The sequence below is a fragment of the Pistacia vera genome, unplaced genomic scaffold (genome assembly GCF_008641045.1).
Source record: "Pistacia vera cultivar Batoury unplaced genomic scaffold, PisVer_v2 Contig338, whole genome shotgun sequence".
Lineage (NCBI taxonomy): Eukaryota > Viridiplantae > Streptophyta > Magnoliopsida > Sapindales > Anacardiaceae > Pistacia > Pistacia vera.
In genome coordinates this window covers 1,003,986-1,246,830 of record NW_022196155.1, presented here as the reverse complement: position 1 = coordinate 1,246,830, position 242,845 = coordinate 1,003,986, and the positions used below count along the sequence as shown (strand labels likewise).

At 35.3% G+C, this 242,845-nt stretch overlaps 36 protein-coding genes and 1 pseudogene across 65 annotated transcripts; 18 read left to right on the top strand and 19 right to left on the bottom strand.

The window, feature by feature from the left end:
* Positions 1-1,005: 1,005 nt before the first annotated feature.
* On the bottom strand, positions 1,006-6,882 carry LOC116138026 (probable sucrose-phosphate synthase 1). Of its 5 annotated transcripts, none has more exons than XM_031423730.1 (14): positions 6,410-6,427; positions 6,227-6,316; positions 5,890-5,993; positions 5,504-5,745; positions 5,257-5,320; positions 4,389-5,087; positions 4,133-4,249; positions 3,826-3,957; positions 3,501-3,677; positions 3,231-3,284; positions 3,083-3,145; positions 2,045-2,977; positions 1,793-1,920; positions 1,006-1,658 (listed from the first exon to the last, which is right to left on the bottom strand). In XM_031423730.1, the coding sequence occupies exons 4-14, from the start codon at positions 5,665-5,667 to the stop codon at positions 1,385-1,387; spliced, it is 2,805 nt and encodes a 934-aa protein (XP_031279590.1). In that variant the 5' UTR covers positions 5,668-5,745; positions 5,890-5,993; positions 6,227-6,316; positions 6,410-6,427; the 3' UTR covers positions 1,006-1,384. The 5 variants fall into 5 exon arrangements, with proteins under 5 accessions (XP_031279590.1, XP_031279588.1, XP_031279591.1 ...); XM_031423729.1 differs by lacking the exon at positions 5,890-5,993 and adding an exon at positions 6,766-6,882 and having other exon boundaries at positions 1,385-1,658; positions 6,410-6,599; XM_031423728.1 differs by lacking the exon at positions 5,890-5,993 and having other exon boundaries at positions 6,410-6,828.
* A 4,015-nt stretch (positions 6,883-10,897) lies between these two features.
* On the top strand, positions 10,898-14,513 carry LOC116138111 (synaptotagmin-4-like). The gene is made up of 13 exons (XM_031423850.1): positions 10,898-11,002; positions 11,095-11,197; positions 11,305-11,357; positions 11,489-11,609; positions 11,737-11,864; positions 12,001-12,102; positions 12,199-12,273; positions 12,421-12,500; positions 12,608-12,758; positions 12,849-13,082; positions 13,348-13,641; positions 13,755-13,868; positions 14,161-14,513. The coding sequence occupies exons 1-13, from the start codon at positions 10,898-10,900 to the stop codon at positions 14,305-14,307; spliced, it is 1,707 nt and encodes a 568-aa protein (XP_031279710.1). The 3' UTR covers positions 14,308-14,513.
* Positions 14,514-14,831: 318 nt separating this feature from the next.
* LOC116138086 (bifunctional purple acid phosphatase 26-like) lies at positions 14,832-18,287 on the bottom strand. The gene is made up of 9 exons (XM_031423816.1): positions 18,108-18,287; positions 17,824-18,024; positions 16,967-17,078; positions 16,652-16,878; positions 16,185-16,323; positions 15,854-16,074; positions 15,546-15,667; positions 15,299-15,460; positions 14,832-15,080 (listed from the first exon to the last, which is right to left on the bottom strand). The coding sequence occupies exons 1-9, from the start codon at positions 18,285-18,287 to the stop codon at positions 15,014-15,016; spliced, it is 1,431 nt and encodes a 476-aa protein (XP_031279676.1). The 3' UTR covers positions 14,832-15,013.
* A 3,362-nt stretch (positions 18,288-21,649) lies between these two features.
* LOC116138037 (uncharacterized vacuolar membrane protein YML018C-like) lies at positions 21,650-25,931 on the top strand. Of its 2 annotated transcripts, XM_031423747.1 has the most exons (9): positions 21,650-21,896; positions 22,658-22,717; positions 22,845-23,032; positions 23,677-23,894; positions 24,602-24,672; positions 24,770-24,871; positions 24,971-25,088; positions 25,179-25,314; positions 25,622-25,931. In XM_031423747.1, exons 1-9 carry the CDS (start codon positions 21,869-21,871, stop codon positions 25,682-25,684), a joined length of 984 nt encoding a protein of 327 aa, XP_031279607.1. In that variant the 5' UTR covers positions 21,650-21,868; the 3' UTR covers positions 25,685-25,931. The 2 variants fall into 2 exon arrangements, with proteins under 2 accessions (XP_031279607.1, XP_031279606.1); XM_031423746.1 differs by having other exon boundaries at positions 22,658-23,032.
* Positions 25,932-26,590: 659 nt separating this feature from the next.
* LOC116138038 (ER membrane protein complex subunit 7 homolog) lies at positions 26,591-33,705 on the top strand. 2 transcript variants are annotated; one of them, XM_031423749.1, is made up of 7 exons: positions 26,591-26,771; positions 30,022-30,065; positions 31,758-31,869; positions 32,130-32,193; positions 32,282-32,398; positions 32,495-32,603; positions 33,300-33,705. In XM_031423749.1, the coding sequence occupies exons 1-7, from the start codon at positions 26,677-26,679 to the stop codon at positions 33,383-33,385; spliced, it is 627 nt and encodes a 208-aa protein (XP_031279609.1). In that variant the 5' UTR covers positions 26,591-26,676; the 3' UTR covers positions 33,386-33,705. The 2 variants fall into 2 exon arrangements, with proteins under 2 accessions (XP_031279609.1, XP_031279608.1); XM_031423748.1 differs by lacking the exon at positions 26,591-26,771 and adding an exon at positions 29,623-29,807.
* LOC116138029 (uncharacterized vacuolar membrane protein YML018C-like) lies at positions 27,625-28,963 on the top strand (the record flags this gene model as incomplete). Its single annotated transcript, XM_031423737.1, has 5 exons — positions 27,625-27,706; positions 27,802-27,903; positions 28,003-28,120; positions 28,211-28,346; positions 28,654-28,963. Coding segments are annotated over 5 exons (501 nt in total), but the record flags the coding sequence as incomplete, so codon positions are not given.
* A 1,075-nt stretch (positions 33,706-34,780) lies between the features above and the next one.
* Positions 34,781-38,903, top strand: LOC116138067 (hydroxyproline O-galactosyltransferase HPGT2-like). The gene is made up of 12 exons (XM_031423785.1): positions 34,781-34,935; positions 35,379-35,442; positions 35,655-35,704; positions 35,797-35,987; positions 36,358-36,418; positions 36,514-36,586; positions 36,993-37,116; positions 37,215-37,302; positions 37,493-37,543; positions 37,841-37,912; positions 38,105-38,217; positions 38,492-38,903. Exons 1-12 carry the CDS (start codon positions 34,811-34,813, stop codon positions 38,512-38,514), a joined length of 1,035 nt encoding a protein of 344 aa, XP_031279645.1. The 5' UTR covers positions 34,781-34,810; the 3' UTR covers positions 38,515-38,903.
* Positions 38,904-40,027: 1,124 nt separating this feature from the next.
* LOC116138118 (cysteine--tRNA ligase, chloroplastic/mitochondrial) lies at positions 40,028-44,217 on the top strand. 8 transcript variants are annotated; one of them, XR_004129264.1, is made up of 9 exons: positions 40,028-40,503; positions 40,614-40,677; positions 40,974-41,135; positions 41,382-41,552; positions 41,920-42,201; positions 42,358-42,483; positions 42,882-43,080; positions 43,443-43,544; positions 43,703-43,844. XR_004129264.1 is itself a non-coding variant. In XM_031423860.1 (9 exons), exons 1-9 carry the CDS (start codon positions 40,133-40,135, stop codon positions 43,937-43,939), a joined length of 1,719 nt encoding a protein of 572 aa, XP_031279720.1. In that variant the 5' UTR covers positions 40,028-40,132; the 3' UTR covers positions 43,940-44,217. The 8 variants fall into 8 exon arrangements, 7 of the variants coding, with proteins under 7 accessions (XP_031279720.1, XP_031279722.1, XP_031279721.1 ...); XM_031423860.1 differs by having other exon boundaries at positions 42,882-43,085; positions 43,703-44,217; XM_031423861.1 differs by having other exon boundaries at positions 40,286-40,503; positions 40,610-40,677; positions 42,882-43,085; positions 43,703-44,217.
* Positions 44,218-44,544: 327 nt separating this feature from the next.
* On the bottom strand, positions 44,545-47,352 carry LOC116138112 (heparanase-like protein 3). 2 transcript variants are annotated; one of them, XM_031423851.1, is made up of 10 exons: positions 47,267-47,352; positions 46,744-47,150; positions 46,570-46,606; positions 46,305-46,488; positions 46,080-46,228; positions 45,762-45,992; positions 45,496-45,685; positions 45,266-45,391; positions 45,077-45,176; positions 44,545-44,998 (listed from the first exon to the last, which is right to left on the bottom strand). In XM_031423851.1, exons 2-10 carry the CDS (start codon positions 46,981-46,983, stop codon positions 44,624-44,626), a joined length of 1,632 nt encoding a protein of 543 aa, XP_031279711.1. In that variant the 5' UTR covers positions 46,984-47,150; positions 47,267-47,352; the 3' UTR covers positions 44,545-44,623. The 2 variants fall into 2 exon arrangements, with proteins under 2 accessions (XP_031279711.1, XP_031279712.1); XM_031423852.1 differs by lacking the exon at positions 47,267-47,352 and having other exon boundaries at positions 46,697-46,869.
* A 5,807-nt stretch (positions 47,353-53,159) lies between these two features.
* On the bottom strand, positions 53,160-55,602 carry LOC116138074 (phosphopantothenoylcysteine decarboxylase subunit VHS3-like). Its single transcript, XM_031423794.1, has 3 exons — positions 55,277-55,602; positions 53,774-53,832; positions 53,160-53,689 (listed from the first exon to the last, which is right to left on the bottom strand). The coding sequence occupies exons 1-3, from the start codon at positions 55,409-55,411 to the stop codon at positions 53,338-53,340; spliced, it is 546 nt and encodes a 181-aa protein (XP_031279654.1). The 5' UTR covers positions 55,412-55,602; the 3' UTR covers positions 53,160-53,337.
* Positions 55,603-55,993: 391 nt separating this feature from the next.
* LOC116138019 (topless-related protein 1-like) lies at positions 55,994-64,107 on the bottom strand. The gene is made up of 25 exons (XM_031423716.1): positions 64,039-64,107; positions 63,314-63,438; positions 63,044-63,223; positions 62,823-62,936; positions 62,574-62,732; positions 62,163-62,340; positions 61,964-62,075; positions 61,788-61,858; positions 61,575-61,716; positions 61,354-61,463; positions 61,189-61,258; positions 61,008-61,081; positions 60,825-60,920; positions 60,647-60,742; positions 60,407-60,534; positions 60,076-60,310; positions 59,688-59,852; positions 59,253-59,396; positions 58,392-58,502; positions 58,072-58,251; positions 57,580-57,708; positions 57,400-57,495; positions 56,973-57,161; positions 56,499-56,665; positions 55,994-56,273 (listed from the first exon to the last, which is right to left on the bottom strand). Exons 2-25 carry the CDS (start codon positions 63,394-63,396, stop codon positions 56,063-56,065), a joined length of 3,240 nt encoding a protein of 1,079 aa, XP_031279576.1. The 5' UTR covers positions 63,397-63,438; positions 64,039-64,107; the 3' UTR covers positions 55,994-56,062.
* A 2,733-nt stretch (positions 64,108-66,840) lies between these two features.
* On the bottom strand, positions 66,841-70,194 carry LOC116138178 (annotated as a pseudogene).
* A 12-nt stretch (positions 70,195-70,206) lies between these two features.
* Positions 70,207-78,169, bottom strand: LOC116138177 (topless-related protein 1-like). The gene is made up of 25 exons (XM_031423911.1): positions 78,135-78,169; positions 77,410-77,534; positions 77,140-77,319; positions 76,919-77,032; positions 76,670-76,828; positions 76,259-76,436; positions 76,060-76,171; positions 75,884-75,954; positions 75,671-75,812; positions 75,450-75,559; positions 75,285-75,354; positions 75,104-75,177; positions 74,921-75,016; positions 74,743-74,838; positions 74,503-74,630; positions 74,172-74,406; positions 73,784-73,948; positions 73,349-73,492; positions 72,488-72,598; positions 72,168-72,347; positions 71,676-71,804; positions 71,496-71,591; positions 71,069-71,257; positions 70,595-70,761; positions 70,207-70,369 (listed from the first exon to the last, which is right to left on the bottom strand). Exons 2-25 carry the CDS (start codon positions 77,490-77,492, stop codon positions 70,207-70,209), a joined length of 3,192 nt encoding a protein of 1,063 aa, XP_031279771.1. The 5' UTR covers positions 77,493-77,534; positions 78,135-78,169.
* A 4,279-nt stretch (positions 78,170-82,448) lies between these two features.
* On the top strand, positions 82,449-90,900 carry LOC116137998 (protein TOPLESS-like). Of its 2 annotated transcripts, XM_031423694.1 has the most exons (26): positions 82,471-82,552; positions 82,668-82,709; positions 83,553-83,662; positions 83,770-83,949; positions 84,069-84,182; positions 84,272-84,430; positions 84,662-84,791; positions 84,936-85,059; positions 85,161-85,231; positions 85,332-85,482; positions 85,587-85,696; positions 85,787-85,856; positions 85,938-86,011; positions 86,103-86,198; positions 86,307-86,402; positions 87,034-87,161; positions 87,255-87,489; positions 87,664-87,960; positions 88,073-88,216; positions 88,518-88,628; positions 88,744-88,926; positions 89,307-89,435; positions 89,526-89,621; positions 89,744-89,932; positions 90,030-90,193; positions 90,559-90,900. In XM_031423694.1, the coding sequence occupies exons 3-26, from the start codon at positions 83,583-83,585 to the stop codon at positions 90,698-90,700; spliced, it is 3,273 nt and encodes a 1,090-aa protein (XP_031279554.1). In that variant the 5' UTR covers positions 82,471-82,552; positions 82,668-82,709; positions 83,553-83,582; the 3' UTR covers positions 90,701-90,900. The 2 variants fall into 2 exon arrangements, with proteins under 2 accessions (XP_031279553.1, XP_031279554.1); XM_031423693.1 differs by lacking the exon at positions 82,668-82,709 and having other exon boundaries at positions 82,449-82,552.
* A 258-nt stretch (positions 90,901-91,158) lies between these two features.
* LOC116138032 (protein PHOX1) lies at positions 91,159-94,869 on the top strand. The gene is made up of 3 exons (XM_031423741.1): positions 91,159-93,603; positions 93,711-93,960; positions 94,471-94,869. The coding sequence occupies exons 1-2, from the start codon at positions 91,458-91,460 to the stop codon at positions 93,857-93,859; spliced, it is 2,295 nt and encodes a 764-aa protein (XP_031279601.1). The 5' UTR covers positions 91,159-91,457; the 3' UTR covers positions 93,860-93,960; positions 94,471-94,869.
* A 979-nt stretch (positions 94,870-95,848) lies between these two features.
* LOC116138176 (protein MEMO1) lies at positions 95,849-98,773 on the top strand. Its single transcript, XM_031423910.1, has 8 exons — positions 95,849-95,891; positions 96,209-96,323; positions 96,436-96,504; positions 96,714-96,826; positions 97,155-97,266; positions 97,352-97,495; positions 98,065-98,239; positions 98,491-98,773. The coding sequence occupies exons 1-8, from the start codon at positions 95,849-95,851 to the stop codon at positions 98,614-98,616; spliced, it is 897 nt and encodes a 298-aa protein (XP_031279770.1). The 3' UTR covers positions 98,617-98,773.
* A 204-nt stretch (positions 98,774-98,977) lies between these two features.
* On the bottom strand, positions 98,978-102,847 carry LOC116138030 (calcium uptake protein, mitochondrial). The gene is made up of 7 exons (XM_031423738.1): positions 102,398-102,847; positions 102,242-102,309; positions 101,423-101,646; positions 101,234-101,317; positions 100,349-100,562; positions 99,872-100,168; positions 98,978-99,689 (listed from the first exon to the last, which is right to left on the bottom strand). Exons 1-7 carry the CDS (start codon positions 102,777-102,779, stop codon positions 99,474-99,476), a joined length of 1,485 nt encoding a protein of 494 aa, XP_031279598.1. The 5' UTR covers positions 102,780-102,847; the 3' UTR covers positions 98,978-99,473.
* A 3,881-nt stretch (positions 102,848-106,728) lies between these two features.
* On the bottom strand, positions 106,729-107,733 carry LOC116138036 (putative protein TPRXL). Its single transcript, XM_031423744.1, has one exon. It carries the CDS (start codon positions 107,670-107,672, stop codon positions 107,019-107,021), a length of 654 nt encoding a protein of 217 aa, XP_031279604.1. The 5' UTR covers positions 107,673-107,733; the 3' UTR covers positions 106,729-107,018.
* Positions 107,734-112,449: 4,716 nt separating this feature from the next.
* On the bottom strand, positions 112,450-116,438 carry LOC116138082. Its single transcript, XM_031423810.1, has 9 exons — positions 116,158-116,438; positions 115,761-115,963; positions 114,748-114,929; positions 114,386-114,670; positions 114,243-114,301; positions 114,100-114,136; positions 113,907-113,978; positions 113,189-113,513; positions 112,450-113,096 (listed from the first exon to the last, which is right to left on the bottom strand). Exons 1-9 carry the CDS (start codon positions 116,294-116,296, stop codon positions 112,677-112,679), a joined length of 1,722 nt encoding a protein of 573 aa, XP_031279670.1. The 5' UTR covers positions 116,297-116,438; the 3' UTR covers positions 112,450-112,676.
* Positions 116,439-121,434: 4,996 nt separating this feature from the next.
* LOC116138039 (40S ribosomal protein S11) lies at positions 121,435-123,520 on the top strand. Its single transcript, XM_031423750.1, has 6 exons — positions 121,435-121,564; positions 121,647-121,687; positions 121,810-121,910; positions 122,771-122,915; positions 123,014-123,103; positions 123,211-123,520. The coding sequence occupies exons 1-6, from the start codon at positions 121,553-121,555 to the stop codon at positions 123,299-123,301; spliced, it is 480 nt and encodes a 159-aa protein (XP_031279610.1). The 5' UTR covers positions 121,435-121,552; the 3' UTR covers positions 123,302-123,520.
* A 1,300-nt stretch (positions 123,521-124,820) lies between these two features.
* Positions 124,821-127,724, top strand: LOC116138141 (flotillin-like protein 3). Its single transcript, XM_031423885.1, has 3 exons — positions 124,821-125,824; positions 125,907-126,443; positions 126,993-127,724. Exons 1-2 carry the CDS (start codon positions 124,898-124,900, stop codon positions 126,426-126,428), a joined length of 1,449 nt encoding a protein of 482 aa, XP_031279745.1. The 5' UTR covers positions 124,821-124,897; the 3' UTR covers positions 126,429-126,443; positions 126,993-127,724.
* A 14-nt stretch (positions 127,725-127,738) lies between these two features.
* Positions 127,739-131,567, top strand: LOC116138142 (flotillin-like protein 3). Its single transcript, XM_031423886.1, has 3 exons — positions 127,739-127,783; positions 129,925-130,922; positions 131,005-131,567. Exons 2-3 carry the CDS (start codon positions 129,996-129,998, stop codon positions 131,524-131,526), a joined length of 1,449 nt encoding a protein of 482 aa, XP_031279746.1. The 5' UTR covers positions 127,739-127,783; positions 129,925-129,995; the 3' UTR covers positions 131,527-131,567.
* Positions 131,568-132,424: 857 nt separating this feature from the next.
* LOC116138078 lies at positions 132,425-146,217 on the top strand. Of its 6 annotated transcripts, none has more exons than XM_031423800.1 (20): positions 132,425-132,811; positions 132,981-133,020; positions 133,287-133,971; positions 134,062-134,150; positions 134,280-134,378; positions 135,286-135,976; positions 136,117-137,217; positions 137,329-137,449; positions 138,295-140,102; positions 140,470-140,608; positions 140,722-140,842; positions 140,926-141,009; positions 141,836-142,288; positions 142,776-142,871; positions 143,858-144,022; positions 144,159-144,326; positions 144,878-144,991; positions 145,075-145,257; positions 145,565-145,609; positions 145,816-146,213. In XM_031423800.1, exons 1-20 carry the CDS (start codon positions 132,795-132,797, stop codon positions 145,948-145,950), a joined length of 6,354 nt encoding a protein of 2,117 aa, XP_031279660.1. In that variant the 5' UTR covers positions 132,425-132,794; the 3' UTR covers positions 145,951-146,213. The 6 variants fall into 6 exon arrangements, with proteins under 6 accessions (XP_031279660.1, XP_031279662.1, XP_031279661.1 ...); XM_031423799.1 differs by lacking the exon at positions 132,981-133,020 and having other exon boundaries at positions 132,469-132,485; positions 132,643-132,811; XM_031423802.1 differs by lacking the exon at positions 132,981-133,020 and having other exon boundaries at positions 144,159-144,290; positions 145,816-146,217.
* A 326-nt stretch (positions 146,218-146,543) lies between these two features.
* On the bottom strand, positions 146,544-149,807 carry LOC116138080 (hydroxyproline O-arabinosyltransferase 1-like). Its single transcript, XM_031423804.1, has 8 exons — positions 149,192-149,807; positions 148,590-148,657; positions 148,294-148,495; positions 148,100-148,197; positions 147,936-148,005; positions 147,470-147,541; positions 147,190-147,303; positions 146,544-146,636 (listed from the first exon to the last, which is right to left on the bottom strand). Exons 1-8 carry the CDS (start codon positions 149,588-149,590, stop codon positions 146,577-146,579), a joined length of 1,083 nt encoding a protein of 360 aa, XP_031279664.1. The 5' UTR covers positions 149,591-149,807; the 3' UTR covers positions 146,544-146,576.
* A 42-nt stretch (positions 149,808-149,849) lies between these two features.
* LOC116138081 lies at positions 149,850-152,843 on the top strand. Of its 4 annotated transcripts, none has more exons than XM_031423808.1 (5): positions 149,850-149,928; positions 150,508-150,658; positions 151,604-151,736; positions 152,297-152,354; positions 152,447-152,843. In XM_031423808.1, exons 1-4 carry the CDS (start codon positions 149,902-149,904, stop codon positions 152,322-152,324), a joined length of 339 nt encoding a protein of 112 aa, XP_031279668.1. In that variant the 5' UTR covers positions 149,850-149,901; the 3' UTR covers positions 152,325-152,354; positions 152,447-152,843. The 4 variants fall into 4 exon arrangements, with proteins under 4 accessions (XP_031279668.1, XP_031279666.1, XP_031279669.1 ...); XM_031423809.1 differs by having other exon boundaries at positions 149,853-149,928; positions 152,310-152,354; positions 152,447-152,842; XM_031423806.1 differs by lacking the exon at positions 152,297-152,354 and having other exon boundaries at positions 149,851-149,928; positions 152,473-152,843.
* Positions 152,844-153,670: 827 nt separating this feature from the next.
* LOC116138175 (neurochondrin) lies at positions 153,671-160,805 on the bottom strand. The gene is made up of 19 exons (XM_031423909.1): positions 160,800-160,805; positions 159,889-160,075; positions 159,519-159,622; positions 159,247-159,362; positions 158,987-159,123; positions 158,710-158,813; positions 158,490-158,585; positions 157,830-157,923; positions 157,151-157,271; positions 156,863-157,062; positions 156,402-156,493; positions 156,280-156,335; positions 155,918-156,007; positions 155,710-155,809; positions 155,294-155,398; positions 155,148-155,217; positions 154,654-154,817; positions 154,281-154,335; positions 153,671-154,117 (listed from the first exon to the last, which is right to left on the bottom strand). The coding sequence occupies exons 1-19, from the start codon at positions 160,803-160,805 to the stop codon at positions 154,062-154,064; spliced, it is 1,953 nt and encodes a 650-aa protein (XP_031279769.1). The 3' UTR covers positions 153,671-154,061.
* A 14,752-nt stretch (positions 160,806-175,557) lies between these two features.
* LOC116138174 lies at positions 175,558-175,953 on the top strand. Its single transcript, XM_031423908.1, has one exon. The coding sequence runs from the start codon at positions 175,558-175,560 to the stop codon at positions 175,951-175,953; it is 396 nt and encodes a 131-aa protein (XP_031279768.1).
* A 2,253-nt stretch (positions 175,954-178,206) lies between these two features.
* LOC116138173 lies at positions 178,207-178,710 on the top strand. The gene has a single exon (XM_031423907.1). The coding sequence runs from the start codon at positions 178,207-178,209 to the stop codon at positions 178,708-178,710; it is 504 nt and encodes a 167-aa protein (XP_031279767.1).
* A 947-nt stretch (positions 178,711-179,657) lies between these two features.
* LOC116138005 (homeobox protein knotted-1-like 3) lies at positions 179,658-184,553 on the bottom strand. 3 transcript variants are annotated; one of them, XM_031423700.1, is made up of 6 exons: positions 183,550-184,553; positions 181,536-181,656; positions 180,810-181,003; positions 180,604-180,735; positions 180,236-180,372; positions 179,658-180,163 (listed from the first exon to the last, which is right to left on the bottom strand). In XM_031423700.1, exons 1-6 carry the CDS (start codon positions 184,231-184,233, stop codon positions 180,127-180,129), a joined length of 1,305 nt encoding a protein of 434 aa, XP_031279560.1. In that variant the 5' UTR covers positions 184,234-184,553; the 3' UTR covers positions 179,658-180,126. The 3 variants fall into 3 exon arrangements, with proteins under 3 accessions (XP_031279560.1, XP_031279562.1, XP_031279561.1); XM_031423702.1 differs by having other exon boundaries at positions 179,658-180,155; positions 183,550-184,233; XM_031423701.1 differs by having other exon boundaries at positions 179,658-180,372; positions 183,550-184,233.
* Positions 184,554-190,924: 6,371 nt separating this feature from the next.
* LOC116138040 (trafficking protein particle complex II-specific subunit 120 homolog) lies at positions 190,925-198,212 on the bottom strand. Of its 2 annotated transcripts, XM_031423751.1 has the most exons (11): positions 197,668-198,212; positions 197,284-197,490; positions 196,981-197,163; positions 196,324-196,433; positions 195,636-195,695; positions 195,268-195,556; positions 194,674-194,966; positions 193,638-194,337; positions 193,247-193,424; positions 191,465-192,376; positions 190,925-191,305 (listed from the first exon to the last, which is right to left on the bottom strand). In XM_031423751.1, exons 1-11 carry the CDS (start codon positions 198,076-198,078, stop codon positions 191,085-191,087), a joined length of 3,564 nt encoding a protein of 1,187 aa, XP_031279611.1. In that variant the 5' UTR covers positions 198,079-198,212; the 3' UTR covers positions 190,925-191,084. The 2 variants fall into 2 exon arrangements, with proteins under 2 accessions (XP_031279611.1, XP_031279612.1); XM_031423752.1 differs by lacking the exon at positions 193,247-193,424 and having other exon boundaries at positions 193,460-194,337.
* An 868-nt stretch (positions 198,213-199,080) lies between these two features.
* Positions 199,081-203,616, top strand: LOC116138041 (aberrant root formation protein 4). 2 transcript variants are annotated; one of them, XM_031423753.1, is made up of 14 exons: positions 199,083-199,273; positions 199,367-199,531; positions 199,615-199,764; positions 199,960-200,032; positions 200,353-200,522; positions 200,632-200,691; positions 200,879-201,029; positions 201,146-201,205; positions 201,329-201,600; positions 201,677-201,748; positions 201,942-202,019; positions 202,117-202,320; positions 202,714-202,765; positions 203,212-203,616. In XM_031423753.1, the coding sequence occupies exons 1-14, from the start codon at positions 199,184-199,186 to the stop codon at positions 203,427-203,429; spliced, it is 1,815 nt and encodes a 604-aa protein (XP_031279613.1). In that variant the 5' UTR covers positions 199,083-199,183; the 3' UTR covers positions 203,430-203,616. The 2 variants fall into 2 exon arrangements, with proteins under 2 accessions (XP_031279614.1, XP_031279613.1); XM_031423754.1 differs by lacking the exon at positions 202,714-202,765 and having other exon boundaries at positions 199,081-199,273; positions 203,212-203,431.
* Positions 203,617-204,436: 820 nt separating this feature from the next.
* LOC116138043 lies at positions 204,437-208,001 on the bottom strand. The gene is made up of 5 exons (XM_031423755.1): positions 207,515-208,001; positions 205,649-205,705; positions 205,400-205,462; positions 205,240-205,308; positions 204,437-205,134 (listed from the first exon to the last, which is right to left on the bottom strand). The coding sequence occupies exons 1-5, from the start codon at positions 207,854-207,856 to the stop codon at positions 204,877-204,879; spliced, it is 789 nt and encodes a 262-aa protein (XP_031279615.1). The 5' UTR covers positions 207,857-208,001; the 3' UTR covers positions 204,437-204,876.
* A 4,077-nt stretch (positions 208,002-212,078) lies between these two features.
* On the bottom strand, positions 212,079-213,293 carry LOC116138057. Its single transcript, XM_031423774.1, has one exon. It carries the CDS (start codon positions 213,048-213,050, stop codon positions 212,478-212,480), a length of 573 nt encoding a protein of 190 aa, XP_031279634.1. The 5' UTR covers positions 213,051-213,293; the 3' UTR covers positions 212,079-212,477.
* A 6,567-nt stretch (positions 213,294-219,860) lies between these two features.
* LOC116138034 (probable receptor-like protein kinase At1g80640) lies at positions 219,861-223,211 on the top strand. Its single transcript, XM_031423742.1, has 10 exons — positions 219,861-220,126; positions 220,337-220,510; positions 220,626-220,879; positions 220,967-221,099; positions 221,190-221,253; positions 221,335-221,431; positions 221,581-221,683; positions 222,048-222,166; positions 222,280-222,369; positions 222,843-223,211. Exons 1-10 carry the CDS (start codon positions 219,958-219,960, stop codon positions 222,999-223,001), a joined length of 1,362 nt encoding a protein of 453 aa, XP_031279602.1. The 5' UTR covers positions 219,861-219,957; the 3' UTR covers positions 223,002-223,211.
* Positions 223,212-223,684: 473 nt separating this feature from the next.
* On the bottom strand, positions 223,685-228,140 carry LOC116138028 (aspartate aminotransferase, chloroplastic). Of its 3 annotated transcripts, XR_004129253.1 has the most exons (13): positions 227,990-228,140; positions 227,765-227,846; positions 227,612-227,665; positions 227,028-227,225; positions 226,807-226,845; positions 226,631-226,720; positions 226,429-226,537; positions 226,234-226,343; positions 225,966-226,109; positions 225,689-225,855; positions 224,533-224,797; positions 223,966-224,147; positions 223,685-223,797 (listed from the first exon to the last, which is right to left on the bottom strand). XR_004129253.1 is itself a non-coding variant. In XM_031423735.1 (12 exons), exons 2-12 carry the CDS (start codon positions 227,834-227,836, stop codon positions 224,016-224,018), a joined length of 1,380 nt encoding a protein of 459 aa, XP_031279595.1. In that variant the 5' UTR covers positions 227,837-227,846; positions 227,990-228,140; the 3' UTR covers positions 223,932-224,015. The 3 variants fall into 3 exon arrangements, 2 of the variants coding, with proteins under 2 accessions (XP_031279595.1, XP_031279596.1); XM_031423735.1 differs by lacking the exon at positions 223,685-223,797 and having other exon boundaries at positions 223,932-224,147; XM_031423736.1 differs by lacking the exon at positions 223,685-223,797 and having other exon boundaries at positions 223,932-224,147; positions 227,028-227,222; positions 227,990-228,139.
* A 2,091-nt stretch (positions 228,141-230,231) lies between these two features.
* On the bottom strand, positions 230,232-230,903 carry LOC116138119 (60S ribosomal protein L39). The gene is made up of 3 exons (XM_031423867.1): positions 230,816-230,903; positions 230,612-230,715; positions 230,232-230,513 (listed from the first exon to the last, which is right to left on the bottom strand). The coding sequence occupies exons 1-3, from the start codon at positions 230,816-230,818 to the stop codon at positions 230,465-230,467; spliced, it is 156 nt and encodes a 51-aa protein (XP_031279727.1). The 5' UTR covers positions 230,819-230,903; the 3' UTR covers positions 230,232-230,464.
* A 2,787-nt stretch (positions 230,904-233,690) lies between these two features.
* LOC116138172 (probable homogentisate phytyltransferase 1, chloroplastic) lies at positions 233,691-236,368 on the bottom strand. Its single transcript, XM_031423906.1, has 13 exons — positions 236,331-236,368; positions 236,134-236,223; positions 235,697-236,051; positions 235,534-235,617; positions 235,341-235,415; positions 235,163-235,246; positions 234,827-234,916; positions 234,632-234,733; positions 234,458-234,553; positions 234,294-234,365; positions 234,089-234,187; positions 233,898-234,002; positions 233,691-233,784 (listed from the first exon to the last, which is right to left on the bottom strand). Exons 1-13 carry the CDS (start codon positions 236,366-236,368, stop codon positions 233,743-233,745), a joined length of 1,332 nt encoding a protein of 443 aa, XP_031279766.1. The 3' UTR covers positions 233,691-233,742.
* Between the last annotated feature and the right edge of the window lie 6,477 nt (positions 236,369-242,845).

The window sequence follows — 242,845 nt, the reverse complement described above, 5'->3', positions numbered from 1 at the left end:
CTTAAAACCTTTCAATTCCTCAACTTAAACAATGATTGTATCTTAATTTATCAAACTCGGCTTAAAACAACAACTAATTATCTGATTCCTCAACATAAACAAGATTAAATCAAAACTCACATCAAAATCTAAGAATTTAATCTTCCAATTTCAAACTTATTTATTAAACTCAACCAAAACTCATAACTCATAATTTTCCATCAATTAAAAAAACTAAAAGAAAATATTTAAAAAAAAAAAAAATAGCATCATCTTACCTTGTAACCTCTAAAAGAATAACTTTTCTTGAATAATCCAACCAAAGAAAAAGAAAATATTACTGAGATGGAGAGGAAATAAAAAAGAGAGAAAGGTAAAAAAATATTAATTAATACAAATTTTTAAGGTGTCAAAATTATAAATTTCAGAATATGTAAGACCTTTTTGATTTTTTTTTTTTTAAAGTTAAGTGGGGTTCAATTGAACCCACGATTATGTAAGTGGCTACGTGCCTGTACATAACCATTTTATATTTATTTCATAAATAAGATTTGAATTGTGAGAGTTTTTCTAAATCCAAGGGAAAGTTGTTCTATTATAATTAATATTAATTTATCAATTTTTTCAATAATTACAATAATTAATTAAAAATTATTGTATAAACATGACTTGAACAAAACCTTTGCATATAATTAATCCCAATAAGTAAAAGGTTTGTAAGGTTGATGTACAAGTTAAAAGTTGGGCTGATATCGTGCTTCTTGAGCGGAAACAATTAGTTTACAGCTTTGATATATTAAAGAAGATAAATTAATGAATCATAATGAAGAAGATGAGTAAACAATTTCCCTCCTAAACGAAACAAAAACAATTCTAATCTTCACCTGCCATGTTTTTATCAAATTGCACGATTTCTTGGTCTTATATATTCTACATTTTTCTCCCTTGAGATCTAACATGAAAATCATATACATAAAATATTCCTATAATTCACTTAATTGGAAATCAATGTCAAGAGAGGAGATATATAGTATAAGAGTATTATTTATTCATTGCATATTACATCCAACATTTCATAACCAAAAAGCGAAAAGCTTCTGGAAAGCTGTAAGACCACCTCTCTAGAACTCAAAAGTGGCTGCAAGGGATGATGGATCACGTTTGCGACTACCTTGCTCCACGTTAACTTACTACTTAAACAATAAAAACCAAACAGAATAATGAGAAAGTGTACATATATAAAGTCCCAATTTGAGGCCGGACCGGATTTACTGGAAGCCAAACATTGCAGTAATAAAAGTTTTTGGAGGAAAAAAATATACCGTTTGGATGTAGGATTGGAAGCCAAACCTAATTATTACAAGACTGTAAAACATGAGAAATTTTTTAGTCACGCAGCAAACTTCTATACCTTTAGAACCCCTAGTTTTTCCAGTGATGTTCTTATGCTGGAGTTGTCGCGTGCTTCCGTTTGAACAACATTGGGACTGTCCAGTGGCAATACATCCTCTAAAGGATAGTTTCTATTAGCGTGGAGCTTACGGGCATTGATGCCCACTCCTTTCAATATCACAGTTTTATGGATCCCTCCAAGCAAGCCCTCATAGTCTGAGTCTCCGCATTCTCCAACAAACACAACAACATTCTTCAAATCTATGCCCCAACGAACATGGAGATACCTGAAAATATGTCCCAAGTATTTACTACAATATCCAAACAAATCGTGAAATGCTCCACTCTGTTTTCTACACAGGGCAGAGCCAACATTCAATAAACACAGGGCAGAGCCAACATTCAATAAAAATACATATACCTGAGCGCTTGGGATCGAGAAGCCAACACGGGGATTACATGGAGATTGGTACCATTTTGACAATAAGTAACATGGCACCGAAGAGCCTGAATTCTCATCAGTTTCCTTAGTTCCTTAACTGGAGGAATCTGCAAAGACAGGGTATGCATTATTAACATATGATGAGAGGAGAAGTTCAGGCAGCAGAAACTCTGAGTTTCAATTCTGCATCAAATTTGCATAATGAGGGGGCGAGGTGAAGATGAAAATTACCAATGATGGATTTGCCACTTTGAAAGCATAGCAATGTGCAGTTGATCTTGATTCATCATGTTCCACAATCTTTCCTTCTTCTGGCTTTTTATCATTTATAGAAGCAGCCCAACGAACCAAAGTCTTCCTCAGACCTTCACCACCCCAGCGATATTCAGTATGTGAATGGTAATCTAAATCTACTACAAAGGGAAGCCCGGGAACATCCTCAGTGCTTGAAGATGGATAGTAGAGCTCGCTACCACTATTGCAGATAAAAGCATCAAAATCTAATGGGCTCAAACCTCCTGACACCAGAACAGAATGTACCTCTGAGATAGTCAATGCTGTTGACAAAATTATCCCGATAAAACCAGCAGAATTTCCCTTCCGTACTGTCTCAACAACTTTTTTAATGATTTCAAGGAAATCTGAATTTGTATCACTGTCCACGGCAATGACAAATATATGTGTCCTCCTCATTGCCGGGAATTTACTGGTGCCAACATTTTGGTCAGACTTTTGTGCTCCACCAATCGTGCCCTTTGACCATGCCAAAATGGCATTCTCTAACTTGTTTTTCCCACTAGCAGAATTTTCTTCAGTATCCAGAGCATTATCAAAAGTATTACCCTCTTCAATTTTGTCACCATCCAATGAAAACTTCAAGTTCAAAGATAAATCCTGTATGTCTCTCAAGGAATCACCAGGTGAATCAGATTCCACTTTTTCAAGTCCATCATCAATTCTCTGCCACTGAGGTTGCCTTGGTTTGCAACTGATTATGCGGGATAAGTATGTTTTACAGTGCTCTGGCCATGAAAACTGGTGAATGTTTTTCAGTCCATTCTGTCTGCATCTTGCCCAGAGTTGCTTATCAGAAACAAGCTTAAGTAGAGCATCAGCAATAGACTGCTGATCATGAGGGTCTACCAGTAGACCATTGTCGAGAACCTGTAACAAGCTCCTCATGAGTAACTACAAGATTGCATCAAACTTCAAGAACACTTCAATTTACATAAGAGCTAAGCAATATGAAGGTCGAAAAGATGCACAAACCCGATGGATGTCAACAGGACCCCCATTTTTTGTGGCAACCGTAGGCAAACCATAAGCTGCCGCCTGTTAAAAAAAGAACTTCGGTTGAATTGTCTATGAGTAAACATCTGAAGCATTAAAACTATAGATACTAGATGGGGAAGAAAACCTCAATCAAAGTAAGCCCAAATGGCTCGATGAAAGCTGGATTGATGAAAACACCCTAAACCAACTCAAACAGAGAAAAATAAGGGTGAGTATAAGCAAATTGAAATGAAAATTGAACATATATGCTATAGAAGAAAGAATATGCTTGCAAGCAAATTTCACATTCCAATTAGTTAATTAGTATAGGGTGCTAATATGTTTTTCTCTATGGAACAGCAAACCTTAAAATCAGTCTGCACCTCAATTTGGAGAAATATATTACAAGCTCTACCTTTGTTTTTGCTGCTAGTCGATAAATGTCAGCAACTTCATACTGCTTGTGGTGTTTAGGATATGCTACTTGGCCATACAGATCATATCTGTCTATCAATTTAAGAATTGAAAGAAGCACTGATGCATTTGTTCCAGACATTTCATCAATATCATCACGGTTTCCCATTACTAGACACTGCAACAACCAATATGGTAATTTTTCTACAGAAAACTAAAATAATCAACAAAGCTTTGATTAACAAAAAAAAAAAGAATTTAAAAATGGGAAAAATTATAAAAATATATATAATCACTGAAGCTGCATATAGAAGAATTCTGCATACCAGGTTAGCCAGCTCCCTCAAAGGGCGGCATTCGCCAAATGCTTTGACCAAAGTTGTAATATTCTTTTTAGGGTCTGGCCGGGCAAGGGCAAGTATCATAGGTTTGCGTGGATTGGAAAAGAAACGCATTATCTGCCAATTCAAGACTTTAAGGTCAGTATTGTATCAGAATTTCTGCTGCACGCAAGTTAAAATGGTTCCCAGGATAGTATGGTTTCCTTTTGGCAGTAAAACAATTTAAAATGATTAGAACATTGATACACAGGCTATAAGACCCCAATAATGGAAAAGAAAGAACTACTACAACCTCAGACCATATAGGTGGGTCTGGAGAAGCAGGATTATCTTCATTCTTTTCCATTTCCCCATCCACATCTCCATCATGTGGAACAATATGATGAAATTCCATTCCAGGAGGAATTACCTGGACATCAATGTTAGAAAAGATAGTTAAATTACCATTACATAGAGAAAAGCATAACAACCAACCAAACTTGCTTTAGATGCAGAAGCAAATATCATAAATTCAATAAAGATATCAGAAATGATATGTAAGCACTTACAACCATACGAGGCATAAACCTGCCATGACAGCTGACACCCCTTTTGATTCTTGCTCTCAATTTGCGCTCTAGTACTGGATCAAATCCATCATAAAGGCGCCATTGCTCTTCTATCTCTTGTCTGGTGCTAGTTATAACAATTTCAGACGCGTCAAGAGATAACTCCTCAGCTTCTATCCGCCGCATTATTTTGTATGTTGAATTTATTTCTTCTCTTGATAGTCGTCCTTGTTTCAAAAGTTGTTCAAGCTTATCTCGTCCAAGTGAGTGGCCAGTGAAAACCATTGGCACATTTAGAGCTCCAGATAGGAGAGCAGCAGAGTCACCGGCATCTGCATAATGTCCATGAATTGCAACTGGCCACACAGGTTGTCCACCACCAATTTGCTCACCCAGAACTGTGGACATCTGTATAATGTGGCTAAGGGCAGCATCAACAAATTCAGGAATATGGGGCCAAAGGAGCTCTTTTTGTATATATTTATCTTTTGGACCAAATGGTATACGGACAATATACGCACCACTGCTCTCCCCAACCTCATGCGTCAAGTTCTCAGTGGTTCTTAAATGCAGCATCTCTGTTGGTTCAGCATAGCTCCAATCAACATCTGGAGCCGATACTTGTCTCGTCAGCAAATCAACCCGATAAACTCCTGGCATTGAGCCCAAAGCCCTTGCAAGTTCTACTACATACTTAACCTGTTTGAAACACCACAATACCAAACTTCATAAGTAATAGTGTGGTACATGTTTCTTTGGAATGGATCTAAACAATCATGAACGATATGAAAAACAACATCAACAAAGATTTCAAATTTTTTGAACAGAGAATGAAAGCAATTTTGTTCTGCATTAATTAATTAATTACCTGGCCACCTGTATCAGAATCACGACCGAGCTCCATGTTTTCACCCCGTATCAAGCCATGAAGACTGCAAAAATAATTCTTGTCAATATTAATTAAAAACCATCATGAAAACTAGAGATTTCATAAAGCTCTGTACTAAAACATTCTGACACATTTCAGTTTATAGTCATAAGCAAAAACTGCATTCAAGATAAACCTCCAAATAACCTCATTAGATCATGAGGTCACAATGAAGTGCGATTCGTGCCTTATCAACACAATGTAGAGTTTCTTTTCCTTGTATTGACTAGCCCAATTCTCCATCACATCGGCAGAACTGATTCTAGGCATTCTTCCTCTACTGCTATCACCATGAGCAGAATGGTCACCAGACAAGTCTCCTTTCTCTCCTTCTGATAAGTCTTCTGACATATCTGCTGTTGCCTCCCTGCGGCCTCTTTCCCGTTCAAGACGACGTTTAGCGTTACGCTGAGCTTCCTCTCCCTCAAGCTATGTGAGTTCAAGAGAGGGTGTAAATCAAAGTCATTCATAATTTTAAATCTAGATACAATTAATAATGAAATTCTAAAACGCATTTGTACAACATAAAACTTCGTTTCCAGACTAAAAGGAAATAAATAACAGAAGATGTACTTAACAAAAGCAAACGGAGCAGGAAATCCTCTGCTACAAGTAATATTTTTGTCCTTTATTTCCAACGTTTTATTTCTTTAAATCTTCAACGAAACGCGTTTCCTCTGCAGTATAGCAACTAATTTAGAGTATGGTTTTGCTTTCATAAATATCTCTTATTCACACAAACAAATCCATGTGATCTGATAACAGTTTGTGAATTATGAACTAAACATCCCAAACAGATCAGGCCAGAAAATCTGGTTTCGACATTACTGAAAATATGTTCTATATGTTCTGAATATAATTTAAAACTAAAATGGGAATCTTAACGACTAAAAAAGAAAAAACGGAAAACCTGCTTCTTCTTGCGCGCCAAATTCCAAATCCTCCAACACATGTTCTCCAATCTAGTGTTCCTCTCTTGCGGACTTCTAGTAGCCGAAGCCTATAATCAAAGAATCGAAAACTTAATACTAATAATAATTAACAAAAAAACTATAATGAAGTGAATTTAAATTTCAGTAGTAAAATATCGTACTCGAACCCAAGAGCGGTAGAGATCGGTTTCATCAAAGCCGGTGATGACCTCTTCGACGAAGTATCGAGTAGGACTGAAATGTCCTCTCTCTCTCAGCAACAGTGATGACTTTGCATCGTCGATTCCTGGACCAGCGTCCAGGATCGCTTCTAAGTAACTGTTAATCCAGTCGTTTCCCGCCATTTCGTCTCTGAATATAGATTTATCAAAACTCAGAAAACAAACTCAAGCTATGGTTCATGAAACGTAAACGTGAAGCTATGTTGAGTAGTTAAATAAGGAAAGAGAGATGAAATGGTGATAATTATTTAATTTTTGAGTTGCTGTTATAAAGATATACAAGGAAGGAGAGAGACCGAGACAGTTATGGAGCAGTTTAATATTTGTTGCTGTGGCGCACAGAAAATTTTATGAGGAGAGAGCGAGAGCTTTTGAAAAGAAAGGCGCTTCGTAGCGGCTTTTATATTCCTGATTTGCGATTTCTCTGGAAAGTGCTTTGGAACCTCTTGTATGTATTTCGATTTTGCTTTAATTTGACGAACGTTGACAAGCGTGGGTGGTTGTTATAAGAACTCATTAGACGTGGCCTGTCACTTTAACTGCAATTAATTTCAATCGTTGATGTGTGTCAAAAGTATACAACGGTGGATATTTTTAGCGTGATTAATACATAAATATAACAATATCAAAATATTATTAAATAAATCAAAATAATTTATTTTGTTAGATGAAAAATAGTTGAAAATTGCATAGAAATTTGTGGAAAAGATATCTCATGAAAATAAGTGAAGTAAATATATAGAAAGGCTTTTTAAAACACATGGGATGCACATGCAATTGGGGATGAATTCATAATCTATCACTTCAATCAGAATATAATGCGGATAAACATACAATTTCAGATTCGAGAATTAATCAGATACATATAAATTGGTCTAAACTAGGGATTGATATAAAACCTGACCCTGCAAAGACCTGTCCTGTCCCAACCTAAACAGGGTAGAGTTTACCTGAATTATTTAGGATTTGGGCCGAGATCGAGCACAAAATTAGTTTGAAGATCTTGGCTATAAAAAATGGTATACATAAAGATATAATAGAAATAAATCATCTTTATTAAAACATAATTAATAAATTAGTCTGAGCATCTTGATTATAGAAAATGGTATACATAAAGATATAATGACCATCTTTATTCAAATAATATTAATCGAGATGCATATAAATTAGTCTGAACATCTTATTTATAAAAAATGGTATATATAAAAATATAAAGGGAATAAATCATCATGGAATTAATAAAAAGCATAATGAACAGGAAATCTTGAGAGGCATCTAATCAAATCGGAAATCTAGAAGATGGTAGATGGAAACGAATATAATTAAAAAGAACCTCAAGAGTGGTCGTGTCTTTAATTTACACCTGTGAATGCCCAAAAAAGAGAACCGGACCGGACAGGCGTTAACATGGGGTGTTTATTCTGTGTTCAAGTTTTGTTAGAATTACTTTCTTTTTTTCTATAATTTAAATTAATCAATCGCTCCCCACCAATTATAAGTGAAGACGCAAACAAGGAAGCCATGCTAAGTGTCCTCCTTGATTTATAATATTCTTCAAGAGTATATTAAATTTTTAACACTCAAACTAAAAGATTATACAAGATTATATTCTAGATTCTGTCACACCCGCACCGTAATGTGATTAACTTTACATTAATTGGTTTATAAATTTGTAAAATAAACATTATGTAGTAGGTTATATTTTTAGTATTGGCATATTATTAGAATAAACCAAGTACAAATCCATATCACTTAAACAATAAAAACCAAATCATATGTACTTAAACAATATATAAAATAAAAGGGATAAGAATTCGAATTTTGTACTTTTTTTTTTTTTTTGTGGTGATCAAAGGTGTCTAGACTAGCTTGTGCGCATCTCAACTAATTTCATGGGACCTTGAAGTTAACGACCAGATAAATCTCTCAGTGGCAATCCCTATTAATGTCTGTGGAAACTCAAACACATGAGTTCATGAAATCTCATTTTGCTCTTTTACCATTAAATCATCTATCGATGGTTCGAATTTTATATGTTACCTACTTATTTTGTATTTTTTTTAACCAAAAATTATCATACAAGAGGTACAAGACTTGATTAATATTGGATAAATTGTAACTGGACTTGTGAAAATAATATTTACGTTGAAGTTTGTACTCTAGATAAGAATTTGACTAGGAGTTTGAATATCACCGTTTAGAATAATCATGAATTTATGAAGTGTCCAAGGAGGATGATAACTAGGCTGAGAGTGAATCTATGCATATCTGTCTGACTTGAAGTAATTGCTGAGTGTATTCTAGAGGAAAACATTCCCATGGGGTTTGATCAAGGAACGAAGCTCATTACCCGAGCTCACTGACCAAGTGATTGCTCAAACATTCGACCCTACAAATTAAAGTAGTCATTTATTGATTTTATGTTAAAATTTTATTCTGATGCATTTAAAAGATGAGCCTGGCCCGGATGGACGAGCTTTTATATTTTGTAGGTTCATGGGTTCATTATATAGTGTAATGGGCTCGTGAAATAGCCCATTATTCCAATAGAAATTACAATATTAAAAAGAACTGATATTAATTAATTTATGAGTTGATAACATATTTGTTGAATGCAATGTTGTCACATTGATGACCATATAATAACATATTTGTTGAATGCAATGTTGTCACATTTACTTATACGTTACACTACCTAGTACCTAATTAGTATTTATGTGATTAATTTTACGATCCATTAATTCCATTTGAGAACCAAAATCATATAATACGTCCAAGTGGCGTCACGTGCAAATCAGGTTGACGCTAGCACATCGTCCCAGTGTAACACGTGACAGGCTACGAGCTATTAATGTTTAGCCACTCATAGAGAGTGATTACTACAAGATTGGGAAAACGCTTTACTTTTATACCCCTGATTTTCATAGTCCTTTTTCTCAAATACCAGATCTTTATTCTTTTTAAATTTTAGCCCCTTCTTATATTATTTTCCAACGAGCAATACTGTACCTATATTTATTGAGTTGATTTTTTTTTTTTTTTTTCATCTATTATTCTGAGTTACTAATATTTATATACAAAATAAATCCATATCACAAAGTTTGCATATATACTTTAATAAATAAAATAATCTCCAAATGTATAGTACCTTAATTTTATTTTAAAGTATTTTATCAAGTTAATGAATTATTGTGTATTGTTGTGCGGTAAATCACTGAAACATGGATTCGTGCCATTGTTATTCTTTTTAGGTTAAATCCATTTACAAGTTTGCCACTGTAATAGTATATAAATATATATATTTTTTTTAAAAATATGAAAACAGTTGATGTAGGATTTACGAACCTCTTAAAAAATATTTTCTTTGTGTTATTGTTTAATTTATTGTTCATCCATCCAATCATGGTTATCAAATCGTGTATCGTATCGTATATCGAAAACCTAATTTTTTGAATCGTGTATCGCGTATCGTATCGTATCGTAAGATACGTCTTTTTCAAAAAAATTAATAAAATAATCAAAATTTTCTAAAAATTAATATAATCCCCAAGATTAATTGAAGAATTTTGTGGTATTATTGACTTTAAATTACGGTATTACATAATCAAAATTAATCACAAAATTTCAAGATCAATGTCAATATCTATATCTCCACTTATATTATTATTATCATGTAAAATGGGCAATACATATTCCTTTTCACTTTCTCCATGCAAAATAGGTAAATTTGGACAGGTTTTGGTGAATCGGGTTGGGTGACCCGGTTTCGACCCGATTTTTTTTTTGGACATTTGGCCCAAATTAATAAAGTCGTATCGATTTATATCAATATTTTTAAGGATACGAACGGATACGTATCGTATCGTAGGATACATATCAACGTATCGAATGGTTTAGGATACACTCTCTGATACGTATCGTTGGCGACCTGTATCGAATCGTATCGTATGATACGTATCAGGTATCGTAGGATACTAACAACCATGCATCCAATATCTAAATCACAAGTTTTCTACTATAATAGATATGTGAAAGTATAGGGGCTATAGGGAAAATAAAAAAGAAAAACAGAGAAGAAATACTTAATGGAAACCAAAAGAAAGGAACATATTACTTTCTTTATTTCTTTAACTTGATTAATTAATTCAAACAATATTTTATTTATATTAATAGAGTTATTACGAAAACCATGCAATCTTCTTATTCTAATATTCTCTAAGTACATACAGGTTCTCACTTTCCCACCATTATCAACAACTTTTCTTCTTCTTTGATCCAAATTTTGTCATCTTCTTTCTCTGTCAACCGGATCACATATCTTCCAAGAAGTTTATTTTCTTAGCTCAATAGATGCATCTCTGAACAAAGGATGATATATTAATTAATAAGAATATACTAATAATAATCTTCACAAATATTCCGGGGAAAATGTCTTTCTTTTACGGTATGTTCTTTGGACTCTCCTTCGGCGTGGGGTTGGTTGTGATGTTCGCTCGTTATGAGAATCTGAGATCCAGGCGTCGTTCTGAATTGGTATCAAGTTATCACAACTGTGCAATATTTATGTATGATACGCATTCTGTCTCGGTTTTATCGTTGTTTTTGATTACTAAAGATGTTTTCAGGCAAAGATAGTGGCAGCATTTGCGAGAATGACTGTGCAGGATTCGAGAAAAGTCATTCCATCTGAATTTTATCCTCCTTGGGTCGTCTTTTCACAGCGACAAAAGTTAAGTCAAAAATTACACAAACAACGTACAATCATATATATTTATCTTTATCTTTACAATGCTAGTCTTGATCCAGATACTGATATTTGATTTTTTATTAACTGCAGTTAACTTGGCTTAATCATCAGCTCGAAAAACTCTGGCCGTATATCAACGAGGTATGATTTTTTCACCATCCCCGTGTTTATGATTTTTAAATAAATTTTGTTAATTATGTGGTGATGAATTAAAAAATAATCTAAAATAATTCTCTCTTTTTTTTTTTTTTTTAATGGTCAAAATGGTCTAGGCAGCATCGGAGCTGATAAGGAGCAATGTTGAGCCGGTTCTTGAAGAATATAGACCAAGTATTTTACAATCTCTCAAATTTTCTAAGTTGACCCTTGGTACTGTCGCTCCACAATTTACAGGTTGGCTTAATAGTATTAATGAAAGTTTTTCATAAACAATTAATTGCCCTTGATTCTATGAATAATTGCGTATATAAGTTTTTTTATTGAATAGAATTTGGTAATTAATGAATAATGTGTTCTTCAGGAGTTTCCATTGTTGAAAGTGAAAGTGGAGATAATGCAGTCACAATGGAGTTGGAAATTCAGTGGGATGGTAATCCAAGTATTGCACTTGATATTCGAACCAAATTTGGTGTTGGACTGCCTGTACAGGTAACTAATTTTCACTTAATTATTTCTCAGGCTCAAAAGAATTAAATCTTGCAGAAGTTGTACTTTCCAAAAACCAAAGCAATGATAGGATTTGGGAATAACTCATGACTAGTTTATTGTATTATGTAAAATTTAGGTGAAGAATATTGGATTCACTGGGGTTTTCAGGTTAATCTTCAAGCCTCTAGTTGATGTGTTTCCATGTTTTGGAGCTGTTTCTTATTCCTTGAGAGAAAAGGTATTTCAACCTTCTTGAAGGCTGAAGCTTTTATTACACATAGGGAATAAAGAGAATTTCTGCCGACTTAAATTCTTCTTTTGCTTTTACATACAGAAAGATCTGGATTTCACGCTTAAAGTTATTGGTAGTGACGTATCAACAATCCCGGGAATCTCTGATGCTATTGAGGTTTGAGCAATTTCTGTTTGGTTATTTATTATTTCTTTCCCGTGTATAAGTAACTCAATCGTACCTCTTGATAGATTGAATGGACTTGTTCTTCACTATAAAGAATGTTACATCTCACTGGTTAATTTTTCACACAACTGTGTACAGGAAACAATAAAAGATGCTATTGAAGATTCGATTACTTGGCCTGTTCGGAAAATTATACCCATATTACCTGGGGATTACAGGTATCATAACTTTACTGGATCTTAATTTGTTCTCTCAACTCGGCTCTGATATGGTGTTCTGTATTTATAATGCAAACTGATGAATTGTAGATCGCTTTATGTTTCAGTGACTTGGAGTTGAAGCCTGTTGGAACATTAGATGTGAAGCTTGTTCAAGCAAAGGAATTAACAAATAAAGACCTCATTGGGAAATCTGATCCTTTTGCTGTGATATTTGTACGCCCACTACGTGACCGAACGAAAACCAGCAAAGTAGTTGTATGGAAACTTATCCTCTTATGCTTACATTTACCCTTTTTAAAAAAATTTCAATCTGGGAATGTATGTAACTTTTTCATATATAATCAGGATAACCAGCTGCATCCAATCTGGAATGAGCACTTTGAGTTTGTTGTTGAAGATCCAACAACTCAACATTTGACAGTAAGAATCTTTGATGATGAAGGTGGGGTTCGGGCAGCTGAACTTATTGGTTCTGCTCAAGTTGCATTAAAAGACCTTGAGCCTGGTAAAGTGAAGGATGTATGGTTGAAACTGGTCAAGGATTTGGAGGTCCAAAGAGATAAAAAAAACAGGGGTCAGGTGAGAACGCCGAACATCTTTTTTTCTCATAGCCATATAAATGGCTGCAGCATTCAAACTAGGTACTCCTGAGATGAGGAAGTAGCAGCAAGAGAAAGACATCTGTAGCAATGCATATGAAGACCAGTGCATATATATAACATGCCATTCTGCTTTCCATTTCTAGATTTTGCATGAAGTTTGATTGTAATTTGTAAGTCATAGAAATTTGTTAAACTTGAACTTGTCATTCCCACTGATTGTAAAATTTTTGCATCGGGGTCAGGTGCAATTGGAGCTGTTATACTGTCCTTTTGGCACAGAGAGCAGCTATAAAAACCCTTTTAGTGCTGAGTTCTCGATGACCGCATTGGAGAAGTCCTTCAAGACGCCTGGAACTGCAACAGAGACGGTTGATCTTCAGACGGCAATTCAAAAGAAAAAGGAAGTCATTGTGCGAGGAGTACTATCTATTGTAGTGTTATCTGCTGAAAACTTGCCAAAATTAGATTTGATAGGAAAGGCTGACCCCTTTGTTGTCCTTATACTGAAGAAATCTGGAGCAAAAGCAAAGACTAGAGTGAGATTTAGAACTTAAATTATAGCAGCTCGTTTTGTTCTTTTTAGATTTATTTTATTTTGGTGTTTGCAGTCAAGTGAGAGACATTTATTTACTTTTTCCTGCTTGCTCAGGTTGCACATGACACCCTCAATCCAGTCTGGAATCAGACATTTGACTTTGTTGTGGAGGACGGGCAACATGAAATGTTAATTCTGGAAGTGTATGACCATGACACCTTTGGGAAGGTAAATTTCTCATACTACTTTCATCATATTCTTTCATAAGGTCGCAAACATGACTGAGAGCTGCATTTTTAAATCAACAATTGAAATTTTTTTAGTTTTTTTTTTTATGGAAAACAGCGGGAATCATCTTAAGGATATTATTTGTATCATATCAAATGAAAATCATGTAGCATAAATTGCTGGGAAATTCAACAAAATAGCACAATCTTGCATTTGTATACATATTTAATCTTCTGCATATTTTGTCTTGTGAAGTCTCTGATTATACTATTTCACTATATGAACCATTCAGGAAAAAATGGGGAGAGTCATCACGACACTCACCCGGGTCATATTAGAAGGTGAGGTTCAGGACTCTTTTCCCATAGATGGCACCAAAGCAGGGAAGCTTTCTTTGAATCTCAAGTGGACACCACAACTAGTATTCCGTGAAACTTGATCAAAGAGAGATGACGCCAAATACTGTTTCATGCCAATACCTTTTACACGTCTGGCACATCCTCAGTCCTGCTAGCAACAAGGGCTAATGAAATTTCCAGAATGCCAAGCTGTAAAGAAATTTAAAGAGGAAAGCAGCATGCTGAGTGTTGCTTTCCAAATTATCTCAGGCCAATCCCTGTATATTTGAGACACCATTCTGTTTTTTCCATGAGAGTCAGGAGCAAAATGCGAGGAAGTTAGGGTTAAAATTGTACAACGCGATGCTGTGAGTGGAGTTTCTGTTATTGTTTATATTGAGCATATTGGTTGATTTTTTTTTTTCTTTTTATATCTTATAGACCAATAAAAGATTGAATCAGGATGAGGAATACAAAATCTCATGTAAGCTTCAACAGGGACTTGTCTATCAAAATTGCATATAAGACTGTTTGGATCAAGCAAAACACATAGAAAGAAGTAGACATCCCATGATAAACGAAGTTATTCCTTGAATTTTCAAAATCAGTCACCATTATCATTGATAATGGAGTCATTACAAAACCATTCAGTGCAGACTCACTAGACATTAAATATGTCTTTGTTCATTGCCCTGCATCTGGGGTGGCAAATCCACTAACAAAATTAACTAGCACCCGAGAGATCTGCCTTGTTGACATAAGCAAAAGGATTCAAAGAACGAATTATTTGAACTTCAACAGGTTTCATCAATTATTTCCTGTTACAGACTTGAGATAATTCTTCTTGATTCTCCTCCTCTGCTGACCGCCAGCCCTGTAGACACCAAGTTTAATTATATGGTATCATGATAGTGCTGTGAACAACTGATAATTAGAGGATGCATGTTCCCATCTTAGCATTGTTAAAATGCACATAAAAAATACTGGTTAATTAATGGTGCTTCAGTTTTATAGATTTTCTAGTTTCTACCATTTCTGATTAGTCATGAGGTTTGAAAGACAATGCCAATTAAGTGAGAAAGAGAAACATACCAATACCGGTTGTGGAATACTGCAAAATCAATTGGTACTTTCTTTCCATCATCATTTCGGTTCCAATGGTAGAATGCATGAGTTCTGTTCTTAATCTCCAATGTAGAATGACCGTAACTGGCTTCACGGAATGCAGAATACTCAGGTTGAGGGTCTATAAACCTAATAATAAGTTGCAAAGATCAGTATACTAGCACTTCAACTCAAATCTAATTTGTGAAGCTTTGCACAGAAATATTTTTCTTACTCTGCAGCAAGACCTTCCTGATTTCCTCCATCTCCAACTGTTACATACACTGGAGCCGATTTGTCAGGTACTGGATACCGGTCACCTCTTGATATATTGTAGTGTATATTTGAGATGCGATACTGCAAATTTACAAAATTATAACTGATGAGAGTTATGGCTATATTCGCTGGAATTGCTGAGTGGCAATGTGGCATTAAGCATTTAGGTTATTCTGACTTTTCTTTAAATTGACTAGAACTCGTTCCATTAAAACTTTGATTTAACCCATAGAATTTACAGAAACAAAAAGGAAAAGATATCCTTACTGATCTTTCATAGGCATGAACGTGGCCGGCAAAGATGAAATCAATTTTTGCCTTGACAAACCAGTTCTCAAAAACAGTTCGCATGCTTTCACCTTCCGTGTAGTGCTTTACATTACTATTGTAGATGGGCACATGCATGATCACAATAAGCCAAGGTGTCTTCTCCCTCTCCACTCTTTTCAGCTCTTCTCTCAACCAATGCCATTGAAGTGTATATTTCACTGATCCAAAAAAGCATGAACTAGCATTTGCAAAATAGGAACTTAACAGTGGTGATCTGCATTTAATTGGAACTTGATATTTGTATAGATATAAATTAAAGAGAGATTACCATATGGAGAATAGCTGGATAGTACAATGATATGAGCAGATGCTCGTCTTACAGCATACCATAGTGGACTGCTGCTTTTTGAAGCGAGATAAGGTGTAGCGATTCTGTGTAGATAAGATCTAAATGGAGTGACTTCCCCCTGAAAAATACACTCATTCAAAAATCATAAACAAAAAAGCAATACTTAGCTTAAAAAACTTAAGTGTGAAATAAGCAGAATTAACCAGTGGATGAATTACTATGATTTCAATGTCCCTAACATGTTTGCTGTATCAACAAGAGGTGCGTAAAGTATCAAGAAGAGAATTTTGTAGAAGTATTCTGAAAGAGAACAATGCTAACTTTTCATCAACTACATTACAGAAATAAATGCTTATATATACATATATGCAATATCAAATCAAATACTACTCTGAAAAGCATAAAGTAGTCAATATAGCACAAGATTGAATTCATATTGGAAATACCATGTATGGCTTGTACTCAATCTCATGATTCCCAGCAGACCAAAGCCAGGGCTGATATGCTGCACTTCGCTCAACAAAGCGGCCCCATGAATCCCATCTAATGCCAACATCATTGTATTTATATCTATCTGCATAAGAGAGATCACCAACAAATAGAACAGCCTGTGCCCCACTCTGCATGTAATGCTCCAAAGTTGAAAGAGAATTATATGTTTGACCCAAATCACCTACAATATAAAAATCCAATTAATTAAGAATGAAAGAAAATGAAACTAGCATTGTATTTAAGACTGTGCAAGGATGGGAAGATCTAACCAATAATTCCAAAAGTGTAAGGAGCATCTGGATCAATCTTTGGGGGTGTTTGAAACCAAAATTCACGAGCAGACTCACCAGCTCCAAGCTTGTAATAGTACTCTGTGTCATACTAAAAAAGACCAGAAATCAATACAAACGTTAGCATAAAACTAGACAAGAATACTGAATGAAAATGCAAAAAAAGCATTGTAGAAACTGCGACAACCAGTTCCAAATATTTACCTCAAGGTTGTCAACAAGGCAGTGATGAATGTAACCAGACTTATATTTGTAAAAGGTGTAGTTTGTGACTGTCCCTTCAGCGGTAAACTCATATTTGTTCTTGGACTTGCCATACTCTACTTTATTGGATCCCGGTTCATCTGGTGTAACCCATGAGATTATTACACCTTTTCCTTCATAGTCTCCTTGCGTGATTCGCACCTTCACCAACAAAACAAAAATTAAAATGCATGGACGGCCATATTACCTATAACGAAACTGATCTCTCTCATAGGAATTCCTACTTGCTGTGGCGCATTGTAGCCTTCAGGAATGGCGAAGACTTCATGATCGAGAGGCATATCAACAGCTGGCCATTCATTACGAACAAAACTACTTGTGATCCTCGCACTTCCGTGTTCAACACTTGAGATAATTATAAACAATAATACAAAGAGCAGGAGTTGATGAAACGATGCTAACATTGCTGTTGTGTTTGAATGTTACTGTGTGATAGAGTGAGCTGTTTGTTTGGTGAGAAATTGAGCTGGATAGTTTAAATATGAGCCATAGAAAGCGTAAGATAGCAGGGAATGACGTCGGCTAGTATAAGNGCATTGTAGAAACTGCGACAACCAGTTCCAAATATTTACCTCAAGGTTGTCAACAAGGCAGTGATGAATGTAACCAGACTTATATTTGTAAAAGGTGTAGTTTGTGACTGTCCCTTCAGCGGTAAACTCATATTTGTTCTTGGACTTGCCATACTCTACTTTATTGGATCCCGTTTCATCTGGTGTAACCCATGAGATTATTACACCCTTTCCTTCATAGTCTCCTTGCGTGATTCGCACCTTCACCAACAAAACAAAAATTAAAATGCATGGACGGCCATATTACCTATAACGAAACTGATCTCTCTCATAGGAATTCCTACTTGCTGTGGCGCATTGTAGCCTTCAGGAATGGCGAAGACTTCATGATCGAGAGGCATATCAACAGCTGGCCATTCATTACGAACAAAACTACTTGTGATCCTCGCACTTCCGTGTTCAACACTTGAGATAATTATAAACAATAATACAAAGAGCAGGAGTTGATGAAACGATGCTAACATTGCTGTTGTGTTTGAATGTTACTGTGTGATAGAGTGAGCTGTTTGTTTGGTGAGAAATTGAGCTGGATAGTTTAAATATGAGCCATAGAAAGCGTAAGATAGCAGGGAATGACGTCGGCTAGTATAAGGTAGCAGGGACTTGGTCGCTGTGCTGTAGTATTATGGACAACAGACTCAGCAAATTTTAGATCCGATCAAGCTCCTGGATTGTAGCGCCTGAAATGACGCTTTTTTGTTTAAAAACTTTTAAAATACCAATTTATCACTCAAGTTTTATTCAAAACTATTAGAGATTTTATAAAAAAAAGAGGATAATATATCTTTTAATAATAAAATATTAGATTTTAATAAAATACCAAATATAAATTTAATTAATAAAATAATATTTTAAATATAAAAGTATAATTAAACCATTATTTTGATAAAAAAAAGTTGTTTACTCTTTTAGTTTTTAACCAAGAGTTGACAGTGATTTCTTTGACCGTCACTGATGGTCATTTCTTTGACCGTTATTGATGGCCAGATTTAGGTAAATTAACGATCAATTTCGATCGTTTTTAAGTCATTGTGATAGATTTTGACTACCACCGATAATGGTTATTAGAATCTGACAACTATGGATGTGTGAGGTTGTTTTTGTTAATTTTTAAACTTTTTTTTAAAAATATTTAATTAAATTAATAAATTTAAAAAATCTAAAAGTAATTAAATAAAATATAATAATATTTTTTAAATAATAAAATAAACAGTTATTTGGGGAATAAAGAACCAACCCGGACCATAATTGTTGCTTTCTGCACTAGAATTTTGTCAAGAGTGGATCCTTAATCCATGAAGGGAAGCTCATCTAGAGCCCATTCTATTTGTTAATTTTTCTTTATTTTGAAGCCCAAAAGCCCAATCTCTCTCTGACAATCCTGGCTTGTCCCGGGTTTTAGATTTAGATTAGACTTTAGAAAAATTGGGAAGTTTCTAGGAAAGAAGAACTAATCATGTTAATACAGTGAGACCTAATAAAAGTGAGTATGTTTGGTATGATGACGAGACTGGTGACAGTATTTGAATGGTTGGTATTGATATTTTGATAAGACTGGTTGCCGAGTTATCTCTATTCTGTCTGTTACTGTTTCTCCCTTCCAGCGGACTCAATTATTCACCAAGCTTAGGGTTTAAGCAGAGACATGGACCGATTTCTGAATCAAGAAGATCAGGATGTTTCAAAATTACTTGAAACTCTTAAAAACGCTTCAAAATATCTACAAAACAACCCCATTTTCACTATAAACAATCCCCATGATGTATCCGTCAAACTATTGTTAGACCTTCAAACAAAAGCTCACCCCATTCTCTCAACAAACCCATATCTCTCCAAGCTCTCTCAACTTCTTCGCAACATCAAAACCCTACTGGAAAAGCTTGAAAAATATCAAGGTTATGGCCTTAAATCCCTCCTTTGCCGCCAAATCACCAAATACAAGATTTCCCAAGTTGCATATGCGATTGAGGCTGAAATTCAAGCGTATTTTGATCGAAAAAGTGTTCAAAGTCTTGTGAAGATACTTGAAGAATTAGAGAATGAGGAGGAGAAAGTGAAAGTGTTGATTGAGTTTATAAAGCGTGTATCACAAGGTTTCGATAGAGATTTTCAAGAAATGATTTTGAAAGCAAAGGTATTCTCAGTTCTTGAAATGTTACTTTGTGACTCTACTTGTTCAAAGAGAGTTCGAGAGCTTGCAGCTCTTGCTATTGAAGCTTTAGCTAGCTTTAATAGGAATGTGTTTGTGGGGCTTGTGTTAATGGGATCAATAATTCAAAACTTGATATCAATGGAGTCTAGTTGTTCAATTCAAGTTCTAAGTTCACTCATCAGTTTAATCAGAAGTCCATTAATTGATGAAATTCACTGTAGGGGAGAAATCCCAAACATTATCAGTTTTTTGAACTCAGAAGACTTGTCCATTCAAGTTGCAGCAATGGATTGCATTTGTCAAATTGCATATTTTGGAAGAAGAGAAGTGATTGAAGCTATGCTAGAACAAGGGTTGATTAATAAGCTCATGGAGTTGCAAAGATCAAAACATGGAAAATTTTTTATCAAAACAGATGACTACATTGATAATGAGATGGTAGTGATTTGTGAAGAAGAAGATTCAAAATCTGACACAACAATAGAGGTGGGTGAAGAGGAAATAACCTTACACAATTGCCCATTTCTAAACTGTGTAGCTAGATTTGCAGTGCAAGTAGAAGTGGGAGAAGGGTTGAGTCTAAAGGAGAAAAAAGAAATCAAATTAGAAATACTTAAAAGAGTGAGAGAGACCTCAGTTTCTGAAGCAGAGTCAGCCTCAATTGTTGCAGAAGTTCTATGGGGTTCTTCACCTTGAAATTAGATTGAAGATTAAAGAAAACAAATTATAATTTTATTAGCTGAAGCCATTAACTTGGAAGCTCCTGGAGTTTCAGAAGTGGGGGCAGCCATTATGTTTGTGACTAGACAAAGCATTACATCTGTTTGGTGTTAGTTAGCTAGCTGTAGCAAGGATTGTTTATTATGGTTTCCAAATATGATGAGATTTGACATTTGAGCCACCATTAACAAGCCTGGTTCTTCCTTTTTATATGAATATACAACAGTATATAAAAGTCTGAAGGGTATATCATCTTGATGATGTGTTGATGTTTCTGCAGCAGTGGCTGGACAAGATAATTTTCAGCAGTAATTTCATTCTGTTTGTTTCAACTCCCTCACATGGCTAAAGAATTTTTAATTGATAAAAATTCCACGGGCCCTGTCAATCCAAGCAAGTTATTTCTATGAAAAATTAGATTGATTATGTGAGATTAATTCCTCATTAAGAATCTTTTTTTTACTTTAATTTTTAAAAAAGAAAATAAATTTATAAAATAATAAGGGTGGGAGGATAATATTTTTTTGATGTATTACTTAGAAGATCTTCAATTCAATTTTCTCAATTTTCTTTGCGATAATTAGTAAGGTGGTCATTTAAGAGTTTATTAGATAATTACCTTCAAAATCTCGGGAATTAATCAAATCCGATCATAAAAAAAAAATTATGAAGTAGTTAGACGGGCGTCAAAGACAACCATGAATTTGAGTTGAGTGGGACCGCAATCTCAAAATAATGCTGACGTGTGACCAATATGACAACCAATTGCGAGCCAAAGAAAGAGACGGATTAGTGCAAGAAACTTAAATTAAATTTAACAGTTTGTTATTTAATTATTCTTTTTGTTTTGCAAGAAATAGAATCCGCCTCTCTTTCTGGGCTCCTACTCCCTTTAATTTTTTTTTTTTTTCCCTTCTTTTTCGGGCCTCTGTTATTCTTCAAACCAAGATTGTTAAGAGCATTGAAGCACACGCTAGCTGGAGCTGAGATCCCACCAAAGTTAAGTTACATTACGTTACATGTCGGCGAGGGGGCGGAGTGAAAAGTAAATAAAGTTAACAAGTTTAAAGATCTGAAAGGAATAACAGATCTTTCTGCTTGTTTCTGATTTGATTTTACAATGAGTTGGAGATATAGAGCTGGTTTGTTCTTGATAGCTGCTGTTGTTATTATATGGGTCACCTCTGCAGAAGTCACCCAGGTCAGTTTTTTTCTTATATTTTCTTTCTTTGATTTGTTTTCTGTTTATATCAATATGATCCGGTTGGAATTGGGTTTATAGGACCCCAGTTGTTAGGAGTTTTGATTGCAGGGTTGGTTGACTCGTAGCTTGCTTATTGCTATTTAGTTTAGAACTTGATAATGAAGAAGGAATTGGGTTGTATTTGAATATACTTGTTATGTGTTATAGGAATTTGAAAAAGAACTTTTTGGAAAACCTAAATGAGGACTTGAAAAAGCAATATATTGAAACTTATCTATGGACAACTGCGTTGACTCTGAGCGTTGACTTCTTTTGTTATTGATATGCTTAATTGCTTATACTTGGTGCTTGAATGGGCAGGTAATTATTTGAAGTGATTGTTCTTATGTAATGAAAATTAGGGCTTAAGCTATCCAATCTTCTCGACCGTAATGTATTATACTAGAATGTGCAGTTAAATAGCTTCAAGTAAAGAATTACTATATGTATCTACCGAAAGTTTCTTGTAATTTCGAATTTATGATTGTGATTCAACAGGGGTCTCGTGTAAGATGATGTTCCTTTTGCCGTCCAGTTACCTATATGGAGATATCTGGATTTTTGTTCATGCGTTTGCTGAAAGAACTTTTTTTTTTTTTTTCTCTTTTTTCTGATTTCTGATTTTCTTTAGAACTGCTGAATTCTTTGTGTCTTTCCTAATAATGCGCTGTGTAAATATGCAAGTAAGCTAGTATAAGCTAACTGATATTGTTCAACAGGGTATCTTTACCGACTACAAGCAGCCATTTGCAGTGACATATCTAGGAGCTTCTCTCATGGTAGTTTACCTCCCAATAGCATTCATTAAAGATTGGTTATGTAATTTTCTAAAGCGTCGCTCATCTAAAAGTGGTAAAGATGCAGAAAGTCTGAATGGGTCTTCTGCTGCACTTGATTCTCCTTTAGGACACAAAATTTTTGAAATGGAGCTTCAAGGAACATACACTAGAAAAGACAGTGAAGTGGATTTATCATCTCATGAGGAGGGATTGCCATTGGTTTCGAAACTCAAAGATGACTCACATAAAGAGCTTACAACCAAGGAGGTTGCAAAGTTTGGATTTTATATTGCCCCTATCTGGTTTTTAACAGAGGTAATTTTCTAACCTTGCCAGTTTTTGTGGGATTATTCTTTGTTTTTGAATTTCAATTTGGACAATCTTCAATTTACATCAACTACTTTTATCATCATTGTCATTATACATGTAATACCATTGAACCTGTTCAACACATTTTGCTTTTTAAATGTCATTACACAAGTAACAGAAAGTTGTCTGGGCCTAATAACTAAAAAGAGCAGCATTGCTGATGTTTTGTAGAATTGGTTTAAAGTGATGTCAGTCAATCTTCAGGATTTTATTACCTGACTAACATAACTAGGATGCCTTTTTTTCTTCTTTTGAAGAAATTAAAGGATAAGTGCCTGAAGCGTGGTCTTCACACTTACTGGTTGGACTCATTTAACTTGTATAACTATTTGCTTGTGAGTTTTGTGTAGGTTTTCTGAAAAAGATGAACAGAGATCTTGCCCCCTTGTTTAACTGAGCTTTTTGTAAATACTTTGCTTCAGTAATTTGCATTCCTTTTTTTTATTCAGTGGTGCTTCTGAAGTTGCTTCCGTCATACAGGCATACTTTTGCCATAAAAAGAAGTATTTCTGTTAAATTATCTAAGCTATTTGCTGATATATATGGGCATATGAACAATTTTTCTTGCTAATGAAATTTTTTGTTTGCAGTATTTATCAAATGCTGCCCTTGCGCGTACAAGTGTTGCGAGTACAACAGTGTTATCATCAACTTCTGGACTTTTTACACTTTTCATTGGTGCTTTCCTGGGGGAAGATAAATTAAATGTGTCAAAAGTAGTTGCAGTCTTTGTCAGCATGGCTGGTGTTGCCATGACTACTCTTGGAAAAACTTGGGCTGCTGATGAGTCACAATTAAGTGCTGCTGCGTAAGTTTTCTTTCTATCTCTATTGGTTAGGCCTAGATAATGTTGAGTTCCATTTTATTAGGGTTATATTTGTTTCAGTGCTATTAAATGAAACAGAGGACCTTATTATTGATGTTTAACTTGTACATATACAAGACTTCCACTACTTGGTAGCATCTGGGAAAATTTCTTATTAACAATGAACTAGTGCTGGATAATTATATTTTTCTTATTAACAATGAACTAGTGCAGCCAGCTAATATAGTTAGGAAGAAAGAGAGGTAAGGGGTTAGCAATTATCCCAGCTCTAGTACTCTTAAGTTCAAAATGTGTTTTCTCTTCTTATCTATCAATTTATTGTATTATTTTGAACCGTGATATTTATTTTTGGATTCTGAGAAGATAAAGCTTGTGGTTAATAAACTTTCCCCATCGCCTCAACTTTTCCCTGCCTATTATGTTTCATGGCTTTTCTTTCACTTATATATGAGGGGTTATACTTATAGTGTGCCCCTCTGGAATTCTTTTTGTTTTAACGAAAAGTGTAGAGCCTTGTTGCTGTGATCGACCCATTACCTGATCTGCTTTAAGAAATCAAGAAGCAGACCTTTATGAGTATATATATAGTTACTGATATTTCTGGCAGCCTGTTATTCACTTACTTCTCTATTAGCTTGCTCTTTGTAATGTATGAGTTTTTGGCATTGACTGTAAATATTTGTATTTAGCAATGGGAAACGCTCTTTGGTTGGAGATCTTTTTGGCCTTCTCTCGGCCGTGTCATATGGACTATTCACAGGTTAGATATAGTCTCTCTTACGAATTTCATTGTCCTTCTTCTACTTTATTTCAACAAAGTATGATGATACCTTTTACTTGACAACCTAATGATGCAGTGCTGCTTAAAAAGTTTTGTGGTGAGGAAGGAGAAAGAGTTGATGTACAAAAGTTGTTTGGATATATAGGATTGTTCACACTTGTAGCTCTATGGTGGCTGGGTAAGAATCATTTTAATTATTGATGCATTTATATGTCACCTGTTAGATTGATTCATTAAGTTTTTCACACACAAATTGTCTGCTTGACTTTTGTTTCAGTTTGGCCATTGTCAGCCTTGGGCATCGAGCCCAAGTTTACGATTCCTCATTCAGCTAAAATGGATGAAGTTGTTATTGCCAATGGCATTGTTGGTAGTGTCCTTTCAGATTACTTTTGGTATGTCAAACAACCTGTTTTCATACTGGTGCTATAGGTATTTGCATTTTCTTAACCTTGTAGTTTTTCTTATCCTTTTTTTCTCTCCAGGGCATTATGTGTTGTATGGACCACTCCGCTAGTGGCCACATTGGGGATGTCACTCACCATTCCACTCGCTATGGTGGCAGACATGGTCATTCATGGCCGTCACTACTCAGCAATATACATTCTTGGCTCAGCTCAGGTATGATATTTATCATAAAGACGCATCTGTCTTGAGAATATTCTGAATTAATTGAAAAGATTATGTTTACGAAGATATTCTTTTCTCTTAATTACCCCCTAGAAACACGACACATACAGCCATGAGTCATCTTTTCTCGTTTAGATATGAAAGTGAACTGGGTATTTAAGCATTCAATAAGAAGATCAAGGAAATTGCAATTTTAAGGATTGAAATCACTTCATTCTGATGTCATCATATGGCTCAATCAACTTTTTTAGCAGCAGCTACATGTTGCATGTATAATGCTCTTTTGATGTTGTTGCAGGTTTTTGCAGGATTTGTAATAGCAAATCTTTCAGATTGGTTTTCAAAGAAGCTGGGACTATAGCATTGCGTAAAACTGGCAAATCCAAATTCTTTACTGGGGCATTCTCCCTTCCATTTTGTATCTGATTTAACATTATACTCTTCCTCCTCAGTATGAGTTCTTGGCTTTCAAAAGTAGAGGATGAAGTTACTTCTGTAATTTGTGAACTAAAATTGATTCTGTAAATGAAATTTTTGTTGTCTTGCCATAAATGTAGACAATCCCTTTTGGTAGAAAAAAAGAAAAAGAAAAATCATTTGTTTTTTAATTTTCTGTGCATATAATTTTTAATTTCTTTTACATGCATTTTTCCTAGGCAGCCAAGCGCTAGCGAGCTGCTCGAGCTTCACTTGAGTAGAGCTGATTTCAAGTCTAATAATATTCGATTCGAGTAGCTTGCGAGTTTGACTCGAACTTGGCATATTATGTAATATTTTAAATTTTATAGTAATATTATATATATAAATTAGCATGGTTACTAATAATTACATTTTTGATTCGATTACAATTGAGTCAAGCTCGGGCTTGATTTTGACTCGATTGTGATCAAATCAAGCCCGAGCTTCTAAATACTTGGCTTGGTCATGTTCGATTGCAATCCTAATTTTTTCACAAAAACAATTAAAAGAATAAAAGGACGTGGATAACATAAATTACTTAAATTTAACTAGTTAATTTGAGACTCAATAGAACAAATTGATTGATTTCAATTAATCAATTTATATTTTTAAAGAATTAAATTTGGATTGAAGTTTAAAGGTACAAAATTATAGTTTAACTCGGGTTTAGCAATGTGCTGTTTAAGTAGCGCTAGCGCAGCGTATTACCGTGGAGCAACAACATTCGATCCAATTACGGGTTGGCCCACAAAAGCTATCAACGTTCCAGATTTCATAATAAAACTAACCAAAATAGAGACTGTATTACCCAATACAGAGCAGAGCGGAACACAAGTGTTCTTTTAGTTTTCATCGTTAGCTGTTGGACTCGACTCTCTGCAAATCTCTTCTAATATGGTGTCCACCTTCAGATCTAAACCGTTTCTTGCGATACTTTTCCTGCAGTTATGCCTTTCTCTTATCTCTTCCGCCCTTGCGCTGTCGCCTGGGTACGAGCTGTACACTTTCGTGATTGCTCCTTTTGAATTTTTTTTTTTTTTAATAGTTTTTTGTTTTTATATAATTCGATACGGCCGGCCAATTGAGGTTTGGTTTTTGTGTATTTTTTACCTAAATTGCTACACATCAATTTTCTCGGAAACCAAACAGAGTTTTCTTTCTATCTCTATTGGTTAGGCCTAGATAATGTTGAGTTCCATTTTATTAGGGTTATATTTGTTTCAGTGCTATTAAATGAAACAGAGGACCTTATTATTGATGTTTAACTTGTACATATACAAGACTTCCACTACTTGGTAGCATCTGGGAAAATTTCTTATTAACAATGAACTAGTGCTGGATAATTATATTTTTCTTATTAAAAATGAACTAGTGCTGCCAGTCAATATAGTTAGGAAGAAAGAGAGGTAAGGGGTTAGCAATTATCCCAGCTCTAGTGCTCTTAAGTTCAAAATGTGTTTTCTCTTCTTATCTATCAATTTATTGTATTATTTTGAACCGTGATATTTATTTTTGGATTCTGAGAAGATAAAGCTTGTGGTTAATAAACTTTCCCTATCGCCTCAACTTTTCCCTGCCTATTATGTTTCATGGCTTTTCTTTCTCTTATATATGAGGGGTTATACTTAAAGTGTGCCCCTCTGGAATTGTTTTTGTTTTAACGAAAAGTATAGAGCCTTGTTGCTGTGATTGACCCATTACCTGATCTGCTTTAAGAAATCAAGAAGCAGACCCTTATGAGTATATATATAGTTACTGATATTTCTGGCAGCCTGTTATTCACATACTTCTCTATTAGCTTGCTCTTTGTAATGTATGAGTTTTTGGCATTGACTGTAAATATTTGTGTTTAGCAATGGGAAACGCTCTTTGGTTGGAGATCTTTTTGGCCTTCTCTCGGCCGTGTCATATGGACTATTCACAGGTTAGATAGTCTCTCTTACGAATTTCATTGTCCTTCTTCTACTGTATTTCGACAAAGTATGACGATACCTTTTACTTAACAACCTAATGATGCAGTGCTTCTTAAAAAGTTTTGTGGTGAGGAAGGAGAAAGAGTTGATGTACAAAAGTTGTTTGGATATATAGGATTGTTCACACTTGTAGCTCTATGGTGGCTGGGTAAGAATCGTTTTAATTATTGATGCATTTATATGTCACCTATTAGATTGATTCATTAAGTTTTTCACACACAAATTGTCTGCTTGACTTTTGTTTCAGTTTGGCCATTGTCAGCCTTGGGCATCGAGCCCAAGTTTACGATTCCTCATTCAGCTAAAATGGATGAAGTTGTTATTGCCAATGGCATTGTTGGTAGTGTCCTTTCAGATTACTTTTGGTATGTCAAACAACCTGTTTTCATACTGGTGCTATAGGTATTTGCATTTTCTTAACCTTGTAGTTTTTCTTATCCTTTTTTTCTCTCCAGGGCATTATGTGTTGTATGGACCACTCCGCTAGTGGCCACATTGGGGATGTCACTCACCATTCCACTCGCTATGGTGGCAGACATGGTCATTCATGGCCGTCACTACTCAGCAATATACATTCTTGGCTCAGCTCAGGTATGATATTTATCATAAAGACGCATCTGTCTTGAGAATATTCTGAATTAATTGAAAAGATTATGTTTACGAAGATATTCTTTTCTCTTAATTACCCCCCAGAAACACGACACATACAGCCATGAGTCATCTTTTCTCGTTTAGATATGAAAGTGAACTGGGTATTTAAGCATTCAATAAGAAGATCAAGGAAATTGCAATTTTAAGAATTGAAATCACTTCATTCTGATTACATCATATGGCTCAATCAACTTTTTTAGCAGCAGCTACATGTTTTATGTATAATGCTCTTTTGATGTTGTTGCAGGTTTTTGCAGGATTTGTAATAGCAAATCTTTCAGATTGGTTCTCAAAGAAGCTGGGACTATAGCATTGCGTAAAACTGGCAAATCCAAATTCTTTACTGGGGCATTCTCCCTTCCATTTTGTATCTGATTTAACATTGTACTCTTCCTCCTCAGTATGAGTTCTTGGCTTTCAAAAGAAGAGGATGAAGTTACTTCTGTAATTTGTGAACTAAAATTGATTCTGTAAATGAAATTTTTGTTGTCTTGCCATAAATGTAGACAATCCCTTTTGGTAGAAAAAAAGAAAAAGAAAAATCATTTGTTTTTTAATTTTCTGTGCATATAATTTTTAATTTCTTTTACATGCATTTTTCCTAGGCAGCCGAGCTGCTCGAGCTTCACTCGAGTAGAGCTGATTTCAAGTCTAATAATACTCGATTCGAGTAGCTTGTGAGTTTGACTCGAAATTGGCATATTATGTAATATTTTAAATTTTATAGTAATATTATATATATAAATTAGCATAGCTACTAATAATTACATTTTTGATTGGATTGCAACTGAGTCAACCTCGAGCTTGATTTGCTCGAGCTCGATTTTGACTCGATTGTAATCAAATCAAGCTCGAGCTTCTAAATACTTGGTTTGGTCATGTTCGATTGCAACACTAATTTTTCTAGAAAAAAAATTAAAAGAATAAAAGGACGTGGATAACATAAATTACTTAAATTTAACTAGTTAATTTGAGACTCAATAGAGCAAACTGATTGATTTAAATTAATCAATTTATATTTTTAAAGAATTAAATTTGGATTGAAGTTTGAAGGTACAAAAATTATAGTTTAACTCGGGTTTAGCAATGTGCTGTTTAAGTAGCGCTAGCGCAGCGTATTGCCGTGGAGCATCACCATTCGATCCAATTAGGTTGGCCCACAAAAGCTATCAACGTTCCAGATTTCATAATAAAACTAACCAAAATAGAGACTGTATTACCCAATACAGAGCAGAGCGGAACACAAGCGTTCTTTTAGTTTTCATCGTTAGCTGTTGGACTCGACTCTCCGCAAATCTCTTCTAATATGGTGTCCACCTTCAGATCTAAACCGTTTCTTGCGATACTTTTCCTGCAGTTATGCCTTTCTCTTATCTCTTCCGCCCTTGCGCTGTCGCCTGGGTACGAGCTGTACACTTTCGTGATTGCTCCTTTTGATTTTTTTTTTTTTTTTAATAGTTTTTTGTTTTTATATAATTCGATACGGCCGGCCAGTTGATGTTTGGTTTTTGTGTATTTGTTACCTAAATTGCTACACATCAATTTTCTCGGAAACCAAACAGAGGAAGAGTTGTCTTTCATTACATATAATTATTTATTTCTCTGTTTTTTGCAGGTCTGCTGATGGCTACACTATCAGTGGTAGAGTGAAGATTTCAGGTGTGCTTTTAAGAAGATTTAATTTTAATTCTCTTTAGATCAATAGATTTTGAAAGTTTGGGTTAATTTTCTCATATTTCAATTTATCCTATTTCACTTAAGTTACATTGTTTATTGTGAGATTTTCGTGTTAATTTATGCCTTGATTATTGAATAGCGGGTAATAATTAAGAGAAGTCCGCATAATGTTGAAGGAATAAAAGTTTAAATAGTGCTTTATCGTTGCTGGTTGACCATTTTATGCATATTTTGCTGTCTCTGGGTTTAGCTTTTTTATTTTTGATCTATTGTCAAATATATATGCTCTTTGTTGTTTTACTACAATGGAAGGACCCTAAGCCTTTTCCCATTTACGTTGAGTATAACACACTTCTTGAAGACACTCGTCAAATTTGGTATTAAATTTCCTCTTCAAAATGTTGAAATATTTCAGCATATCATCAGTGCAGCTAAGGGCATCTCCAACCCACGTCATTTTGGTGTAAAAACACCAAAATGGCGTGGGTTTTTGCTCCAACCCAACGTTGAGCGTCACGTTAATTTGGCGTAGCACTGTAGCGCCACGCCAATGTCAATATATTAATTTTTTTAATTTGTGTAAGTTAATTTGATATTTTGATTATTAAATTTTACACCAAAAATGATGAAAAATTAAAAATAACTTTATTCAATGCAAATATTACTACAATAACTAAAAATAAAAATTAACACTAATTTAAAAACACTAAATCTAAAAAGCTTGAATGGACCATATCTTTTGAGTTTGAATGAATAATATCTTTTGAAATAAGTTATAATCTAAAAAGTTGAATAGACATACATCTTTTTGAATTAGCTACAAATCTTAAAAGCTTGTCGTAGATGAAAAAGTTCGATTTCAAAATTTTCGCTCAACATAGATAAATCAAGGATAAAAAGGCTCAACATGCTTTCGAATACATTAATTGATCATTTGTGGGAAGAACATCTAATTCGAAAATTAAATTTATCAATTTGGAATTTTACATTTGTGTTGTTGTTGTTTTTTTTTTTTTTTTTTTTTTTTTGTATAATCCCTTTTATATTAGATGTAATGTTTTTCTATATTAAATGTAATATTTATTTGATTAAATAAATTCTTAATTTTATTAAATTAGTATAATTTTCAAAGTAATTATTATTTAATAAAAATATCATTCCCAATATTTAATTAATATATACAAAAATAATGAGTGAAATAGATTAATTGTTGATTATTACAATAAAAGAAAAAGAAAGAGAATATTCTATTTGGTGTAATATTTGGTGTAGTGGGTTGGAGATTCAATAGTGTTTTACACCAAAATTTGCACCAATTTGGTACAAAACTTGTACCAATTTGGTGCAATGAGTTGGAGATGGTCTAAGAAGCCAGTCATTTGCTGTTCTCAGCCAGGAAATTGAAAAAACTTCAGTTTAGTGAATACATGCTGGAGCTGCCTCTGGTGCTATGTTGTTCAAGAGATGGTTCCAAGATGGACAATAAAATATTTGTGGAGATAATATCTTAGAACAATTATTTTGTTATTGCTGACTGTGGCTTGGTTTTCAATGTATATAGTTATTTATGGTTGTCATGTGTATTTCCCTGCATGTTTATTCCCCTATTATGTCTTCTTTTGTGATGATTATTAATTTACTTTCAGAATCATTATTGCATTCTGCATTTGGCAGGTATGGGCACGAAAGTGTTTGGTTCTTCTGGTGGAAAAATATCAAATGCCAAGGTTATACTCAATGGTGGCCGAAGCATAACATTTCTGAGGCCTGATGGATACTTTTCATTGTATCCTACTATTGCTGTTTTTCTTATGCATATTTGAATTTAAACTTGACTGTGGCATCTTTTGAAGCACTATTATTCTTTTTGTTCTTTTTACTTTTTATATAACTGTATTATTATTCTATTATCTTCCCCATTTTTTGTTTTGTTTATTAATTTTTTTATTTTCTAGTACTACATATAAATTTTTGTATTAATATGGAAGGACTGCTAGTGGATTATTCTTTCAGCACATTATGTTTCCTTAATGTGTATGCTTTAAGCCATAACATGTCAGCAGGGACTCATTTAATTGAAGTGGCTGCAATTGGCTATTTCTTTTCTCCAGTAGGTTTTCTCTATCCATAAATTCAGTCAAGTTTTGATCATTTGTGAATCAGATTTCACATGATTGAACTCTTTTGAAACTGCTTAGGTCCGAGTCGATGTTAGTGCCAGAAACCCTGGCAAGGTTCAGGCTGCATTGACAGAGAACAGGCGGGGTCTGAATGAATTGGTTCTAGAGCCATTGAGAGAGGAGCAATATTATGAGGTTTATTCACCTGTTCCTATTCATCTCAATGGTTCATTAGTTCTTAATTATTATACATGCTGTGCCTCATGTTTTCTTGTATTTTCATTTTTGCAGATTAGGGAACCGTTCTCAATAATGTCTGTCGTGAAAAGCCCAATGGGTCTCATGTTGGGATTTATGGTGGTGGTTGTGTTTTTAATGCCCAAATTAATGGAGAATATGGGTTAGTACTCTATTTGGTTTATAACGGTTTTATGTTTCACATTTCAACCATGGCCCTCTTGAAGGACTGACTTGCTGTAGATTTATGTGGGTTGACTTGGCTCTTGGAGAGCAAGCTTGCCTTAAAAATGCATTTACTTTCCTGGATTTTGTTTTTCAACTTCCAAAATTTCAAAATTGGGCTAAATAATGGTAAAAATTGAAATTTTCTCATGTGGTATATTCTATTGATTTGAAACCCTAGAGACTTAGGAATAACAGTAGGAGTAAATTCATTAGAAAATCCAATAGGTTTTAGGATTTTAGTTTTATTTGTATTTTACTTCAATCTTATTTCCTTCTTAATTTTTTTCTATTCAATTATGATTATAATTTTAAGGCTATTAATAGGCACAAATCTTGATGATTAATCAAGAATATTGAATCTCCTCTCCCAATTTCTCTCTGTAAGTCCATGAAACATATGGGGGTTGACTGCATTACTGAATGAGACATATGTTTTTTGGATTTTTCAGGGATTTAGCCACTCCCATTGAATTTTGTGCAATTTGATTGTAGAATGTATACGGACAGCACATTATGTGAAACGACTGTATACTAATTAGTTGCTGTTTGGGTGACAACGCATAAAATATTATTGATTGATAATGGTTCCATTATTCCTACTTACTATAGCTATCGGTTGTGTTATTGATAGATCCGGAAGAGATGAGACGTGCACAAGAGGAAATGAGGAGTCAAGGGGTTCCCTCTCTGGCAAACTTGTTACCGAGAAGCAGTTAGATATTTGACTGGAAGTGCCAACCCCTTCAAAATGGGCTCTTCTGCTATTTTCTAAGGACCTAACTGGTCCCTCATGAGCATCGTTTGCTGGCTCTGCTGTCTGCTATGTCGAGCAAAGCGATTCTATAAACAGATTATCCATTCTTTGCACTCAGAATGATATGTACACTTATTTTATGCCCCGGATTGTGTAAAACACTTTTGAGATTATGTTAACAGTTAAACTATAAAGGGGGTTTTAACTTAACATGAAAGCTTGTTTAGCATTTGTGTTTGAATCTTGATAATGACAATCTATCAAATTTTGTATTTGCCATTAATGTTTTGTTTAAGCACCTGTTGTTATTGTTATTGGTCTTTTCTTTTATCAATTAAGTGAAATACAATGGATTTAAACATTGTATCTCAATCCTTCGAATGGCTCCTTAAATATCAGATATCCTTCTCGTTATAGAGTGGTCTATTTTAGTTAAGAGTAAATATCATTTGGACCCCTGATTTTTTGAATTAATTCCCCTATCCCTTTTTAAAATCACATGAACTGCAAATCAGTATAGATAGCACATAGCACTATAGCAGGGAGTATATGATGTTTCAGAAAAATTATAGGGTTTGAGGTTATTTTTAATAAAAATCAGAAAATACTGGATAGATCCTCTGAATTTATAATTTGAAATTACTGGAAAGTTTATTCTTTCTCTCTAAGGCCGAAAACTTTCCTTAATTGACTTATTTACATACCTGGCCCTTGATGTAACCGTCATTTCGTCTGTTATAGTGTTATTCATTCACGACGACTTGATACCAAACGGTCACTCACCTTCAAATTTCTCATTCACCAAATAGTATATACATAAATAAATACATTAGATTCATATAAAGAGTTCATTTCTCCTTCTCCAGCTTTGTTACTTAGATTGAGCAATTGCGATGGACAGCTTACCTAGTTCGACGAAATCCGAGAGGAGGTCGAGATCGAAGCCTCTGCAGACATCCAAACCTTCGCTTGTCATGGCTTTCTTCTNATACCCTATCCCTTTTTAAAATCACATGAACTGCAAATCAGTATAGATAGCACATAGCACTATAGCAGGGAGTATATGATGTTTCAGAAAAATTATAGGGTTTGAGGTTATTTTTAATAAAAATCAGAAAATACTGGATAGATCCTCTGAATTTATAATTTGAAATTACTGGAAAGTTTATTCTTTCTCTCTAAGGCCGAAAACTTTCCGTAATTGACTTATTTACATACCTGGCCCTTGATGTAACCGTCATTTCGTCTGTTATAGTGTTATTCATTCACGACGACTTGATACCAAACGATCATTCACCAAATAGTATATACATAAATAAATACATTAGATTCATATAAAGAGTTCATTTCTCCTTCTCCGGCTTTGTTACTTAGATTGAGCAATTGCGATGGACAGCTTACCTACTTCGACGAAATCCGAGAGGAGGTCGAGATCGAAGCCTCTGCAGACATCCAAACCTTCGCTTGTCATGGCTTTCTTCTCTTGCGTTGCTTGGCTCTACGTTGCCGGCCGGTCTGTTAATCATTCTCTATTTCTCTCCTGTTTGGTTCCCTAGAAAATGTAGGAAAATTCCTTAGGTTCTGGAAATAACACATCTGAGTTTAATTTTCAAATTGTTTTAACAACACTGTATGCCGCTGTTATATGTAGCTCCTGAATTGATTACATAATGGTACTTGTAAAGTGTTTGGATACGTGAAATTCTGATGCCTTTGTTGTATTTAATTACAATGTATGTGACCACTTTGATTGTTCCAGCGGTAGATTTGGCTTCGATCTCGATTTTTTCCTTTATTGATTTTGAGTCATTATATTATAGCTTCAGTTCAAGATTAGAGCCTTTTTTTTACCGAGTGCCTAACAATTTGTTAAAATTTTCCTTTATACAAAACTGATGATAGAGTATTATTTATGATTTTTTTTTCCCTGTTTCTTTTCGTTTTTCTAATAATCAGGCTGTGGCAAGATGCTGAGAACAGAACATTACTTACAAGTCTTCTTAAGAAGAATTCAGAGCAGGTTTTACTCAAGCTTGCTTTTATATTATTATTCTGGTTCTTTAGGCTCTGTTTGGTTGCTAGAAAGTGCAGTAGTAAATGACAATTTTTACTTTTTGTTCCTTGTGTTATCCTGGTAACCAAATTGAGTGATCGCAACATCTGGTGATATCTTATTAGTTTTTGGTTTTTTCTTTTATTTAATATGTATCTATGGTGTTTTCTGTGTGGCAGAGACCCAAGGTTCTTACAGTTGAAGATAAGTTAATGTTCCTTGGATGCAAGTACGTACTTGATTTTTCTTTTGTGGTTTCCTCTGATTGATTTGCATTGTTGAGATGGTTCTATGTGTTTGAATTTGTGTTATTACTTTTAGAGACCTGGAGAGAAGGATTGTGGAAGCTGAGATGGATTTGACATTGGCCAAGAGTCAAGGGTATCTAAGGAACCAGTTGCAGCAAAGCGATTCTTCTTCAGGAAAAAAGCTTCTTGCTGTTATAGGGGTTTATACTGGATTTGGTAGTCGTTTGAAGCGAAATATGTTTAGAGGAACTTGGATGCCCAGAGGTTAGTTCCAAGCAATTAATTATATGTTAGAAGACTGCAGCTAAATGAAACTTGAACCTTTCTGATAATGTCTTAATGAAAGTTATTATTGTGAAGCTAAAATTCTATATCTTGTTATGCAGTTAATTTCAAAAATCTTTACTATTGTATCACCCATTTTCAAGATGTGATCTGTGATATTTTGTCAGATTGTGACATTTGTGGATTCTGTTTTTCCTTATCCTTTCCCTTTCAGTTTATGATGTCGTAGATCGTGTCAATAAAATCCATGATTGTTGCAAAAAAAATTATGATGTCATATGATCAGTAGCTGTAAGTAGAAATATATGTGCTTTCCATCTGCATATTTTAAAAATTATTGTCTTTGCAGATGATGCTTTGAGAAAACTTGAGGAAAGAGGAGTGGTCATACGTTTTGTTATTGGTCGAAGGTTTTCCTACAAGCTCTAACCTTATGTTAATATCTATATGCCTTGAGAACAATGGATGATCTTTGATAATAATTTTATTCTTTTGAAATTGGCAGTGCCAATCGTGGTGATAGCTTGGATCGGAATATTGATGAGGAAAATCGCACAACAAAGGACTTCTTGATTCTTGTAAGCAGTAATAATTCAATTTACTACATTTTATTTGGTTCTAATTTTTACCATTGATTTTGAATAAATGACCAGAAATAGATCATGAACATATGGTACAAGAGTAGTCCAATTATCAACATGCTTCAAAATCTAATTTGTGAAATTTTCATTTTTCCTTTAAAAAAAGAAGGATACCCTGGATGAATATTAATTATGTCGTCTGCATTTTGATGATCAATCTCTTGTTGGGGTATACCAATAGTTTATAGACAGAATTGATCAAAAGCCAATCTCCTTCCTTTTTTCTCCCCTCCAAAATTTCAAGTTTTCAGTTGTGTATTGAGTAGATTTCCAATAGTTGATTATCTAGAAGTTCCTGAAGTGTAATATGTAGGAACTGAATATGTCATATTATCTCTATCAGGAAAATCATGAGGAAGCTCAAGAAGAGTTTCCTAAGAAAGCAAAGTACTTCTTCAGCACTGCAGTTCAAATGTGGGATGCAGAGTTTTATGTAAAGGTTGAGGACAATATTGATCTTGATCTAGGTAGATCTTCTCATACGTTCTGTTTCTACAAAATATCATTAATTAACATATTCTAGTTCATCAAAAATTTTTGATCTACTTGTTACCTGGCATGACAGAGGGACTGATTGGACTTCTTGATCGTAGTCGTGGTCAAGATGGTGCTTATATTGGATGCATGAAGTCAGGAGATGTCGTAACAGAAGAGTATATTACCATATCTTATTTGACTTAATTGTGATTGCTTTTCTTGTTTCTCTGTGGTGGATCTTAAACATACATTCACACTCATGTTTCAGAATTTGTCGTTCTTTAATATATTTCCTAATTCATTTCAAATACTAGGAAAAAGCATACCAATCCAGAATTCCTCATTGATAATCTTTTTGAATTTCAGGGGACAGCAATGGTATGAACCTGATTGGTGGAAATTCGGGGATGGGAAATCGTAAGTGATCTAGCTTATAACAAGAAAGTATGGGACTCACTGATCATATTTGTCTTTTTCATACACTTTTGTATGTATCATTGACCATCATAATTCATTGGTAATACCTTAATTTATATGGTTTGTGTATACTTCTGTAGTCTCGTGTCACCTTTTATTTTTTATGACTTGGTTCTCCTTGATTTTAGTTTTGTTCTATTGATCGTATAGTGAGTGACTGTAAGTGAATTTTTCTATTGTGGAAAATTTCCTTATTTTATTGATAGTCCTGAGTATGCTAACTTTGTCTCCATTCAGGTACTTCCGACATGCATCTACTGCAGTTATTGTGCTCTCCAAAAATTTAGCTCAGTATATCAACATAAACAGGTTAGCTATCAATTATATGGTTGAGAAAGGGGGATCTATTCGGTTATGAAGTTCTGGTTAATTTATTAATTTTCATTGTGTTTGCCTGTTGACTCTATGCACTTATGCTGATTTATAATACCCTTGAAACATGTCCAATGTAATGCAACAACATGAGCTCCAATCTTATGTTCCATTCTTTGTTGCATGTAGTGCATCTCTGAAGACTTATGCACATGATGATACATCAGTGGGTTCCTGGATGATGGGTGTCCGAGCAACGTATAAAGATGATAATCGTCTTTGCTGCAGTAGCATTAATCAAGGTGAACTTCCTCCCTTGGTGTCAACATTTGGTTTGTCTTTCACTTGTTAATTAGTGACCGAAATGTACAAATCTAATGACAAGATGGATAAATACTTTGATATTCTAAAATGATTAGAACAATCCCCTTTCTTCAGAGCCTTACTGTAGGGCAGTTGGTTTCTTTTCCTTGATTAGGGTTGATTTGAAGTATGAACCATTGATCAAATTTTTTGAAAAGAGTGACTACCCATGCAACTTCTGTTGACAACCTGCTTTCTATTCTATTTTTTCAGACAAGGTGTGTGCCTTGGCTTGATCAAAGGGGCAGCTCGTCTTTGTCTGGACAAACTAGTTCGACTTCTGGCATACAACTAGAATTTGTGAGGATTATCATTGCATTTTCAACTTGCTGTGCATGCGCGCGCGTTGGTTGCATATTGCGGTGCGGTATTTGTGGGGCATCAGATCATTCTTTTTAGATAGAGATTGGGAGAATTTGTTTTTTTGTTAGGGTTTACACAGGTCAATCTAACTACAATCGTTGTGGTTGCTAACTGCTGAAATACTGGTGACAGAATATTTGCCTGTTAATTTAGAAGCCACACTGAAATTTCCTATGGAGTACAACAGTTTTTGTTGGTTGATCAGTTAACTACTTGAGTTGTAAATTTGATTTATGCCAATGCCTTCTATTCATATTATTTTTATTATTTTATGAACTTCTCAAGAGCATTTGTGATCCTAGACAAGAGTTTATTTTGGGACCATTTTAATAATATAAGCATATATTAAAAAATTATTTTAAATTTATTTTTCTTGCCTTTTGAGATGCAAAATCACTAATTAAACTTTTATATTCAAGTTTAGAAACCAAATCTTTTTTAATTGATAATATAGTTAAATTACATAATTTTTCTTGTGGGAGTGAGAGGTGGATGGCGGGCCACCAAGGTCAGGTAAGTGAGGGGTTTTGGGGAGGGGGCTGAGGGGACGAAGATGATGGTGTCGGGGAAGGTCAACAACAACGGATACATATCGGAAATAGTTGTCGCACGTAGTGAAGAATGAAAATGGGTTCAAAAATCAGCAAAAATGGGCCAAATTGAGGGTTGTCAAGGCTGGGAAAACATTTTGGAAATGATTAAGTGATGAATCTGGTCGATTTTGGTGAGAAAATTGACCGGAATCATTACTTTAATGTCAACAGTGACACTATGGCAGTGTAGAGGGATAAAGATGCAATATTTTCATCATTTTAGGGATTGAATGAGTGTTTGAAATTTTAGACATTTAAATAATTAGTTTAGCTAATTTAGGGGTATGAATGGAAAATATGGTTTTTTTGTAAATTTATGTAAAAAAAATTATAATGAATTTGTGCCTTTTTGCTTTTTTAGGGCCTTTGGACCGGTTTGGATAAAAAAATTATAAACTTTTTAGGTTAAAATAGTATGTTTGTAAATCTATTTAAAAAAATCTTAAAATAATTTTGGACCCTCTTTTTATGCTTTATTTTTTTTGGGGGCCTACCCGTTGGGCCGGCATTTATAAAAAATACAGATGATGGTCGTAAGTCGTAACAGCATCCAAAATTAATTGAATTGAACCAACTAATTTTGGTCTACGATTATTTCATTACTTCATCCTACAATACAATCTACATGTCGATCATGAGATTGCATCATGAACTACATGTCATCCATTAACGTAAATGCCAACAAACTACAAAAGTCACACAGTGTTGATAGGAACGAGAAAAAAAGTCCATGAAAAAAAATAAAAATAAAAATAAAATGATAAGGATTTAAATTCGCCCGAGTTGACCCAGATTGAACTCAGAACTCGTCAGGATCCTCCGTTCTCTCGTTATAGATAACAAAACCTGTCTGTTAAGTTGAACGCTTGCACGCGAGCACAGAAGGCCGACACTTAAAATGGGGAGTCTCCTCCTCAACCTCAGGTTCTGTAAACCCCTAAGCTCGGTTCGATTCTCTCTACTCCCATTCTCAAACTCATTTCAAAAAGTTCAACTCAAACCTCTTAAACCCAACAAGCCTCGCTTGTTTCGTTGTTTCGGCTCATCCCAACCTGTAATTGATAATAAAACTTTCACCAAAACCGACGGTGATAAGTCGGCCACTCCATCATCTCAGCTCTGGCTCTACAACACCATGACTAGAAAAAAAGAGTTGTTTAAATCCAAAGTTGAGGGTAAAATAGGCATGTATGTCTGTGGTGTCACAGCATACGATCTCAGCCACATTGGCCATGCGCGTGTTTATGTCACTTTCGACGTTCTCTACAGGTCTCTCTTTCATTCTTTCTCTCTCCATCAATATATTCATATAATTCTTTCAAAAACAAAAAATAGTTGATTGGATTATGTTATATGTGTTGTGTTTCGGAATTAGGCAGATATCTTAAGCATCTGGGATATCAAGTTTGTTATGTTCGAAATTTCACCGATGTTGATGACAAGGTTGGCTGCTTTGTTCATTATCCAAGTTTTATTTTATTTTCTTTATTAATATATACTTTTTTAAGCTTTTTATTTGGTTTCTAAGAGTTTAGAAGCTCCCTGTGACATATTTTCCCTGTCTTGTTGGTAAGAGATAATGCATTAGAAGATGTTTAATAAACGCATTGTTGAAAGTGTGTGTTGTTGGTAGGTTGGCGACTAGGTTTTGGTGTTATTGTGGTTTAATTTCTGGATGCCAACTGTTTTTTCATATTGGTATGACAGGATACCTTAGTCTGCATTTTCAAATTCTGTAGATCATTGCTCGAGCAAATGAATTGGGGGAGGATCCAATCAGTTTGAGTAGACGTTACTGTCAAGAGTTCCATCAAGATATGGAGTATCTTCATTGCTTGCCCCCTTCTGTTGAACCACGTGTCTCTGATCATATGCCCCAAATCATTGACATGATCAAGCAGGTGATTCACTAACCCATGATTAGAGTGTTGGTTGATTTAGTTGAGTGAAATGCATTATTCCTGCATTGTGGAGAGTTGATAGTTAAACTGATTCAGTTGTTGAGCCATCCTCAAACCTTTCATGTCTTATATGTTATTTTTGTATTTTACGTTATGTATTAAAACTTCTTTCTGTTGTGTGCATTATGCCTGCTACTAGCAAATTTTTTATCTGACTATTAATTTGGTGGCTTACCATCTTGGCAGATTATTGATAATGGGTTTGCCTATAGCGTTGATGGGGATGTTTACTTCTCGGTAGACAAATTCCCTGAATATGGAAAATTATCTGGGAGAAAATTAGAAGATAATCGAGCTGGTGAGCGGGTTGCTGTAGACTCAAGAAAGAAAAATCCTGCAGATTTTGCTTTATGGAAGGTAGGGCTCTGTAATGAACATTGAAAAAGCATGTGGTTAGTGATAAATTATTGAAGATAGCAGTCTGGCCTAATGTGTGTCTACCATCTGCCTGACTGTTGGCAATTCAGGCAGGCCTTTGTTTATGTTATACAAATGGGTTTTCATAACAATCTTTTACAGTATGTATTCAAATTCATGTACTTTTCATCCATTCATTGTTACTTGATGACATCATTGGTTTGTGTAATTAAGTTGACATTTCACCGTAATCAGGGGCATCAAGTTTCAGATTGGTGAACCTTAGTTTTTATCATATATTCATAGAAGTTAATTTTATAAGTTTATTATAATTCTTTTTTTCCTTTTTCTTCTTGATATTTTGCAGTCTGCTAAGGAGGGGGAGCCCTTTTGGGAGAGTCCATGGGGACCTGGAAGACCTGGATGGCATATTGAGTGCAGTGCCATGAGTGCTGCTTATCTAGGTTATTCTTTTGACATACATGGTGGAGGGATGGACCTTGTGTTCCCCCACCATGAAAATGAAATTGCTCAGAGTTGTGCTGCATGTAATCATAGTAATATAAGTTATTGGATACACAATGGCTTTGTCACTATTGACTCAGAAAAAATGTCCAAGTCCCTTGGAAACTTCTTCACAATTAGACAGGTAAAATATTCCACCTGTTACATAATGGTGGTTCTTACCCTTTTTTATTTATTGTCAGTAGACGTTGCATTCTTACTTTTTATAATAAGTTTCAAATCATGGCCATCTTAATTTTAACGCGTGTCTTCTTTTTTATTACATTTGATATCTCCTCAGGTTATAGAATTGTACCATCCTCTTGCTTTGAGACTTTTCTTAATTGGAACCCACTATCAATCTCCAATCAACTACTCTGTTCTGCAACTTGAAAGTGCTTCTGAGCGTATTTTCTACATCTATCAGGTACTACAACATAGAATCTCTCCCTCTTATTTGAACCATCCCAACATTGTGAAGCATGAAGATATCTGTATCCTCTGACTTCCTGTAATCTGCTGCCTGGATTAGTCTGCCGAGGTTATTGGTCTGAGAAATCTATTTGCTTTGGTCCCTTAAGTGATGATACTACGTTTTGAATATAATGTTACTTTCAAATTTAATTGATTCATGGGAGCATTTCAAAAATGATTTTTTTATTTATTTTTTATTTTTAAATCCTCAAGAGTTTTACATTTTAGACGAATGAAATGGGAAATATTTCACCTCTAAATACTTTTTCAAAAGTAAATTTCAAAATACTATATGCTTTCCTATCGTGTTAAGTGGAAGAAATGTTTAATATCATGATTTAATTATTGCAGACACTATATGACTGTGAATGTGTTCTGAGCCAGCATGATGTAGCAATTGGAAAGGATTCAGTTCCGCCTGACACTGTCAATAGCATTGTTAAATTCCATAATGATTTTGTGGCCTCAATGTCAGATGATCTTCACACTTCTGTTGTTTTGGCTGCATTATCTGACCCATTAAAAACCATCAACGATCTGCTGCACACACGTAAGGTACTGAATTTTGGATACATTATTTATGAGTAAGAAATGTAACCTAAGTTGTGATATTTAGACAGATTTTGGCTTGTGGCCTGTAAGAAACTCTATGATGAGTATGTGTGATGTTTATATGTCTGATTTGACATTAAATGTTAGCTAAGCATCCTAAGAGTCAATCTTTTGATGTGATTGTAAAATCAAACTTAAGAGATGCATTTGACCTGAAAATGGCAGAACTGATTCACCCAGAATCAGCCAAGTTGCTTTCTTTTGGATTCAGTTTATTACAAATTGCAAATTCATACTCTTTGCCGACTTCCTGTTTAGGTTATCTTGTACTATTTACAATTGAATGAATAATTTATGCAGGGGAAGAAGCAAGCAAAGCGACTAGAATCACTTACTGCTCTTGAAAAGACAATCAGGAATGTTCTTACTGTCCTAGGATTGATGCCCACAAGTTACTCTGAGGTGATTTGATATCATGTTATTTGCGTCTGTTGATCAAATTATTTTTCTCTCCCTATTTACATATGTTGATGCTATTTTCCAAGTCAATTTAAGATCTATGATTTTCTTGGAGGTGAGGTAGTCTCCCTATCTGACAATGTTATTGATCTTTGCTTCAGGTGTTGCAACAACTCAGGGAAAAGGCACTGAAGCGAGCCAAGTTAACTGAAGATCATGTTTTGCTAAAAATTGAAGAAAGAAATGTGGCGAGAAAGAACAAAGATTATGAAAAATCTGATGCAATTAGGAAAGATTTAGCTGCTGTGGGAGTTGCTCTTATGGACAGTCCAGAGGGCACAGCTTGGAGACCAGCTCTTCCGCTTGCATTCCAAGAGCAGCAAGTAGCTACAAGTTGAATGGATTCTGGAATTAGTTACGATGTTGTCGTTTCCGCTGTGCTCCGTACTCAAAGATTTGGTGAATGCATTTTTCTCCTAAACAAATTTAGGAAGTGAGTTTTGCAATTGTTGAGAGTAGGTTTATGTCCAATCAAGACAGTTATACTTCAAGTTCATTTGAAAACAGAGACAAGGCTATGATGAGAACTTTTAGTGAGGCAGAATTTCGGTGACAATGTAATTATACACTCTTCAACTGGCTATGGAATTGACAAATAGATTTTCAGTGACTTCTATGGTTTGTCAGCCATGTTCTTACGTTTTAAACTTTGGAAGTCCATTTAATAAAAAATGGAATAGTTTTCCAAATTTTTCGAAAACCTAGTGCAGTAACTCCCTGCCATGGCCCTCTACTTAGAGGAGGATTTGAACTTGAAACCATATGCTTTAACTACACATCTCAATACTCGTCCTCCCATTTGAGCTATACAGGGGTGGGTTAATTTCAAAACCTAAAGATAGGTCAATGATGTTCTCCTAATTAACACTCTTCATCCAAATGGATCAATCATTATAAATCTAAATTAGCATATTGTATGATGAAGGCCGATCCTGTTTGCATGTGATTTTACATTCTTATTCTTTAATAGAAACGAAAAGCAATTGAAGTGCATAAATATTTCAGTTCTTCTTCGGCCAAATCTAAATACAGGCCGGAAAATTTGTACCAGGAATATCAACAAATACAATAGAGGAAGGAGCAACAGTAATAGGATCTGTTCCCTTGACGATCAGCGGCTCCAAAGGAGGAATCTCCCCAGATGAATTTACCGCCAGTATTTTCCGATTCAGAAGCATTGTCTGGCTTTGTAAATTCCCATCTTTAGCTTTTAAATGGTATTCTTCCCTCGTGTTATTCCCATAAATAGTTTTAGAATCTCTAGACATCCTAGCAAATTTTGTTCTTTGAGTTTGTTGTACAGTCACAACTTCATTGCCAGCAGCAGTTTCAGTTGAAACTCGAATTCGAACTGTAGTGTTCCCATCTAGGTTGATCAAGAGCAATGTGATTCCTTTCTGTAAGATGAAAATTAAACAACTTTACTGGTCAAATCTGATACCTGTTTCTGAATTTAAATTTAGGATTTAACATACAGATTTTCTTGAACAGTGGGCATAAGCTCGTATTTTAGTTGTCCCAGAGAAACTTGTAGACAGAACATTACTTCCCATTAACCGATGCCAAAGAAGAGCGCTACAGAAGTCAACAGCACTATTAGCAATGAATTCTGTTCATCGGATGTACAAATTGCTTGTCTTAATATTAATTAACCAAAAAATTACCTGTAGTAATCAGGATTTGGGGCAAAAGTTGTGGTGTCTAGTAAGCCATAATTTCCACCAATCAGTGTCTGTCTACAATATGTTTTGGTATTATAAGTTGATGCCATTCCCAGTTGGTCCAAGTACCTGTTTGGTTATATGGAAAAAGAAAGGAAGAAATCACTTCAAACTTTATAAGTGAGCGAAGAAAACTGATAATTTTACATGGAAAAAAGTCAGGACTGGCTCACCAGAAACTGAACGCAAATGCGTTTGTGACAAGATTGCGGCCACTGTTATATGCTCCTCCGGCTTCTCCAACCCATGCAACTGCTGAAGTTGCAGAGCTTTTAAGAATTCCTTGAAGACTAATAAAGGGCTGAGCGCCGGTGTCGAGGTAGGACGGATTTAGGATCTTGTCAATTAGGTGTTGATCCACACCTATCACAAGCAAAAGGCTGTGTTTGATAGAAGCAATTGCAGTATACAAACCAACAAGCGAAAAACGATATTTTACCTGGTCCAAGATTGTAAATGTGTTGTGTGACCACTTGAAGAGAGTTGGATGTTTTTGCTATGAATTTTTTGTACCAATTTGCATCAAAGAACCCTCCTGGTGCTATGACCAGTGGCTTCACGTCAAAACCTTTGTATATATCTTGCACAATGTTCTGAAGAGCGTTTGTGTCAGCTGCATATCGATCTGCTCCAACTCTTATCCCAACTCCATTTCCACTCAATTCATTTCCTATTTAACATTGAGATCTTCAAATTCTAGTTTACTTGCAACAGAAGTTATCACTGTCTTATTATTTATTTCCAAGTTAGTTCTTACCTAGCTCCCAACCATAAATTGTATAGCCCTTGTTGACAGTGTATCTTATAAGAGATTCAGCATTACTGGAGTTCCAGGCTCCCACTGCTGAACCATCCGAGCTTATTGTCCTACCATTTAGCGCATTTAATCCGAAAATAACAGCTGCTCTGTATTCAGAATGAATTTCACTTAACAATGAAAAAAGAAAGATCAAAATGGTGAAATTTTTGAGGAAATAGTTACCCAGCTTTTCTGAAGAAATTGTTGAGTTCGTCCCATCGAGACATGGGTAAGCAACCTTTTGAGAAACCGAGCATTTCTGAAGTATTCTTAACAAATGGTGTGCATGGTTGGTGACCATCTTTGCTCTCATATATGACTATATCCTCTAAGGTTCCACCCAGTCTGATTTTTAAGGGAGAAAAAGCTGCAATGAGAACAAAAGCCAAGTTCCAACATGATCATACAAGAAATTCTGAACAATTTTTTAACATTGAATTCTGCATACCTTTGATGGCATTCAACAATATTGGGTTGGAAAGATCCTACAGAAGACAATTAAAATTAAAGAATTGATGATTCTGGCTGAAACTGAGATGGAAAATTAATAAAAATTCTGAGTAAGAGCAGCTTACTAAGTTAAGTAGAGAAGCTCTGCCCCAGCTGCATAAGAGCAGCTTACTAAGTTAAGTAGAGAAGCTCTGCCCCAGCTGCATGTTCCATAGTCACATTTATCAGGGGGCCACCAATCTAAAGTAGCACAAATGAAATTGTCATCTGTTCTTGCAATTGAAGCCGTTCCATTAATAAAAACAGTGCCATCAACAACATTTTCAGCTCCTCCCACCACCACTGAGATTGAGCAATGACTCACCCAAAACAGCCATAAACGAACAAGCAAAAGTTTCAAGAAAGAAACCATTTCATAAAGATGTCATTTGCAATTAATATTGTCTTTTTCTCTTTGAACTTTGAAGTACCATACAAATGAAGAATAATATTAATATATATACTCCAATTGAATGTTCAGATGCATGATTGAGAGAGAGTCAAAACGTCCCCAGTTGAGGCTTTGAGCTCATTAATATCCTGAATGAAAAGAGATAGTCACGTAATGAAAAATTGTTTAAGGAAATCCATCTACCAAAACTAATAATAAACAAGTATAGAAAGATGAAGTCTTAACGAACCAATTGTAAATTCACCTTTAGTCCGCACAGGTCTCTTTCATGCTTCATGCATTATGATCGATGCAAGTTCATATTTTAATTCACTGATTCCAATCCTCTCTTCCTCTTTCGTTTGTGCGAAACACATGGCTAGGACAAGAGGAGGCCTCTTCAAATACTTATTATTAGTGGTCCATTTCATGATAAAAAAAGTCAAAAGTCTTCGTCAGCTTCAAGTCACTAGGTCTCTCCTGCACTAGATAAGCAAGATATCGATCTATCAATCTAGGTGACTAGGTCAGTACTGGGTCAGCCATGGCATATTATATAATTCATCAAAATTTGAAATTTTGGCTATTAATTATCTGGGTATATTCTACATATTATATTATATGATCATATGGCTTCTCCCTCTACTTGAAAGGCAACATGCAGAGGCAGACCAAAGTTTTATCTGGGTAGATTCTGTATTCAATGTAGGAAGAACGAAACGCATGTAAAAGAAACTAAAAGTTTGGGCTGCTTCGAGGGATTAACAGTGAAGTGCAAGGATATATGTATATCAAAACTCCATTGAAATGAATGAAGAAAACGATAATAATTATCTTTAATAAAAAGATCATCAGATGTCAGAGACTCCCTGCCTTAGCATAATATTATCCAATCAATTTTAATTAATTACTTGTACATTTATATATAACTTAAAACTTGTGGCTTGTGGAATATTGATCTCCAGATTACATTGATCTTATCATAGGTTGTGTCAAGAATAGTGGCGGTCAATCGTTACACCAGTTGAGATGCACCAGTTTCAATAATGCCTGGGATGTAATTATTTTGATCTCTTCCTCTGAGATTTACTTATTATCTTACATATGTATTATACTGTAGATTGTCATCATTTACATGGAAATTTTGCATTAAAATGCATAAGATTATTATTTTAAAAAACTTGAGTTGAATATATAGGATCTGATACAGACGAGGCTTTTTATAAGTTAAAATTTCAGTATGCTGATCTGTTACTTATAACTAGTTGGTGAATTCGCGTATCATTTGCGAATTTCCATATGTTATCAACACATCAGTATTATTCGCGAACTATATGTCTCAGACATTTTATTCGCTAATTATTCCCGTATCCGACTTGTTCTGTGCGATTTTTCAGCAAGCTCGGAGAATTACAAGGTTAAAGCTCGATCCAGAATTAGTTTGACTCAATCGATTGTCCGACCCAGCATAAGGTCGTCAAGTTGTAGCTTGACTAGTACAAGCTAGTCGCAACCAATTCTTATAGTTATTCAGCCAACTCACAGATAACTTCAGATCCCAGATATCTCGGAAGGGATCAGATCGACAACAATCTTGGCACAATCTCAGCGCTCAATTGCGAGAATATCAGTTGCATTTCAATCTTAATTGTAATCCCTTTATTTTTGCTCATTCCTTTGTACAAAACTTGTATATAAACCCTCTCCAACGATGAGAAATGAGTTAGCAAATTGTTCTAGGATTGTTATTGTAAACTCTCACAGTAAATATAAAAACAGTAGACGTAGGTTCAAGAGTATATCTCGCTGAACCACTTTAAAAACTCATTGTGTCATTTACTATATTGCATTTTCCGTTCATACATGGCTGGTTATCCGTAATCACGCACACATACGTTCCGATTCCACCAAAGTCAATTGGATCACTCTAATCGGTGTATTTTTTGCATCAACACAAATTATTCCTGAATTTTTACAAATATATTTTTCACCAATTACCGTATTATACCTGTAAAATTCCCGTACCCTTTTTTTACCATAACCGTATTTACTAACCAGGTTGTAACAATATGATCTTCTTAATTAGTATAGACATTAATTACACAACATAAATTGGGTGGTGCATGCATGTGTGTGTATGAATTTTCCATCATTCTCATCAAAAAGTCTTTGTTTTTAGTTATGGAAAGATTTACAAGAGCTGTATTTACACTCTCTTAAAAAAGAAACATTTCTCTAATATTAAAAACACTGCCATTCTACATCAACTCAGTCAAAGAATATCTCTGGTATATGTTTATTCCCGTGCAATGGCAACCATCCTCAACTAGACAACTACTTTATCGGTGTAATTCTCTTCGTTAGCTTCATTGGCAAAGGTAAATAGCATATATTATATTATATTATATTATATGTGATATTGTAATTCATTAACGTTTAATTTCTCTCATTCTTCTGCATTCAATCTTTGTATGAATTGCAGGGAATTGCCAATGCTGTCTAGAGAGTATTACAGTGAGCCAGTCTCAAACAGGATTGACAGTGCAAAATAAGCCAGAATGGAAGGTGGCAATCTCTAATCCCTGCCCATGTACAGTGTTGCACCTTAAATTATCATGCAATGGGTTTCGGACCATACGAGACATTATTGACCCTTCGGTTCTGGCAAAATCTGGAGACGAATGTCTTATTAACAACGGTGCTCCTGTTTATGGCTTCTCTGCATTCAACTTCAGTTATATATGGGATACTTCGTTCCCATTGAACCCTCTTTCGGCCCAAATCGCCTGTTCTTAAAAAGGGATTTTCATGAACGTTACATAATAAGAACTTGAACAACCTTAACTTACAAATCCTATGCTCAAAGTTATTACCATGGCGCCTAATAGACGGAATTTACTCATCTCCTGTACTCAAAATACTATTTGCAATACTTTTTGCGTGCAATAAATTGGTAGCATTAGTTACATTCTTAATATATGTGCGAAGAACGTTAATATGAAATAAATTTATTTGTTTTTTTTTTTTTTTTCATTCGTTTAATTAATACTATCGTATAAAGAGTAGTCTTTAGCTTTCTGAAGTTTAACTTGAGAGAAGAAAATGGGAGAGGATGATACAAATAGGAGAGAGAATGCAAACTTGTGTTAGAACTCAAGCCCGGGGAAAGCTCAACCCAAAAAACCAGTTTAATAGGTGAGAGAGCCTTTAAGCTTAAATAGCATACTTGGTGAGTGTAAGATCATGATGTGAGATCCTAAAATTGTAACGCCCCCTTCAAGAGCTGATGTCCACAACGGTTTTCGATACTAACCCTATGGTAGCCCTTTCACTTTGGACGGCTTCACTCACCTATCCGTTATTAGATGCAACACCCCTCTCGACTACACTTTAATGTAGCCTATAAGTAACCCTTTCTGCAACCCAACTTTCAACGAAATCATCAAATGTTAAAACTCAAATACAATAGAGAGTCCAACCCAAAAAACCAACCTAATAGATGGGAGAACTCTTAGGCTTAAGTACCACACCTAATGGGTGTGAGATTACGATGTGGGATCCTGATACTTTGTCTCTCCAATTTCTTATAACTGCAGCGTTTTTGTTTTTCAGTCAACATGCAAGCTATGACAAAACAAATACAAAAGGGTGAATATGTTATCCTTCTATGACTTGAAAATGAATAGATTTTGTTTCCATTTAAACATGCGATAATAAATTGCTTGACTTGATAAATAGATCTGCCGATTGACCTTCCAGGCTTCAATAAATCCATTGTTTATATATTAGTTTTAGGACCAACTAAACTATTAGTTAACGTTTGGATTGGATTTCAACCCAGACATTGTACATAAATAACGTAAAATGAAATCTCAAGGTGTATATATACTTCTGTCAACACATCAATGAAAGGGTGAAAAATTCTTCATTGAACCTGCAGTGTTATTTTCTCTATAATGGCAACCATCCTCAACTTTCTGTCCGCAATTATCTTTCTGAGTTTCATCAGCAGAGGTAATCTTAATACCATATATATGTACTGTATAGATATATTTATATATGATTTTTCTGACATGCAGGTATGTTTTCAATGAAATGCAGGGTATTGTCAGTGCTTTGCACAGAATGTTACAGTAAACCAGTCTCAAACTGGATCCCAATTGCAAAATAAGCCAGAATGGAAAGTAACAATCTCTAATCCCTGCAGATGTACTGTGTTGGATTTGACACTGTCCTGCACTGGCTTTCAAACTGTGGAAAAAATTGACCCTTCCGTCTTGTCAAAATCTGGCGATAATTGTCTTATTAACAATGGTAACCCTATTGTAGGATTATCTACTTTCAGCTTCAATTACGCATGGGATTCTTCTTTCTCATTGACGCCAGTTTCAGCCCAAATTGCCTGCTCTTAAGAGGGATATCATATCATGTCTTTCATATCTTCAGAGCTTGTAGTTTGAAATTAAGCATATAGTTTTATAATAATAAGAAGATCACCGATTTACGGTGTCTTTTATCCTTGGAAATGTTGAGTTCAACCATGAACGTTACATAATATAATAATAACTTTAAATACTTGAACTGACAAATGTTATGCTCAAAGTTATTAATCACCAATCTCCAATGTTACATATTTAATATTTTTGTCTATTTAATCGATAAAACTATAAGAGTAAAGGTCATTTAGTATATATGAAACTTTTTAGGCCGAACGACATCTTCCCATCCGAAGTTTGCTCTAACGAGAATTTATTATCCAAAAAGTTTGAAAAACGACAATTACCACCCAACCATTAAAATGATAAATGTTTATAAATAGGCAAAAAAATTTACAAATTCTTTAAATAACAGTACTAAGGAAATAATAAGAAAACGATTCCTTCAAAGATTTAATTTGGGTTAATTCCATTTAAAGTTAGTTAATAAATAACTTCAATTTATATATAGAATCTACCAACCAAAATTTGATACGCCAGACTCTAATAACTGGTAACAAATATTTTATCAGTTGCAAATGGCAAACGAAACCATTGGCTCTGTCATTTACTGTATATATTGATGGGACAAGCTGCATAAATCAACCACGAACAAATCAATTCAAAGGATATTTCAATCATTTTTCGTCTGTAATGGCAACAATCCTTAACTTTCTGGTGGCTATTCTCTTTCTTAGTTTCATCAGCAGAGGTAATCGTAATATATATGTATATATATGTTTATATTTATGTAATTGTTTGTGATTTTTCTGCAACTTTCTAGTGTTAATAATATAAAATCTCAATGAAGTGCAGGCTACTGTCAATGCGGTGCATCGGATATTAGCGTAACCGAATTTCGAACTGGATTTACAGTGCAAAATAAGCTACAATGGAGAGTGATTATTCAAAATCCCTGCAGATGTGATGTGTGGAACCTGACAATGAACTGTGCTGGGTTTCAATCTGCGCAAAAGATTGACCCATCAGTGTTGTCAAAATCTGGCGACTACTGTCTTATTAACGGTGGTAAACCTATTTTTGCGTCATCTTCATTCAGCTTCAACTATGCATGGGACACTACTATTACATGGGATGCGGTTTCCCTCAATGTTGCCTGCTCTTAGACCCATGTATCTTTATGAGATCTTCAGAGTTGGTATATAAATAATAATAATAATAATAAATCGCCATTTACGGTGTCTTTTAATTATTTCGGGAGATATGTAGTTTCTGTTCCTTGCTCAATGATCAGATCTTCAGAGTTCGTATATGAATATTATGAATATATTATCAATCAATAATCATATTAAATGCGTAGGTAAAGTTTAGATTGAGTTCAATATGAGCTTGGCCTGAAAATGGAGATCAAAATCAAACAGGAGCACAAATCCAAAGTTTATGCATTGCTTAAATTTCAATGGAGCGATGACAGTTCCGAAATGCAGCAACACAAAGCATTTGAAACATCTCAAATGCAGCAACGCAAAGCAATTGAAAAATCTCCCGTACGCCAATGTTATCAAAGCATCATTTAAGTTATTTGAACATTAGCTCAGCGGTCTGAAGGTGCATAACTCTTTCTTGAAAGGTAAGATAACACTTCTGAGTAGACATAAATAAAATGAGAAAAACAAACGGAACTAAAGGACCAGAAAAGAGGTGGCAAATACATAATGATAAGAGAGATGTAACATTAGAAATATAATAAAACAAAGTTTAATCCACAAAAGTACCAGAATCATCTCTAATCTAATGCAGAGAGGCACCTTGAATCCTACCCATCCTAGGAACCTACCTCAAACTCCCTAACCACAAGGCAAATTAGAAAAACACAACAAGAGAATGAAACATTCTGGCCTCATTTTCTCTTCTTAGCTGGTGGCTGAGGAATCTCTTCCTCATCTTCCTCATCATCCTCTTCTTCTTCTTCCTCTTCTTCCCCATCATCATCATCATCGTCATCGTCATCGTCATCGTCATCATCGTCATCTTCATCTCCACTTCCGTTAGCACCATTGGCCTCAGGCTCATCCTCAGGGTCCCCTTGAGCATCACCTTCTTCATCAGAACCATCCTCATCCTCACCAGCATCATCATCCTGATCATCTGCAGCATCCTCATCATCATCCTCTTCATCATCCTCAGTGTCACTGCCATCTTTGTTCTCAGGACCCGGCTTTGTCACTGCATAAAGCTCAGAAAAGGGAAACCTGCATGACAAAACTAATCTGTTTTTCCCCTTTTAAAGCAACAGGACAGAAGTGACACAATGTAAAAGAAACCCTGTCACGAACCTTCCAAGTGTTCCAAGCTCTTTATTGAGGATATTCTTTTCATTTGGCATAGATTCCATCTGAAAAACAAAACCAAAAACTGTGCTAAGGCAAGTCTGAGAAAGGTGTAAGGCAGGGATGAGTTTATAGAAAATAATCATAACTACGAAAACAAAAAAGAAGTATCTCAACACCACTTGTATATACTTAGACCATTCAAACTAATGGGTTCTTGATAGCCAATAAATTGTCTTATTTGCTTTTCAGAGGTCCATTTAGGTTGATCATGAATATTGAAGATGGGGAGTACCTTGGATACCTAAAGACTTCAACCTAGATCCCAACACTACAATAACAAAGCATGCTCAACCAAGCTTAAATAAGAAAAAATGAAAACCAGAATCTACAATAATATGCTGTCTGCAAGTAACATGTGTGAATCACTTCATCCATATATGAATAAGGCTTAAAAGAATACTCACTAATTCAATAATAAGTATGTCACATAAGTCATCATAACTTGTTCAATAGATTAATAATTTCCATTCACATTCAAAAAGAAAAACTTGGTGCATTTATAAAATGATAACTGAACAAATAACATTCCTCTTTCATTTCCCTCCTCTCCCCAAGGTGGTACCCAGCCTATTACTTGCATGCACATTCTAAAATGAAATTCATAGTTGGAAAGGCTTCTCTCTTTTCTTTTCTTTATTGTTTTTTTTTCCCCTCTCTCGGTAAAACAGAGACTAAGATATATGCCAACCCAACTCCAACCATAGCCCATGAGTACTGAGAAAATTTGACAAACCATTAGCATTGCCATCAGCCTCTAGTTTACGATATTGAAAAAATAGTAGCTTTTATAGAGGAAAGTTAGCCACTTCGACAAATAATGTAAGTATCTTTAATAATTAAAAGATATAAAAGCTCTACAGAAGTAACAGAACACCACTAGAAAACTACACGAAAAGAAACATTCAACACCAAACCAAATCACAACGACTAATAATTTGGGTCCAATTTAGCAACATCTAGGAGCAGCCACAACCCAGCCCATGAGGAAACCTAAGGAAAAGGATCCTCCATAAAAAATGAAGTCCCTAGGATTCAACATTTTTCCGACTCTTTAAACAAGTCAATGACAACATTTCCTATCAATGAACTTCCTCAAAGGCCCACCAACACCTCCATAATAATGTGAGATCTACAGAGAAACACAGAAGGCAACACCAAATAACATTTTCAAAATGACATTATTCTACACATAATCAAAGTTATTTTCTTAGTCTATCCCTCCAAAAAGTGTTCATAAGTAGCTGAAATAGAATCTCAGTCAAACAAAAACCTAGCTTACCCTTCCAACCAAATTGTAACTACAATTCCTGTCGCAAACAAGAAATTTTGACAATAAATTCAAATAATTTTTTTTCAAAATGATTAATTTATAAATATAGCAAGAGTCTACTACTTCAAACACATAAAACACAACACAACACAAAAACGCAAGGGAAAGAAAATTACCATCAAGAGATACCAAGGAATTGAATTGTTGAGGACAATGGCTGTCTCAACTACCAGAGTTTCAATTGCAGAGCGAAAAATACTGTCCAAAACGACCGCGTTTGAGCAGAAGCTTTGTACTTCCATACTTAACATACAGCAAGAAATAGACACAATAAATCTACAGACAAATTTTTAAAAGGAAAAAAGGCCTAATTGAGAAAAGAATTAAGGAGGAAAGGTGTCTAAAAAGATAAAAAGAAGTGATTAGGGTTTTGAAATTGGGGGTTTAGCTAGGGTTTTGAAGATATATTTTGCTTTTGCTATGAACGCTTGGGACCACTGGCTCTAGAAAGACTATGAATAATATAGTATGACAGCCTGGTGTTCCCGTTTAAAATGACAGGCAAAATCAGGACCGTAGATTGTGTCAAATCTAATACGACAATATACATTTAAAGAAGAATAAAAAGAAGCACACGAGTCGTGTCCAATCCAAACACGAGACGACATGCGGTCCGCGAAGAATGACGTGTCGTCCGGAGCTCCGAATTTAGAAATTTTTTTCCAGAAAAGCTGAGATGAATGATGAGTTTGTTACTTTGTTTAGTGAATTGGGATTGTTTGGCGCAACAAACCATTGGCTTAAATGTGTAACATTTCTGCTGTTCATCATCTTACATAACGTTTGTTTTATTAGAAAAAATAAAGCTCCATGTTTAACTGCATAATTACATATAGTCAACTACTAAAACTGACTTAAATAAAGCACGTTTATATGTACACATTGGATTATTCAGCACATGATCAGCCTCGGTGTTGATCTGAAACTGCTATGGGAGATACAGGGCGAGCGTTGCTTGCTGAGCCATTCTCAAGAGGTGAGTGAGGAGGACCCCATTTATTCTCAGATTCTAGCGGCTCGAAGACATGAACACCGCCATCAGTTAGTCCTATGGCAAATTGGTTGGGTTCTTGTGGATGTGCTGCAATCACAAGCGGGTATAGTGCTACGGAACTGCAATGAATGAATTTATAATAAACAAGAGTTAGAATCACACTCCATGATAATAAACATGATTTTAGACCCAAGTTTGATAAAGTCGAACTGCATACTCTTAACTGAAGTTCAACAAGCTCAGAAAACTAAACTCAGAGAAAAATGTAATAGATGACAAGGAATACTTAATGCTAGATCAGTGAAGTGAAATAACAGGCATGTATAAGAAAATGGAGGACATACCCGACATCTAATGGAAGATAAGCTGAAGATCCAATTCGACATCGTAATTGAAGATTTGATGCATTAAATATCCGCACGGCGCCATCCACAAAACTGCTGTACACCAACTGGCTATCACATGAGAATGTTGCATGGGAGATTGGCGCTGAGGATTCTCCTACGACCCACTAAATTTCAGACAAATGCACATGGTCAGCAATTTGAGAGATAAAGTCAGAGACTCATACTAGACTGTTTCCTCAATATTTGGCCATCATCAATACATCAGTTGTCACAGTGGATTAATAGCGAGGTTTTCTCAATTCAAAAAGCTGGGATTTTTTCAATTCACCAGTCCATTCAGTTAGTGGAAGACCAAAAAACCCCTCTATGTTCTGGTGCAATTGGTTGTTCTGAAGGCCAAGTCCAAATGGATACACCATCAAGGACCAAATTTATTTGTTGATTAAAAAGTTACATGCTAAATGAAAATACCTGCTTTTCCCGCTCCAGTTTCATTGAATCATATATGGCAAGCTGGGTCTCATTTACAGCGAGGAAGTGTATCTGATCATGATGAAATTGAACTTGGGTATCTGACATTGCTGCTGGAGTCCTTCCAGATGGAATATGCAATGAGGTGCTTTTCTGCCTCTCCCACCTATCACAACTCCATATGATGATCTAGGAAAAGAAGGAACAAATTAATGGATTATGCATAACAAATATCCATAAAGAACTATGGTTGCTTGAAAATATATTATGTAAGATTTGTTACTTGTGTTTATCTTGCACTTCAATCAAAAGAAAAATGATGATAACATGTAGAAGAGCTGAATTAAGAGGCAACATATATAAACCTTGTATAGAATTGCATGTTTCTAATATGCATGCTATAGAAGTTTGAAGTTAAGACACTAACTTGAGCATCGGCTCCTGAAGAAACAAGTATATTCAGCACATGGGAGAAGGCAAGGCCAGTGATTCTCTTAGAGTGACCTTTAAGCTTGTTCTTGGCCTACAACAAGAAAGAAAACAGCCAATTTGCTAGATTTATCTCTAATAAGTATCACCACAGTCATTGCTCTAGAATATAGCATACCTCATCTATGCGAACGTTATATATGTGTATAGTGGAATCATCCATGCCAACAGCAATTATATTGTTATCTTGAGGGTGGAAAGCAAGATATGTTGATGCAGGTGGTGGATCCATGAAAGTTGTCATAGTCTGTAAGTACCCAACAGATACCAATAAGTCAGTCAAAATGAAGCAGATGTGTGACATAAAGTTGAAATCTAAACTTTTTTATCTACGTGAAAAATAAAGAAGAGGAATATCCCTAAGCTGTAATGTCATAAAGGTCCTTTTTCAAAGCAAAAACTAAATGAAAAGTTGCTTTAAAAACAGCTTATTAGACCAGTTCTTGATCAATTTTGGAATTTCCTTACTTAATATAGCCCAAGAGCCGACTTGCTAAATAAGAGTGGTTTGTCTCTTTTCCCACCAAAATCCTTTTTGAGAGATAATCTATGAGAAAGGATTGCAAATAAACCTGTAGTTAAGAACTTTTAAATCTGTTCCGAAGCTTACCTTAAATGTCATCATGTTGAACAAGGAAATTTTTCCTCCAGATGCTGACATGACATAGGAATCATTCTTGGACAAAGCAAAGCAGGGCACAGCATCTTCAGGCTTAGCACCCGTTAAATCATTGGTCATTAATATGCCTGATGCTGGTTGTATTAGTTGAGGGGCAACCTTGCTAGTTGCCTACACCATGAAACTTTATATGAGTAATCATCAATTCAAAATTTAACAGGGGAACAAATTGAGGTGAAATGGGAAGATTTTGATAATCTCTATGGGCTTTAAGATAGAAATGGATTGAGGCCAAGGGAGGAAACTTATACCTTCCCACTTAAATTAACCTCACTTCGTGGCCACTTCCAGTATAGGTGAATGGCATTTAATGCCAATGCCAAAATGCCATTACCAGAATTAGTGTAGATCAACCTTGAGATCTGCAATAGTCACAGGAGAAACCATTGAGAAACCTATATCCTTTCAAGTAATAAACACTTGGTAGTTTTTTCTGGCAAAACTAAGGCATTAGAACGATAACAGTTGATACACAGAGAACTGTGAGCTGAACTACTTAAACAAATGAAATGTGTGGAAGACACCATAAGATATGTAGCAGATATATTGGCAAAACAGTCTGCTTAATCATTGATGCAAAATTCCAATTTCTTATACAATTTATAATTAAGACTTCAATCTTGGTTGTGTTCACTACTCTGGTTTATATAATGTTGTCCAATGAATATAGCTACTATCAACAAACTTGGTTGGTTTTCTGTTTCCATGGTTTCCGCTTACAGGTTTCTTTGAGTGCTGCATTTATATTCTCGAGTTTCCAACAAGTTACTGAATACTTTGAACAGGAAACAACAATATACAATTATGCTACTGGTTTATTCAAAAGATAACTCTTAAATTGAATTAGGACATCAGTTACAGCAGACTCCTACATTGATTTGACCAGCACCATCAAATTTAACTTTGTTCAGAGATGATGTAACATTCAGATTGTTTTGCTTATGTGTACCGAACTTTATAATGGATAGCATGATTAACATCAAAATCCTGAAATGCAGGTATATCACGGACTCACAGGTATAACCCCTGTTGGCAGAAATCTTGTAATGTCCACCAGAATCCAAATTGGAATAAAAGCCTCTGACTTAAACTATACCCGTCAGAAAACATACCTTATCTGTTTTAACACGAGCTGGGAGCCTCAATGTGCGCAACTGAGAAGGTTCACTAATCTCCGTGAGCTTCCAATTTTTCACTGGGTTGACTTCTTCAGTTAATCTAGGTTTAACATCCTCCAGGTTTCTAAAATCACCATTCTATAAAAGGCACCAAAAGTATTAGTAATTGTTAAGCAAAATAATAGGAAATTCTAACACCAAGATCCATAATGAACTGAAGAAATACATTTCAAGAGAAAGAAATTAAATTGAAAGTTCAGCGAGAATGCACAGAATGAAGCAAAGACAATGCACATATTACAAAATCAGATTGGATTTTTTAAAAACAAAATTGAATATCTATGTACTGTAACCGTTGGATTATTCAAAGCACATAAAGAAGATATAACAGAAATGGTCAAAAAGAAGCAAACATTATAAGTTAACTACCTTGGTAACAGTCTCAGGTGCTATTCTTGACGCAATCAGAGAATGGCTTTCATAAGTGCGCATCAACATGATACCATCCATTGTTGCTAAGATTTTAATTCTGTTCTCATTTGCAGAAACAGCCAATAACGTACCCTCCTTGTTGAAGCGGATACGTGGACTTGCCTTAAATTGGAAAAGTAAATGAGCAACTTAAACAATTTTCTTCTCTATAAAATGTAGGATTGGTTTTGATAGGAAACAAGAAGAATTGGATCAAAAGTAATAGAAGATACAAAAAAAAAATAGACAAGCTAACAACAACAAAAGAAAATGGCGGTCTTCCATGTAGACTCAGAGAGGTTATTCACCATAAAACAAATATTAATTCATTCTGCAATGAACTTACTGGTAAGCCTCCCTCAGCATCAATGGTTGTCAAAAGATTAGTGTTATCCATATCCCAAAATTTGATTGAATAGTCATCACCAGCAGCCAGAAACCTGTTCTTGGTAGTATCAAATTGTACAACACCCAAAGAACGCTTATGAAACCCTCTGTACATTCTTCTCACAGAACCTTCATTTTCATTCCATTCAACAATGTGTGACTCCCCTTCTTTATTGGTTCCACATGAGAAAAGCCTGCATGTATGAATGTATTTATGCACTTCTTAGTTCATCCATAAAATGAATATGATGTGGATATATTATAGTCCAGAGCAGTTCCAGTAGCCCAACCTTTTTCCATCAGCACTATATGCCATAGTTGCACAAGAGTGAGCAGGTGCATCATAATCAACCCTTGGTCCCATCATGTCATACAACCAAGCTTTTATCTTCCCATCCACGGATGTTGAAAAGACAAACTGAAGTGTAAAAGTATGAGCAAATACTTCAAATAAACTAAGTAGATCAGCCACATGAAGTGATAAACAGGGAATGAACCACCAAAATACAAGTATCAAGCAGAGAGATTACATGAACATTATCCTTGGAATGAGGGCAAACTGAATGTACGGCATCCATATGACCTTCAAATGTGTACAATTTTGTGCCAGTAGCCACATCCCATACCTGAAAACAAAAACAAAAAAATCGAGTAAGAAATCACAGTTTCTAACTATGACTAACATTTAACTAGTAACTCATAACCAACCTTGATGGTCCTGTCATCACCACAAGTAATAACAGAAATTTGCTTAGAGTGGTTGATGAATGCTAGATCATTTACACTCCCAACATGAGCATCAATCTAGAAATGAAAACGAATAAACGTCAGAAACAAAAGTAACCGACAGTGATATAAAGCAAAGAGTACGGGAGATAATGGAGAGCCTACCTCCAGATGTTGCCGAATTTCATGTGAACCATAATAAGTGTATAACTGCACTATATGTTTAGAATATGCAACTCCTGTTTAATGAAAATAACATTAATGAAAACATACAATATATAGTTAGACAACACCAGTAACACCAGACCATTTTAAACGGTTATGTGGTTTCAAATCTAAACCTTACCAAATAAAGCCCCGTCAGGGCTCCACAATAAACGTTTTACGGAGACACATGGATCTTTGATTAATGCTGCCTGAATCAGACCAAGATTAATCTAGGATTTGAAAAATAGTAAAACAAAAGCAATTATCCGACTCCAAAGTTTTTCTTGGTTAAAACAAAACATACCTTTAATGACATTGAACTTGCTCCAATATTCCATACCTGAAAGTTTCTTGAAACCACCTTCTCTGCAGAACTAACCTCCCACAAACTAATATCCCCCACATGGGTCCCAACTGAAGAAGTCCATTAGAAAACATAAGTTACTTTATGGCTTAACAAACAAAATGTTTTTGAAATAATCACCATAAAAACTAATTGTGTCAAGAGAAGTCGTATAAACTAACCAAGAAGGATAGTCTGTTGAATTGGATGGAAGTCCATGCTTGTTGGAACTGACCCCTGAGTTAAAGTTCGTGCAACAGTCTTCGGTAATTCATCAGTTGCTGAACTGTGAATTTGACCAGGATTTTTTCCTGGCAACATTATCTGCCAACAAAGCAGATCTTTAGCCAGGAAATGAGACTGTCTTTAGGCACTTAAGAGTTAAAATAACTAACCCTATCTGGAACCCCTGAGATCCTTGTCTTAGACATAATATCAAAATCCCCAAGACTCTTTGTCATTGCAGCTATACAGACAATAGAATTGAGGTTGCGAAGTTAGAAATTCCTTGCTTTCCGAAGCTTTAACATTTAGTTTTATGCAAAAATTACAGCATACATTACATCATTACCTGGATGCAGTGGAGTACCAAAACTGGCTCCACCTCCAGAAACCACAGGATGAGTTATGGTTGAGGAACTAGACATCCATGCAGTCAAGGGAATTTGGACTGCTGCTGATGGCTGATAGAACAAAATAAATAAATAAATTATATTTTAAAAAATCCCAGAGATTTGTGAGTCACAGGCCAGGTGAACTTGTTCACATACCCCATGTGTGCCCATTGGAAGAAAACTTTCTGACTTCGCTGCAGGACTTATTAGCTGATTGCTCGCAGTTAGCTGCACATACGGATCATTGAAGTTTCTACAATTGTGATCCACAAAAAGGGTTCTTATATCAGGATTTGGCCTAGGATTTGCGCAAAGTGAATGCTGCCAGTTCAAGCTGTCTCATACATAACCAAAACCAGTCACCTACATGACCAATCACTGAATGCCAGATCTTCGTAAAGAAGAATTGCCAAGTGGAACAAAACTCCAACATAAGATATGCTTGTACACAGAAACATATGCCAGTGCTACTTCATAACAGCCAGTTGAGTAAATAAAAAGTAGATCAAACATACCATTTATACAATAGACAATTTTTTTCCTAATGTCGTTTTAAGGCTATCATACCTTTGATTGATGAGCATCCGCAACCTTGAACCTTTTATGTTAGGAAACCCCAATTTGTCGCGGAAAAGGGGATTTGCCTCAATAAGCTTCTTGAGCTCAACCAACATAATTGTTCTTGCAGTCTTTGTATCTCTATAGCCAGAGAGTTGATCATTTTCCCTATAGAAATCACGATTTATTAAAATGTCAGAAAACATCATTCTCCAATTCAAACTTAAAATTTAAGAACCTTGCAGTGAGTATAGGTACCGAAAATTTTCTAATGTAAGGAGATGAGTGATCTCCTTGAATAAGTCTTCATTAAAAGAAGCAAAAACTTTCAGATCCTTAACAAGAATATCTACAGCCGTGCCTCGTTCTTTCCTGTTCAATTTAAGCAAGCAAGCAGATAAAATTTATGGAAAAAATATCTACTTAAATACAACACGAGAGTAGTTACATTTTTGGAAATTCACTAGCTTACTATTTACCTGTCCAATGCTTCTAGGTATTTTTGCTTCCGAATTTCAAAATAGATCTTCATCGAATACCTGTTATCATCAACTCTAGTGAACCCAGAGAGGTAATTCTCAACTTCATCCCATTTTCCATTGAGCACCAAGTCTTCAAAGTACTTGACACTAAAGAACAGACCCGATTCTTGCTCAAGCCTGTTCATTTCATCAAGTTAGTTACATATACAAATAAATATATAAAGAAAAGGGAAAACAAGGTAATTATGAGTTGGGTTAAAACTGTACTTGTGAACAGTGTCTTTGAACTTCTCCTCTTCGAGGAACTGCAAGATCAAGAAGACGAGGTCTCTACTAAGCGAAGAAGTCATTTTAGCTCTACCCTCTTATCTCCAGAGCTTCCAAATTAACCACTGAGAAAAACAAACATACATTTGAGTCTTTGTATAGACAAGGAATATTAAAAAAGTTTAAAAACAAAAAACTTACCGACAAAAAATTGCATTAATTTCTTTAAAAAAGTTTAAAAAAGGAAACTTCTCCATGAAGAAAACAAAATAATAGTCTAGCACTTATGGTTTATATATGAAGATGGGTGGAGTATACAATGAAGAATCATTTTCACGAAAATTTTTAACACCCAATCAACAGAAACAGAGCTCTAAAAAACAGAGCCAAAATGACTTTAAAAATCAAACGAAAATTTGGAAATTGAGCCTCTGTCAACAGACTTGATGTGAAATCCACTTGACTCTTACAGACTAACAAAGAAATTGAGCAGAGTTGAAGAGTCGTGAGCTAAAATTAGCTTAAAAAGGTAAAGAAAATTAGGGTTTGAAATATGATGAACAGTAAAGTAGCTTTAAACACATCAAAACAGAAAACGCTTGAAAGTTAAAGACTCTCTGCTTAGAGCAACAAGAGAAAAAGGGAAAAAATGATTAAACAAAAGCGAATCGTATGAAAAACTAAAGATGAGAAGTGAAAATTAAAACGAAAAATCGAAGTCTTACCAACAAAAACAGAGAAAGAAAAAACAGAGCAGTCACAGTGCTCTTTCGCAGACGATGCGGCTTTTGAGGTTAGAGTTCTTAGTGACTAAGGAAGAGAGAGCGACCTTTTTATTATGGAAACAGGCGGCATTTTCTAGATATAAGTACAGTAGCTTATCATGATAAGTACAATGTTTTATTATGTGGTCCATAGCTGAAAATTAAGCCGACAGCTGTCTCTTCTTTGCACAAAAGAGGACAATGACGGTTATGTTTTGGTGTAAGACCATTCTCATTTTTAAGCGCGTTTAAGACACCCTCCATGGGAAAGGCGTTCACAAAATGAAATTTTTATTCTAAATATAATAAAATTTATTTATTTATTTATTTATTTATAAATCATATTTGTTATACCTAAAAAAAATCAAGGTTAACATTAGTTTACATCAGCAAGCACCAATTAGAGTTTAGGAAGATTTTACACTGTCCAGAAGCTGTCACGTTACTCTATAACATAAATAATATGACTGTTACCAACTTAGTTAATTCAGGTTTTATTTATGAGTGATTGATGACTGCACACCTGTCAAAGCCTTTGATAATTTGAAAATATTTCCTAAGTTATTAATTAATGAAAGACAATGAAGGACTTGCATAACACCTACTCAATTGCAAATTTGTAATCATTATCTTAAATTTCTCTACTATAAATAAAGGAGTCCCCCACTCATTTTCGAATTCTGATTGTAATATTTATTTTCAAAGCAAAGATAATCTACGGAAAAGAGATTGACTTGATATTCTCTCTGAATACTCAGTTATTTTATCTCTGTTCATTATACGCAACCTTTTAAAATCTCTCTTATATAAAATAAACAGTTGACGTAAGATTTGCTTTAAGCATCTGAACCACTTTAAAAATTATATTTCTCATTTATTATTCAATCTTTATGCCTGATTATAATCGTTCATGTGTAATTTTTAAGACTAATTTAACACTTTATACGTGCGAGTAATTGATATAAAATCACGCAACAACAATATTAAAGTGTAGGACTTGGTGTGGCCATATGCCACAATTATGCAGTTCAAGGTGGTTTAAAGGAATTATTAATTGCCTCTTTTGATCATTAATGAGAGATTAAAGGTAGTTGATGGGAGTTACTTGGTCCCTCACCTAGCCATATATAAAGATATAATCTTCTCCATCAAAGAGATATCGCAAAAATACAAAAAGAAAAAAGGTTCTAGAAGCATAGGTAAGAAGACATTTCTTAAACACTCATTCTCAGATCATTCACGTTTTAACTTTCTACAATACTTGAGCAATATAGCTGGAGGTAAGTAATTAAATTTTGTATTATATTACATGCCTAATATTCTACCTAAAGGCCTTCAAGTCAATTAATATAAAGATTAGGTTAAACCGTAGTAAAATTGATTAGTTTTAAATATTTGAAAACAAGATTCGAAAAGCCAAACAAGCTGCTGTTTTGAAACGCACGTAGTGTGCACGCAGTCTAAAGAGCGTGAGGGATATTGGGTACACTTTAGTCAGTGTATGCATGACACTATCTGATGTAACGACAAATAAAAGTCTCAGGTGGTCCTGAGTGCTGACAACATGATACATAGTGGCTGTGGCCGAACATCTATAATGCTTCACTGACATCAGGTAACACGTAGCTTTCTTGCCCCCATACTTGGAGCCTATTTTAATTCGAACCAATATGTGGATGAATACTTAAACAAATGAAATGTGTGGAAGACACCATAAGATATGTAGCAGATATATTGGCAAAACAGTCTGCTTAATCATTGATGCAAAATTCCAATTTCTTATACAATTATAATTAAGACTTAATCTTGGTGTGTTCATACTCTGGTTTATATAATGTTGTCCAATGAATATAGCTACTATCAAAAACTTGGTTGGTTTTCTGTTTCCATGGTTTCCGCTTACAGGTTTTTGAGTGCTGATTTATATTCTCAGTTTCAACAAGTACTGAATACTTTGAACAGGAACAACAATATACAATTATGCTACTGTTTATTCAAAAGATAAACTTAAATTGAATTAGGACATCAGTTACAGCAGACTCTACATTGATTTGACCAGCACCATCAAATTACTTTGTTCAGAGATGATGTAACATTCAGATTGTTTGCTTATGTGTACCGAACTTTATAATGGATAGCATGATTAACATAAAATCCTGAATGCAGGTATATCACGGACTCACAAGTAAACCCCTGTTGGCAGAAATCTTGTAATGTCCACCAGATCCAAATGGAATAAAAGCCTCTGACTTAAACTATACCCTCAGAAAACATACCTTATCTGTTTTAACACGAGCTGGGAGCCTCAATGTGCGCAACTGAGAAGGTTCACTAATCCGTGAGCTTCCAATTTTTCAATGGGTTGACTTCTTCAGTTAATCTAGGTTTAACATCCTCCAGGTTTCTAAAATCACACCATTCTATAAAAGGCACCAAAAGATTAGTAATTGTTAAGCAAAATAATAGGAAATTCTAACACCAAGACCATAATGAACTGAGAAATACATTTCGAGAGAAGAGATAATTGAAAGTTCAGCGAGAATGCGCAGAATAAGCAAAGACAATGCACATATTACAAAAATGATTGGATTTTTTAAAAACAAAATTGAATATCTATGTACTGTAACCGTTGGATTATTCAAAGAAATGGTCAAAAGAAAGCAAACATTATAAGTTAACTACCGTAACAGTCTCAGGTGCTATTCTTGACGCAATCAGAGAATGGCTTTCATAGTGCGCATCAAATGATACCATCCATTGTTGCTAAGATTTAATTCTGTTCTCATTTGCAGAAACAGCCAATAACGTACCCTCCTGTTGAAGCGGATACGTGGACTTGCCTTAAATTGGAAAGTAAATGAGCAACTTAACAATTTTCTTCTCTATAAAATGTAGGATGGTTTTGATAGGAACAAGAAGAATTGGATCAAAATTAGAAGATACAAAAAAAATAGACAAGCTAACAACAACAAAAGAAATGGGGTGTCTTCCATAGACTCAGAGAGGTTATTCACCATAAAACAAATATTAATTCATTCTGCAATGAACTTACTGGTAAGCCTCCCTGCATCAATGGTTGTCAAAAGATTAGTGTTATCCATATCCCAAAATTTGATTGTAGTCATCACCAGCAGCCAGAAACCTGTTCTTGGTAGTATCAAATTGTACAAACCCCAAGAACGCTTATGAAACCCTCTGTACATTCTTCTCACAGAACCTTCATTTATTCCATTCAACAAAGTGTGACTCCCCCTCTTTATTGGTTCCACACGAGAAAAGCCTGCATGTTATAATGTATATGCACTTCTTAGTTCATCCATAAAATGAATATGATGTGGAGATATTATAGTCCAGAGCAGTTCCAGTAGCCAACTTTTTCCATCGACTATATGCCATAGTTGCACAAGAGTGAGCAGGGGCATCATAATCAACCCTTGGTTCTCACTGTCATACAACCAAGCTTTATCTTCCACACGGATGTTGAAAAGACAAACTGAAGTGTAAGTATGAGCAAATACTTCAAATAAACTAAGTAGATCAGCCATGAAGTGATAAACAGGGAATGAACCACCAAAATACAAGTATCAAGCAGGAGGATTACATGAACATTACTTGGAATGAGGGCAAACTGAATGTACGGCATCCATATGACCTTCAAATGTGTAAATTTTGTGCCAGTAGCCACATCCCATACCTAAACAAAAACAAAAAAAATCGAGTAAGAAATCACAGTTTCTAACTATGACTAACATTTAACTAGTAACTCATAACCAACCTTGATGGTCCTGTCATCACCACAAGTAATAACAGAAATTGCTTAGAGTGGTTGATGAATGCTAGTCATTTACACTCCCAACATGAGCATCAATCTAGAAATGAAAACGAATAAACGTCAGAAACAAAAGTAACCGACAGTGATATAAGCAAGAGTAGGGAGATAATGGAGAGCCTACCTCCAGATGTTGCGAATTTCATGTGAACCATAATAAGTGTATAAACTGCACTATATGTTTAGAATATGCAACTCTCGTTTAATGAAAAACATTAATGAAACATACAATATATAGTTAGAAACCAGTAACACCAGACCATTTTAAGGTTATGTGGTTTCAAATCTAAACCTACCAAATAAAGCCCGTCAGGGCTCCACAATAAACGTTTACGAGACACATGATCTTTGATTAATGCTGCCTGAATCAGACCAAGATTAATCTAGGATTTGAAAAATAGTAAAACAAAAGCAATTATTCGACTCCAAAGTTTTCTTGGTTAAAACAAAACATACCTTAATGACATTGAACTTGCTCCAATATTCCATACCTGAAAGTTTCTTGAAACCACCTTCTCTGCAGAACTAACCTCCCAAAACAATATCCCCCACATGGGTCCCAACGAAGAAGTCCATTAGAAAACATAAGTTACTTTGGCTTAACAAACAAAATGTTTTTGAAATAATCACCATAAAAACTAATTGTGTCAAGAGAAGTCGTATAAACAACCAAGAAGGATAGTCTGTTGAATTGGATGGAAGTCCATGCTTGTTGGAACTGACCCCTGAGTTAAAGTTCGTGCAACAGTCTTGGTAATTCATCAGTTGCTGAACTGTGAATTTGACCAGGATTTTTCCTGGCAACATATCTGCCAACAAAGCAGATCTTTAGCCAGGAAATGAGACTGTCTTTAGGCACTTAGAGTTAAAATAACTAACCCTATCTGGAACCCCTGAGATCCTTGTCTTAGACATAATATCAAAATCCCAAGACTCTTTGTCATGCAGCTATACAGACAATAGAATTGAGGTTGCGAAGTTAGAAATTCCTTGCTTTCCGAAGCTTTAACATTTAGTTATGCAAAAATTACAGCATACATTACATCATTACCTGGATGCAGTGGAGTACCAAAACTGGCTCCCTCCAGAAACCACAGGATGAGTTATGGTTGAGGAACTAGACATCCATGCAGTCAAGGGAATTTGGACTGCTGCGATGGCTGTAGAACAAAATAAATAAATAAATATATTTAAAAATCCCAGAGATTGTGAGTCACAGGCCAGGTGAAATTGGTCACATACCCCATGTGTGCCCATTGGAAGAAAAAATTCTGACTTCGCTGCAGGACTTATTAGCTGATTGCTGCAGTTAGCTGCACATACGGATCATTGAGTTTCTACAATTGTGATCCACAAAAAGGGTTCTTATATCAGGATTTGGCCTAGGATTTGCGCAAAGTGAATGCTGCCAGTTCAAGCTGTCTCATACATAACCAAAACCAGTCACCTACATGACCAATCACTGAATGCAGATCTTCGTAAAGAGAATTGCCAAGTGGAACAAAACTCCAACTAAGATATGCTTGTAACAGAAACATATGCCAGTGGCTACTTCATAACAGCCAGTTGAGTAAATAAAAAGTAGATCAAACATACCATTTATACATAGACAATTTTTTCTTAATGTCGTTTTAAGGCTATCATACCTTTGATTGATGAGCATCCGCAACCTTGAACCTTTTATGTTAGGAAACCCCATTTGTCGCGGAAAAGGGGATTTGCCTCAATAAGCTTCTTGAGCTCAACCAACATAATTGTTCTTGCAGTCTTGTATCTCTATAGCCAGAGAGTTGATCATTTTCCCTATAGAAATCACGATTTATAAAATGTCAAAACATCATTCTCCAATTCCAACTAAAATTTAAGAACTTGCAGGGAGTATAGGTACCGAAAATTTTCTAATGTAAGGAGAGAGTGATCTCCTTGAATAAGTTCATTAAAAGAAGCAAAAACTTTCAGATCCTTAACAAGAATATCTACAGCCTGCCTCGTTCTTTCCTGTTCAATTTAAGCAAGCAAGCAGATAAAATTTATGGAAAAATATCTACTTAAATACAACACGAGAGTAGTTACATTTTTGGAAATTCACTAGTTACTATTTACCTGTCCAATGCTCTAGGTATTTTTGCTTCCGAATTTCAAAATAGATCTTCATCGAATACCTGTTATCATCAACTCTGTGAACCCAGAGAGGTAATTCTCAACTTCATCCCATTTTCCATTGAGCACCAAGTCTCAAAGTACTTGACACTAAAGAACAGACCCGATTCTTGCTCAAGCCTGTTCATTTCATCAAGTAGTTACATATACAATAAATATATAAGAGGTGAGTGAGGAGGACCCCATTTATTCTCAGATTCTAGCGGCTCGAAGACATGAACACCGCCATCAGTTAGTCCTATGGCAAATTGGTTGGGTTCTTGTGGATGTGCTGCAATCACAAGCGGGTATAGTGCTACGGAACTGCAATGAATGAATTTATAATAAACAAGAGTTAGAATCACACTCCATGATAATAAACATGATTTTAGACCCAAGTTTGATAAAGTCGAACTGCATACTCTTAACTGAAGTTCAACAAGCTCAGAAAACTAAACTCAGAGAAAAATGTAATAGATGACAAGGAATACTTAATGCTAGATCAGTGAAGTGAAATAACAGGCATGTATAAGAAAATGGAGGACATACCCGACATCTAATGGAAGATAAGCTGAAGATCCAATTCGACATCGTAATTGAAGATTTGATGCATTAAATATCCGCACGGCGCCATCCACAAAACTGCTGTACACCAACTGGCTATCACATGAGAATGTTGCATGGGAGATTGGCGCTGAGGATTCTCCTACGACCCACTAAATTTCAGACAAATGCACATGGTCAGCAATTTGAGAGATAAAGTCAGAGACTCATACTAGACTGTTTCCTCAATATTTGGCCATCATCAATACATCAGTTGTCACAGTGGATTAATAGCGAGGTTTTCTCAATTCAAAAAGCTGGGATTTTTTCAATTCACCAGTCCATTCAGTTAGTGGAAGACCAAAAAACCCCTCTATGTTCTGGTGCAATTGGTTGTTCTGAAGGCCAAGTCCAAATGGATACACCATCAAGGACCAAATTTATTTGTTGATTAAAAAGTTACATGCTAAATGAAAATACCTGCTTTTCCCGCTCCAGTTTCATTGAATCATATATGGCAAGCTGGGTCTCATTTACAGCGAGGAAGTGTATCTGATCATGATGAAATTGAACTTGGGTATCTGACATTGCTGCTGGAGTCCTTCCAGATGGAATATGCAATGAGGTGCTTTTCTGCCTCTCCCACCTATCACAACTCCATATGATGATCTAGGAAAAGAAGGAACAAATTAATGGATTATGCATAACAAATATCCATAAAGAACTATGGTTGCTTGAAAATATATTATGTAAGATTTGTTACTTGTGTTTATCTTGCACTTCAATCAAAAGAAAAATGATGATAACATGTAGAAGAGCTGAATTAAGAGGCAACATATATAAACCTTGTATAGAATTGCATGTTTCTAATATGCATGCTATAGAAGTTTGAAGTTAAGACACTAACTTGAGCATCGGCTCCTGAAGAAACAAGTATATTCAGCACATGGGAGAAGGCAAGGCCAGTGATTCTCTTAGAGTGACCTTTAAGCTTGTTCTTGGCCTACAACAAGAAAGAAAACAGCCAATTTGCTAGATTTATCTCTAATAAGTATCACCACAGTCATTGCTCTAGAATATAGCATACCTCATCTATGCGAACGTTATATATGTGTATAGTGGAATCATCCATGCCAACAGCAATTATATTGTTATCTTGAGGGTGGAAAGCAAGATATGTTGATGCAGGTGGTGGATCCATGAAAGTTGTCATAGTCTGTAAGTACCCAACAGATACCAATAAGTCAGTCAAAATGAAGCAGATGTGTGACATAAAGTTGAAATCTAAACTTTTTTATCTACGTGAAAAATAAAGAAGAGGAATATCCCTAAGCTGTAATGTCATAAAGGTCCTTTTTCAAAGCAAAAACTAAATGAAAAGTTGCTTTAAAAACAGCTTATTAGACCAGTTCTTGATCAATTTTGGAATTTCCTTACTTAATATAGCCCAAGAGCCGACTTGCTAAATAAGAGTGGTTTGTCTCTTTTCCCACCAAAATCCTTTTTGAGAGATAATCTATGAGAAAGGATTGCAAATAAACCTGTAGTTAAGAACTTTTAAATCTGTTCCGAAGCTTACCTTAAATGTCATCATGTTGAACAAGGAAATTTTTCCTCCAGATGCTGACATGACATAGGAATCATTCTTGGACAAAGCAAAGCAGGGCACAGCATCTTCAGGCTTAGCACCCGTTAAATCATTGGTCATTAATATGCCTGATGCTGGTTGTATTAGTTGAGGGGCAACCTTGCTAGTTGCCTACACCATGAAACTTTATATGAGTAATCATCAATTCAAAATTTAACAGGGGAACAAATTGAGGTGAAATGGGAAGATTTTGATAATCTCTATGGGCTTTAAGATAGAAATGGATTGAGGCCAAGGGAGGAAACTTATACCTTCCCACTTAAATTAACCTCACTTCGTGGCCACTTCCAGTATAGGTGAATGGCATTTAATGCCAATGCCAAAATGCCATTACCAGAATTAGTGTAGATCAACCTTGAGATCTGCAATAGTCACAGGAGAAACCATTGAGAAACCTATATCCTTTCAAGTAATAAACACTTGGTAGTTTTTTCTGGCAAAACTAAGGCATTAGAACGATAACAGTTGATACACAGAGAACTGTGAGCTGAACTACTTAAACAAATGAAATGTGTGGAAGACACCATAAGATATGTAGCAGATATATTGGCAAAACAGTCTGCTTAATCATTGATGCAAAATTCCAATTTCTTATACAATTTATAATTAAGACTTCAATCTTGGTTGTGTTCACTACTCTGGTTTATATAATGTTGTCCAATGAATATAGCTACTATCAACAAACTTGGTTGGTTTTCTGTTTCCATGGTTTCCGCTTACAGGTTTCTTTGAGTGCTGCATTTATATTCTCGAGTTTCCAACAAGTTACTGAATACTTTGAACAGGAAACAACAATATACAATTATGCTACTGGTTTATTCAAAAGATAACTCTTAAATTGAATTAGGACATCAGTTACAGCAGACTCCTACATTGATTTGACCAGCACCATCAAATTTAACTTTGTTCAGAGATGATGTAACATTCAGATTGTTTTGCTTATGTGTACCGAACTTTATAATGGATAGCATGATTAACATCAAAATCCTGAAATGCAGGTATATCACGGACTCACAGGTATAACCCCTGTTGGCAGAAATCTTGTAATGTCCACCAGAATCCAAATTGGAATAAAAGCCTCTGACTTAAACTATACCCGTCAGAAAACATACCTTATCTGTTTTAACACGAGCTGGGAGCCTCAATGTGCGCAACTGAGAAGGTTCACTAATCTCCGTGAGCTTCCAATTTTTCACTGGGTTGACTTCTTCAGTTAATCTAGGTTTAACATCCTCCAGGTTTCTAAAATCACCATTCTATAAAAGGCACCAAAAGTATTAGTAATTGTTAAGCAAAATAATAGGAAATTCTAACACCAAGATCCATAATGAACTGAAGAAATACATTTCAAGAGAAAGAAATTAAATTGAAAGTTCAGCGAGAATGCACAGAATGAAGCAAAGACAATGCACATATTACAAAATCAGATTGGATTTTTTAAAAACAAAATTGAATATCTATGTACTGTAACCGTTGGATTATTCAAAGCACATAAAGAAGATATAACAGAAATGGTCAAAAAGAAGCAAACATTATAAGTTAACTACCTTGGTAACAGTCTCAGGTGCTATTCTTGACGCAATCAGAGAATGGCTTTCATAAGTGCGCATCAACATGATACCATCCATTGTTGCTAAGATTTTAATTCTGTTCTCATTTGCAGAAACAGCCAATAACGTACCCTCCTTGTTGAAGCGGATACGTGGACTTGCCTTAAATTGGAAAAGTAAATGAGCAACTTAAACAATTTTCTTCTCTATAAAATGTAGGATTGGTTTTGATAGGAAACAAGAAGAATTGGATCAAAAGTAATAGAAGATACAAAAAAAAAATAGACAAGCTAACAACAACAAAAGAAAATGGCGGTCTTCCATGTAGACTCAGAGAGGTTATTCACCATAAAACAAATATTAATTCATTCTGCAATGAACTTACTGGTAAGCCTCCCTCAGCATCAATGGTTGTCAAAAGATTAGTGTTATCCATATCCCAAAATTTGATTGAATAGTCATCACCAGCAGCCAGAAACCTGTTCTTGGTAGTATCAAATTGTACAACACCCAAAGAACGCTTATGAAACCCTCTGTACATTCTTCTCACAGAACCTTCATTTTCATTCCATTCAACAATGTGTGACTCCCCTTCTTTATTGGTTCCACATGAGAAAAGCCTGCATGTATGAATGTATTTATGCACTTCTTAGTTCATCCATAAAATGAATATGATGTGGATATATTATAGTCCAGAGCAGTTCCAGTAGCCCAACCTTTTTCCATCAGCACTATATGCCATAGTTGCACAAGAGTGAGCAGGTGCATCATAATCAACCCTTGGTCCCATCATGTCATACAACCAAGCTTTTATCTTCCCATCCACGGATGTTGAAAAGACAAACTGAAGTGTAAAAGTATGAGCAAATACTTCAAATAAACTAAGTAGATCAGCCACATGAAGTGATAAACAGGGAATGAACCACCAAAATACAAGTATCAAGCAGAGAGATTACATGAACATTATCCTTGGAATGAGGGCAAACTGAATGTACGGCATCCATATGACCTTCAAATGTGTACAATTTTGTGCCAGTAGCCACATCCCATACCTGAAAACAAAAACAAAAAAATCGAGTAAGAAATCACAGTTTCTAACTATGACTAACATTTAACTAGTAACTCATAACCAACCTTGATGGTCCTGTCATCACCACAAGTAATAACAGAAATTTGCTTAGAGTGGTTGATGAATGCTAGATCATTTACACTCCCAACATGAGCATCAATCTAGAAATGAAAACGAATAAACGTCAGAAACAAAAGTAACCGACAGTGATATAAAGCAAAGAGTACGGGAGATAATGGAGAGCCTACCTCCAGATGTTGCCGAATTTCATGTGAACCATAATAAGTGTATAACTGCACTATATGTTTAGAATATGCAACTCCTGTTTAATGAAAATAACATTAATGAAAACATACAATATATAGTTAGACAACACCAGTAACACCAGACCATTTTAAACGGTTATGTGGTTTCAAATCTAAACCTTACCAAATAAAGCCCCGTCAGGGCTCCACAATAAACGTTTTACGGAGACACATGGATCTTTGATTAATGCTGCCTGAATCAGACCAAGATTAATCTAGGATTTGAAAAATAGTAAAACAAAAGCAATTATCCGACTCCAAAGTTTTTCTTGGTTAAAACAAAACATACCTTTAATGACATTGAACTTGCTCCAATATTCCATACCTGAAAGTTTCTTGAAACCACCTTCTCTGCAGAACTAACCTCCCACAAACTAATATCCCCCACATGGGTCCCAACTGAAGAAGTCCATTAGAAAACATAAGTTACTTTATGGCTTAACAAACAAAATGTTTTTGAAATAATCACCATAAAAACTAATTGTGTCAAGAGAAGTCGTATAAACTAACCAAGAAGGATAGTCTGTTGAATTGGATGGAAGTCCATGCTTGTTGGAACTGACCCCTGAGTTAAAGTTCGTGCAACAGTCTTCGGTAATTCATCAGTTGCTGAACTGTGAATTTGACCAGGATTTTTTCCTGGCAACATTATCTGCCAACAAAGCAGATCTTTAGCCAGGAAATGAGACTGTCTTTAGGCACTTAAGAGTTAAAATAACTAACCCTATCTGGAACCCCTGAGATCCTTGTCTTAGACATAATATCAAAATCCCCAAGACTCTTTGTCATTGCAGCTATACAGACAATAGAATTGAGGTTGCGAAGTTAGAAATTCCTTGCTTTCCGAAGCTTTAACATTTAGTTTTATGCAAAAATTACAGCATACATTACATCATTACCTGGATGCAGTGGAGTACCAAAACTGGCTCCACCTCCAGAAACCACAGGATGAGTTATGGTTGAGGAACTAGACATCCATGCAGTCAAGGGAATTTGGACTGCTGCTGATGGCTGATAGAACAAAATAAATAAATAAATTATATTTTAAAAAATCCCAGAGATTTGTGAGTCACAGGCCAGGTGAACTTGTTCACATACCCCATGTGTGCCCATTGGAAGAAAACTTTCTGACTTCGCTGCAGGACTTATTAGCTGATTGCTCGCAGTTAGCTGCACATACGGATCATTGAAGTTTCTACAATTGTGATCCACAAAAAGGGTTCTTATATCAGGATTTGGCCTAGGATTTGCGCAAAGTGAATGCTGCCAGTTCAAGCTGTCTCATACATAACCAAAACCAGTCACCTACATGACCAATCACTGAATGCCAGATCTTCGTAAAGAAGAATTGCCAAGTGGAACAAAACTCCAACATAAGATATGCTTGTACACAGAAACATATGCCAGTGCTACTTCATAACAGCCAGTTGAGTAAATAAAAAGTAGATCAAACATACCATTTATACAATAGACAATTTTTTTCCTAATGTCGTTTTAAGGCTATCATACCTTTGATTGATGAGCATCCGCAACCTTGAACCTTTTATGTTAGGAAACCCCAATTTGTCGCGGAAAAGGGGATTTGCCTCAATAAGCTTCTTGAGCTCAACCAACATAATTGTTCTTGCAGTCTTTGTATCTCTATAGCCAGAGAGTTGATCATTTTCCCTATAGAAATCACGATTTATTAAAATGTCAGAAAACATCATTCTCCAATTCAAACTTAAAATTTAAGAACCTTGCAGTGAGTATAGGTACCGAAAATTTTCTAATGTAAGGAGATGAGTGATCTCCTTGAATAAGTCTTCATTAAAAGAAGCAAAAACTTTCAGATCCTTAACAAGAATATCTACAGCCGTGCCTCGTTCTTTCCTGTTCAATTTAAGCAAGCAAGCAGATAAAATTTATGGAAAAAATATCTACTTAAATACAACACGAGAGTAGTTACATTTTTGGAAATTCACTAGCTTACTATTTACCTGTCCAATGCTTCTAGGTATTTTTGCTTCCGAATTTCAAAATAGATCTTCATCGAATACCTGTTATCATCAACTCTAGTGAACCCAGAGAGGTAATTCTCAACTTCATCCCATTTTCCATTGAGCACCAAGTCTTCAAAGTACTTGACACTAAAGAACAGACCCGATTCTTGCTCAAGCCTGTTCATTTCATCAAGTTAGTTACATATACAAATAAATATATAAAGAAAAGGGAAAACAAGGTAATTATGAGTTGGGTTAAAACTGTACTTGTGAACAGTGTCTTTGAACTTCTCCTCTTCGAGGAACTGCAAGATCAAGAAGACGAGGTCTCTACTAAGCGAAGAAGTCATTTTAGCTCTACCCTCTTATCTCCAGAGCTTCCAAATTAACCACTGAGAAAAACAAACATACATTTGAGTCTTTGTATAGACAAGGAATATTAAAAAAGTTTAAAAACAAAAAACTTACCGACAAAAAATTGCATTAATTTCTTTAAAAAAGTTTAAAAAAGGAAACTTCTCCATGAAGAAAACAAAATAATAGTCTAGCACTTATGGTTTATATATGAAGATGGGTGGAGTATACAATGAAGAATCATTTTCACGAAAATTTTTAACACCCAATCAACAGAAACAGAGCTCTAAAAAACAGAGCCAAAATGACTTTAAAAATCAAACGAAAATTTGGAAATTGAGCCTCTGTCAACAGACTTGATGTGAAATCCACTTGACTCTTACAGACTAACAAAGAAATTGAGCAGAGTTGAAGAGTCGTGAGCTAAAATTAGCTTAAAAAGGTAAAGAAAATTAGGGTTTGAAATATGATGAACAGTAAAGTAGCTTTAAACACATCAAAACAGAAAACGCTTGAAAGTTAAAGACTCTCTGCTTAGAGCAACAAGAGAAAAAGGGAAAAAATGATTAAACAAAAGCGAATCGTATGAAAAACTAAAGATGAGAAGTGAAAATTAAAACGAAAAATCGAAGTCTTACCAACAAAAACAGAGAAAGAAAAAACAGAGCAGTCACAGCGCTCTTTCGCAGACGATGCGGCTTTTGAGGTTTGAGTTCTTAGTGACTAAGGAAGAGAGAGCGACCTTTTTATTATAGAAACAGGCGGCATTTTCTAGATATAAGTACAGTAGCTTATCATGATAAGTACAATGCTTTATTATGTGGTCCATAGCTGATAATTAAGCCGACAGCTGTCTCTTCTTTGCTCAAAAGAAGACAATGACGGTTATGTTTTGGTGTAAGACCATTCTCATTTTTAAGCGCGTTTAAGACACCCTCCGTAGGAAAGGCGTTCACAAAATGAAATTTTTATTCTAAATATAATAAAAATTTATTTATTTGCAAATCATATTTGTTATACCTAAAAAATCAGAGTTAATATTAGCTTACGTCAGTAAGCACCAATCAGAGTTTAGGAAGATTTTACACCATCCAGAAGTTGTCACATTACTCCATAACATAAATAATATGACTGTCACCAACTTAGTAGATTTAGGTTTTGTCTATGAGTGACTGAGGACCGCACACATGTCAAAACCCTAGATAATTTAAGGATATTTCTTAAGTTATCAACTAATGAGAGGTAATGAAGGACTTGCATGGCACCTACTCACTTGTAAATTTGTAATCATTATCTTGAATTCATCTCCTATAAATAGAGGAGTTCCCCTCTCATTTTCGGGATTCTGATACTGAACTCTCATTCTGATTGTAAACTTTATTTTTAGAGCAAAAATAACCTACGGAAAAGATATTGACTTGATATTCTCTCTGAATACTCAGTTATTGTACCTCTGTTCGCTATACAGGACCTCTTATAATCTCTCATATATAAAATAAATAGTAGACGTAAGATTCGCTTTAAACATCCGAACCACTTTAAAAATTATATCTCTCATTTATAATTTAGTCTTTGTGTCTGATTATAATCGTTCACGTGTAATTTTTAAAAACAGTTTAATACTTTGTACGTGCGAGTCATTGATATCAAAATCACGCATCAATAATATTAAAGTGTAAGACTTGATGTGGTCACATGTCATAATTATGAAGTTCAAGGTGGTTTAAAGGAGTTATTAACTGTCTTTTTTTACCCTTGATGAGAGATTAAAGGTAGTTGATGGAAGATATAATCTTCTCCATCAAAGAGATATCACAAAAATACAAAAGGAAGAAAGGTTCTGGAAACATAGACTAGAAGACATCTTTTAAACACTCACTTACAGATCATTCACATTTTAACTTTTTACTTTAGCAATATAGGTGGAGATAAGTAATTAAATTTTGTATTACATTACATACGAATATTCTACCTAAAGGCCTTCAAATCAATTAATATAAAGATTGGGTTAAACTGTAATAAAATTGATTAGTTTTAAATATTTGAAAACCAGATTCGAAAAGCCAAACAAGCTGCTGTTTTGAAACGCACGTAGTGTGCACGCAGTCTAAAGAGCGTGAGAGATATTGGGTATACTTTAGCCAGTGCATGCATGACACTATCAGATGTAACGACAAATAAAAGTCTCAGGTGGTCCTGAGTGCTGACAACATGATACATAGTGGCTGTGGCCGAACATCTATAATGCTTCACTGACAGCAGGTAACACGTAGCTTTCTTGCCCCCATACTTGGAGCCTATTTTAATTCGAACCAATAAATACCTGATTCCCCCATACGGTTAAAGGGTGTATTTTTCTCTCATTGTTAAGTTTCTTCCTTACCAGTTTTTGGATATAAATTTTATCCAAATTTATTTTAACATGATATTAGAATCATTATATATATATATATATATATATATGTGATTAGACTCTTTTTTTTTTTTTTACCTAACAAAATTGAAATATATTTTATCATATAGAAAGAAAAAAAAAAAAGCAAGATTTTTCTCTTCGATTTTATTTATTTTATATTTTTAATAGATACCTTAATATGCATATTAAGATGACTCAAAAATATTTTTAATATTATTAAAAAATATTAATATTTATTTTTATAGTTTCTATGCAATATTTATAGCAATTTTCTATTTAATTAATAAATATAACTAATTTTTAAGAAATGAGCATTGTATTAACTCATGATATATGTCATCCATCTCGAAATTGTTGTATTAAGATGATTCAAAAAAGATAAAAGGATTATTTATTTCTTAATAATCATATCTTTAATTAATGGAGAGAAACTTACTTTGGTCAAAATTATGACCCCAATTAGAGCTTCAAATAGTATTCTTTTTATGGTAAGATGAAGTGATCTTAGTAATTTTATTTCAAAGATACTACTTCCTATTACTTGCCTTTGGTAACCTTAATTATTTCAAGCTTCAAGGTCTCTATAACCTGTTCTTAACCTTAAATGGGGTTGGTAATTAAGTCTTGAATTAATGTGAAGATAATAATTACATTTGAAATAATTTTTTTTTTTTAATTATTTTGCTGATATAATTAAAAGCTTACATAAAGTGGTTTTCTTTTTTACGCTTGTTTCCGTACATTTGTAGATATTATGTTTGAAATTACCGTGCCACGTGTCACAAAAGCGCGTAAATAAAGGACTTTACGACAACGTAGGCTCCACACGTTTTTTATTTTTCCTAAGTGACTTCCAGGATGGAGTGATGTTGTCAACAAATCACCTGTGCTGAAAAGTTTTTCACGCGCTCTAGAATAGGGCGTGTCCAACTCTTGTCGAGCGGAAACGATACCACGTGGTGGGGCTCATTTGTTAACATATCCTTCTTTTGTTTTTAATTTGAGTAGAACAATTTTATAAAATATAACTATTTAAATTTAAACTTTAATCACACGAGCAAGTATGCACTTTCATGTAATTTATGTATAATAAGTTTAAAATTTAGGGATATTATTAATTAGAGGACATTGTTTTATGAAACTGTCAGAAAAAAAGATACAAATTTTAAAATAGCTAAAAAAGGGACAAAATACTATTAAAATTTAATTCTTGAAAGGGGTAAAAATGGTATTTCTTAAATTTATAATATGTACATTTTATATTATTTTAAAATATCTCTACTTAAAAAAAAAAAAAACCAAAACTAAAAAAGTGTAGAAACCAAAATTAAAAAAATCCAAAACAAAAAACATAAATAAAATAAAATATAAATAAATGCATGGATAATAATGTAATTTAATCCTTTTCCGTTAAATTTAATGGTAAGTAAAGGAGTTTTGTCCATTTTCAAGCTATTTTTAAACTTAAAGTCATTTTTCTCTTTGTTTTTTAAAACATTGTCCTCCTATTATAATATCCCTTAAATTTATGAGTTCTAATCTAACAATAAATAAATTTTACTGTTAAATAGTGAAAGGAATAAATTTACGGGCTAATAATTTTATATTTCTTCGTAAATGTTGTGAAAAAATTATCCTCAAAGCATAACTAAAAATAAAGTAATTTATTGAATGAGATTAAATTTTTATTTTTTTGATAAAATTATATAAATGAATTAACTAAGAATGTTGAAAATTGGGATAATTAGAGTAAATAATTCAAAGAAATGGTAAAGGATATGATATAATAGGAAATTAGGAAGGGATGCAGAGCAGCACAGAGTGAGAAAGTGTTCCTCAAACGCCCAAAACAAAATTCATTATTTGTCACACCCGAACCTGTCTCCATACCGACCCACAAATGAGGCCACCATGAGCACTATGAATAATATTTTAATTAGCTTTAATTAATTGATAAAAAATAATTGACTTATTTTATTATTCTTTATTAGTCATGGATGGCATATCTTAGTCATACTCAACAATATTAAGTTGAAAATGCTTATAGGACTTACCATTACAGAAAGAATTAGGCCCGTGCTTAGTCCTTAAACCCATATTAATGGGCCCATCTTAAAATTATAGTCCCGCTCACAGTCACAGACCCAATTTTGCAAACATTGTGTTAAGATTTCGAATTCATAATTCAGTAGCTGAATTTTATAATCTTTTTAATGTATTATTTTATTTTTAAAATTGAAAAAAAAAATACAAAAATAAAGATGAAAAAAATACAAATTTTGTACCTATCTTCTCCTTAATTGGATAACGTAACGTCAAAGTTATTGAGCAAGACTGCAAGACTCTTGATTTTGATTCCCCTTCTCTTTAACGACGTCACTCTCCACGTGTTGCCCGTTTATCGTCAACTGGTAGGCCCGACTCGTATATAAGCCCAGTGGCTTATCAAAACCACACCAGACTTATCAGTATAACCACTCGTGCTTATATTATCTCGTACACATCGCCACTCTTATATAATCAGTTTCCTCTTCACTCCATGTCTTAACTGCGATGAGACTACTCAGAGCTAGAGAGAGGAAGTAAAGATTGTCTGATCTGAATTTCTTTTTACTTAATTTGATCTTCTTTCTTTTTCAGGTCAGCCTTCCTCTGATTTTTTTTTTTTCTTTTGACACTTCAATTATATATATATATATATGTTCGAATTCGATCTTAAGTGAAGATAATAAGTGCTGGTTTCATATCCGATCAGAACTGATTTTCAATCTTTTTTTTCCGGTTTCTTCGTTGATGGGTGATTTTCTAACCTTAAATTTATTTAATTTTGATAATCGGAAGATCAAAAGCTGAATCGGTTGATTTGAGATCGAATTGCTTTGATTAATTGGTCGATTATCACTTCTTTGTCACAGTAACTTTCTCATATTGCTATCTCGATCTTTACGATTGTCTTGTCTGGATGGTGACTGCTTTGTTGTTTGGCTGAAGAACGGTTACCTGAGTTTCGCGTTACTTTACTTACTATTTTTTTTTTTTTTGGTTCTTTTCGTGTTATTAAAACTCTTGCCCTTTGTTTGGTTGCATAGAAAATGGTGAAAATTATCCAATGGGATTATTATTTAGTTTAAATTTAGAAGATATGAATCTTAAACCAGCTGACGATGTACATGGTTGTTTAATGCTAATTTTCTTTTTTACTTTTCTGAGGTTTTTTACTTATTTGCTTATTTTATTTTTTAAGATGACCAGTCTTTAACATCTTTTGTTACACATGCTTGATCAATCACTTGACAGTTAGCTTGTTGAGAAGATAAAGATAAATAGAAAAGGATAATTAAATTTTGATAAGTGTGTCCTTGATCAAACGCCCAAAGGATAATATTTAATTTTGTTGCCTTCTTTTTTGTGTATTAAATACTAGAGGATCAGGTTAACTTAGAAAAGTCTGATACTCTCTAAGTTGTTTATGTAGAAATTGTGAGTAAGAAAAGGCGATAAAAGAGACAAAAGTTTTTATTATTTGTACTCCATTATTTCTCTTAGCATTCAACTAGAGTCTAACTTGATTTCAAGGTTGATTATTTACGTGATTGGTTATTTATGTTTATCAAATTTTCTGATTTAAATTTGTTTGCAGGTTTTGGTGGTGAGAAAGACTGTCGTATAGATGCATTCTCTTACCCAAGAGCTTGTTTTTTTAATCTTACAGTTCCTTGATGAGGAAGGTTATAAAGAAAGTGCTCACATGTATGTTAATCTTTCATCTCTAACCCACCCACTCATGTATGCACGTTTTTATACCTTCAAATTCTCATGCTTATTTTGTAACTTAATCATGACCATCTGGTGCGCAGGCTCGCGCGTGAAAGTGGATATTTCTTTAACTTAAAGTTTTTTGAGGACCTGGTACTTGATGGGAAGTGGGAAGAGGTTGAGAGGTATCTTTCTAGTTTCACAAAGGTTGATGACAATAGGTACTCAACCAAAATCTATTTTGAGATCAGGAAGCAGAATTTCCTTGAGGCATTGGACAGGTAATTTCACACCCCCCCCATTTTTTTTCTTTTTTTCATAAAGATTCCAAATAATCATTCTCATGCAGATCTTTTGTTACTAGCTCTGTTTCTAATGAAAATGGTTGATTATTTTACAGTCACGATCATGCAAAGGCGTTAAATATTCTTATGAAGGATTTAAAAGTTTTTGCTCCTGAAAATGAAGAGCTGTTCAAAGAAATGACTCAGCTCTTGATATTAGACGATATAAGGTATATGATTTCTATAATATACTTTTTTTCATTTTAGATTGTGACTGTAGCATAATAAGATGAGTTTTGTGTGTGTGTGTGCTCCATAGAGAACATGAGTCTCTCTCAATGTATGGAGATACAAAGTCAGCGAGGAAAACTATGATGTTGGAATTAGAGAACGTAATTGAGGCAAATCCTCTTATCCGTGACAAATTGAAATTTCCAAGCATCAAAATTCATAGGCTAAGACGTCTCATCAACCAAAGGTAATGAATTTCTTCTCTTTTCTGGACTTACAAATTTTATGTTCCTTACATACATACATATATACATATATTTTCTAAAAGAGAGTAGTGAATTGGGCTAGCAGCACTGATATATCAAAATTATTGTGTAAATCTCTTTACCATAGCTCTTGCATCTTGGATATTTTCACTAATTCTAGGCATACTTTTTTGGGCATTAAGAGAGAACTAACACAGCTTGTAAATTGACAGCCTAAATTGGCAGCATATACATTGTACAAATCCTCAACCAAATCCTGATATAAACACCCTTTTTGTGGATCATGTTTGTCAACTTCAAGACTCTTATTTATTAGCCCTGCCAATTGAAAGCAATTCTCTGGTAAGATCCAAACACAGGTGGTTTTATTTTATATTTTTTTATGTACACATGGTTCTATTATACGTCATGATCAAGCCAGTTAGTTTTCTGTTTTCTATTATCTGTAAAATTTTGTTCAAGAATTGTTAAATTCTACATGTTTAGCCTTCTCAAGCACCGGCAGTGCCAGTTTCAGCTTCCCCAGAAAGTTGGAATCCTAGTCCATCATCAGTAACTTATTCTGCAGTTTCTAAAGAGGCATTCTCTCTGGTTAGTCCAATAAATCCAGGTAGAGGATTTGGTTTATGCATTATGTTTCTGTTAGGTCTATAGTTTGACCTCATTTATTGGTATTATTTTTCCTATTAATCTTCTATTGCCTCTTGGTAGACCCAACTATGGATGACCCGGAGGATTCTGAGATTATCTCTGAGAAAAAGCTAGCTGGGTTCATGGACGGGGTAAAGCTGGTTAACTTTTACTGCAACACCACACAATTAAACCCCCTTTTATTTATTTATTTGTTTGTTTGGTACTCACGGTTCTTACTTAAATGTGTAGGTAATATCACCAGTCAACTCTCCTGGTTCAACTCACAGCACCCTTTTCAACATTCCTGTTGATTTGCCCAAGACAGTTGCACAAACATTGAATGAGGGTTCATCTCCAGTGAGCATGGATTTTCATCCTGTTCAGCATACTTTACTTCTAGGTCTGCCCATGAAATTCTGTTTGTAATTTTCAATTTTATGGTGGTTGTTAACAAGTGCATTTCAACCTGATGATTATTCATTATGTTGCTGTGTGATTCTTCAGTTGGAACCAATATAGGGGACATAGGATTGTGGGATGTTGATTCTCGAGAAAAATTGCTGTCAAGGAATTTTAAGGTTTGGCATATTGGAGCATGCTCAAGGTTATTCAAGGTTTGTTCCCTCCCTAACCAAAACAATGTTACATCTTGTTAAGAATGCATTATCCTCATCTAAAATTTGAATCAATTCAAATACATGCAGACAGCTCTGGTTAAAGATCCATTTGTTTCTGTTAATCGTGTAACTTGGAGTCCTGATGGGTCTTTGTTTGGTAAGTACAAAAGCGACTGGAAAATGCAGTCGAAACAATAGTTAGTTTTTTGATCGGATTTTTATTGCTCTTTTGAAACAGGCGTTGCATATTCAAAACATATACTCCAGTTATATTCCTACCATGGTGGCATTAACGTTCAGCAGAAATTGGAGGTAGCTTTAATGCATATACTGTCAGTTCAATAAGATTTGAGTGCCATATTCTTTGACCAATATTGATTTTTCTTTTCTACTAAATATTTAGATTGATGCTCACATTGGAGGTGTAAATGACCTAGCATTCCCTAAACCTGATGGGCAACTTTTGGTCATAACCTGTGGGGATGACAAGACAATTAAGGTTTTTTTTTTTTTTTTTTTAATTAATGGCCGAATATATACACAGAGAATTTTTTTACCTTATTTATTTTAGAGAAAGTGACTTTGTGTTTATTCATGTTTTTTCAAGGTGTGGGATGTGGTTAGCGGTGTCAACATGTATACCTTTGAAGGTCATGATACTCCTGTTTATTCTATTTGTCCTCATACGAAAGAACGTATTTCTGTAAGGACCTCTCCTGATTATATTCCTAGCATATTGTGGGGATATTATTGTTTGAGTTGATGACAAATGTCCATGTATGCTTTTATGCCTCAGTTTATATTCTCAACATCGGTGGATGGCAAGATAAAAGCATGGTTATATGACAATTTAGGAGCTAGAATTAANTATACTGTCAGTTCAATAAGATTTGAGTGCCATATTCTTTGACCAATATTGATTTTTCTTTTCTACTTAATATTTAGATTGATGCTCACATTGGAGGTGTAAATGACCTAGCATTCCCTAAACCTGATGGGCAACTTTTGGTCATAACCTGTGGGGATGACAAGACAATTAAGGTTTTTTTTTTTTTTTAATTAATGGCCGAATATATACACAGAGAATTTTTTTACCTTATTTATTTTAGAGAAAGTGACTTTGTGTTTATTCATGTTTTTTCAAGGTGTGGGATGTGGTTAGCGGTGTCAACATGTATACCTTTGAAGGTCATGATACTCCTGTTTATTCTATTTGTCCTCATACGAAAGAACGTATTTCTGTAAGGACCTCTCCTGATTATATTCCTAGCATATTGTGGGGATATTATTGTTTGAGTTGATGACAAATGTCCATGTATGCTTTTATGCCTCAGTTTATATTCTCAACATCGGTGGATGGCAAGATAAAAGCATGGTTATATGACAATTTAGGAGCTAGAATTAATTATGATGCTCCTGGTCTCGGGTGCACAAGAATGGCTTATAGTGCTAATGATCAAAGGTTTGCCTTACTAGGCCTTAACTAATGTTGAGTGCTTATTCAATTTCAGTGAGTGAATTGAAAGGTCACTGTTATAATTGAACACTTTTTCAGGCTTTTTTCATGTGGGACTACTGAGGATGGACAGTCGTTCCTTGTTGAATGGGATGAAAGTGAAGGTTCTATAAAAAGAAACTACCAAGGGCTCCGAAATGACTCTTTGTCTGTAGTGCAGTTTGATACAACCAAGGACCTATATTTGGCTGCTGGAGATGATCATATGATTAAAATATGGGATATGGACAAGGTTGAGCTCTTGACAACCATTGATGCAGATGGAGGATTACCTGTAAGTTGTTTAGGGATTTCAATGTCAAAAAAGTGTCATGTAGATGGGGGGTTGATTCTTCAATAAATTTATATTTCAAGCGGCAGCTTTAATCAAATTTCAATAATGTGTTCCTTGAGAAAGAAAAGGGTGACCTAAGTTGCACATCTATTTTTTTTTTTTTCTGATGTGAAGGCAAACCCACACATTCGCTTCAACAAGCCAGGATCATTGTTGGCTTGTATTGCAAATGAAAACAGAATAAAGATCTTGGCAACTGATTGTGGTCGTCCGTTGATGCATACATCTGATGGTAGTTCTGCTGATTCTAGAGATTTGTCTGATACTTTTAGGAAGGTTAGCATATTAAACCTTCTCCTACATTTTAGACAAAGATTTATCCTGCCTAATGCTTTTAATTTCACGCAGCTAGCAATCAATCCTATTTCAACTGCGGCTGGTGCTGGAGTCACTGATGCTGGTGTTCCTGTTGTGAGTAGTTTAGAGGGCACTCATTACTTTGTAGCTATTGCACCCATCTTAAATTGAACTCATGTCTTAGAAATTACCTTTGAAGTATACCTGATACATTTCTGTGCTGCAGATTGAGGACCAAACGAACTTGAAGAATGTGAAACCTGAAATTTTGGGAGAATCCAACTATCAAACTAAGGTTGGGAAGCCCTTAATTACTCGACCTTCTCAGTGCCAGTCACTGCGGCTCCCTTCCCATGTGAAAGCGAACATGGTTAGACAGTCTCATATTCTAGCAGTTTAGTCTTTATATATCATCATTTATTCTTCACTATTTCTTCTGCTCTGGCATATCTACCAAGTTATAAGTTGTCATCTGTGCTTTGTCTACAAGGTAATTGAATGCCTTGCATATGTTAGTAAATTGGTTGTACATAGTATTAAATGAAAATGAATCACTAACTTGACTTGAAAATTGCATTCGCTCATCTTGTATGCATGCTTTATTAGCATTAAAATACAATTGGAAATAAAGAAATCCACATCTCTCACTAGCTTCTTTCTTGCAATTGCAGATATCAAAGCTGATCTACACCAATGCGGGTAATGCCATTTTGGCATTAGCATCAAATGCCACTCATCTATTTTGGAAATGGCCAAAGAATGACCTGAACTTGAGTGGCAAGGTGAAGGGTCTTGAATTTAATAGTTATTCCTTTTCTTTTTTTTCATTCATATTTGTTGAAAGTTGTGATTGCAGTGATCATTGATAATGTCATTAAGATAAGATGTTAAGTGCAGGCCACTAGCAAGGTTCCCCCTCAATTATGGCAACCAAGGAACTGCTCACGACTTATGGTTAATGACACTACAGGCAGCAATCCTCAAGAGGTTGTGCCCTGTTTTGCTTTGTCCAAGAATGATTCATATCTCATATCAGCATCAGGAGGGATAATTTCCGTGTTCAACATGCTGACATTTAAGGTAACTCAAGAAATATGTGAACTGTAACAAACATCTAAAATTTATTTAGTACTCTGTCACACATATACTTTTCATTAACCATGGGTGAGTTAATTTTTTTTTTTTTTTTCCATTTTAGTGTACATAGTTTATAAAGCCTTTGCAGATGCCGTTGTATATCTAAAGTTACATCATAATATCATTTTTTTTCTTAAGTGTATAGAGACTGAAAACATATGTTTATACTGTTTTTTGAGAAATTGCATTACTACCCTTATGCAACATGGATCTTTGAGTTCTCTTTTATTTAGATTACTATTATTGACGCTTGCAGAGTGCTTGAAATTGGTGGGTTGATCAATTCTAACTGACTGTTTTCTAATTTTGGTGGGTAAACATAGACAATGATGACTATTATGCCTCCATCACCTGCGGCAACATGTCTGGCTTTTTTCCCTGGAGATAACAATATAGTTGCTATTGGCATGGATGATTCCTCAATTCTGATATACAATGTCCGTTTCAGTGAGGTATTTTACCCTCCTTTCTCACACAATATACAATGCTATTTCAAAAAGAGACTCTTAGGTGTTTTTGCATTATCACTTTCCCTTATGCAGGTTAAAAGCAAGCTTGAGGGGCACCATAAAAGAGTCAGTGGCCTTGCCTTCTCTAATGCTCTGGATATAATGGTTTCTTCTGGAGCAGATGGTCAGGTTAGATGGCACGCATACCGTGGAACATTATCATAATCTCATAAATGGCACCGTTGAGTTTCTCACTGAAAATCAAGAGTTTTATTTCTTACACTTTTTATAATTCCCATTTTCTCCTGCAGATTTTTGTGTGGAATGTTTACGATTGGGAAAAGCAGAAATGCAGATTCTTGCAGATTCCTGGTGGTAAAATGCCGGTAGCACTGACTGACACTCATGTCCAATTTCATCAGGACCAGACACACTTCCTTGCTTTTAATGAGTCTCATCTAGCAATATATGAAATCAAGGAATTGGAATGTCTGAAGCAGGTTTCTACATTCTCTCATATATAAGCAGGTGGTGCTTTCTAATTCACGGCCTGTTTATTGAGGATATAATTGAAAGTCTTCTGTTTTGTACTTACAGTGGGTAGCAGTAGGTTCATCATATATTTCCGGAGCCACATTCTCGTGTGATAGCCAGATGGTGTATGCAACCTTTTTGGATGGAACTGTGTCCATATTTGATGCTTTGAATCTTGAATTACATTGTCGCATTTTACGCACTGCTTACCTTCCTCCCACTACCAGGTATGTGACATTCCACGAGCTTCATACTGTAAAAGTTATTCTACTTACATGTTCCTTGTTAATAAGAATATTGGAATTCAGAATTAATAAAGTTCCTATGAGAGTATCTCTAATGGCTTCCAAACATTTATTCCTTTTAAATTCGGAATCGTGTTAAGTCAGTTGAAGATCTGAGCTACTTTTTCTTTCCTAACTTAAAACAAATCATGAATAATTGGGATTTGAATCCTATGTAGTTGAGACGTGCCAAAATTAGTCTTTGGGCCTTGGTTGGATCTCAACCTGCAGATATTCATACTTTAATCCCTTTAAAAGTCGTAAACTAGGCATTGAATCTGATGGTGTAATTTGGTTTGTGGTTGCAGTATTGAGGTGTACCCACATGCTATAGCTGCAAATCCTCAGAAACCAACTCAGTTTGCAGTGGGACTAACAGATGGTGGAGTTCATGTGTTTGAGCCTCAAGAACCTGTTGATAATTGGGTTGTGGTGACTCACACCAGATGATATACATAATGATAATGCAGAGATGTAGAAAATGTATTTATGTATGTCCTAGTTTAAGTAAGTAAATTGAAAAGCTGAGCAAAGAGCACAGACCAAAAACATCATGTTGGGAATAATCCCCATGTTTATGTTTTATCCAAAGGACCAAATGTCTTTTCTTTATTAATTAGCTATATTATCAACCCAGATGCTGATGCTGATTCTGATGCTGGTTATGAGTATTGTGTGCGTTGGCAGTGGTTCCGCAAACTCCCACCAATTTACAGCTTATCATATATGTATCTGATTATTACTACATACGTGGCTTTAATCTATGAGATCACTCATAAATCAATACACACCTCCACCTTGAGATGAGAGACAAACCTAAATACACAATATCGTGATTTTGACTATCTTCTTATATAGAATTTATACTAACAAACCCCACATTAAAATGAAAGAAAAAAAACCTGGGATTGAGTAGGTTGTAAAGAAAAATTTGCCAGCTCTGTTTGCGATAGAGCGGCCCCCACCACCCACTATCAAAATAATGACTTCACACGCGCTTCCGTAAACGTGGTAGCCGTCAGCGTTTCCCTGGGGACGTTGACTTCAACCGTTCAACGAAACCCTAAGGAAATGTCTGTTTGTCCTTCACATATTCCTTTGCCACCCTAATCCGTTACTCCTTCTAATCTCATCGTTTCTTTATAATCAATTTTAAAGTTTCTGTAATTAAAGCGGGTGATTTTAAATCGAAATTTTTTAATTAATTATGGGGAAGCCAACTGGGAAGAAGAAGAATCAAGAGACGGCTTCTCCAGCAACAACACCGAGACATGGTGACATCAAGGCTAAGTCAACGAAACCGACGACGGATCGACCCAGCTCAAAAGCCTTCGATGAAGACACGGCGATGTTCATAAGCATGTCACAAGAGCTTAAAGAAGAAGGTAACAAACTCTTTCAAAAACGTGACCATGAAGGCGCCATGTTAAAGTACGAAAAAGCTCTTAAACTGTTGCCTAAAAATCATATTGATGTTGCTTATTTGAGAAGTAATATGGCTGCTTGTTATATTCAAATGGGACTCGGTGAGTATCCACGTGCAATTAATGAGTGTAATTTGGCTTTAGAGGTTTCACCCAAGTATAGTAAAGCTTTGTTGAAGAGAGCTAAGTGTTATCAGGAATTAAATCGGTTGGATTTTGCGTTTAGGGATGTTCATAGTGTGTTGAGCATGGAACCTAATAATTTGTTGGCGTTAGAGATTTTAGAGAGTGTTAAGAAGAGTATGGTTGAGAAGGGGATTGATATCGATGAGAAAGTTAAAGAAATTGGTTTGGATAATAGTTTGGAGATTCAAAGTGCTTCTCGTTTGCGTAGAGTGGTGAAAGAAAAGTTGAAAAAGAAGAAAAAGAGTGGTAAAAGTGAAGAAAAGAAGGATGATAATAAGGCCACCGTGAAGAAGAAGGTTAGTGATGTTAAGGATAAAGAGGTGGTTAGTAAGAAGGTGAGTGATGTTAAGGTCAAAGAAGTGGTTACTAAGAAGGTGAGTGATGTTAAGGTTAAAGATGCGGTTCCTAAGAAGGTGAGTGATGTTAAGGATAAAGAAGTAATCAGTAAGGTGGTAGAGGAAGAGCCTGAGGTGACAAAAGCTGTTAATAAGGAAGAAAAAGTGGTTATTAAGACGGTGAAATTGGTGTTTGGGGATGATATAAGGTGGGCACAGTTGCCGGTGAATTGCAGTATTAGATTGGTGAGGGACATAGTGCGGGATAGGTTTCCGAGCTTGAAGGGTGTTCTTGTGAAATATAAGGATCAGGAGGGTGATTTGGTCACAATTACCACTACTGATGAGCTGAGATATGCTGAATTGTTGGGTAATTCTCAGGGTTCTCTTAGATTGTATATCGCTGAAGTTAGTCCTGATCAAGAACCTGCTTATGAGGGCATGGGCGATCAGGAAGAGATTCATGACAGCAAACAGGAACCAAGTAATTTTGTTGAGAATGGGAAGGTGGAGACAGGTGTAAAGAATGAAAAAGGGCTGACTTGCATCGAGGACTGGATTATTCAGTTCGCCCGACTGTTTAAAAATCATGTGGGGTTTGATTCTGATGCCTATTTGGATCTTCATGAACTTGGAATGAAGCTATACTCTGAGGGGATGGAGGATACTGCAACAGATGAAGAATCTCAGGAACTTTTTGAAATTGCTGCTGATAAGTTCCAAGAGATGGCAGCTCTGGCATTGTTCAATTGGGGAAATATTCACATGTCGAAGGCAAGGAAGCGGATCTTTTTCCCAGAAGATGGTACGCGAGAATCCATACTTGTTCTGGTTAACACTGCCTACGAGTGGGCAAAAAATGAGTACATTAAGGCAGGAATCAGGTATGAAGAAGCTCTGAAGATCAAACCAGACTTCTATGAAGGTCTTCTTGCACTTGGGCAACAACAGTTTGAGCAAGCAAAGCTTTGCTGGTACCATGCAATTGGGAGCAAGATTGATTTAGAGAGTGGGCCATCCCAGGAGGTCCTGGAGCTTTATAACAAGGCTGAGGACAGCATGGAGAAGGGCATGCAGATGTGGGAGGAGATGGAGGAGCAGCGTCTGAATGGTCTATCCAAATTTGACAAATACAAAGATCAGTTGCAGAAATTGGGGTTGGATGGATTGCTTAAAGATGCATCTACAGAAGAAGCTGCAGAGCTGGCTACAAATATGAGTTCACAGATATATCTTTTGTGGGGTACCATATTGTATGAGCGATCAGTTGTTGAATATAAGCTAGAGCTTCCAACTTGGGAAGAATGTTTGGAGGTTGCTGTTGAAAAGTTTGAACTTGCTGGAGCTTCTCCAACAGATATAGCTGTCATGATAAAGAACCATTGTTCCAATCAAAATGCACTGGAAGGTAAACAAAATACTTTTACATTCATGTTGCTCATCGGAATTGCTTTCATCCTCAACTTTTGAAAGCTTTGGAATTAGAAACATCTAACCACTGTGCAAATTTTGCAGGTTTAGGCTTCAAAATTGATGAGATAGTACAGGCATGGAATGAGATGTATGATGCTAAGAGGTGGCAGATTGGTGTTCCATCTTTCCGACTAGAACCATTGTTCCGTCGGCGGGCTCCGAGACTTCATTATATGTTGGAAAATATGTGAAATTTTTGGCTTTTGGTTGGCTATTCTTTAAGGGCATTGAATATATGCTGCTATTCCTTTCGTTCATATTTCAAGAGCTATGTTGTTTGTGTCTTAAATAGGTAAGACAATGTCTATCATTACTCTTGTTAAATGATAGGAATTCCCAATTACCTTGTCTTTTAACTGTTTGACATGTTGGCTTACTGCTGGTGATGAGGCATTATGTTGATATAACATCAAACATTGACATACTACTATGTGTTCGGATTTTGAATTCTACTTAGGTTTATATGGAGAATATTTTAAGGTTTCTGAAAGCTCATTCTACTATGGAATTACTGGATTAGGGTTTTTTATTATAATTAGCTTGTAGTTCACATATTTCTCCGTAGTGATTTTACAGAGCTGTGTCGACAAATTTGACTATAGATCAGAGTTTCTGTGACATTTATAGAAGTAGTCTTGTGTTAAAGGAACTGCACTTGTTTGTTCTCGTTTTAGTATCACTTGTATTCACAATCATTTCCTGGTTTTGTTATATTTCAACATTTAGTTCTCTTTGGTTGGACCTATAAGTTACATGTTCATTGAATTGAGTGTAACCCTTTTGTCTTTGCTCTTGATTTCAGGTGTTTATTTTTCTTCATAGACAATCTATGTCGAGCTCGATGTTTTGGGAGCAGCGAGCAAAGTGTCAGTTTTATAGAAGTGAGTTTGTGACTGGGCTGTAAGGCCGTTTATATCAATTTTCTTATATCCCCAATATTTGTTGGGAGGAAATTCATTACAGTGTAATTGGTTGGTTATTCATAGTTTGAGTTTTGAGTTAGTGGGTATATGATTTGAATTGTTTGAGAATTTGAGATAGTGGGCATAAGATTTGATTTGTTCATTATTTATTATAGATTGTAACAATTTTTGGGTGTTGTATGGCAGTGTAATTCTTTTATGTAATTGGAAATTTTGAACAGTTTGATGTTGAATTCATTGGCATATTCAGAAATAAAGCTGGTGTTCATTTATGTTTACAGTGGCAATTCAGAATTTGACACTATTTGTACACTTGTCTGGAAGGAATATAAATATGGCTTTAGCACATTCAACTTAATCTTCAAGTATGGGCAAGCAGCTTGTTCATTGATGGGATACTGAATTTTGTGATTAAATATAAACCCATCTTGTAGAAGAAACTAACATTTAATCATTTTCGTGTCAAGAAAAAATTAATATTTGGTTGTTCAATTCTCAATTGGGGTTATATATTTCTCAAACACAAGATCTTTGGATAACCAGATGGTTAAAGTTTTACTGTCTGACCAAAAGGCTAATGTTTTATTTACATTCTTTCTTAAATTTGACATTAATTAAAAATAAATCTTAATTTATATCCTAATCTTTAAAGTTTATTTTTGGTTCAAAATTCATTGGCAAATCAAAATAATAAAGTAGGTGTTGAATCAGAAGAAAGGTTGCAACGTGGCAGCTGCTCTCTAGTACACATGTTTATGATTACATCCACTCCATGTCCTATAGGGATAGTGGAGAAACTGCACAATTCTCATTAACAATTGAACTCCAACCTTGGTCTTAGTTTCACAGAAACATAATAAATATCTCTTCTCCTCACCTATTTTCGTTTTCGTGTAAGAAGTCATTATAGTTAGTTGAGAAAGAGAGATAAGAGAAAGAAGTTTTAATCCCAAGCCAAACCAAACTAGCTTTACCTCTTTCAATCTTCCCGTAGCGTAAGTCCGAGTACCATGTGGCTATTAACATTCAGAAGTATGCGAGTGAAGTTAAAGCTTGATCTAAGAGATAAATTTCGGAAGACAGACTTAAGACTCATTTCTTAACATCAACTACTACCTGTGAAAGGACATTTCTGTAGAGCATTTAAAAAAATCACTGCTTAAGTTTATTTAATGAAGAAAATTAGAATAGTTGAAGTTCTCTGAGATGGATTTTTTTTTTAATAAGAAAAGGTAAACCAAACAATTGATGTTTTGGATGAAGTTACCGTTGTTGATAGTTTGGGATGGAGCCCGTGGAGGTAAAACAATTGAAGAAAATGAAATCTGTGTGTTTAAGATTACAGACAATATTTCAGTTGCAATTATTTTTATTAGCTGTCCAGTGCTACAAGAGCATCGGTTCGGTTATTTTTCGGGGCAAACAATGCTTAGTAATGTAATTCTCTACTGTAACTTAAATATATTGTCCTAAAGTTTAGGAATAGATTAAGACTGTGTTTGGAAGCATAGAATTGGAATTGTAAACCATGTTCTCGAAGAAAATTAGAGAATTGCATCTCCAATCTGCTCAAATTCATTTTCAAAACGCCAATTCACTGTCATCAAACAATGTAAGCTCTATTATTCTTTTCTATCTCTTTTTCAGCTAAAAGATTAGCAGAAGAGCTTGATGGTTGGCTCAGGGCAGCTGGGCTGCCCAAATCTCCAGAAGTAAGGGCTGTGATTGCTCCGTAAGTTAATATGGACTTTTATTTTGTTTCTCTTAAAGCATCAAAAGTAATTAAATGTAGTCCAGCGGCATTAACTTGTTTATAATTTTTTGGTGTTGAATTGGGAGTGTAGACATGCAGGTTATTCATATTCAGGTCGCGCTGCAGCCTATGCATTTGGAAACATAGACCCAACTAACATGTGCGTATTTTTCTTGTTAATCTTCTACTTGCACCTTGTTTACAAAACATGGGTTCTAACAAACCACCGTGTGGTACATCCAGACAGTCCTAATGTGAGATGAACATGCTGTAGTACTCGTCTGTCAGTTAACCGATTCTTTACAAAATTATATATTTAATTTAGCTGCTAATTTTAGTGCTAAAATGTGTAAATATTTACAATTTCAGTTCTCGGGTATTCCTTCTTGGTCCATCTCACCACTATTACACACCAAAGTGTGCTCTTTCTGCAGCCACAGTTTACAAGACTCCTTTAGGCGACCTACCTATTGATTTGGAAGGTATCATCATTTATATTTCAGTTATATTAGACTCATTGTATTCTTCCAAAGTTTTGGCATAGGAGTTAACTTAACAATCAATGATACAAGTTCTTTTTCTTTCTTTTCAATGTAAAGGAGGGCTTATGTAAGTTGCTCTGGTGAACTTGGTCTGCTTAAGTTTAACACCACATGTATGTTTTGGTGTGATTGTTAGCCTTGGTTCTTTTTATGCATGTGCTTTTTTGCTTGATTGGGTTTTGAGTTGTTTGAATTTTCCTATCTAACATATGTATGTCCTAATTACTTTTTTAATCAAAATTGATTAACATTTATTTTTGAATCTCAGTCAATGAGGAGCTAAAAGCTACAGGAAAGTTTGAATTGATGGATATTCATGTTGATGAAGCTGAACATAGCATGGAAATGCACTTGCCATATCTTTCAAAAGTATTTGAGGGGTAATTAATGTTTGTTAATTTCTATTGTTGTTCTTTTTTTATTTTTTTGCCCCTTCTGCGGATGACTTTGTTAATACTGATATAGGCACCCAGTAAAAGTTGTGCCCATTCTTGTTGGTGCTCTGAATGCTGAAAATGAAGCAATGTATGGAAGGTTGTTAGCCAAATACGTGGATGATCCGAGTAACTTTTTCTCCATATCCTCGGATTTTTGTCACTGGGGTTCTCGGTATGTTCCATTCACAAATCTGCTTAACATCTGGTTTTCTTTGTTAACTTTACATTTAAATTATTTTCTTTACCTTCCTAGATATCTGTATTATATCCATGTCTTAGTGGAAGGTTTTTTTACCCTTTTACATCTCACCTTGAGATTCACCTTGCTCCCACATGTAATATGGATGTAAATAATTAAATATGTAGATTGGGATCAAGTTTTTTTCTGTTATCATAACTGTTCTGTAATCCTATCACCAGTGCTTGCCACAGACCATTTCTTAGATTAAATGTTGCATTGCTATATCAAATGTCAATTTTTTAATTTACTTGGGAGCTACTTTTTCAAAGAAGAAAATTACTTGGTTAACATGATTCCTCTGCATACTCTATGAATCTTAGGATTTCATTTTGATTAGCATGTGAACCAACAAAAGAGTGACTGATCTTATTTAAAGAATCCATAATCTTTGGATGGTTATATAACATGAGGTTTATGCAAATTGCTTGTACATAATGTATACATGGAGTGTTTAGTTAACTTGGTTTTTTCACTGATCTGGTTTATGCCTTTGGTTTTAGGTTCAATTACATGCACTATGACAAGAAATATGGGGCCATACACAAATCTATAGAGGCATTGGACAAAATGGGCATGGATATAATAGAAACAGGAGATCCAGATGCATTCAAACAGTATTTATTGGAGTATGACAACACAATTTGTGGACGCCATCCAATCAGCGTCTTTCTCCATGTAAGTACCTTAATTTTTCTCGGAATTCACTAGAAGGGCTTGTCATAGGATCTTTTTGGCCTTCGGCCCATGTAAATTTCCATCTAATTCCTGCACAAAAGATTCTCTTTCATATCTATGCTTCGTACTTAGTTGTAAATTGATTCTGAGAAAATCAAACCTTGCTTAGTAGTGTAGGGATTACTTCTATTCAAGAATAACAAGGTCAATTGATTTTGCTAACTTTAATACTAATCATTCAATATTTTCAGATGTTGAGGCACTGCTCAACAAAGATAAAAATCAAATTCCTTCGATATGAGCAATCAAGCCAATGCAAAAGTATGAGAGACAGTAGTGTAAGTTACGCGTCTGCTGCAGCAAAGGTTGATGCTTAAAGCTACATGAAAATACGTGGATTTACTTGTATGGTAACATTAAGCAAATTAATGTCCTTTGAATTGATTGTCCTAATTTACTACTTGCATTTGCAATAACAACATTGCGGATTCCCTGTTTATATGTTGATACCAGTAATGGAACTTACAACCACAACCATCTTTTTTCAGCTTTGTGAGGACTATTTTCATTGTGGCTCTCACTGGCAGACTGCCTGCCAATAATGCCATAGTGACCATTGATTCTGCTGCACATTCACCGTGCAACATTATTGGGTGGTGCCATGGTGATATGATAATGTAATTGCCATGTAAGAAAAGTTATGATATAATACATAATATCAACATGACACATCTAGGATGCTTCTCTTAAGTATTTGACATAAAGGCACCATGCACACGCTCATACATAAATACATCTTTTAAATATACAAAATACACTGGGAACAATTCTGAAACATTCTCATTGGGTTACAAAAAAAAAGAGGTGGATCAACCTAACTTGTCCAAGACATTGTCTAGATGTTTCATTGAAATATATGTATGTACAGGTATAAGTATCGACCTCAACGTGTACATGTTACGTATACTAATGTTCGTCAACTGCAACATCTAAAAAGGAAGTTAGCAGTTTGATTGTACAACAGGTTCCGATTCTCCCAGCGATTGGCAGAGAGCAGAAGCAGTAGGTCAGTCGTTTATCTTGCTGTAGCAGCAAGAAGAAAATCTTCATGGGTCAAGCTTCAAAACTTCCTTGCTCGTTGACTGCTCCACCTCAACTCACAAGAAACCCTAATCACAGAATTAAAAGGCTGATTACTGCAAATTCTTGAGACTATACTCCGACACATAATGGATTAACATAGGAATCGTGCAAGGGAGCAGTTATTTGCACAGTTCCCACAGCAAGATAAAAATCCCATGATTCCTGACTCCATAGGTTGAGCAATGTCCCTTTCCCGTTTGTGCAAAACTCTAACAAACTCTTCTGCACTTAGGTTTCCATCACGATTTGTGTCAAACACCTGGAAAATGATCTCGATCACATTGTCCGTGAGTGATACACCACAAACCTAATATTTGCACAAGACCACTCAGTCAAAATGTTCAACGTAGAACTACTGGTATATGAAATCTCATTGTCTAATTGTAATACTGCTGTCACTACACATGAAATGTCAAAAATATTTAAAATTATTTTATTAGTTATCTCAGAAGGAGAATCAAAGCAATAAATAATGATCCAGAGTCTTACATAGGATGCAGCTCGTTGGAAGTCCTTCCGGGTCAACAAGCCATTTACTTCCCCATAACTAAAAAGGGCCAAAGCAAATGGCTGCAACTTTCTTCGTAGCTCTGCGAAACTTTTGAACTCATCAAATGTAATGCGTATTTCTCTAAGATGTGGCTCACTCTTTAATTGATCAACCCGATTAAGCAACTTGTTTATGTGGCCCATATCAGCAGAAGCAACCATGGACAACGCAAAGTCCTCAGCTGATATGGTTTGTCGTAACTTATAATCATAATGATCAAACTCCAATCTCAGCATCTACAAAATAGAATGAATTATTCTTTGAACTACGACACAAACATCAATCACAATTTGATAGATAAAAATAACATTAAATTGTGAGGTTCAGTTAGGCAGATGGTTAAAAAATTTAAAAGTAATAATAATAATAATAATAATAATTTGGACAAGAAAGAAAGAAGAGGGAACAAAGCTTACTTCATCATGCAAATTTCCCAAAAATTCAACAAATTTATCATGTTTTAGACGTGCATCTCCATTTTCACCAAAGAAATATTCCACCAAACCCCCATTTTCCACAGAACCATTAACCTTTAGCCCAATACGAAATCCTTCCCTGTGGAGAGCCCCTTGTCTGTTATGTTTTCGCATCAATGCCATCACTTTCTTAAATTCTTCCTTATTAATATCCCTGCATACATATTGAGAATAAACACAGAGGAAAGAGGCAGTAAGCATGACAGCACATTAATGATTATCAAACTACATTCACTATCCTAAAGTGGTTATGCGGTTTGCAGTAACAGCAACACTTCAAGAAGAGAATGTATTTCAACTCCTAAATGCATCATATGAGTGAAGTTAATCTAGTTATTTCATTTACAAAGGATGGTGATACAGATATTCATGCATCTACTTGTACAATAAGATGACTTCCTAAGTTTCAAAAAAAAGAAATGGTAGTTGTATTCATTGATCTACTATGGCTGTAACAAATAATAGGAAACAAAGACAAATATTCAAGAGAAGAGAATGGCAAAGGAGGAGAAAATCAATACAATATGAATACTGATAAGCCATAAAATGTGCTTTAGATTTGTTCAATTTGAGTTCTTCTAATGAGCTTCATCATGCAGGATAATGCTCATAAGAACATAAAAACAAAGATGGAGTAAACAATCGAAAAACAATTTTAGAATCAATGGGAAAAAAGTAATTGAGGCCTTGTCACCTTATTGATAACAACTTAGAGCCTGCCATTTTCTATGAGATGACATATGAATCTACAAAATTAACTTGGCAAAGATATATTTAGGGAATATGGATAATATATTGTGATGACAGATTTTTGAGGAAACAAACCCATTGTTGTCAATGTCAAACATCTTGAAGGCCACAGAAAAGCGTGATTCTGGTATGCTGAGTAGAGTTACAAAAAAGATGTACCTGTTCCAAGAATAAAAAACGAAAATTAAACCTCAAAAAGGAGACTTACACTAAGGGCATCTCCATATTTGCTGTACGACATGATCTATTAAAGTGGCAACTTACTCTTTGAAGGATATATGTCCATCATTGTTCACATCAAAGAGCATAAAAAATTTTGAAGGATCGCAGCGTAAATCCCCAGGACTCCTTTCCCCTCGTAAATACCCATCTCTGACATAGTTGGATTCAGATGGAGGGAAAACAGGAACAACTGCTCGCATTAAATCTGCTGGTGTCATAAGTAATTCTCCTTCTGGTGATCGTACTGATGCAAAGTACTCAAAGACCTTCAGGAAATGCCAGCCCACTCAATGATTAGACAGTGTCTCCAATGGTTAGCTAAACTTTTAACTGAAAAAGCAACAGGAACATCACCTAAAACCTCTAGTGTTTAATAACCAAGACTACCATCAAGAATTAAAAAAAATATATAAAATTATGAGCATAGATTTAACATGAAACTCATAATAAAAAGATGCAGGGCATTGAAGTCTGCCTGCATCACTCTCTAAAAGCAATCTCACAATCCACAATCATATAATTTAGCTGAACAACGATCATCATAGTAATGAAAACACACACCCACAAAAAAAAAAAAGGCACAGGGACTACACTTATGAACTAACAATATACAGATATAAATCAAACAGAGAATGAAAAAAAAAAAGACGTGGTAACATTGGGAGTATCAAGCCGATTTGTATATTTACTTCATTAGTGTAGCACTACTCCTTTATTTTGCTTCCACTGAAGCATTGTTGATCCAGAGTACTAACAAATACATTATTTGATTCTGATAGAAAATATTTCGAATGTTATCAACAAAAACTTCAAAACGTCATATGAACTAAAGAGTTTCATAAACAACTGAAATGAAATTACCTTCTCTGGAGAACTTCGCAGTCTTATTCGCTTTTCATAATTGAAGAAAATCTTTCTCCTAAATGCCTCTGCAATCAAATCATCCCAAATAATAACACTTAATATAAACATTGCCTTTATTTAAAAATCATAATACCATTCATTTATTATTATCACCTCCAAAGAGAAAGGTAGAGCTGTAATCAGGCAGTGACAGTTTTCGAAATAAGGAACTACCGAAAGAACTGAGATCATTATGCACCGTAGATTCATCGGTCACCGTTGACGTTGAACAGTCAGAGAAAGTCAATAACTGCTTCGTAAAATCTGAATTACAGGTATAAGACCAGTAAAGTAACCCCAGGCTGGAGCCGATTGTGATCCCCGATAACCATGTAATCAGAGAACCATAACCGGAATCTTTGTCACAATCTACGGCACTGATCAGGGACCGAGGAAAGGATGGAGATTGTGGCGGGACGGACAGCTGGCGGATTTGGAGACGTTGGATCAGAGACAATTGCTTGAGGGACGTTGAGGATCTTCCGAGAAAAATCATCGCGAGATTCAGGCTATCTAGGTACCGGTAAATTAGAAAGTGAAGAGAAGAAAACCAGAAATGAAAGGCAGGAGAAACAGTGTTCTGTTTTTGTTTAGTTTTGGACAGTAAACGACGGCGTATCTTCTCTTTAAATTAAAGCTTTATCACACCAACCATTCTTTCTTTGGGGTGTAAACGAGCCGAGTGGAGGAGTATCACCCTAAACGAGTCTAGCTCAGTTAAGCATTAGACGAGTTCGAGTCGAGTCATGAGTCGATCGAGTCAGAAAATTCGATTTGTGACTTGGCTCGTGACTCAACTCGAGCTCGTTTAACGCGAGCTCGAATTGACTCGATTATTGCTCGATTACGGTTCTTGATTTGGGGGAGAATGCATTTATGCGATTTTATTTTGGGTTAATTGGCGTTATTTGGTTAAGGGTTAATTTGTGATTTTTTAAACCTTTTAGTCTTTTAGATGTCAAATTACAAAACAAACCAAAAACTTGTATTATGAGCAGAAAAACCCTAAACGAGCCACTATTGGTTCGCGAGCCAAGTTGGGGTAGACTCGAACTCGGCTCGGTATCTTACTCGAGCCAAGTTCGAGTATTTAACGAGCCAACTCGGCTCGACTCGACTCGAATCGATTGACAGCCAGTTTGAATCATGCTACACTTATAGATTCCAACGGAATAATAATTTTTAGAATTTAATTTATTAAGCTTCCAGTTTAATTATTACAACTAAGGAATTTATAACCGTTAGATTATCATAAGAAATCAATGGTAACGATTTATCAAATCTTGAATCACTAAACGGATCCGGGGTCTGAAAGAAGGCCAATATGTGCGAAACGAAAGGCGTGGGCTGGACTCAAATGGGCCTAAAAAGGGCAAACGTTAATCTTATAGTGGATAAGATTAAATCTTGTGAAAATCTTATAGAAAGTAAGGTACACCATCTCTTGAAACATAAATAACTGTCTCATCCAACCGACAAAATAGGCTAACCTGGAGGCTGAAATTCATCCTTATCTCTTGAAACCACTGCCCACAGATTTCACCAAATCATACAAGTTTGGTCCACGACTCACATGCAAATGGCATATGCATTCTCAGATAATGACATTTTAGCGTCTCAAGTTTCCGCGAAAACCTGTCACTTTCTTTGTTTCCAAAACGCTAAGTTTGAAATACGAAACGGGAAAACTCTTATTATTAGGGCCCATGTAAACTTGTCTTTTAAGCTTTCGGCGAGACAGGCCCACATCTGAACGTCATCTCAACATCATGATATTTGTATAAGATTATAATCTTAGGAAAATGATAGAGTTACCGAAAATTACACACTGAATTTGTGCATCGAATGATGTGACAAAATCATACCGCTATAAATGAACTTGTAATGAATCAAAGGTTAGGATTGCAATACGTCATTCGGTGTACGAATTCGGTATACATCCTTCAGTAACTGTAACATTGCTCATAATCATACAATGGAATTGAGTAGATATTTGGATTGCATTTACACGTCTTTCATAGGGTGGTTTAGCAAAAATTCCTCAATCTGGTCGAAATCTTGTTTCATGGGCCACCGCCATTGTGGTGTGTGGTGGTCAAAAGATCCCTTTTGTCAAGCCTTGTTGAACCGAATAGAAAAGCCAGCTAGCGTTATGATTTGGGACTTTTTTTTTTTTGGTCTCTTTACAACTTATATAATAAGCTATTGTTTTGGTTTATGATCTCATTTAATTAACATCTAATTGAATTGTTAAATTAAAGAAAGAAAAGAGACTAATGAATATGAACATAGGACAACCCCAATGTAGAAACGAAACTTAGTGGAAGCTGCCGAGAACCTTTTGAATCAAGTGATTTAGTGGAGAATATGTAAATTATCTAGAAGGATACTTTTGCATACCATAAAAAGAATGCTAATTGGGGCTTTAAATTAGTATAAATGATCAGGCAATACTCCGTATAATTCTGATCCAAAGTATGCTCATATCCATCAATTAAAGGAATGACTATAGGAAACAAACGAGTATTTTACAGAAAGCTGACAAGAAATTCCATTAATAATAGGTCATCTTATAAATTGGAAGAATCCGTTTTATCATTAATAAACTAGGAAAGGGGAAATGAATAACTAAAAGAGAGAGAAATCAATTCATCAAGGCTTTATTTATTCAATGACCAGAATTAGACGAAGATATATAGCTTGGAGACGTAGAAAAAAATTTAGTTTATTTGTCTCAAGCTTTTGCAGGACTCTTCAAGACTCACTCGAATAGTTACTCAACAAAAAATGAGAGTTTTGGGTTCGACTCATGATAGCAAATACTTAAGGTAATATTACATTTACAATCCAAACAAATTCTCTCACAATCTCAACGTGGTAGTTCGTATTTGATTAGCTCGCAAATAAGTTTTGCTTGCTCAATTGAAGCTGTCATGTCTGAACTGTGAGATAAAATTTATAAGATTAGATAGTGAGTCAATCTTTATCCAAATACGTTTTGATTCGTATAAGTTCTATATCTCATTTTTATTAATATGAATGAAATTTGAAAAAGCAAAAAAATATAAAAATGTCCATTTTGACCTTGGAGACAAAGGAATAAATAAAATACAACTTAGCTTGGAAGTTAGACCTACCAAAGGGAGGAAAGAAAATAAATGGGAGCGATGAAAGAAGAATCTGCAGAAACGTGGCTTGCACTTTGTTGGGCGTAGCCGATATAATATGATATGATATGATATATTGGGTGTTATTAATAAGGAAGGCGGACCACCACCATAGATCGCGTGTTGAAACAATCAAATCTCGTGATAATAAAACCAAGAGTAGAATGCCATTCCTTTTGGGGGTGGGTTCATTTAGACATTCTCAATTGTGGGTTCATTTAGACATTCTCAATTGTCCATTCATCCACTCCATGTGAAGTGTGAGCCCCCATGCTTTCTATGCACGGTACATACGTAACTTTCTTTTTCACAAACGTAATTTTCTGATTTAAGCCTTTCAACCGTTACAATATTAAAATAATAATAATAATAACAAAATTAATTAATTCTTTTATCTAAATATTATTAATAATACTTTATTATGATATTTCCCAATTCATGCTATTTTATAAATTTTGAAAAAATTATGTTGTTTAAAACGAATTCGTCAAACCATTCCCATTAAGTTGGTTTTTTTAAAAAGGTGGCAAGTTATCAATTGTCATCGTGTATCCAGATGTCTCCATAGCATAACAATGTACTTTTTCTCTTGATCTCACTTGGACATACTTTAGTTTCTTCTCCTATGATTTTTGGATTTTTTATTTTTCTCTTTGATAATCCTCATCCACAGGATTGAGTTCCATTTTTGAAGTGACATTTCTTTCTCTTCGATAGAGCCAGCTGGCTCTGCCTCACCCCTTAAATAAAATTCCTTGGAATAGTCTCAAAGTGGATCCTGACTTATATCATCCATCGTTTTGTCCAGTTTGAAATATATAAGATCCACTTGTGGCAATATAATAATATATTTTATTTTTAATGTCCGTGTAAGAAATTTCCTAAAGTCCAATTTTTCCAAGGCCGAATTCAACGCCACGATACTTCGCCATCCCCACCTGCTAGAGCTAACCAATAAAAAAGAGAAAATAAATTAAATAAAAGAAAAGAAAAATAATGGAATAAAGAATATACCTCGCACCACGTACAAAGCAACACGGTGACGGATAACGGCAATACCAACTGGACGAGTAACGGTACAGGTAAATGGAAACGGCTGCCGACACCGTCGACTTTTAACGATACGGTTAACAGATACCTTGACGCTGCAAACATAACAGACGTATGGAACGTCACCAACTTCGTCTAAGGAATGAAAGCAAAGCAATCTTTTCTTTGCATGTTTTGAATGGAAGTAATTAGAATTAAAATTAATTTTAAGATTTAAGGTATTAAGTATTGAGTTTAATTTTCAGCTAGTGAAATTTAATGTCCGAATATCTCCTTCCATAGTAAAAGAGTATGTACAAAGGATTTTCTCTTCAATCTATGTGTCCCAACAAAAATCTAGGGTTTCAATCTCGCAGCATACACAAACTCTGCCCGGTAGACTCAGTCCCGGAAACCTCCCACACTCGAGTTGACTCAGCCACCGCTTCAAGTCTCCCGTCCGCGCCAGCCACGTTGACTTGAATCGACTGAATTGGAGATGAAAGAAATCAAAAACAAGAACCAACCTGTGACGAATATCAAAGGTCGTCAGCTTTGGACATAATCGAAAGTCGACTCGGCCTTGTCTGGAACCCCTCGCGTCTCTTCTGATGATGCGAAGAAGGACGAATCAAATCTCTCAACGATCTTTTCACCAACTCTCCTTCAACACCACCGATCCTCACCAGTGAGTGAGTCATCGCCGATCTTCTCATATTCAAACGATTAGGCGCATAAGAAATGGATCCGTTACCGTGACCGTGGTGGTTGCCGCCAGTGTGCTTATGTAGGCTACAGCGGAACGAGCCAGGGTGCGTCGTAGGCGAACACATACACGTTCTTTTCTGGAAGGAGATTGGATTGTTTTTCTTCGCAACAGAAATCGATCTGTTAGGAGAAATAGATCTGCCAATAGAGAAACGAACAGCAGACGAAGAAAGAGAAGCATTTGTGTAGAGATTGACACGGGTAGGAGAGGCGGATCTGTGATGACTGTGATGGTGGTGATGGTCGTCGTGATGGCGAAAGAAAGTTGACGAAGGAGAAGAAAAGCTTGAACTTGTTGAAGAAGCAAAAGACGAAGACGAAGATGAAAGGTAAGAGTTTGCAGTAGACGATGTGCAGAATCTACCGGAAGGTGACAGCGATCTCAGAACCGGGCCGCTTGATCTTCTTGATGACGAACTAGGCATTTTTGGTTTATTTAATTTTTTGAAAAAATAAATAAATTAGAAAAAGAGAGAAGAGGATAGGAGAGGAGAGGACTCTAGGTATTTTTTCTCCTAAAAAGCCCCTGAGGCTAGCTAGTTTGGCAAACCTAGCGAGTCTCGAACGCGGAATTTATAGATTGTAAAGAGAAGGTCAGATGGTAATTAACATGAAGAAATGAGGGCAATTTGACGTAAGGGTGCTAGTGTTTGTCAACTTAACTATGGTTAGCGCATAACTATGGTTCCGGGTTGACAGTTTGCCCATATTCGATTCTGATCCAACGGCTGGTTTGATGTCGACTGCATAAAGCGACAACAGATGGAGCCGTTTGTTTAACATCTTTCCTGGGCAAGTGCAGAAGTTGCCACGTATAAAGTTTCGGGAAACGGTCAGTGACCAAATACTAGAATGTGCCAATAAAAGGCAAGTATTTACTAGATGCCACTGTTTAGACTTTTCGTCTGACTTAACTGTCCCTGATCTTTCAAATTTATAACCACAATGTCCTCAACAATTTTCCATTGGGGAAAATTAATAGAAAAATTAAATAAAATACGAAAGAATAGCAGGTTTTAACTAGGCAATTAAAGCTTAACATTAACGTGATGCTGCCAACTTTGAGAATTTCTGGTAACAGCTTTAAATATTCCATTTGGTGTCATTATTCAAGCTGGACCGGATGAATTTGATGAATTCTAAATAATTATAAATGAAGGGGTAATTTAATTTAATTTCTGTTTGGGTTTGGGAGGATGGCGATCTTTTTTTTATATATTAAATTCAAATATTGAAAATAATATTGCGGCGTTAGAATGAAGCTAACTTATTCAAATTAATTTTTAGACCAATTCAAATGGTCCAATAATCTCGGCAGTGATGAAGTTGTTTATACTTTATAAAAATAAACTCGTGGCTTTCTTGAAAGTTTCAACGTTCTTGGTCAAACACTCACAGCCGTTACCCGTCCCTACAATCAAAAATAAACTCTGTGGGCGCACCACCAAGAGCCCAGTTCCAGTTCAAACTGAGTGAACTTCACGACTCGTTTACCGATGGACGGTCAAAATGGTGGATTCGGTTGGTCTATTCAACCAAAGCTCAATCTTGATATTTTAAATCGTCTTGTTGCATTTGGATTTTCCGGGACACAGTCGAAGGTTTGCTTAAAAATTTTGCCGGGGGCAAAAGGATGATTAATTATAGAATAATCCTGGATTGTCTCAGTTTGAGTTGTCACATCCGTTGTTAATATAAAATATGCACCCAGCTGGATCATAATTAAGCAATTACACGTTGCTAATTATTATATTAGACTATAATTTGGCAATAGTGGATTGGATGTTGAACAGAATAATAGATTTACAGAGGAGATTTTTAGTTTAAATTTCAGTTAAGCCAATAAACTTAGAACATATCTTCAACCTAGTATATATAAGAGATAAGGTTAGGATCAATTAGGCCACTAAGTATCAAAATTAAGGCCGAGGGCCAAGATAATTGTCATTTGAATAATACAACCCTTTTGGAGAACCCAAGGTAAATAGAAATTAATTAAACTAATGAAGAAAGTGATAAGAGTTTTATAATATAAGAAATAGTTGGATATTTTTCTATGCAGGAGATTATTATAATTGAAGATGATTGATCATTGACATTTATTTTAAATCGGCTGGTTGCTAAAGACTAATTATTATTTATTTTTAAATCTGAGGAAGTTGCCCTTAAAACCCTAAACTCTTGTAATTGACCCGCCCCTTCTCTTTTTATAAACCATACACATAATAAGTTAGGGTGCTTTTGTTTTATTATTCCCTATTTTATCCCCGATCATATTCTCAAAATACATGTTTGTTTAATTATTTAAAAAATACTATTCTATTTTTTAATTATTTTTAGTCCCCTTAAATTTATTGATTTAATTAAATGCCCCTGGAAAAAAAATTTTAAAAATTTACAAAAAAACCCCCACCCACCCAATAGTTGCCAGATTTCGACAACTACCATCGGCGATTGCCGGAATCTGTCACAACTGAGTAGAAAAGACCGGAATTGACTGGTAATTCACTGATCTGGCATTTTCCGATCAAATTCACAATGGATTTGGTCGTAGATCTAGCATTTTCCTACCAAATTCGTAGTGGATCTGACCTGAAAATGCCATATCGACGCACGATTGGTCATATCCGACCGGTTTGCGTTGTAACACCATTTTTCGGCCATATTCCAACGATGGTGGTCGGAATCTAACACTGTGGGTGGGTGGGGGTGTTTTGTCATTTTATAAATTTTGTATGTATTGGGGTGTTTAATTAAATTAGCAAACTTATGGGATTTTTTGTTAATTTTTAAATTTTACCTCACCCTATTCAACTACCCAAAATTATTCCCAAAATCATATCCAAAATAACAAAAACAGATCACACCCTTAAGTATTTATGAAATTAAAACATATACACGTACGGATCATTAATTCATCTAGCACAATTTTCAGTATTACAGTATATGATAATAATTATGGTTAAACAAGATCCTTATTTTGTGCCAAAATGTCTCTCAATTGATTATAATAGCCAATATAATTGACTTTAAGTAGTTTCTATCGTCGCTCGTATGAGGATTGTGCAGTGTTTAAATAGGGCTAATATGTCTATACTCAGTATACAAGTTTAGGGCTTCGTGTGTCAAAGCGAACAATATCTAATTAACTCTCCTTGATAATTATCCAGCGGCCGCAGAGTTTGACATCTTTAATTGGGTATAATTAATTGGGTCCCAAAACTAGGTTGAGTATTTAAAGGTTGGAAAATTTAGGTGTTGAAGTAGAAAAAAGGAGTGGGGGCGAAGAGGGAGCGGCCACCCACATGGGTGGCAGTTGAGAAAAATAATATGAAATAATTGAATTAGATAACATCAAACAAAGTGTTAGCAAAAATAAATAATCCAAGTATTTAGAGCATAGTGAATAGTGACAACCAAGCATGCTGGTGATGTATATTATACAAGGCTACACTCCATGTTACCTTTTCTTCTAAGTCCATCCATTTCGATTTTCACGCCCCCTATGGAATATCCCACTTCCTTTTATTCTTATTATAAATTTATATAAATCATTAGTCTTGTGGTTTAGCCGCTTGGGTCGAATACTTAGAAGTTCTAGTTCAGATCTTACAAAATTGTCACTTATTATATTTATGATTTACTTGATTTATTAGGTTTATAGATTAAACACCCACATGAATTATTATGAGTGTAGGGTGTTTAATAAACTTTAAAAAATAGTTAAGATACGTGCAAACTGATCCAAACACCTTGATTATATAAAAAAAAAAAAAAAAAAGTCATATACAAATTACATTTTCTTCAAAATAATCTCTCTAAAACTTATAGTTTTTAATAATAATAATAACAACAATCATCTTATTTAGGTTTAATATCTTATTAAATGACAACATTTTAGGGGGATAAAGAGGAATAAATAAATAGAAGTAATTACTTTGAGAGAAATTAGCGGAGATGGGTGTTTCAAATCTTGGAGACAAGTAGTTAAAGAAAACAACTGGCAAACAACATGTTAATAATATACATTATCAATGAATTAATATCTGGTGACAAGTTCCAATCATATATTAAAAATAAATATTTTAAAAGTATTTTTGGGTCAGCCACCTGGTAAGCAGAAAGCCTAGAGTTACACCAAGTCGCCAACCACCCTGACAAATGAAATATTAAATTTAATTATTTAAATGGGTTCTAAATATTCGGTTACTAAAATAAATATATATCCTTTTAGTATATGGTTTTGATGCCTAAGTTTCTAATTAGTCAATATTGTTATTGTTACCCAAAACCCACACGCAACATACAATTAATATGAAAAACAAAAAAATATCTTCAAACTTTAATAGGAGGAATTCTTCTTTTTATCAAACAAATCCGTCCCCTCGTTATGTTCAAAGGTCGCAATTGCACATACACAAAAAAATGCCCTACCATGTCAGATAGATCACTCTTGGGCTCTTAATTTAAATTAACAATTAGATAAATCCTTCAATGATCACTCCTATTAACAATAGAAGAAAATCAAAAAAGTATTTATCACTTCAACCCGTCACCATCCAAAGGTGGTTTTAGACTCTTATTTTTCATTCATTGAACCTTATCCTATTTTTAAGGTCACCCAATTTCAGCCCAATTTTAGCAAGCCCAGAATCCTTTCTTAAATCGTGCTCTGCATCAATATGCTCTTCAGTGTGAACGAAATAGAGTCAATAACAGGAACAAAATATGACAGTAAAACAAATCAAACAGTAAACAAAGAAAATAACATCAAACAGTAAACAAAGAAAATAACATGCACGATTTACCCTAGTTCACCAAATGTGGGTTACGTCTAACTGAGTCAATATTATTGCAATATGTCTCACCTCTCTTGTTTACAATGAATAAATTGCCCTATGATTTACTATCACACCCATAACAAGAGAAAAATATGTTTATATACTAGATTTAAGAGACTAAACCTAGTTTTATAAGGATTCATATTCCTAAGCCCAACCCAATAAGGAATTAGTAACTTAAAAGAAATTATACAACAGTTATACATGAAAAAATCCAAAACCGCCTATGGGACCCGAATGTGTCTGCATTAACCATTAATACTGAAGTAGTCGATAACTCCAACACAGTGGTCACAAAATGATAAAAAATATGAAAGATGGTAACAGAGAGGTGTAAAAGAAGCCTAATATGAAAAGATACTTTAAGCAGATGACAGAACTTGCCGAAAAAATTAATCGTGTCTTTTTATGAAACTGCAGAGCTTCATTATAAAATATGTAGAAAAGGTAATGCTGTTGTTATGCATAAATTATGCTCATGCATTTGAGACTGAGACACCATTTACAATACTAGCAAAACCAAACTGCGTGAAAAGAATACTAGTTCAAATTAGGCAACACTTAAGTAAAACTAGAGTTTGATTACTCTCAACTATCTTTCCTCTCCTCAAGGATTTTGTTCTCTTGAATTTCTTCAAGTTCAAGGCTTTTTTTCTCCTCAAGACCACTCTTGTTTAACCGTTTTGTATAGAGGCGATGATGCCGCTCTCTCCCATATATTACCCAGAACACCAAAGAGAGCATAACAGCAGTCGAGACCATCACCAGACCGACGTAAATCCATTTACTATAGAGCTGCAGATCCGGACAATGATCCCTGTATATGTTGCTGAAAGTTTCACGCACAAATGTGCAGTCTTCAAGCTCAACCAAGAAAGGACTATCATTCAACAAACCGTTGCTCACATTTACTGCCGCAGACATCTGGCTGTAGAATGTGGGGGTCAAGCGTCCTGGTGTGGTACATACACCAGTTGGTGAAACTTGACAAACATAGTTGTTCCAAACCTGCGTCCAATAATTGAATGCAAATGTTAAAGCCTTCACAAAAAACATAATAAATAAAAAGGATTTCTTATGTTATCGATTCAGTAAGTTACCAGTGTTGCATTGTTGAAGTCCAGTTCACTAGCAGAGCAGGGATGATTCGTCAAGTCAGAGTTAAATGGGTTGCATAATATTGGCACCAATGGACCAGTTTGGTTGAAATAGAAAGGTACAAAAGCAGGAGCAAAATTAATGTTTGAAACATTTGTGATGACTTCATTAATTACTTCAACAATCTGGGAAGATACTTCCTTGCTACGCGTTATGGTTTCTTGGGCAGTGGCTTTGTCCACACAAGGTATTATATCATCTAGAGATGTATGTGCAGTTGGGTTTTGAGCATATTCATTCATTGCAACACATGTATCCCCGGCCGCACTAGCACATCAAAAGAATAGCAGAAGAAAAGGAATTAATTAACTGGGGAAATAAAGATGGATTTTCTCCAAAAAAAGGTAAAATGAAGTGAGGTTAACAAATTTAGCACTTGAAAAATATGATGTTAAAGAATCACTATCAACAAACTGCTATATGGTTGTTTCCCAGTTTTCCTTACAATAATGTAGAGGCCAACTCCTTGGAGGAACATGCGTCTTGCAGAATCCCCCAAGTAGATTATTAACTTGGGAACTCAAAAGTGTCTTCAAAAAGATATAATTCAAATTTATTAAACGAAATGTCACTTTAATTAAACAATACCCTTGCTAAATACTTAGGGAAAACATGCTAAAAGAGATCAACTCTCAACTCAGTACACTTCTATTAACTTACTTGTGAAGAAGAAGGAAAACGCCACATAATATAAATGTTCCAGCAACAAGTATCCATCCGAAGACAACCAGGCTGCATAAATTCGACAGGTCATTCCTTTGTAAAGAATCACTTAAATGTATATGACAAGAACTATAAAGAAATGAGGACTTGTATAAAGAAATCAACTTTTACATTTTATTGTCTCACTTACATGTAGACGAGAACTTGCATTCCGAACATTGAGAATACTGGAACCAGAAAACACAAAATATAAATGAACAAGGAATTTCTTATAATAATTTGGAAATATATGGAAAAGCAATGTATGTTATTTAGGGAGTTAAAAGGACTTACAGAATCCAAGAAATGCCAAGACAAGCATAATAGCCCCGATCAGAATTAGTGCCAATCTCCTGCATGGAAATCAACATATTCCTTCTATGATGCAGATAAGCAGTGAAAGGTGTATAAAAAAAGGTCCAGGATCCTTCACTTACACAGAATCTAGAAGATCTCGAATGTCATGCGAACTCTTTGCAGTTTTGTCAGCAAGGTTGCTAGCAGAAGCATTAAGTTTTGCTTCAATGTTGTCAATATCAGTTTGGATATTAGAAGGTAGGAAAATTTTATCAACCTGTAATTGCTTGGCCGCGGCAAGATAATCTGACACACCATTCAGTCTATCAAGGGTGGCATCTGCCTGGCTTACAACATAATCCAATGTTGATGTTGTACTGCCATGAAACTTCCCTTGACCAGCATAAAGGATAACAAATCCAATGCTGCAACAAAGAACAAAGATTAGTTGTAGCTTAGAATGAATTGAACATAAAATCTAAAGAAAGAGAAAGAGAGTTACGCTGCTAAAATGATGAAGAATATGAGGAAAATTAGAGAGAGGGCATAAGCAATTTTAGAATATCCATATGGCTCCCTTCGAGAACAGAAGTGACGGATACAGATGAGTAATAAGCACACACCGAAACCAAGGAACCAGATTGCAGCAATGGCGAAAAGAGGAGCTGCAGTAAAACCCACTGACTGCAATCAAACAAAAGTTCAGGGACAGAAAATAATGAAAACTGATACTTAGTGAATGAAAACTATAGTTAACTACAAAGAAATTTTTAACACTAGATTAACCTGAGTGAGTGAAAATTTAGCTCAATCGAAATATGAAAGCAAAAGCACAAACATGGTCAGGCTCTAATGTAATTCAACAATTTGCCTACTTGAATATTGAATATATCTAGAATTAGTACTACTCTGAGAGCAAATGGAAGTTCATGTCTCGTTTTCAATTTTTTAGTGCTCTCTACCGGGCACCTTCTATGAAATAATCTGGTTGATTTCAAAAACAAAACCTCTAAATAATTTATCCAGATAGTCAAAGTCTTGCGGTCGGCCACAAGGCTAAATCTCATCATCGTTATTCATATCAGAAAATTGTTAATCATAATCATAATAATGATTTGATCAAGACTATGATATTACGTACTGTCAAACTTTGTCACTACTTGGACAGCTGACCTGCCCCACATTGTTGACTAAACCATATACAAGTAATTTGACTTCTAAACCCCACCTTGCATAATCGATTCCAGCTAATAATACTGGGTATAAATGTAAAATCAACTCTACTGCGCCGAAATACACAGTAAAACCCTGAGGTTTCAGGTTTTAATTTTTGTATCATGGTGAGTGAGAGTGAATGAGTGACTAAAGCTCAATTAAGAGGGGAGGAGGCTGAGGCATTTTTGATACAGGGCATTTGGGGTGTGACTGAAAAACCTGAAACCTCAGGCATTTTGTTTTGGCGAAAGATTAAAGCATTTGTGTACTAAAGAATGAAGGAAAAATTAGTGAACTTACAGCCCAATAATGAACCTCCTTGATATTCCATCCTCCCGTGTATCTTCTGAAACCATTAAGAGGGTCTCTTCTGTAAGTCCTCTTTGCAGCCAAGACAATTGATGAGGAGCCCTCATAGTCATCATTATTATCATCATCATCCTCATTCATAGGCGCATCGCTTGGTCCCTCAGGAACAAACCTCCGAACCTCAGTTATAGACTCTGTTAAAATTTATTGAACTTTAAGGCTTTAACTTACTTGAGTGAAGTGAGAAAACTTTCAGAAAAAGAAAATGATAAAAGAGACTCAACAGATAACATAAAAAAGTTTATTCCTTTTAACTTTTTCCCTCCATTTCCTGAAAGCCAAACAGAGGAGAAGAAAAGATTGTAGCACTACAAGTTGAAGTAAGTACCTGAAGGGAGTGGTGGTTGGAATGCAAGATGATTGGAGGCTCCATGGGTGAAACAAAACAAAGAAGAAGAGAAGAAGAAGAAGGCAATGGTGAGTATAAGAAACAATGGCAGTGACCTGTAACACTGCAATGGCCTCATGGCCAACAAAGACAGAGACACCGAAGGAGAGAGTTGGTGCACGCCTGTGTGTGTCCGAGACTTTTGAGAATTACTGTAAATGTTGAGCGGTTAAAAGGGGGAAGGGAGATGTATGCATTGGATACTTGAAACCGCAAATGGGAATCAATTAAGACTAACCATTTGAAGACAAATAATACTCTTTTAATGTAGATGTGAAAAGGCAGTAATATGGGAGAAAAGGAGTAAAAATGACAAACGGTGGGGGTAACAGAGTCCAGTGAAGTTTGTGATAAGTATGAAAGTGGGGTATTGAGGATTTGATTGTAAGGCAGGAAATAGGTCCCAAAGTCCAAGTAGGTGATGGGGTGATTGGGGCTCTTTCTTCAAGAAGTTATCTTTTCTGTCTGCGCTTTTGACAATGCGATAAAAAGCCAGAGTTCCCGCGTTTCTTATTATCTTTTTGAAATTAAGGACTCGCCTGGCCTGCACTTTATGGGCCAATCCAAAGGTACCATTTAACTCTCCTCGGCCATTGTTAAATATTGATATATGTTCTTTAACTACAAATTGAGTGGAGTAATTTACTTTTTTTTTTTTTTTTTTTTTAAATATGAAGCATTAAAAGTTATCTTTATAATCCTTTCTATCAACTATCAAGTGCTACATTATGTTTTTTATTTTTTTTTTTTTTGTAATTGAGGATATCCACACCACCTCAACATTATGTAATGTGACAATAAAATAATAAAGATTACAAATTTATCAAGTATTTAAGTTTGGATATTCATTTTATATTCTTACTTACGTGATTATTGATATATTATGTTGAATAAAAAGGTCATGGGAGGATTTATGAAGAAAATCTACGTGAGATTCCACACAAGATCTCGAAATGAATGAGATTTTATTTGCTTTAAGGGAGGGAGACTGATTTGGAAAAGTTTAGGTTGTATAGGCTAGGATTAGAAAAACTTCCTGTAACGAATATCATCGAAGTGTATTCTAAGTTCATGAAGTTTGAAATAAATATCAAAATGCAGAACCATATATTTTGTTGGTAATCCAAATATAAGAGAAGCTAGTATCAGAACACCATAAATAATTTTATAGGAAATTCTGAAAGTGATTAATCTAATCGAACGGGTGTAGTAAATGACTGGAGAAGTTTCTAATCAAACGGCCCAAAAGTAAGCGCGAAACCGTTATAAGCCTCGACAGCACAACGAGAAAAGAGATACAGAAACAAACAAGTCACCTGAGCAAAGATTTACTTTGAGAATTCATTTCTCAATCAAGATTCCAACCATCTTCAAGCTTCTCCGGTAACTCGCTTCATTGAACACTTCTATTTGTGTCTTCAACAGCCTTTTCTGTTAATGTGTTGCAGCAAACAATGATGTTGAGTCTTACGTTAATTTATTCTGAGTTGCTTTATGAAGATCAATCAAATGCTAACTGTTAAGGTTAAATTTCTTTCAGGTAGTTCTAGGTTTTTGAAGAAGATGGAAAATAACAGTGACGATGGTGTTACGATCCTAGTTAGTAAAAACGCATATTATATGTGAATTGTATGGACAGCTGTATAATTCACATATAAAACGCACGTATACGTATTTTATAAAATATGTCGTATAATTCGCGTACAATAAGACTTCCCATATAATTCGCGAATTATTGAAAAAAAAAAACAAAATCTCACCCCCAAAACGACGTTGTTTTAGTGGGTTTTTACTAAAATTAAAACATATATCTCTTCTTTGGTTCTTCTTCAGTTCTTCAATTCTTCTTCCTCAGTTCTTCTTCAGCTTTTCTTCCTCAATTCTTCACAAATTTCCACAAGCAATCAACTCCCACAATCAACACACAACAATCAACTCCAGCAAACAGGCTATCAACTCCCACACTCAACTCCAACAAACAAATTTCCATAAGACAGTTGCTCGGGCAACAGAGCAGCGAGCCTGAGGACATCGACAGACCCAATCATGTGAACCAATCACAAGCACAAAACACAAAACCCAAGAAAGGTGTGAGGGGGCGTAGATCTTGGCCACATGCAGTGGCCAACTGTGGTCAGTCGTCGGTCGGCAAGAAATGTAGAGGGAGAATAGAAGAAACAGAAGAAGAGGGAGAGAAGAGAAGGGAAGAGAAACAAAATAGACATAAGTTTATACAAAAGAGACAAAGGTTTAAGAAGGAAGTGAAGAGAAGGTGGAGAAAACAAAGAGAAAGAAGAGAAGAAACTTACTGAAGAAAGAGAGAAGAAAGTTTTGAAATGAACAAGAAAATGAAAGAGAAGAGACTGTGTTTAATACAATATATAGTTTTACATGGTACATTTGTAATTTTTGTAAACTGACTGCAGGGTGTATTTATAATTTTTGTAAACAATTGGTTTTGTTATGACTGTGTTTGATTTGACACTATAGTTGAATCTTGGCTAAATATTGTGTTTGAGTCTGGAGACTATAATTTGAATATCAGTTATATTTATATATTGTGTATTTGTGTTATTGGTTAATTGAATACTTTGCATTTGAAATGTTATATTGATTTTAACCAGGTAGTCCATAAAAATGTTAAACTAAGATTGACAAAACATATTATTGACAATGCACCGTATTAAACCCGTATATATCCGTACCGTATTTTTTCCGTATCCAAATTTTATAACCAAATTTTTATAAACATATTTTTTACTGTTTACCGTATTATACTTATAAAATTTTCGTACTATTTTTTGGTCGTATCCATATTTACTAACTAGGGTTACTATTTCTGATGCTACTATTAAAATAAAGATCATTACAATGGACTTGAAAGCATACACTTTTTGCAAGTGGATAAACATGTAAATATCAATTTCTTTTAAATCTTTGATTAATCAATTATTTTGTCTTCTTTTTCTAGAATCTTTTTATTTTCTTGATTGATAAATATCAAGTCTGCACTATGGTATTTTTTATCTCGTAATAAGGATGGCTACCAAATTTACAATAATGCTAAGGACACCGAAAATTTTACACCGAAAATGTGTACCGGTTTACGTGTAACACGCATCTGATTTGTTTAATAATTTTTTTCTAGTGAACAGCCGTTCATCAAATTTGGACGGCCGTTCACTCACATGGACGTCCGTCCATATTATATGAACGGACGTCCTCATTTAAAGGACGCCCGTCCATAAATAAAATATAAAAATTAAAAAAAAAAACTTTGGGGACGACCGTCCCCTATGTTTGGACGGGCGTCCATTAGGAATGGACGCCCGTCCATACTTAAAAAAAAAAAAAAAACATTTGGACGGGCGTCGACGCCCGTCCATACCTTAAAAAAAAAAAAAAAAATGTTTGGACACTTTAAAAAAAAAAAATTTTGTCTTCTTCGTCTTCATTCCCCAGCTCCTGGGTTCTCATGTTAGTCCTTCGTCTGAGCATTTTGTTGTACAAGAAATTATAAGAACCGAAGGTGCTCATCTTTCGGGTACTAGCCAAAATCCTGATGATGCCAAGTGCAGGAAGCTAGGCTTGCAAGTTGTATCTGGTTTAAGCTATGAGCTCACCAGTGTGAAGAAATCTGCTGCCATGGATTCTGACGTGCTCAGCAGTGATGTGTCCAAGCTTTCTAGAGCAAAATTGGATATATCCCTCTCATGGCCTTTTCAAGAAAATATGTGCAGTATTTGTCCCTTCAAGAAAATATGTGCAGTGTTGTAGAAACCAAAATAATGGATGGGCAGTATCTGTAGAAACCAAAATAATGGACGGGCAATGGACGCCCGTCCAAATTTTTTTTTTTTTTTTTTAAGTATAGACGGGCGTCCATCCTAATGGACGTTCGTCCAAACATAAGGGACGGTCGTCCATAATTTATGGACGGCCGTCCCCAAAGTTTTTTTTTTTTATATTTTATTTATGGACGGACGTCCTTTAAATGGGGACGCCCGTCCTTTGTATATGGACACCCGTCCATATAATATAGATGGACGTCCATGTGAGTGAACGGCCGTCTAAATTTGATGGATGGCCGTTCACTAGAAAAAAATTGTTAAACAAATCAGATGCGTGTTACACGTAGACCGGTACATATTTTCGGTGTAAAATTTTCGGTGTCCCTATCATTATTGCCAAATTTATGTACGTCTTTTAGGTCTCTAGCATTGAAAGAGGAAATTGCTACTGTTTCTGGTGTAGTATCAGAACAACAGCGCTTGTTGTATCGTGGAAGAAGTTTGAAAAATGACCCGCTCCTCTCAGCTTACCGTATCCTTTATATAGGTTATTCATCTTATTTCACTGCCCATGACTCATCATGAAGTCCATATCTTAATGGATTCTTGGCAATTTATCAAACTTCATCTAGCACAATGTATGCATTAAATATATCGTAATTAAAATTGAAGTAAATAAATGTAAGATTAATCCACATATCTTTTATGTAATTAAAAGATATTTAACTTCATATAATATTTCGAATTGTGCTTCAATAGCCGTCGATTACATATTTTCAAACTATTAAGATCGCAATTATATACTAATTTCGGCTATTTTATAGCCTTATCGATGCTACTTAAATTACAAGTTATGGAGATACGGCAAAATTTCTTATATCATATTTGCTTCCATTTTTTGGGTTGTTGATAAAGATTTTATATATAATTTAAATTTTTTATATTTATTGATAAATGAGTTTGAGTCCAAAAAGTTAGTTCAAGAGAGAGAGGAGTCTATTAGGCCAAATATATACATCACAATTTTAGAAAAAGACCTTGGAGGGTTTATAACTTTGGAGGGTCCAAAGTCCAAATCCAATCAAACTATAACTTTAGTATATACCATAACACCAAATATATACAGCATAACTTTGGAAGGGACTTTAGAGGGTTTATAACTTTTGAAGGGATATTGGAGGGTTCAGAAATCAAACCCAAACAAACGTGATTATGTATCATGATAAAACAGAAGTCGTATAATTGAAATAATAGTAATTTATAAGAAAAGTATTTTATAATATGTATTTTTTATTCTCATTTTTTTATTTTAAAAGAAATGTTAATCAAAGCTGTTATATAAGCCCAATCCAATTTGGAAGGTCCGATCCATGCGAAAGTCCAAGAAACAAAGGGTATTTCAGTCATTCTCTCCATTTTTGGGTCTCACTTATAAACCCTATTTATAGCTTCACTGCTTTTTCACTCTCGGCGCGATTTAGGGTTTCTCTCTTCTTAGCCTCCTTTATTCATTCGCAACCTGCTGGTCATCTCCAAATCTAGCCATGGCGGAGCAGGTTCAGATTCCCACTTCACAAAAATGTTACCTTACATGTCTTTCCTTCACGTTTCTGATTGTTTGTTCCATTTGTTTTGCAGACTGAGAAAGCCTTTTTGAAGCAGCCCAAGGTGTTTTTAAGGTAATTTATTTTGCTTGTTTGTCAATCTATTGTAGAATAGTGGATTAATTGTTTTATTAATGTCGACAAATGGATTGCAGAAAAGTGTTTTTCTTTTGTTAACTTGTGTTGATGTTTTGCAGCTCGAAGAAATCAGGGAAGGGAAAGAGACCCGGAAAGGGAGGGAATCGATTTTGGAAGAACATTGGGTTGGGTTTCAAGACACCCAGAGACGCAATTGACGGTATCATTTTATTTTATTTTTTGCTTTGTGTTACTAGTCTATTTTACTTTTATTTGGACTTTAATGTGGCGTTTTAGAATTGCTCGAGTCTAAAGTGATTTCTGCACATGATATACTTGGATCTGGTGGATTAGTTTGTGGGGTTTAACGGTTAGAGCATTTGTATGTTGCTTAGAGTGTTTAGCACTTGCGTCAAAATATTGTGCAGCTTCATATGTTCTGTATGTAACATGCTGTATTGTCTACCCTAAGAGTTGCTTGATTATTACAATGAAAGACTAGTCCACTTTTCTAGAACTGAGAATGTAGTTCCTCGTGTGTTTTTTCTCAGTTGGTACATCACAAGCCAAAATTGAATGTGTTGCAGCTCATCTATATATATTGCAACTAATCATCTGAATAGCTCTTGCTAAGGCTATGATTTTTTTGTGTCACAAGCATTATTTGCAAATTGTAGATTGGGTCTAGAGAAGAATTTCACGAGTGTGTCTTTTAACATTCATTAGTTTGTATAAATAATTTATTTAATTTCGTGAATTTGTAACTTGTGGGACATGTTGATGTCAGCTTGTGATCTGATCACTATTTGTGTTGTTTTTATCGTGAGTTCCACTTCCCAATCATTGGATTGCTTTCAAATGCTTTTGTGTAAAGGTCACTCCTTAGAGCATCATCCTTACTATGCATGCTAAAATGATTATTGTTATTATTGTTTTTGTGTGGAAGCTAATTTTTGCTGATCATTGTTGTCACATATCTCCTATATCATATTATTATTTGTGAAATTCTGTTAGTGCTATACCTGCATATGTTTTGGGAAGAATCAAGGATTGAATTGTTTTGCTGCTACTGCTTTTCAGGTACTTATATTGACAAGAAGTGCCCATTTACTGGCACTGTCTCTATTAGAGGTCGTATTTTGGCCGGTACTTGTCACAGTGCTAAGATGAACAGGACCATCATTGTTAGGCGCAACTACCTTCATTTTGTGAAGAAGTATCAGAGGTAAGAACCATTTTAACGAGCTCACTTCTCACTAATATTAAGGCTTTTTGGCTTGCCCTTTCATATACAATAACACTGTCCTCTGTGGTATTCTTTAGGTATGAGAAGAGACATTCTAACATTCCAGCACACATATCACCATGCTTCCGTGTGAAAGAGGGAGACCATGTTATCATTGGCCAGTGCAGGTAAGATGCTGTATCTTTAGATTCTATGGGTCTGTTTGTGTATGAATATTATTTTGCTTTGTTTTCATTTTCACTTTATGATGTAAATTATTTGTATGTTTTGCTAGGCCTCTGTCAAAGACAGTCAGATTTAATGTCTTGAAAGTGATACCAGCTGGGTCTTCTGGTGGTGCAAAGAAGGCATTCACGGCAATTTGAGTTGGAGATGTGGTTACATTAAATTTTGTTACTGTTGTCTTATCAGACTTTGTTATTTGGATTTGCCTCTAGTATTAAAATCTTTGTTATGACGTTCAATTTCTAGATAAGTGAATTGTTAATCTATTTTTGTTATGCCATTTAGCGAATATTTGGTGTTTGTGATAAGAGGATGTTTTCTGAGGGCTTGTTTCTTACAATGCATACATACATTATGAACCTGATGTTTCGAGGATAAGTATGGGTAGTGACTTTTTTTATAGTTGATATAAAACAAGTGGTCCTCCCTTGTAAATTACTGAATTGTGTTCTGTCATGGTTGATGGGAGGAGGCTTGATTTGGCCCTAATAGAGGGTTTTGAATTAAGTCTCTTTTGACATTTTTTTCTTTTTTAAATTCTCGAGGTCTGTTTTACCAGTAGCAATTTTACCCTGTCCCGTTTGATGGCAAGAGTAATAACAGGAATCTCAGATTTATTTATACGGTTGGGATTAATTACTGGCCGGGTTAATGACATTGTCCTTTTAATAGTGATGTTGAGGATCTATATTCTTAATTGAATGACAAAAGGTTAGGTTTCTGGACTTGAAATGGGAAAATGGTAAACACTATTTTCGATTAACAAGAACAAGGCCCGTGTGTTCAACTAGGAATTAACGACTCCTTTCTTAGTACAGTCGGTTCAGGATGCGATTGATACGTTATTGAAGTCTATATCCATATTGTGTTGAAAATGATAAATTAATGCATTTTAAAGAGTATGATGAGTTATCCTTGATTTGATGATCTTAGAGGACTTGGCACTAATCTATTAGAATATTAAATTGTTATTCTAGTTTATTTTATATTTTTTAGTAGTTTTAATTTATTTTAAGTTATTAAAGTTTAATATTTGTATTGAATGAAGTTTTGTTTTTAATTTTTTATCATTTTTTGAATTACATAATTATTATAAATATTAATATAAATAATAATCAAATTAAATAAATTAAATGAAAAAATAAAAAATGTTTAATGGTAAATGAATAGTGTCACACTAAATTGGTGTGACGAAGAGTGTTACACCAAATTTGGTGTGATTATTTAGTGTCTCATTGGAAATGCCCTTAGCAGTTAGCATGATCTACAGATAAATCATGAAATGTGGATTGATTAGGATAAATCATGCAAGAACAACTTGCAAATTGTAGATTAAATATGATGTGCACCTGTTATACATGGACTACAGCGTCTATATTAAATAATAATCAAATAGTCAAATAAACAAACATATGAGAGCATATAATCTTAGAGAAAAACATAAAAAAGGATAAGATCCTCATCTTGATCCCAATTTAAATATCGAAAATTTGATGGGAATAATTTTTCGTTAAGAATATTTGATTTGATTTATTTTCTCTTTCTACTTGCTTATTTTAGATAAATAATTAATATTCCTCTTTTAAATTGATTCAAAATGATAGCAGAATTTGTATAAAAGGGTAAATCCTCTATTATTTCTCCCATTTATTTTGTTTCTCGCAGCAGTTGGTTGATTCATCATCCTCTATTTGCTCTCGATTTAATCTGTTTTTGATTCTCTTCATCGATACACCATGTATAAAGTTGCCAAAGCCAGTGAATATCTTGCGATTACCGGAATTGGTATCAGAGACATTAAAATTGCCAAGAAAGGATGGGTCTTTCCCGGCCAATCTTGTGCCATTATCGAGGTCTCTCCTGTCAATTATACGTTCCAAGTTCAAGCCATGAGTGCCGAGAAACTCCCCTTTGTCCTCCCGGCCGTCTTCACCATTGGCCCTCGCGTGGATGATGAAGAAAGCTTGCTTAAATATGCCAAACTTATCGCCCCACATGACAAGCACTCGGACCATGTCACCGAGCTTGTTCAGGGTATCATTGAAGGTGAAACTAGAGTCCTTGCCGCTTCCATGACCATGGAACAGATTTTTAAAGGCACCAAAGAGTTCAAGCAAGAAGTTTTTGAAAAAGTTCAACTTGAACTTAACCAGTTTGGACTTATAATTTACAACGCTAATGTTAAACAACTGGTTGATGTGCCTGGACATGAGTACTTTTCTTATTTGGGTCAAAAAACACAGATGGAGGCAGCGAATCAAGCTAAAATCGATGTTGCGGAGGCGAAGATGAAAGGAGAAGTTGGAGCAAAGTTGAGACAGGGTCAGACGCTTCAAAACGCGGCGAAGATTGATGCAGAGACGAAGGTGATATCCACCCAAAGGCAAGGACAGGGGAGAAAGGAGGAGATAAAGGTGAAGACTGAAGTTACGGTTTATGAGAACGAAAGAGAGGCTGAGGTGGCAAAGGCTAATGCTGAACTGGCGAAGAAGAAGGCTGCTTGGTCCAAAGAGGCCCAGGTGGCGGAGGTGGAGGCCGCCAAGGCGGTGGCCTTGAGGGACGCTGAATTGCAAGGAGAAGTTGAAAAGATGAATGGCATGACCAGAACTCAGAAACTCAAGGCTGAGCTTTTGAGTAAGGCCAGTGTTGAATATGAAACCAAGGTAATCACGAAATTTTTTGATATATATATGTATATAATTTTCATGAAGAATGGATTATACTTACTTCTTTTGTTATTGCTAGGTGCAAGAAGCAAACTGGGATCTCTACAAGAAACAGAAAGCCGCTGAAGCAGCACTCTTCGAAAAAGAGAAGGAGGCAGAGGCTAAGAAAGCAATGGCCGAGGCAGAATTTTATTCTCGTCAACAAGCCGCTGATGGAGAATTATATGCAAAGCAAAAAGAAGCTGAAGGGCTAGTGGCAGTTGCGCAAGCCCAAGGGCAATACCTGCGCACTCTTTTAGGCGCAGTGGGAGGCAACTATGCGGCCGTGAGGGATTACTTGATGATAACTGGGGGTATGTTCCAAGACATTGCCAGACTTAACGCTCAAGCCGTGCAAGGAATGCAGCCAAAAATCAGCGTTTGGAATAATGGTAGCGATGGATCAGAGGGGGCTGCAGCTGGTGGCTCCGCCATGAAGGAAGTTGCTGGGATTTATCGCATGCTGCCACCCTTGTTCAAGACTGTTCATGAGCAAACTGGAATGCTCCCACCTTCTTGGATGGGCTCTTTGCCTGACTCCACCAACCCTCCCAATAATTAATTAGCTATTATATAGGTTGATTTAGTTTCCCTCTAATATTTTAAATGGAATTTTGATTTTTCTTTTATAATTAATTTGAACTCATAGTAGTTGCAAATCCAACTGAGTGTTTGTTTCTAGTTTGATTCTTTTTGAGTATTCAATTATCAACTTTATTTTTTGTGTCAATAAATTTTGACATAAAAAATTTCAAACAAATATATCCACCATTCATGTCTAGGATACTAATGTGTTTTTTTGAATATTACTAGATATTATACAAATTATATAATATGGGTTTAAAGTTACTATTGTGTTGTTTTTATTGTGAGTTCCACTTCCCAATCATTGGATTGCTTTCAAATGCTTTTGTGTAAGGTTACTGTTTGGAGCATCATCCTTACTATGCATGCTAAAATGATTCTTGTTATTACTGTTTTTTTGTGGAAGCTAATTTTTGACCGATCATTTTTGTCACATATCTCCTTTATCATATTATTATTTGTGAAATTCTGTTAGTGCTATACCTGCATATGTTTTGGGAAGAATCAAGGATTGAATTGTTTTGCTGCTACTGCTTTTCAGGTACTTATATTGACAAGAAGTGCCCATTTACTGTCACTGTTTCTATTAGAGGTCGTATTTTGGCCGGTATTTGTCACCAATGTTCTGAAAACCAAACCGGACCGTCTGGTCGGACTGGTTCGACTGGTAACCGGTGGTATATCTGGTCCGGTATCCTTTGAAAATTGCTAATTTCATTCAAACCGGATTAGACCGCTGGAATAGTGTTGAATCGCGGTCCAATCGCAGCTTAATCCCGCCAGATTTTGGCATTATTCGAGGGAGAAAACATCACCATTAGACTTGACGGCATCTCCATGACAAAACCCATCCATTTTCAATGGCCGTCGTCCAGCCTTTGTCGCTTGCCGTCCACCTAATGTTCACGCCACCGTCAGACTTTTTTCTTGATTCCAGTTAGTTCCGGCGCCAATGGAACTCCCTAGCACCACCATCAGATTCGTCGGCACCTATACATCAAAAGCCCCATGATTCCAAACCTCGATTGGCCATCGATCGTCGCTGCAGCCACCATCACTAGTCTCTTCGCGCAACAGGGGTGTTTTGGACATATTTCAAACCTTAAGGGAGTATATAGGGGTGTTTATGATGAATTTCAAACATTTAGGGACTAATAGAATTTTACAGAATACGGTCCAACCGACCAATCCAACTGGTCAAACAGAAAACCGGACCTTTGAACGGGTCATAGTCCGATCCGGTTTTCAGAACATTGCTTGTCACAGTGCTAAGATGAACATGACCATCATTGTTAGGCGCAACTACCTTCATTTTGTGAAGAAGTATCAGAGGTAACAACCATTTTATTGAGCTCACTTCTCTCTTATATTAAGGCTCTTTGGCTTGCCCTTTCATATACAATAAGTCAATAATACTGTCCTCTGTGGTATTCTTTAGGTATTTTTTATAGTTGATATAAAACAAGTATCCTCCCTTGTAAATAACTGAATTGTGGCCCTAATAGAGGGTTTTGAATTAACTTTCTGTCATGTTTTACCGTTAGCAATTTTACCCTGTCCTGTCTGATGGCAGAGTAGTAACAGGAATCTCAGATTTATTCATACGGTTGGAATTAATGACATTGTCTTTTTAATAGTAATGTTGAAGATCTATGTTCTTAATTGAATGACAAAAGGTTGGTTTCTGGACTTGAAATGGGAAAATAGTAAACTCTATTTTCGATTAACAATAACAAGGCCCGTGTGTTCAACTAGGTGTTAACGAGTCCTTTCTTAGTACAGTTGGTTCAGGGATGTGATTGTTACTTGAGTAATGCTATGCATACTCACAATTTTACTAACCATCTTACAATCCTGGAAAATATAACGGCATAGTACGGGTACCATACGTATAGTACCCGTACTATACCATTATATTTATCAGGATAGTAAGATGGTTAGTAAGATTGTGAATAAACATAGTTTTATTGTTGTTACTTTATTGAAGTCTATCCGTCCAAATTGTGTTGAAAATGGTAGACTATATTAGAAAATCTTTAATCACAAATACTAAATTGGTGTAATTTTTACACGATTTTACTATTGTATAAAATATTTTACCAAAAAAAATATTTTTTTGAATATTGGGAATAATATGTTTTATTAATTAATAATAATTTTAAAAATTATACTAATTTAATAAAATTAAATAAACATTATATTTAATATAAAAAAATAAAATCTGATATAAAATGCCACAAAAAATAAAAATAAAAACAACACAAAAGTAAAATTTCATATTGATAGTAATTTAATTTTTTGAATTAGTACATTTTTCTCACAAATAATCAATTAATGTATTTCGAAAAGCATGGTGAATCGTTATATCCTTGATTCGATTATCTTTCTTATCTATTAGAATACTAAATTGTTATTCTAATTTATATTGTATTTTCTATTAATTTTAGTGTTTTAAAATTAGTGTTAATTTATTTTGAATTATTGAAGTTTAATATTTGCATTGAATGAAGTTTTGTTTTTTATTTTTCATCATTTTTTGAATTATATAATTATTATAAATATTAATGTAAATAATAATCAAATTAATATAAAGACAAATTAAAAAAATTAAAAAACTAAATTGGTGTAGATGAATAGTATTACACCAAATTTGGTATGACACTATTCACACCAAATTTGGTGTGGCTTTTATTGTATGGTAGAAGCAAATTAAATTTGAACACCATTTTGGTGTTTTACACCAATTTAGTGTTTCATTGGAGATACCCTTAACATGACCGGTTGATTGAACCGAGTTTCATTTATGAATTTATGGAGCAAGGATCTTAAATTTGGTGAGGAAAAACTAGGGTACTGATCACTGATGCAAGAATAAGGTAAATCATGCAATTTGCAATTTGGATAAATCATGCAAGAACAACTTGCAAATTGTAGATTAAATATGATTAGCACAGCGTCTATATTAAATAATAATTCATTCAACTCAAATAGTCAAATAAACAAAACATATGAGAGCATAAAATCTTAGAGAAAAACATAAAAAAGGATAAGATCCTCTTCTTGATCCCATTTTAAATATTGAAAATTTGATGGGAATAATTTTTCGTTAAGAATATTTGATTTGATTTATTTTCTGTTCCTACTTGCTTATTTTATATAAATAATTAATATTCCTCTTTTGATTTGATTCAAGATGATAGAAGAATTTGTATAAAAGGGTAAATCCTATATGTGCAGTAATACTATATTAGGAATCGAGTCCCATTACTCTTTACCTGACATGGCAATCGTATTAAGAATAGGAATCATATTCCTTCTTTCCTTACCTGGAAAATTCCCAATTCCTGTAGGAATAGGACTCCAATGGAGTCCTATTCCTACAGGAATTGGGTCAGGATTGTTTATACATATGTATACATATACACATCCCAATATCAAACTATTATTTCTCCAATTTATTTTGTTTCTTGCAGAAGTTGGTTGATTCATCCTCCTCTATTTACTCTCGATATAATCTGTTATTGTTTCTCTTCATCGATACACCATGTATAAAGTAGCCAAAGCTAGTGAATATCTTGCCATTACCGGAAGTGGTATCAGAGATATTAAAATTGCCAAGAAAGGATGGGTCTTTCCCGGCCAATCTTGTGCTATTATCGAGGTCTCACCTGTCAATTATACGTTCCAAGTTCAAGCCATGAGTGCCGAGAAACTCCCCTTTGTCCTCCCGGCCGTCTTCACCATTGGCCCTCGCGTGGATGATGAAGAAAGCTTGCTTAAATATGCCAAACTTATCGCCCCACATGACAAGCACTCTGACCATGTCACCGAGCTTGTTCAGGGTATCATTGAAGGTGAAACTAGAGTCCTTGCCGCTTCCATGACCATGGAACAGGTTTTTAAAGGCACCAAAGAGTTCAAGCAAGAAGTTTTTGAAAAAGTTCAACTTGAACTTAACCAGTTTGGACTTGTAATTTACAACGCTAATGTTAAACAACTGGTTGATGTGCCTGGACATGAGTACTTTTCTTATTTGGGTCAAAAGACACAGATGGAGGCAGCGAATCAAGCTAAAATCGATGTTGCGGAGGCGAAGATGAAAGGAGAAGTTGGAGCAAAGTTGAGACAGGGTCAGACGCTTCAAAACGCGGCGAAGATTGATGCAGAGACGAAGGTGATATCCACCCAAAGGCAAGGACAGGGGAGAAAGGAGGAGATAAAGGTGAAGACTGAAGTTACGGTTTATGAGAACGAAAGAGAGGCTGAGGTGGCAAAGGCTAATGCTGAACTGGCGAAGAAGAAGGCTGCTTGGTCCAAAGAGGCCCAGGTGGCGGAGGTGGAGGCCGCCAAGGCGGTGGCCTTGAGGGACGCTGAATTGCAAGGAGAAGTTGAAAAGATGAATGGCATGACCAGAACTCAGAAACTCAAGGCTGAGTTTTTGAGTAAGGCCAGTGTTGAATATGAAACCAAGGTAATCACGAAATTTTTTGATATATATATGTATATAATTTTCATGAAGAATGGATTATACTTACTTCTTTTGTTATTGTTAGGTGCAAGAAGCAAACTGGGATCTCTACAAGAAACAGAAAGCCGCTGAAGCAGCACTCTTCGAAAAAGAGAAGGAGGCAGAGGCTAAGAAAGCAATGGCCGAGGCAGAATTTTATGCTCGTCAACAAGCCGCTGATGGAGAATTATATACAAAGCAAAAAGAAGCTGAAGGGCTAATGGCAGTTGCACAAGCCCAAGGGCATTACCTGCGCACTCTTTTAGGCGCAGTGGGGGGCAACTATGCGGCCGTGAGGGATTACTTGATGATAACTGGGGGTATGTTTCAAGACATTGCCAGACTTAACGCTCAAGCCGTGCAAGGAATGCAGCCCAAAATCAGCGTTTGGAATAATGGTAGCGATGGATCAGAGGGGGCTGCAGCTGGTGGCTCCGCCATGAAGGAAGTTGCTGGGGTTTATCGCATGCTGCCACCCTTGTTCAAGACTGTTCATGAGCAAACTGGAATGCTCCCACCTTCTTGGATGGGCTCTTTGCCTGACTCCACCAACCCTCCCAATAATTAATTAGCTATTATATAGGTTGATTTAGTTTCCCTCTAATAGTTTTAAATGGAATTTTGATTTTTCTTTTATTATTAATTTGAACTCATAATAGTTGCAAATCCAACTGATTGTTTGTTTCTAGTTTGATTCTTTCCGAATATTCAATTATCTACTTTTTTTTTATATAGATATATAACGATTCTAGTTATTTTAAATTATCTAAATATCTGAATCATATATAAAATATTTGTGTCAATAAATTTTGACATAAAAAATTTGGGACAAATATATCCACCATTCATGTCCTGGGATACTAATGTGTTTTTTGAATATTACTATATATATTATTCAAATTATATAATATGCGTTTAAAGTTATTAAATCATATATGTTACATAATCACAAAATTCATGTGACAATAATAAATTAATGTCTATAATAACGGGAAATAAATTTAGAATCCATATTATATTTATTTATATTTTGAAATGGTCAAACCGCGAAGTCGCTATCTAGGGCTGGGAAGGACAAGGTTTTGCTCCCAAACGTGTGGGAAATAATCTTTGTACTTGCCACGGCAAACTGCCTCCCTTCATCGAAACACAACCATTCCGTGGAACCCACGGATTGCCTACCTCTCCTACTACCTCAAATCCTATTTTGACACCTGTCCCATTGGTTCAACTCCAGTCTTTTCGCGCCTGACCTAATTCTCCCCCTTGTGACGCTACAGTCTCTTCACTTTTCCTAGCAAACTAAAACCAGCTGTATTCACAATCAACGGTCCATAACCTCTTCACTAGCACATGCATCATAAAAATTATAAATCCAACGGCTCGTATTTACTAAACCTATTACACGCGTCAACTTTTCAGCGTGTTGTCAACTCTGCCTCGAAGTATTCCAATTTTCAGGCGCTTTAATCACTCTCGCTCTGTGGGTAAAGTTTCTTTTATTTTCCTCAGTTTCTGCAACTCTCTGTAAGGCTTTCATCACTCTTCACTTTTCTTTTTAGTTGTTTTCTCTGAAAATCTAGGGTTTACTCGTCCGCTTAACGCGTCTTTGATTTTTTATTTACATTCGTTTATCCATCTGTGAATTTGCAACTCCTGAGGACGTTTTGGTCTCTGATTGTAGTGATTTCTCGAAGTTATTTTTGAGATTTTGTTTTTGGTGTTTCTGATGGTTTTGATGGAGAAGGGTTAGGGTTTGAGAGTGATGAGAGATGGAAAATTCTTGGCAGATGAAATGTGGTTCGGCGAATCAATCAATGGCTTCGTCAACCTCGCATGAGCTTCGGAATCAGGTATGATGTCCATGCTTTTAGTTTCATTCTTGTTTGTTTGAATATGTGAAGGCAGGCTCAATATGGAATGTTTGTAAGAAACTTAGATTATGTTTTTTTCCTCCAAAAACCAAACTCATTAATTCAGAAATTGCTTTTATTTTCACTGGATACTTTACCCATTCGGAAGGTCAAATGAGGGACTGCGCACTAATTCGAAGTCAGGGAAGGTATCCTTACCTTGGACAAATTTAGAGAACGAAAGCATTTACATTGCGGAAATTTTTGTAATCTTCATGTTTCTATGTACTCTAGTACATAGGCAGAGATCTATGTGTTTTACGTATTGTCTTGTTTCTGTATACCTGTCTGATTTCGTACTTCAGAGTATACATATATGCACGAAATGTATCTGTTTACTATTTGTTTCGGATTCCACTTTTGTGTAATGGAATTTTGGTATGTTGGACTCATGGTTTTCTTTTGTTTTTAATAGATGGAGATGGTTTCTGGCCACTGCTTTTATCCTCCTGTTGCACCAGATTTGAGATCAACTATGAATGGACGGGTGCAAGATTCCATGTATCCCAACATTCGGAACGTAAGTTCCCGCAGACTGGGCAATGCTGAACTGGGAAATTCATTTCTTGCTCTCCTTTCAGGACCGCCGTCAATGTTGCAGTGTGATCCTCAGGAACTTCCTAATCTAAATGCATTCAGTTCCTCTTCTAGTAAACTTCCCATTGACGGTGGTGGTGTACCCAATATTGCTATTGGAACTGGAGTACCACCACCAACAACTGGGCTGTTGTGTGAACATCAGATTAATCGAAACATGCAAAATGGGGCAAATATTTGCTCCTCATCCAGAGCCGCGGTAAATTCCAGTTATAGTAGCAAATCAATTCTGCATGATGGTCTTCAAACTGCAAACTTAGGTCTGCCGGGTTCAGACCTGGCTAATGCTGTTATTCATCAGTTGGTTCCAAGTAATGAGAAAGCAAAGGATTTTTCTTCTGTGAAAGGGAAATGGAAAAGTGCAAGCTCTGTAAATGTTGGGAAGCTTTGTAGCTCAAATATTCCAATATCACAAAAAGGGCCACTAGAAGCACTCTCTTCTGTGTCTAGCCAGTCATCTGTTTGTACAAGTGGGTGTCCCCGTGTAATTTGCTTGGGTGCAAGTGAGTGGTTCAATCCTAATTATTAGTTAAATGATATTCTGGTGCATGATATGTCCTGACATTGTATTTTATTTTTATTAATATATAAAGGTGGGGATCTGCTTCTCAGCAATACAGGACTTGTTGGTATTGTTTGCTCCTGCCATCGTTTTCACATGTCTGTTGCTAAATTTTGTGAGGTAGTTTCTACTTTTCTTTTACATGATTTTCTATTCACCATGTTTATACAGCCTTCTTAACTATGAAGCACTTTTGTAAAGGAATTCCCTATCTATTTTGTGCTTAATTGTATTTTTCTTTTTTTGCAGCATTTAGGACTGCGTGTTGTCAACCCTGGGGATGCTGTTCATATGGAGAGTGGAGAGACCCTTACTCGGTGGCGTAAGCACTACTTCCAGAAGTTTGGGGTAAGGTTTATATATGTTTTTCCTGGCCTTCTGTTTTTTTTTTTTTTTTTTTTTTTTTTTTTAAATTGAATGTTTCCTCTATATCCTTAGACATCCATGCGCATATACCTGAAGCGTCTATGGGCTCACATGTTAATACCGAAGTATGCATATGTAAAGGCAAAAAGAGTATTTGGTTACAAAATGGTTTTTTTTTTTTTTCTTTCAGGAACTTATTGTTTTCTTTCATTGGTGTCATTGTTTGTATTTTCTTACAATTAAAAGTTGCCAATGGATCATACTGATACTGATATCAATATCTGATCCCTGTTTGTTTCAGCGATGAGATTTTTCTGTAAGAAATTAATCTGTTGAGGATATGGCAGCAGTTTGCATTTTATCTAATATGCTAAGGGTGCTTAAAGCCTCAAATGTCCTGCACTCTATTTGTGGCCCTGTTCTTGCTAATTGTGTTTTTGAATGCTACTTTGTTGACAATGGTGGAAATTCTGTTTGAGAATGTTATTGCATATGGATATAAGAGGATGTTTCCGGACAGCAATTATTTCCTCCTAAGGCCAGCTAATTTAGAATTTACTAGTTTCATGGACTTTGCTCTCATTTTTAAGGTCATGCAAATAGCATGTGAATGTTAGGATATTGCACATGAGAGTTGAGCCTCATGACAGATTGGTGATATTACAGTCATTTATAGTTACTATCCGTAGATATGCTTGTAAGTTTTATGTTATTATTCAACAATTTTATTTAAAATTGGGTAATTACTGGGTAATTATTGGGTATTATGGCTTATAGTCTTTTTAGATTCTGATTGTTCTTTATCTTTGGAATTGAAAGTTGTATTTCTTATTGGCATGTGTTTGAAGCACCGAGAACACTGGATGGTGATGTTTTTATGATGCTTTAGATCAGGGTTCCAGATGATCAGAGTGGATGGGACTGGCCTGAAGCATTATCAGCAACTGCTGGTTTGGTGAAATCTAGTGTGGTTGTGCCGAGCGTGCCCAACAATTCTGACTTGGCTAAACTGGTTGGTTCATCTGGAAGTGTGTCTGGACAGCGTTTAGACAATGTTGCATTTCACCCTCATACAGACCAGAATTCAATGATTCATATGTTGCATGAGAAAGAACAGAGATATGGTCAGGGTGATAATAATCATCTTCCCAAGGGCTTGATTAATACTCTGCAAGGCAAATTGCAAGCTGTGGCAGATAACCAGAAAATGGAGTGCCCTATATCTCGGTGTTCAACATCATCAAAGTTTGTGGATAGAGGACCAGATAGTGGCTTACAATCAATATCTGCTTACATTGATTCTCTTGTCATGTCCAGAAACGCATCCTTCACCAACCCTATTTCACAGAATTCAAGAATCTTAGGTAAAAGTTATGATGTCAGCAAAATTAAAAATTCTTGTGATGGGGTTACTGCAGATAAGGTTGCTGTTTCTTCAAACATTGAGCTGAGGCTTGGCCAACCATATCAACAAAGTCAGTCTCCAGGAAATTCTGTTACACCAGTATTTGTACCAAAGTCATTAGACACTCTATTGGGTCCGCCAAAGTCTCTTTTCAGGGAGCAGATGATTCATAATGGTGCGTCATAAAATGTTTTTACTTAGCTCATTATTTAAGGTATATAACTTATTAAATATTAACTTGTTCGTATATGTATATATGTATATATACCACTATGGATGATAAATTATTCAAGGATTAATTCTCTAATGATGCAGCTGGTAATTGCGGGGAAAAGGTGGAATCCAGACAATATTATCAGTGCTCGGCTGGCCCTTCAAGTTTTTCTCCAAGAAGAGAACAAAGCCAATTGAACCTAGGAAACCATGCATTTGGAATATCTAATGTCATTGATACTACCACTAAGCTAGAAAATGCTGAAGGCAACATGAATAAAAGTTCTGTGGTTCCATTAGTTGCACACTTTAATGCCCCACCAGAGAGAAATGAAAACTCTAAAGCGAATTATAACATGGTCATTAGTGATCATATCATGCCTAAGCCACCAAATTATGAATCTCATACTGCCATATCTAACCCAGTTAGTGTTCCATGGAGTGTTGGTAATGGTTTAGAAAGGCAATTGAACCTTTCTGAAATGGATTTCTCAAAACTTAAGGACAAGGGTAAAGGGACTGGATGTCTTATTGATGGCTCTTATGCCATGACAGATAAAGAATTGAAAATCCAAAAACATTTGAAGAATCCTACCACCTTCACCGGAGCTGTGAGTGAAAGCGGCAATCCCTGTTTTTCTGCAGTACATGAAAAGAGCCATTTTTTGCATCAGTCATCAGGGGTGCCACCAGATGCGTTTGATGCTAGAAACCTTCTTAACCATCCTGAGAAGGTACCTTTTCTTGGGAGTAGTGGGCATGTAAACCATGTTTTTCTGAGGCCTATGGCCCCACCCATCGGTTCTGGGCAAATTTTGCAATCACAAGCTATCTCAATGGCATTTCCTTCAGCTACTTCAACCTCCATACCAGGGATGACTCCAACTGTCTCAAAATTGGAGGGCATCAACATAAACCCTTATTTGCTTGATGAAAATATGAGATTGCTTGCTTTGAGACAGGTGTTGGAGTTATCCAAGCAGCAACATACTTCCCTTGCCATGGACTTGGATAAAGGGAGAGTAGGGAATCTTTCTAATTTCAACGCACAACACCCATTTGTTGAGTCTACATTTGGGGAACAAAGACTTGGTCCAAATATTACCAGTCCACAGCATGTTTCTGGAGTTGCCATGGTTTCACCCTCATCTGGTGCTTATACTAGGTTGGGTGTTAATGTTGAAAGAACAGCCCCTGTGACAGGCAAGAAATTGTCCTTCTTTCCAATTGATGTTACAGTCTGGTTATTACCTTCTAATGACCGTTATTGCGGTTGTAACATGAAGTTTGTATGATAATGTTTTGTTTGTCCAGATTTGAACAACTTTTTTGACTTCTCAACTTCGACTCAAGGGAATCCATTGCTTTCCAGAGAGGTTGATCTGCAGTGCCAATTTTCTCATGATTGTCTTCCAAATAAGCAGCTTTCTTTGAGGTTAGTTTGGCAATTATCATCTTAAAATAGCAGTGGTATCATATACCTCTTGGAAGTTGGGTCTGCAAACTTGTTTTTGTGCATCCTGATCAATCTGCAATGTAATTCTTTGGTTTGAATTGAAACATCATCAGAAGAACTATAAATTGGGGCTTCTAAATCAAATTGTTATTCATCAATGTTTGAGATTATTCTATGACTGGTTGCCAAATAACTGCTTTCAAGGGTAGTTGGTGGCAAGAATTCGACCCCATATCTGTTTGGTATTGTATGCATGTATTCATTTGTGTATATATGTAGAAGTGTGCCACAGAGTTTTTCTCATCCACCATTTGAGATCAAGGGGGTAATAGGCATATGTTTATTGAGCCTTAAAATATTGAATCGCATTGACATACTAATTATAGGTTGTGCTAACTTTCTATTAGCTTGAACAACCAGTTTCATTCTATAGTTTTATGTTTGTACGTTTTGATTTTCCTATTTAACCTTTCTATTTTGCTTCATCTTCACTTTCTATTTTTCTGTGGAGAAATATAGTGTATTACACTTTTTATTTTGCTTCATCTCACTCCTCTCTTCCTCAATCTCTTTGTGCTCGCTTACTCTCCTTTGACATGTGTATAAAAGACAAAATCAACTACTATTTTATTATGGTACCAACTTGCAACTTATTTTGTCTCTTATACATGTGCCAAGAGGAGTGAGAGAGTGAAAAAGAGTGTTTCTAGCATCCCTCTTTTCATCTTGATTTTTCAAATTTATAACACTGGTTCTTTACTAAGTTCAGTTTTGTGTCAGGGATATATCCCTTCTATTATAATTTGATTTTTCAAACTTGGCAGAGGTAAAATTGATACTGCCTCAAGTGAACGTCCACAATGCTACCAGAGAGTGCCTTGTGCATATTTTCAAGGCCAGTGTGGCTGTGCAACTTACACAAAGTGTTCGGGAGGAAACTGTGAGTCAAGGGTTGGAAGCTCTACAGATACCTTCAAGGATCAGTTGGGGAATGTCAATGGTGAAACCTCAATGCTAGCTGCTTCAGAACATGTTAAAGACGACGTTGGTCCAAACAGAAATATTATTCCCTTGGGCCAACAAGGAAAATCAAAGGGTCCACTACCTAAGACCATTGTCTGTCATAGTTCTCAGTGGAGAGATGTCCCCAGCAAATTTAAAGGGGTCTCCGTTGTGACAGGTTTAGAGCGTTCAGCAGATGAGTTGGATGGGAGGGGACACATGGAGGGTCAGCTTGGACATGCTACTGCTAAATGCTCTTATGGAACCATGAAGATACAGGACTCCTTGAAAGAGCAAGAAATGTCTAATGTTTCCTCCGGATGTTCTGCTGCTGCTGTTACTCAGGCATCAATTCAGATCAACAATATGGATTCTCCAACTGTTGATGCTGGGAATACTAGGTATGTAAATAATCATTTGGTCGATGAAGGATCAGGCATTGACAAATGCTGGTCGTCAGATGATGCCCTTGAAAGTGAAAGAAGTGCTGAGTTCCTTGGCTCTAATAGTAAGACTAACTTCAGTAAAGAAGGATCGTCCAAAGTTTTAAATAATCAATCATCGCGTAGTCTTCTTGACGAGCTTAAGCTCTTAGATGCCTTGACATGGAAGAAAAACTGGAATCAATTCCATACAAGGCTTTCCTTTCATGGAAAAGTCGATTTGAAAAAAAGTGAGAGAGGCTTTAAAACTGGGAAGAGAAAGAAAACAAGGAAATTCAGGATGCTGGAGGCACCATTTCTCACTGCTGGTACTTCAGTAGTACACCATGAACATCCTAAAGGTACCGACACCTTTGAGCCTGGCTTATCCAAAGATGTGGAAATGCTTCATCCATCTGTGCAAGAAACTTATAGGTCTGGTTCTTGTTCTCTTGGACCTGGTTCTAAATTTGGAAGGTCTACATTGTCTTCATCCAAAGAACTGTCTCGTAAAAGAGATCTACAAATGGTTTATGATCATAGAGATGGGGAAGATGATTATCAGATGGAACTAAACAGCAACTCTAACCTTGGAAAAATCCATGATCTTTCAGGCACAAAGAAATTAAAAAGGGGTTGGACTTCTGATTGTCTTAGGAAGTCTCAGATGGAAGAACAAACACATGTAAACTCTAAGAATACCGTAAGGTGCAAGTCATTTGGCTTTATGAAGGTTTCCTCTCTTAGGAAAACAAGGCCTGTAGTTTGTGGGAAGTATGGTGAAATATCTAGTGGAGAACATACTGGAGATGCATCATGGCGAGTAAAACTTGTTCCTCTAAGTAAGGTTCTCAAAACTGCTAGAAAATGTTCACTCCCTGAAAATTGCAAACCCAAAGTAACTTACCCGAAGGAATTGAAGAAGGCACAGTTCTGTGGAAGTGATGCAGATTTGAAGAAAGAGGAAGAAAGTGGAATCCATCATGCTTCAATTTGTAATGAAATGAACATTGACCCTTCCGTGGAAGGTGACAAGATTCGCCCTAATGGGAACAAGCTGTTTGTTGATGAGAAATCCACTTCAGAGGAAGAGTGTGATAATGAAGGCAAGAAAAAGTGCAGGACTTTGAACTCTAGTGGTCATGCTAAATTGAAGCCTAAGAGTAAGGAAATTCGCAAGCGCAGTCTTTTAGAACTAACAAAGAAAGGTAATTGTATCAATATTATTTTGTATTAGCTCATTTTAGTGATGCATGTTTAGTAATTACTGAACCCAAAGCCTAAGCTAATGGGTACAGGGTTGACAATGGTATTTAAGCTCTAGAAATGCTCATCCCCATAAATTTCATACAAGGAATTTTAGTCTAATGACTCTCAGGCAACAGCCTTAGGTGTTTCTGTGGGTTTAATAGGTTAAAAATTATGTCCTTAAGTTTATGAGCTAAACAAACTTATTTCAATTGATTTTTTCTATGTGTGCATTAGTTTGCCACTTTAATAATATGCCTTGGCCCCTAATTATTGGCTTTTTTTTTTTTCAAATTATTTGCATCACTAATATTTGTTAATTATCAGGAAGAAAATTCAGTTCTGAAAGTTTTGCCCCTATGAAGAGCTCAAAAAGCATGTCAAAAATGAAAATGGGGAAAATTCTAAAGAATGTCGAGGGTAATAAGCATCATATTGGTGGATCATGCAAAGTTGGTGTTGAAAAGTAAGTGAGGAAGTTGATACAGAAAAATAATTTGGAAACCTTTTGTTATTGCTTTGGTTAATTGTGCACTGTGAAAGTTGCAATTATTTTGATATTAATGGGTTATAATACAGATTTAATCAGGAGCACAAGTTTTTGTCTGCTATGGATTTAGAAGCATTCTGCTGTGTGTGTGGAGGCTCAAACAAAGATGAAATCAATTGCTTATTGGAATGCAGTCGATGTTTCATCAAAGTAGGTGGTGGTTCAGATCTTTTTGAGCTTGATTTCTTATGACTTTCTATTTTGTAATACTAAATAACCAGTGTGATTTGTAGGTGCATCAGGCTTGCTATGGTGTTTCCAGAGTACCTAAAGGTCACTGGTATTGCAGACCATGCAGAACCAGTTCTAAAGATATTGTAAGAAATCTGTTAGTAAATGTTTCTTAATGTGTTTTAGACCTCCTTTATTGTATTGCATTTTCTGCACTTTGTATGATTGATCCGAAAGATGTATATAGATCTATTACCATTGCTTCATACTATAGTGTTTGGATGTAGTGGGGGTTATGTTGATTATCTCTACCTTATGGAACACCTTATCTGTGTGGTTAGATTGTTATGAATTCAAACTTTTGGGTTATGCTAGCTGCATAGTGCATCTAAACTTTGGTTAACATTTGGTAGGTTTGGAAATTGACATTTATATATGATTAATGGCCTAAAATCAATAGTCCAATTACATAGATTTTGCTGGTTTTGCAAGACATTAATTGATGTTCATCAAACTGAATCTGACCTTATTTTTCTGTTTGTCTAAGGCAACATGTTGGGTATAACATTGTATATTTGCTTAGTGTTAATGCTAACGACAGAGTAAGATGAAGATACATATTTGCTTGGCTATCACAATAATGTTTTATGTATTAGTTCCTCTTGTTCATCTTTGTATTGTAGATTTCTCCTATTTATCTTGTTAAATTAGTAATCATGAGGATATGGCTGCTTTTCATCTATACTTTTTTATCTAGTGGTCCTAGAATATGGATCTCTAGGAGAGTTGGTTTACTCTTGACCAATCTTAGCTTCTTTATGAATTATTCTAAGATCAACTGATTGTTGTTTAATTTGGTGGTACATATTTGTGTACCCATACTTGTGGCTAACTTCAGCACTAGATGCATTTTTATCGCATTCTTCTTGTTCTGTATTTCTATTGAATCTACAATGCTCTGCCACCACCCAGGTTTGTGTTCTCTGTGGTTATAGCGGTGGGGCTATGACTCAGGCACTTCGAAGTCGCACAATTGTCAAAAGCCTTTTGAAAGCTTGGAATATTGAAACAGAATGCAGGCCCAAGAATGCTGTATCTTCAGATGAAATTGTGGAGGATGATCTGAATGTGATGCGTTCACCTGAAGCTATACTCGAAGGCAATAACTTTCCAGTGTTAAGACCTGTAAATATTGAGCCATCAAGTACTGCTTTGTGGAAAGTGGATTCACCAAGCCAGTTGGATAATATTCAGAATTCCTCGTGCTGTGTGCATAACAGCATTACTGCTGGGGTACTTGATTCAACTGTTAAGCAGTGGGTTCATATGGTCTGTGGGCTCTGGACACCTGGAACACGATGTCCAAATGTTGACACCATGAGTGCCTTTGATGTTTCTGGGGCTTCACGTCCCAAAGCAAATGTGGTGAGTGTTGAACTTTAATGAACTTGAGGGAAACTCAATACACCCTCTAGCATGCATTTAGGTGTACTTTTGAAAGCATGGGTTTAGACTTAGTGGATCATGTAATCGTTTGGTTAGTTGTCATGCAAATAGACAATGTTCATTTGTTAACTGTTGAGCATTAAATCTTGAAATTATAATAGTTCTTTCAAAATTGTGCATTATATATAATCTTGTTCTAAGTGATTAAGTTGTTCCGTGAATAAATGGAAATAGTCACTGTTGTTATTGTTTCTTGTCTTTATCATGTGAGTGAATCATTTTACTAAAATTTAAACAATTAAAGTGCATGTTGGTAATATATTTTTGTAATTCAAATTATGCCTTAGCAACCAATATTCTGCAACTTTTGAAGTTTTGAGAATTATGCTTTTATGTAGTCATACTTACTATGTCTTTTGATAGTCACGATCTTCAAAAATAGTAAAGTAGATGTAATTTTCTCCAGGTCTGCTCTATGTGTAATCGACCTGGCGGCTCATGCATACAGTGCAGGGTTGTAAATTGCTCTGTTCAGTTTCATCCCTGGTGTGCTCACCGGAAGGTTTGTATTCGTATTGGGAAAAGTTGAAACTTTTTCTACTTTATAGTCATAATTTATTCAAGACATTGCTTTGTTGTCCAAGTAAGATGGCTGCGATTCACTTTTCAATATATTGATGTTGGTTAACTCAATAATCCTTGTCAGTTGGAAGGTTGTTTTAAGGAGTTCTTTGTATTTGAATTTCATGTGAAAAAGTAAGCAGGCCCATTGATCTTTTGTAAACTGTAGTTTACATCTGATAGGAAAGAATTGGTCTGATCCTGATAAATATCAAGATATATTATTTAAACTGGTAACAAGAAAATTTCATGATTCCATTCTTTCAACCATTTTGACACATATCTCCAATAATGGCACATATCCCTTCATTATTGAGTACGTAATGGCACATATCTGTAATTAACATATATGTTTTTTAAGTCATGTATATTTTTAAAATTTTATGATTCCATTCTTTCAACAATTTTATGTATGCTAGTAACTGGGTTGTTCTTTCCTTTCTTTCATTTTTTTTTTTTTTTTTGTTTTGAAAAATCTCTTATATTTTGGGTCAAACAGAGGGCTGTACATTGAGGGTTGTCTTTCTAGGTTTCATGATTTGGTATATGATGGAAAATGTCATGTTATAATGATAAGTGAATGATTTGGCAAAAACATTGCAAGGTATGACTTTTTATTTCTCTTTCGAAGTCAACTTATAGAGCATGGTGTTGGTGAAGGAAATGAGGTAGCTTCTCTACACAGAGCAGAGCTGTATATTTTTTCTCAACCTGACTTTTTTTTAAAAATAATCTCTGATGTTCTATTTTTTTTTTCACCTGTAGCATGTCCAGTGGGTTTTTTTTTTTTTTTTGAAAATGTGTTTTTTTTACAATCTATTGTTTGCCAAAGTGAAGATTGTTAATTTGAGTAGTTGAAGGATTATTGCTTATTCATTGGTGTTTTAAGGCTTTTGATGTTCGCTTCTCTGTTGTTTTTTTATTTAGGGTCTCTTGCAAAGTGAAGTTGAGGGGGTTGAGAATGAAAATGTTGGTTTTTATGGAAGATGTGTGCTCCATGCAACTCACCCCTTGTGTGAATCTCATAGTGATCCCATTGACAATGAGCTGGATTGTTCGGGAGAGAAGGAATTAACCTGTGCTAGGACAGAGGTACTTTGTTCATTGTTTGAGGGTTTTATGCTTCTCTTTCTGTTTCTCTCTTTCTCTCTCAGGGGATGGGGGCAGTAACATTTGCTGAGCTAAGGGATTCATCACCATTGTCTTGATTATTTGGTCTTTGTAACAGGGTTACAAGGGTCGAAAACGGGATGGCTTTTGGTATAACCTTTATGGTTGGTCAAGAGGAAAAAGTGGACTTGTTCCTCAGGAGCAGTTAAATGCTTGGATTCACATTAATGGTCAGAAGTCAAGTGCGCAGGTGTTTCCAAAGCTGCCTATTGAGTATGATTGTCGGGTACAGTCAAGCTGTTTTTTCTAGTTAATGTGGTTTTGGTCATTTAAATTTTTGCATGAAAATCTGAATAATAAGTAATATTATTTCATTAAAAAATGACTCTCTCTTTTCATGATACAAATACATCCTTGTTAGAAAATTCTATTTTTATTGAAACTGACATAAATTTAAAAGCATCTGATCTGTATATTTTTATGCCTTTGTAATTACAGAATATACTTAAGATTATGTGGTTTTCTGTTTTAATACTTGTTAGTTCAAAATTTTCTTTTGAATCTATCTCTAGCTAATAAAATATAGGGCATATTTAGCCATTCTTCCAATACTAAAACCTTTTGTTTTAGGATTTTATAACCTATGCCATACTTTCCATTGACAGAGAGTAGGAGGGGTCTTGTTCTGGTTTTTCTCCCTTCCATTATATTAGTTCTTGTTTATTCCTAATTGCTAGTAGTAATTGCAGCATTCTATTCTATGTTATAGAACTTCACCAGTTGATTGCATAGGAACTACGGATGGCATTAATTTCTGTACTTCTTTTCCTGTTACAGAAAGAATATGCTCGCCACAAGCAAGCAAAGGGTTGGAAACATTTGGTAGTTTACAAGTCTGGTATTCATGCCCTTGGTCTTTACACATCTCGGTTCATTTCCCGTGGTGAAATGGTTTGACTTTGACCTTGTCTCTAAACATGTGAAAATTAAATTTTTCTATGACTTGAAAATAAATGTGCTTTTGTGCTTCATAGGTGGTTGAATATGTTGGTGAGATCGTGGGGCTACGTGTGGCTGATAAAAGGGAAAACGAGTATGACTCAGGAAGAAAGCTTCAGTACAAGAGTGCTTGTTATTTCTTCAGGATTGATAAAGAACATATTATTGATGCAACATGCAAGGGGGGGATTGCTCGTTTTGTCAATCATTCGTGCCTGGTAATTGCTGCTTTCATTCAGATTCTAAGTTATATTTTCTTTCTCTATGAAATTTTTGCTACAATTTGATAAGTCCCTGTCCATCTTGCAATTATACAGTTAGAATATGAATATATGATATCCATTTTTATGTTAAGTTTCTTAGATTTAACCATTAACTCTGTTATAACAAGTTTTAATTGGATCTACGCTCTTTAGTGAGAAGTACTTTGGTTTACAGTTGTGTGGTTAAACATTTAGAATATGTCTTTTATTTCAATTCTGTGGTTTTAACTGTGGTTTCTTTGTTCTCAATCTACTTGAGCAGCCAAATTGCGTGGCCAAAGTGATCTCCGTAAGGAATGATAAAAAGGTAATTGGGAAACTATGTTATGAATATGTACGCATTGAAGTTCTATACACCCAGATGTGTGCTTTGATGGGACAATGCTTGTAGTTGGCTGTGCGTTTATTTATGCAATTTTATAGAGATCATAAGACCAGTTTAATTATATAGTTTGTTTGGACAATGATGGGTTAAAAGGTTAAAGTGATTTTAAACAATATTATGGTTTGCAGGTTGTCTTTTTTGCTGAGAGAGATATTTATCCAGGTGAAGAGATAACATATGACTATCATTTTAACCATGAAGATGAAGGGAAGAAGATCCCTTGTTTTTGCAATTCAAAAAATTGCAGGCGATACTTGAATTGATGATATATATATATATATATATATATATATTCAACATCCTTGTAAATAGTAATTCTTTTTTTGTATCACCCAAATTTTGGCTTCTGTTGGCATAAAATGTGATCCGAACATTGCTGGAAATTTTGTTGGTGAAATTTATGCACATGCAGAAGCTGAGGCAGAAGCTATCAACGATTTGGGACTCTCCTTTTGTTGAAGTAAAAAGCTGTTCAGTAGTTTGCTTATTCTTTAAATTGCGTGCAAAAATTCCCAAAATGTCTGTTAATTCCCAGTTTAAACATGTTCTGTACCTTCCTCATCCTCACGCTTCACAAGTAATATTCTATGGAAAACTGTTTATTGACACTGTTAGTGTTGGGTTCCAAAGGGAAATGTGTTACGTTTCTTCATAATAAACCTACAAAGTACAAACAGGCCAACATTGGATCATTTCGGGGCTCGCACCCACAAAGGTCATGTATGCGCAATTAAACTAACAGAAAGGATTTATAACATATAAAATAAGTGTAAAAAATTTCTTTCGCGTGCAGATCCCAAATGGATATTGAGTGCTTATAACTTCATCAAAAACTGGATGCCGCTATATTTCTATACCATCTTCCATCAATTCATTTTTTTTTTTTTTTTTACGTCCCCCAGTTTGGAATGTTTGCTGTGGCTTCATTCACCATTTTCACCAGTGTCACCTGCCAAAATACATTGCTTATAAAAGCTCAATTGGAAGGAAAACAAAGTAAACAAGGGCCAACCTTCTTATTGAATTGATGGGCACTTCAACGTTAAGTGTTTCAATTGAAACAGATTTACGATATTATTAATGTCTTTATTTTCTATCCCTTACAATGCATGACCCATATATTCTTATGTATAATAACCTGTGGACTTGTCAAGCTATAAGCTTTCAACCTTAAGCAAATGGCTTAACATATACTGTACTTCTTTTACCATCTTCCTGTTTTGTCTCTACATCTTAAAAACAATGCAGCTGTATGCCACTAAATTGTATTTTGTAGATGATGGCATTTTCTTAACAATTTATGAGAAAGTAAGCATGCTCAGATGGACACTGTCTCTATTCATATATAAGCACCAACTAAATCTTAATGAATCAAGTATTAAATATGTTTTTTATTTAGAACCAGAAGAGTTAAAGGAACCAATGGCTCTCATTTTGATATTATTTCTGTTATACAACAACTATGGGAAAAATCTAGTTCTACAAAGTGAAATTAAACATACCACACTTTCTGGGACACCAGGTGGAGGCAGGGGCAGGTTCTTTGGTGGTACAACAGTATCATAAGATCTTTTGTCAAACCTCCATTCTCCAATCTTACCATAAGTCAACTTACCCTGAAAATTATAGAACAAAAATCCAACACTATAAAGTGGACCAACAAACTCTTGTTGTTTATCAGAATGATACATGTCCAACAATCAAAATGTCAGAAGTACTTTTGTCAAAATTTTACTGCCACCAGGTAACAAAATAGAGAGATCTCTGTAATGAATATAATACCTTCATATCATAGTCACATCCGTAAGTGTAATGGATTATGTACTTGTTGCCAACTTCAGTATCCCAAGGAGGCTGATAAATGTCACAGAAAAGTAAACTGCTAGTAAAGGTGCTGGGAATAAATTGGAATTAGCAAATAGATTTATGAAGGGCACCAGTAAGTTGCTAGATGAAAAATTCAGCAGGAATTTTGGAAAAGTTAACAATAGATTGCACTCAAAGAATGCAGTCTTTTCACTGCACTTTTCATAATTTTGAAGAAACGAAATCAATATTAAAGATTTAAGGAAGGGGCACACTTGACATTAAGAACGCTCCAGGAAATAAGAAATAGAGACCGGAATATAACAAAAGGTTGAAGATGACGCTCAATCATTGACTTGCCATTAGGAGGGCATTATAAACTAGCTCAGTTGCTATCCTGTAGCACGCCAGAAAAGTATCAAGCAAAAGAGTATCATCCAACCTGAATCATGAAGTCCTTGTGTAAAATGTTGGCAACACCATGCAGAGCAGAAGCAACAGCATAGGCATACCTTATACATGAAACAACAAGAGAAAATAATTAAAAAATATAATTATAATGTAAAGCAACATAGCACATAACTCCGTTAATAAGCAAAATCTCACATTTCAAGCACCCAACCAAAAGCCTTATCTGTTTCAGGATCCTTCTTCATTGCCAAGGACACATTCATCCAAGTGGGAGCAATCTTCTTAAGAGAATCCTATCGAAGTTTCACAAAAACCAAAAGTAAAAATATCAATACATTAACAAACCGGGCAAAAACCAAATCATAACCATAACACATTGTGATATATACCTTCCCAACAATAACTGGAGAATTCCCAATAGGGTCAATGTTTGTTATTGGTCCCTTCTCCTCGGGGAAGTACTTTCTCAGAGTAGACTCATACTTTTTCGGTTCAATATAAAAGAAAGGAAATGCTGCTCCAAGCCCATCTTTAGCCAAATTTGGTATGGGCTTGACAATGATATGATCTGGCTCTGACATCAATATGTAGCTGGATTCATGAAAAAACAGAATAAATAAAATCAAAGTGCCAACAGACACAAAATTGACTCATCATTGAAAGTAGGGAATCTTGGGTTTCATACTCTTCTTTTATGTTTGCTTGTTGAACCCATTGTACAAACGCCCATGGTCTGTTCAGAACTATATAACCCTGTGATTATGAAATGCTGTGAGATGCAAGCTGCAATAAATAGAAGACAAATACTATCCAATACCAGGAAGGACACAGAAAGCATAACAATCTTAAACATCAAGCCCATAATTATTTATCAGAATTTTGGCATTCAGTAAGCAATACGAATTCCGATATTTCCTGAACCGGGGATCTTGAAAGAACTTTCCATTTGTATCATATTTTAAACTTGTTTCTGAAAAGCGATTTTAATCAATAAAAATAACAAATCGGATTTACTGTTTCCAGACACCGAGAATGCCACTGGTAGCGTTTTCTTGAAGAATTATTAAATGAGACGACAATAAAAACACATGCTTTTCAGATTCATTTCACTAAAAATACCTTTTCCAACTTTCGTTAACAAAACTTGTAAAACAATTTCACATTTTCTAAAAACTTATATTTCCATAAAACAACATTACCACCCTTTTGTGCTTGGAAAACGAAAAAACAATACTCCAAACTTCTGCAAATTCCAAAATCTACAAAGGTCAACAAATTGTCCCATACCTGATCCGTGCCAGGTGGCAAAGGCTGGGCAACAAAAGTAGGGATCTCATCCATAAACTTATCAGGTTTACCAGAGTGCAAGATCCTGGTGAAGCCACCCATCTCAGAATTAGGGCCGTCCCTGAACTTCTTGAACCAGTAGTACATAATTCTACACTGCCACGTGTTGTACACAGAATCCGATGATGTAACCGCCGTGTGAAACAATCTCTTCTTACCGTATTTTCGTGATCTGTCGAGTGGCATCTTGATCACAGGGTCCACTGAGATTGATGATGATTTTGATGGACCAGGGAGCTCTTGCTTCAGAGGAGCATTGGCCGAGATTATTATGTTGTATGTAATTAGAGCTACAGAGAATGTTACGAGTAAGTTGTAGAACAAATTTCCACACCCCATTTTCTCACTTCTTCAATTCTTTTCCCTCACTCTCTCCCTCCAAACATATATATATATATATATATATATTATCTGCTCTTTGTAATAGTTTGTATAACTAATTGTGGATGCGTATAGACTTTTTGTAATTGTAGATGACAAAAAGGAGCAAGAAGCTGGCGGCTTAAATTAAATAAAAAACAAAAAAATATATTAAAGTCGTCGAGGATTTGTTGGGGAAGTGGCTGATCTGTCTGTAAACTCTAGTCTTTGATATTTTGCTAATTTTTTTTGTTTTTTTAATTTTTCAGTTGGAGTTTTGGGCTTTCGCTATGAGCTTGTCTCACGGGTCCAATCTGGTAATTAAATATTAAGTTGCATTTATTTTGATATTTTATATATTTATGATATATTATCTATATATTTTTGTCATACTTTTTTATTTATTTATTTATTTTTTAATGACTAAAAGTGTTTAGACCAGTTTACGTTTATTTTTAACTAATCCTCTCAGATTCTGAAATTAACGATCGAATAAATTCTCCAATAATCACTCTCATTAACAATTCAAGAAAATCGAATACAAAAATCTTTAATAATACACCCAAAAATAGGGCTGAAAAAAAAAACCGAAAACCGAATCGAACCGAGAAACCAGACCAAAAAACTGGTTAACCGGTTTCGGTTTCAAAAATTTGTTAAACCGGTTTCCGGTTCGATTTCTGATTTATATTATTTTTGTAACCGGTTTAATATAAACCGGTTTTCTTATAATCCTAATATAATAATATTATTTTAATTTTTAAAAATCTTTATTATCTTTATTCTTTACTAGTTTGAATCCCTCACTTCACAGTTCACACTCGTACTCCTTCTCTCAAACTCCAGTAGCCGCCGCTGCCCTCTCAAACTCATCTTCTTCTTCATTACATTTACAGATTTACTCGTCTCTCCTCCAGTCCTCCTCCCGTCCTCTCCTCTCAAACTCGCTTGTTTTCTCTATCTTCTTCTTTATGCACGCGCCATGGTGTAACCTTAGCAGCCGGGGAAGTTGTTTGGCTTTACAGCAACCTTACGCTCTTTCCACAGGTTGGTACTCATTCCTTCCTCTTGAACCTTATTTTAGCTGAATGGAAATGCATTTCGAGCATATAGTTTTTTCATACTTGATTGTCATCTTATTTGGTCCTTTTTTCATTTTTAATTCTTGATGGATCAAACTGCCAGAAATTTAAAACTCATGAAGTGCATCATTAAGCTTGACTGATGTTTGGAAAGAGGATACAGGTCATAGCTGGTATAGTTCCTGGTATTGAGAAAACCCGTCTCTATAGAATGACTTACTTGGTTCTTAAATATGTGCTGATGAGTTAAGATAGGACAACAAAATCATTGAAAAAAACACACAGATCTCATGAATCTTTTTTTGTTTTCAAAATTTAAGTTGAATTAAATTATAATATGATTTTCTGAAAAATTCAGTTGGATTATATGTTATATAAACATAAGATGTGATGAAATGAGATCTGCAATTTCTGACATAAAGCAGAAAAATAAGCAGCTCACCACTTGCACAAACGTGAGTAGCACTCAGATTCAGAAAAATAATAATGACTTCAATTAATCAAATTTAGAATATGTATAATTTATATTTGTCTTGCAGTTATTGGTAGTAGGATCATATATTTGCATTAAGTTAGATATTAAGAATATTTATAAGAAATCCTATGAAACTTCGTAAAAAGAAAAATCTGAGCCACTATAATCAATTTTAACAAATCATAAAACATGCCAGCAAATGAGAAACCCTGTTAAGTCATTTCAGAATCAGAAATGACCACATTTTTCTATATGTTTAATCACAGAGAGGGATCAAAATCAAAGTCCAGGAACAAAACTGACCACAATCTGAATTCTTTGCTTATTTTTTTTTATCATGTCATGGACCTCATGTTCAAGAAGACAAATTGAACTCAACTGAACTGCAACATATATTATCATTGAGTTTTTCTAAACTTTGAATCAATTGTGCAGCCAAAATTTGGTGGGAAAATAATAGACATTGTCTCTGGAAATATTGGAAGTTTGGAACACCTGAACAGCAAGCTGCATCTTTAAACGCAGTCAGGGACACCATCCTTGGGATCTTTCTTATTGTTGTTGTTGGGTATGATAATTTCTTGCTTACTCTTGATATATGAAATATCAGTAAAAGATTTACTTGTCTATTTGCTTCCTAATCTGCTATTTGTTTAAACAATTCTTAATTAATTTTATGTCTCCCATACAAATACTTTTAGGCGTCAAATATCATGTCTCCAACAATAAAATATCATATTTACCTTAAGGAAATTCATACTGTGTAATATTTGGGCAATCAACAATAAAATATCATATTCATAAGCTTATGATTTTTAAAAAGATCATTACATTGTTTTAGGCAAGCAGCACATTCCAAAACCCGTAGAAGAATTAGTCAATTAGATGCCATTAATGTAGATAAACAGATATACCTTACCTGCTTGGTGAATAGATTTCAGCTGTATTGCTATATATGATTGATGGACTGATGAAATGATTTATACAGGCAGATTATCATTATATTATATATATAAAAGCAGTATCTTATATTTAATAAAATGTATCAAATTAAAACCATTAATTATACATGATTTTGACAGCCCTTTATGATTTTAAAGTGTACTATGTAATGCCTGATTTTGACAGCCCTTTTGTGCAGTTCGGGCTGAGTTGAACTTGATAGACAAATGGTGCCATGAACTTGGTTCGCTCTGTTATAATTGTTACTGTCTTTTAAATCATACTGTTGTTGCTCCATTATAAAAGTTTTGACTCTTGTATTGTTTGTACTTTCAGTGTCTGGTTTGCAATTTCTGTCGTAGATCCATGCACATGCACATATGGAGGGAGGAAGAACACAGATATGTCTCTGCTTCAGCCCAGAACTTCACCTTTCTGTCATGGAAAAATCTTGAAGCTGGTCTCTGAAATAGAGAGGCTTTGCCTGCATGCTTTGGTCTTGGGTAGACGATTAGGCTAAATTTCTTGCATTAACTTCTTATTTAAGTATGCAGTATGTTTTAGGATTATTATTTTATATTGTAAGTTCATTCATCCACACACAGGAGAAACTATACATTTTTCCCGTGCCTAATCCCTCCAGATTTTGCACAGATTTTGAGCTAATTTGGGGAATTGGCAGTTTGGCACCTTTAATGTATTTACCTTCAATCTGATTAAGTACTTACATTTAGAGATTAGGTGTAAAAAAAAAAAAAATAGAAAAGAAAAATACATCAATAGCTAGACCTGTAAATTAACAGACATTTTTTTTTTTTTAATCAAAGCAATACGGGATATGGGATGATAGTAAAAGAAAATTACAAAATCCAATTATTTGAATATGTGTTAAAAGTTATTTTTGAAATGTACTCAAATTGATATTACAATAGGAAATCTTTTTATCATAACATATTAAAAAAAAGGCAAAAAAAAAAAATTATTAATAAAACCGGTTTGCAAACTGGTTAACTGGATTGCAAACTAAAAATCTGGATCGGTCTGCAAACCGGTTTATATAAAATTTGGACCGGTTTCGGTTTGTAATATGGCTTGAACCGAAAAACCGGTTCGGTTACAAAAAACATGTATCCGGTTCGATTAACCGGTTTTTTGTAACCCTACCCAAAAGCTTTTATCACCCGTCTCTGTCACCCAAAGGTGATTTTTTTTTATACTAACATTAATAAAGGATAGAAATTATTTTTATCGTTTCTCGTATTTTAAATTAATCTTTTGAGATTGCATAATAGAATCATTTTTCAAAACATTTTACCAAAACTGTTTCCTGAATTTTATTCAAAGCAATCAAAGGGAATAGGGGCCACTATCAGCTATGGCGAGTACAGTAGTCAGACATATTAGAAATGGGTTTTCCTACTCCAACTTCGGGTTGGCACGACCACCGGTAATAACACCTAAAGCCTGTACGGTTGCCACTTTGAACAGTTCACTATTCTATTCTAAGTATGAACTAGGAAATTACGAATAATAAAAAATCACCTCATAAAGCCAATGATTTCCCATTTTTATATCAAATAAGAATACTGGTTATCAATGTTGTCAAGCCTCTTCAATTTGTTGCATGACTTAAATCCGATTGTCAGTTTCTTATCCATGGCTAACCCACAGAAGAAATCTTGACGCAACGCCACAGATGGCCAAATTAGATAACATATAGCAATACATAGTTCTTTTTCTTTTCATCTGAATAAAATTTCTACATACATATGTATATACATGAGAAAGGGAAGCAGCAACAGTTACCAATACAAAAATTTCACGAAAGATCATGAACTTCCCCGGAAGGGATTTAGACGTTTTAGACATACCTGGTATTTTCACATAAGAACTATATGATTAAATTAAATCAGGATGAAACCAACTTAAATAATTTGTCGATCTGATCAAGTTATCTCTCAACTGCCTCTCTTATGTGAGGAAAACGATGAGCCCACCGTGAATATCCTGCATCATGTTTTGAACAAAATTCTTATAACCAGTTCTGAGAAATATCTCAATTACACCAAAAATCAGAAATCCTAAAAAATTATGAACTATTGTTGGATTAAATCAGATGGAATAACGTCTAAGTTAAATAATGCCGTTAAAAAGTTCAAACTGTACAGACCTGCCGTAACTATCTCAAGAAGATCCATATCTGCTTTAGCAGCATCAGACTTATCCTGCAGTGCAACAAATAAAAACACAAGTTGACAATTATCAAATGGGTCAAGAGGCAAATTATCCGAGCAATAAAATTCTAATGATATAGATCATAGTAGACCCATCAAATTCCATGGCCTCCTTGAATTGTACCAAAGCATACTAATGGTGCAATTCAAGTCCAAGCTATATTTACAAAAATCATAAGAAACTTCTTAATAGAAACCAGAAAAAAAAATATATATATACACAAAGTTATACTTTCATGTTCATGTACCTAATTGACAGCCCTCCATCTTAGGCATAAATATTAAAACCACAAAATACATATATTTTACCTGCCCCCAAGAAGCCAAACTTCTAGCAATGAGCCGAGACAAACTATTAAGAGAGTTATTGTCAAAGTTAGGATTTTTCACAAGAGCCTCCTCTGACGTCATATCAAATATAAGAGCACAAATACTTGAAGCCATCATAATGACAGATGTGTCATCAGTGTTATCTGAAAAGAAAGGAAAAATATTCAGGAGCTTCCGTTCTTATACATAATGCTAAGTTTTCATAATAACTGCAAAACCAACATAGGATGATTGGATGAAGAATAAAAAATATGGTAATAGAATGCATCAGAAAGAAATCAGATTCGAAATATCAGCTCAGCTATCAATGCTACAGCTGATTATTTACTCAGAAGCATCACAGGCCCACAACACCCATCACCTTGGATCCTTTCTTTATCTTCAGTACATAGTTCACAGTCTCATGGTGAACTAGTTAAGAAATTTAATTCATTCATTCACATGCATAATTGAAGAAAATACTGAAAAGGTACCTGTCCGGTATGCCAATGCTTTCAAAAGATGAAGCATTGATTCATCCACTGGAAATTGCACTTGTTCCTTCTATTGTTGAAAAGAGAAAGAGTCAATATAAAGCACAGAATAAGTATTATTCACAACGCTATGATGAAAAACATACTTTCAAAAGAAGATTCAAGATTGTATCACATGCCAAGAAGATGCAACTGTTATTCTCAACCTCATTGCAACCTGGTCCAATCAATTTTATGAGGCATTCAACAACCTGTAAATAGAACAAAACATCAACAAAATGAAGAAAATAATTCACCAAGTCAGGACAGCGGAGTCAGTGCATGCAGAAAACTGAAAGGATCATAATATTCCTTTTGACATTCACAAAATCAGTATTTACTCATGGTGCCCTCAGGTTGCCATTATATGTGATAACTGAGCCAACAATACTAAAGATGTGACGGATACATGCATCATGATAATATTGTAAAGATTGATTAGAGGTAAATATAAAGAAAGAAGGAGATTATAAGATATTAGAAACAAAAATTAGCTTAGATCAATTAGAACTCACAAACTTACAGCTTTATAACCTCCAGAAGATGCCAAAGCTTTACATCCTTCAATTTCCATTGTAGTTTGACAGAGCATAGGAAGCAGAAAGCAAATAGAATAAAAAGGGCTGCCATGAAGAAATAATTTGGACAAAGTCATTATTTAATGACAATAAACCAAAACAAGACAAGTATTTATCAGTCAATGCAGAAAACATACAGAACAGTTTTCAAACCTTGGTTCATCTTCACCTTCAATCATAAGCATATACTGTAAAAGTTCTCTCACCTTCTCCTTACAAGCTACTGGCGTTTCTGCAAGGTAACTGAAACAAGGACAAATATTGATTAATTAAAGAAAACTCTTAGATATAAGCAGAATCTTCAAACGAGGAAATTCGGCATAGCTAGCGCCTAGCAGCGTGGAAGCTGTATCACATACCATACAATTAACATACTCTACACTGCTGGACGAAGTTTCTCAAGGGAAAAAAATAATAAAACAATATATAATATACTTATACAACTTCACCTCCCAACAATATCAGTTAATTGAAAAGCCAAAGAGAAAAATATGCATAAAATAGCATTAACACACCTCCCAACAAGCCGCACTGAAGCAAGAAGATCATTTCCTTTTGTTTGTCCATGTTCCTGTAGAATCACAACTGTAAGTACAAAACAAGCATGATGCACTTTCAATAGTATCAAAATCATTACCTTTGCATCCTGTAGATACTCTAGAACTACACCAATTGTTTCATTGAGCCCATTGATCACCTTTGTGAAAGTATTTTCATTGATAAGGTCCCCTGTAAACAATTCCCCAAACTAAATTCATTAACTGATGAAAAGAGAAGGTTGGAAGCACATAGTTGAGAAAACAGGGATCCCTTGCAAGAAAATTTGGTGAGTGGCAGGAACGTGTACAAATCTTTAGATCCCAAAAGGAAGGTTCCATGTGAAAACCAAGTTATACATAAGAAGTCAAATGTTCCACAAAGCTATAAAGTAACCAAATGTGAAATGAACTGAAACCAATAAGACCACATGCAAAGATAAATTTCTTCAAGGAAAAGTGAATGGCAATTGCTAAACATCACTTGCTATCATCTAACAGAAAAGAACAATCAATGATATCTCTTAACTTGGAGTGTATCTCTCAAGCAATCCTGATGTACCTTCGTTTTCACCAATGTTTGATATTAACTTTATAATCTTCTCTACCAGGGAAAAGGCAACAGCCACATTCCGTTGCTTTAAGACAAAATTTTCAGAGGTTGTTGAAGTATTCTTAGGAGCTTCATATTTCAAGTAGGCAAGCTCATTTAGCAAAACAGCAATCTCAACCCTTGATGACTCTAAGACAAGCAAAAGGCACCTGAAAAATAAATTACCCTGAAAATAAATTACAGCCCCATCCAATATATGTTGACACAGAACCACCAGTTTTAACAAACATTGCTTACCTGTCAACTGGAATAGAGTCCTGTATATCAGGCAACTCTATCTTACTGATCAGCCATTCTTCACCCATTATAGAAACCATAGATTCAGCCAAAATAAGGGCTTGAAGCTTCTCGGCAGGTGCTGCACATTTGAAAGACCAAAAATTGAAAAGGAAAAGCTTCAATCTGAATTTGAAAATTTCAAGCCAACAAAATGCTATAAAGAGCATATGAAAAATTCAAATGCTAATTCCATCTTTTTGAGTATAAACAAATTAAAAAATATAAATAATTTAAAAAAGAAAAGGTCAAAGACCCAATATCCATGTGATACATATAATTTACATGACAAGAAAGAATCAGAACATTGCTATACCTGACAACCCAAAGATACTGAACAAACAAAACAATCAGACAAACTGTTTGAAACATAAACCCTGATCAGCATAAGGCCCAATATCCACGTAATAGATATAATTTACATGACAAGAAAGATCTAATTATAACAATCGCTTAAATTTTATTAGCATAAGAGATGTAGAAAATCTAGCAGCTTATGGAAAATTCAATTCATGGAACAAATCCTACAAGCTAAATAGAGAGAGCACATTCAAAAACACGATGCACATCCTCACCACATCAATTTAAAAAGAGAATGAGAGAGAGAAATGTACATGATAGACAAATTAGTCCAACATACCAACACGGTTCTGTAAAATGGCTACAATACCAACATACATATACATTGACCAAATTCTGTCTGGCATTAACCGAAGAGCAGCATGAAGAGGTGCCTGAAATATTACGATGGCACCACTGTCAGTGATGCAAAACACAACACATATGGCCTTAATAAGTTCAAAACTTAAACCAGGAGTAAAAGAAATTGAGAAAAAGCAAAAAGCAGGTCAACCAAGAATAGATGAAACTTCTAACTTTCTAACTAGATGCAAGCAAACATAATTGCACTCCTGAGCAAATCAAGCCAAATTACACAAAACACTAAACTTATAGTAAGAGATCAGAAGAACATATTTGATAGATTTAGTTTCATTTATTTATCCACTATTCATTAAATAATAATGCCATAAACTAAAATTTAAGGCTGCTTTAAATTTTCAAAGTTGAACAAATTACTCAAAATTTAGCCCAAAGAACTCAACTCATATGCCTGCCAATTACACCTATACATATAGTTTACCTTCTCCTAATCAACATATAATTTGCCAAATCTTAAAACTGTAACTGAAAAGCTTTAATTTCTGTATCTGTGAACAATGAAACAAACTTTTATAATTTAAGCAAGCATGATTTGTTGCTGACTTTCTGGAAGAAAATAATTAAGGTAATGAGTGCATACCGAGTAATGTGAAGATAAAATGGCAGAGAGTAAGTGAAGTGATTCAAACTTCAGTGCATTGTGTAACATAGCAAACTGTCTAGCTATTGTCACCGCCTGAATAAAAATGGTTAAACTCATTAAAATCAAATACATTAGGTGGACTACAAAAAGGAAAAGGAAAAAAGAAAAAACTCAAAATTCAATAGGATAAAAGGTAGCTACGGAATAGTTGACTTACCATCATTGACAGCTCTGATAAGTGATCATTCATAATAATTTCCAGAGAGAGCTTACTCAGCATCAATTGTACAAGTTTAATAGCAACTTCCATTGAGTGAGAACCTACAAAAATTAGCCGCCATCACTTCTTGCTAATTGTATGTATGGTACACAAATTCATAACAATACAAGATTAGTGCACTGTCCTTGGAAAATGGATGAAAAACAATAATTTTTTACTAATTACAGAAAACTTGATGGACAATAACAATGTTCACAAGGCTCAGAGTTTGCACCATCCGGCAAAGTAGACATCTGAGAAACCAGCACTCTCATGCCTCCACATTCAAACAATGTTGTGACTCCATCTCCAGTAGCTGCTGTTACCAGATATAAAAACTCAAAGCATTCTTCAATAACAGATGCACCGGCCCTGTGTTTCAAGAAAGAAGATATGGTAAGATAACACACTTCATTAACTTTTTCCGTTCTCAGTCTCAATAGCTCTTTCTATAACCATCAATTTGATAGATAAGATAAAGAATCAGAACTTTACTCCTTTGACATTATTTCTACGATAAACGGAATCTTCGCAACCATATCTTCCGAAGAAGCAATCTCAGGAACACGGCAAAATGCAGCAAGAACCGTAAGTGATGAGAAAAGTTCAAACTAAACCTAGAAATTTCTAGAGAGAAAAATATGAGAAGAATTTCATTGATTAAAAAATTGATTTTTTACAACCACTTAGAAACTTATATACAAGACTTGAAACGCCACCGTTTTCACTTATTTACAATACAGTACAACAACTTGTGAACTTAATACTCTGGTCCTATGATAAAAACATCTTTGGTTAACAAGTGATAGCTGCAGATATGCATCACGATTAACGCCTACGCTGCTACTACTATTCGTTCCTTTTCCCAATCCTAGCAAAAAGAAATATACAAAACAATAGAATTTAACTTTTCCCAATCCTAGCAAAAAGAAATATACAAAACAATAGAATTTAATATACACAACACATTTTAAGAAGAGTTAAATAATACAATTACAAAGTTTACATCCATAATAATGTATGACATTCTTAAAACAAGTAATTTGAAAAGTTCTATGTAATTTGACAATCTTAAGTTACTTGATTATAATATTAATAAGAAATAATTGAACATTATTTATTTCCTGATAATATTACCAGTTCTCAGGAGTCGGTCCAGGAACCGAACACCAACTGCATCATAAACCTTGCGAAGCGAACCGACGTCGTCGCCTTTACAAAATTTAGTGACGAGAAGCAAACCAGCGAGGCGTTGTTCATCTCTCTCGCCTTTTAACAGCTTCAAGCAATCTTCTAGTGACGGAGATTGAGATTGAAACTGTTCCTGCTATGGCTGTAAGTCCTGTAAAAGACAAAATTAAGAGATAACAAACTGATAGAATTAAAGAGCAAGAAGTAAGAGAGTTTTGAGATTAAAAAAAAAAAAAAAGTTGTTTACCATTGAAGAAAAGAGCCAGGTGATGAGGCAGATTATTATGGAGCGTATTTTTAATATTTGTCTCTCGAGTTTGAATGTTAAGAGGTTTCGAGAGGCGGCTGATGTTTCCAGACCGCGGTTCAGTACAGTTAGTTTATTTGGAGGTTGTTAGGTTAGCCAATCAATTCATGCAAAAAATGGTCTAAATTCATAAGTGTAATTTTTTTTAAGATTAGGGTGTCAGCCGTGGTTGATGTACATCTCAATTAATCTCTTAGATCCTAAAACTAAACTATCCATCAGGTAAGAGTTTTATTGATGCTTGATTTTGATACCAACAACTCGAATGTGCAAAATGTTAAACTGTTCTTAGAAATTACATGTAAATGATTCATGAAAAATGTTTATGGTACTGAGATGATATATGTTTGATGAAAATCAATAAAAGATTGGCAAGAGAAATTTTTATAGAGATTCGGATGTTTAAAGCTAATCCTATATCCACTGTTATTTTATTATTCTCTGACTATTTTTCGATATTGCTTGTAAGGCGTTAAATAATGGAGAAATGTTTTGTTTACGGAGAAAAAATAATGGAGCTCAAATCTATGCCCAGCTCTCATAGTTATACCTTCATTTTCACAAAGAGAGGTACAATTTATACCTTTGAGGTTAAGTAATAAGTTTTGGAGGCGGTTTGGGTTTTGACAACTAATATCGTCTTATCTTTAAGTGTTTGTTGAACTCTGATTGGTAGTGCTAACATTAGTGTGTATTTTTGGCACAACAGTACCCCTTAGTTTTGAGGTGCGTAATTGCGCTTAAAAAACTCATATCTTAGATCTAAATGGTTGTCGTGATATGTTACAAGTCCTAAAACACTTGTAAACATGGGTGGACAATGAATTACAAGTTCTAAACACTTGCTACGGTTGAATTGAAGAATTTTACTCAAAGTCCTAACCACTTGAATTGGAAATGTGTAATGCAATAGAGGAAATTCAGCCTAAGCAAATTCCAAGGAGGGAGGGAGCTCAAACACTTCAGCCATACCATTCCAAGTCCAAGCTCAACAAGGCAAGCTCAAGCCCACAAGAAAAATGCCCAAGTGTTGAAGTGGTCTAATCCAACCCATGTCTCATTCCAAAGGAGAAGGTCCACATGAACCCTATTGGACCATTTGCAAGATTCTCAAGGCCCAAACTTTTACACCCTTATTAGTAGACTTAATTAGAGTCATTGATCAAGTTCTGATCTAAGAAGTAAGTTTATTTCAACTAATGGGGTGGTTAAAGACAAGATCCTAAAATTAGGGAATCATGCTCTTTTGCATTAAATAGGCATGACCTTGCTTTTTAAATGAATGAATTATAATATTAGTTAATTTATTTCATCTTAATGTATTTGTCAATTACTTGTTTATCCTGTATTTGCCTATATAAGAGCAACTATTTCCATTGTAACATTTAGCTTATGAAATAATGAAAATTGGTTATACCATTGAGAGAGAACTTTTGTATTCTTTGTTTGTGTATTCTTTATCCAAGTCTTGGCAAGGGATTTGGGGGTGAATCAATTCAAGTTGGTGGAACAATTTTATGCTTGAAGTGTTTCTATGTTTTGGTCAAAAATTGCAAGTAAGTGTGAGATTGTCGTTTTGTATTTGGCCGAATTTTAACTTAGATTTATGGCATGTTGTGTTGTTGAATTGGTTGGAAATAAATCATTTAGTCGAGCTTAGGTTGTGAAGTGAAGTAGAATTGTTTTAGGGTTGAATTTGTTTAGTTTGGCCAGAAATTGAGTTGGAGTTGCCGGATTTGGAAGTGTTTGGCTTGAAATTGTTTTTTTCCAATTAGCATTTCATGAACCTCTTTTTCTTTCCTAAACACTATATCCTAACCAACTCTCTTACATCTTATTCCCTTCTAACCAAGTTTATTGTCACCTCACCCAATCCTAACAAATTCCTTCCAAATCAACTAAACCTATTCCTTCCCAACCAAACCAACCTTAACCCTCAACCAAACCTTAAACACAATTAATTAACCTAATCCTTACTATTCATAAATACTATTCACTTCAACCAAAATCACCAAAACTTATACACTTGACTTTCCTCCCACTTTTCATTTTTCCAATATTAAAAAAAAAGTTACTGTTCACCCAAAGTTATTGTTTATAATAGCTAAAACTCACCCAATTTTCATGACAAACAAGACAATTTCCTCCCCAACTTCACCCCCACCACATGGGGTGTGTCAACCTAAAAATTTAAGAGGAACTTGATAGTAAAGAAGAACATGTCCAGCAGATAGAATTGGTGGTTAACATGTCTAAAGAGATTGCTAATCTATCCCAACCCAAATCCACCCTTGAAGAAACCCTATAACCGCCCCACAAGAAGGTCGAAACCATCATCAGGACACCACTACATATGGAGAACTTACGGAATAGTAGTGCTTCCTCTAGTGAATCCAAGGCACCTAGGAGGAGAAAAGTTGATGATGATAAGGGTATTAAGATAGACTTACTGAATTCAATGGAAGTTTTGACCCAAATGACTTCATTGATTGGTTGCATGAGATTGAATGAATATTTGAGTTAAGGACACAATGATGAGAATAGGTGTAAAGTAGTCATATTGAAGTTCAAGGAGTATGCCTCCTGTGGTGGGACAATACAAGGAAGAAGAGAGAAGAGAAAGGAAGATAGAATTAGGTATGGCAGAAGTTGAAGAAAGTGTTGAAGAAAAGATTCCTGCCAACAATCACAAGCAAGACCTTTATCTTAATTCCATAATTTGAAGCAAGGAGATAGAAAAGTTAAAGAGTATATTGGGAGTTTGAAGGGTTGATGTTGAGAAGTGATATTTCAATGAGAAAGAGCATAACATTGCAAGATTCATTGGCGGTTTGAGTAAAGACATTGCATATAATGAGTTGCAAACTTACCATTCTTTTAGGGATGTTTGCAAGCTATCCACAAAGATTGAGAAGTAATTGAGAGCATGAAGTCCTTGACCCCCAAGAAGCTCTTAAGGAAAATACTACCAAAGGGGTTCACCTTTCTACACCAAACCATATATGGCACCTACGAATTGGTAAGAACAAAACCAATGAAGCACCAAAGGAGAAAAGTTTTGTGAAGATGATGCTCAACAGCCAGATTTGAAGAGCAAGAAGTGTTTCAAGTGTCAAGGTTATAAACACTTCTAAGCAATTGCCCAAATTGAAGGATTATGACTCTTAGAAAGATTAATGAGATTGATGATGCATGTCAAAGGGATTCTAGTGAAGAAGAGGAAGTAGATGAGAATGAGAATGAGGTTATTGAGGAAGCGATAATGGGGAGAGCTTATGTTTAAGGGTTGCTGCATACTCAAGTAAACCCTCAAGAGACCAAAGGGAGAACTTGTTCATACAAGGTGCACCATCAAGGGAAAAGTTTGCTCAATGATCACTGATAAGAGAGTTGTACCAATGTTGTTTCCACCACACTTGTAGAGAAATTGGGGCTGTCGATTGTAAATCTTCTCATCTATACAAGCTACAATGGTTGAGCAATGGAGCACCATCCAAGTAGTCAAGCAAGTAATAGTACCATTCCCCATTGGCAAGAACTATTCGGAGAGGTGTTTTGTGACATCATTCCCATGTGTGTATAATCTTTTACTTGGAAAACATGGCAATATGACCAAGAGGTGATTCATGATGGCCGTAAGAACACCTACTCATTCAAGCTCAACAAGAAAACCATTACCCTTGCACCATTAGCCCCCACCCAAGCCATGTTCCAAGCTCCCCACAAACAACTTCAAACACTTTCCCAAACACCATTCAATGACCAACCCGAAAAGCACTTTTCCTAAATAGCACCCAATTAGAGAAAGTCTTCCTAAAACAAGCATCTCTTCACTCCTTATAGCTGGGACAAACCAAGAGAGAAACACCTAAATTTCACTCGAAAGTTCACCATCTCTTGGATAAATTTGCGGATGTTTTTCTCAAGAATTACCAAGGGGTTTGCCACCATTTATAGGGATATAACAACATATTGATTTGGATCCTGTGCCTTTCTTCATAAGGCCAGCATATAGGTATAATCTAAGAATCAAGAGAGCTTTAAAGGCAAGTTGAGAAGTTGATTTCTATAGGATTTGTGAGAGAGAGAGCATGAGTCCTTGCTCGGTTCCAGCCTGCTTGTGCCCAAGAAGGATGACACTTATTGAATGTGTATTGATAGTCGAGTCATTAACCGAATAACTATCAAATATAAGTATCTCATACCCCGATTGGATGACATGTTAGATGAGCTTTATGATGCAACCATTTCTCAAAGATTGATCTAAGAAGTGGTTACCATAGATTAGAATGAGAGAGAGAGAGATAGAGTGGAAAACGATATTCAAGACCAAAGAGAGTGTATGAATAGATGGTGATGCCCTTCGACCTTACCAATGCACCAAGCACCTTCAGAGGTTATAATGAGGTACTTAAGCTTTTCATTGGGAAATTTGTGGTTGTATTTTTGATGACATATTGATATAGTACATGTGATGATAGTCATGTAGAATACCTTAGTTAGTGCTTGAATTGTTGAGCAGAAAAGTTGTATGCTAAGCCTAGTTAGTAAAAACGTGTTATACGCGAATTATCGGCCAGCCGTCTATTAGCGTATAAAACGCATTTTTGTTATTTTATAAAATCTGTCGAATTATACGTGTATAATGTGGATACCTAATAATCGCGAATTATTGCACAAAAAAAAAAAAAAAAAAACAAATGCTCACCCTAAAATGACGTCGTTCTAGTGGAGTTGACTAAAAATTAAAACAAAGTCTTTCTCTTCTTTGGTTCTTCTTCCTCAGTTCTTCACGTTTTAGCTTTTCTTCATCTCTTGTTCTTTCTTCCAGACTTCAACTTCAAGTTCAAGACTTCAAGGTACACACTTGACACTTGTTTCTTCTCTTTGAATCTCATTGTTGTTGCTTGTGCTTGTGTTGGTGTGAGTAGTGGTAGTAGAGAGGCTAGTAGATTGATGGATTTGTTATGTTGGTGGATTGACGCGAGTCTCAATACCAGGAAATGTAGCCATTGACGCGAGTCTCAGGCTCTGATACCATGAGAAAAGTTCAAACTAAACCTAGAAATTTCTAGAGAGAAAAATATGAGAAGGCGAGTATGAATTTCATTGATTAAAAAAATGATTTTTTACAACCACTTAGAAACTTATACAAGACTTGAAACGCCACCGTTTTCACCTATTTACAATACAGTACAACAACTTGTGAACTTAATACTCTGGTCCTATGATAAAAACATCTTTGGTTAACAAGTGATAGCTGCAGTATGCATCACGATAACGCTGCGCTGCACTACTATTCGTTCCTTTCCCAATCCTAGCAAAAAGAAATATACAAAACATAGAATTTAATATACACATCACATTTTAAGAAGAGTTAAATAATGCAATTACAAAGTTTACATCCATATAATGTATGGCATTCTTAAAACAGTAATTTGAAAAGTTCTATGTAATTTGACAATCTTAAGTTACTTGATATAATATTAATAAGAATAATTGAACTATTATTTCCTGATACATTACCAGTTCTCAGGGGTAGGTCAGGATGACGAACACCAACTGCATCATAAACCTTGCGAAGCGAACCGACGTCGTCGCCTTTACAAAATTTAGTGACGAGAAGCAAACCAGCGAGGCGTTGTTCATCTCTCTCGCCTTTTAACAGCTTCAAGCAATCTTCTAGTGACGGAGATTGAGATTGAAACTGTTCCTGCTATGGCTGTAAGTCCTGTAAAAGACAAAATTAAGAGATAACAAACTGATAGAATTAAAGAGCAAGAAGTAAGAGAGTTTTGAGATTAAAAAAAAAAAAAAAGTTGTTTACCATTGAAGAAAAGAGCCAGGTGATGAGGCAGATTATTATGGAGCGTATTTTTAATATTTGTCTCTCGAGTTTGAATGTTAAGAGGTTTCGAGAGGCGGCTGATGTTTCCAGACCGCGGTTCAGTACAGTTAGTTTATTTGGAGGTTGTTAGGTTAGCCAATCAATTCATGCAAAAAATGGTCTAAATTCATAAGTGTAATTTTTTTTAAGATTAGGGTGTCAGCCGTGGTTGATGTACATCTCAATTAATCTCTTAGATCCTAAAACTAAACTATCCATCAGGTAAGAGTTTTATTGATGCTTGATTTTGATACCAACAACTCGAATGTGCAAAATGTTAAACTGTTCTTAGAAATTACATGTAAATGATTCATGAAAAATGTTTATGGTACTGAGATGATATATGTTTGATGAAATATCAATAAAAGATTGGCAAGAGAAATTTTTATAGAGATTCGGATGTTTAAAGCTAATCCTATATCCACTGTTATTTTATTATTCTCTGACTATTTTTCTGATATTGCTTGTAAGGCGTTAAAATAATGGAGAAATGTTTTGTTTACGGAGAAAAAATAATGGAGCTCAAATCTATGCCCAGCTCTCATATGTTATACCTCTCATTTTCACAAAGAGAGGTGTCAATTTATACCTTTGAGGTTAATGTAATAAGTTTTGGAGGCGGTTTGGGTTTTTGACAACTAATATCGTCTTATCTTTAAGTGTTTGTTGAACTCTGATTGGTAGTGCTAACATTAGTGTGTATTTTTGGCACAACAGTACCCCTTAGTTTTTGGAGTGCGTAATTGCGCTTAAAAAACTCATATCTTAGATCTAAATGGTTGTCGCTGATATGTTTACTGGTGAACAATATCGCTTTTAATTTTGTCCAACTGGTGCTTTTGGAGAATTTGTTAAGGTAGTGGCTGAATATGGTGCAGCATACAGGCTTCCATCTTATTCAACTCTTCAAACTAAGTTAATTCCAGAATCTAGAAAAGGTGTTGATGAGTATGTTGCTATGGTGAAGCGTTCTTGGGATACATCTGGATCTGATTGCATTATAATGTCTGATATATAGACTGATATAAGGCACCGATCTTTCATTAATCTTGTAGCATATTCACTTGGTGGTGCAGTGTTTATAAAATCATTGGATGTTTCTCGAGAAAGAAAAACTGGGATTTATCTGAAAGAAATTGTTGTTTCTGTGATTGAATCAATTGGACAAGAACATGTTGTGCAATTCATAACTAATAATGGTAGCAATTTCACATCTGCTGGTGACATGGTCATTAGATTGTATTCTCGAATGTATAAGATGAGGTGTGTTGCTCATGTAATTCAACTTCTTTTGAAAGACATATATGAAGAAGTTAATTAGGTAAAAGTTGTCACAGATGAAGTAAGAATAATAGTCATGTTCATGACACGGTACACAGTTCTTCATGTAGCAATGAAAGAGTTCACCAAAGATAGACAATTGAGACAACCTTGTGCCACAAGATTTGCTTCAAATTTTTTAATGCTTCAATTTGTGTTGGATTTGGAAAAAGAACTTCGACTCTTTGTTGCTTCATCTGAATGGAGAGGTTTTGATTATTGTAAGACCGAATCAGGTAAAAGGGTCACTGAAATTGTTTAGAGTGATTTTTGGGCTAGAGGAAGGGAAGTTATAAAAATTATTGAGCTATTGGTTCGAGTTCTTCATTTGGTTGATGGTGATGGATCTACTGCTAGTTACTTATATGAAGCAATGATGAGGGCAAAAGTTGCAATCAAAGAAAGATGTAATAGTGAGGCAAGCAAGTATGGGAGAATTTGGGAATTGTTTGAGAATCGTTGGGTCAACAACATCATTCATCCTATACATGTTGCAGCTACATTTCTTAATCCATCTTACTTTTCTCACAAAATTTTATAGAGGATAAGGAGATGAAAGATGACATCAATTCATTCATGAAAACTTGCTTCTAATAGAAGAAAAGTATCCATTTATGAGAGAGGTTCAGTTGTATCGTAGGAGGCCAGCTACCTTATTTACTGCAACGACAAAAACGATGTTACAAGAAGTCATCCTCATAAGTGTTTTAAAAAATTTCAATATCTTTTTTGTACATTGCTTCTCTCTTTATATTCAAGAAATTTTTTTATGTCATTTGTAGGAATATGGTTGGATTACAATGGGGATGATCTTCCTGTGCTCAAGAAGTATGCCATTCGAATTTTGAGTTAACCTTGTAGCGTTTCATCATGTGAGAGAAATTAAAGTGTCTTTGAAGTTGCTCAAACAAAAAAAAGAAATAGGTTGTCACATGAAATACTAGACACACTTGTGTATGTGAGGATGAACACGATGATGATGGATAAATTCACTTCCACAATGAGTCATGACTTAGAACCTATAAATCTTGAGAAATTGGGGGAGCTTTCAGACTATGAATATGAAGAAATTCATATGGACGAAGATGCTAATTCTACACCAACAGTTGAGGGTTACATGGATGACTTAATGGATGATGATGACATTGCTTGGTTGGATGCTGCTCTTTTTTGAGTTGTTGTTGTTTATGTACTTTGTGAGTTTTTGTTATAAACTATAATTTGAATCTTGGTTGTATTATTTGTGTATTTTATTTCTTTGGAGCTCTTAGTCGACTTTGAATTTTGGTTTTGTTATGATTTATGTGTTTGATTTGACATTATATTTGAATCTTGGCTACGATAATTTGAATATCAGTTATATATTGTGTATTTGTGTTATTGGTTAATTAAATACTTTGCATTTAAAATGTTATATTGATTTTAACCAGATAGTCCATAAAAGTGTTAAAACTAAGATTGATATTGCCGTAGTTTTCAAAACGTATTATTGACAATGCATTGTATTAAACCCATATATACCGGTACCGTATTTTTCTTGTATCCGAATTTTATGACCAAATTTTTATAAATGTATTTTTTACCGTTTGCCGTATTATACCCATAAAATTCTCATACACTTTTTTTGTCATACCCGTATTTACTAACTAGGATGGTAAGCTTGAAAAATGTGAATTATTTATGAAGCAATTGATGTTCTTAGGTTATCTAGTTTCGGGATAAGGCATTAAGGTAGATCAATCCAAGGTAGAATTCATTCATAGTTGGCCTAAACCTAGTTCAATTACGGAAGTTAGGAGTTTTCATGGTTTAGCCTCTTTCTACCAAAGGTTTGTACCTAATTTTAGTTCCATCATAGCTTCCATAATTGAATGTTTAAATAATGGATCTTTTTAGTAGACTAAGGCAGCAAATGAGGCCTTTGACTTGATTAAGAAGAAGTTGTGCGAAGCTCTCATCCTTGCCTTGCCGAATTTCAACAAAGTGTTTGAAGTAGAGTGTGATGCAAGTGGTGTTGGCATCCGGGTAGTTTTGAATCAATCAAAAGGTCAATAACATACTTTAGTGAGAAGCTTAATAATTCAAGGAGGAAATATAGCACCTATGATAAGGAGTTTTATGCTATAATGAGAGCACTTGACCATTGGAGTCACTACCTTTGGCCAAAGCAATTTGTCCTCCATTCGGACCACCAAGCTTTGAGGTTCATCAATAGGCAGCAGAAACTCAACACAAGACATGCTAAATGGGTTGAGTTCATCCAATCTGTCTCATTTGTGTTGAATTACAAGCAAAGAGCACAAAATATTGTAGCCAATGCACTCTCTAGAATGTATGTCTTACTTTCTTTACTTGATTTTAGAGTTTTAGGCTTTGAATTAATGAAGTTGTGTTATGAGGTAGATTTGGAGATGAAAACATGCATAACTGAATGTGGGAAACCTGATTTTGAAGATTATATTATGCAGGATGGGTACTTGTTCAAGGGTAGAAGATTATGTCCTTAAGGGTAGTTTTAGAGAATTAATCATGAGGGAAACACATAGTGGTGGGTTAGCAGGTCACCTTTTGGGGTTACTAAAACTTTAGAAACCATCAAAGAATATTTCTATTGGCCTAAGATGTTAGGGGATGTTCAAACTCTCATTAGAAGGTGTGAATCATGTCAAAGAGCTAAAAGTCAATTCAAGGTTGACCCATACCTACCCTTACCCATAGCCGAGCACCCATGGGAGGGCCTTAGCATGGATTTTATGGTTGTATTGCCTAAGACCCAAAGGGGAAAAGATTCCATCATGGTAGTGATTGATAAGTTCTCAAAAATGGCCAATTTCATATCATGTCATACCATCCATGATGCCTCCAAAATTACCAAATTATTCTTTAGAGAAGTGGTGAGACTTCATGGCATTTCGAGAACTATTTTCTCGAACAAGGATACAAAATTTTTGAGTCATTTTTGGAGAAGTTTATGGGATAAATTAGGGACAAAATTGATGTTTAGTATCTCACATCACCCTCAAACCGATGGCCAAACCAAAGTAGTGAATAAGGTGTTGGGTAATGTCCTAAGGAGTTTGGTGAGTAAGCATTTAAAGGATTGAGATTTGCAATTGGCACATGCTGAATTCACCTATAATGGGAGTCTTAGTTCTACTACGAGTCACACTCCATTTGAGATGTTGTATGAAGTAAACCCACTTATCCCTTTTGATCTCACTTCTCTACCCCTTGATTTGGAGCCAAGTGTGGATGCTAATGAGAAATTGAAGCAAATGAAGAAAACTCTATGAAACCATGAGAGCTCAAATTGAAAAATCAAATGAAAAGATCAAGAATAAGGCAAATAAGTATAGAAAGCCTAAGCTTTTCAAACTGGGGGATTTAGTGTGGATTTACTTGAGAAATGAGACGTTTCTAAGTGAGAGAAAGAGTAAATTAGCTCCTAGGGCAGATGGGCCTCTTGAGGTTGTTGAAGGGGTAAATGATAATGCTTATAAAGTGGAGTTGCCTAGTGAGTATAGTGGAGTCTCGGCCACCTTCAATGTGGGGGATCTAAGCCCATACTTGGAGGATGATTTGGATTTGAGGGCAAATCCTTCTCAACCCGGGGAGGATGATATGTTTACAAGTCCTAAAATACTTGTAAACATGAGTGGACAATGAATTACAAGCTCTTAAACACTTGCTAATTTGGTTGAATTGAAAATTTTCACTCCAAGTCCTAAAACACTTGGATTGTGGAATGTGGAATGCAATGGAGGAAATTTGGCCCAAGCAAGTTCCAAGGAGGGAGGGGGTCCAAACAGTTGGGCCCATACTATTCCAAGTCCAAGCTCAACCCACTAAGAAAGAAGCCCAAGTGTTAAAGTGGTCCAATTCGGCCCAAGTCTCATTCCAAAGGGGAAGGTCCACATGAACCCTTATTGGATCCATTTGCAAGATTCTCAAGGCCCAAATTCTTACATCCTACTTAATTAGGGTCATTGATCAAGTTTTGATCTAATAAAGTAAGCTTATTTCAACTAATGGGGTGGTTAAAGACATAGATACTAGAATTAGGGAATCATGTCTCTTTTGCATTAAATAGGCATGGCCTTGCTTTTTGAATGAATGGCTTGTAATATTAGTTCATTTTATTTCATTTTAATGTATTTATCAATTACTTGTTTATCCTTGTATTTGCCTATATAAGGGCAACTATTTCCATTGTAACATTTAACTTATGAAATATATGAAAATTGGTTTATCCATTTGAGAGAGAACTTTTGTGTTCTATGTTTGTGCATTCTTTATCCAAGTCTTGGCAAGGGGATTTGGTGGTGAATCAATTTAAGTTGGTGGAGCAATCCTTTATGCTTAAAGTGTTTCTACTTGTTTTGGTCCAAATTTGCAAGTAAGTGTGAGATTGTTCTTGTTTTGTATTTGGCCGAATTTTAACTTGGATTTATGGCATGTCTTGTTGTTGAATTGGTTGGAAATGGATCAGTCGCACTATAGGCTGTAGTCTCAAACCGAAGAGCTCGAACTATGCCTAGCATAATCGGGTGCTGAGAGCTAGGACTGCGAACTGAGTGCTTGGAGTGATCCGAAGCTGAGAGCGATCTGATAATTGACATAAAATGTCTAGTAGATGAATTTTTTAAGAGAGCTGACGTCAGAAGCCCAAACACAAGGCTTAAAGGCCTTAAACGAATAAGTCAACTTAAAACAACCATAACTTTTGACTCGGGAGGAGTTTTGGAGCTCATAACAACTATAACTTAAAATAACCATAGCAACGCATGGAAAGCCTGTTCTGAGCTTTACATCGTGGCAACCGGGAAATCTGGTAAAAGCCATTTTCGGGGCCAAAATCCACCATTTCGACATGTTTCAAGGTTGTTTTGAGTTTTCTATGCGTTTTTTCTTATGCTAGGAGCTGGTCGCGATCTGAGAATTGATCGCGATTGGAGAGCTGAGAATACGACCTGAGGTTGTTCGCAATCTCAGAGCTGAGAGCTTATCGCTATTTGAGAGCTAGGAGTTGATCGCAATCTGATAGGGGCTCGACCTAAAAGCTTAAGGCGTGCGATCTGAACTATCCACAACATGCAATCAAGCAAATGAGCGAGCTTATGAGCTCGATAAGAGAGCATAAGGAGCTCGATCAAAGAGCATAAAGAGCTCGATATGAAGCACGAGGAGTTTTAATCTGAGAACTTAAGAGCTCTTTACAATCTGAGAGCTTGAGAGCTCTTTGCGATCTCAAAGCACAAGGAGTTCGATCAGAAAGCATATAGCACAAAAGTTCGATCAGAAAGCGCGATCTAAATGATCTGAATGCGTGATCTCAACGATCTTGAACGTGTGATCTGCGATCTGACCACACGATTTGAGAGCTTTGATACTTGTGATCTGTAATCTGACCACCTGATCTAAGAGGTTTGATGCATGCAACCTATGATCTAACCACGTGATCTGAGAGCTCTGATGCGTGTGAATGTGTGCGATCTACGATCTAACCATGCGATCTTACAACTCTGATGCGTGCGATCTGGCCATGCGATCTTAAAGCTCTGATGCTTGTGATATGCGATCTGACTACACGATCTGAGAGCTCTGATGTGGAACAGGCTTTAGTATTTTCACATCTGATAACGTGAAGATTTTAAGGCTTGCTAGAAAAACATGGAGAGATGATGTGAATCATGCCCTCTTTTTAGCGTCAAACTGTTGATGCTTGATTTTGACATAAACGACTCGTGCATGCAAAGTTTTAAGCTGTTCTTAGAAATTACACGTAAATGATTGGGATAATCGAATGCAAAGGCTAAATAATAAATGAGAGATGGTTTTTAAAGTGGTTTGGATGTTTGAAGCAAATCATACATGCACTAGTATTTTACATGTGAGAGATTACAAGAGATCGCATATAGCGAACAGCTAACAGAGGTACAATAACTGAGTATTCAGATAGAATATCAATTCAGTCTCTTTCTCGCAGGTTATCTTTGCTCTGAAAATTAAAGATTACAATCAGAATAAGGTTTCAAGATTGGAATCTCGAAAATGAGAGCGGGAGTCCTCTATTTATAGTGGAGGAATTCAATGTAATGATTACAAATCTGAAAGTGGGTAGGTGCCGTGTAAGTCCTTCCTTGCCTCCCATTGGCTGATAACTTATGAAATATCCTCAAATTACCTAAGACTTGGACAAGTGTGTGGCCCTCAATCACTCACAGACAAAACTTGAATCTGCCAAGTTGATAACAGCCATATTCTTCATGTCTTGGGGCAACATGGCAGCTCTAGGATGACGCAAAACCTTTCTGAACTCTAATTGGTATTTGCTAATGTAAGTTTACGTCAACCCTGACTTTTTAGGTATAACAAGTTTTAATGGTCATCCTTATTAATAATTGTGAGGACTCAAACTTAATAAACCATGTCAGGCCTTCCTCCACAAGTGTAATCTCTAATCTCTTTATGGCATTTTATCAAAGACGCATTTCTAGGAACCTATTTATCACATAAATAATGGGTTTATAACATTTCCTCCTCAAGGTTTGAGGAAAGTAAAAAACACACCCGAAGGTTTCAGATAATAACAAATGTACTTGAAAAAGTGTTTTTTTTTATAAAGACTATAATACCCTTTGTCTAATATATATATATTAATTTTATTTCTTTAATTTTTATTTTACCTATATATCAGAAGTGTTATAGTCTGTTTTGAGTTATCTCTTCTCTGTGAGAAGAAAATCGATAAAAAAGCTATCTCCCTCATTCGTGTTTCCTTTTATTCAGACTAAAACGGCTTCTACTTCTTCTTGAGAAGAAAATTGATAAGAAGAAATCTCACACATAACATTTGTTATGTCTAATCTTTCTTTCTACAATTTTATATTTATAGTAAATTCATATTTAGTTGTCTGATACATTATGATTGGGAAAGTAAAATGTAAAATTAACTCATTAAATGAAGGTAAATAACCTATCAATTAAAGTATAATGACACATCATTTTATATAAGAAGTGTTTTCTTTTTGGATAACTAAACTATCTTTCTCAATTTTTATTAAACATCTTACAAAATTCATGGATGAGATAATTAACTCAAGCAGATGATAGATTACTTGGGAGCAGGGAGGTAATTAATTAAAAACCCCTGTTAACAGTTACATGCCATTTAATTCCTTTCTTTAAACACTTCCCCATGTAACGGTTTCTTGTTCCTTTAACCGCGGGCCGACATGGGGCGACGTCCAAAGGCAGGCACTGTTTCTGGGACCTTAAAGTTAATCCACTGAACTTAAACCATCAAACTTCAACACATATGGCCACGGGTCTATCTATCACTCGTGATAGGATTAAATTTGGTGTAGACGTGGCACTGACGCTGCATCCAAAACAATTAAAATATCTTTTTGCCTGCCTCAATGCATGGGTGCATCACCGTTGGCCGTTTTGGAATCAGGATCAATCACTATCAAAACGGCACGACCTTTTATGTTTTGACTCTGTTCTAAAACCAGTCCCCTGTTTCGTAAACCACCAGAAAAATCCCGCCCTCGAATTTCAAGGGCATTAAGCAAAGATTTTCACAATTAGTCAAAGAAAAATCAATTACTGGTTGAAAATAATAAAAAATCATTCAATTATTTGGTCAAAATTTATAAATTAAGAGGAATAATCAAATTCTTTAAAAAGAAACATACCCAAATATAGAGTTAAATTACGGGGTGTCAAATGAGTTTGCTTAATTAGGGCAATTTAATTCATATATGGAATTTTTTTTTTAAATTAAGTAAATAACCAAATAAATAATTAATTCACGCGGAATAATAAACAGAAAACCACCAGCCACGCAAGCCCCGCGGTTTTTATTCGTTCCTTTCCAGCATCAGCTTGTCTTTATTCACCGCACTCCTCACATGGTTATCCGTTAATGTTTTACTTTTAGTCTTCCCTAACCTTTATAAAGCCCGCTTCTCTCACTCCCCCTCACGCTACTTTCATTTTCTCAACCACCACCACCACCACCACCTCCACCTCCACACCCTCTTCCTCCTCCGCATTATCGTTAATATTATTAACTAATATTTTTACTATAGTTAAAATGCATAATGATTGTGTTTCTCTGTCGCTGAAGAACAAGATCAAATCCTCGATATGTTGTTTCCGTATGCCGCCTGATCAGCTTGAATCTTTAGATTATCACCAGCCGAGGACGCCGAGGTCTCCCAGGTCTCCGTACGCGTGGTTGAAATCTCAGTCGCTGGAGCTTCTAGAACCCAAGGATTGGCGTAGGGGTTTGTTTGGTAGGGTATGTACCACTGCCAAGAGCCGAAAGCCTTACAACTCGGCAGATTTCAGTTACGATCCGATGAGTTACTCGCTCAATTTTGAAGATGATCGCACCAGAGACGACGAGCCAATGTGCAGCTTCTCGTCGCGGTTGCCAACCTCGCCGGAAAGATCGTCGATGCCGAGGGAGATAATTGCGTACGTTTAGATAAAAAAAAAGTTTCAAATATTTAAATTAGGATTCGAGTTCTGGATGATTACCGTTTGGAGCATGTCAGAAGACGAGATGAGATAATTAAAATGGAGGTTAGAATTTTTGAATCGGCCTCAAGTGAGTCAGGCAGGACTCTTCAATCCTTCGAGGTTTATATGTACATAGGCAAATCAAAGGAAAACAAAAATTAAGTGATGTATTTGAGTTACTAATTACTGAATAATCAACTTAATTATGATTTTCATTTTGAATTTTTGGATGAATTAATAACAAAAATATTAATTTTATTAATTACTGCCTTATTTTACAGGCATTTTATTATGAAATTCAATTAATGGAATCAATTCGAGTTGATATAATATATACTTCTTGCTTTCGGCATATAAAGGAGAAAGAGATATGAACACCCTTTATCTTGTGGATTATCACGTCATTTGTTTTTTCCTTTTTGGTAATAGGGTATGTTCGAGTCAGTTTGTATACACCTTAACTAATCTTTCAAAATCTTAAAATTAATGGTTAACTGAGGGGAATCGAACTCAAAACCTTTTAAGTAATACACTAAAAATCTTATTACATTATCTTTTTTGACGAACTTTTGCATGAATACATATAAAATTGTTATTAAATTATTAATAAATGTCATTGAATTAGTAACATAAAGTTAAGAGATCTTTCAAAGTGACTTTATTTGTGGCCACACCACACCAGATGAATTCAACTACTAGATTTAGTTGAAGGGTCAAAATTATTAGAAAAAGTGTCGTTTAATCTAATCTTTAACTCAAAGTTATTAGTTGATTGATTCATCTATTTCATCAGTTGATGGAAGCATTTTATTGATATCCCAACACATTACACATCACTTAATTGATTTCTCTAATCTGTTAATTTTCTAATAAGTAAAAAGCTTAATCCAGAGCCTAACTCTTTAATTATTTGATGTCGACATATTGATTTTCCTGTGAAAGTAATCACTGAATGATTAAGGCAAGCTTCAACTTGAGAATGAAGGCGATTTTGTCTTTTTCAATCAGTCTAAAACCATCTTTAATTAGTTCTAATCATATAACTTAGCCCAGAAGGGGTGACTCCGTGTAGGAATTAAGAAATATTGGGAAGTTGGGGTGATTAAATTGGCTTAAAGAAGTATTCAAGACAATAATTAATTGGCAGCGTTCGGACTCGCCAGGCTGGTTTCGTTTGTCGTTTGTGTTAAGTTAGCATTAAGCAACCACACACAGCCACAGGCGTGGCCGAACCATCGGTGCTGCTATGCAATTTGTCGCTTAATTATTTGCTAATTATGCATTAGCAATTATAGTTGCATCCACGATATAAAAGAGATTCTGTCTTGGCTACTGAAGAATGAAGGAAATTTATAAAAAGCATGCAGCCCTGTAACTCCATGGTTTAAAGCATACATTTTTTTAATTTTAATAATTTTTTAAATTTATTTATTTATTATACAAAAAAATTGGTTTATTCCACAGCAAATCAACATTTATTGTCTGTCTTGGATCCTGAAATCTAAAAAATGTCTTTGGGTGATAAGGGTTTTATAAACGATTAAAACTTTCATCTCTTAATCAATGCAAGACACTGGAATCAACAATAAAGTTTAAATAAGAGATTTATTATCATAATAAAAATAATTATATTTTGAAATTTGTTTTATAATAGACATTTGTAACATTATGAATACCCTGTACCACAACTTTTATCTATAATTTTACTGTACTTATAAAATAAAATACGCTGTTAATGACACAATAGGACAAGATCACAAGACATCATTGTTCATAACTAAACTTGATCTTCAAAAGCAGAAGACAAAAGTAAACAGCTGTGTTCGGGTCTTTAACTGTCAATGAACAGGTGCCACATCAGCAACAGCTGCGCTTCATTCGCCGGCAAATTCATTCAGTCATGTAATCCTTTACGAACAGGTATTTTAACTAACTAATACTCATCTCACGTTGCTGTCACAGTTAATCAACGACAGGCCAGTTATGATAAACCTAACACAATAAGAAATAAAAAATAATTTACATTCTGTTACGTGGCACATTACCATTTGAGTGTAGATTATCATTATACATTTCGTATGTCACGTCTCTCTTCAAATAATTCTCGTATAAATAGATCCCAGGCTCTTCTCAACTCTTTACTTTGCCACCTTGATATTGAGAGTCACCCGTTAACGATTCTTTAAAGACTTCCTCGTATTCATTGTTTGTTTCAAACATGGCGAACCCACAAGAGAAATTAGAGTCGATTAAAGAAACGACGCCGTTGACAGATGATGATAACTATATTGAAGAAGATGATCAGTGCTACGAAGAGGCGGCTGTGAAGACCTGCGGTTACTGTGGCTGTTTCGAAGAACTTTGCTTCTTGTGGCATCGAAGCAACAAGAATGGCGGTAAAGGTAGATATTTGCTTCATCAACAGCAACAAGAGAGGGGGATCAGAGAAAGTTGGCTGAAGAAAAGAGTGAAGAAGGTCAAGGAGATATCAGAAGTTTTAGCGGGGCCAATATGGAAGACTTTTATTAGAAGATCTAGTAACAGTCTAAATGGAATAAGCAAGAAGAGAAAGAGTCACATGCAGTTTCAGTACGATCCTCAAAGTTATAAACTCAATTTTGATGATGGGTCAGACTGTGGGCATATTGATTTCTTGGCGAGATATGCAGCTCCAGTAGTTAAGATCAGTAAAGGAGAGTTGGGGATAGAAGCGGCTTGTTAATTAATAGTCCTTTTGCTTTGTTAATTCATAATTCTCTTTTGTACTTAGTATATCGTTTGTTTTGATTCTTTCTGCAGTTCTAGTAGAGGAAATTTATCAATTAGTGATCATCAAACGGTGAACTGCGTTTTTGGTACACCCTTTTGAAGTGAATTATTTCGATACGTTGATTCTGGTTCTGTTCTTGAATTCTTTCAAAATCACTGTATAACTTACTGTGAAATTTCCACACTATTATGTTGGAGATAAAATTCATACACAGAACGATCCACGCGAAGAAGTAATGGTAGAGGAGTTGTATTGAAACTTGGGGCCTTTGGACATCACGTAAGAGTAAACTCTTTTAAGTATTTTTCTCTTTAGTGGCAGAAATTAAAAACTAGTTCAATCTCTTTTGTTTTTTTAGTATCAGGGTGTCAGGCCAATTTGACATCCCTAAACTAGTTTTATAAGATTTTGAAGTTAACGGTCAGATAAATTTTTAATAATTATCTATTATTAATAGTCGTAGAGATTTGAATTCGAGACCTTTTGAGTAATACACTCAAGAATCTCAAACGAACCGTTAAACTACCTAAAGGTAATTAGTTCAATCTCCTTCTGTTGATCTCTTGCATCTGTCCATCTCGTAATTGATGGCAAATTTTATTGTCAGGCATGTATTTGGCTATGATTTTGACAGCAAGCAATTGTTTCAAACATTTTTAACTCAGCTTTTACTATTAGTTTTACCCTTTGTCAAACTCAATTCAGTAAGCAATCGCTGTAGCATTTGTTGGTTGGTTTGGCGAATGTAATACTAAAACTTTTAGGTTTATTGATACAAAATTCACTTATAATTACACTGCGCGAAAACAGAACAATTTTGAAGAAGTTTCAACCAACAAACTACCTAATTTATACCTTTTATAATTGCTGCAAATTTTAAACTAAATTACAGTGCCAAGTATAAAATCACTGGTATAACTGTAAGAAATTAAACCAAGATTATTACACTGTACACCCACAACCTCTCACTATTCTTATTCACAAATATGATGTGCGAAAACAAAAATTATAAATCCATCAATATGTGTGAAATGGATAATTCAGTTACAGTTATATAATTCCTAAATACTGAACTTAATTCCTAAAGATATTGCATCACATACATAGCACCACATCCATATGCAAGACTTTTATGTATACATGCAAAATATGGCATGAATCGGGTTCATCATGACCTCACCTTCCTCATTAGCCATTTTTATTCTTCTCGATAGCATATAGCAAAATATAGCTCTATTCAATTGTAACCCCAATCGTTTCTGAAGCCCTATCTGTCACAGTTTCTATTTAGTAGGTGTATGTCGAAATTATCACTGGTGTTGAAGCATGAAAGAGATTATCCAGGTCGGTCCTTGGATAGTCTTCAATTTACATGAATCGATCACCATTGTTTTCACCTGCATTACTTCTTCCCGAATTAAGGTTGGTGTGAAGCTCTAGAGAATTTAGAATATACAAAAAGTATTATTTGGAATACCTTTTGCGTTTGCTCTTCAAGACAGTTGAAGTTGAAGGATTACTGTGCCAATTCCTCTTCCTCTGATTGATGAACCAATTATTTATCTGTTTTAATTGCAAACCTGTCTCCTGCACCAGCCTAGCCTTATCTTCCTCCTGAAACATCACAGGAATAAGAGATGTGGCATACTGACATTCTAAAGTTTACAACATGGAGAGACCTAGATTATAAATACCAGTTTGGTGACTTTTTATTTCATAATCTGTAAGTATTGTTAAACTTCTAATGACTAAAACTGGATAGTTATTACATAAAGCAAATGCTTTGACTTAATATGAATCAGAAATCTCGGGTTAAATATAAGGTATCAGTGTGCCAGAACTCACTGTAGGGTATGGCCATTTGGAATGTGATTGCCACCAAGCCTTTAGAACGGAGGTGGTGTCACCAGGAAGTTTTCCTGCTCTTCTCTTGCGCAAAATTTCCTCCCTTATGTCCACAATTTTCTCCTTGTAACCCTGTAAGCAAGAGATTAGAAATTAATAACATGGGAGATCCAGGAGAACTTCACAATGATATTTTTACTCCTTACCTGTTTCAGTTCATGTTTCAGCTCCTGCCTCACACGCTCCATCAAGGACCTCTCACTCTCTGTTGGGATGAGAGGACCGAATCCCATAGTGTCTGCACCCTCCAAACTTCCATCAAACAAGTTGGTATCACTATCAACTTGGTCTTCGTCATCGTCAGACATTGTTGCGCCTGTACCTTCACCTGGTGAAACTCCTGTTCATGCAGCATGCAAGGACATTGTAGATTCAGAATAGGGTTATAAATATTTCACAATGATAATCATTTACTTAATGTGCATATGAATATGCTTCTAACTAAAGTCATGAATCTCACAAGTAAAAGTATGCTAAAGACGTAGAGATTAAGAAAAGTTAAGTTAAAACTGCATTTAGGTTGGTCCTCGAAGAGATTTAGCACTTAAATCCTCCAAAATTAGCATGACTTTTCAATAGCCAATTAGTTAATAGTTTCCCACAATGTCAATAATTTGAAAAACCACATATATACTGTAAAAAAAATCCTCATCTTACCACATGTAAAGGAAATTATTGATATAAACCGAATTTTGATTTATTTTAAATTACCAAATTTCAAAGAACATAGAAGAAGTAAGAAGTGCTCCCAAAAATGTCCGGGTAGAAAAAGTTATCATCTCCTTAGAACAATATACCTATCAGGAGAGCGCATGCAACGTTTGCTGGAAACTAGAAAATTCAAATTAAATTACTAAATAACAAAGCATTACCTGTTAAGCTTTGAAGGGATTGCTCAATCTCCCAGCAAGCCATTACTGCTTCCATTGCATGTACCCGAACATGTTGTTGCAGTTGTTCTTTAAATGAACAGAGCAGTAGAACGTAATGTGTCTACAATGTCAAGAAAGGAAACATTAAAATTTTTACTCCATCATAGAAACAATATCATATTGAAAATGATATTCAGGTCTCTCCATCAATTCTAAAATAGCATTAAACCCTGCAAATTATAGAAGACACTGGAAATTGTGTGAAACATATAGAGTTGGAACCCATGCAGTCCAAAGCTATATGCTTTTCCATTGTTGCAAGGTTGGATATCATTGAGGATTATCATCATATTGGTTGGAGGTGATTTCCAACAATAATAAGTCAATAAGATCCTATATATATTGGCCATATCTTTCTCAAGAACATTGACTCATATAACCATGAATGAAAGCTGATCCTTTCAATTTTATAACAAAATCAGCAGAAGAAGTAAGTATCAAAACCGAAAAAGATGAAGCTAAAAGACACTGCCCAATAAGGAAGAGAATGCAGAGTTCAGTTTCATGCTCAATATTATGTACCAGAAATGTTCAACCAAATTTATGACAAATTAAACCAACTCCATTCAAATAATACGTAAAATAAACTATACAAAATGGATAAGCTAGCAATTTTTTTTCTCACTTTTTTTCAAGCATTTATGTCATATTTTTAACCATTTTAAGTTGGCCATTAATGAAAAAGTATGACCTGAACACATATTATTCCAGCATAGTTCGTAGTTGTAATTGGGTAGAACAGACCAATTCAGCAGAAAAATATAAATATCAATTTCAGTTTACCAAGCTCTTTTTCGATATTGTTTAAAGATGACTCCATTTTTATCTGATTGTACCTTTCTGTATATCTGCCTGTGTTATCTGCTTTTGTTCATTTCCATGTATTGTTGCTTATCTTTATGATGATAAAGGCAAGGCAACAATATATAGAAATCGTATAAAGCTCAAGGACAGGTGGTGATATTATGCTTAGAAATCGTGGAATGACTTTCCAGCATCAGAGTCAATCATTCCCCCATACATCTAACCTTATGACCTTCTGCAATCAATTGACACAGTTTATACAGTCTTGCCCCCTCACTTAAGCATTTCTAACCCAGAAAATTCACTTATATTCTAAAGACGCTATCAATTCTCATACTTTTGAGAACTTGACTTGATCTAAGAAGATTAATGGTTCTATTCTTAATCCAAGAGGAAAAAACAGTGATCTCCAATATGAAAACTGCAAGTTATTGACTTTGTTTCCGTTTGAACTCAATATGTTCATTATGAATAGTTGTAATTCCTCTGTTCGATTTCTTGCTTGCCAACTATTTATTATCCAGCTTGCAAAGCAGTTGGCATCTAAAGCTGTCACGGAATCAACACTCCAAGAAACAAGGCCAATATCAAGTATGCTTTACAAATTTATTGAACTTTCTATCAATATCTTTTCTTTTGCAATAAGAGGAAATGACCTTCGACTTGAAGTTCCAACAAATACAATTACAACTTCTCACGTCTCAGTAGCCTTCCTATATATATAAAGCCGAGAATCACACAGGCCAATCTAAATTTCCTTGTAAGCTCACAGAACCCCTACCAAATTTGGCTCAAATTTAATTTATGACCAAACATGTCCACTTTCTCATTGTTTCCCATAAGCTTATCATCAAGCAATCGTAATACCAAAAATTAACTATCATCAAACTTCCTCTTAATCAGCTAAAATAATCTGTTAGTAAATCACAACCATCCATTTACCAGGAAGATTTTAAAGTTTAAACCAAACAACAGAGTAGACAATTAAAAAAAAAAAAAAAAAAATTTGTACGCCTGGCCTTAAACTGCAACAATTACCAATACCAACACAATAAATTCAACTGCAGTTCAATAATTATCAATTTAAAATTCAAAACTTTTCAATAAGACAAAAAAATAAATAAATAAACGAAGTAGAAGAAGCGCATACCATGAACTGATCGAGTTCTTTATCATCAGGAACCATGGCCTGACCCGCGCCCAAGGCCGAGTACTTAGCCACGACATGCTGCGACTGGGCCAACTGAGCGTCAATCCTCGGCAGCTGATCCACCGGCGTGGCGATCCTCAAACACGCCACATGTGCCGACAGTAACTGGTCGTACAACGGATGCGTCAATATCTCCGCTTTGTACCTCGCATTTTGCCAGTTCATCACTCCGTCGCCGCTCTCAACAACCACTCCTTCGCTTTTATTATTATTGTTCATGTTTTCGCTGTTGCTGTTTTTCAAATCGACGGATTCAACGGCCGCGATGATTGAGTCGTTGGTTGGGTTGACGTCGTCGACTACGTCACTGTGGTTACGGTGTAGGAGCGAGGATGACGTGCGCGAAAGCCATTGGTTTGGAGTGTGAGAAGCGTCAGAATCCGAAGCCGTGTTGTTGTTGTTGTTGGCAGTTGTACGGAGGTTGAGAAAGTTTGTGTCCGTGAAGTGTGGTTGTGGTGGAGGTTGTGGTTGTTGTTGTGTACGGAGGAGTGCTGAGTTGAGCCAATTAGGAGCTGTTGTTTCCGAGATGCTTTGTTGTTGCTGCTGTTGTTGCGGTTGTTGGTGTTGGTCGGTGAAGTGGTGAAGCGGAAGGTCTTGAGAGAGGTGGTTGTGATGAAACGCCATGTTGTGTCTATAAATATATGTATATATTTCTATGTATCTTTTCTAATCTGCTGACTATGTATTTGTGTATTACAAAAGACGCTGATTACGAGTTCATGGAGGGAAGAAAGAATTGTGTAACAAAGAAAGGCAGAAGAAGAGATGGATGGAGGGAGTTGGTTTGGTTTACAGTTGATATATAAAAAGAAATAAAAATTGTTGGGATGGTTTAGAGAGAAAAAGAAGAAAGAGGATGATTACGGGTTTCCATAAACGTAAACTGGAGAGAGAAATGTAGAGGGAGCTTTTTTTAGCAGAAGAAAAAGTACTAACTATCCAAGACCAGCTTCAGGCTAAAAAGATTAACCATACCAACAATCATTAACAACAATAATTATTATTTAATTGATATTAATACATTATTCTATTTAATTTATTTGCGTGGACCTTGGTTTCAGACAAGGTTGATTTAGTGTGATCCGACGGTTTAGGATTTTCGTAGTTGCTAAGACTGTTTGTTTTAAGTCTTGGGATGTTATTTTAGGTAACCAAAAGGCGCGTGTGGAACACTCCGGTTTCCATCGGACTAAGCGTTCAGCGTATGTTATATTTGTAGGTTTAGGTGAGTGACAAACATTGTCCAGGTTACCGTACAACCTAAGCAGCAGTTATCTCAAACTGTGATAACAGTTGAATATGTGCGCGTGGAATAGACCAAAATAATAATTGTAATCACAATTGCAAGCATGCCGCAAGATAAAACCTACCCCAATATATTATTTTTCCAAATGTTGACTCAATTTCTTATAAATAAAATGAGGATTTTAAAATTATTATAATTTTAATAAAAAATGTTTTAAAATCATTTTCACAAACTTTAGAAATTTGACTCCAAAACAAAACATTTTTTCTGCCTACTTGAAACTGAAAGACGGTATGGTTGCAGGCTTGATCATATTTTAGGGAAAAGCGGTTTCAGTACACGTGTCATTTACACGAGTAGAAAGCAACACCCTTTGTAGAACTAGTACCATGCACCTTATATGTGAAGTACTTGCAGCGACAAAAGTACAGAATAGTATCCTCAAAGCTTGGGGCGTGCTTTCCACGTCACTTAACGTAGCGTGACAATTTAGCAGTTAAAATACTCCAACACTAATACAATGACTCGATTGAGCTATCTTGTATGGGAAAATTAAGAAAATAAACAAACAATACCGCTAACCGGTTATCGCCGGTGAGTATGGTAATAAATAAAGCGGGAAAAAAAAATAAAACACACACAAAAGAGAAGGGGACCATAAATTACGTCGCTTCTCTCTCCGCCACTCGCGGGACAACGACATCGTGACACGCGGCGAAACCTAGTTACTTGGACCACAGAGTGGACCACAGAGCTAAGCACGCGCTAAGGATAAGAGTATCGCAGCCGTACACGTGGATATCTAGATAAAGGGACCCACTGGGAATTTTGACTTCTCTGACAGCCGCCGGCTAAATCAATGCAAACTGTAGCTGGTCCCCTAGGAAAGGTGGGGGCCCAGGGTGTGAGAAAGGGGGAAAAAAATTGGTGCGGCCCCACCTCCCAAACTGAGGGGGCCCCAGTTGAGAGAGAGACTACTGTTTTTGTGTTTATGGCAAACTGTCCACAAATAGAGCCAATCCTCCCCCAATGGTCCCCTACCTACTGGCTTTGCCTTCTCTCCCTTTCCATCTTTATAAATAATTAATCCGTCAGGCAAACGGCAGAACCTAACGGGGCTTACGAAATTTCAGAAGAAACGTCCGATCCCAAAAATTGTCATCTAGCGGTCCATCTTTCACCCTGATAAGTGTACATATCCATTGACTACTCCGATTGAATCCTATGTTAATATTAGTATTATTTTTCAATTATTAATTAATTAATAAATTAAAAAGTAGTTCATCCAAGTTGAACCATATTTAATTCTATGCAAAAAACTAATCACATTAAATTCTTTTTTTCTCCAGTTTTGGTCAAGGATTAGTACAGTTAAGATGTTGATTACATTAATCATGTTGAGGCACCATCACGCAAAGGACACAACACATAGTCGAATATTTCAAATGGAAGACAGTATCCGTATTCCGTTGTTCAAGGCATAAAGAGACTTCTTGTGTTGCTGCACTAATGTCAGGGCGACCTAATGTTTAGAGTTAGACAACGACAATGTGAAGAGGAACATGAAATTATCCTAGGAAATGTCATTATCATTATCAAAAACTTAACCCCTATATATAAAACTTTTAATTATTTCCTAACTAATTAAAGCATGGATTTTATTTTGATTATTTTCGTAAGCTGAAACGTACCAAAAAGAGTAGGGAATGGAGTTCATTGATCTGTCAAGCTCTAATAGTCTTTGCCGTGCGTTTTTCTCAATTTCCATGTCAACTTTTTTGTTGTCTTGGACAGAACCAGGAGGATCAGTACTACCACACACCACAAATAAAAAGTTTGTTTTCTTAACCAAAGAGAAAAAGAATGCCAATCACGTGCCCACACCCACACCCACACCCACACCCAGATCCAGACAGGACGTGAACCAATTATACATGAAAAAGCTTCAGCCTGCTCTTTGCCATGCATTATTGTTATATGTTTTGAGTCTTGAATCTTCAACCAGAATACAAAAGTAGCTGACTACTCTTCTAGGATCTCTCGCAATTAAGGGACCAATAATAATAATAATAATAATAATAATATATTATTATTTAAAGCTTTCTCGTAGTCCTATGCAATTCTTTTGGTTCATTAATGACAAAATTTCTGAAATTATAATGTTTCTTAAAGGAAAATGTGACCATCAAATGATTAAAACGTGTCTTCATCCGTGGCTTTCTTAAACTGTGTTTAATCATAATTATTTAATTAAATATTCTAACCTCTAGTCTCCACGCGATTTCAACGAGAGTGAGGCATTATCTCACATAAAAATATCGGAACAGTGGATGAATGGTTAAGTCTCCGACACTTGTCCAATTCCAAACCGAAAAAAAAAATAAAAACCAAGTGAAGTGAGATGTATCTACGTGTAATACGCGCAGCTGTCAAACAAAAAGACAAAAAACTTGCCATTAAGTCCTTCGGGTTTTTTAGGAGGACGGTCGAGTGGGACCCACACGGTTTTACACGAAGCAGCAAGAAGAATTGCAACGGTGTCGGGAGGGGTAACTTTGGTATTAACCTAATAATGAAAGAATTAAGAGTTGATTAATGAAATATTATTATAATAATAAGAATTAAGGGAGTGGCAGGTCGAGGTTCGTGGGGAGAGAAGGAAAGGACCCAGTCCCACTAATAAATAATATTTTTTATATATCTATAGTTATAGTCATCGGAGAGAAGGAAAGGTTTTGTCTTTGTCTTTGTCTGTCTTTAGGTACAAAGGATAATATATATATATTTATAAAAAATAAATTTTCACATTTAGGGGTTGAGTGATCTTACTTCATAAAAGTTGTTCTCCTTTGAAGAAGCATTCACTCATGGATTCATCTTTTACTTTTCAGCACAAGACAATGTGCTGTGCCAACATGAACATACATATATTATGTTTTCTGTCAGCCAAATTCAGATCTTACCCAGAAACCCAACAGAAGATAATAGACAGAATACATATAATGAGTATAATCATTTAACATTTATTAATAGTAGCATAATGTTTATAAATTTAGACTATCCCAATCAATTTCATAAACAAGGTTATCTTCCAACAGATGTTTGCATAAAGTCCCCACATAGGCTGAGTCACTGTCAGAAATTTGCTATAGCCTTGGCACCAAAGGGGACATTTAGATGAACAGATAGAACCCAGATGAAACTATTCTCATGTATTATTTGTCTTCTGTTAGTAGCTTCTATTTCTTATAATAATAGACTTCCAATTCCAACTGGTTTGGTTTGGTTAGGTTAGGTTAGGTTAGGTTTGTTGTTTTGTTGAAAATTATAAAATTTAAAAACGTTTTTATTTGATGATATTTATGTAATAAAGAAAACGTTTTTTCACCTGAAGATTGTATTAAAATAAAATCCGTCACAGCACATTTTAAACCTTGAATAAGAGCAAAGTTTGAATATGAAATGACAGACTATTCTCATTCTCTGTATCTATTAACTAAAGAGTCTGACTGTTGTTTTAGATAGTATGTCTAGAAGAGAGAAGAAGAGTCAAAGTAGACTTGTCATGTGTAAAACTCCAAAGCTGACGATAGACTTTCGCTTTAACCTCATAACCTGACAGGCTGACCCTTGAACTGAACTATAAGTTTAAAGGTACCGTACCCCGGACTATTTTGGTCCGTTTTATGAAAATGACTATTTAATTTGACCACTTCTTATCTGTTTGTCATCATTAGTTATTGAAAAAATGTTAATGTTGTAGAAATAAAATAACAGTTTTAATTCAATCAATTGGAGATGGGAGATGGGAGATGGATGTGACCCACAAGGATGGATGTGATTCTCCTTATCCAATAATGATGAAACGTTTATGTAACTTATTGAAGACCTTTATTTTGTACTGGTTCGATGCATATTGCTTTTCAAAGGCGCACTTATCGCAGGGTTAAATTCATCCTGCCAAAACCCAAAAAATGGTATCAATTTGTGGCAAGCAATCATAGAGGGAATTTGGTTAAAAGTGGTTCCACAAAATGCTTCAATATGTTATCGATAGGATATGCACTAGTTTTTGTTGATTTGATTATATATATCGCCGTCTTATAGATACTTTCGTGAGTTTGTATCAATTTGACTCGATGGATTGACAGGATTTCGTAGACAAATATATAAATGATATGATATGATATGATTTAAACCCACGTGTCAATTAGGGTTTCCCTAAAACTAAAACTCTTGATTGTGTCGGTTTGCATCATCCTCAAACCCTAGAAGAACTAGGCTTTCAAATTTGAGGACCACAAAAGCACTTATAGGAAAACTCTCTGTCATGGACCACTTAGCCACTAACAACTTGCGATTTCAACAAAGAAAATAAAGAAAGCAAGAAAACCCATTTCGTGAATAAGTGAAATCATGGTGGCTCCATACACATTTATTTGTATATGAAAGGGAAATTTTGAAATTTGTGTGAGCTTTTGAATTGAGTGAGTAACGTGAAGCCGTGCCTGTGCCTGTGCCTGTGCCTGCCGAGAATAGTTAAACACCAAGCACAAAAGTGATGTAGATGATATGATATATGAGGGAAAAAGGCATCAAAAAGACAAAGATATTGAACATGGTTTGTGCTATTATTTGATTTGATGTGATGTCATCCCATTTGCTGAATTGAGAAAACTCGGAACTCGTACAGAAAGAGAGCAATTTCACTGATCAATGATGTTGATTATACACATACTTTGAGAGAGTGAGAGAGAGATTTTTTAATTTTACCATCATCAAGACTAGGGAGTTACTGCAAATTTGTGGACGTTTTTGTGAAAGGTGAAGGGATATTGACAAAACTAAGCAGTAGGCAACAAGTTGGGGGATTACCTAACTGGTGAAGGAATATGAAGGTAGTGAGATTGATTATAAGATTGGATATTTTTTCAACCAATAACTGTTGACTAAAATCCAAAGTGTTGCAAGCAAAAATGAATATATGATTGTGAAAGGACAAAAAACATGTTTTAAACAAATAATATTGTGTTGAGATTGAGAATGAGATGCTTCTGGGTTGGGGCTCTGCTTCAAAATGACGACACTTCGACACAACAAAACCTGTTTAGATGGGTCATGGGTCATTATTTTTTATATTTTCAAGTTTGATTGCAGATTGTATTCCATTAAAAACTTATTCAGATTATATAAAGAAAACCCCTTTTCAAAAACATGCAATATTTTGATGGGTAAATAAGATTCAGAAATTTATGAACTCAAATGGTATTGTCTTTTTGATAAATCAAAATGAAAAAATAGGGCTACTCAAGCCACTGAGCTGTCATTGAAATTGATGGTGACTCATAGGAAAACCGTATTGAAAGTACACTAATTAGATTTATAAACATGTTGATTTAGTAACATCGAAAAAATTTGGGTGTTTGTGCAGAGATAAAAGGTGACCACTCATTTCGTTTCAAACCCTCTAGGAGTCGTACAAAATGCCTATCCCTCAATCTCAATATTCAGTCCTCAGACTTCAACCCATGAACGCCATCTAATTCCAAATTTCTGAGGCCTCTGAAAAAACAAACGAGTTAAAATAATCTCCAAATGGTAAGCTTCAAAGATTTTTACCAAGTTCAAAAGGCTTTGTCGTTTTGCCCACAAAACTGTCAAAAAGAATCAGTAGAAAAGGACGTGATTGAAAATATTAGTACACGGTTGGGAGAAAATTAGTAGAGCAGGGAGGTAGCCCAGTTCTTCGCCCAATGGGCTACCAATTGATATTTAGTTTGAAGACTGCAGTTCCTACTCAAAAGATGAGATTAAATTTCTTAGCATTTCACTCTTGAATTATAATTTGATGCAATTAGGTGCAGTTGCTAATTTTTACTTTGGTTAAGACGTTAAAAACCATGACTCATTTCGTCAAGACGGCCGAGCTACAAGGTGTTGAAGGCAATAAGAAACAAGACAACTAAGTAAAAAGAAGCTTGTTTCACGCTGCAAGCCTGCAATACAAAAATATCACAAACATCCTAGAAGAGAAAGTAACTAGAACGTTCAACAATGCTTTGACATGCATTTGACTAGACCCTTCGAGCAGCATTTCTCATAATCCAATATGATATGAAGACTAAAAATGTGTAATTGAGACGCCGCCACAAAAAATGCTGGCATCTTTGTTCACTCTTGAGTTTGCACGTCTCATAATCCAATATGTTATGAACATACAAATAAACTGTCACACAGTACCAGTAACTCGCACATGAAATGGGGGTCCACGACAGAAAATTGGTTCGTCAGGTGAATCGGTCTTTGCTCGAGCTCGAAGGATGTTATTAGCATCATCAATTACGGCAGCAGCCACAAGAGTGTACTCACCTGGGACAAGGAAGTACAAAGAGAAACAATGCCTTGATTCTTGAAGCGGGAGAACCTCCATGGTAATTTCATTTAGGACACCTGAAAGTATCAATAAAATTCTCAACCATATATGTAAATTTGCAACCCAAGGTTTTCATCTTGCTTACCAAAAACAGCTTTAGAATCATCACTAAGAAGTTGATCTTTTTAGGATATTTAATAAAAACACTGATGGATGATATCATAAGAGAAACTTACCCGACCATAGGACAGTCCCCTTAGAGCCCTCAACGCAGTTCTCACCAGCTACATCTCTGCATGTAATACTAAGACTCATCTTGATAATTTCCCTAGTGTTATTACGAACTAGAACTTCCATAGGAGTCATGTCATTTGCTATCACAGAATCTTTAGGTAAACCAAGTTTTTTAGCCTGCTCAGAATCCTTTCTAACAAGCCTGAAGCCAAATGTCAAAGGATCTGGCAGCAGTACATCCATAACAGATGTCTGAAGGGCTGCCTGTATAGCATCCTTGATATTCAATTCTCCAGAGCTGTTGCGTCCAGATTGCCATCTGACCTTTATTCTCGAAATGAGGTTCTTAATGGAAGCATTTAGCTCAGCCTTAGTATTCTTTTCTGAGAAGCTGGAATTTCTGCTCCCGATAGAACCATCTGACTTTAAGTCCTTCACAAAAAAGGAACCATCAAGAATAGGCAACTTAAAATGCTCCAGCGGAATTAATACCCTTGCAGTGTAATCCCTGTCAATTCTTGTCTTAGGATAACCATATTCGGTAGCATCTTGATCACTCGAAAGGCCATCCTCGTTGTTTGAATTTTCCAGCTGGACAGAAACACTAATTTCAAACACAACATCAGTCGGATTGGACAACTCAAGTTCAAGGAAACGTAGCCCCCAACTTCCTCTAAAAGGATCAATCTTCATCAATTTGTCCATCTTATTTTCAGAACCAACGGTTCCCTCAGTAGAAGTAGAATCCACATAAACAGGCATAGGAAGGTTTTCACCAACATGTGCAGGAATCTCCATTGAAAGCAAACGAGCTTTTACAAAAGATAAACCTTGCAAAACACTGATTTGCAAGGGAACAACCAGGCGTCTACCAGGGGGCACAACAGACTGATCTCCAGAATTCGTAAGTGGCCCTGAGAAACAAAATGAAAGGTGTGACTAGGGGTGGGCAAAATTTTAGGGTAGAACTGGAACCGACGGGTACCTGGGTGTTGGTTCCGGTTTCTACCCGGAACCGGCCGTAATAGGGTAGGTTCCGGTTCCAAAAAATTGGAACCAATATTGTGCAGTTCAGGTTTCGGTTCCAAATCAAAGGAACCGGAATTGGAAACCGGGGCTAAATTGATATAATATTAAAGAATATGGTTTTTTTTTTTTATATTTTGCATATGGGGTTTTTTTTTTTTATATTTTGCATATCATATGAATATATAAGAAAATTTTGGTTTTTTTATCTTAGTATCAAAAGTCTTATTAATTTTCATTAACAGATCAGTTTTTCAAAATATTCTTATTAATATTTAAGTTTCACTTATTACTTGATTAAGAAATTAATATATATTAAGACATTTAAATTAAATAATAGCTTTTAAATGTTTATTATAGGTGAAAACAAACAATTAAATACTTATAATCTAGCATCAAACATCAAGTAAATTTAAACAAATATATTTAATGTTTTGCACATAATTGTTAGGGGTGTAATTGTAATTTTAGAAGGGTTTATTTGTCATTTTTTTTAAAATAGGGGGTAATTGACAATTTCCAGGGTACCCGGAACCGGAACCGGTAACACAGGTTCCGGTTCCAGTTCCAAATCAAAGGAACTGGCCGGTTCCAGTTTCGGTTCCTTTGATTTTGGGTGGGAACCTGGACCCGCCCACCCCTAGGTGTGACCACTAGAGTTTCTTCTTTATATTGAGAATAAATATTTGAGACTATGAATATAGTTTTAAAGAGAGAGAGAGAGAAAGAGAGCAATAAATGCCATTAATAGAAAATACCTGAGTAATGAATCAACAAAGAAGGGCTGCTTCCATCCTTTAAATGCCTCCCTGTGCTTCCAGAGGCACTCTTGCCAGCAGCAGTTTCATGGTCAATCAACCCAAGCTGCCAGGCTTTTAATGTCACAGGTACAGTCACTTCAGCTCCAGGCTTCAAAGGAAGAGCAGATTTTAAGGCCTNAGAGAGCAATAAATGCCATTAATAGAAAATACCTGAGTAATGAATCAACAAAGAAGGGCTGCTTCCATCCTTTAAATGCCTCCCTGTGCTTCCAGAGGCACTCTTGCCAGCAGCAGTTTCATGGTCAAACAACCCAAGCTGCCAGGCTTTTAATGTCACAGGTACAGTCACTTCAGCTCCAGGCTTCAAAGGAAGAGCAGATTTTAAGGCCTCATATGCAATTGAGATAACAGAATCTTGGTTTTTTCCTGATAGTGAAATATGTGCTTGCTCAACTGGAACTGTACCTGCATTAGCCAGACTTATCCATACATCGCGAATTTCACCTTCGTACAAAATGATGGCCCCATCACCACCAACAACATGTGACACTAGCAGTGGCAGAGGTGATACCACAGATATATTTGGATTAGATACGTTTTTCAACTTGGCAGATCCACAGCATCGGAAAGGGTCAGAAAGAACAAGTCCTTGTGCGGCTCCTAAAAGCAGATTATCTACATCCCTAAATAGGTGTTCGGTTATCACACCAAAACAGTGAACTCTGCATCCTGGAATTCTCACAACCCCCACTGAAGTTGGTATTCCAGATAAAGTGATCACTTTAGATGAATTAGGTGGGAGATCTACACTAATTGGAAAAGCATCAAAATTTTCTGAATGCGCCGAGAGATATATACTATCAACCCTTAAATCAAATCCACAAGGATTTGCCAACTCCACCAAGACCTGGACTGGTTCTCCAACAACCCAAATCAACTCCTGCTTACCGGTATCATTTGGGTCTCCTTTACTGAATGGTGTATATATAAAAGGCCCTGAAGGAGCAGAGCCTGCCCACCAGTCGTCTCTACCTGTATTCCGTTTAATGATGTCCATTTGTGAAGGATGCATGGGAAAAGAGTACAACCTGGAACAATAAATAACTCAGTACGTTTTCTGAAAATTTAAGTGAAGAGGGTTATAAAACCAAGACACTTTTTTCTATGTTGACAATACTAGGTGAATACAGGACTCATAACTGCAGAAAACATCAAGGATAGAAAGGAAAACTATTTATTTACTCTCCCAAGTAAATATGATGCTTAGAAACCAGGAAATTAGATTTTCTTAAAAATTCAGGAAAAAAAAAATAGCTGGTTTCACCAAAAATAAATTAAAAGTGTGAGAGAACAATGACTGCCACAACAAAATTCTCCTCCTACCCCAACTTCAGAGAAGAAGATTTTAGTATATCGGAATATACCTTACAAAAGGTAAGGCTGGATCAGCACATCGAGTTCCTGAAGGCAACCTCTCTGCTGAGTTTGTAAGTGCACTAGCAAGGCCATTTTGTCCAACAGGTGTAATTAGAGGATAATAAGATCTGAGAAGCCTAGCTGCTGCACTCCATGCAGCAAGAGGATCTGCTGCACGAACAGCAGAGAGCAGTATCTCCCTTAACACAACCATCTGCAAGGTGCTCCACTGAGACTCAAATAGAGAGACTACTGATTGATGATGCATTTTTCCGCCATCAGCATGACTTGATCCAGTTTCCTTTAGGGAAAAAAAAAAAAAAAAAAAGGTTGTGACAAATTGGTTATGTTTCTGAGAAAAACTTTACACTTCAAATAATAAAGTTATTCAAAACAGACAAACTTTTGATTGTCATTCTTGAACCTAATTCAATATACAAACTCCAATCATGATATTACTAAAAATTATACATATGTTTACATCAAATAGCATGCTAGCAATGCTGTTGTACAGCAAGATCAATAAACAAATTGACAGCATTTTATTATTCTATTTACAATTTCTTGACTCTTCTTATTTTTACTCACAATTATATACTTACGGTAGACAGAGAATGCTTTGAGATGGATGCTCGACTCTGAACACGATATGCCTTAGTGGTCATTGCCAGAACTTGCAAAGCACAAATAGCAGCCGATCTACTTTCTTGTTGCAAATACAACTGAGCTACCTGCCTTGAGAAAAAGGCAGCTTTTCGTTGATAACCCAGAGTTCCAAATAAACGAGCTATCTCAACATATAAGATGAGTCTGTCACTGGCATCTATCAACGACTTCGCACCATCTGCAGCACTCGTTAACAACTCCACTACATCCTTAGCCAGCTCTCTCCTATAAAAACCAAATAATAGTGCAAAGTTATTTTGGCAACACAACTAAAAAGGGTGGTGGAAAACAATAATATTAATACCTGCAAAGAAATCTTGCCAATTTCAAAGTAGCCTCAAGTTCAAAACTTAGCGGTGAGACTCTGCATTCCAAAACAATAGAGTTATTTATTGTCAAGAGACTCCAAAGAAGAAAAGTTGATACAAAAGGGCATCTCATGTTAAGATTCATAAAGTGAATTAAAATAAAATAAAATAAGCTTGAATGGACATCATTTGAGCAAAACTATACAATCAAGGCCTTGTTTACTTCCCTAACCTGACAAGCATATCAACAGCTAAAATACCATAAAACAGAAAAAGTGGATACTTTCAAATGTCTGGCATAAAATAAGAAGAAAATGGATACATTAGAGCATCTCACATTAAGATTCAGAAAAGTAAAATAAAATAAAGCTTGAATCTATATCATCTGAGTAAAATTATACATGAGATCAAGGCCTCGTTTACTTCCCTAATCTGACAAGCATATCAAACAATTGTTCCAGAGAAAAATCTAAAACAGAAACAAATGAATACTTTAAAATGTCTAGCAAAATATTACAGAAATAGTAATTATAGTACAACAGATGCTAAGAAGCAACATGCTCCAAATGGACTGGTGGCTCACATTAGACTATACAAATTCCCAATACCATTCCATAAAACAACAGAAGGATGCACTTCCTTACGAAAGAAGAGCCATCAGAAAAATGACTAGTCACCCATTACCTCTGAGCATTGTCTTGTATAAATGATTTCCTGTAATGCAAGATGACACTGTTGTACCGGTATTTAACCTCTTCCTCCAGAACTGGGTCCTTCTGGCCCATTCGGTCCACCTAATGAACATGAAAATAAACAAATAAATAGACACAGATATGCACAAAAGACCAAAGGGAGACACAATCACGCAGTCAGCAAATAAAAATGATGTAATAGGCAATTCAAGTAAAATCGTAACCCAGACAGCAATGTTAGTCACTTCTTTATAATATTCTAAACAGTGATCAATTACAAGACCAACAAAATGATGCAGAGTAAGATAATGGTACTGCCACTTAACTAGACAATGATGGATGTCATATTGATAAAATTTCCATATCACTTAATATAAATATCAGCTTTGTCATTCGGTATGCATGTGAAGGGAAATAATAAACTTTGGTACATGAGATAAACCAATAACTACAATGACTTAATAATACTGCAGGCATTATTAATGCACTTGTTTATTCACCATTCATCATGCATATGCACCCATATTCCATTATGCACCCCAACAGGTGTTAAACCATAACGGATAGAAATATTAAGAGTTATGTCAAATAGAAAAGCATCCAACATATAATACATCCCATACAATCTTATTTGAAAAAGAGAACACACCAGTAAGGCACAGACGCTTCCTTCCAATGCCCCGGCATACCAGAAGAAGTCAGCGGTCAACCTAGCTAGTTCCAGTGCAGTTGAATAATGAGCATTAGCATCAACAGGTGATCCAGCCAACAAACAGTAATCCCCTATAGTTTTCTGTGCACGGGCAAGTCTTCGCTTTTTGGCCTTTATCACCTACAATTTTCATCAAATCAAACTGATTTAAGTTGCAAAATTCAGGAAAAATGTTAAAATCCGTATTAGCTTAATTAAAAAAAATACAGATTCAAATTCTTAGGACACCTAAACATAAACCTCCTCTGAGCTGAGACTGGCTTGAGAATCTAATGGTGTCTTCAATATAGTTCCAGCAGATTCCGCCTGAAGAACCCACTTCTCAAATTCCATCAACAACGAAGCCCCAATATCTTGCATCATCGTCTGCAAGTGAAACTCCTGCGTTTGACGGTCAGCCGGAGGAAACAAAAGCAAATTTTCACCCTTCTTTGCACCATTCTCTAGCTGCCACATTAAGCAAACCAATCACTTAACCCGTGAATAACAAACCAATTAAAACAATACAAACTCTTCTTCCTCTACCTTAAGTTGCTGTTCATTCACTTCTCATTTCCATAATTCTTCAACTAACTAAATAAACAACAAAAAGAGATTACCAAAAGTAAAAAATAAAGCACTCACGTGAGAGTCACTTGGAGAGAACGCAAAGCAGCGTTTAACAAGAGCGGAGCTATAACCCTTACAAGCGGAATTGAACTGCTCGATAACAGAATCGAGATCAGGCGAGGAAGGGCAGTGGCAAATGCCAATAACGGCGAGGATCTTACGATTTGACTGGAAATCTTCCCAGGGACTCGGTGGGGCCCCGCCGAGTACGAACTTGAAGCGGAGCGAACCGGAGTCCCAGGGCTGCTGAGCAAACGGAGATTTTTGATGCTCTGTGTAGAACGAGCTGATGGCGGAGAGCGGGATCGTGTGATGCCGGAGTAGCATTGAATGGTAGTCCCGTAATAGAGTTGGTGGGACCGTGCCGATTGGGAGAACCGCGATCCGGATCATGGATGACGTCTCGATGCTCACGTCTGGCTCCATATTTGAAATCAAACAGTGAGGGAGAAAGGCGCAGGGAAATCAGTATGAGATTGAATGTATCAGATTAAAGACATTCGGATCAATGATAGAGAGAAGCAGATAGTTAAGTGCAAGAATAAGCAATGGATTCGTACTGTTTGTGTTTGGTGACGTTGAAGAATAGGAATGAGGAAAAATACCCTGTTTGGTTGTAGGTTGGTCTATGCTGTGATGTGAAACGAGGATATCCTTATACTGGCTTAGGTAAGCCTTACACACTCCCAATCCTATTTTTCAAACGTTGTTTGGCACATTATTCCCAAAATATTAGTCTATTTTTTAATTACGTTGAGACCTTATAAGTTTATTAATTTTATTAAATACCCCCTAGAAAAAAGTTTAAAAACTAACAAAAACACCCCCGTTTACCAATACTGCCAGATTCCGGCAACCACCAGTGGTGGTAGCCGGAATCTATCACAATAGTCACACAGCCACCGAAAATAGTCGGTAATGGTCAGATCTGGCCTTTTCTGGCCAAATCTGCCATTAACGACGGCCATATCTTTGGCCGTCGCTAACGACCAAAGATGCCCGTCGTTTTAGCCTTTTCTGGCCGTCGTAGCCACAGCAGTTCATAGATCTGGACTTTTCCAGCCAGATCCGTGATAGATCTGATCGAAAAAGGCTATAACGATGCGTTACGGCACAAATCCGACCAGTCTGTGTCATAACGAAATTTTTCAGCCAGATTCCGGCAATAGTGGCCGGAATCTAGCACTGTAGGTGGTGGAGGTGTTTTTATCATTTTATATATTAGGGTCTTTAATTAAATTAGTAAATCTAAGAGTTTTTTTATAAATTTTTAAAGTTTACCTCGTAATACTCCCTTATCCAATAACCCAATACTATCTCTAAAATCTTATCCAAAATAATAAATCAAAGCCAACCTATATTTTCACTAATAAACTATTTTTAAACTATCTTGATAATAGGATTTACTCAATCACCAAACAGTGGGCAGGTGACATCATACTCATTCCAGAGAGCTAAAGACTAGAACAACCAAGTGAGGTACTAGTGTAGAGAAATCGAGAAATTTTAAAATTACAGTTGCAGCGCCACCATGTTAGCTCCACAGATCGATCCTCACGATTTCTGCTCCGATCAGCCTCTCGTGCTTCGTCTCCAAGACATTTTAACTTCAATCTCCAAAGTAAGCACTTACTTCTCCCTCTGTATTTTTTATTTATTTATCTGCTGCTATAATTTTGTTCCTCTCCAACGATCTCTTTTTCCTTTCTTGTAGGAAATTGAATGTGGAAACATTGGCCAATCTGAAATCTTAGTTTCGGAACTTGTCAAGTTCCTTGATTCGATCGAATCAGACCACAGCAATGATGACATTAAGAACAATGCATATGAAGTCCTCTCGGAGATATATAAATTCTTGTCTTCTTCTTCATTGGACCAGGTTTCAAAATATTATTTTCTTCTTACTGTAATGAATAAATGTTTTACTTTGTTGTAAGCTTGTGAATTTTGTTGCAATGGCAGGCGGTTATTGATGCACTTTCATTTGAGTTGCCGAAGACTGTTACGAGATTTGCAGGCGTGTCCAGTAGCTGTTCGGAGATTGTTAATAGTGTTATTGATCGGTTTGTAGCAACATGTAGCCCACGGGACATGCTTTCAATTCTTTGTGAGGTAAGCTTTTTACATGGGAACAGTTATCATTATTTTTTGTAAATTAATCCTGCTCGTATTATTGTAAAGTAGAAAATAAAACTACTTTAACTACAACATCAGTATACTTTTGTTGGTTCTCATTATCATACATCTTAACTTACTATTTCTACTAATTATCTATTTCTTTGCTAATTTTGTTTGTTGATGGATTAGGCATTAGACTCATTGATTAAGACAACCAAGTTATCCGATAATTTTGTTCCTCTTCTGAGTGGTCTCTCAAAAGGTAATAATTCTTAAGATTATAGATTGAGTTCCCCTTGCTAATGGATAGATTAAATGTTTCTATTAATATTGTTGGATATTACTTAATTATTGATGACTACCGATTGTACTTTGTCCTGATGAATTCTCACTAGTAATGTCATGTTATTGCATCTCTGCACATCTTTAATGTAACCAAATGAAAGTTATGGCTTGAGTTTTTCTTTTTCGTTCTGTTTTGGTATAATGTTGATTGGATTTTTGCGTTTGATCAAAAGATGTGAAACTACATTTTCGCCTATTGAGCAAAGAGAAAGTTAAATGTTCTTTTCTGATTTTCAGTATTGCTTTTAACTCAGAGGCGGCACTTTGAACAAGTAAAAGTTGCAGTGCCTGTCATCCTAAAGGTTCTAATGAACGTGTCTTCAGAGTCTGATGATGAAAATACAGAACCTTTATTTGACAGGGCTATAGGCATTGCTGATTCTATCCATGCAGTTTGCGCTAAGCTGGTCTTCTAAGTTCTCGATAATTTGTTTACCTATTTTCTCAGAGTACAAAAAATATTGTCAGTGTGCTTTCTGTCAGATTGTTATAACCTTCTTTTTCTATATGTGACAGGATGGAGGAGCAAAAGAAAAGTTGTGTGCTCTTCTTGGTCTATATGTTCTGCAAATTATGGTTATCACTCTTCCCTTTTTGGAATTTAGTTGTTTTATCTATATTATTTCCCTCTGTGAATTGTATTTATAAGCATCATTCCCATTTAATTTGATTTGTGGGCTTTTCTTTTAAGCTGTTATTTTGACCTCATCTTTTTTAACTTTAAATTAAAATTTGTTTCTTGGGATACACTTACTATGTGCAGGTGCTTGTTTCAATAAGCATGGAATGTAAAGTCTCAAAATGCGTCCCTTTGATATCACAGTTGTCACACTTCTTCCCTTTTTGCCGTTTATCATATTTTGGTTTAATAACTGGGTGTGATGTGGATACTATGACTAACATGATTATTGGAGGTAAATTTTCGGAGGTTATCATAATTATACCCTATGTGGCTTCATAAATATACCAAGTTTGGAGAAAATTTAGTCCTCATTAACTGATATTTATATTTTTATCTCAATATGCCCAGAGGATGAAGATGACTATAAGAGTTGTATATCCTATGTGGAACAAGGTGCATCTCTTTCAGGTTTGTGTTTGCTTACTCAAGTTTCCTGATTCTGGTTATTAGTGTTTCCGGACATCGGTTCCCTCACTATTGACTACATGACCTTGGATTTGCATGAGCTCTCTGTTTACTTTATTGATGCAGTGATTTGGGGCCATGTTTCTGACCAAGTTGCTCAAGCTGCTGAGGAGGATTTGACCGCTGTCAAGAGTGAACTTAAAAGTAATCAAACAAAAAAATGGCAAGCTATTGGCATGCTAAAGCACATACTCTCTTCTGGCAATCTGCCATATGAATTCAAGGAGCATGCCATCAACTTCTTGCTTGACATAACTGATGAAAATATCTCCCAAGAGAATGACGGTGATCATAATGACTTCTCTTCTTATATGCCTAGTGTGTTTGCTGCTTTGCAGGTAGATCCTTTCATCTTGTGTTCTGTGCTTTTCTTCTTTGTCCATCCTTTCTGATTGTTAAAACGTAACATTTCAGGCTGTTGTAATGGTCATCATATATTCACCAAGTTCAGCACTTAGGAAGAAAACCTTTGATGCATTTAAGAGAGTAAGTTTTTTGGTGCTTAGAAGGTGAAAAAGCTTAATCATCCAATACTGATTTTGGCATTCTCATAAATATTTTTATTTCCTGGCCCTTGACTAGCTTATTAGATTTTGAAATTAAATCTTCTGTTACTTTATATCAATATTATGTTTTCTAGTATTATTTTAATGCTTACATCATTTTCCACAAAATTCAGGTTGTAGCTGAGATTCCACGTTCAGAGAAGCGTGACTTTTTAAAAGCCATGATTATTAATTGCAATTCTCCTTCTATGGTAAATCATTTCAAGATGGTTTACTTGATTTGCAAGCATTTATTTGTTCAATTTTGGAACATGATTCATCTGAACTAGTTGTTACATCTTCATATAGGTTGCAATTTTACTAGATCTTGTTAGACAGGAAGTCCTTAAGGAAAACCAACAAAGAACATCAATACGAAATCAAGTCCTGCCTGCTGAAAATATAGCATGTGCAGATGCATTGTTTTGGCCTGCAGTTGTCCTGGAATTGGTGGATTTAGTCTTGAGGCCCCAAAAGGGAGGTCCTCCCCTGCTTCCGGAGCATGGAGATGCAGTATGGCTTTCTCTTTCTTCATTAGTTACTTTACGTTTTAATTTGCTTCTTGAAGTGCTGCATTATTCTGTTGTTTTAACATTCTTTTAAATCTGAATACTTTGTTGTAAATAACTGAGAAAACTAAAAGTGAACTGAACATTATGGATGTATTTGCATGAAAAAGGTAATTGTACCCATCCATCTTATGTTTATGATTTTAGTTTGTAAATAAAGTCCTAACTAGAAGTGTTCCCTATTTTTGAAATATATTGTTCTTGAGAATTTTTACTGTAATTGATATTTGCCATGTAGCTTGTTTATTTTGCTTCATAAATGATTATATTATCAGTCATGATGGGCAGTTGAAGTCTTTCTTAACCCAAATTATCATGTTTGGCATGATGTTCACAGGTTCTGTCTGCCCTCAACCTTTACAGATTTGTATTGCTAACCGAGTCAAAAGGTAATATTGAACTTACGGGTTTTAAAGCAAAGAAAGATCAGGCTTTTGTATGCTAAGATTGCTTCTAGCTTGCCTCTTTGCCACAAATATATAGGGCTGCCTATACTTATTGACATGGTTCAGAAAATATGTTTTAGCTGAGAAATATGAAGTTACCCAGTGCTCTTAACTTTAAGAGAGGCCAAAGTTATTTCACTAATTATGGCTCTTAACAAGCAACGCATGATATAAACTTCAACTCTATTGTCAATATGTCCTTGTTTTAGCTGCTTATCATGAGACTGAAGTCTGAAATAAAGAATGTTTCATGACTTGTACCCTTACTTGTTATGTCATTTTTAGAAATAGATAACCTTAACGGCACAAAATTTGTTTGTAATGTCAAAGCGTCGAAAAAGAAAATTTTTGACTGTCTATTAACTGTCAATATTTTGGACATGTAACAGAAGAATCCAACAGTGAGGTGCTGTCGAAGAGCAATTTACAAAGAGCTTACCACGAATGGCTTCTGCCCCTTCGAACCCTAGTGACTGGCATTATGACAGAGAACAAGAATGATTGTGATGAATTTGCGGTTGATACAGTATGCACTCTTAACCCTGTGGAGTTAGTTTTGTACCGCTGTATTGAACTTGTTGAAGAGAAACTGAAACATTCAACATAAATCATCCCTTGTGTTTTGATGCTTAAGAATATGCGTATACATGATGTTGGCAGGGTATACGTCCTCGATTTGTATATGAATTTTGTAACTTTATTTTGTTTAAATTGAATTATTTAGTGTTTACGGTAGTCTTTGGTTATTGTAAATTCTGTGTTGAACTGTCTTATTCATTCTTTTAAAGTTGTTACTGGGGAGGCCAGGAAGATTTATTAGACTTTGGAGAAATTGAAAATTTGGTTAGTAGCTGTCAGTATGTTAATCAGAAAGGGCTTAGATTGGCCAACTTTTCATAATCCTGATTCCTGGATGTACAAGCGCAATGCGTGGACGTGCAAGCTTCAGTACAAGAAAAGAAATGATTTTTCCTTCTAAAAACAAAAGGTAAACCACACAGTTGTAGCCATTTCACTCGCACTTAGGAAATTAAACTAACGGTACGTGGTTCTAATTTCTAAATTTGGGCTTTGTTTTTCATGGGCCAGTGCCACTCATCTTGTTTTATTCCCCATACTCGATGTACAGATGAAAATAGAAGCGTGTCAGTACAAAGCCTGGAAAAGGAAAAGCAGCCATCTTCCCGGCATAGATATTCAGATGACCACAACATAACAACGACAGCTTTCAGAATCATGTCCTTTATCAACGCAACCAGAGAAAGTAACTTCTTATCTGATATATCCTCTCTAAAGAATGAATATTTTGAAATATACACACATTTAACCAATAATTAACAAGTTAACATCTTTTCTATAGCCTAAGATCTGCCAAAACTAGAGCAAGGCCGACTTTATACCGAATATGCCTTGCATTTTTACTTTAAAAATATCAAAGTTGGCTAGAGCACTGCTCTGATCTTCAGAAATGTTGCCAATAAATTCACAGGCATAAATTAACGACAAGGTATTAAATCTTCATGTCCATGAGGGGAAAAAAAAAAAAGTCCCGAGTTCCAAATGGAGTTGGAAATTAACTTTGGCCAATCATATAGATCAGTAAGCTAGGGCACGTGGAAGAACAAAATTGTCAATTTAGATTCAAGAAGCTTGAACAGAGTTGTCTAACAGCTGTTTACCTACAAAGAATGACACGGTTATTTCTACATAGTCCCGAAACAAGAAGTAATGAGGGTTTACCCCAAAGCATTTCGGAAGATTCACGAACCCGCAACAACACAAGAATCTCTTTGGCCTACTTCTTGACTATCATCTCTACACTACCCTCACATCCTTCTTCATGACTCACCCATTTCTTTGACCTTGAAAAACGTTGCAATCGCAGAACAGATGAGTCTTATATCCGTGACATTTGCCCAGAGATTTAAACACTTTACATCTGCGAACAGCTCTTTGGCCATGAACAGATCATTTCTTTCAGCAAATACAGAGGCGATAGATTCCATTTCACAGCAATTACCTTTCATTAGTGAGACACAATGGACAAGTTTTCTTCAACTCGTCCCATATAGAGTCTCAGAGCCAGAATCATCCTCAGATGGCATCATATTTAGATCAGGTAAAAAGGATAGGCTATTACGCTCTGATACAACCATCTCCGTCTCACTAGACCCTGATGATGGTAGATCAACTATTACGGATTGTGATGGTGAGGTTGAAGGAATTTGATCATGAGAAGAGGCTGCTCTCTTGTGGACCAGAGTAGAACCAGCTTTATCAGGCTCGAATGCAGAGTGTAATCCCAAATCCAGCTGCAAAACAGAGTAAATTTGTTAAGAAGAGTCATCAAGGAACACTAAGAAGAGCCACCAATAAGACTAGAAATTGAAAGGTATACAAAGCAAGAAGAAGATCACCTTCATTCTTTTCAAGTTCTCATTTTTAGCACTTTGCTCCTTAAAAGTAGATCGTAGTGTTTCTATCTCCTGTTACATGGATATAAAATCAATTTAAACAGTGAAGAATAGAAGACATATACAAAATATTGAAATTAAGCAAGAAGCTCCATGATCAAACCTTTTTCAAATGTATCCTTTCTTTCAAGAGCAAGCTCTCCTCCTCTTTAAGTTCAGCAAAAGTCTGGAACAAACAAGTCAGATTAAAATAAATTTAAAAGAAAAAAAAAATTACTAAAACATTAGTATAGAGAAGCATCTTCTAAGCAAGAAATCTTTGGATTGTTGAAACCACAACCCAGAGTGGCCAAAGTAGTTGAATTTTGGTCATTATAAAAAAAAAATCAGCATAAAATTCACAAAAATTCACCTTCCTTTTTCTTGATCTCTTAGAGGAATTGCTAGTGGTTTCATTTGTAGCAGTGCCCTGCAAGCATCCAAAATTCAAAGTACATTAATTAATATAACGAACAAATGGGCAAGCAATTTCATCATCTTCCCTTCTACTACATGCCAATTCCCCCATTGGGAAAAAGGACGCTGAAAGAAATTTCCCAACCAGATAAACACAACACTTATTTTGGGGACCCATCAAAACAAACAAGATTATGATAGACGTGACACGTGCATCATTAATTTTAAAGATGCCCCATCAACAACACATTTGAGCCCTCTTCAGAACTAACAAAGGTACTTGTACAGTACTTTGCTGGTAATCAATTGACAGCTGGCAGATTTCAATTGGTGAATTAGCTGTAGAAAATCCACGCTCCTCCCTTGTAAAAGCCGTCCTCCGCAACATAATGAACCAGTAATGGCACGCCACATCATTGAAGACACGTGGTAGCCCATGAAATATCCTTTTAATTATCGCTCACGTGACTAGATCACATGACCTCTCTGCCATGGACGGCAGATATTGAGTCCTTCACTAGCTGTAACTCAATTCAAGTTTCCAACATCAAATCAAAGTCAAAAAAGTTCAATCGACGGCGTAAACACAATCCAACGGCTCAAAATCGTCTTATTTGTGGGACCTAACAACAATTGGGCTTTTATTAGCACAAAGCTGATTCATCTCCGAAAAGATTAAAGAAAGGCCATAGAGAGCAGTGTGAGCAGATAAACACAAAGAAATGGCTGAAAAATATAAAAAAGATTATAACGTGATAGGGAGGTGCAGAATTATCATAAAAAACAGAGCCGCACCTGATCATTTCCCTTACACGCAACCTAAATTAAAGGGCATCGCCACTAAACGCAGACCTATCTCATGCCACCCTCTCTTAATTTGGGCCCACTCTGGGGTCCATGCCAATATTTTTTTACTGACTAGAATACCCTCAAGTTGGTGGAATCTCTACCCCCCAAGTAAACAAATTTTGATTTTTGACTAATAGGAAACGGCAATTTGGTCGAAGAGAAACAAAAGATCGTGTGCGGGAAGCTTCCTGGTGATTACGGTGGGGTGATAGGGAATGGCTAATGATATTACATCTGACAAAATTCTCCCCGACATAAATTCATGCTCTTTAGAGGACCTAAAGCGAGAGTGAAGATGGGTAATTTGGTCAATTTCCAAGCCAACGAGAATGACAGGTTACCGGAAAGAGGCGAGAAGAAAACGTGAGCCACTTTCACATCAGCTGACCTCACGTGAAGATGATATCCTAAAGTACACAGGGACATTTTGGTCTAAGTACTTGAGGATAGACTCGCTACGAACCTAAAGGGCGGTTAATCACCGTTGATCGGAGAGATCAACCTCAAACTATCTAACTGTAAAGGTCAAGAAAATGTAAAAATCCTTCCAAATGGACAGATTTGTCCTTGCAAGCTGCTGACATGGGTACTTTCGTGAAAACTGAGATTTAATTGGGAACCGGAAACATCGGTTTGAGAAAGCCACGAATAATTCCAATTTTCCTAGTAAATATTGAAACTCGAAGGGGTAAAATGGTCATAGAGCTTAAGAAACGGCCTCCAGAAGACAAGAATGTCTCGTCGACGGACACACAACAGAAAAAAAAGCCAACTCAACCTCAACCTCCGAAACTCCGTAGACTCATCAAAACAGAAAACTGAAGGAGTAAATTAACAGACTCTTCAAGGTCATTCACGTCAAACCACACATAGTATAACACGTCACACCACACAGAGATCAGGTCGCCAAAAACCACCTGACACCATCTCATAAGAATATGAAGAAGAGGAAGATGAAGAAGAAGAGAAAGACCTTGGATCTGGCACCAAAAGTTTGGTGGCGGCTTGTTTCTTCGAAGGCGTCAACGGTGGCCGAGGGAGAGGCAGAGCCGCCGCCGCCACTCCATGAAAGCGGAGTAGTAGGACTAGCTCTCATGGTGTTGGTCGAATCTCCTTCTTTTACCCTATCGCATCTGAGAGACCTTGACCGTGGCTGTCGTATCCCCCACCTGAGAGCCGCCGCCATGGCAGATTTCGCCACCGACGTCGTCATAGAAGCCGCTTGCGTCTGCTTCAACCTCACCAACAGCTCCACCACAACACTGTCATCCGTCATCGCTGCCGTCACCCACTCGTCCTTCACCATCATCATCATCTATCAGATAACAAACGCTTCACGTCGTCGAAACAGATTCTGAAATAAGCAGAGTGTAGACAGAAAGAAGAAAAAGAGAGAAAGAGAGTTGGGGTGGCGAAGAACGAGAGAAAGAAAAGTTTATATGAGAAAGAAAGTGAGTAAGATGGGTGTTGAGTTTATATATATATGAGGGTTGGTTTTTTCCATTTAATTTATTTTTATTTTTATTTTTATTTTATTGTGTGGTTGAGTAGATTCCAGTTATTTGGTTTTGTTCTTCGTTGTTATGGGTGGGCTGGGACTTGACCTTTTTTCTTTTTCTTTTTCTTTAATTTAATTTAATTTTTTTTAATTTTTGTTGGTGTGGGATTGTGGGATCCACAATGACATGTGGCACTGACAAGTTTCATTTGTAAATTTGGGATTTAGCTTCTAGGGCTTTGTAAACTGAGTACCGAACACCGTCCCACTGTTGCTTTTGATATATATGGCAATTGAACAGGACCTCTTTCTATATCTTCTTGACCAAACTTCAGTACGGTTCTGTTTCTACAATTCAACAAAATTCGTCCCGGATGAAATCAAATTCTGCCACCTCATCTTGTAAAATGTTTTTTTTGACTTTTGCTGACAAAGCTTCGGCGTCGTTTCAATGTTCACATCGACGGATCACAATTTTTACTTTGTAAATCTTACCAGTTACCATTTCACACCTCATACTCTTAGTCAAAGATATTTCAAAAACCATCAATATAATCATGAAAAAGTTGAATCTTCATTGGTACTGAATAGTGCATCCTCATCTCATCTCATCAATTAATAAATTTATTTTATTACAATATTAAAATTGCGTTTATAACAAAAAAAAAAAAAATGAATAAAATAATAAATAAAATGAATTTGACTTTTTGTATTTATTTTTATCATATTAATTTATATAAAAAAATTTATAAAATTTATTTATACATCTAATATTATTAAATTTGTATTCATCCTTTACTTTATCATGTCCCACGTTTTTTATAATTATTGGTTGATAAAATTCTCAAAGGAAATCCCTCTATATATGAATTCAATGGAGAGGTATCACACAACATTCTACTTAAATTCAAATATATTTCATATACATATTATTTAAGTATAATTAAACACCCTTATAGGATCGTTTAATCTTAGAAACTCTTAGGGTCCGTTTGGTTCATTATTCTGATACTTTTAGAATAATATTTTGAAAAAAATTAAATTGGACGGGTATTATGATGTAAGATTTGAAAATTAACAAAAATACCCCCTATGTTTGTTTATTTACTAAAAACCGTATAATAAAAATTAAAAGTTACAAAAACACGTCCAACCCACCCATTAAATACGAACAACCGACCACCACCATCGGAGGGTTGCTGGGGTGTTTTGTAATTTCTAAAAAATATTTATGGGTATTTAGTAAATTAACAAATTTATGGGAGTTTAAAATAAATTGAATATATAAAATAATATCTTGAGAATAAATCAATTTTATTGTTTACATTTTATAACAAACGGAGCCGTAAAAACTCCCACATGGGTATATAAAACAAACCCTAAAATAAATAAATCATATTAGAATTTAAATATTATATGATATTAGTAATATATTGTAGAAAATAAATAAGTCTTGGTAGTATAAATACGATAAGATTTGATAAATTTGGATAAATTCATATAGAGTTTCTAATTTGTCTGATTGACCTTGTGAGCAAGAATGCACGTGAATATATGATAATAAAATCCTGGACAATTTGGTAATTAAAATGGAAAACAATCACGGGAAATAATTATTTTATCAAATTATTATCCAAATTATTGTGAATTTTTTTTATTTTTAAATAAAAAATTAATATTTAAGTGGTTTTTGTCTAACGTGCTTGGCACGTGGGACTGGGAAAGCACCAAACGCAGTATATTAGAATTTAGAAAAAGCAGTGCGTGGGTGGTGACAGGCGTCAGGCCTTTCGGCAACGTCACGGTATCAAACCCACAAAACAAAAGCCCTAAACGTGGAATTTTACAAGAGTTATTATTCACTAATAACTTGAGTAACACTCCTTGTTTAAATAATTTAAATTCTTCTGTTCTCTATACTCAGTTTCGAATTCTAATAAATTTAGTTGGTGAAGGCAATAGTATGGTGTGGTTTAGACCAATAATTGAGACCGACCTATAATATTCACGGGCTCATAAATTTAGGAAGCAGCCAAAATCAATTCAGGGAATTCAACAATTTATGTAGGCCTATATTACAGTATATTAAATAACAACGTGAATAAAACTTGCAAAAGCCGTATTCAGGTCTGCAAAGTTGGTGAAGATATGAAAACAATAGGGATGGAGTTTATCAAATCAGATTTAATTGGTGGTAAAAGGAAGCGAAACTAAAGCTGGCAGAGAGGTATGGTTGGTGAATAAGAAATCATAAATGATGAAGGAGAATTCATGGCAGGGCTTTCCGTATTATTAATTACAGGCATCTTTTTTCCACAAGAGGGAAGGGAAACCATGGGTATTTTTCTAAGTTTGTTTCAAGATCGAATGGATTCTGAAACAAGTTTTTTTATCTTAAAAGAAAAGAATCAAAAGATGATAGAAATGGAATCCATTAGAGTAATAAGAAAAGAAACAAACTAAAAGGTGTACTAATTTAGTAACCAAGAAAAGTCCTCTTGAAGAAGATTCATAACAATAATTTATTAAACTCCAACTAAACTATACAATGTGAAAACAGCTTTTGATGCGTTAAACCCATATACTAGGCTCATATATTAACTTGGGCCAGAAAACTGATAAGTTATTTATGTAGAGTGGGCCTATGGAATGACCTCAATCTGACCCAAAAGAAAACACGCATGCTCAAGATTCAAGATTTTTGAATTTTAAATCCGAAATAAAGCCCTATCAAATTAGAGGATCGTCTACCAAAAGCAAGCGTTCATTCTCTAAAGAGGACAAACTGAGTATAAAAAGTAGTAACACATAATTAGAGATGGACAAAAGGAGTCATGAACCCAGAAAAGACACCATGCTTTATCTTAAATTGCTTGGCATCCCATTAGCTGCTAAGCAGAATTTTAGATTTGAAGAATAAAAAAGAGGGAATGGTAACCTGATATTAAAACAAACAGTGAGATGAAAAAGTTTCTAAAATACTGACAAAAGAAGATAAATGTATTGGCAGGCAAGTTTTTGTTTAGTCCTCTGAAAAAACCACCAATAATGGGGCATGTCCTCTCAGAAAGTCAAGAAAATCTCATGGATGCCAAGTTTGAGTTCACCCTTTGGCACCACAAAAGCAGTTGTCAAAACTGAATAAAGCCAGTTGAGCTTGAATGATAATTTACCAACACAGTCATGGAGATTGCTGATAATCCTAAGATGACAATTCAATCTAAGGCTGTACTCGAGCTACTTACATTTTTGTGATTCCTTTGCAAAGTTTTGTTAAGACTTGGAATCTCTTTTAACAAGACAGCTGAAATTACTCTTATCATTGAGATAACTTAGAACCCTGCTAACTATATTGTACTTAACTCACAGCCAATTACTCTTTATTATTGAGATAACAGATCTGGAATTGGCTGTGAGTTAAGTGGAAAGTTTGCAGGGCTCTCTTTTTGTACCTTCAGTACTGGGGTATACTTTACTATATTTCATAGCTCCTTTAAAGCATCAAATCCTCCACTCAGATAATGTAGACATGAAGAAATAATAATTAAGAGAACATGAGAACCAATAGAAGGCATCTCCTAAGCAAATTGTTCCCTCAAAGACCTGTCCTCAACAAGAATTAGAACCTGTTTGACACCTCTCATAAATTCATTTCAACGATCAAGTCTCCAATCATGTCTACAAGCAAAGCTTCTCCTGAAGAATATATCAGAGTGATGAATGAAAGAGGATGCTTCCCCAGCCAGAAAAAAATCAATAATCCTTAACCCTGGAAACATTAGAAAGGGTCGATTTATACATCCAGAGTTAATATTCCAATCAATCTAATTGGGAAAATAGACCCCGAATTGATTTTAACTCTGATTCTGTAGTGAGTAGTGACTACGAAGCTCATGAACTTTCTGGCAGATTAATACACCATCCGAATTATGATAGAAAAAAAAAACTCCAACCAGCCGCAATAATCAACAGACCAATACAGAACAGCAGTACACCAGCATAATATAACTAAATTTTTTATTTCGAAAATTAAAGCAACTACATAAAAAGGTAAAACATAATGGGATACAGATAAATCATACCCCAAACAAGATTACAAGAGCCCGGATACATAATATCAGTAACTTCTTCATAATCATCAACCTAATTTACTCAACCCACAAGCAAAGAAAACAAACCCACACCCCCCATTTCTATCATAACCCCTCTTAAAACTAAACCAAAAACTTAACTATACATTGAACTTTCAATCAACCCACTGCTATTATCACAAACCTTTTACGAAAGAACTACTTAAATTACCAGTACAACTACTAATTGCAAAGTTGAGTTAGCCAATTCGGTCTTCATCCCCTTGAAAAAATAAGGGATCAGATCGATAATCAGAAAACCCAAATAATCTCATTGAAACTTTAAACCGCGACTTCTGACTTTCTTTTCAAAGCATATCAAGCTTCAAAATCCTCCTCAAATCACTCGTCGCGTCATCGTGTTTGACAGTCACGGTCTTCTTCGTGAAAAAAGCAGGTAAAGGAAGCGAACTAGGAGGCGGTGAAGCAATAAAAGCAGACCCGGCGTAAAACGAAGCAACTCGGTCCTTCGACTCAGTGAGCCGGATTTGAATCGGGACTGACTCGGGATCAGGTCCCAACCTCTCTGTAGACCCCAGATCTGGATCTTGACGCTTCTTGGTCATCTTTTTCACGGGCTCTGGTGCCGGAATCGGACTCGGTTTGGTGAGTTCCTCCCCACGTTTTAGGATCTTCACTTGACCCATCACGAGATTGCTTTTCGCGGGGAGTTTAGGAGCCACCACTCCTCGTGACGGAGGAGACGTGTTTTGATTCCGTGGCGGACTTCGCTTCCCCCGGGTAGATTGCGCCCGGTTCGACCGGTTCAAATTAGGATAAGAATTTTTAGGGTATTTCGTCTCGGGAGAAGATATCAACGGCTGTTTCGAAAATCGGTTCTGTTTCAGAACATCTTGAGGGTTTAGAACTGCTACAGTCATTTTAACTTGAATTAAAAAAAAAAATTCTAAGATTTAGAACCTAAGAACCAAAGATTTAACAAAGAAGAAAGATTAAAATCAATCTAAGACGAGTCAATTTAGATATCGAAAACAAAGGAAGAACAAAAGCAAGGCAGAAAATTTAAGAGTCTGAAGAACGAAAGGGAAAGGAAATGAATTTATAAAGAGGAAAATTAGGGTTCGCAATATAGACAAGGAAGAGGAAGAATACAATTTCGATGAGTCCTCGTTAGGAAGAAATAGCGTGTCTTTATAGGAAAAACCTAAGCGTGGCTGGAGCGCAATCAGGAAACTTAGAACCACCCTCATTAGTTGTCCGTGTATAACACGTTATTCTAAGTCGGCTTAGGAATACAAATGATATTAAAAAGGAAAAAGAATTGGTATATAATTACAATTTGGGTTCATATATTTTTATATATTTAAAATCATTTATTGAAGAAATTTATTTAATTCTTAAACCAACAAAACTTTATTGAAGAAATTTATGAAAATTAAATAACAAATTATAATGTGATTCATATTTAATGTGTTTGAATTTGTATTTTTAAAATTTTATTTTATTTTTAAAATAAGATTAAGACGTTTACAGCTTATTTATACCTTGATATATTTGCTTTATATTTATTATTATGAGATTCTTTATTTTTATTCTTTGTTAAAGAATATTGGCAATCTTTTTATGCTATATTAACTATTAAGTTTCGTAAAACGTAAAATCAGTTTTCTTAAGTCAGGAGAAAGTATTTTCGTTTTTTTTGAAGGCGGTTCGTGGTGTTCACGGGCTAAGAAGCGAGTGGAATTATGGTTGTTGGGGATAAGACCCCATCAAAACCTCGGTTGTGAAGACTGGCTATCTGACGTGGAAGCGGAACCACTGGTGAGATAATTATCCGCGACCTTATCTCTCACCCTCGTTCTTTGCTTTTATTGCAAGAAATGCCATCTCATTCAACATTCTTTTCCTCTTCAATTACCAAAATACCCTTGTTTTTTAAACGTTATTCAATTTCTGGATTTTTCGCAACTGACAACTGACCAACTCTATCAATAGTCCGTGTACTTATTATTATTTATTAACGCTGAAGTCTGAACATAAAATCAGTAATTCACTAAGGAGTTTCAATATAATTTAATCCTGTTTAAGTAGTATAATTTAACTCAGTACAACGATCCATAATTCCCTTAATTTAATTATTAATTGAGTAGATAATTTGTTCTCAAATAAAAAATGTACACGTCATTTAGGATTTTTTAAAATTCAAAAAGTCAGATCCGGAATTTTGTTTGAGACTTCGAGCATCAAGACAAATCAGTTGCTTAATTGTTAAAAAATCAGAAGCTTTATTAATTAATTAATTAATAATTAAAAAGTAAAATAAAGTTAACTCACGAAACTGAAAAGGACATCCAAGGGTTCACATAGTTTGAAAAAGTTGACGCTTGCCGTCGATTACCAAACACGTATATAAAGTAGTTTGGTCAAAGAACGATGAATCGGTTAAAGCAACCACAAATTCCGAAATACACGTGAGCAGGTGTTAGTTTCGTGATTATTTAGACAAAGGCCTGGCATTTTATAAAGAAGGAAAGAACCTGGGTGCTCGTTCGAAGACAGCTGGAGGGAATCATAAGTACACGTGTTTAAATCAGAACGGGATGACGTAGACTTCAACAAAGACGTGTGAGGAATCTGTCAACCGACTCATTGGGCAATTTGATTGAACCGCTTTTCGGTAATTGCTAGGCTGTTTTTGGTTTGAACTGACAAGACCATTTTCATTTTTTAAAATAAAAAAATCTTTATTTTTATATTTTTTTTTTTCCTGTTTGGTCAAGTTGTTAGACTAATCCTCGAAACAAAATTAACGTAATAACGCACCTTCACAATCCTCACTTAAATTTTGGGAGGCAAAGGATTTTAATAGCTTTTGCTTTGCTGAAAACTAATGTTTAAAATTTTAATGCTGCAATTGCCAAACACGTTTTAATGAGTGGTATATTGCGCTCTCTCCTAGTTCAATTATTATAGGAGAGGTCCAAAGTTTCAACCTTGTATTGGAGGCCCAAAGCTTCAATTGAAGGAATAAATGAACGGGAAATGATCTTTAGTTTCCATTATTTTTATTTTTAACCTTTAGCTTCAGGTTTAAGTAGAGTCAATATGTAATTATAACTAAAAAAAATCTTCTCTTCTTCTATACTTTTGCTTCAAAGCTTCAACTGTTGTCCCAATTTAATAATTATAAAGTATGAAACAAAATTAATCAAGTATCACAAATTTTCCTTAATGATAATTTTTTATACTCAATTTTCTGTTTTAATAGAAATGAAACTATTTTTTTTTTTCTTTTCTTAACGTGAGATTAATGATTGACTACTTAAGTATAAGAGTTTTCAGATCTCACAAATTCTCTCAATGAGAAATTATGATAAGAGAGTGTTTTGTTATACGAAACTAAATACGCAAAGATTTGTTCCCACCCAAAAAATGGGTTATTGACAAATTCATACCCGTTCACTTTTTAAATACACTTTTACGATCCCAAGCAGAATTTGTTAACAATTTTCATTGTGATAAAGGGCAGTATGGTCATAAGCCATTTGTAAGAAAGGGTAAAATGGTCAGTTGACAATTTGCATAGGAAATCAAATTTTCAAATTGCAATATGGGGAATGGGGCGATGAAAGTGTACTCTGCATTGATTCCCCACCTCCATTGACCAATTGAGGCCTGATTTGGGATGTTTCTGTCGCCGTTGGCCTTCCCTGACCCCACCAGCGACATCCCCACCCTCCATTGACCAAAACCCCCAAGGTTTTGGCATGTCACCTCCTATTGATTGTTGGCTACCGTTACGTTAAAGCTTCGAATTTCTCAGCCAAATTCCAACCGATTTTGATAACCAAAACTACCCCGACCACCACTCTTGGCATCATCGGTGCCCCCTCTTCAAAACCCCCATAACCTTACCTCCTGGCAACTCGCGCGTCTGCGATAGCACCACTTGTCGCCGCGTTTGGGTTGTTTTTCTTAGTTGTTTTGGCTTCAATTTGACTGGATTTTGGTTTGGTTTATAGTTTGTTTGTGTTGTATATTGTTTGTTTTGGGTTGTGGATTGATTGTACAAATCCTCTGGCCATTTTCTCGGTTGCCGGACATCACCTCACCTGCCCCCTGCATAATGCCCACCAACAATTCGACCATTTGCCCCAACCAGTCACGGGAACACAAATCTAGTAGCGGTCCACGATTGGCTGGGGGGCGAACACAAAAATAGAAATATTTTCAATCAAACAATCACTGGCATTTTTGTCTTATAATAAAAATATCCGTTTTTAATGGAAACTGTTAACAAGATTTCTGCTTCGATCTCCAGTAGTAAAATGGTATTTAAAAAGTAGGCAGATATGAATTTGTCAATGGGCCATTTTTTGGAGTAGGAAGAGGTTGTTAACTCGTGGAAAAATCGGGTGTGCAAAACTAGAAAAAGCATGACTACATTGAACTGAGATTGGCCTCGGTTGAGGTCATCAAAATTGAACCAGAAAATGCATTTGCAGGCTGAAATTAAGTGGCCCACTACCCAATTCAAGATTCTTGCACACAAGTTAGCATACCTTTCATATGAAAGCACAATAAAATATGGTATGGTTTTCACTAATCTAAATGTGAAAACTATTGGTATGTGTGATTTGTTATTTTGTATGGGATTTTGGGAATAATATTGGGTAGTTGAATAAAATGAATATTACAATGTAAAATTTAAAAATTAACAAAAAAAACCTCATAGGTTTGCTAATTTAACTAAATACCAAAATATATAAAATTTTTATAAAATGACAAAAATACCCCCATCCATCCACAATGTTAGATTCCAACCACCACCATCGGAATCTGGTCGAAAAATGGCGTTACGATGCAGGTGGGTTGGATCTGGCCGGTCGTACGTCGATATGGAAAATACCAAATCTACTATCAGATATGGCCGTTGACAGTCGCAAAAGGCCAGATTTGGCCGTCAGATGGGAGAATTACCGGTCAATTTCGGTCATTTTTACGCCATTGTGATAGATTCCGACAACCACCGACGGTGGTTACTGGAATCTAACAACTATGGGTGGAGGGTGTTTTTGTTAATTTTTAAATTTTTAAATTTTTTTTTTTAGGAGTGTTTAATTAAATTAATAAATTTAAAGAGTTTAAAAGTAATTAAAAAATAGAATAATATTTCTCAAATAATAAAACAAACAGAGCATAAATATTGTGCATGTGTGTCCAAAATTTGAATTGAAACGGCACAAATATTTGTCGACTAGACTACAAAACGACAGTCTTAATTAGACAAATAAAAGCCAGCTTGGGACCAAACCCATTATACTCTGATTGAGACTTTCACATTATTCATTTACCCACTTCCTTTAATCAAAATTCTATTAATTATATAATTAACATTAGGTTTTGGTTATAAATTAAACTATAATTAACTAATATTGTGGCTCATAATGTTAGTTGATAGCTTGAAACCAGATAATGCAAATTGGCTTTTAGCAATTGTAACTTTAAGAAGTAGGTCCATTCTTTTATTACACATGCCAATTCTCTCTTTAGTATATATATTTCAATTTCATATTTTAGTCATATGGTTAACAAGATTTATAATTTATTTAATATTTTATTTTCATGTTAACTTTATTAAATTTCTCTTCAAATAAAGGATTTATCAGAAAACATTAAACATATAAGAGGATTTGATCTTTATATTTTGTTGTTTAAATATTAATATCTCTTTAAACTGAAATGTAAAACGACATGTCCTAGTATTATTAAGACAACGAATATCAACTCGTTCGAAAACTTCAAATGGAGGGTAGTTTACAAGCACGTAAATGGCATGTTGTGCTATTGAGCATATTTCGAACAACAATAAAATTATGTGTTCATATAGTACTTGTGATTCGGTTGATAAAGTTAATGTTTCCGTTTGCTTAAATTATTTAAAAAAGAAAAAGAATGTGTACCTTGTGTTTTATTAAAATTTAATTTCAAAAATTCGAATGCTCTTTTTCTGTCTTAATTTTATAAATTTTGAAAATTATTATATATTGGAGGGAAGATGGAGCATGTTGTTTTGTACTTTGTATTATTTAATTTTATATAAAAAAAAAAAATACTTAAATCAAAGCAAATTACGGAGCAGTTGCAGCATCAAGTATTTGTCTTTTTGTAAATGCCAGTTACTGCATGGAAAAACAAGTGGATTGACTACGACTGTTTACCAACCGTTAGATCTTTGATTTGAGGGTGAATCTAACGGTTTTTAAATTATAATCATGTGGGGCCTTTTAACTAAGGATTATAGTAAACAATAATTGAGTAGAGTGACGTACTTTAGTTTAGGTTGGGGTTGAGCTCATTGTATATTGATGCGGGACGGTCTGACCCTGATCTCTTTCATCCAATGCCCCCTTTGTTTTCAAATTCTCCAACCCATTGTTCACTAACACGTATATCCTTCTTTTTTTTTTTTTTTTTTTAATCATGTGTCCATGTCAACTTATACGCATCTTATTCTACAAGCTTTTTTAATAATCGAGATATCCAATCAGTTTGTACGTACTTCAACTAATTTTGGAGTCCATTAAACACCCTATAATTTTTTTTGGTAATCGAGGGTGCATTCAGTTTGTACGCATCTCAACTAATCTTTGAGATCCATTAAACACCTTATAAGATTTTTTGATAATCGAGGTGTCTAGGTCATTTGTATGTATCTTAATTAATATTCGGGGTCATAAACACTCTATTTTTTGGTAATTTGGGTGTCCGTTAGTTTGTACGCACCTTAATTAATCTTTGGGGTCTTTAAACACTCTACAAGCCTATAAATTGGGTATGTTTAATGTTATTATGGTAGGTGACTCCAAAGAAAGCAACCTAAAGAAGAGAACAAATATCTAGACGGACAGACCAAGCTTTAAAGCTAATTTGAAGTTAGAGTTTCACTACCTAAACCTAAATTTTATAAAATACATTTTATTAAAAGCCTTGACGATTCGACCAATCCATCATATTATTCTATGAGAAACTTTATTCTGGGGTTATGTAATCTATTGGATAAAGTTACACATTTTTTCTTGGTAGCTTCAAGCATGTAGCGAAAAGCAAAACATACTTTACTGAAAGGAAAATAATGATTTGAAAGTAAAGTAATTGTATGACGGTAATTAGAGAGATTAGATTGGGATATCAATGTATGAACCAATTAATATATTTAAACTTTGAATAATATTATACCAATAACCATCTTTTATAAATTTTTTTTATAATTTTGATGTGATAGTTTATAATTGGTCAATTTATAATAGATTTTACATGAATTTTGTATGAGTCTATTAATCAATTATAAATCAATCAATTACGAAATATTACACAGAGTTAAAAGAAAGGGTTGTGGATATAGTAATATTTTTAAACTTCCAATTCTATTACGTAATTAATGTTGAAAATTTGATTATTCTCCGCATCAAACAAGGAAGAAGATGGAAGATGTTGACATACAGAATGTAAAGAGAGATTTCAAATGACTTTGTGAATATTTTTCTACTGTTTGATAATTACAATTCGTAAACTGTCCCACACTGCAACATGAGATCCACTTTCCTGGTGCATCCTTTTTTGTCTGCTTACAGCTTTTTCAGAGGGAGAAAGGACAGTTAAAAGAAGAGCAAAAGATTAATTTTTTTCTTTCTTTAAAAGAGGAGAGGCCAACAGGTTTGTGTTTTGTGTTGTGTGTACGGTCAGTTTTGAAACTCGGCCATGCTTCTTCTTCACTCTCTCTATCTTCTTCTTGTTTCTTCTTAAAAAACTACAAACCAACGCACAATGAATCTTCTTCTTCTTCTTATTCTTGTTCTACTTGTTTTTCTAATACAACCCTTTTGGATTCATGCTTCTTCATTCTCAAATCACCCAATTGCTTTCTCATTCTCAGCTCCTCTTTCTTCACCACTCATTTCTCCCATTTCTTCTTCAATGGCTGCCTTTTCTCCAGGTTTATGTCTATTTCAACTTTTAAATTTCAAAAACAGCTACTCATTTCGGTGCATTTAATGCTGCAAAGCTTTGATTTTTATTGTTAATTTGATAAAAAAATTCTCCCTTTATCTATCTAAATAACATTCAAATGCTTTACTATGCTCTCCCTTGTTATTATTTCGCAGATTTTTGTTGAGGCTTTGCTTCTGTATGTTTAATTTTTCAGGTATTCAAACGGGCAGTGACGACAAGAGCCGTGTAGATTCACATCACAGAATGATTGTTGCACTCATTGTTACATGTAGTGCACTTGGTGCAATTATTTTATCTTTATTGTGTTTGTGGCTTTATCATTTGAAGTTCTCACACAAATCCAGCAATAAAAATGCTAAGAACCCAGGTACTTTTTTTTTTGTTTTTACAGATTATATTTTCCATTATATTTTTGCAATTTGCTGATTTGGATTATGTTCTTTGTTCTGTTTGTTCTTGTTTTGCCTGGTTTGAACATGGAGATGCTGAGAATGGACTTGGTTTATCGCCATTTTTGGGTAAATTCAATTCTGTAAGAATGGTTAATAAGAAGGGAGCTGTTATTTCATTTATTGATTACAAGTTAATTGAGAAAGCAACCGACAATTTTCATGAGAGTAATATTTTGGGTGAGGGTGGATTTGGATGCGTTTATAAGGCTAGCTTGGATGATAACTTGATTGTTGCCGTCAAGAAGTTAGATTGTGCTACTCAAGATGCTGGAAAAGAATTCGAGGTATCATCTTTAAAAGGGAATTTATTATTTTTCTTTATTTTGTTGCTCTGCTTGTTCTGACTTTGAGTTGTTCTTCTGCAATTGCAGAATGAGGTGCATATACTAAGCAATATTCAGCATCCAAATATAATTACTCTTCTGGGTTACAGTGTTTGTGATGAGACAAAGTTCATTGTTTATGAATTGATGCATAATGGATCTCTTGAAACTCAACTGCATGGTAAGAAATTAAGAAATGGAAGAACATTAAGTAATATGAATTAGAAAAAGAATTGACATTTTATTTTTTCTTTTCGATTTTATTATTCAGGTCCTTCTCAAGGATCAGCGTTAACTTGGCATATGCGGATGAAGGTTGCCCTTGATACAGCAAGGTGAGTTTGTTCTTGCATAAGATAGTTCTTTTTTTTGGTTGGTTGCTGAGTATTATTTTTGTATTTGAAACTTTTGACCAGAGGATTAGAATATCTCCATGAGCACTGCAATCCACCAGTCATCCATAGAGATCTGAAATCGTCTAATATACTTTTGGATTCCAACTTTAAGGCTAAGGTAAAATAGTACTAAAAAAATTACTGAGGTGCCTGGTTTTTTCTTTATAATAATCTCAAGATTCTATCAATATACTACTACCACACTTTGTAAACGTATAACGCCGAATCCACTGATACATTTCTCTCTCTCATTTGCTCTGGTTTTAGCTTTCGGATTTCGGTCTTGCCATAGCTGATGGAGGTCAAAATAAGAACAACCTTAAGCTTTCTGGCACGTTGGGTTATGTAGCTCCAGAGTATCTATTAGATGGTATGCCAAATTGATAATGTATTTCTTTAACTTGACCAGTTGCTGTGTTTATTGATATATATATTGTTTGGACCCTTGATGACTTCAATTATATTGGGAGGTGCGGTGAGTTTTATAAACATGGAAATTTCTGTGTTATATAATAAGTTATCTTGACATAGATGCACATGTACTGCCTCTGCAAGGCATCTGGACTAATTATGTTGTCTCAATTTCAAATGAGAGAACCACATGCAGAAGAACATCTCAAGCTACTTCCTGATTTGCAAATATTATTAGCTTTAATTAAACATTTTCTGAAATTGATGCGATTTGGTTATACTTGTTTTCTAATAAGAAAATTCTGTTTTCTTTATTTCTCTAGGTAAATTGACAGATAAGAGTGATGTCTATGCTTTCGGGGTTGTGCTTCTGGAACTTCTTCTGGGAAAAAGGCCAGTGGAGAAACTGGCACCAGCTCAGTGCCAATCTATTGTCACATGGGTACTCCATGACACTAAATCCACCATTCATTTATTTTTGTTTCTTTGAAATTCATGTTATAAAAGATTGAATTTTGAAACTAAATGCTTGAGCTATTTTATTTATGAATGCAGGCCATGCCTCAACTGACGGATAGATCTAAACTTCCAAACATCGTGGACCCTGTGATAAAAAATACAATGGATCTGAAGCATTTGTACCAGGTTTGTCACCTACATAATACTGCATTTACTGCTCCTGTACGTATTTTGGTTTCAATGTGCAACTTAGGTAGATCTAAATTGAAATCTGGCTTCTACTTACCAGCTCTAACCAGCTTTTGGATTAATTACGGTTTGTCATTTTTTAATAGATTTTCTTGGTCAGTTGTTGGTTGAGCTGAAGAAGAATTAGCCGAAGATATAAGCTTAGCGATTATTGTTAGGTTAGAAAGCTTGCCATCAAATGCATCATCAAGTCTAGCTTCTGTATGCTGACCCAAATTAGAGATTAGTCTAATACATTTTTTTTTTTTTTATTTTTTGGGCAGAAAAATTAACATGAATAAGTCAGAATTAAGGTTAGGTTAAGAATGGTTGGCGCGAAGCTGAGAATGGCTCAGCTACTAACTCTCTCTAGTACCAACAGACATAATAGAAAAAAACCGAGTTGCACTCAACATATTATTTATTTACAGGTTGCTGCTGTTGCCGTGTTGTGTGTGCAACCGGAACCAAGCTACCGCCCATTGATAACGGATGTCCTACACTCTCTTGTACCACTCGTTCCCATTGAGCTTGGAGGCACTCTAAGAGTTACACCACCAGGGCCTCCGGCAAACACCACCATACCTTAAGGATGGAATGCCCAAAAGATACAGAAGAACCATTGTGATGATGCAGCGCCATTTTGATGGCTTTTAACATATAATTTTTATTCCTTTTGGTTATCGAGGTGGATGGTTGGTCTGGTTAAAGAGATAAAGAGTATTGGATTCTTCTTCACATATGTACATTGAAGCTTTAGATGTATTATGATTTCTCTAGCATTCTGAAAATCACTTGTTCATACGAGACTCTTTAAAAATTGAAATATTGAGGTAAATGGTTTTGCCTGTAAATATTTTTATTTATTTCTCCACGCTATATAAATCTCTTTAAATTGATTTAATTTAAGTAAATGATACAGCATTATTGTATTATAATCTCACCTATTATATGAAAAAAAAATTATTATAAAGAGTTTGTATATGTAACATGACTCATCTTCCCAAGACTATTAGATGTTGACCCAGCGATGGCCAACTATATTTCAAGGTCGTCCTATTTTTAGATGGTTTATCTGCTGTTCAACAGCTCTTTAACACAAGAATTGGCTAGTAAGAATGACGGTGGCATCGTACCATATCAGCTATTGCGTGTGAAAAAAATTCATGGTAAGGGTGGCTCAAATGTCAAACGTATGCAAAATTTAAGTGGGTTTGGCAGACACGCAATTGACCAAAATGCTAAAGAAAACATGGAAACAGAACAACCATAATGTCCAAGTGTAAAAACACAAATCAGTTTCATTGTGAATTTGTGGTGAAAGCCCGTAACTATAAAGCAGAAAACCTGGTTGAGTTTGAGCCAGAAAGTACTCAGATAATGGCTCTAAGAATCCAGAAAACGAATAGCTATAAATTATTGCCTAACAGCTCAATCAAACTCCCGTTAAAGACTTTTTACCAGTCGCTTGACATTATTACAAGTTCTCATGACCCCCCCCCAAAAAAAAAAATAAAAAAAAATCAGCAAATAATGATCATATATGAAACTCACCAAAATTTTTAAAGGCTTGCTTCTTATAAGTGTCTCATGATCCAACGATTTTAATTGACATTGTGGAATGAATCAATAATGGCATCGGCAAGGTATTTACATTTGGCCAAGGACAATCCAGCCAACGATATCCTTCCATCCTTGGTCATGTATACATGCCACTTATTTGTCATGTTATCGCTCTGCAAGATAAAAGAGGAGTTAAAAAACATAAGTTTCTTGATCATAGGCTAGTCAACAAATGAGATATAGGGAAGTTCAGTTCAGAGAGAAAAACAAAAGCAAGAATGCATATGCAATGAAGAAGGGGAAGAAGCTGAATAGCTGATATGTCGTTATTCTAACATTATTTGAAATAAATGGGATTCCCCCAGCTTAAAAGAATAGTTGTCCATGATTCAGGACCTCAGATGTAAAAATCTGGGTCAAAAGGACATAAAACTAATGAACATAATCTTATGTCAATATGTAAATCCCTGCAGCAAAGATGACATTCTGGAAAGCTAGAAATCAATATACAAGAATTTTGAAATTTAAAGGAAAAAGATTTTAAGCATGGGGAATTACCTGAGCTTTATTCAAGCCCGTGAATGAGAACATGCCAATCTGCTTAAGAATGAAAGACCAATCTTTGCCACTCTTGTCTTTTGAAGAGAGACTATCAAAAAGTTTTTGTCTCACATTCTTTATCCTTCCAGCCATCATTTCCATCTCTGCTTTCCATTCATTGAAGAGAGTTGGATCACCAACGACATTCGCAACAATCCTAGCTCCATGAATAGGTGGATTTGAGTACATAGGTCGAGCAAGCCTTTTCAGTTGGCTCTTTACCCTGAATGTACAAAACATTAATCAGCATGCCTCCACCAAGATGCACCACTCCAAAAGTTAGAAATCATCTGTAAAAGCTAATAATCTTCATATTTTGCTAGAGTTGCAGCAAAATCAGTTAAAAAGTTTTTCTTTTAATAAAAATAATAATCATAAATTGCTTGATAAACAATATAGAAAAAGAACACAATGATGTAAAAGAGACATCTCCATATTTTGGTATGGCTCCAATTTGAATATACTTGACTTACAATTATTACTTCAAAAATTGTGAAGAAAAGAAAATTGATCAGATTTCTTGTATTAGTAATGCCTTCCCAATAAAACCTACTGTAGTTACTTCATTATTCTATTTTCCTTTCAACTGGATGCCCAAGATTGTTTTTTCTCCCCAATTAGCAAATATAATTATAAAAACCAAACTCCTTCCCATTTTGGTATATGCAAGATTTGACATCAGCTAAACTAACTGATACATGAGCACTAGCCCAAGAAAACTCCTATGATGAGACAGCTATCGATTCACAGAAACTTGCATATAAAAACCATAATTTCATGCCCAGGTTTAGGGAGTTTCAGTGATTGAGAACACAAGCCCGCGTTAAAATGCAGCACACAACCCAGATCCAATATTAAAGACAAACTCAAATAACTAGATACCAGCTTTTGGGCCTAGATATCTAATTAGGATTTTATCCAAAGGAGATCTGAACAACAATGCATAGGTTAAGCAAGAAACTTTCAGTGGGGTTTCTGACAAGACTAATAAATAAAATAAAAGTGACACAATACTGTAATCAACGATGTCCCATGCAGAACTTTTATGCAGATACTTCAACAGAATGCTATCTAGATTATAGAAGAAGATTAAGGAGCAAAACATTATCTGCACCTTGCTGCTGCATCTGCTGATGAGCAGACAACATTGATTGCTCCAATCCTTTCTGCATAAAGACCAAGATTTTTACTGTATGACTGAGCAACTAGAAGCTCCATACCGCGCTCGGCAAACAACCTAACAGATGATGCATCTGCATCAAGGCTTCCACTTGCAAATCCCTACAGTACATAAAAGTGTTCTGATTTCGAGGTCACTGGAAAAATGGTTGTGTAATTAGACTGAACCTTCACATGATGTTACAACATGAAATCAATCAACAAATCAGTACCTGGTACGCAACATCGAAAAAAGGAATGTGGTTCTTCTCTTGAATGACATCGGCAATTTTTTCCCACTGTTCGGGGGTTGGATCAATGCCAGTAGGGTTGTGAGCACAGCCATGGAGCAAAATAAAAGATCCTTCAGGGGCTGCCTGTAGATAGACAGAATAAAGAAATACTGAATTAGAGAAAATAGAACCTAATTGAAAATTTAGAAAATAGAACCTAATTGAAAAAGAAGGAAAGAAAGTTTGACACTTCTGGACAAGATGCAACCTTTATGTCAGCTACCATCCCCTCAAAATCCAAACCAACTGTTTTTGGATCATAGTAACGGTATTCAGACCATGGAACTCTAGCATCATTGAAAATATTCTTGTGATTACCTGCAGGATGGTTCTGTTAGAGCCAAAAAAATATAAACCTTGAAGCAAATTTCACAAACAAATTAGAGGGAGACACAATAAATACCCCAAGTAGGAGATGATATTAGAACTTGTGCTCCAGGAAAATATCGTTCTATAAGAGCTGCGGCTAGTCTCAGAGAACCAGTCCCTGAGAGACCCTGTACCGTTGCAACCTGGAAATTTTTTTGTTTCACCTTAATCAAACATTCATGGCAAAACGAAAACATGATTTTCTTTTACAATATGACAGACTAGATTCTACATACCCTTTGTTCATTTAGCACTGCACTGTCTGCTCCAAATAATAACTCTGCAGTCACCTTATTAAATGCAGCCAGACCTTCGATTGGGAGATACTATAAATTTTAATTACGTTGCTGTTAGCGATCCTAGGTTAGAAGAACAGCCTCCAATAATCTATACAACTGAGTACATCAATTACCTCTTTGTTTTCCCCTCTCTCCAGCATAAGATTCTCTGCCTAGAAATTGAAATGGGTTTGAACATGATTAATAAGTTGAATTGACAGTGAAGTATCACTACTCACATTCGTACTTTCTTAGGAAGAATAAATAGGAAACATAGATCATAGGGGGAAGAAACCAGACTCCTTGAGTGAAAATCATAAAAATGTTAACAATTGGTTGATGAAAGAAAACTGACCTTCTTAACAACATCAAGCACATAAGGCTGTAGTTCTTCAGTTCGATAAGCTCCAACTCCAAGATTGAGTTTTTTATCAGTTGTGTCTGCCTTAAAGGCCTCAGACACTCCAAGAATAGGATCAGGGGGAGCCATTGTTACACCCTCAAAACGAGACACATTGACTGCAACAGCCATAGATACCCGGCCAAAAGACTGCTGATCAAATTAAAAATAATAATAGTTAAAGTATACAAATACACAAATCAAATCAAATTTAATTCGAATTGGAAGTCCCTTTAAAACACACACAAAAAAGAAAAAAGAAAAAAAAAAGAAAAAAGCTTATTTTCGGACAATCACGTCATAAAGAATCAATCTACTATTCATCCAGACAACAATATGCAAAGATCCAATGAGTAATTGATATAAGAATAAAAGATCATAAATGACAAAAAGACAACTTAATTTAAATAAAAACCACCGAAATTTCATTACTCCGTAACATATAACAGCGTTATCCGGATTATCCCCTGAGATAACAAAATAAATTTGAAGATAAAGGACATATAAAGAGCATTTTTAAAAAAAAAAAAAAAACGCACCTTTGTCTTCATCAAACCTGGAGTCAAATTGACACTTCCAAGCTTAACCTTCCCCTGCTCAACGGACAAGAAATTGATGTGATTCACGTCAGCAACATTTTTCATCAGGAACTAAACAGAAAAGTGAAACAGAGTCATATAAATTAGCAGTACCTTGAGAGTATCGTGCATCGAAAGCGAAGCCGAGGGAGATGCTGAAGCTACAGAAAGCATTGTTGAAGCCATCTGGTTTCAACTGTTACGAATCAACGAGAGGAACAATAAGATTTTATGAAGATATAACCAAATCAATTCTAATGTATGCGTGATCTACAAAGCGAAATATGTAAACAAATATATCGAGAAGGTATCAGATTGCGATATCAAATGAAATTTCACCTAGCAAAAGATGGATGTGTCGATGAGTACGAAGGAGAAGACTGGTGTGATCTTTAGAGTGACAAAGTAGCGTTTGAATCGACGCTGATACAGTGAGGAGAAGTAGTTGTCATTGCTATATCCGTGTGCTGAAGATCAAGGGTGAAATAGTCTTTTTAAGTCATAAAAGGTTTGGTTTGAGTAGTAAGTAGTAAGCGATGGGCGATGTTGGGTGTTAACGGAGTAAAAGGTAACTTTGGACTGCCATTTGTCAGCAAATGAGTGGCGCCACGTTCGGCCCAACAAAATTGTAGTGTTAAGAGCGGACTTTTTCGGATCGGATGGATCCCATCCGTCCGACTAATTTCAATGAGTTGGTTATGTGGTTGTAACTGTAAAAATATGGATGGTCTTAATCCAGTTTAATCTGGATTATTAAGAACTGTCACTTGTACTAATTGTTGTTCGGTTAGAGAAGCATTTTATTTATGAAGATCAATGAAGAAAATATTCTCTACAATTAGTCGAAGTTATTATTATTATTATTATTTGGGAAGTTTATAATATCAATCAATGTTCTGAAAATCAGTCCGGACTATGACCCGTTCAAGGGTCCGGTTTCCAATTTGACCAATTGGATCGATCGATTGGATAGTATCCTAAAAATTTTTTTTAGTCCCTTAAGGTTTGAAATCTATCCAAAACACCCCTGTCGCGCGAAGAGACTGGTGAGTGGTGACGACAACAACGATCAGCCAATAGAAGTTTGAAATCATGGAGCTTTTGATGTATAGATGCCGACAAATCTTATGGTGATGTTAGAGAGTTCTACTGACGCCAAAATTTACCGGAATAAAAAAGGATGTCCGACGATCGCATGAACTATAGGTAGATGGCGAGCAACGAAAGACTGGACAACAGCCACATAAAATGGATGGGTTTTGTCGTAGAGATGCCGTCAAGTCTAATGGTGGTGTTTTTTCCCTCCAACGATGTCGAAATCCGACAGAAATGAGTTGCGATTGGGCCGCGATTAGACACTATTCTGACGGTCCAACCGCGGCTCAATCCGGTTTGATTAAAAATACCAGTTGGCGGTTTTCAGAACACTGATACAAGCTACTGTGCACTTGACATATCAAAACAAGATGTGAAGAGCCTGCCACTGCGAACTTGAAGAAGCCTGCCAACCGCCAACCGGTCAATGGTGAAGACATGCCCATATAAAATTTGGCCTTCCACTGAGCAGCTATATATTTATATCCATAATAAGAGTTATTTGACTGAAATAAGAAAATTAAATAGAAAAGTGAAGGTATAACTACTGTCTCCTATTCCAGATTTGCGAAGAGCATGACTCCTCGCTCTGTAATATCAATATGCATACATCAACCAACTTTTATCACTCCACCTAAAAATCACAAGTAGTAACCTTAACGTGCACAATCAGCTTTCCCCTGTCCACTGAATGATACCAAGCAGCTAACTATTTTGCTCCTTCCCTCCCTGTCTTTGAAAACTCAGTTACACGAGTCAAGAAACGAAAAGTATGACCATGAGCATTTTAACTGCTAAGTTACTTCATCTCCGACTAAAGGTTTTTAACTTCCTCTGAAGCAATCGAAATCACTAAGCCATAAATTTTAACATTACTTAGAAAGGCAAACCTAAAAGTTTAACATTAACATATCGGTCAGAGCCCGTAAAACATGCAAGCAACTCATCCACAGATGTCAACCTAAGAACAATTTTTTTACCCGAGTGACAAACCAGGAGAAACAACCCATCCAGGTGCATTCGACTCCGGCAGATTACTTCTTGAAATACAAGCATAAAAAAAACAGAAAAAGAAAGATAAACATGCCTAGTATAAACCTATTTTATATTTGACAACAAATCTAATTCTTCCCCTCTATATTCTTATCTCATACAAAAACATGCCTAGTATATTCGTATTTCATAATCAAATGACAGTTCAAATGTAATATCCTAGTAATTTCAGTTGCACAATAGAAAGAGGCCTGATAGCTAAAAAGAAACAGACTATGATTAACCCGTGGTATCACTAAACTACAGAGAATTATCAATCTTCAGTTAAAGAGTTGAATAACCAAAAACCATTATTACAAACATGAACTGCAACACAGGCCAAACCAGCTTTGGGAGATACAATCAAAAAATCAACCTATATGAACCCATCAGTAATAACAAACATATAAACTTCGATAATTTCCACAGGCATTAATACTTGAACAAAACTGAATTAACTAAAAGGAAAAAGGAACTTAAGTATAAATTGAAGGAACAAATTCCGAACAATAATAAAAGCCCAAAACATTAAGGAGTCTTATGAGTTCCGTATACAAATGCGTTTTTTCTCAACTGAATACAAAGCATAAAGCTTGTATCACCATGGTCTTTAAGACAACTAAACACTCTAAATTACTTTAAAATAAGCTTAAACAGATCAACAAAAGATCCATCCGAACAAACACCTTAGAATCCAAGCTTGGTACGACGCCAGTGCCTGCGCTTTGCGTTATACCTGAAAAATAAAATCAACAGAAAGAACAACAGTTAGATATCTCTCATCGTTCTTAATACAGTTTCAACATAAAGATAAATAAGAGAATGAAAAAATGCCTGATAGTGTTATCGGTACGCATGCGGATCCAGTGAGGGATAGGCCTGTTTTGCCTCATCTTCTTGGCCAGTTTCTTCTTGATTATAAAAGTCTTGTGTGACGGCTGTTGATATATTCATGTAATATATCAATTACAGATAAAAAAGCCCAAACCAACAATAACTTAATTCTACCGAGAAAAAGAAAGACGAAGAGAGTATTACCATTTTCGCTTCTCTTCGATCGGCTGCAGAGTGGGAGACAAACTGCCAGTAGCGAAAACCCTAATCGCAAAAACCCGAACGTGAAGGAAAGGTGCTTTTTATATGAGGGCACTCGGATAATTGGACTAGTCTGGACCGACTCGCATGTTGGGCTTCTTGGGTCCAAATATAAACAGCCCATTTAGCCGTTCTTAGGTCCCAAATTAGGCTAACGACTTACACATACCCAAGGTTTTCCGTAATGACAAAGTGGTATCCAAAAGGTTTTAAAACAACAAATAGGTACCTTCCGTCATGTGTTATTAGTGATTTCCGTTTGGTAATAGTGCAAAGACTAGAATGCCCTTGAAAGTTTGATATTTTAGTTTTTTGTAAATTTAAAAATTTCTAAAAAACCCCCTAGGTTTGCTAATTTTAACTAAACACCCCAATATATAAAATTTTTGTAAAATCACAAAAACACCCCCACCACCCGTAGTGCCAGATTCCGGCCACCACCGCCAGGATCTGATTGGAAAATTACGTTACGACACAGACCCGTCAGATTTATGTCGTAATGCGTCAATCTGGCATTTTCCGACCAGATCTGGCCGGAAAAGGCCAGATCTATAGCCATATCTAACCAGAAAAGGCCGCAAAACTCTCGACGGCCAGATAGACATGTTACGACACAAATCCGACGGGTCTGTGTCGTAATGCAATTTGCCGGCCAGATTCCGACAGCGGTGGCTGGAATCTAGCACTGTGGGTGTTGAGGGTGTTTTTGTGACTTTACAAATTTTTTATATGTTGGGGTGTTTAGTTAAATTAGCAAACCTAGGGGGTTTTTTAGAAATTTTTAAATTTATAAAAAACTAAAATATCAAACTTTCAAGGGCATTCTAGTCTTTTCAACATTACCAAACGAAAATCACTAACAGCACATGACGGAAGATACCTATTTGTCATTTCAAAACATTTTGGGTACCACTTTGTCGTTACGGCAAACCTTGGGTATGTGTAAGTCATTCGGCCTCCCAAATTATTGCCAACAACAAATCAGCCATACATTTACTCTCGTATCCAGCTGTGAACCAACATTCCTAACGGCATATGTTTGGTGTATTTATATTTTAATTTTCAATATATACTATGAAATGAAAATAAAAAATGGAATTATGGAACCAGCTGAACTTTCTCCGAGTCACTGCGATTAGGGATGTTTAAAACCGGTTAACCGATTTCCTAAACCGAATCGGTTTTTCAGTTCAAGAATTTTCCTGAACCGAAACCTAACCGTTTAGAAAAAATCAGTTAACCGATTTTGAACCGGTTTTCTCCTTAAACTTAAACTTATTATTATTATTATTATTATTTTAATTTTTCCTCATTTAAACCGTTAAAGTGCATAATTGTAATATCATCTGCTACACATTTGTAAAATCTTAGTTTTCCTTACACTAAAATCTTAATAATCAATTCTCTGATTCTAAAAATCACGATCAAATAATATTCTTTTGTTTTTGGTGTTACACCTAACATCAACCATGCCTGAAGATTTTAGAGAAGATTCAAACTCCAATTCGAAGATTAATACGACGAAAAGCTTTAAAGTCCAAGATTGATAATCCTCTTTAAATTCCGCTCATAACTTCCACTTAAATTCCAAGATTTCGTTACTTACGAAGAAAACCTTTAAAGTCAAACACAATGATGTTAAGAAAGAGCGATCCATATTATTGTTGTATTGCTGACAACTCAAAATGGTAACTAAATAAAATATTGATAATCTCATAAACCGTTTTAATTCAAAAAATTTAGAGAAGATTTCAACTCTAATTGGAGGTTTAGATTGTGGAGAGGAAAAAAATTATCTCATTGTTTGTGTCTCTGTGATGAATCTGGAGAGGGACGAAGCTGAAAAAGATGAGTGACTGAGCTAAAGAAAGACAAAGCTGCTGCTGGAGGTGAGAATGAAGAGCGACGAAGCTGCTCCTGCTGCCGAAGGTGAGAATGAAGCTGTTTTGAAGGAAAATCGAAGCTAGACAGAATCGATGAAGGTGCTCTGTGACTGTAATAGTGTAATGTGGGTTGTGGGTGGACGGTGGAGATTGGAGAGTGGAGACTAGAGAGAACAAAGACTGAAAACTGAAAATGAAAGCTGAAAATGAAAAGGGGATTTAGGTTTAGGGATTTGTTTTATTTTATTTTAATTTAATATATTTAATTATTTATAGTAAACCAGTTAATAAAACCGGTTTCATTTTCTCCCAAATCGATAACCGAATTGAAAATGTTGTTTTTTAATTTCTTTGAACCGAAATCGAACCGGTTTTTCGGTTAACCGAAAATTTGGTTCGATTCAATTCGGTTTTTTCATTTTTTTTTTAACACCCCTAACTGTGATGCAGTGTAGCAATGAATGCATTTAGTAAAACAAGGTGATACTCATCGTGTTATTGTTGGGTTTGTTCTTGTTTTTAATATTATCATTATTATTGCCCTAATGAAAGGTTAAAACAAGTTATTATTGCACGAAGGAGAAGAGTTCCAATGATCACCTTTATTAGTGTTTAGAGGGATTTAAATTCAGGAGCTCATAGAGCCTTCTTTTGCTCTTTTATCATCAGGTGTCATTATTGTTGTCATAATGAAAGGTTAAAACAAGTTAATATTACACGAAAGAGAATACATAATATAAATTTGAGAAACTTATGACGGTTTATAACAATACATAACTAGCTTTGTAGCTTGCGGGATCCAATTGATCATTTTAAGTTTTAGAAAGTTTAAACTCATTCTCAAAAGTTAACTCAAAGGAAAAGAGAATTCAATTATATATATATATATACATTCTATCAGATTGATAATATAGGACAAATACAACTTATAATATTATAGGAATAAAGGAAAAGGGAGCTTTAAAGTACTCGAAAATCCAATTCTTCTTAGCGTACAAATGGAATAAGGAAGTACTCAGCATAGAATAACTGCAGATCAAGTAAACAGAAGTAGTCAGTCTGGGGTTATACAGAAACGAGGGAGATATATATGCTAGTGTGTGATGGGACATATGCTGATCAGAAAAAGAGAAATCACTTGCCTTCCAAATGAACATGTAAAAAGAAGTTATCGATGCTTTACTTGAGAGATCAACAGATCGAGCTCGAAGCCACAGAAAGGAGGCGAGTGTGCAGTGGCTCAGTATCTGCATTAGAAAGAGAATCCTTATTAATTATGAGAGATTAATTAATACTCCATGAAGTACTTAATGAACAAAGCACAATTCCTTACAGTAACAAGCTTGCTAATTGGTAGGGAAGATGCAGAAGCTCCCACCATTACAGCTGCTCCATAAGCCATCAACAGCATTTGAACACAGAGCCAAAATACCTTGTGAGAAAACCCGGCAACGAATATTTGTAAGTCAACAAATACGGCCTGTTTCCATTTGGTTAGAAAAGAAGGAAAATCTGAAAACAGAGTCACATATACTCACTCTTTCTTGACCTAGGCTGACACTAAAGGATTGGATGCCAAAATATCTGTCGCCATCTATATCAGGTATATCCTGTGTTAAGCGTCCAAAACAAGTAAATATATAAACAAACTGCTTAGGAAATTGAGCACTAAGATGTCAAGGAAGGAAGTATTCTGAATTACCTTAAATAGTGCTATAACAGTAGAGAAGAAGCACATGAAAGCGGTGGCAAATAACAATGATTTTGTGATTACTATAGGTCTACCGAGCACATATTTCTGGATGTATGAACAGCTTCATCATCAGTTACGAATAAATTAATTTAATATATAGTAGAAGGGATTGATGAATTAAACCTGAGTGTGTATAAAGAAAGCAAGTTGAATTACAAGTGCCCTCACAAACAGGATGCAACTTGCAGCCAGAAATGGGTGTCTCTTCCATCTAAGAAAGGGATGCTACAAGAAGAACCACAACGCATTAAGCAGTCTCATCAGTACGGAATAATATGATTGATTTGATGATTTCATTTGGCTTTGTAAAGCAGTTACCTCGACGGAATAAACAGTTCCAAGCAGACCGCCTATGAGGAGAGCAAAAACCAGTGGTGGAGATTTAGAAATAATCCCCATACCCAGACTCTGAAAATTGAGATCAGGAAAGAAATTTTTAAGAGGAACATTGCTAACAGGAAAATGGTTTTATAGTTAGAGAGATTAATTAATAACTAAAAAAACATAAATAATTATAGTGCATATTGTATTATTTAATCCTCTAACATGGCCAGAAAGTAGTACGAGGAAAACGATTTAATATTAATTTATAAAACACAGTTATGGATTGTTAAAAAAGCAGTGGAATTTGAAGATTGCTGCCAATCTGCTTACCATCAATAAAGCTGCGGAAACAATTGCAGTTCCAGTTCCCATCGAGAAATCACCAGAAGCGACGGGAAGATCGGGCTTATTAACCTGTGAACATTAACAATAAACTGAGATAAATAATCCTATAAGTGTTACTGCTGTTGCATCATGCATGAATACAATAATGAATTACCAGTTATACCTTGTCTATTTCAACATCAAACAACTGATTTAAACCCACAATGTAAATATTCATCAATATTGAGGGCACCAAAGCCTGGAATATCAACAAGGATCGATCGATGTTATTATTCAAATTTGAAATAATCTTCATAAGCAGTTTTGTTTTGTTTTCTCTTATAGACTTGACATGCTACCTAAAATAATCCTGTTACCTTCAATAATCCCATGAAAAATGTGGGAGTCAAATCAGCAACATTTACTACCGGAAGAAGGGAAACCGATATTATCCCTATAATCTGACCAAATAAAAAGAAATATATAAATGAATAAATCTTTAACCACACTTAATAAGGGTAGTACTTTCACGGAACTCACAGTGCTAATAACGGTATGAGGTCGACTAAAACGATAAAACGCGTTAAGTTTCTGGGAAAAAACCTCCAGAAAGCTAGTTGCGTTATCACCATCATTTTCAGATTTTGAGGCATAACCATCTTGTAACGTGACACGATTAATAAAGTATCTCTTGAGTGGTTTAAAATTGACGTTGTTTATTATTATTTTCTTTCTGTTTCTATTAATATTATTGGCTTCTATGAACGAAACTGTGTTTGAACTTCTGATAGCCTTCCAGCAGCTCAGCTGAGCGCAACTTTCCTGTCTCACTGCCGATTCAAGTGCTACAACACAACCCGGAAAAAGCAAACATGAATACGAAATAAGAATCTTTCTTTAAGATAAACGTACGTGTCGGTGTGCATGCAATTTATTTAATTACAAATTTACAATGTTAAACGTTAACCACTAATTACAGCTTTGGTATTATCAAAAAATCAAAAATAAAATCTCCACGAAGATGAAGATAAGCATATTTATTCTTATCTTCATCGTATAGTCCATAACTTCAAATGTAAAGAAGAGAAATAGTCAAGAACATAATCAAAGGTTGAGACTGAGAGTGATGGAGAAAGGAGAAACATACATACCCTGCCCTGAAATATGATGATACCTTAGAGGGAAGCTTGATAATGAATAAGATTGAGGCATGGCTGCTCTCTCTTTCCTTCTGTATACAATACAAAACTTATAGGAGGAAGCGATTGTACTTTTTACCAGCGATCGTTTATTCCTTTGCTTAATTTTTATCACTGTTTAATATCAAAGTCGATAACTGTAAATTACTAGTTTAACAACTCAACAAATTTTCCAACTTTTTGAAATTCAAAACTATTCGATGTTAATATGTTTGTACCAATGTTTATGAATCACTAATAAATTTATTTATTATTTATGTTCTTCGCTCTATATAATTAGCCTATTTGGCTGACTTTCTCACATTCACACCTACAGGTACTCGAACAAGAAAAAATAAATATAAACCTAATCACATTCTCACTTCTTTCTCTGGATTTTTCAAACTTATGAAGCATAATTAAAAGCATGAACTCGTGAATACCTGCAATCACTTAAACCATGCTCTAATCTATAAAAATGTTTTAAATCGTCAATAAATTGAAAAAAAATGTAAAAAATTCATAAACCTATTTTCTTAAATTATAATGTGACAGTGAGTCAATGACAGAAACAAAAAAGTCATCCAAATTTAATATGAAAGCTGGATTTTTGCAACTTTGTATTCATACTGATGACACAGACGATGCAGTCTTTTACATCCCCAATCAGCATTACCAATGTACAGAAGTAAGTAAAGGATTCCATAATTGTGAAATTCAAACTCTTCCATGCGCTATTTAAGTCTAATTAGCCAAAAGGGGTGCTAGGCCCCACATAGATGCCATCGGAATGTTAAGCTTGTGGGACACCATGATACCGACCCATGCACGCCCATCTCCTCAGCTTTAATATTCAAGGCCTTCCTCATGTCCCACGCACACGATCTTCTAAAAACATCTAAGAATAACTAATGAAAATATTTGCAAAATCTCGAAAAGTTTTATAATTTCAAGGATCCACACCGTTGCAATGAAAGAGCAGTTTTATTGGAAGGATATGATAATGAATAAAGATAAGCCGGTAAACACTTCTCATTAATTTTCGCTCATAAATGTGCTGTGAGAGCTCGTAATTAATCAGTTTATATTAGGTTAGATGGGATATATTATAAACTGACCAATTGCGAGCTGAAACGTCACATTGGTGAGAGGAAGTTAGGAAGAATGGTTTGAGGAAATTTAGTTGACAGGCCTTCCCAATTTTCGAATTGAGAATATAACCTGAAAAGGTTTTTGATTTTTTTGTTTTTGTTTTAAAAATCTGACCTAGCACACTTAAGCATAATTAAAGCAGCAAAAAGGGTTAGGGTGAAAAGATTTAAATGTTTGTGGGTTAAAGTATAATAAAAAGAAGTTGGTTTAAAATTTGAAAGACAAAACACATTCCTCTGCCATTAACACCTTCTTCTTCCTCTGTCATTAACACATTCTTCTTCCTCTGTCATTAACATCTTCTCCACCAAAGATCCCCCTCTTCCTACTCCTGACATTTCATCCAGGGATGTGTATCTCCTCTTTGCATTTTATATTTCTATTTACAAAGATTTAATGATTGATTGGGTTTGGGTTATGATTTTGATTATGTGGTTTAGGTTCTTGGGTAGTGTTTGATGTAATACAAGTTGAAAGGAGTGAGATTTGTTGATGATTTTCTTGCATTGTGCGTAGCTGGGGGTGGTAGCACTGATTATAGGTGAAGATGACTGAAAATGTATTCTGGAGCTAATGGATCGTTTAAGCGATCTGGTATATCGCTTAAGCGATCTAATATAAGTCTGGTATATAGCAGTAGATCGCTTAAGCGATCTGGTATGGTAGCAGATCGCTTAAGCGATCGGGTATATTTAGACCTGCAAAACGGGTTGGGACCAGCGGGCCGACCCCATACCCGAGTAAATTATATAGGGTACGAGTCTGTATTATTAAACCCACTTTTTAAGACCCGTACCCGGCCCTACCCATTTTGTAAATGGGTAGACCGGGTACACCCGCGGGTACCCGTTTTCAATTTAAAGAAAAAAACCCTGACATTCTTTGACTTTCTCTTTCGTAGCATGTGATGTGAGCAGACGCCTAAAAGCTAAAACACATTTTGTTTGCCTTCTCTTTCTCTCTCCAAACTTAACTTCTCTTTTTTTTTTTTTATTTCGTAGTCCGCGCCTTTCCTATCAAAATCATTCATAATATCCATTCATTCCTCTTCCCTAACCCACTAATTTTTCTTCCCAAAGAGTTTTTCAACAACCCACTCTTCTTCTTTGCGACTAAGGGGCTACTGCCTACTGGTATAATAGATCCAATTGATGGCGTAAAAAAAACTTGAATTCACCCAGCCCTTCTCACTTCTGGTTCATCAAGATAGGTTGTAGAGCAGCACATTTCCATTTCTTCAAATTGTTTTCTCTTTGTGTTTCTCAAGATTTCGAAGCTTTTAAGAATTTTTCTTTTTTGGGTTTGTTTTGTGTGGTTGAGTTATGGGAAGAATGAAAAACATTGTGTAATTTTGGAAACAAGTTTTCTTTTCTTTTTGTTTTTCTAAGGATTTGAAGATTTTGAGGTTGTTCTTTTTTGGGTATTTGCTTTTGGGTTTGGTTTGAAGAATGGTGATAAAGATGATGAGGTGGTAGCCATGATTGCCTTTTGTGAGTTGTGACGAAGAAGTACAAGGTGAAATTGGTGGTACAGAGGATGGAGGGGTGGGATTTGGCGCATTAGATTGCAGAGAAGAAGGAAGAAGAAAGAACAAAGATTAGCAGTTGAGATTTGTTGGAAGGCTTCTAAAGTCACCTTGAGTACTTTGAGAAGAAAGGTCAAGAGGAACTTCACTAGAAAAGTGGCCACCCGCGGGTCCAATCGTACCTATATAGGGTAGGGTATAGGCCTAAAGTATTGGACTCGTTTAGATCGACCCGTTTAAGACCCACACCCGTAAGACTCGTATCCGTTTAGACTCGGATTGTACCCGGCCCATCCGCCTGTTTTGCCAATCTAGGTATATGGCAGCAGATCGCTTAAGCGACTCATCAATTTTTTTTAAAGTCTATCTAACCCTTAATATATCGGTTAATAAATTTTTTTTTTTTATGATCGCTTAAGCGACCAAGGTTAAAAGCAAAGGATCGCTTAAGCAATAGAATAAATCGCTTAAGTGATTGTGCGTCTGGGCACTTATTAATTATGTCTTGTTCATGATTGCTTAAGCGACCAAGTGTAAAAGCGTAGAATCGCTTAAGCGATAACATAAATACAACCAGATCTCTTAAGCGACTAAGTCTAAATACACATGATTGCTTAAGCGAGAAATGAAATCTCTTAAGAGATCCAGTGTATTCGGATTATTTTTATTGTATTTCATTAGATCGGTTAAGCGATTAACGCTATCTTAAACATATAAGGTGTAGGATTCGTTTCGTAGACCATGACCATTATTATATTTTAATTAAATTAGTTCTTTTACGGCTATATTAAACATATATGGTGTAGAATGTTTACGTCTATATTAAACATATCAGGTGTACGATTCGTTCAGTGGACTATGACCGCTATTATATTTTAATTAAATTATAATTAAATTAGTTATTTCACGGCTATATTAAACATATATGGTGTAGAATGTTTACGTCTATATTAAACATATTAGGTGTACGATTCGTTCAATGGACCATGACCGTTATTATATTTTAATTAAATAAGTTCTTTTACGGTTATATTATATAAACATATATGGTGTAGAATGTTTACGTCTATATTAAACATATCAGGCGTATGATTCATTCAGTGGACCATAACCGTTATTATATTTTAATTAAATTAGTTCTTTTACGTCTATATTAAACATATGTCCATAAACATGAAAAAGAAATATTGAAGTAAATTACCTTTAATCGCTTAAGCGATCCCATCTATTTAACCTTGGTCTACAGAGTGCAAAGAAGATGATTGCAAAGTTCAATTTTATATTAATATTATATTTTTTATATATTACTTTCTTGCCAAGAACTAACAAAAATAATAGAATAACAATAGATCTTTCAGTTTTATGTACAGTGTTGATCGATAAAGACCGAAGTGTTCTTTTCACATTCTATTGAAATGAAAAAGATAATTAATAATAATTAATAATTAATAAAAAAAGACTAAATATTAAATAAACATTACAGAATATAATTTCTCACTCAAACATTCACAATAACAAAAGATTTGCTAATAAGTCTTCAACGGTTGGCCTTGACAACTCTCTCGATTTCATCATTCTTCTTGATGGCATAGCTGAAAATACAAGGATATAAAATCAGTTTAATACATCATAAAAGATTGACATACAACCAAGAGAAACTAGTGAACAAGTAAACGGAACAACATCTAGCCACTCACCAAACTATTCAACACCAAAAACAACTTGTCCTATGTCTAATAATAGTCAAGTGCCTATAATGCAAGAAAAAAAAAAGTAATTAACCGATATATTAAGGGTTAGATAGATTTTAAAAAATATTTGCGGAGTTGCTTAAGCGATCTGGTATAAATAAGCCTGATCGCTTAAGCGATCTACTGCCATATACCCGATCGCTTAAGCGATCTGCTGCCATATACCAGACTTATACCAAATCGCTTAAGTGATCCATTAGCTCCATAATATATTTTCAGTCATCTTCACCTATAATTGGTGCTACCACCCCCAGCTACGCACAATGCAAGAAAATCATCAACAAATCTCACTCTTTTCAACTTGCATTACATCAAACACAACCTAAGAACCTAAACCACTAAATCAAAATCATAACTCAAATCCAATCCATCATTAAATCTTTGTAAATGGAAATATAAAATGCAAAAAGGAGATATACATCCCTGGACGAAATGTTAGGAGTAGGAAGAGGCAGATCTTTTGCCATCATAGTAGCTTAGAGGCTTATCCCACTTCCAGCGAATAAAGTTGATTATATCCGATTCCGAAGATAGTGCAATCCTTATTTTATACCGCTTTGGGAGCTGCCTATTAGGCAAGGCACGTAGGGAATCAGCCTTTTTTTTTAGTGGAGAAGATGTTAATGGCGGAGGAAGAAGAAGGTGTTAATGGTGGAGGAAGAAGAAATTGTTAATGGCAGAGGAAGAAGAAGATGTAGACGAAGCTTAGAAGAAACAACAACCAGGGGAGGGATGCGTTAATGGCGGGAGGAAGAAGAAGAAGGTGTTTGGGTTTGTTTGCAAGAATTTGGGCTCTTTAAGGACATATTATAATTTTTAAAAGGTTACACAATACTTCATTAATCCTAATTAACCACTAATCATGTTTAATTAACTTTAATCAATAATAAGACTATTTACTTAACACTTTTAAACTATACGACCTTTTAATTAAATTTGAACTTGATTTGATATTTTAATGAAATACCCCGAATGGTTTGTTAGTGTAGTATTACCTATGATAATATATGTTTATTAATAAATAGATGTAATCAAAATATGTATAATGTTTATGGGCTTTAAATTCGCAATCCTTTGTAGGCGAAGGAGTCCAATATCAGTACACACTCAGCCCATAGATTAGCCCTGTATGGGCCGCCCATTGAGAAAGAAAAGCCCTTTAATTTATGCGGCAAAAGAATGAGCTTTAATTTGTACTAAAGTCAAGATTCGAATGGAGTGAACTCATTTTAACTATATGATAAATTAATTTAATACTCTTACACATGTAATATGATAATAATAATAAAAAGCTTAATAAATGTAACATTACGAAGAATATGATATGGCATAGAATTATAGCAAATAACGCGGAGTTGAAAATAAGATTGCCATTAAATTAATTAGTGTTTTCAAGTCGTAATTTTCCCCAACTTGCACATGGCCTGAAAATGACATTGTTTTTTTTATAATCGTTACATTTTTGCCACTAATTTAACAAAACAAATGTCAAGGTCACAACACTATTCTTCTCATTTGTTAATTAATGTTTAAGGTAGGGGTGTTCAAAAGAACCGGTTGGAACCGGAACCGGTGGGTACCCTGGGTTTGGTTCCAGTTCCTACTCATAACCAATCGTCAATGGGTAGGTTCCGGTTCCAAATTTTTGAAACCATTACTGTGCGGTTCCGGTTCTGGTTACTATAGTTAGGAACCAAAACTGGAACTAGGAACCGAGACTAATATAAAATAAAATTAAATATTAGGGGGGTTAATAAAAACTTTTGTAGAAAAAGTAATGTGAATACATTTATATTTATATTTCATAACATTTAAAGTAAATTGGTTTGCTTTTGAGAATCTACCTTTACAAAGTAATGGAGTTTGTAATTTTGAATTTATAATTTGTAATTTTATTTTTGTTAATAAGTGCCAGGTGGGGGTGTATTTGTAAGTTTTTAAGGGTCTTTTTACCATTTTAAAAACTTTTGGGGGGTCATTGTAATTTTATAGGGTACCTAGAACCGGAACCGGAATCGTTGTCACAGGTTCTGGTTCTGGGTACCTAGGAACTGGAACCGTCAGTTCTGGTTCTGGTTCTAAA

Bases quoted from the DNA above. Each gene is read 5' to 3' on its own strand.
- LOC116138019 (XM_031423716.1), bottom strand. From the start codon at position 63,396: ATGACTTCTTCGCTTAGTAGAGACCTCGTCTTCTTGATCTTGCAGTTC. The intron at 60,535-60,646 runs GTAATCTCTCTG...TTTACACTTCAG, and splicing joins ATTCCAAGGATAATGTTCAT to TTTGTCTTTTCAACATCCGT. The intron at 58,503-59,252 runs GTATGTTTTCTG...TGACTATTGCAG, and splicing joins CTCGTGTTAAAACAGATAAG to ATCTCAAGGTTGATCTACAC.
- LOC116138081 (XM_031423805.1), top strand. From the start codon at position 149,902: ATGAGCTTGTCTCACGGGTCCAATCTG. The intron at 149,929-150,507 runs GTAATTAAATAT...TTACATTTACAG, and splicing joins TGTCTCACGGGTCCAATCTG to ATTTACTCGTCTCTCCTCCA. The intron at 151,737-152,446 runs GTATGATAATTT...TTGTACTTTCAG, and splicing joins TTTCTTATTGTTGTTGTTGG to TGTCTGGTTTGCAATTTCTG.
- LOC116138141 (XM_031423885.1), top strand. From the start codon at position 124,898: ATGTATAAAGTTGCCAAAGCCAGTGAATATCTTGCGATTACCGGAATT. The intron at 125,825-125,906 runs GTAATCACGAAA...TGTTATTGCTAG, and splicing joins GTGTTGAATATGAAACCAAG to GTGCAAGAAGCAAACTGGGA.
- LOC116138111 (XM_031423850.1), top strand. From the start codon at position 10,898: ATGTCTTTCTTTTACGGTATGTTCTTTGGACTCTCCTTCGGCGTGGGG. The intron at 12,501-12,607 runs GTATCATAACTT...TTTATGTTTCAG, and splicing joins ATATTACCTGGGGATTACAG to TGACTTGGAGTTGAAGCCTG. The intron at 13,083-13,347 runs GTGAGAACGCCG...CATCGGGGTCAG, and splicing joins ATAAAAAAAACAGGGGTCAG to GTGCAATTGGAGCTGTTATA.
- LOC116138082 (XM_031423810.1), bottom strand. From the start codon at position 116,296: ATGAGGCCATTGCAGTGTTACAGGTCACTGCCATTGTTTCTTATACTC. The intron at 114,930-115,760 runs GTAAGTTCACTA...GTTTGATTGCAG, and splicing joins AGGAGGTTCATTATTGGGCT to TCAGTGGGTTTTACTGCAGC. The intron at 114,137-114,242 runs GTAAGTCCTTTT...TTCTGGTTCCAG, and splicing joins CTTGGCATTTCTTGGATTCT to TATTCTCAATGTTCGGAATG.
- LOC116138078 (XM_031423798.1), top strand. From the start codon at position 132,731: ATGGAAAATTCTTGGCAGATGAAATGTGGTTCGGCGAATCAATCAATG. The intron at 144,023-144,158 runs GTACTTTGTTCA...TCTTTGTAACAG, and splicing joins TAACCTGTGCTAGGACAGAG to GGTTACAAGGGTCGAAAACG. The intron at 145,610-145,815 runs GTAATTGGGAAA...TATGGTTTGCAG, and splicing joins CCGTAAGGAATGATAAAAAG to GTTGTCTTTTTTGCTGAGAG.
- LOC116138026 (XM_031423729.1), bottom strand. From the start codon at position 6,592: ATGGCGGGAAACGACTGGATTAACAGTTACTTAGAAGCGATCCTGGAC. The intron at 6,317-6,409 runs GTACGATATTTT...CTTTGATTATAG, and splicing joins TCTACCGCTCTTGGGTTCGA to GCTTCGGCTACTAGAAGTCC. The intron at 3,146-3,230 runs GTTTTCTTCCCC...TTTTTTTAACAG, and splicing joins TTGGGCTTACTTTGATTGAG to GCGGCAGCTTATGGTTTGCC.
- LOC116138038 (XM_031423749.1), top strand. From the start codon at position 26,677: ATGGTGTCCACCTTCAGATCTAAACCGTTTCTTGCGATACTTTTCCTG. The intron at 30,066-31,757 runs GTGTGCTTTTAA...TGCATTTGGCAG, and splicing joins TGGTAGAGTGAAGATTTCAG to GTATGGGCACGAAAGTGTTT. The intron at 32,194-32,281 runs GTAGGTTTTCTC...GAAACTGCTTAG, and splicing joins TTGGCTATTTCTTTTCTCCA to GTCCGAGTCGATGTTAGTGC.
- LOC116138118 (XM_031423860.1), top strand. From the start codon at position 40,133: ATGGGGAGTCTCCTCCTCAACCTCAGGTTCTGTAAACCCCTAAGCTCG. The intron at 41,553-41,919 runs GTAGGGCTCTGT...GATATTTTGCAG, and splicing joins CAGATTTTGCTTTATGGAAG to TCTGCTAAGGAGGGGGAGCC. The intron at 42,484-42,881 runs GTACTACAACAT...TAATTATTGCAG, and splicing joins GTATTTTCTACATCTATCAG to ACACTATATGACTGTGAATG.
- LOC116138039 (XM_031423750.1), top strand. The intron at 121,688-121,809 runs GTAATTTATTTT...GATGTTTTGCAG, and splicing joins CAGCCCAAGGTGTTTTTAAG to CTCGAAGAAATCAGGGAAGG. The intron at 122,916-123,013 runs GTAAGAACCATT...GGTATTCTTTAG, and splicing joins TTTGTGAAGAAGTATCAGAG to GTATGAGAAGAGACATTCTA.
- LOC116138174 (XM_031423908.1), top strand. From the start codon at position 175,558: ATGCATAATGATTGTGTTTCTCTGTCGCTGAAGAACAAGATCAAATCC.
- LOC116137998 (XM_031423693.1), top strand. From the start codon at position 83,583: ATGCATTCTCTTACCCAAGAGCTTGTTTTTTTAATCTTACAGTTCCTT. The intron at 84,183-84,271 runs GTATATGATTTC...TGTGCTCCATAG, and splicing joins TTGATATTAGACGATATAAG to AGAACATGAGTCTCTCTCAA. The intron at 85,232-85,331 runs GTAAAGCTGGTT...TTAAATGTGTAG, and splicing joins TAGCTGGGTTCATGGACGGG to GTAATATCACCAGTCAACTC.
- LOC116138041 (XM_031423753.1), top strand. From the start codon at position 199,184: ATGTTAGCTCCACAGATCGATCCTCACGATTTCTGCTCCGATCAGCCT. The intron at 200,523-200,631 runs GTCTTCTAAGTT...TATATGTGACAG, and splicing joins ATGCAGTTTGCGCTAAGCTG to GATGGAGGAGCAAAAGAAAA. The intron at 201,601-201,676 runs GTAGATCCTTTC...GTAACATTTCAG, and splicing joins GTGTGTTTGCTGCTTTGCAG to GCTGTTGTAATGGTCATCAT.
- LOC116138176 (XM_031423910.1), top strand. From the start codon at position 95,849: ATGAAGTTACCGTTGTTGATAGTTTGGGATGGAGCCCGTGGAG. The intron at 95,892-96,208 runs GTAAAACAATTG...AAACAATGTAAG, and splicing joins TTGGGATGGAGCCCGTGGAG to CTCTATTATTCTTTTCTATC. The intron at 98,240-98,490 runs GTAAGTACCTTA...CAATATTTTCAG, and splicing joins CAATCAGCGTCTTTCTCCAT to ATGTTGAGGCACTGCTCAAC.
- LOC116138032 (XM_031423741.1), top strand. From the start codon at position 91,458: ATGGGGAAGCCAACTGGGAAGAAGAAGAATCAAGAGACGGCTTCTCCA. The intron at 93,604-93,710 runs GTAAACAAAATA...CAAATTTTGCAG, and splicing joins CAATCAAAATGCACTGGAAG to GTTTAGGCTTCAAAATTGAT.
- LOC116138067 (XM_031423785.1), top strand. From the start codon at position 34,811: ATGGACAGCTTACCTACTTCGACGAAATCCGAGAGGAGGTCGAGATCG. The intron at 37,303-37,492 runs GTATATTACCAT...TTTGAATTTCAG, and splicing joins GGAGATGTCGTAACAGAAGA to GGGACAGCAATGGTATGAAC. The intron at 37,913-38,104 runs GTTAGCTATCAA...TGTTGCATGTAG, and splicing joins CAGTATATCAACATAAACAG to TGCATCTCTGAAGACTTATG.
- LOC116138005 (XM_031423700.1), bottom strand. From the start codon at position 184,233: ATGGCGTTTCATCACAACCACCTCTCTCAAGACCTTCCGCTTCACCAC. The intron at 180,736-180,809 runs GTAAGGAGTAAA...TCTTGCTTACAG, and splicing joins TGAAACATGAACTGAAACAG to GGTTACAAGGAGAAAATTGT. The intron at 180,164-180,235 runs GTATTCCAAATA...TTCGGGAAGAAG, and splicing joins TTGAAGAGCAAACGCAAAAG to TAATGCAGGTGAAAACAATG.
- LOC116138142 (XM_031423886.1), top strand. From the start codon at position 129,996: ATGTATAAAGTAGCCAAAGCTAGTGAATATCTTGCCATTACCGGAAGT. The intron at 130,923-131,004 runs GTAATCACGAAA...TGTTATTGTTAG, and splicing joins GTGTTGAATATGAAACCAAG to GTGCAAGAAGCAAACTGGGA.
- LOC116138043 (XM_031423755.1), bottom strand. From the start codon at position 207,856: ATGATGATGATGGTGAAGGACGAGTGGGTGACGGCAGCGATGACGGAT. The intron at 205,706-207,514 runs GTCTTTCTCTTC...GGATGCTTGCAG, and splicing joins CTTTTGGTGCCAGATCCAAG to GGCACTGCTACAAATGAAAC. The intron at 205,135-205,239 runs GTGATCTTCTTC...TCTGTTTTGCAG, and splicing joins AGAACTTGAAAAGAATGAAG to CTGGATTTGGGATTACACTC.
- LOC116138034 (XM_031423742.1), top strand. From the start codon at position 219,958: ATGAATCTTCTTCTTCTTCTTATTCTTGTTCTACTTGTTTTTCTAATA. The intron at 220,127-220,336 runs GTTTATGTCTAT...TTAATTTTTCAG, and splicing joins AATGGCTGCCTTTTCTCCAG to GTATTCAAACGGGCAGTGAC. The intron at 222,167-222,279 runs GTACTCCATGAC...TTATGAATGCAG, and splicing joins GCCAATCTATTGTCACATGG to GCCATGCCTCAACTGACGGA.
- LOC116138177 (XM_031423911.1), bottom strand. From the start codon at position 77,492: ATGACTTCTTCGCTTAGTAGAGACCTCGTCTTCTTGATCTTGCAGTTC. The intron at 75,178-75,284 runs GTAAGGTTTAGA...TTCATTAAACAG, and splicing joins CCCTGACGGGGCTTTATTTG to GAGTTGCATATTCTAAACAT. The intron at 70,370-70,594 runs GTATGTCCTCCA...CATTCATTGCAG, and splicing joins TATCTTCCATTAGATGTCGG to TTCCGTAGCACTATACCCGC.
- LOC116138119 (XM_031423867.1), bottom strand. The intron at 230,514-230,611 runs GCATTTTTTCAT...TTTATTTTTCAG, and splicing joins CGTACCGATAACACTATCAG to GTATAACGCAAAGCGCAGGC.
- LOC116138172 (XM_031423906.1), bottom strand. From the start codon at position 236,368: ATGCCTCAATCTTATTCATTATCAAGCTTCCCTCTAAG. The intron at 234,366-234,457 runs GTAATTCAGAAT...CGCTTAACACAG, and splicing joins CTGTTATAGCACTATTTAAG to GATATACCTGATATAGATGG. The intron at 233,785-233,897 runs GCAAGTGATTTC...CTTGATCTGCAG, and splicing joins TTTACATGTTCATTTGGAAG to TTATTCTATGCTGAGTACTT.
- LOC116138112 (XM_031423851.1), bottom strand. From the start codon at position 46,983: ATGGTTTCTTTCTTGAAACTTTTGCTTGTTCGTTTATGGCTGTTTTGG. The intron at 45,686-45,761 runs GTAAAATATCGT...TGCTTGTGATAG, and splicing joins CATTTACAATCTTGGACCAG to GTGTGGATCAACACCTAATT. The intron at 45,392-45,495 runs GTGAGCCAGTCC...ATAACCAAACAG, and splicing joins GCATTTGCGTTCAGTTTCTG to GTACTTGGACCAACTGGGAA.
- LOC116138036 (XM_031423744.1), bottom strand. From the start codon at position 107,672: ATGCCTAGTTCGTCATCAAGAAGATCAAGCGGCCCGGTTCTGAGATCG.
- LOC116138040 (XM_031423752.1), bottom strand. From the start codon at position 198,078: ATGGAGCCAGACGTGAGCATCGAGACGTCATCCATGATCCGGATCGCG. The intron at 196,434-196,980 runs GTGTGTTCTCTT...CATGTTCATTAG, and splicing joins GAAGCGTCTGTGCCTTACTG to GTGGACCGAATGGGCCAGAA. The intron at 191,306-191,464 runs GTAAGTTTCTCT...TGATACTTTCAG, and splicing joins GGGGACTGTCCTATGGTCGG to GTGTCCTAAATGAAATTACC.
- LOC116138037 (XM_031423746.1), top strand. From the start codon at position 21,816: ATGAGTTGGAGATATAGAGCTGGTTTGTTCTTGATAGCTGCTGTTGTT. The intron at 23,033-23,676 runs GTAATTTTCTAA...TTTTGTTTGCAG, and splicing joins CTATCTGGTTTTTAACAGAG to TATTTATCAAATGCTGCCCT. The intron at 25,315-25,621 runs GTATGATATTTA...ATGTTGTTGCAG, and splicing joins ACATTCTTGGCTCAGCTCAG to GTTTTTGCAGGATTTGTAAT.
- LOC116138173 (XM_031423907.1), top strand. From the start codon at position 178,207: ATGGCGAACCCACAAGAGAAATTAGAGTCGATTAAAGAAACGACGCCG.
- LOC116138080 (XM_031423804.1), bottom strand. From the start codon at position 149,590: ATGGGGTGTGGAAATTTGTTCTACAACTTACTCGTAACATTCTCTGTA. The intron at 147,304-147,469 runs GTATTATATTCA...TATAATTTTCAG, and splicing joins GATGTGACTATGATATGAAG to GGTAAGTTGACTTATGGTAA. The intron at 146,637-147,189 runs GTATGTTTAATT...GTATTTTGGCAG, and splicing joins CTGGTGTCCCAGAAAGTGTG to GTGACACTGGTGAAAATGGT.
- LOC116138057 (XM_031423774.1), bottom strand. From the start codon at position 213,050: ATGACTGTAGCAGTTCTAAACCCTCAAGATGTTCTGAAACAGAACCGA.
- LOC116138086 (XM_031423816.1), bottom strand. From the start codon at position 18,287: ATGTTAGCATCGTTTCATCAACTCCTGCTCTTTGTATTATTGTTTATA. The intron at 17,079-17,823 runs GTAAATATTTGG...GGTCTTTTTTAG, and splicing joins GCCTTGTTGACAACCTTGAG to TATGACACAGAGTACTATTA. The intron at 16,075-16,184 runs GTAATCTCTCTT...TTTTTGGATCAG, and splicing joins ATCCAGCTATTCTCCATATG to TGAAATATACACTTCAATGG.
- LOC116138030 (XM_031423738.1), bottom strand. From the start codon at position 102,779: ATGATTTTTCTCGGAAGATCCTCAACGTCCCTCAAGCAATTGTCTCTG. The intron at 100,563-101,233 runs GTTTGTTTCCTC...ATATGTATGCAG, and splicing joins TTTGACATTGACAACAATGG to GGATATTAATAAGGAAGAAT. The intron at 100,169-100,348 runs GTAAGCTTTGTT...TCTATTTTGTAG, and splicing joins TGGGAAATTTGCATGATGAA to ATGCTGAGATTGGAGTTTGA.
- LOC116138028 (XM_031423735.1), bottom strand. From the start codon at position 227,836: ATGGCTTCAACAATGCTTTCTGTAGCTTCAGCATCTCCCTCGGCTTCG. The intron at 227,226-227,611 runs GTGCGTTTTTTT...TAATTTGATCAG, and splicing joins CAGGTTTGATGAAGACAAAG to CAGTCTTTTGGCCGGGTATC. The intron at 225,856-225,965 runs GTACTGATTTGT...TATGTACTGTAG, and splicing joins TTTTCGATGTTGCGTACCAG to GGATTTGCAAGTGGAAGCCT.
- LOC116138074 (XM_031423794.1), bottom strand. From the start codon at position 55,411: ATGTTAAGTATGGAAGTACAAAGCTTCTGCTCAAACGCGGTCGTTTTG. The intron at 53,833-55,276 runs GTAATTTTCTTT...TTTGTTTTTCAG, and splicing joins TTCCTTGGTATCTCTTGATG to ATGGAATCTATGCCAAATGA. The intron at 53,690-53,773 runs GTTCGTGACAGG...TTTGTCATGCAG, and splicing joins GAGCTTGGAACACTTGGAAG to GTTTCCCTTTTCTGAGCTTT.
- LOC116138175 (XM_031423909.1), bottom strand. The intron at 159,124-159,246 runs GTAAAGTTCTGA...CTTGAAACACAG, and splicing joins GTAGAAATAATGTCAAAGGA to GGCCGGTGCATCTGTTATTG. The intron at 158,586-158,709 runs GTAAGTCAACTA...ATTTTTATTCAG, and splicing joins TATCAGAGCTGTCAATGATG to GCGGTGACAATAGCTAGACA.